We start from the raw sequence: 237,034 nt of genomic DNA, 5'->3' as shown, positions 1-237,034 counted from the left end.
AGGTTTAGTCATAACTGATTTTATTTCCTCAGTAGAGCTGGGTTAGAATTTAAATGATGTGTGGGGGAACTTCTTCTATTCACACATTCTTGAGACATTTGTTTGGGGTGAAACAAATGTGTTAATAGGATTCCTTTGTGAAGTTGTGGGTGTCAGATTGTCCGGGTACTGTGTTTACACATCAATCGGCCATCTGTCAATGTGTATTGAGTACTGTCTGTCTTGCTTGCGAGAGGGGCGGGGCTTAAGGACAGCAAAGGAGGAAGAGGAAGGGGAGGGCTTTTTCGGGGCTGGGATGCTGGAAGTATAATAGCGACTACAAATGGGAGGGGCCACACAGACACACGGGGAATTCATGGCGATTGGCTGAATCTTGTGTGTTGTCCAGAAATTTCTGTAAAATAAATCCTTCGAAGGAACTGTTCACCGATTTCCAGTCTGATTTTACGAACACGCGGAAAACTTAAGGATCGTTTTCCATCACTACCTTGTAGTAAGGTCTGTGGGGCACTGGATGGTTCAACAGCGGCTCAGCTTGTTGTTTTGGCCTGTAGGTGCGACAAAGTTTGCATGATGCTGTTGTCTGGCTAACATATTGGTTGATTCTTGGCCAGTACATCACTTTTCTCGCCCTACGTTTACACTTGACTTCTCCAAGGTGAACTTCATGTATCTTATGGAGCATTTGTTTGCGTAGTGAGGACGGAATTACAAATTTGCTTCCTTTCAGCACTAGGTCATCCACCACTGTAAGCTCCGCTCTACAATTCCAATAATCGTGCATTTTCTTGGGACAATGTTCTTCTTTGTCAACTGCTTGAGACAAGGTGTCGGTGTCATGTATTTTCCTGGTCTGTGTATCATGTGCACGTTGTACTTTGTAGCCTGATCAGCATGCACTGTGTGCGTACCGGACAGTCATTCAAAGGTTTGTTCATGATGGACACTAAGGGTTTATGATCAGTTTCCACTTCAAACCTCTGACCGCAGACATACTGATGGAAACGCTCATGTTACAGCCTGAATGAGGGAGAAATCAATGACCACTCGGACACCGATGCGTCTTTTCCAGCGGCTCAAGCGGGAATCTTTATCTTATGAATATTCACAAAAAGTACAAATATATTTGAACGGAAATTTTGCAACATTGGTACAAAAATTTTATTCTTCCAGTTACCATGGAATATAGTTGAAGCAATACAGCCTAAAATAATAAACAAAAACTTAAATCTAGTATTTTAAAGTACACTTCAAATACACATGAACAATACATAGACAGATTGTGCATCTAAAGTCTATTATTGTTTCCATAAAAAGTTCCTAAATATGTTCATACAAAGTACTAATAATTCTTAACACAAATAAACATTTTAACCGCTTGGCTATCTATTAGTAGTCGCAACGTACAACAGTACGACTATGTACACTTCACGTGACCTTCATAAACGACATGCCCAACTGTAATGGCCGCGTCTAACTGGTGTATCTAACAAGGGAATAATACACTACGATACAGCTTTCAAAACATTCAAAATCCCACAAGTAGTTCAAAACGAAGTTTCTAGTAATTCTTCTCTTACTGTTAAGGCACAAAACGTTTACTTTCATACCCGAATGAGGTAGAAATCAATGACCACTCGGACACAGATGCGTCTTCTCCAGCGGCTCAAGCGGGAATGAGCATTGCGCCGAGAGCTCCCTCTTCCGTTCTTATCAGACATCACGAGTCGATCGCAAATCACATTTTTCAAAGAGGCTATACTAACAGATCACAGATGACATGTACAGTTATATAAAATGTTCTCAAACTTTATTAATTATGTTAAACATTTTAAACCTGTTTTTAATCTCTTTTCAAATACGTTTTTAACACTCTCCATAAGTTCCTAATACATTCACATTTGAATTTTGCCTATCACTGAATTATTAATTATTGCTTATTTATGACTAGACTAGACATATAACAATAATCTACCACACTCACATGCATACAAACTCGCCAACAGTCCTTTTTCAATCTGAGCGTACCTGGACTCACTCCTTGTCAAGGCTCTAGATACATACGCGACAGGTGACCACTGCTCACCATGTTTGCTGCAGCATCACTGCTCCCAAACCGAACTATGATGTATCTGCCGAGATCCTGGAGCTCTTCTCCGGGTCATAGAACTTTAAGACGGACTCCCTTGTCAGAATCTCTTTCAGTTTTAGAAAACATTGTTCATGCTAGTGGGACCACATTAATTTGTTATTTTGTTCAAGAAGACTCCTGAGAGGTGCTGACTGGGTAGACAGTTGAGGGACAAACTTGATATGTCACCATCCCTAAAAAACGTCTCACCTCATCTTTGTTGGTTGGTCTGTCCATGTTGTTGATTGCCGAAGTTTTTCTCGGGTCTGGCTTCACCCCCTCTTCGCTCACATCATCTCCCACGAAGGTAAGTGATTTCACTGCAAACTCAATTTTTTTTTTGTGTTAAGTTTCAGGTTCACCTCTCTCGTCTTGTCTTTTATCGTGTTCTTCTCGAGTTGAGCCCCATACTATGATGTCATCCATCATGGTCTTTACTCCAGGTATGTGCTCAAAAATCATGTGAATATTCTTATGATAGACTTCTGGTGCTGACAAGATTCCATACGGTAAACGAAGAAACCTGTATCTCCCGCCTGGGATGTTGAATGTGCACAGTCTGGAACTCTTTTCATCTAGCCTCAGCTGCCAGAAGCCAGACGAGGCGTCTAATTTACTGAACCATTTAGCTCCAGCAAATTGGGCCATGATTTCTTCTCTGGTTGGTAACTTGAAATGTTCGCTCATGACTGCTTTGTTTAGGTCCCTTGGATCCAGGCATGGTCTCAGCGCACCTGTTTTCTTTTGTACAACAACCAGTGAGCTGACCCATTCAGTTGGCGCATCAATTTTCTTGATGACTCCGAGTTTTTCCATGCGCGCTAATTCATCTCTCAGCTTTTTCTGCAGCGCAAAAGGAACTTTCCTGCAAGGGTGCACAGCAGGTGTCACATTTTTATCCAGACATATTTTATGTAGTCCAGGTAGACATTCAAGTCCTTCAAAACAGTCTTTATACTCCTCTATGAGTGAGTCCTGAGCATTTGCTGCATCTGAAGATGTCACCACAAACTCTCTTTTGACCAGATTGATCTTTATATGCATGCACTGAGTCCTAGGATTGGTTGTACACTCATATCCACAATCTGTAGCTGTGCTCTAATCTGTCGATCTTTCTGTTTGGAGGTTGCAATGCATGCACCTTGAACAGGAACACGTTCTCCAGTGTGTCCACTCACTTTTGTTTTTACAGGACAAATTTTGCTCTTTGCCGTCAGTGTTTGGTAGTCTTCCAAAGATATCACGTTTACGTGTGCACCTGTATCCAACTTAAAAGGTATTATTGTCTCATTCACTGTGATTGGCACAATCCATTCCTCTTTTTCTGCTGTGCAAGCCTGTACCATATCCACAATAAACTCCTCGTTATCGTTATTTTCTTCAACTGTGTAAAACTCTGTTTTGACGTGGCTTTGCAACATTTTGCATAATGATTACTCTTTCCACAGTTGTTACAGGATTTTTCATGCTGGACAAGATTTTATAACACTTACCTTAATCAAAATGGTCAGAACACACTGTGGTAGACTTTGTCAGTTGGAAATCCTTTTGATATATCTTTGTAATTGTTGTTCCCATTCGGCATTCCATGGACCAATGTACACCGGCACACAATGTGGGGCAAATGACGGCATGTGAATACTATCTAGAAATTTCATTTCACATCTTTGTCCGCCTAATTTTCCACCCGTGAATGGCACATGTGTGCACCATTGTGGAGCGGTTTGTGAATATATGGAATGAATGAACAAAATGAATGAATCAAGGTAACTTGCAGTAAGCAACACAAGCGATACTCAGGATTTGCTTGCGTTGTCTCGCTGGCTGTTTGCCCCACCAAAGGCGTGCTGGGTCGATAGGTGGGGGTCAGTGACGTCTATGTGTGAATTCTATAGATTTTTCTTTTTGGTCTTTTTGTTTGAAAATTTTCATTTTCTTTCTATGTGCTTTATTTATCGCACACACTGTTGTTTCACCTCCCCGTAGCTCTTTTGCTTGTGCTTTAGTGGTTTCTGCTGCTCTGCACATACTGACACACTTATCCAATGTAAGTTCAGTTTCTCTAAGCAGTCTTTCTCTGAGTGCATTATCAATTGTACCACAAACAATCCTGTCCCTCACTAGCGAGTCTTTCAGAGTGTCAAATTCACATGTTTTGCTTAGCGTGTGTAGCTCTGCTAACTACTGATCAAAAAGTACTCTTTGCTGCTGGTAATGTGTGAAAAACGTGTACCTTTCAAAGGTCACATTTTGTTTAGGCACAAAGTTTTCTTCAAGCTTCGCCATCAGCTGTGCCAAAGTCAAATTAGCTTCATCCAGCTGAAAGCTGTTATATATGTCTAAAGCAATGACGTGCGGTCAGGATAGGCAAGGTAGGCACTACCCCAGGCTGAAATGAAAGTTGAAACCGTTTGGCTTTTTCTATTTATTTGAATTATTTCCTTCATTTCAGAAAGCCTACACTACCTATAGGTTTAAAAGTGACAACATTTGTTGATTTTCATACCTCAATTAAAAATGACTCATTACTTCATCTGGCCTGCAGGCAAAAATGCTGCAAAAATTATCCTCCTGAAGGCACACCGCTACTGTGCTTTTCCCAGCCTAGTCCTCGTAGTGATGTGTGTTCGCGCTTGCGTAGTCAGTTTCCCAGTAGAAAAGTCCTTTACGCAAATAGGCAGATCGCTGCGCAGCCTTTTTACGTTGCTGTATTATTCCTACGCAAACGTACGTTCGCGCAGTGCATTCGTGAATTCAAAACACACTTAGCAAAAACAAAGTGATAAGATGACGCCACTCTGGAGAATATAAAACTATTTTCACACCTTTCTTTTGAGGGAAACGCCATATTTTGAAGGATGTCTTAGCTACCGGATCTTCAGCAAAGTAAGGGACAAAGAATTATTCGTACTTTTCACAAAGAATGGTGCAAAAGGAAAGATTGGCTTTGTGGATAAGCTTCGATTAACTGGCTGTTTCACTTTACATGGTGTTTGGCATTGCTATTGCTAGCTTGATTTTGTGAGGAATTAGGCTGTTTTACAGAGAGATATTCACTTTATTACATTCTTTCCGGGCGTCCGGGCGGGTTTGAAATTGTCCGTTTTTCGTTGTGCGGCAAATGGGAGGCAGAGTGCACTGCAACGTTTACTGTGGCTGATGTTTTTTTGTTTTATTTTCTACCCATACAGAGGAGGCATATGTTAAAATATTTTGAATGTATGGCATCTTGTATCTGAGTATCAAGTATCTGGAGGTCAGGCTGAGTGTCCTCTTTTTTTGGAAATTAAAATATGGTCATCCTAGGATACGTTGTACACTCGCCTGCCGTCGGCCGACACGCAAATTTGTAATTGGTGTGTGCGTCTCAATTTGTGACTGCCTGCCTACCCAAAAACCTAGAGTTTACTGCACGTCACTGGTCTAAAGCATCTTCTTCTATGACATGCAAAATAATGTGAGCCTTCAGTTTTTCATCATCACCTCCTGCTCCACTTGCTGCTAAATATATAGTAAATCTTTGCTTAAAACGCTTCCAGTTATCAGCAAGATTACCAGTCAGTTGCATGGAACTAGGTGGACTTAACTTATCCATGACAGCACAACGGGGTAAATCTCAGCTTTTTGTTGTTGGTTGTCCTCCACGTTGGGCACAAGATAATCTTGTTTAATCTGTCCCGCATCCCTTATTTCACTTCACCGCAGTTCATAGGCAACATACGCTGTAGCAAACTCCGCTAGCATGTAGCTTCGCCAATCACGCTTCACTCACATGGCCGAGAACTCCAAATCCTCTCTTGCTCGTGCTTTTGTAGCTCCTTCTTGGCAAACCTTTTCTCTCCGAGGCTGCTCACGGCCACTTCTGACACCATGTATTGTCTCTCATATTATCCAATGAAGGAGACGAGGCGTGTTGGTTTGAACTCGTTCTCATTTATTTCCAGCTTGTATTCATCAACACTCGTTGTACAACTCGTTGAATAACCACCTCCCAGCCGCGTCACTGCGCATACTCTAAACTACTGTGGCATGCTGGGTAATGTAATTCTTATGTTATTCTACTCATAACATCGCAACTATATATATATATATATATATAAATATGAAGGGACTTCCAAAAAGCTCTGGCAAAGTTGAGATGGGCAGCTGTGATCATGAAAGCCTTGTCGATGTACTTTTCTTCTGATTGTTGAAGCATGCACATGTGTCCCAGATACAGCAAAAGAGGTCTGCAAATCCCTTGATGTGATGTTCGAGTTGGCTTTTCACCTGAATTATAATTTTTCTTGTGGTTCTTGCTGATATTTTAGAAGGTCGTCTACTTCTAGGCAGGATTGTAGTAATTTTCAGTGTTCTCTAGTTGCAGATGATCTGCTTCATTTTTTTTAATGACTTTATAGCTTTCCCCAGACAGATGTGCTGTCACTACCCAATTCCTGAGGTCCCCTGAGATTTCTCTCCTTCTCAGGATAACTGACCTGTATGGGTTCAAGTGATGTGGTTTTGTCTCTGTTTCAGTCAGTGATGCACAATTTCTTTACTAAACCTCTCTCATTTCATTGGTCCATTTCAGTGGTTAGTTTAGCTACCAATTTGTCCTACCTGATCCTACTTGACTGCTTGTTTTAAGCAATGCAGCTCAGGGTTCACTTACTTTTGCACCTACACGAATAGACCCAAAACTATTTTTTATTTAGTTTTGACTACACAATTGATTAAAAAAAAAAATGCATTGAAATGTTAAACCTACACCTGTCATTTCATATAAAATGTTGTCCCACAGAAACGAACAACCATCCACACTCCCAACCACACCTACGGACAATTTGGAGTGTTCAATTAGAATGCCATGCATGTCTTTGGAATGTGGGAGGAAACCCACGCAAGCACGGGAAGAACATGCAAACTTCACCCAGGAATGCCGAAGCCCAGACTCGATCTCAGGTCGTCTGCACTGGGAGGCGGACATGCTAACCAGTCACCCACCGTGCCACTATATATATATATATATATATATATATATATATATATATATATATATATATATTTATATATTTCGATGTGAATTGCCTAGTACCTGGCGATTCGATTCGTATCACGATTCATAGGTCACAATTCGATTCGATACCGATTAATCACGATACTAATCTATAAATTGATTATTGCGATTTTTTTAACCTCAAATTTAGAAAATACTAATCAGTAAACTTGTACATGTACACTGTAAGATTTGTATGAAAATGTATTTATTTATCTGAAAATTCAGGCTTATAACAGCCACTGCATTTACCAAACAGGTTGCAGTCTGTTTCATGTCTGACTAGCACTGAAATAAAATATTAAGGCTTAATGTTTCATTAATATAACATTCTTCCATGCTTATTGTATGAATCCTAACCCAAGTAAGACGTTTTGTTGAATATTACCATAAAAAATTGATGTTTAAAATCGATTCGGCCGCATATTGAATCGATTCGAGAATTGCGCGCTTTAATATTGCGATATATTGCCGAATCGATTTTTTCTAACACCCCTAATATATATATATATATATAAGCAGTAACAAGCAGTGAGGGCAGCCGCAGCAGGGCTTGCGCCACCGACTCAGAATCAGGAGGCGGCCGCAGCAGAGCTTGCGCCGCCAGAGCAGGAAGAGACGGCAGCAGCAGGGCTTGCGCCGCCGGATCAGGGTCGTGTGGCGGCTGCAGAACTTATGCTATCAGAGCAGAGTCGAGTGGTAGAAACAGGAACAAGAGGCGGCTGTTGGACGTGCACTGCCGGAATAGGAACAAGAGGTGGCTGCGGGGCGTGCGCTGCAGATGAAGGGCTAGAGAGCGACTGGAGAACAGCTGGTGCATGCGGGAACCTGTCCACCTTGGCAGTCAGGATGTTCATGGCTGAAGTCAAGTCCTGACGAGCGTCCTTCATTGCAGCAAGGGTCACAGTCTTTTGGGCAAGCATTTCTCCCTGAAAAAGCAAAGCCTGGTGCAATGCTTCTGTTAGGTCCATTTCTGGTTGGATCATTCTGCCAAGTGCGAGGTGTTGAGGACCCAAATGCAGGAAGCAATGAGGGGGGTCAGGTGTGCTCACAAAAATGTTTAATCAACAAAACATAAAAAGAAGACTAGTCTTACTATCAAAAAACAAAACAGATTCAAAGAAACAAACACTTAGACTAAACTTACAGACAGAATTACTAGGACGAGAAGCGAAAGCAAACGAAATTATCCAACAAGAACTGAACAGAAGCCAGGAACTAAATACAAGCAAAGCAACAGGACAATGAGAAACAGCTAGACATGACACAAGTGGCTGAGGGATCTGATTGGTAGACACAGGGGGGCTGACAAACAGGTAGACACAAAACCATAACGAGAAAGAAATGAACCATAAGAAAATACATAACAATGAAGCAAAACCAAATACGAAACCAAAGAAATACGGATCATGACACTCATTCCTCAGTTCAAACAAACGATTGAGGACCAGCCCTCTCGAGCCACCCCACCTCACTGTGATACTGTAGTTGGACATGATCTGCTTGCATGTCTTTACAAAGCTTGGCAAAACATCTGGAGTTCAAAGCATTACTTTTAATAACGTTGATGATTTTTACACTTACATCCATAACCTCGTGGTGCTCTGGCAACAGCTTTTTTTTTCCTACAAGGCTTTCACGATGGAGAAAACAGCTTCAGGTGCACAATCAAGTATCTGCCTGATGACACCGTGATGCCTGCCAGTCATTGACGCTGCACCATCGCTACACAACCCAACACAGTTTTTCCATTCCAGGCCGTGCTCAGTAAAATAATTATCCACGCAGCTGAAACATTCCTGAGCTGTAGCTCATGTTGGCAGCTCTCCACAAACCAGCAGATCTTGATGCAAAGTGGTGTCCCAACAATAATGAGCAAAAAATAAAAGCAGAGCTGCATTTATTACATCGGTGGATTCATCGAGTTGTAAAGAGAAAAATTGTCTGCTTTTTATTCTCTCCAGTAGCTGACTTTGAATGTCGGAAGCCATTTCTGTGAAGTGGTGACTCAGTGTCGTTTGACAGCGGGATGGTCAGGAGCTTTTTTTGCAGCAGTCTCGCCGATCATCTCACAGCACATTTCCACAGCGGCAGGTGGAAGCAGCTCTTCCGCAATGGTGAACGCCTTTTTACTCTGTGCTACACGTCTTTCAAAGCACTTGTAAAACTACTTGCAGTGACACGATGGACTTTTTCAGAAGCTGTAGCCCATTTCCTTTTCTCTTGAAAAATTCCACAGCTTTTCCTACAAGTGTTGGATGCTTGGTTTTAATATGGCGCTTAAGGCTTCAGTGCTTCGTTCGACAACATTGATTTTACTGGCAAACGTCCAAAAACCAACACCGACAGTGGCAGCCGATTTCGAGCATTTTCACTCATCTTTCAAGGCATACAGAATATTGTGTGCTATGTCTACATAAACATGGTGGATACCATATGAAAGATTGGATTCCATTCTTTCATTAGAAAATAAGTATGTTTCTACCTTATTCTGGTCTTTAGTAATCACCATTTGAAAATAGGTAATTGGAGTGACATTAAGCAAAAATTTATAATAATAAGGACAAAACAATACATTTTCAGCACAACAATGACTTTGACACTAATGTTTTTTGTTTAGTAAATTAGATTTAATGAGACAAATGCTTTGATCATTCACACCATCCTTGAAAATGTTCTATTTCCTAAGATCCGCCATGTTTTCATGTAATTTGACACCTGGCAGCCCATTGAAAAGAGATACAATGGTGCCATCTGCTGGCCATAGTTAGTGGGTGTTTTTGGATTTTTCCATCCCATTCACAAAGCAGCGCTGCACAAGACGTTGCACTGCCCATTTAGGAAAAAAAGACATAGTTGACGTCAATTTACGTTATTGGCTGTATACAGTGGGCGTGTCCTTAACTTCAATCAAAGTTTTTGGTGGTAAAAGGGTTCCGCCTCGTTTTCTCCATTTACAAAGCCATATTTAATGAAATCAGAATTGTACTTGCGCAAAAATGTTGTATTTTTCTGAGGTCTTGCATCACCTTTGGTTTCTATCTTTCTTTTGAAATACTTGTCCATGATGCTCTTTGTTCAGTTTCTTCTTTTACTACTCCTACTTCCACTATTTATGTACTATTTATGTACTAGTTATGTACATGGATTAATGGGCAACTCTCTCTAAATTGTTGGCCAGTCTCTTGGGGAGAAATGGCGGAAAATAATAAATAGCACCCCATCTACCCTAAAAGACTCCAGCCCACCGGGCATCTGCCCTTTATGCCTGATGGCCAGTCCAGCCCTGAGTTGCAAGATATGATGGCACTCCATGCCACTTTTATGACAAGAATGACAAAGTAATAAAGCAGTAAAAAGGCCCACACACATTGCCTCCAGTGCTACTCATATTGGTGTATGGAAGGTGCGAATGTTTGGTGGTGGTGGGAGGGGCCGTAGGCGCACACTGGCAGCCACGCTTACGTCAGCCTGCCCCAGGGCAGCTGTGGCTACTTAAGTAGCTTACTGCCACCACAGTGTGAATGTATGAGTGCATGAATAATGTATCCATTCCCTTGTAAAGCGTCTTTGAGTGTCTAGAAAAGTGCTATATAAATCCAATGCATTATTATTATTATTATTAAATAGGTTAGTGAGGGAGACAGTTTGATCTCTGTCCAATGAAATTGTGTGTGTTTGTTAATTTTTAAATTCGACCAACATGGAAGTTGCGTTCAGCTATTTTCCATGACTTTCTAGACATGTGCACCCGTGTGCAAGTTCTAAGCTCTCAGCAGGATTCCTGCATTGACTTCTCTCACTCACACACAAGAGATACACGCGTGTTTCGTGCGCACCATCTGTGCACACTTCCCCGTGGTGGCGCACTGGCGTCGGACTCTCGGAGGTGCGGAGGCTGCAGGCCTAAATGACCTTTAGGATTGGAGCGGGAGGCACCGGGCGACAAACCCTCACATTGTGCTGAGGGTCATCAATTATGCAGGGCAGCTGCTCGCTCTGAGGAGGGCCGCTACTGCTAGAGGTGGAGGTGCTGGTGTGCGTGTGGAGGTGGAGGTGGGGGGTTGGGGGGAAGACGGCAGCAGCAATATGGCGACAACCGCAGTTTCTCACAGACCATTCGCGCCTCTGCAGTCCCGCGACGGCTCCACGGATTCTTAGTGACGCTTCCGAGGTGAGCGCACTTTGCTTTGCATGTGCAACTTGTTGTGTGTGAGGGGCAAGGAGACAGATGCCTTTTTTTGGTGGGGTTGTCTTGCGTGAATGTCGCAGAGCTGCCCCGTACTCGCCACCCCCTTCATCCCCCCATTTTTTATTTATTTATTTTTTGCTGAATGTGTGTCTTCAGCATCGTCATCTCGGACTAGACGCACGTAGATAATGTCAAGTGCTCATCTTATGTGCTAAAGGAGGAAAGGGGTGCGCATACGACGGAACATAAGATGGCTCCTCTTTAAAAAATCACATTGCGGGACACTTGGCTCTACCTTAAAAATGATTTTCACATTGCGGGACACTTGCCTCAACCTTGGATGACAGGATGCGTGTGAGTAGTCGTTCAATCTCCCTACCTTCCATGCGTCATTGTATCATATTTTCTATTTTGTTTTCAAATATGTTCATGCACACACAGTGTGTATTGATTTGCTAGTCGCAGAGGCTTCACGGGTGTGGTGCACACCCTTCAAGCAGCGCGCAGGAAGAAAACGATTTGGAGTCAAGCGCGCCGCATATTTTGCACGTCTCGCCAAAATGGTTCGTGAGGCTGCTCTTTTTTTGTTTTTGTTTTTTTGTCACCACCCACTGCAGCAACAGCAACCTGCCCGCCTGCTTGCCTCGGTCAATGTGCTGCTTCTTTGCGCACTGTATCCTCCACTGTTACACAATTTATCCACCCTCCTTGTCGTCACCGCCACCATTCACTCCCCACATAGCAGAAAAAGCCCAAATGTGCCTGTCTATTTTAGTATATTGTGTGTGTGGAATCCTGTGACTGATATTTTTCCCGTCGTCGAAGGCCTGACAGTCTTATTTTCTGATGATCGTAATTTTACTCACGCACGCGCTCGCGCGCGCGTGGTGTGTGTGTCTTTGCCAGCAGAGCAGCATAGGGCTGTACCTCGCTATTCCGGGGTCCATTTTAAAAACAGACGTTTTTGCATAAGGGATGGATGTTGGATTGTTTTAGCTTGTCTGCCGGGTGTATGATCGCGAGAGAGAGAGCGAGAGAGAGAGAGAGAGAGAGAGAGAGAGAGAGAGAGAGAGAGAGAGAGAGAGAGAGAGAGAGAGAGAGAGAGAGAGAGAGACCTTACAGCGACCAACATATTCACATTGATGGTGTTGGGAAAGCGTCAAAAACGAACCAAACCCATCTCTAGCCTAGAAAATGGCACATCCCAAGTAAACTTGTGGTTGTACTCTAATAATCCACCCTATGCTGCCTAGCTCACATGAGTTGAGTTGACCCTGAAATTTCCTGTAGCTTGCTGAGCACTTGTCATGCATGTAACCATCATGCGCTGGTGAAGAGCTTTTCCTTAGTCGAGCAGCCATTAAAGAACAGCTTTAAAAAAGTATCCTAATATAGGACAGGGAGATTTTCTGATAGAATTTGAAAATGTCTTTGCCAAGATCTGTACAGAAGACATCCTTTACAAAGCTAATCTTCCTGCTCAACAACCATTCACACAAGAAACAAATGTTCTACTTTCTTTGAAATGGCAGTTGACACATTTGTCAACCGCAATCGCATCAGTATTAAAATTTGTCATATTTTAATGATACTATATAGGTCCAGTAATACAGTTTTGCAAACTTTGGGGGAGTCTAATTAATCGACACACAAGCGAGAATTAAGAAAACAATTTGGCTAGTTATTAGTCAAGTTGGCACAATGACTTTTGTGTAATCTAAAATTTCTTAATAGGTCATATAATTTTTTCTTATGATATTATTATGACAAATCCACTTGGAAGGCCATCATGATTGCTTTGGTGAGGAGCAAAAATTAAGTTATTTTGCTGTATATAAATACGTAAAACTAGACATTACATATCATGTTGGAATGAATGTATACTGTACCTTTTACACAACCTGAAGGTACCGGTAACTGTCTCTAAATGTGAAATTTTTTCATAATTTGGCATGTACTCGTATTTAATACTTCCTCTCAATTTTGACAAGTGTGTTATTGTGAAGAAGTGACACAACCAGTTGTTAATCTAGTAGATTAGTGGTGGAGTCTAACTCTAAAACTAGGAGGTTGTGGGTTAAATTCACAGCTGGGTCATACCAAAGACTTAAAAAAAAGGGCCATTTGTGGCCGATAACATCACTACTTTCGGCGAGCTCGCTATGGACAATTACGTCACATATCAAAATGGTGGTCTTACTCGGTGAAAGGACGCTCACTGAAAAACATTTGGACTTCAGACCGCTGTAATTTAATTTGTCAGGGTTATTTTGATTTGAAAATGTGATGAAATGTCATTTGACTCAGTGTTTTAAGTGGGAAAAAACAAGTGCCAATACTCCCCTTATTTGACTGTTGCATTTGGCGGTCTCTGTTTGCATCAACCATTCAGAGTATATTATCTCAGTATTGTGAATCATGACTTCCAAAAGTTTACATTTTGCAGTGAATTTTTTTTCTGGATGGGCTTTGCTTTTATTTAACTGTTGATGGTTCTGACAACATGATGCAGACAAATCTTTGAGTAGCACTCATAAAAATACATTATGATAGAAAATGTATATTCTAATTCTGCATTTAGAGTTCCTCCTACACTTATTGGTACAACCGTATGCCACACACTGTGACAATTTCACCATAGAGGCAGATAACAAAAGTGAAATTACTGTATAAACTGTAGGTGCGCTAAGCAAGTGGCAATGCAAGATGGCCGCCGGCAGCTTCGTCGAGAAGGCGGCATTAGCAGTCCAGGTTATTATTGAACGCTGACAGTATGTTCTTTGCACGTTGAGAAGTACCTGAACGTTCAAGGGATATTTTGAGAACTGCCGGAACTCCGTACCAGTGCATTCCGGTCCAGTTAAAACACTGGTTCAACTGCTATAAGTCTACCTGGTTGTATGCTAGTCACAGGCAAACGCAATACAGTACGCCGTTTGTTTTCACTGTGTAAAGAAAGTGTGTTACATTGCGGACATTTCAGAAATGTCTGGATGTTCAGAATTTCCATTGGCTAGTGTTCTGTAGGAGGAAAAATCACTTAACATACAGCATGATCATTTGATCATTTTTAAGAGACAATCATCGGTCCTTTGCTGGATTTAATCGGAAGAAAACTATACCCCAATTTGGCCTTATTGTCAAAATGTGTTTGTTGTTGACATGTGTTTCTATATTCAATATCACTTTGTATGTTTGATGCTTTGATTTATAAAAAAAAGTTTCATTCTTCAGTTACACAGCTGTTGTAACTGCTCCTAAAGCTTTTCTTCTGAGTTCAGAAAAACTCGACCAATGTTCAACAGCATTTATTCGCCACATGTCCATCACTGAAGAACACAAATTTTGGGAGAAAAACTGTGACAACTGTGTACAACAAAATGAGACGCATCTCAACAACATAAAACCCACATTAGACATACCGTTTCACCTCCTAAACTGAAATTTAGGTGTAATTAGGAAAATCAAAGATCTTGCCGTATAATCACGCTTTCATCTCTTTCTTCACAATAACTGACGTGGCCAGGGCTGGACAAGCACACAAAAAAATTCCCTGGCATTTTGACTTAGGCCCGCCGGCCCATCCCAACTCCTGGCTACCCCTGGTTACCACAGAGCTCTTCCACTGATTTTGATGTTTTCAGTTTACTGTTTGTATTGTAAATTGATTAATGGACTGCTCCCTCTAAATTGTGGGCTGGTCTTGTGGGGTAAAATGGAGGAAAAATAATAATTAAATAGCAACGGAACAGTCCCAAAAGTCGCCGACCCATCGGGCATCTGCCCTGTATGCCAGATGGCCAGTCCATCCCTGGACGTAACTCTCGATTAAAGTGAGTAAAGTAACCCCCTCCCTGCCACACAATGCAACCTTCAAATAAACACATAGATTGTCGTTTTACCATCATGTAGAAAAGTAACTCAATTTTAATATGATTGTGAACTTGGTCCACACGTTAATACATCTGCCTCACAGTTCAGAGGTTGTGGGTCCAGCATGTTTTAGTTGTTTCCCTCCTCCAACACACCTGATTCAAATGATCAGGATCATTATTATCAAGCTCCAACAGTTTGCTGATAAGCTGATCATTTGAATAAGGTGTTGTAGGAGGGGAAGACCTAAAACATGCAGGACTCCGGCCCTCGAGGACCCGGAGTAGGACACCTGTGTTCTAGGGGCGCTTTTTTTCATAGGTGGTGCATGCGGAAACACTAGCGTATCCTGATTTTCATGCAGGTGCAAGCCTCACGGCACCTTTTGGGGAAATTGGTAGACTGCTCTTGGCTGAGAGTTCTCTCATAGCAAGGGTGTGTCCTCGACGCATGTGACAAATTGGTGGTTAAAAGTTGGCCTAATCATACCCCTCTATTGGAACCAGTCAAACTGTTGCCTAACGGAATTTTGGTGGATTTGATCGAGGTAGACAAGTACAGGAGCTCCAAGCACATGTGTGGTAGATGCTATTGTATTTTATTCATACATATGACAACAGCGGGCATTAAAACAATCTGATGCATTACAGAAATCAATTAATAGATGGCATTGTTATTATCATCATATTGATATTTTAAAAATCATCCCAGGGGATGATTTATGCTTCTCTGGGAGCTGGCACAGTCCCGATCGGTGGGCAGATACAGGAGGTCACCAGCTCATTCTGTAAGGGTATACCTGCTTATGTTGTCTGTGCAGCAGCAAAGTGCTGTGGAAATGCGCCAGTCCTGCACAGATCTCTGCTTCCATTTCCACCCAAGAGATGTCTCCATGCACGACATGAGCATGGAACAGTTAAAAAGATGAGAGAAGTCGCTTTGATTGGCGGCGAATGGAGTTGGCTGTGTTCACAGCGCAACCCGTTTTATTTAAATACACCAGCTTGCTGTGTGTCAGCGAAATTACTAACACCCGGTCTAACCTACCTCCTCACAGTCACGCTGGATTTGTGCTAGTCACGAAATTGTTCGTAGCTGTGAATTTGATTGTGAACATTTATATTTGCCTGCGATTGGCTGGTATACAGTTCAGGGAGAAGCCTACGTATTGCCCAAAGTCATATGAGCACGGCCGCAAACCCTAGGGAGTGTAAACGGTCCATAGAACGAATGAACGGATGCATTTTTCTTCATTTCATGGCTCATTCATCTGACTTCCACGCAGACTGTGAATTCAATTCCCACTCAGTAACGGTATGAATGTGAGCGTGAAAGGACGTCTGTCTCTATATGTGCCTTGTGATTGACTGCCGACCAGTTCAGGGTGTTGTCTGCCTTCCGCCCCAAGTCAGCTGAGATAGGCTCCGAGCTTCTTGTCAACTTGAACAGGATAAGCGCTATGGAGAAGGATGCACGCTACCACGATCTTAATCCTGGAAGAGGAAATTTAATTCACACTCTTTATATTTGTGTTGCATACACAGGTCACACACATGCGTACATACCGGAGAGATGTCAGAGTGATAAGGAAAAGCAAACAGTGCTGCACCTCCTAAGCTAAAGGGTGGGGTTCGTCTGTGCCTTGGTCAAGGGCACCTTGACAGTAGTCAGGAAACAAACGAGCAATTCTCCAACATCTCGTTGCCATTTTACATTTTTTCTCCCCATCGAGATGTGAACGGTCACCCTCTGGTTCCAGATAAGCTACACAGTAAATTCTGTAGCGTAAGTTTGACTCGATTTAGAGTGGGACCAAATAGACTCAATTTTAGTAGTAGTAGTAGGCTAATATTTATACTATTAAGAGAGTCAAATAAAGAATTTTTTTTTTTTTTTTAAATAAAAGCCACTCAAAGGTTGAGGAACGAACTTACGATCTTCAGCTATGGAGACTGCCACACTATCTCCTGAGCTATGCCCCTTCTACTGGCTAATCTCCAAGAGACCAAATACATTGTTTTTGGTCTTGGAGTTAGGAAGATTCCAGCTGACACGAGCGACATACTAGCACAAAGCAGGAGCTGTGTGGTTTAGGGACTAGATTGGCTGTCTTCCCAAGATGAAGGTCGTGAGTTTGTTCCTCAACCCATAATTGACTTTTATAAAAAAAAAAAAAATCCCAATTCTTTATTTTTCTCTCTTCTAAGTGCAAATATTATTCTAGAACTGAGTGTATTTGGACCCCACTCTAAATAGAGTCAAATTGCCGCTACAGAATTTACTGTGTACTGTTTCTAGAATGAAACCATCTTATGCAGTAGGAACACACCATCTATTGTTGTCAAGATACCAGTTGATGGCTTTTGCTTTTGAATTCTTCACCTGATGTTTTGCTGGCTGTACCTTTTCGAGCACCTTGACTGTCATGTGTGGCACAAGCATTATAACAGGATAAGAATACAGGAGAAGCTTGGTCATACCACCTGTGTTTTCCTAAAATGTATGGTACATTTTAAGCAATCTTCATCTTTTCCTTTCGGCTTTTCCCTTCAGGGGTAGCCACAGAGAATCAGTTGCCAAATCCTCAAGCTGTTTAGTGTGTGATGTTTCATTTATTTCGTCTTTTTATTTTATTTTTTTCAATTCTAGTCCTCCATAGTAAAAAGCACCGTTCTATTTTTAGCACTGCAGATCTGACGTTAACGAGGCAATTAAGCGCACAGCAAACGTAAATGAGGCTATTAAACACTGCAAAGTTACGTGCGCTACAAACATATACAACACACATTGAACCGCAGATATAGGTGATATTACTCACAACAAGCGTACTTACTTATTCTCAGTAACGCACACTGAAATGGTGCTGCTGGAAGTAATGAAATGAACAAGTGTTACCACATAGGGAGACACACAGGAAACAAACGATATGGAACAAAACTTTCCTTCTCCCAAGTCTTTCTGACAGTTCCTGACTGAAAAATGGCCACAAGAGCGAGGGACGATACCAGTATCGATATATGTCGCGAGTACCGATAACATGAATGTGGCCTGGTATTGGCTCGATACTTGGTATCGGTACTCACCCATCCCTATAAAAAAGATTCAATACATATTTCAATACATTTGAAAGTGGAAGTATTCGATCCACTTGCATTTTTTAAATCAAAATTGATTTTCCAATTCAAATCAGTTTTGTTACACCCCACATCATCTGTCTTTGGTCATCCCCATGGGTGCATGTAGCATCATTTGGGGATCCCTGCACTGATGGTGAAGAACAAACACACTGACTTGCTTTCTACTCCATTTTCCCGCAGATCTTCTACCTTGGATGGTCACAACCTAAAGACCACGTAGTTGCAGGATGAAAACATGGCCGCACCCCTTATCGCACCGCCAGGACCTAACAGCTTCAAGAGGTTTAATGTGGAATCTTTGGCGACCCTTGAGCTGCGCATCAACGAGGAGAAGAACAAGAAGCCGCCCAAGCAGGACAGCAGTTACCGTGATGACGATGATGAGAACAAGCCCAAGCCCAACAGTGACCTGGAGGCTGGCAAGAGCGTGCCCTTCATCTATGGGGACATCCCTAAGGGAATGGTGGCGGTACCACTGGAGGATCTGGATCCGTACTACCTGAATTCTCAGAAAGTGAGTTGAATCATCATTTGCTCAGCTTTTAGAGCAGGGGAGGGGCTTTAAAGCCCCCCTTTAGTAAAATGACAGATGGGCCAGGCTATATGTCAATGAGATTAAAGCTGCGCTATGTGACAATTTGCCCAAAAATTCTCTTTACAATAGCCTTTTTATATGAGCATTTACTTTTAATTAGCAGATGAACACCTTAGAGGTTCACAATGAGTACTCCTGCAAACCTCTGGCCAATATTTTTCAGACTGAATTTGGATTTTCCGCCCACTGTCTGCGGATGTGACATAATGTGCGCATTGTGTACGTGAAGAAGGGAGTGTGCAGTTCCATTTTTTGGCCATAAGTGGCAGTAGTGATTACAAATTCAATTTTCTGCATTGGGCAGCTTAAAAAAATGCAAATGTGTATTCAACGACCTGTTATCATAATTTTTTGGGCTCAACTCCACCACACTAACACATCGACATGTATTCCTGGGCACTGGGAAACATGTAAATGAAAAAAAAAAAGAACAAACAGACCAACATACCCAAAATTGTAAACTCTGTTGAGTAGCAGTATTAATTCCCAGGTACTGAGAATCAGAACAGAACCGGTTCAAAAGTACCCATTCCTAGAAACATGGCTTGGCATTCTGTTCCTGCTACCGAAGCTGGCTGTGTGTGTTGCATTTTTCATCTGCACAGGATGCCGTGTGATGCCACTCGTCTCCGGCAGACATTTCCCCTATCTACGCAAACTGTTTTGACTTCCTAAGTAAACGTGTCGCGAAAATTGCTTGACTCAACGTTCGATATGATCGTAATTTATCAGAAGTTTAGCACATCTGTATTTCTGTGTTAGTTCAAACAATACGCCTCACTGCTAGTTGCGTCTGTGATTGGCTGACTGTGCGTACCGTAAGTTAACGTTACTTATGCTGAGTGATGAAGGCTATTTTGAATTTAAGAGATGTTAAAATTAAATAAATCACATACATACTTAGTTCTTTTATTTGATGTAAATAAAATAGTCTTCTGACTTTTTACCAGTTAAATAAAAATACAGAAAGCACAAATACTTGATTGGATGGTTGAGGGTGCTGAGGCGGAACTTCCGCCTCCCATCGGAGGCAACAAGGCTAAAAATCGATTAGCTTTCTGGTTCATTCATACACTTGGCAGCACAGAATGACTCCGGAGTGAACAAGGTTGTTTTTACTGTAATGACTTATTTGGCAGATCCAATCAGTGACGTCATTGATTGATCATCATTGATTGATCGCACAAATTGTGACATTGCAGTCGATTACTGATCTTGCATAAAATGCCAAATATCATCTGATCAGGATCCAGGTGATCAGATTGGTGTGTATCCAGATTCAAAGTAACAAAGAAATACTTGAAAATAAAACACTCACCACAACAGGAAGAATCACAGAAATAAGAACATCTAAGGTTGCCATCTGTCCCATAAAATATGGAATCATTCGTTGTTTGGACAATAAATGTTGATTAATGTCCAGTGCACCGAATTACTACACCACATCTGCAAAAGAGAACATTTTTGACTTTCATGTCATAAGAGAGGCAGCAGGCAAACACTGTTCAATTTAATAAACAATTTATTCCTCTGCTCCCTTCCAGGTTACTGCAGCTGAAGTGACACAAGTGTACTACACAATCAAATACAACGTCAGTTACAGTGACAGCGCTGTCTGTGCACATAAACTCAATCAAAAGATTCTACCAAATTCAAAAATTCTTTAAAAATGACTATAGGCAGAACAAAGGAAGAGGCAGTAGTTAAAGATGTTCTTAGTCCAAAAGCAGTGTGTGATGTTCCGAAGATCCTGAAATCAGACATAAACCTTCATTCTTCTTATTGAATGATAGATCAATACTTCAGTCCAGAACACAGGGTCACAAACAAAATGCTTGTTTTCAGTAAGAATGTGGATGAGTCCGCTGATGGGATTGTAGCTCTCATAGATCAGTGGCTGGACAAATTTGGTGTATTAGTTGAATAATTCATAGCATTTAATGCAGACAATACAAATCGGAATTATGGAATTCACAACTATTTATCTAAGAATCTAACAGGCTGCGAAAAGGAAATGCATTGATTTTTTTTATGAAGTATTTTTTGTTGCTGACACTTATCACCAAAACAATTGGTGCCGGCATAAACAGGATGTTGTGATGACTGATGACCCAAGAAAAAGTCATGGCCCACACATGCCCGGCAAGAATGGGGTTAGCCTCGCCGCTAATGGTGAGCTGATAAAACGCCAGCTTCGAACTGCCCCTCGATTTATACCAGCGGCAGCGGGACAAAGTGATTCGTCATCGCCAGAATATGACGTCCAATAATGCACACAGCATAACCCAACCTTAATGTTTGATGCGTGAATGTGTGGAATCCGGCGAGCACACAATTTGCAGCCTTCATACTCAGCACATCTGTGGTTAATATTCTCCCAGACTGTAGGAGGCAGTAAAGAGCGTCAACGGCATATGAACAAAACTTCACCACAATAGAAAATAATTTGAAATATATATATTTTTCCAATAAACTATCAACATCAACAGCTGTGGTGAATAGTCTACAAAAAAATTAACATAAATGAAAACAAAGAATCAGGAGAAAGAAAACATTGCTGTTTACAGCAGTGTTTGCTCGTACACCATGTTTTTTCCTAGTGGACCTTCCATGCAGCTTACAAATTCTCATATGTGCGTGGTATGGAAAATGCGGCCAATGCGGACGCCACATGGAGGAGCGTGGTTGGTGAAATGACATCATTTCACCGCATGGAGTTGGCGTATGGACGTGCCAAGAAACATAAACCAAGCTTAAGGCGACAAAAATTTCTAAACAAGACTATTTAACATCGGGTCAAGTTCATTGTTGATGTTTTTTGTATCTCTTTTTTTTTTAAATGAGAAAAAATGTGCTCTTATGAAAGCCCCCAATTTTAAAATGACCTAAGTGTCTGATTCATGTCTGATGTTTCTAACAAACCAATAGCAATATGTATCAAAATCATTAAGAAATTTTGACGAGTTATGATGAATTTATTGGAGGCAAACAGGTACCTCAATACAAGTGAATAGAAGAGATCGTTGGGGACTCCCAGTTCAAGATGGTGGCTAAGTCTACACAACCAACCGTGTCTTTCTCTTATGTATATCTATAGGCTTCTTTTAAGCATTACGCAACACATTCATCAAATATATTTGTCAAACTGTTGAACATCAACATGTGCAGTACATGCGTGATAGAACATGAATTTAGACAAAATAAAGACAAACAGCTATGTCTATTGTGTCAGGGCACGCGAGCCACACAGGGAGCGATGTTGCTTGCAGCCACTGCTTTCTTCTCACTCACAAATTCGCACATTCAGCTATTTTAATGTTGACATTTTGGACATTACTGGAGAAAAAAAAGAAAATGAATGTAAAGAACGGACCAGAGAACTAAAATGGAAAATAATTTGATGCAGAGTCGTATATATATATAGAGAGTTTGGCCAACTCGGTTTCATGAGGGTAACAAGACGGCGTCCATATGTCATGTGACGAGCAGTTGACCAACCAGTTTGTTGGCCAAACTCTCTATATATACGGCTCTGATTTGACGTAATCGTAGTTTTTTGGGGGGGGTCTTTTATTTTTTATTTTTTTTACTCTTCACAATGGGATAGGGTGGCACTGCCTCCCCTGCCTCCCCTGACGCTACATCACACCTCTTCTGGGCAGCATTCTGTGACACTGGAGTTCAAAACATTCAAAGACATTCTTCTATTTCAAAATGTAAATGTATTGATTAATTGATTGTTAATTCTATCAATTTGTGGCATAATAAAAAAAAGAAGGCATAATTTAGTGAACTGTTTTGCTGTAGCCAGCAGAGGCGCTCTTGATTCACTCAACACATCATCAGTTAATCTAAACTAGCAACATGTTCATCTAAAATAAGAGGCATCCACACTATAAATGGAAAGATTGAAATAACTGACCTGCCATACCACTCTTTGACACCCTTGTGATTGTTTGCACAGAAACAAAAAGCCAGAGCTTGACACATGATAGGAACTTGAAGAATACAAAATGTGCCTTTTGTCAAACAAAGCTTGTAAGAAGCAACAGAAAAACGAGCTGCATGTCCTCCATTGTTATCCCTTTTGTTATCTTCTTAGCTTCGTGAATGTTTCTGTGATGTCATGCTACTGATTGATGGATGCGATTGAATACGACTGTTGTGGTGTTTTCTGTTTTGCTTTTGTTTCAAAGAACTCCTAAATTGGGGTTCTCACAGCTTTAGTCAGTGCAAGGTCGGTGACTCAATGTTCCATATGGCGACGGACTTTGTGGAATGAAAATGACTCTTAAGCGTCCCTACAGTAAGCCAAACTTCTCCCAACGTGTCTGGCTGGTCTCGGCGAACTTGTCTACATCTCCCTTGTTGCTGCATTATGATGTTGTCTGTGGCGTTACACCTGCAGAGAGATGCCACTGCATTGTGAAAGATTGCTCTTCACATGACGATACATTTTGAAGGTCATTTATCTTCAGGTTACTCTTACAAATTCCATCAGATCCTTTTACAGCATTTTTAAAGCCAATGATGAGTAAAAATTATGAGCTACCATGTTTTGGTCAAGTGAAATTAGGTCAAACTGTTGACTATTTTTATATTACATGGGAGTCATTTTGTCAACTTGCCTAATAATCCATAATGTGCTTGCCTTACGTTGTCAGACATGGGAAGAGAGTTGAAGTGTCAATAATTCAGTGGTGGTGGGTGATGCATTTGGTTGAAAATGTCGGTATATGTACAATATGTGTCATTGGCCAGCATTTGTGGCAAGGATTACAGGCAGATTACACAATGTGAGAATTGAACTTGAGAAAATAAAGATGAAAACATATAAACTAGGGGTGTCAGGTGATATATTTTTTTAACCATAATTAATCATATGTCTTCAATAGTTAACTCACGATTAATCACAAATTTTTATATCTGTTCTAAATGTACAATAAATTGTACAATAAAACATTTTTAAGTTAACTTTTCATACTCAACGTAAAAGTGGAAAAAATGTTAAACTAATAGAAATATGGCTGCATCTTTTAGTCATTGATACAGCAATTTCATAATAATTCATAAAATTTAGTTTTGAGTCCTGTACTGTAAAAAACGAGTGATATTGATTTGTGTTTAGGTCAATTTTCTGCCACTAGATGGCATCATTGCATTTGTAAGACATTGGTGACAGCTCAGTGCATTTTTCTTTTCATATTAAGATCTATCTAATCTTTAACATGCAAGTAACTTGTGAAATTCTGCACATTTTTAAAATTATAAAATACAACTTGACCCCAGTCTCCACAAATATATGCATTATTATTAAACTCATAACTGCTAAATGTTGGCGTGGACGTGTCCGCTGCCTTGCGACTGGAATTCCCCCAATACAGGGGCGGTCGTTCAAAAAAATTTGTGGCGTTAAAAGAACTTTATATTAACTCAGAATTAACGCACTCATTTTGACACCGCCATTATGAAGCTTTTTTTTAATTTAAGCTTTTGTATTTTAAACTGACCTTAATGAGTCTAATGAGCCATCCTCAATCTATCTTCCATCATGGTCTTTTCCTATTTGTTCAACAATTGCCTCTTTTTGATAGCCGTGTTGAACAACTTGAAAGATAGCAAACAAGCAGCTTTCTCTTCATATTGAGTAGCATGGCATGTTACATAAGGCTTAAGCAGGAGGCGCACTGGCGATGATAGCAGGCAAAGCAGGCCGCTCCTTCTCTTTGTGCTTCATTATCTGTGCCTGCCTCCACCTTTCTAATCACAAACCTGGATCAGGTCTGCTGGGGTGACGTTGCTTTGACGTCAGATCAGGTCAAAGCTTTTTTTGCGATATGTCATTGCCAAAGCGAGGTCTGGCAGAGCGAGGACGCAGCAGCCCCAGCAGGTCGATTTACGGGCACATAAAATGGCCGGCATGCAACTTTAGCTCCACCGTGATGCAGCTGAGCTCAGTAAAAACATTAAACCTGGAGGACGAAAAGTCCTGATGGTTTTTCTAATAAGTAAAATCTAAGTAAATTAGCTATGTGCTGATTTGATTGACTGGATGACTTGAGTTATTGGCCATCAACCAATACTAACATCAATATGTTGTTTCGATTTTTAATGAGGGTTTTTTTTCTGTATTCCTCTTTTGGCAATACCTTAGTGTTTCCCCAAACTTCTGAACAGTAATTTAAATATGCTTACTGACAATTCTGAGCTTATGTCATAAGTCAAAATGGCGGTTTAATGCTGCATTCGAGGACAACAGGAAGTGTACACGGTGTAATGAACGGTGGCTGATCAGCCATGGACGGTGCAGCGGGACAGCAAAAACGGGAGAGCAACTGGATGTCCACAGGTTCACTTTTATTAAAAAGAAAAACAAAACAAAACAGTGGGCTAGGAGTGGGCTAGACGCCACCGCGTGTTACAATAATTGGGCCTCTCCGGCTGCAAAACATTCACAGCCCAAAAAACGAAAAAGCGCTGAACATGCCCACAGAAACAAAGAGGCGCCATCCCATGGCGCGGTGCCACACTGCAGATTATTTGAGATTGGTTGTGAATGAATTCAGAGTCGGGCCTATCATTTGTAAAGTTTGCTTGTCACCAGTTTTGTAGATTGGAATGCTTTTTGCAGTTTTCATTTTATTCAGAAAATGGCCAATTTGAAATGATGAATTGGCAATGTAAGTGGTGTGAATTCTGTTAGTAGAGAATACTACTGTTTTTTTTTTTCTTAAAGGTGTATTGTATAGTTTAAAATGTTAATATTAAAGCTTTTTCTACATCATGCATGCTCAACCAAGTAAAGTCAAGTCAAGTTAATATAGCCCTTAATCACAAACGAGTCTCAAAGGGCTTCACATGCCCACAGTTAACAAATATTAACGACATCCCCTGATGAAATCACAAGAGAGCAAGGAAAAACTTTTAAAAAACATGAGTGGAAAAATAAGAAACCTTGAGAAGGGACCGCAAATGTGGTAATCCCCCTTTGTAATAATAAACAATATTAACTATCCATCCATCCATCCATTTACTACCGCTTATCCGGGGTCGGGTCGCGGGGGTAGCAGCTTTAGCAGGGAAGCCCATACTTGACTCTCCCCAGCCACTTCAACCAGCTCCTCCGACGTGATCCCAAGGCATTCCCAGGCCAGCCGAGAGACATAGTCTGTCCAGCGTGTCAGCGATCCGCCTGTCGATCTCTCGCTCCAGTCAGCCCTCACTCCAGAACAAGACTCCAAGATACTTGAACTCCTCCACTTGGGGGCAGGATCTCATCCACGACCCGGAGAGAGCACGCCACCCTTTCCCGACTGAGGACCATGGTCTCGGATTGGAAGGTGCTGATCTTCATCCCAATTGCTTCACACTCAGCTGCGAACCGCTCCAGTGAGAGTTGGATATCAAGGCTTGATGAAGCCAACAGTACCACATCATCTGCAAAAAGCAGAGATGCAATACTGAGGCCACCAAACTAGAACCCCTCAAAGCTTCGGCTGCGCCTAGAAATTCACAAGTTAATTCATAAGTCCATAAAAGTTATGAACAAAATCGGTGACAAAGGGTGAAGAGTCCAACCCTCACTGGGAACGAATCAGACTTACTGCCGGCAATGCGGAACAAATTCTGACTTCAGTGGTGCAGGGACAGAATAGCCCGTATCAGGGTGCTCGGTACCCCTGTACTCCTGAAGCACTCCCCACAGGACTCCCTGAGGGACATGGTCAAACGTCTTCTCCAAATCCACAAAACACACAATATTAACTAGAATAGTGTGAAAGTCCATTTAAGAAGATGAAGCGCTGCAAGAAGACGTTGTCAGGGAAGTGGGTCCTCATCCAAACCCAGCCCGGAAGGTCAGGGCAGCTATCTCCATGGCAGCAACTCCAAGGTGATGGTCCACCCCAGATCTCGTCCCAGTCAACCAGCGCAGAACCGGTAAAGCAGCATCCAAATCGGTCCTTGACACCTAACTCCCTCTCCAAGCTGTGAAGAAGGGAGGGAAAGTAAGCAGCGGCAGTCACCAGGTCCACATAATTCAGCCAAATGCAAGAGTATAAAAATGAGTCTTAAGATGCGGTTTAAATGTTTCTACAGTGGTAGTGGCTCCTCCAAAGTTAGGGCATTCCAGAGCACTGGAGCCCGAATCGAAAAATGCTCTTGAACCCGCTGACTTCTTTTTGGCTCTAGGGATGACCATAAGACCAGCGTGTTGCGAATGAAGGTTCCGTGTCGGAACGTTGGTACTATTAAATTGAGGAGATAGGAAGGCGCTAAGCCATGTAATATTTCATATGTGAGTAACAAAACCTTGAAATCGTATCTCAAGTGGACCGGAAGCCAATGCAAGTTGGCTAGTATCGGGGTAATATGATCAAACTTTCTTTTCCGCGTCAAAAGTCTAGCTACAAAAAGCCCTGACTTTTAACTGTGACTGCGCCTATCAACTTGTATCTTCCCATCAGAGTGGAGTGTTTGGTTTCTTGGGGGTGGGAGGGGTGGAGTATGACGTCATGCTCGTCCCCGTGGAAATTTAGTTGTAGTGTACAACATCATTGGGTTGGAAACTGAAAAAACAACAAGAAGAGGCGACGAGCACAGCAAAATCCAGCTCAGACTCCAAAAAACAGCAAAAAACAAAATAGTTTATTTGAGCGCACATACTCGGCTGATACAGCTTCTGACATTAAGAGGTCGCAGGGCCATTTTGCAACAAGCTCTTTTTCCCAGTGTTTTCAATAGGTTTGTGAATAATGATGAAACTTATTATAATGCTAATTGCTGCAAAACGGGAACAGATACAAAATACATTTTTTTCTGATGAAAGAAGAGACTCTAATCTTTCTTTTGGTAGGTTCCATGTTTTTATAGCAATAGAACACAATATTCTGTGGACCTTGCAAAATCACTCAAAATCCAGTAAAACAGCAGGAAGCAAACGGGGTTGCTTCAGTGAAAGTGGCTGGGAGTTAACTAAATGTGTCCATGTGTGCTCTTTTCTTTGGCTTGAGCACCTGCCCCCAATAATGTCAATGCACATGCATGTGGGTTGTGGAATTTGCTTGCATGATAATTTGCTTCAGAAGGCATCGCTCTATTTATCATATTGTGAGAGCAAATGGTCATTTAGACGTGATATATTTTGATGGCGTCACTTTCCAGCTGGCAGGAATAGGGGCCCATCATCTCACTTCCGATCATGTCAGCCCAAAACTTTATTCTGCACCCCTTCTACTGATGTTGTAGCATTGTTGGGACTCGGTGACTGCACAGCAACCATCCAACACTTTGCCCATCTAGACCAAGTAGTGTTGTAATCATCAGAAAATGAAATTTTTTGAAAATTAGTTTGCATGTATTTCTGAGCTCACTGCAAACATTGTGTGTATGTGGAGCCATACAACACATCAACCAATAAGGGAGCAGGTGGCGAGGATTTATTGAATATTCACCAGGAGCCACCCGAGTGTAGCTGATGAGATGATGCAGCCACGCTTAATGGCGGCCGCTTCTTTTGGCTGCTCCCACCCCCTCCCTTGCCTCTCGTCATCTTCTGGCTGGCTGTTGCCTGCCTTTGCGGCCGTCCTCCTTCCTTGGCCTGCTGCTGCCGCCTGCTTCATTCACTCGCCATCTTAGCCGGCACCCCCTTATGAAATTTTCAGCAGCTTTGCAGCACTTAAGTCATGCGTTACAGAGTGGGGGAAAGACTTGATACATACATGGCAGCTGTGTCCATGATTATGCGTGTGTTTATGTGTGCCCGTGCTCGTGTGTGTGTGTGCGAGTGAGAGACAGTGAGGGACATGCACTCAACATGCGTGTTTATGTTAAACAACAAATGCCATCAAAACAGCAATTCAAATGTGGGGAAGATCAGGCAATTAACACATTAGATCTATGCCAGGTATAGGCAAACTACGCCCCACCACATTGGGCTTTTGTATCCGACTGCCTGTAATGAAAGCATTCACATTATTTATATATATATTTTTTAAACTGCAATGCTTAGTGATTTCACTGGATGTTGTACCCCATACCCAGTTAACATTTGCTGTTGTTTGCTCTATCCACAATATTGGGTGAATTTTCACCTCATATGAGGCAAATTCTCTCATCCACGCTTAAAGTTGTACTCAACTTCTTTTTTTCTATCTGATAATCTGTATTAACTGGTGTCTACTAATGCTGTTTACATGTCCTGGTCATTATTTTGACATTTTAGTGCATGTTTGGTGAAAGCTTGAATTTGGGGCAAAAACAGTGTGTTTGGTGCCATCTTAACACTTGGATAAACACAATTTGACTGTTTGTTCTCTCATTACACGAGAAGTGGCCGTCACATGAGGAATATGACAGTCGCTAGGGATGGGTACCTTTTACGTTTGAACCGGTACTGTTCCAATTCTTGGTACCTGTGGAATCGATACTGGTACTCAACGGTACCAATTTTTGGTACTTGTTTACTCTCTCTCTCTCTCTCTCTCTCTTTAAATTGTATTCATTTATTTGGGTGGCAATACATGTTCATCATTGTTTATTTAACAGTAAAATGTTTTTGTTTTTTTAAATCAATATAACAATTACTTTTCAAGATATAAAATTTTACAAATTTAAAATGTAAAACAAATGAGCCAGCGAGGAATAGTAAAAATACAGGTATAACATTTTACAACTACTGAAGTATAATTAATACACATAAATTAACATTACAAAAACAAAGTGTGAAGCAAAGTTCTGGAACAAGTTAAACAGTAAATATTAATAATTGATGTTATCTTCGTTTCTTGTGCAGTAAAGCCCGAGTTTGAAGTTTGAACTCCCATAGGACTCAAATATAGCAAACAAAAAACCCAAAAAAACTTCAGTGGGGGAAGACAGACCACTCAGTTTTGGTGCGGGCGACGTGGGTGCTCGCGAGGGCCGCCGCCGCCGCCACCTCCCTTGCAGCCATGCACTGATTGCGGGGAACCGAGGAGATTGCCAGCCTACGCCCGGCGCGGAGGCTGTTATACTTCATCAACTGTATTCGTTTGGCTTGGTGCTGCAAAAATCTCGATCGTTAGCAAACCCGGAAATGTATTCTTAGCGTGTGAAATCCTGGGCGAGTGGGTGACGTCAGTACGCTGGTGTACGTAAATGTTGCGTCAACTGTTTGACTCGCACAAAGTCACAACTTAGAAAGACGTGTTTTGAAAAGTGCCGACCCAAATCGGTCCATACCACAAAAAGTACCGTCTTCGGTACCCAACGCTAGTACCGCCACCCACTGGCTCATTCTCGTACACGCCTCCTTAAACACTTTCTTCGTGAGTTGCTGCTGTCAATCACACGCCCAAACCTCTTCCCATTCGCAACCCAACGGTCCTCCAGGCAACACCCCCTTTGAGCGCCGACTTCAAATCTTAGTGAGGTGAGATAGTGAGATCTTTACGGACTTTCAATGTGCGGCGAATCTCGTGTCTAGGCCCGTCTTTAAAATACATTTCACACGTCAAATGTGAAGTTGACTTTTGTATGGATCTGGAAGTTATACTGATCGCCATCAGTGATGTGCACGGCTCATCTAACAGGCTACTTTGAAGGACCATGTGTTTTATTCTCTATTTAATTTAATATTTACTATAATAAAAGTAATTCAGAGTATCTTGCTCATGACTGAATGCGTATTTGGAGCTGTTCCATTCGTTGAAATTTGAAAAACAAGCAAGCGGGCTGTTGTTTAAGCGTTGCTTTCCCCCGCACACGCGAGCGTGGCACTTCTGTGGATTTCACGACCAGCAAATGTCAAATCAAAACAAATGGTTCAAAATCGAACTCAAATTTTCCACCATTAGAATGACTGTAGTTGTTGGGAGCTGCTTTCAGACAAATTCAAGACATCAGCAGCCGCTTGTCGTGATACAGCCATCAGGCGTGGAGCACGGAATAAGTTCATTCTATCAAAACGTGCAATATAAGTTTGAAGAGGTGCTATTCCTCAGTACAGTATCCTGAGTGTGCAGGAGGAAAGATGCTTAAGTCTCTGGGAAAATACGCACACCACTAAGTTTGACAGGGGACACCCTCATTTAAATATTGTGTACAATTTATGAAGGTGCGTAATCTGCACAGCCAAAAAAGTGCACAGCCAAAAAAGTGCACAGCCAAAAAAGTGCACAGCCAAAAAAGTGCACAGCTGCGCGCCTTTTCTGAATTAAGCACATGAGAGAATATGCCCGTAATTCACCTTTCAAGATGATGTCTTGCAGCAACAGCGTTGAGGCCTTCTGTATATTAAACAAATAAAATTTACCCATACGTGCCACATGTTAATCAAATTATCCCCCCCAAGTACAATCAATATGTTTTATTTGCCAAGAAACTGTAGCGATTCCCCAAGAGTACACTTTTCCAGTAAACATGCAAACTTCTCTAATAGTGTCAATGCAAGAATGGCTAGTTATTGCTTGAGAGTTGTTTGCAGTAAAACCTCACCGACAAATTTATATTCAAGAGTTGAGGATTAAGCCACGATATTTAGCATTCAAATTGAAAATTGAAAAACGAGGCCAATTTGCCATTTTGCTGCAGATTTTAGCCAGAAACACAAAGAAGACACACAATTTGCTTTTGTTGGCCACATGAAATTATGTGACGCCTGTGCACTATAGGAAGAAAGTGAGTGAGTGAGTGAGTGAGTGAGTGAGAAATATAATAAAGAGATTGGTATTCATTTCTGTAATGTCATTTAATTATTATTATTTTATTTATTTTATTTTTTCTTAAATGTAATTTACATTTGTATATGAACATTGTATTTTATTGTGATTTGTATTGAAAATTAATTGTTGATTGTTGCCAAGTTTGCATGTCTTATTGCTTCATTCAAAAAATAAAAATAAATGAATAAATAAATAGATACATAATTGATAAAAAAAATAGATAAATGGATTGGTAAAAAGAAAAGGAAGTAATAAGTAGATTAGGTGTTGCTGTTATTGACAGCACCTGTGGAAGCATGGGCACCCGTTTCAAGGAAAAAGTGATAAAGGAACAAAAGTGATAAGGGAACAATGAATCTATAGTAGCAGTGTTGTTGCCTGCGGTACTGGAAGCAGGACCACCTGTCAGCTAATAGGGAAGTGAGGCGAAACAAATCAGAGTGTATGTGTAATAAACAGTATTGGTTGCATCACATTTGTTGGTTGCAGGCTAATACGATAAACATATGTAACACAAGAAAAACACTTAAACATGCTAGTAATGTTGGGCGGTATTCAAATTTTGACACGGTTTTACCGTCTTCTCATCACACTGTGGTGTACGGTAATACCGTCACTAATTTTAGACTTATTTTGTAGCTTGCACCGACCACTGCAAGTCTGTCTAGTTAATGGTCGCTAATCGTGTCAATGTCAGCAAACGAATTCCGGTTGGCTTCATAACTTAATATGAAGTATTTCAGCATTACAGAAGCTAGCAACAACACTTTAATGACAATTCCACTCAGGGTCAAGTTCACTTTTGCAGCAGTTAACGATGGATGAGTTCTGAGATATTTCAATCTCTAGCCATTACTGTCTTCATGAAGATTTTGCATACAGCCGCATCGGCATTTGCTGGCTTGTTTTCTGCCATCAGGCCTGAAACCAAAATGATGCCAAATTGCAGCAGTTGAATTTTTTGGGGGGACCAATGCACTTGAGTCATGAGCTGCCTGACTGTCCATCTTGCCTCATTACGTCCTATGGACAGTCATGTGACTAGTCCATCCAATTGTTTAGAATTTTTTAAGCGAATTTACTAAAAATGCGCAAAACGGACATGCAACTTACACCCGTTTCCATCTGTTCTTCTTTTGCGATTGTTGAGAAGGGACTCTGCTGCTGTAGGTGGAGGTATACACCATAGAGATGTGATCCACCAGTAATTTAAAAGAAGAAGAAGACCAGGAAGCGACTGCGCCGTGCGATGACGTCGTATGAGTTGTTTTTTTTGTAATTCTTGATAAACCGTAGCGTTTATTTGCCGTTTTCCATCTAAAATAGCATTAATATTCACTTCTTTAATTAAATCCAAAAAGATTTAAGATTTAAAAACATACCTTACTCTATCGTCCCACATTGCTTTGGGACTACAAACGTACGTGTGACGTAATATCCAGTCAAAACGTGCGACGTGTATCCGGTCTTGCCAGCGGTTATTAGCAAAACCTGTTTTCATAGCCAAAATTCGTAGTTTCCTTTTTTCGATATGCTTCAAAATCCACCCCCTCTAAGCGTAAAAACGTTTCTGTGAATTTTGGGCTTTTAAAAAAATAATAATTTCTAGCGTTTCCATGCATTCAGTTTTATTATATAACCAACTACTGTCATGTCATTCCCCATGCAGTTACAAGAAACATTATAGCCTACTATTGGTTTTAATTATTTTTTTACAATATTAAGTTGAAAACACAACTACGCATTTATATGTGCTATCAAAATATTATATTTAATATGATATTAGGTCCTTCTGTGCTGCAGTTTTTTTTTTAAATGACGGTACTGAAAGTGACACTGTTGCTATTTTTAGACACCGCAAGATACCGTAATACTGCCCAACCCTACATGCTAGGTGCATATTGCGAAATAATTCGCAACTGGCCAATGCTCAAGTGCATTTTGGGTGCTACACTGCACTTGTGGTAAGGGAGCGGAAGATCTCATTGACCTGATTGGACCGCCTCTAACTGTCAGTCAAATTTATATCAACGTGACTACAATGAAGATGCTCCAAATTCGGCCTTGAGATATTGATGTACCAGTTTGCTTTGTGTACACTTGATTTGGTTTTGGCTGTGAATGCACAGATGACTTGAATCATGTGACGCACGCACGCACATTCACACACTTTGCCCTGGGGTTAATGTAGCGAGGGAGACCTCGTTAAAGCACGCTCGGCCATATCACTTGTGCAAATGCAGTGTCTCATTAAACTTTTATGCTCTTTGCCATGTTTTATTTAAACAATTATGAAGTTATCCACAGGAAGAGGCTTGCCAGCTTCTTTTGGTTTCTCAAAAAGCAAGCAAAGAATGACAGCAGCTAAACAAAACACACAAACACATGCACACAAATATTCAGTAGGAAAGGGAGGGACAACATGTGATCAATCAGGGCTGCTGCATTCATAGGGTAACATACTAATAATAGAAACATCCTGGCAGCCATTTGTCTTTGTTCCAATGTGTTTTACTTAACAAAATGACAGAACATCCTGGCTATTTCTGCAATAGCTCATATCATTTTGTATGTAGCATATTCCAGCGGAATACATTGGTTTTATTGTCACACATGGTTTCATGCACATGTTCGCATTTCTAACTTCAGAACTTAAATGGACGAAATATGGTATTAAGAAGTGCAGCACTAATTGTGCTTTTGTGTGTATTCCAATGCATGAGACAATGGGTCAATGCATTTTAAGTTGCTCTTCAAATCAAATGTGCTGTTTACTGATACATATTTTCTCTCCCTCTGTTCTTCTCTCCACAGACATTTATAGTGCTAAATAGGGGGAAGACAATCTTCCGTTTCAGTGCCACACCTGCCTTGTACTTCATAAGTCCTTTTAATCTGGTTAGGCAAATAGCTATTAAAATTTTGATACATTCATATCCTTTTTATATGCTGCTGCCTGTGTGCATTATTTATGATGATCTGTCCTATGTGTTTCACACGAAGAATAGGCAGTGGACACTCATGGGAAGAGAAGTGAATAACAGACAGCTTTATAATCTGCCAGTAGGAACAAGCAAGTTATTTTGCTGACTTCAGTTTGAGCTGCATTTGTAGATCTTGTAGTTATGATGTGGAACATTAACATTCATTACTACCTGTATTACTTGCATCTGTTGATATATGGCCCTAAATGTTTTAATGAGTCAATTTCTCACAACGATTTTTGACAACAGATTTTTAAATTGTGACAGACCCCACACATGACAAGGAAGACATCAAAGGACTGATATTGTTTATCATTCTGATTCCTTATTGATTCTCCTTTTGAGACTTTTATACGGCTTTTATATTTTCTGATCAATGTAAAACAATATGGGGATGAAATTGTATGAGGACTCTTGTATATTGGATCATTGCAACTTGAAACAGTAACACAACTTGAAGCACGGATGTTATTGAGTCTAGCTAGTCAATATATGATTCATGCTATTTTATTTTGTGTACTGATGGGGAAATAACCTTTTGAATAACTCAATTATATGTAAATAATACCAAAATGTTAATAACAAGGTTTTAAAAAGTTTCATTATGTTTGTCATTTCCTCCTTCAATTACCGTTTTTCCCCTTAACCTACTGCTCACTCTTTTCAGCATGATCATTATGTGTACTATTTTGACCAACTGTATATTCATGACCTTTAGTGATCCTCCCGAGTGGTCAAAACAAGTAGAGTAAGTACATCTTTCAATATTATCTCTCTCAAAATGATCATGTTTAAACTTTGTGCCTCAAGTCTAGTGCTACTGTATGCTTTGCATGTGTTAACTTAGCTAGATTGTTGTTATTTGATATGTTGTGAATTGAATTGACCCTGTCGATACCATTGTCTTTCAGGTACACATTCACAGGAATTTATACATTTGAGTCTCTTGTAAAAATCACGGCACGAGGATTCTGTATAGATGGCTTTACATTCCTCCGAGACCCATGGAACTGGCTGGACTTTATGGTCATCTCCATGGCGTAAGTATTTCTCTCTTATGTTACCACTTGGAGATTTCTACTGAAAGAAGCCTACATGATGCAATTGGTGGTGTTGAGAAGTGTGGGCAGAGAAAGTATAGTGGAACTTTGAAGTTTGACCACAATCTCTTCCCAAATGACAAAAAGACTTCCATTTTGTTTATTTCAAACTACGTTTGCTTTTGAGAGCAATTATATATGTGATAATTTATTCCATAGTCAAACTGTCACAATAATAAAGCCAGTTTTTTTGTTTTTGTTTTTAACTATACAAGCAATATTTTAATGTAATTGTCATCGAAATAGAACCAGAAGAAAATGAGTTTAACATTCATATTAAAAAACAATAAAAAAACGCAATTAGAAGTGCTCATAACCATTGTCACACAAGCATCGAATGAAGCCAACCACTCGTTATGTAAATAGGGTGGCCACTTCCATAAGGCCAAGGACACATTTTTAAAAATGAATAAGTGTTCCCTCGCTATAACGCGGTTCACTTTTCACGGCCTCGCTGTTTCGCTGTTTTTTTAGTGCAATTTTGCATGCCTTTTTTTAAATATTTTTTTTACTGTAATGTACCTATTATATAAAATTTATGAAGGTTTGAACATTGAGAATGTTTAAACAAGAGAGAAATGTGAGAAAATGTAAATGCCTCGATGGCAAAGGTGTATAAACTGTGTGGTTAGGGGTTTTAGAGCCCTAAAACATTTATAATAAATGTAAAACATAAAGCTATAATTACTTTGCGGATTTCATTTATTGCGAGTATTTTTTGGTACCTAACCCCAGCGTAAAACGAGGGAACACTGTACATCAGACTCGTGGTGTATTTTCAAGTTTGCATAGATTATAGATCATGTTTGTGTAACTAAATGGTAAAAAATATCATTTGAAAGTCAAACTTCTTTTTGACAATTTATTTTCGTTTCCAGTAGCCTACCATGTTTTTAACTAATTAAGGCCGGGACCGCGCGATCGCACTTCTACAGTTGAAGCCGGGAGCGCTCCAAAACTCTTCTCCCTTTAATGGGTTAAACCACTAAGCAGTGACATGCTTCTGTAAAAGTGCAACGTGCCACAAAACACAACTTATTTTGAAAAGCAAATAAAAAGGAGAAAATGTCTTCAATGATGACGCACCTGCTTGCACCTGCTACCTCTTGCTTTAAGCTTCTCCGTCTCCGCGTGACATTCTGACTGCGTTGCCCTGACTGCTCACGTCCACATCACACCGGCAAAGCGTGCAGAAACAGTGAAATCAGTCTCGACTGCTTTTAACCAGGAAGTTGTGCTCTTTTGTCCATTCAATATTGAAAGATGTCCAGCGTTTTGACATTTTCGCTAGCGCTGCCTTTTTTTGCTTGCTAGCGAGCTACAGTCAAAGAACACGGGGATGAAATGACGTAATCAGATAGCCACACATGGAGCTTTGTTTACATTTATTGAAGCAATGATATATGAGAATTTCTCACTCTTGGCTAATTCCAGACCAGTTGACAAACATGGGCAGGAGGCGGGCCGGCGGGGCTGATGTTGGGTCACATAAGTCAACGCGGCTGAAAAGGTGGACAAACCAGCGACAGACACGTAACTGAAAATTAGGACTGTCTGCCCTAATTCCAGACGTCTGGCCACCCTAGATATAAACTAAACACTATCCGTTTCTCAATATGCCTTTTTATCCATACTTACGTGCTTGTGATCTCGTGAAACGTCATCAGTCGCGGCCCAAGTACTGTTCCAATTGAAAGTAAGCAAAAGCAAAAGCAAGAATGGACGGAATACCCAGATGTTGTTCTTACTGCAAGCTTCCTGGTTCTAAAGCATTCCCGTAACTGTGTACCACATGACTAGATGTTATATAATTATGAGTAATATATTAAAGAAGTATCATTTTAAATTATACAAAGGATTTATCCAATTTAGGATTACATAAAAAAATAAAATTCTGGAAAGACGCCGATGTGAGTTGCAGGTTTTGTTCTGATTCTCCTGAAATTGTGGTACATCTATAAAAATTACCTTTGAATGTGTGTGTATATAGTAAATCATATTTAATATATACTTATATATGATATTGTAAATTGCAGTTGTTAAACTAAGTTGTGTAAAAAAGCACTACATTTAATAAAGTTGTACTTTTACACGTTAAATTACTATTTCCACTCATAAATCGGGAGGATACAAACGTGATGCTCCCTTGACAGCTGACTAGCTAGCACTACTTTATCAGTGCTACTTCTTGTCAAATATTACAAATGGATTTACTCAAATGTGCCACACCACTCATGGAAAATCCAAATCAAATCAATTTGCTCGATATTAGCCAACAACAGAGGAACAAGTAGTAGCAAACTACCAGGATAGCAGCACTTAAATATCACCCTAATTGTTTCATGCTGGCTGAAATGTGGCCTAGTGAGGCATGCTAACAGCTGATGCCAGATGATGATGTCATGTATAATGACTGTTCGTAAAGTTTTGGGGAGTTTCAACTTCAAGGTACTGTTGTACTGTATGCTTTGACTGACAACTCATCTTCTGTGTTTCCTTCATTGTTGCTGAGAAACATCACTAGCATTTCTCTTTGGGACTTCAAGGTTTCCACTCGACTCACCGTGTCGCCTCGGACACACACATTTATTTTTTTCAACCCTTCTTGTATTATGTGAACTTTTCTTCCCTGGCCAGTATATCTACCATACATCACACTGTAGGGTGTCCCAAACAATGTTGGATATTTAACACACTGGAATGAATAATGTCAGCCAGACTTAGCTTTAAACTAAAATGGAATTCTTCGTAAAATGCTGCTTTAAAGGGGAGTTTGCAATGTTTGCAATATTTGAGCCTCACTTCGGTAATCACCATTCCCCCGAGTCTCTGAGCAAAGCCACGCCCCTCACTAACGAGCACCAGCCAAATTCGCAAACATGACCATTCATAAAGACCTGCGATTGTAAAAGTCTGGAATCTTAACGAATAGCCTCCAAAAAGGCATTCACAGCTTCAACAAAATAGCTGTACTAAGCAATACTAAATTAGCATTAGCAATATAAACATGTTCATATTGGCCACAGCTGCTATTGTGGCAAGCTTTCCCACTGCGCAGACACGCGTTTGACCGCGTGTTGGTATTTTCACAGATGCGTGCAATGCGGTGCATTTATAAAATGAGTTGTCCCCAATTGAAGTGACACTGTAAATTCCTTATAAATACAGCACACGAGACACACGGATAGTCTTTGACATGGTGGAAGAATACATTTATTTTATTTAAGTCTGGCGGGAGGTCGAATTGCACAAAGTACATTCTTTTCCCCACAGATGATTTTCATTATTTACTACTGTCAGCTCATACTGACTTTTAACAAATGTTAAATCAAGATTAGCTTTTGTTTTGTTTTTAATTGCAAACTCCCCTTTAAGTTGAAATGGAATACAAAGATAGTTTTTGTCACCTGATATGACTATAACTTACGCCGTTTTGAAAACAAGAGCTGATGAAACATTATATCATGTTGGTTGTATATATTCCATGCCATTTTTTGTGCACATAGATATTGATAAGACAGGCCAATCACAGCACAGCATAGAACCGAGGTCCAACACATGTGACTTGATAGTTTACAATGGATAATTTTTTTCTCTTCTAAAAGGAAATTATGGTTAAAAAATGTGCTTGGGGAACTTGCAGCAGCACAAATTATTGAGAGAGGTTGACAGTATTTTTTTGTTGTGTACCTAAATCTACTGTGTGGAAATTAATGGCATGCTTCTTATGTTTTTTTTTTTGTGTGGTCAAGATTAGTGACTACATGCTTAGCTACGTGTTCAGCTAAACTCAGCTTGCTAAACTAATCTAGTTTAGTGCTCCTAGTTGCAACATTTGTATAGATGTGTTGATTTTTGCATTTGAATTACCGCAATAGTAAAAGGGAATAGGTACAGTGTTGGAGGGATTAGCTTTTGTTCACTTTGGCTCAGCCATCTGTATGCGTTAGCGTCAAACCTTCAAAGGCATGCTGCTTAAATGTCCTCATCCAAGAATTAGGTAATATTTCTCTAGGGTGGAAGTGTCACACTGAAAACGACAAAGCAGCAGTTGCCAGGGGGAGGTGGATGTTAGTGAAAGGTCAACTGAAGGCATGTCTGCTGGGATACATTGTGCTCGACTGTGCATTTTGTACACTTTATATATGAGTACACAGTGGTGCCTTGACTTACGATTTTCATTTCATACACAACCGCGCTTGTAACTCAAAATGCTCCTATCTCAAATCATCTTTCTCTATTGAAATGAACAGAAATGCCTTTTATCCACTCCATCACCTTTAAAAACACCAATGCCAATTTGATGATTAAACACAGAAGACAATAGCTAATCAGCTACTAAGCTAATAAAGTAATTATGTTTGTTTCATCATAGTTTTAACGTTTTTCAAGACAAAAACTCTGCCCAGCGACTGCTCGTATCTTACAAAACTCGTAAGTGGAAGTACCACTGTATAGCTATCGATCCTTTCACCTGTACACTTTTCTTGTGCTTATGTGTGCACATAAAAATAACCAGCTGTTGTAACTGTGGTTTGATCCTGCAGGTATATAACAGAGTTTGTAAACCTAGGCAATGTCTCAGCCCTGCGCACGTTCAGGGTATTGAGGGCATTGAAAACTATTTCTGTCATTCCAGGTAAGCTAGGATTGGGCAGGGTGGTGGCTGGGGGGGCGAATGGGCGGGGTCGGTGTTCGGTGTGTGTCCTCCTTTCTTTCTTTACCTTCCACCCTTCTCCTCCGTGGACAGGCTCTGTGAGTGGCGTCGTTCTTCCTCCTGGTGCGCTGGTGTTGTGCTCTTGCCGTGTTTGGTTTTGGTCATCGTGTGTGTTCTGTGTGTGATCCTTCCCCTGTTCCAGATATGTAACAGAGTTTGTGGACCTGGGCAATGTATCTGCGCTGAGAACGTTCAGAGTTCTCCGAGCATTGAAAACTATCTCTGTCATTCCAGGTGAGACTCCGTTTAAACACTAAGGCTGATCTTCCCACCCTTTCTTTTCTACTCACTATGATTACAATTATGATTTTGAAGCAGCAGCAAAAACAATTGGAGACAGCCATTTTTTTTAAAGTTCTTTTTATCCTCCAAAATCATCAAAAATGGTACTAATACATTTTTGATAGGCTTTGCAGTCTCCTCAAGGGCCTTCAAATGTGTCTGCACTCTTCTTCTGTCCCAGTAGCACTCTCATTTTGAGGTTGGTTTCCACGGCAGCTGTGGTTTAACTCTCTGAGCCCCCGAACCGCCATAAGCAACATAAGCAAGATGCCTTAGTAGTAACATTGTTGAAGTGCACTCATCTCTTTCCCAACATTCAGTTAGTTTATCTGATTAATGTGACCGTGTCTCTCAAATTGACGAGAAAAAAAAAACAATTGCAAGTGAAATAAAACACTCAGTATGTTGTTGCACAAAACTAAACAGGATCATCGTCGCCCCTCATATACATATAAGTTATTAATGTATGAAGACTGCCAAGCCTAGTTTGTCAACATATCTCTTATGCTGCATGATGCTTCTCAGTCACTTGCTTTTCTAATATTATTCTACCAAGAGCTTGGCTGACAAATGGCATTGACAGTTTGAATTTTCCTCCTTTTTGCTTAGTTTTTAGTTTGATTATTGATTTTTCACTCCCTCTTCTTTACAACCCAGAAAGAAAAAGAATCAGTGAGTAGAGGGTAGAAGATGCAGAGTGTGAACTTGACTTGAATTGATATTCGGGAATGACACTGACCCAAATCTTACGTGTCCGTCAATGGAGGATGTTGAGCAGGTGTCATGCTTCCTCTGGACAACCTCACGGAGAAAATTTGACGCTATTTAAAGTGGGACCAAATAGACTCAGTTTTAGAGTAATATTTACACTTGGATGAGAATAAAATAAAAAACTGAAAAATAAATAAATAAAATAAAAGTCACTCAAGGGTTGAGGTACGAACTTACGACCTTCAGCTTGGGAGACAGCCAATCTACTCTCTGAGCCACACAGCTCCTGCGTTCTGCTAGTCTATCGCTCATGTCAACTGCAGCTGATTCCATGATTGCATGGAATCTTCCTCCAGACCAAAGACATAGTTTTTGGTCTCCTGGAGAAAAGCAAACAGTAGAAGGGGCATAGCTCAGTTGGTAGTGTGGCAGTCTCCCAACCTGAAGGTCCTGAGTTTGTACCTCAACCCTTGAGAAAGTTTTATTTGATTTTTTCATATTTTTTTTTACTCTCTTCCTAGTGTTCTTAGTTAACTCTAAAACTGAGTCTATTTGGTCCCTATCTAAATAGAGTGAAATTTACACTACAGACTTTACTGTGTACAAGAGTTTGTTTTCTTCTTTTCTACAATTTAAATACCAGAGGCAACAGTTGGATGACTTTTGTCTGTAAAGTACAATATTTTTTGGACTATAAAGCTGTCCTGAAGTCTAAGTCGCACCAGTCAAAAAACACATCATGAAGAGAAAAAATTTAATAGGAGGGGAGTGCATTCTGCCTCTTCAAACGCAGCCTGTGTTGACTGTAGGAGAAGAGTTCCTGTTGGAGGAAACTTACAGTTCTGACTACGGTATCGGTTTTCTTTTTAATTTAAAATGGCTTACATTAACTGGCCAAAAATTGTGGCCAAAGGTAGAAAGAATCCTGGTCAGTTGTTGAACCTTTTGCTGCAGCAAATCTTTGTTGTGGTGTAAGGAAGCTGTATGCTAAACTGGGGATACGTCACACAGTCGTTGCCGTGATTACTGTTTCTCCTGCTTCCATGTCTTCCTGACTTTTGTTTGCCGTTTGGCAAATACTTTTGGTGCATTTTCTGCCACCTTCTTTAGCATGCTATAAGGAAGGTGGCACTGGCTTCTTTCTTTCTTTCTTTCTTTCTTTCTTTCTTTCTTTCTTTCTTTCTTTCTTTCTTTCTTTCTTTCTTTCTTTCTTTCTTTCTTTCTTTCTTTCTTTCTTTCACCCATATGTGTGGACTGACCAATAGTACAGATTTTTGAAAAATTATGTAGTTTACCAAATTGTGACTTGTGCGGTTTCGGCCCGACGCCAGCGATATGCACCTAAGTATAAGTCACAGGGCCAGCTAAACTATGAAAAAAAGTGTTAATTTTAGTCTGAAAAATACTGTAAATTAATTTATCAAGGACCACTAAAATGGTTCTCAATACACCCTGCCATACAATCTTAACGTAGCCTAGCCCCGTAGGTGTCAAATCAAGGTCCAAAAGTAAAAAACAGCTCCTTAGCTAGCTAACCGGATGCTTGTTTACCTGCTAGGGTGGCACTCTGATGTCATCGTGACACCTCACACCAGGCAGTTAAGCAAAGAGGCCACACGCCATGGTGCTGGCATTGAATTGCTACCTGTTCAGCCTTGGAGTTTAAATGACCTGCATGTGGTTTACGCCCCCTCCCCTCACCCCAACCCTGCCTGTGCCTCCGTCTCATGGCCCCTTGTTGTGCTGCCGTGCTTTCCTCTCACTTTTCTGCAGCCTTCCCCCTCTCTCTCACACCATGCACAATTGGCAATCAAATGCAAACTCCACTTATCCTCTTGGACCATTTTGGAAAGAGTGGGAAGGTTCTTGGATATTTCTTGTTTGTTTTTGTTTCTACAGTTGTGTGTAAGCTGTCATTTTGGTTAAAGATGTGTAGTTACATCGATAGAGAGATACTGTATATTTTAAATGCATTTACTGCCTTTACTGCTCTCCTGCACATGATGTCTTGAAATTCAATTTATGGATTTGGCATCACTATATATTTTTCATGATAGTGTAGTGACCGTTCTTAACGCTCACGTTTAAATTCTTACACTGTAAATAAATAAATAAATAAATAAAATAAAAACAAAACAAGTATTTACTTGAAAGAACGTAGTAAAGTTTTTTCACTCAGCAATTCTAAGTAAATTTTACAAGGAGAGTTTTGAGTACATTTTACCAGTTTATTAAAAAAATAAAATAAAAATAAATTAAGCTACTCAAGGGTTGAGGAACTAACCTACAACCTTAGGTTGGGAGAAAGCCACTCTACCACGTGAGTTATGCCGCTCCTGCTGTGTGTTAGTATGTTGATGGTGTCAGGTAGATTCTTTGTACCTCCAAGAGACCAGTTTAATTTTATCTTACTATTGGACACACCAGCAATGCAGCACAGTAACAAACAGCAAGAGTGGCGGGGTTTAGGTGGTAGAGTGGCTGTCTCCCAACCCAAGCTGAAGGTCACGAGTTTGTTCCTCAATGCTCGAGTAACCTTTTTTTATTTTTTTTATAAACTGGTCAAATTTACTCAAAACGGTCCTTGTAAAATTGACTGAGAATTACTTAGAATTCTACTGAAAATATCACTAGAATATTACTATTAGTATATTACTTAGAATTTACTTAAAATTTACTTTTTTTAACAGTGTATGCAGTAGATAAATTAAGCATAATATTTTCAGAATAGAGCAGAATCTGTTTTCAATTGCCTTACCTGGATTAATACAGGTTAAATACATAAAGAAAGGGTAATTGTGCCAATTAAAAATGACTGGACCGACAGGTAATCAATGTCCAAGTACTTTACGGTAATTTTGACTCTATGATACCTCCATCTTCATCAGTTTAATTTTGTAAAAACAGTAATCGTGTTCACATATTCAATAACACATGTGCAACTTCTACATAAATTTGCCATGCAGATATGGTGATGCATTATAGATGCTTTGCTTCCTTTAAATTGTGATACTATTGATATTGTTTGCACAGTATTGCAACAATATTTTGTTGTGTATTTCCGCCCTCAGATACTCAACAAAATCTAATACTCATGACATGATTAAAAAAAAAAATCAAAAATTTTAATAATCCCGCAATCGCTGTATCGTCGGTATTGTTGTCCAATTTGCCAAAGACAAAGAGCGGCTCTAAAATTCCTACCACTTGAAGTAGAGTGTCGAAAGTTTCATACCTGCCAAATGGGTCTCTTGTTGTCATCACTCTTTGTCATCACTCGTCTCCTTCAGGCCTGAAGACCATCGTGGGTGCCCTCATCCAGTCGGTCAAGAAGCTTTCTGATGTGATGATCCTGACCGTCTTCTGCCTCAGTGTCTTTGCACTCATTGGTCTGCAGCTATTCATGGGCAACCTGCGCCACAAGTGTGTCTTCTGGCCCATCAACATAACCGAGAGTTACCTGAACAATGGCAGCGAGGGATTCGACTGGGACGAGTACATCATGAACAAAAGTAAGTGGGAGAAGAGGGCAGGGCTTAGTGAGTGAACTGGAATGGCTGGCTCAGTGTACGAGTCAGCCAATATGCTGCCACAAGTACACACAATGTAATTTTGGCAACGCTGAGAGAAAAAGTATTGAGCTGAATTGAAATTTCACCATTGGCCTCAATGAATTGACATTTTACAGAATAACATGATTATGTTACATTACAGAACAAATCTTGCCGCATAGAATGCGATTAATGCTTCACTGCAGCGCATTTTTCTGTTCTTCAGCAAATTTCTACACCCTGCCCGGCCAGATCGATGCTCTTCTCTGTGGGAACAGCTCAGACTCAGGGTGAGTATCTGTCCTTAATCCTCCTCGGTACGCCTGTAATGAGTTGACATAGTAGATATAAAATAAATAAAAACAAACTTATTATGTTGACACTAGTCAAACTTATTTTTGGTCAACTTTCAAAACAGAATTTCTTACTATGATTGATTATATTTTCAATACTTAATTCCAGGATCCAAATCATAAAACCTTTATTAATTGTACACGGAGTCTTCGGTTTAAGATTAGTTCCATTCCTACGGCACTGATATACCCCAGTTTGTGAATTCGGTAGATCGCCCTATGCCTTGATAAGTGTTCTGGCATTATCTGTTGTATACCCACGACAAATCTAGCGATTTGGTGACCAAATGTAGACCAGGTTTTAGACTAACTAAATGCACGTCTAAGTTGTGGCGCAGGTGGTGTAGCGCAATTTTGGTGAATTTTATCATGGCGCTGGCAGACAGATTCTGAGCTCTGCAGACGTGTGGAGTTTATGTCATTATATTTCGTTAAATAATATGACAACAGCGTGGGGTGATCCCTCTGAGTAAATGTAGAAATCAATTCATTAAACGAATTATGATTATCAGCTTAAAAATATTTTAAAGGAGAAGTCAGCCAAATTTTTTTGTACAATAATATGTTCTATGCAGCCCCACTGGTCTAGATATGGTATTCTGGTTAATATTGCGTTAGTAGAATATGAAATAAGCAGCAAAATCCAGCCGTTTTTATCTATCTCAGGGGGCAGACATTTTGCCACTTGCTGTCGACTGAAGATGACATCAATGTGGCTCAGAGCTCAGGCAATGACCAATCACAGCTCACCTGTTTTCTGAAGCTGAGCTGTGATTGGTTGTTAACTGAGACCTGAGAAACATTGTCAATTTCAGTCGACATCAAGTGGCAAAATGGCTGCCCCCTGAGATGGATAAAAATGGCTGGATTTTGCTTCATGATTCTTATTCTACAAATGTGATATTAATCAGAATGTCATGTATAGACTAGTGAGGTCACATATAACATATTATTGTCAAGAAATGTTTAGGGTTGACTTCCACTTTTATCATGGAAAATCAACTTTTATGAGCTTTTAGGCCATATTAAAATCCTTTTCCTTACTAAAAACATCACCAAACGTGGTTCTCCCATCTCTGAGCATTTCTACTCAAGCCCTTTGTCCACAAAAAGCTGCTTGATAACAAAATGCCGATCAAGCCCATGAGAATGGAAGAGAAACAGGAAGTACAAACCTACTAAAATAAAAGCAAAACAAACAAACAAACAAACAAAAAGTTAATCCTTTAGTTAGCCGAGATGTCTAGTGAGGTGCACTGATGCTCGCATATGATGAACTCCAAAAATTGTTTAACTCTTTGACCGCCAAAAACGTTTAATAACGTTTAGTAAAATCCAGATGAGCGCCGCCAAAGACGTTAAAAGACGTTCACTATGGTTTTTTTGTTTTTTTTGGGAAACGGGTGGAGGAAAGCCTTGGCAAGCTGTGCTGAAAGTATCAAGCAGGTCGAGTTAGTATAATGGCTATTTTTGGGCACTAGATGGCAGCGATGACTCTCTTTGGACAAGACCGGGTAGGCGTAAGTAGAAGACGTGAGGCGGAACTAGAGTGTTGAGGGGAGAATGGCTGGGGAAGCGAAAATGGCGACCGGTTGCAAGCAGCTCACGCATGAGCATTTTTTTCAAAGACGAAAAGCATCGACCAATGCTAAAGATCACATTGATGATGATGATGGTGACTCCGAGGTTGACGCCGAAGTTGGAAGCGTTGACGCGGCGGCTTCGATCGCGTCGTAAAGCCTCACCGGCTAGCGATGCTAACGCCGGAAAACGAGCACTTCTGCAGAGGCGGACGTTCAATCGGACGATGAAGAGTACCCCGAGTCCAATGCATATTCATCGGAGGAGTGGGTACAGATCACGGAGAAGACACTGGTTCTGGACTACGATGCCACCATGAATGGAGTGGATAAGATGGATCAGAACATCTCTTACCACCCGGTATAGGAACTGAAGGACATGAGGAAGCCAGACGTAACACCAGGTCACCGTATCATGATCCTGAGAGTAGACTTGATGACAACATGGCCAAACACACACTGCAGTATATACCTGCTACTCCCCGGAAAAAAAGGCCGGCAAGAAAGTGCACGCGAAGGGGCAATCGCAGTGAAACTAATCTGTGGTGCAAATCCTGCTGCGTCCCCTTGCACGCAGGGGAGTTTTACACAATATACCTCACAAAAAGAAAAACTGTGTCGTTGAAACATCCACACAATTGTAAATAGTACCACAGTTGCACACATTTGTAAATAGTTTGCCAAATTGTTTTGTCAAATTGTTACACTGTTGAATGTAAATAAACGTATTTTGCTATCAAAAAAACACTTTTTCATTGTTGGTGGTAGTGTTTTACAGAAGTAAAGCACTGTTTAGGTGTTTGTGGCATCATTCATGGAAAAAAAAAGGTGTCAAATTCACTAGAGTGCATGAAATAATATCCATCCATCCATCCATCCATTTTCTGTACCGCTTGTCCTCACAAGGGTCGCGGGGGTTGCTGGAGCCTATCCCAGCTGGCTTAGGGCAGTAGGCGGGGTACACCCTGAACTGGTTGCCAGCCAATCGCAGGGCACACAGAGACGAACAACCATACTCACAATCACACCTATGGACAATTTGGAGTGTCCAATTCACCTGCCATGCATGTTTTTGGAATGTGGGAGGAAACCGGAGTACCCGGAGAAAACCCACGCAAGCACGGGGAGAACATGCAAACTCCACCCAGGAAGGCCGAAGCCCGGACTTGATCTCACAACCTTTGCACTGGGAGGCGGTCGTGCTAACCAGTCAGCCACCGTGCCGCATGAAATAAATAATATCGTTTCACAAAAAGCTTGATTTCTCCGTATTTTGGTCCAAAACATCACATTTAGGTGAAACTAACCTATTTTCTATTGTTGATTACTGAAAAACGGAATAAGGTAGAAACAAACTTTATTTTTTGATGAAAGATGAGAGTTTCCATAGTCTAAACACAGAATTTTCTGTGGACCTTGAAAGATCAGTCAAAATGCTTAAATCAGCTGGCACCCACATATCCTTTTTTTCTGAAAATGCTTGGCAGTCAAAGGATTAAATTTGGGGCCCTATTTTTCAGCAACATATTTTGTACAACATTTGGGGTGTTCTGACTTCAAGGTACCACTGTAAAGAGACTTAGGCCCCGTCCACACGAAAGCTAGTTTCAATTTATCCTCACAAGTCTCTTACCGTTTAAGCCGTTCGTCCACATGACGGCGCAGTTTTGAAGCTTGAAACCGATCACCTTTGAAACCGGGCTCCAGAGTGGAAAGATTTCAATACGCGCCCCGCACGCGTCCATCTGGACACCTTATGCAGGATACTCCTCCAGCGATGACGTAATGGCCGCAGCTCGATGACGACACATTGTCGCAGATTGATGACATATGCGCCAATTCTTGCATGACTGCGCGAACCGTCAATCTGTCAACAACAATGGCGGATAGCCGTGTCGTAGTCATTTTGCGCAGCCTCCTTAGCTTGCTTATGCTTTTGCAGCAAAATATTTTGCTTCTTTATTCCTATGTTCAACAAGCGGCGTTGCACTTGAATCACCCGCCATTGTCACTTTTCCTGTGTTCATCTTTTTCATGTTGTTTTAATACATGCAAAGCCATGTTTGTTCTATAGATTGCAATAAAGTAAAAAAAAAAGTGTCTGTCTTCTTCGCTGATTCTTCTTTTACGCTTTCCGTTAACTCTTTGTGGCTTTGCTACAGCGCCACTCCAGACTTGGCATATACATTACAGCCTTTAAATGTCCTCAGCGTCTTCTTTTGGATACACGCAAGTCTTGAAATGCTTTTGTGTGTATGAGATTTGTTTGAGGAACGAAGCCGGCTTTGCTTCTGTGTGGACGGGGCCTAAGTCATTCTGAAACGTTCCCCCCTGCCTCCTTCAGCCGTTGCCCGGAGGGATACACGTGCATGAAAGCGGGAAGGAATCCAAACTACGGTTACACCAGCTTCGACAGCTTCGGATGGGCCTTCCTCGCTCTCTTCCGACTCATGACACAGGACTTCTGGGAAAACCTCTACATGCTGGTAAAGTTGACATGTTCACCGACTATGTTCATAAGCACGCTTCAATGCACTGATCAATTGCTCTATAGAGCATTACCATAAGCATACTTTTTTTTAATATCAAGCTCAATTGACATTGCTGCGTTCATGAAATGTTACAAACGACCCTTTTGAGGATGAGCAGTTCAGATAATGGATGGATGGATGGATGGATGGATGTTTATAAGGGTAAGAGTAAAGGCTTATAAGGGCAAAACTATAGGCTGCCCCATGAAATCTGCTGCATAAATTAATTTGCTCGATTAATGCATTTAAGAATAAAATCCTTTTGTACTTGTTTAATTTGGAATTATGGCTAAAAAGTTCAACCTGATTTAATTGGACCATAACACATTTTCCCATGTGTTGGGGAGTTTTTCTTAGGGTCCAATAAAACCAAGGTTGAACTGTATGGCCATAATTCCAAAAGGCATACTTAGCACAAACAGTACCAGACCCAAAAACATACTGTACTACAAGAAGAAAACAAGGGCCACAATACAGTAATATAAATGAGGGCCACCAGACCCAAAAACAAAGATCTGACAGCAAGCATCAATAAAGCCTGGGCTTCCAGGACCCCCAGGCAATGCCAAGGCACATCGAGACAGTGATTAAGGCAAAGGGAATCCAACCAACTATTGAAGATTGACATATCGTTTTGAAAATACCATACAGCCATCTTTTTTTCCCATGCTAAACACCGGGAAGTATGCATAGTGATTTCATCCCATTATTAAATTTTTTTGACATCCTGTTTTCATGGGTTTTTTGAGCTGGAAGCCCAAATAATGTAAAAATAAACAAATAAATACTTGAAATGACTTAAGTTGTGGCCCCTGAATCTATAAGCTATAAAAGTTTGACTTTTTGAATGGAATTACAGAAATTATTCAACTTTTTGAAGATATTAAAAAACAATTGACGAGCACCTGTATTTGTGCAGTCTTTAATGTCATGAACATATATACACAGGTATGCAGGTATACCTTGTGTGGGTGCAGTGGTTGTTGCCATCTCTACACTGTAAAAAAAAATATCGTTCAGCCTTCATGTTATTGTAACTTAAAGCTGCATTGTGGAGTTTAGAATGTTAATGTTAAAGATTTTTCTACATTATGCATCCGCCACCAATGCCCAGATGAGTACAAAGAGCCCTGACTTTTTTAACTGTAACTGCACCTACGAGCTTGTATCTTCCCTTCTGTTTTGAGTGTTTGGGACGAAAACTCCACATTTTCTTGGAGGTGGGGAGGAGTGGAGTGTTGCCTTGTGCAAGCTTGACACAGAGACTGCAGTTAGAGGGGGCAGGCGCGTGTAAAAAAAAAAGTGATAAGTTCAGAGCATTTCGGGGCGAACATTCCACAGGGGGAGGGGAGGGAAGGAGTGTTGGAGGGTGACGCCATGCTCGTCCACGCAAACATGTAGTGTTGTGTTAGCTAGCATCAGACACAATTGGGATAGAAATTGAAAAAAATTAACAAGAGGCTTTGAGCACAGCCCAAACTCCAGCTCAAACTCCCCAAAAACTGAAAAACCGAAGCATTTATTCAAGCTTGACACAGAGAGTGCAGTTACACTTTAAGCCAGAGGTGACAGTCATGAGTAAAATAGTGGCAAACTCCCCAATGCACTTTGAGCACAAATTTGTGTGTATGCACTTTTAGTGTATGATGCCCATTGAGGCTAAGCTGACCTCTACAGTGAAGCTCTTTTCACTATATGAATAATAGTAATAGGACACGATAAAAGTAGTTGACAACCAGTCATGACAAGACTTTAATATCGTAACATATTTTGAAAGTATGAGAGACCCTACACCACATTTTGTGTCTGGCAACAACGCCAGCTTCAGCGAACTTCCCGATTGGCTATTGTCCATGGAGTCTGTGACTTGGCTTAACTCTATGTGTTGGCCATCATAAAAATTGAACTCTTTAAAGGGTCTGTATCATGCAAAATCAACTTTTGGAAGCTTTTAGCCACGTTAAAAATGCTCATTCCTCACCAAAAACACCCCAAAGTGGTGTTTTCTTCCGTTCATCCTTCTCTGAGCATCGTTGGTCATTCCTGCTCTCCAAGCACCAGCCCCTCCCAACCCAAGAAAACAAGCGGGTCCTAACTTCAAGACGTGTATAAATTAAAGGGATTATATCACGATATTTTAAGCCCTTCCACAGTTAACTATAGGCATATAATTATTAAAATTTACCTTTGACACCATGGCGATGTAATTTTTCATGAAATATTAGGTGTTTTGCTGGTTCTTTTTCTAATGCGGAAGTAAAACGTCTGGTTCAGTAAAACCCAGCCTCTCCCCATGTGGTTGCCGCGCCCCCTTTGCTGCTGACGCTCTTCTCTGAATGGTGCTTGGAGAGCAAAATGACCGAGAATTTCTCAATAGAGGGGCGAATGGAGGAAACAAACACTTTGGTGATGTTTTTGGTGAGGAATTAGCATTTTAACATGGCTAAAAGCTCCAAAAAGTAGATTTTTCATGTGACTGTCCCTAATAGCGCTTAAACTAACACTAAATCTGCAGTGCCTTTCCCCCACTAACAGAGCTCATCATTTAAATGTTTTCCTCCCAACAGACATTGAGGGCGGCAGGAAAGACCTACATGATCTTCTTTGTGTTGGTGATCTTTGTTGGTTCTTTCTACTTGGTCAACCTGATCTTGGCTGTGGTGGCCATGGCCTACGAGGAGCAGAACCAAGCCACTATGGAGGAGGCCCTGCAGAAGGAGGAGGAGTTTAAGGCTATGCTGGAGCAGCTCAAGAAACAGCAGGAAGAAGCTCAAGTCAGTATTTTGGGGGAGAAGGCCATCGTGCTGTTACTGTTAGATGCTATACTTATGTTTTATCCTCAGACCGCTGCCATGGCAACTTCAGCTGGAACAGTATCGGAGGATGCGGTCGAGGATGACGGAGGAGGGCGGCTGTCATGCAGCTCTTCTGAGATGTCCAAGCTCAGCTCCAAGAGTGCCAAAGAGCGGCGCAACCGCAAGAAGAAGTGGCGACAGAAGGAACAAGAGAAGGAGAAAGGTGACAGCGAGAAGTTTGTCAAGTCCGAGTCGGACGATGGCAGCAAGAGGAGCCGTTTCCGTTTTCCCGATAACCGCCTGGGGCGAAAATCTTCTATTATGAACCAGGTGAGGTGCAAGTCTGCCTATAGCGGTACCTCCAAGTTCAATCGCAATCTGTTCTGTGACGCTAATCCGACTTTCTTTTTGGTCAACGTTTAAAATGTTGGAGGTACTGAACCCCACTAGCTTCCTATGCGCATTCACCGAACCCTTCATTATTGAAAATGAAAATATGATATATATTTTTTTCTAATTCAAGACGGATATAGATTTTACTGGTGAACAAAATAAATAGGGAGATTACCCTTTTTATCAAATCTGGTTCTCACCTTGAATTGCATTGTATTCTTGTATTCTCCATCTCCAAGCAGTTTAAGGAAGTGTTATTTTAGTTTTGCTAGATAGCTGGTTGTGCTGGATTAGAATTGCTTAACCTGGCATTGCAAATCATGCAGTTAGGAAGCTGACTCAACCCAACTCTATATTTATAGAGCACTTTAAAATAACCACCGCTGTTTTCTTAAGATGTAACACAGGGACAGCAGATATGAGGAAAACAGCAGGGTCCCCAGAATTGAACCCTGAACACCATATGTTTCGTTATACATACTTTCTTTTTTATATATACTCGACATAGTTAGTATGAAGGGACTACAATAATAAAGAAATCTCACGATGTACCATCACAACAACTACAAGTCAACTACTGAGCACACCAAATTCCCTGCAGCACAAATAGGCCAAGCAATGTAGCGTGATCATTTGCAGCCAATGATGGCCAAGAAAGATGTATCATCATGAATCATTTAAGTTGGGTGTGCGTCTTGGCCTCCGCCGAACCCCTGAGACTTACTCACTGAACCCCTGGGGTTTGAACCCAGGTTTAGAACCATTGATTTAAAATAACATTTCTTATTCTATTGCGGTCATACTATTAACACCATAAATCTTTAACTGGTAAGGTAATGTTTTAAGTTACATTTCAACATGATTTATTGTCATACAAGTTTACCCATTAGTTCGTCGTCACTTGTGATGACACTAAAAAATACAATACAATGGACAGTCTTTTCTGCTTGTAATATAACTTCACGAGAACTGCTGGATATTATTACTCTTGTACCAATATTGTTGTTTCATAGTAAGTGTTGAGAAAAGCCAAAGAGAAAGGCAAAACACACCTGCAGAGTTAATCATTTAAAGCTAGATGAAATGAGGTCCAGTGAGGTGGGCTGACACCTCATGAACTCCATTAAATGGTTATTGTATAACAAATATGATGTTAAATTATATGTGAACGCCATGAAAGGTTTTTAACATAAATGTTTGCTCTTGAGGTTTGTGTACACCGACCAGTACCCTTAGTACTTTAGGATGATTTCAAGTTGTGTTTAAGGTTGTTCACTGATTGTAAATGGCTCACAAGTGCAAAGCTAATTGAATGGTATGACTCATACTGAAAATATTTTAGTTATTTCTCACTGTCAGCTGAGTAACGAGCTTGCTGTTGAGCGGCAGCAGTGAGGAGCTGCATAAAACGGCCCATACAGTGGTGGAGATGTGCCCACGTCTAGGCTTTGAATAATTCACTGTAATGACATGAATGTTTCAGAGGGAGCAATCCTGCATCTTTGCAACGGCAGCGCTCATATTGTTGCATAGTGTGGGCTTCTGAAAACAACAAAATGGGACTTACGTAATGTGCCATGCTCTTCTGCAATTGTTGTTCACTTTACATTCGGGCAGACTGTTGTTATAACATTTCATTTGAGCTTGTTGAGGTTTTATTTAAATGTTGGCAGCAGCACACATTGAGGTAACTTCCCAATGCTATTTCAGCCTTTCTTGTCACCTTGGCAGCTAATGTGACATGAATCCTGGTCTTTCAGCTCTTACAATGGAGAACGCCCAAAATTTGTAGCCTACCTTACTGAATCAAACTTTGTGGAAACTAGGCTTTTTGGTGACAAGCGAGGTGACATATTGTCTGTCATTCCATTCACATTCACACTTACTGGGCAGTGTGAGTTGGATTTATACAGAAGGAATAAGTGCACAATGTCCAATTACAACTGCCATAGTATATTGAGAATAAACAATCTCATCTAATCTGGAAAACTAAGATGGGTCATTCCTGGTTATTTACTTGGATAGGAGCTGTAAGTAGGACTGGACAATTATGGAAAAAAATTATAATCATAATTATTTTGATTGAACTCACGATTAATGAAACGATTATTCATTGGTTTTATATACTAATTATTTTAACTGTGTTGTTATTGACAAAAAAAAGTCCTTGGATATATTTGTATCCTTGAATTTTGAGGAAAAGAAAATTCTGTGACTCCTTAAACTCAGGTTTAAAAATGACTTAAAAGGACAGTGAGAAATTAAATTAGTAAGTAAAATATGAATACTATACACTAAAATAGCAATTGAAAACAAATACTGGGTGGTTCTGCGCATTTTGGCCACTTAGGGGCAGTGTGGTGCCATGCAACCATGGTGTACACACTTACAATGAGAACAGAAGAAAGTTGCAATTGAATTCTATTAAAATTAATTGTTTTTCACAAATTGGGAAGAATTTGTGCCTTTGAATAGTGTTTTCTTACCTGTGGGTGTGTTTTTCCCACATCATTTGTGTGTGAATATTCGTTATTTGAAGGAAAAACACTCCTGAAGTGGAATATTCCATTCACTTGCATTAGCATTATCGCTAGGCTTGTGATGTGTTAAAAATGAAGCATGTCTTGTATTTAAATATACACTGTATGTAATTCTCCTTGTCGTGTGTTTAGCTTTACAGTTAACTCCAAATGGACTGTCATTAAACAGCTTAAAGGACGCTTAGGGACAGCACAATCACATTTTTCGCTCCGGTTGATTCAGAGTGCTTTCACAATGTAGGGAACTTGTAAACGCAACACGCTGTAATGCACATTAATCATTTTTCTTCCATCCTTACGTTTTAAAGATCGATAGAAGCCAAAATCTAAATCACGATAAAATTTCGATTAATCTTCCAGCCCTAGCTGTAAACTAACCTAGCCTTAGTGGGGCAAGTCAGCCAACTCAGTGCTGAACCCAAAACCAGATAAACTGGGTAAGTTTGAGTCAGGAAGTGCACCTGTCCATAAAACATAGCCATGATCATCCAAAAAGGTCAAGGTATTAAAAAATATATATATATATATATATATATTACTGACATTTACACCCCCAAATGTAGCTATAACTAGACACCGGTGTCAACGGTAGACAGCAAATATTTTATTATTATTTTTTTTTGTCCCACTCCAACCAAACCTGCTCCTTTCTAGTCTCTCCTCAGCATACCAGGCTCACCCTTCCTGTCCCGCCACAACAGCAAGAGCAGCATCTTCAGTTTCAAGGGGCGCGGCAAGGATGTGGGTTCAGAGAATGAGTTTGCGGACGACGAACACAGCACGGTGGAGGAGTGCGAGGAACGCCGGGGCTCCCTATTCAGCCCGTACCGGCGCAGCAGTTATAGCGGCTACCACGGGAAGAGGAACAGCACGGTGGATTGCAACGGCGTTGTGTCCCTCATTGGCCCCGGTGGACGCCTTCTGCCTGAGGTGAAAATAGATAAGGCAGCTACTGATGACAGTGTAAGGAAGTCAATGAGTAGACCTATCTAGGCATGGACCCCCTGCCCCTGACCCTCTCGTCCGTTCCTCTCTTTCTTCATCTTCTGATCTGTCATCTTGACAAATTCGTATGTATCTCTTAACTCAGTGCTCACCCCACCGGCCCCCTCCTCTCCCATGCCTGCAGTGTATGCTGCCCTCCATAGTAAAGCAAAGGACGGAGTCATTAATAAACATACAGGCAGCCCTAGATTTGATAGGTTAGAGAAACTGGGTGACTGACTTACCAGCAATTTTGATGTGATTCATAATTTTGAATGTCAGTGTGTGGTGCAATATGAATTCTTCCTGATTGACACCTTTCATATTTGATAATACTGTACACCAATCCCCCACTATGCAGGACCAAAACAGCAAAATAAAAAAATAATAAATGACTAAACTAAATAAATAAATAAATAAATGAATGAATACAACTGAAAATAAAAACGGATATAAAATATATAATTCAAAAATTTAATAAAAAATAAAAAACGAGATTCAAAAATACAAATAAATGTTGAAATAAATACAAAAATACATATATTAATAGACTTAAATATCAATTAATAGATAAAAACGCTCTGCTTCGGACCGCCCCGTCAATTGAATAACATTTCGACCTGACAGAGCGTCTGCAGCATGAAACAACTAAATGTGAAAGCAGAGCGTTTTTATTTATTGATTGATATTTAATTCTATTGATATATGTATTTTTGTATTTATTGAATCTCGTTTTTAAGTTTTTTATTTTTTTAAAACTTTTATTTATTTAGGGATATATAGGTTTTTTTTTATTTCCATTTATATTTATTTTTTGTATTTAATTTTTGAATTATATTTTTATATCTATTTTTATTTTCACTTTTATTTATTTATTTAGTTAGTTAGTTAGTTAGTCATTTATTTTTAATTTGTGCAGTTTTGATCCTCCATACCCCACCACCCTGATTTTAAAGAAACATGTAATGATGAGTTAACATAGTCCATCGCATTGCTGTTTTCCTCCTTCAGGCATCCAGGGCCTCTGCAAGCCTGTGTGGGTAGCGTTACAGTAGGAGGGGGAGGAGACAGCCAGCAGAGACATTTTTATCTGCTTACCTAATGCATAGATCACATCTCAAAGTAACATATTTTAAAAAGAAAAGGAGAGCTGCTGTCCTTGTATGTCTTGACCTTTCTCTGTTTTCCAAACTTCCTGATTAACATGACTGAATTTAATTATTGTAGTCGTGTGGCGATAGCTAGCATGGTAGAGCCACAGCAAAAAAACAAAACAAAAGCATGACAAATGAGTCTGTAGATTCCTCTCCTCTTTGACTTGGAGCATGCCCATGCATGACATCTGGACTGATATGAACGACTCACTTATTATTCTTGGCTTATTATTCTTTTGATCTCTTTCCAATTTATACATTTATAAAAGTAAGCAGCAGCACACAGAACCATCAGTTTGCAAGAAAAAAAATGATATTGCAATGGCATGAAAGGCCCCAATGTGCATTCTTGGAGAAGCAGTTGACAGTTAAGTTTTTTAATTTGGACAACCTCTTAAAATTTGTCATTAGGTAGATTAGTTAATTTCACCTTTGGATAAGTTTACAGCATATAAAAAGGTCTTTAACGAGCATTGAGACCACCCCGCCCCAAAAAAATCAAACATACCCTGATACCTGCCCTCCAACATTCCTGACGACTTTTTACTGCCAATGCTGTTGTCCGCTTCCCCCTGCCAGCCACCTGTGGCGATGTGGGATGGTGTTCATGTCCTCTCCATGGGTGCTTGATTCTTCCTCTCCTCCTGACAGCCCACTACTGAGGTTGAGGTGAAGAAGAAGCTGTCCGGCTCCCTGATGGTGTCTGTGGACCAGCTCAATACCTCCTTTGGGCGGAAAGAGCGGGCCAACAGTGTCATGAGCGTCATTACCAACACACTAGTGGAGGGTACTGCCTCTTTAACCCAGCTTTTTAACCTGCTTTTTCATTATTCTTTAACTAGGGCTGCTCTTATTGGTTGGTTAGTTTGACATGTATTTCCTGCTTATCCGCTTTGCATAGCCAGCAATACAGATACATACAATTGTTCTGTCACTCAAGACCTTTGCATGTGGCTTGCTCGTGCGCACGCGTATGTTTGGTTGTGACATTTGATCTGCGCTATGTCTTCAGAACTGGAGGAGTCCCAGCGCAAGTGTCCACCATGCTGGTATAAGTTTTCAAACACATTCCTGATATGGGAATGCTCCCCCAAATGGCTGAGGATTAAGGAGATTGTCAACCAGATAGTCATGGATCCCTTTGTGGACTTGGCTATCACCATCTGCATCGTCCTCAACACGCTCTTTATGGCCATGGAGCACTACCCCATGACACCTGACTTCGAGGACATGCTCTATGTGGGGAATCTGGTGAGTGAGTGGCAATGCAATTGTTTTGCTCGGAGGTGAAACCAGCCTTTCATGCATCCTGTAGCATTTTACACACAGTATACATCAACAGTCAACATCAGAACAGAGATGCTGCACCCCCTCATCCTTGCACATTAAAGTCAAAATGCATTGAAATTAAATTAATTTATTAAAGATTTTTTTGAGAGCTCAGTATTATTTTATATTTATTTATTATTTATTTATTAGAATTTTTACAATTATTTTAGATTATCAATATTATTCATTCGGCAGCCTTCCCGAGTCAACATGTCACCATCATCGCTCTTTTTGTTTTTGTTTGCATTGTGTGGAGGAAAGATGAAGCAAAATGAAATCCAACACCAACCAGGCATCACCCTCCACCCACAGAGTTACAAATCCAGAATCTTTCACCAACCCCAGATTCATCTGAATTCCAACAGGATTAGGGAGACATCAAGAGACCGGAGGAAGGAAGGATAGATGAAGCAGAGTGAAATATAGAAACGCCAATCTCCACTGAATCAGTGACCAGTGGCTTTATTAATGATTTGACTGTTTGATACTTCATTCATACCCGTCAGGGCAAAAAAGAGAAAACTTAAAGATGGTGCATGCATGGTACTCTGTATGGTGTTCCAACCTCAGCCTCCCTGGTGAGGTCTATTCAGTGGTGCTGGAGAGGAGGGTCTGTTGGAAAGTCCAATCTCTAATTCAGGAGGAGCAGTTTAGTTTTTGCCCTGGCCATGGAACAGTGGACTAGTTCTACACCCTCGGCAGGGTCCTTGAGGGTTCGAGGGAGTTTGCCCAATCAGTCTACTGTCTAATGTGCTTTGTGAACTCGGAGAAGGTGTTCGACTGTGCAGCTTCTTGTGATCCTGTGCTCCGGGATTCCAGAGTACCGGATGCCCTACGGGCTGTGTGACTGGTGTCAAAGTTGGGTCCACATTGCTGGCAGTTGAACTTCGCCTAGGAGGGGGTCTGGTTTGGTAGCCTCGGTATTGCATCTCTGCTTTTTGCACATGGTACATTGGCTTCAACAGGCCGCAATCTCCAATTGTCTCACTGGAGTGTGAAACTGTTGGGTTCTTCAAGCATTTGCCATGAAAAATTTAGTGCAAGGGCCCATTCATCATTTCTCACATCTTTAATTTTGTATTTATTTTTAATCTTTTGTTGATCTGTAAGGAAATATGTCCGAATAATAATTTTACCATTTACTGTGGGGTTCGCAAAATAGATCCTTACAGATGGAACTGCTCTCACCACATTATGCATACTATATTGTATATGCCAACCTCACTATCCCAGAAGTCATCCTTGCAGATCAATCATGTTTCTGATAATTGCCCTTCGATGTTTCCTTCTTTCCCTCCCGCCAGGTGTTCACTGGGATCTTTGCTGGGGAAATGATGTGCAAACTAGTGGCTATGGATCCCTATTACTACTTCCAAGAAGCCTGGAATTGTTTTGACGGCTTCATCGTGACGCTGAGTTTAGTAGAGCTTGCTCTAGCTGACGTCGAGGGTCTGTCAGTGCTGCGGTCATTCCGACTGGTAAATGGCCATTTTAGCAATTGCATATTGACACATGTTGGGGGGGGGGGGTATACCATGTGTAGATTTGAGTGATTTGACATTACCCGACTAATGATGTCCTTTCCTATTTGGCCCTTTTTCTAGCTGAGAGTGTTTAAACTGGCCAAATCATGGCCGACTCTCAACATGCTGATCAAGATCATTGGCAACTCTGTGGGCGCTTTAGGGAACTTGACTCTCGTATTGGCCATCATCGTCTTCATCTTTGCCGTGGTGGGCATGCAGCTGTTTGGAAAGAGTTACAAAGACTGTGTGTGCAAGATCGACGCCGACTGTGAGCTGCCACGTTGGCACATGAATGACTTCTTTCACTCCTTCCTGATTGTCTTTCGGGTGCTGTGCGGCGAGTGGATTGAGACCATGTGGGACTGCATGGAGGTGGCTGGCCAGGGAATGTGTCTAATTGTCTTCATGATGGTCATGGTCATTGGTAATTTGGTGGTGAGTAGGTGTTGGATTGTGATATATCATGAACTTTTGTTGTATGTATTTAAAGAAACAAACACATTACTTTGCCATCTATTTTTTACGGAAAAGGATTTTGACTTTAATCTCAGAATTCTTACTTTATCACTTTAATCTCAGAATTCTGACTTTAATCACAGAATTCTGACTTTAAAGTGAGAATTCTCACTTTAAAGTGAAAATTCTCACTTTAAAGTGAGAATTCTCACTATATTCTCAGAATTCTCACTTTAAAGTGAGAATTCTCATTTTGTGACGTAGCGCTATGAATTGTGGGGGAAGTCAAAAAGACCGAATTCTGAGAATGAAGTGAGATTTGTCACTTTAAAGTCAGAATTCTGATTAAAGTCAGAATTTTCACTTTTAAGTCAGAATTCTCCCTTTTAAGTCATAATTCTGAGACTCACTTTAAAGTCAGAATTCTCACTTTAAAGTCAAAATGTTGAGAATAAAGTCAGAATCCTGTCAACCCTTTTCTTTTCTCTCTCTCTTTTTTCTCTCAACTGGCCCTAATCCTCTTCCGTAATTTTTAAAAGATGAGAAAAGTACAAATAGGAGACTCATGTCTTAACTATAACATTCTATTTGTTCCTTTACAGATTTTAAAACATTACTGGGGACATATTCTTTTTGTCAAAATACCCCATGGGTCAAGAGTTATATCATACTTTACATGCCCTATTTTTTGTTGTTGTTTTGTTTAAATTTGCCTGTTAAGAAAAGAAGTTCCATGCAAGTGTGATAGGCCCTTCCTGCCTCATCTTTTGATAGGCAAACAGACTTTGTTGCCATGTAAATGAAACATGTGAGCCCCCTTAAAGACAGCATGGATTGACTCATGTGAAATTACACTACAATTTACTTTGATGCCTTCTGACAATGGCAGTACATTTGCGGACCTTTTTTCCTTCTCGTTGCAAAGGTGTTGAACCTGTTCCTTGCCTTGCTGCTGAGCTCATTCAGTGCAGACAACTTGGCTGCCACAGATGACGACGGCGAGCTTAACAACCTACAAATGTCCGTCATTCGCATCAAGAAAGGCATCGCGTGGTTCAAAATCAAGATGCGGCTGGTGGTGGCCAGCCTGCTGAGGAAACCACCCATGGAGGATGAGCAGAAGCCTTTGGATGATATGTATGACAAGAAGCTGAACTGTATTGGCAATCATACCGGGGTAGACATAAACCGAGATCTGGACTATGCAAAGAACGGCAATGGCACGACCAGCGGCATTGGCAGCAGCGTGGGCAAGTATATGATTGATGAAGATCACATGTCCTTCATCCACAACCCCAACCTAACCGTCTGCGTACCCATTGCGGTTGGGGAGTCCGACTTTGAGAACCTTAATACAGAAGACTTCAGCAGCGAGTCAGAAAATGAGAACAGCAAAGAGGTGTGTATGACTCAAGAAGCCCCAGAAAAGGACAGATATACTGTAAATCTTATGAATTGTTTATTAACTCATTCACTCTCAGCCATTTTCACTGAAGCAACCCCGTTCGCTCCCGGCTATTTTACTGGAGTTTGACTGATTTTGCAAGGCCCACAGAATATTGTGTATCGCTGTACAACTAATTCATTATTTAATGTGAAGGAATTTGCCACATAGAAGGCATAACATGACATCTTTTACCTTAAGAATTGAAATATGTTGTTGGTGTTGTTATTAACATCTGGGTCTTTGCAGCTGGATGACACCAGCTCGTCTGAGGGCAGCACCATTGACATCAAGCCAGATGTGGAGGAGGTGGTGGTGGTGGAGACGGTGGAGGAATACATGGAACCAGATGCGTGTTGGACAGATGGTGAGGCCACTGCTCCTATGGCGCCCATTACCTCTAGTCAACAGCACCGAGACTCCCTTGGGCTGAATGACAATGATAGGGCAGCTGGGTGAAGGACAGTTTCATTATAAAGACTCACTCGAGCATGCCCACTATTTATCATCACTGTCTGACTCTCTTTATCCCTGTCACTGATCCCTAAATGCCCTCAAGATATGTGTGCATATGCAGTATGTCTTTTTAAAAGACATTGTGAGACCTTAACTCAGTGGGGGATGTTTCAGTCAGGCCACTAGGAAGCCTGGTATGTTGCTTTTTTAAATGTAAATTTTTGTTTTTTTGTTTTTTTAAATAAACATCTTCATCTAAAAATAATCTAAAATGTGAGCGAGCCCACACATGTTGAAAAATGTATGTTGATATTACTGCTCTTATTGTGTGAAGTGTACTTGAGATAACCAATTCAGCACATCACACATATAACAATATATCCACTTACAACTATGATGCTCCTCCCTCAAACCAGATGTCTGTCCGAGTACCAACATTGACTTGTGAGAGACAGCGTGGTACCACATGGCAACCAGACTACCAGAAAATATGAAGAAGAAGAAAAAGCAGTAGTAGAAGAGCAAATAAAAGAAGCTAGGCTAACTGTTAGCTTGTCTGGTAACACTGTAGTCATCTCATTATGTGGAATGACTTGTGAGTGGCAATCAGGTTCAAAATCAGCCCATGTATGGTTGTGTGTGTACTGGGCTTACTTTTCAACGCTGTAAGCAAAATCTGCATTATTTCTAACAAGCTATCAAGGTTTTAATAAATTCTGTATTTTTACCTGTTCCCTGAAGCATCCAGGACTTGGGCTCTTTAATGAATCTGACCCTTTTTAATGACATATGAGGCACCTAATCAAGCAAGAAAAGGGCACAGTCGCACTGAAAGCCTGGTGTAATCTGCGATTTAGCACAAGATGACGCCTGCTTTAAAACTCATCTTGTAATGCTGACAGAAGAATCCCCCTCTCCCTCTGTGTGCACACAGCGTGCGTGGCTAAGAACAAGTGCTGCGATGTCGATATCACCATGGGCTGGGGGAAACTCTGGTGGTTCCTGAGGAAAACCTGCTACCTGATCGTGGAGCACAACTGGTTTGAGACTCTCATCATCTTTATGATCCTCCTCAGCAGTGGAGCTCTGGTGAGTTGGGCACAAATTATTGTATTAGATTATATACGAGTATTTACAGGCTAGTGTGCTGTGGGGGTAGGAGGCGTGATTTCACATTAGTACTGCTGTCTTCCTGCCTTGATTAATGGACCGCGACATTTATCAAAGTTAGGTACTTTACCAGGGGTAGATTATATGGAGGACAAAAACCGACAAAATTAAAAATAAATAAATGAATAAAAATGAAAATTTAAATGCATATAAAAAAATATAATTCAAAAATGTTATACAAAAAATACATATAAACGGCAATAAAAACAACAACAAATCTATATACATAAATAAATAAATAAATAAATTTTCCTAAGTGTGTGTCAAATGCTTCTTGAATAAATAAATGAAATGCAGCACAGCGATTTATTCTCGCTGTAAATCACTGTTGGTGCCTCACACAATTCATTAGCAGGATTGTAAATCAGCAAAGTGGAATGCTTCTCTTGCATGTGACATATTTGTGTCTTGTTTCTCCCGAAGGCCTTTGAGGATGTGTACATTGAGCAAAGGAAAACCATCCGGATCATTTTGGAGTACGCAGACAGGGTGTTCACCTACATCTTCATCCTGGAGATGCTGCTGAAATGGGTTGCCTATGGCTTCGTCAAGTACTTCACCAACGCTTGGTGTTGGCTGGATTTCTTCATTGTGGATGTAAGTACATCTCTGGTCTCTATTAGAGTGTTTAATCAATCCGTTACTACATCTCAGTCCACACATAAATTGCATTATTTAATAAGACGGTGTGTAGAAATTTTTGTTTTTCGGTATTCATTCAATAAAAATAAAAAAACACTATCAATTTCAATAATATGAAAACATATGTTCTTACAGCAGCGTACATTTTTTAAATATAATTGTAGGGCTAGTAATTGTTTATTACTCCAGCTCATTGACCTAGTCGTAGAGTGTCCACCCTGAGACAGGGAGGTCACGGGTTCAATCCCTTGCCGGGTCATACCAAAGACTATAAAAATGGGACCCATTGTCTCCCTGCTTGACATTCCGCATTAAGGGTTGGAATTGGGGGGTTAGATCAGCAATTGATTCCCGAGCGCGACCCCTGCTGCTGCTCACTGCCCCTCTAGGGGATGGGAGTGACAATTAGATGGGTGCGATAATCAAGTCATACTATAACTTTAATTATATTACATAGTAGGGAAGTAACGATATCCAAATATCACGACACAATATTATCACGTTATGAACCTCACAATACAATAATTATCACAATATTGTGGGGAGGATGGCGGTATTAAAAAAGGTCACGATATTGTGAAAAATATGAGCTCATACTAAAAAAAATAAGCACAATATTGTGCTTGTGTACATAACAGCAATGCACATTAACAACATACAATCTCTAATAACACTTAATATTGAGACACTTACTTGCTAATGCACGCACATATTGAGTTCTTCCACATATTGACTCAATTCATATAACATTCCCCTTCATCTGACGATTAGCATGGATTTCTAACATAGAAGGACTAAAATATCCCATATGGAAATTAAACTGCACTAAAAAACTAACCACCAGAGTGTGCTAGAACTGCACAATTGGAAATCAACTTGACTTTTTTTAACAAATGTGCTGCTTTTACTATCGTGACATGACGACGACAATATCGTGTCAGTTTTAATATCGCGATATCACGATATTGCCGTTATCGTTACATCCCTATTCCATAGGTCGCGTCTCACCTTACAAGTGGCTGGCATGTTTCACTGCCATTTTTCTGCTACCAATAGCCGAAGGAGAAGAACTTTGCAAACGTAGTAATTGGTGGCAATCGGTGGTCTCTTTGAGGCACTGTAGTGCACGTGCTTCAAAATGCACGTGCTTCGAACTTAAGTCATTGCATTCTATTAATTTACCACTAGATGGCAAACATTTCTACACACTGTCCCTTTAAATGGTACATTTAATACATGTAAATAATTATATTAACTAAATGTAAATACGATGCTGTTACTGCTTGTGTTGAACATATTGTGAGTGAAGCAATGTTTTGAGGATATTACAAATAAATATGAATATGCTTAGGATACTGATAACGATTTGATGTTTTTAGTGTTCTCTTGTCAATTGACAATGGTTAGGTTGCTAATGAAATGAAAACTTCCTTGGTATAAAGTCATGTGGTCTATTTAGCTTCTAATTGATGTTATTTATATATGTATATAGTTCTGTATAAGCAGGGCTCCAGACTAACTTTTTTACTAGTGGCACAGTGGCCCCTAATTTGATATGTTTGAGGCACAAGTTAGAGGCATACATGAATCAGAAATCGATTTGCAAAATAAATTCACACACAAAAATCTGCAAATTTATAGGTCACTCATGCACGACTAGATGAAAAATATAGCGGCACTGTCACAAATTTTAGGGACAAAATGCCACCATTTAGTCTGGAGCCCTGATAAATGTATTTTACAATAACATTCTGCATCTGTCCGTATGAAATGGACACATGCCTCTAACTTTGAAATCAATAAATTTTTATGCTTCGTTTTCTCCTCTGAGACACTTCTATACTGTATGTGCAACAATACTCACTGCACAACCAAATTCTCTGCCTGATGAAACATTTTGAAATTGGATTTGAGGAAATGATTGGACCAAACAATTAATAACTCACCTAGTGATTTCAGCTATTTTCAAGTGTCGCTCAGAGCTGTGGGATGTTTCAAAGAAGTGTCTTTGCTCTTGTCTCTGACTTGTAAGATGTCGTTGGTGTTAACATGAGCCTGCCAATGTCCCCTTTCTCTATTCCTTGTGTCTTGTGTCAAGTTTGAAGGACAAGAGAAGATTCATCATTCTATTCTTAAGCACTTACAGTTTTTAAGACAGAACCATTTTAGTTTACCATTTTGAGTCATTTTATGTATAGAGATGGGGGAATTTCAGAGGTGCTAGGTCCAGAAAGTAAAAACCCTGCCACCGTTTGGCTTTAGCCATTGATGCTAGCTATCTATCTAGCTAGTTCCTAGCAGGTAAACGAGCACCATGGGAGCTAGCTTCCCTTACCAAAAAGTAGTATACGTTAAGTACAAATTATAGAATATACTTAAGTATAGCTAAGTTTATTTTTCAAGTGTACTTATTCTTGTACTAAAGGTAAACTTTAAGTAAACTCATTGGGACTAAATTGGAACATTTTAGTGCACTTAAAAATTTAAATATACTTAAGTATATTCTAAAGTATATTAATAAGTATACTTAAGCATACTTGAAAGTATCCTTTGTGGTACTTTAACTTATGTCCACAGTTTAGTTTACAGCAAAAAGCCCAGTGATAAATTGGCAGGGATCCAACCAGCAAACACTGGTACTTAAGGTAACGACCTTGACCAGCCACATGATCTTTAGGGCTTTCTAAATAAATGTAACCTAAAATTTTGGTTCCTTACTTAGCTAGTGCCATAAACGTATATACTATGTAAACTTTTAGTATATGTTTTAGTATACTTATAAGTACACTTAACATTTACTTGGTGCAGTATACTTCCAATAAGTACAAGAAAAGCAAACTGGATGTATACTCTCCTACTTTTTAGTATACTTCAAGCATACTTAAATATACTTCTTTTTGGTAATGGTAGGGAGCTAGCATCCCACAGTTTGGCTACATTATAAGTATATACTAGAGTATGTAACATTTTAGTATATATTTTAGTATACTGTACTTACAAGTACACTTAACATTTACTTGGTGGAGTATGCTTCCAAAAAGTACAAGAAAAGTAAACTGGAAGTATACTCTGCTAATTTTTAGTATACTTCAAGCATACTTAAATATACTTTTTGGTAAGGGTAGGGCGCTAGCATCCCACAGTTTGGCTTAAGCCCCAGGTGCTAGCTAGTTAGATCCCTAGCAGGTAAACGAGCACCATGGGAACTAGCTAGGGAGTGTTAGAGTAGACAATATTTGTATTCTACTCTTTGCGTGTTCAATTAACTGAATGGTGAGATTCTGGTGAAGAAGTCCCTTTGCAAAGGTATCATTATAACAGAAGCTTCTGATCACACAAAATGAAGACACTCAAGCCGTGTTCTGTTCAGATTGTGTCCCTCCTTCTCCTGCACACCGTTTTTTTTATTGAAAAGTCCCTCCCCTCCCATGAGCACAAAAAGGCAGAAGTTCCCAGGCATACAAATCAGATTAGACCTAAACAATAATAAATCAGCCTGTCTCTTCGACCGACTGAGACCGGTACTAGGCTATACTCCCTTTTAGATAAAGAAAAAGAAACTTGTTGCCCTTCTCTTCTCAGGCGAAAGAGACAGATAAGAATACAATAGACAATACTATTCATTGAGCTACACAGCTATAACTAAATCCAAAACGGCTAAAATATAAATTGAAACTGAAAAACAATGTTAATAATTCAACATTCCCTCATTTGAGCTCATGAGAGCTCAACACATTAAAACATTTTTTTTCAATGGTTGTGTGGTGGAAATAATTATCATTAAAACATCCCTTTAGCAGGAGAGGAGATAGTTTAGCCCTTTAGCAGGAGAGGAGGTAGTTTAGCAATCATATGACATTAAAAAACAATTTGATACATTTAAAAGATTTTTAGTGGAATAAGCATAGCATATGTGAGGCTTAACATAAAATGTTGTTCATTAAAAAGTGTCGCAATGTATCGGCAGACGAATATGTGTTCTTTGAAGCCATCTCGTGATGAAGTTCTTTGTTGAATGAGAAGATGACGTTGTCAGCTTTTTGCAGAACCCCAGAATAGATTGCCTGCAAATGTGATTCTCGTGATGATTGCCCAGAAAAAGGCACTTGACTTGATCCGTTGAATGATGTCAAAACGATGTCCAAACGGCCGCTCCAGAACCGAACACTGGGTCAGCTGACGTGGCTCCCAGGTCGGAGGTGATAAGATTGATGATCATCAGTTGATGAGATAGCCGGCAGCCTTGTAGACCAGTTGTGGAATTTCGTCTCTCCTTTCCGTCATCAACCTGAGAGCGGAATATGTTTAGTCTTCTCATAAACCCACATAAATTTTATTTGGAGGAAAAACCCTGATAGTTTTTGTTAGTTGGGATTAGTAAATGTTATTTGGTTAAGATCCGTAGGTCCTGTGCTGTTGGAACAGGAAAAGATCTATTTTTGTGACATTGAAATAGAGCCCAGCCTTTGATTGAGTTGAATGACATTCGCTCATTCATTAATACAAGACAGAGCTTGTAAATATTTATTTTATAGGTTTTGTTCAATAATAGGTAATTTTTATTTTTTTTATTTTTTACCACGACTAAATTTGTTCTAAATTTGCATAACTGTGCCTTTCACCATCCTGAAAGGAATCATTTTACTAGCATATATTCTCTTCCAAGAATCCCACGACCGGCCTAATCGTGACATCCTGGAAAAAACTCACATATATTCATATTATATATACTCTTTTGCAAACACTGGGCTCCAAACATTACATTTTTCAAATGTGATTCTGAGATAAAAGATATAATATAATATAATTACCTTCATCCGGCGAATATGCATTATTGTCCTTGCTTGCTTCAGACTTACTTTGCTCCGCTCGATTTCCTCTGATAGATTTCAAACTGTGGATTATCACTTCAAAACCTTTTCATTTTTTAATCTACTAATTCGTCTACATTGGTTAATTTCTTAAACATAAACTCCCTCATTTTGACAAAGATCCACTGATTTTTTCAAACACGTCAAGATAAAGGGAGGATAAAATAGAGACCTCATAACTCAAAAGACGTCGTAAATAACACAACCCTCTAAATCAGGCTATGAGGTAAACGAAAGAGCTACAAAACACAACAATAAAAACGAGCACAAGCAGATACAATTTAAGACACTAATATATGATGACTTTGGGGCCATAAAAAATAGAGGTAACCATATTAATCTAATTCAGGATACGAATTACACAAAACTTACAAATATCTACCATTTCCTAGATTTAATCAAACTAAAAATTATCTTCAAACTGCTAATCAACTTCACCTCTTTTACATATTAGTGGGGCTCATAAAAAACACAGCACACAAAATATTTCTGAGATTTAAATCACAGTGCTGTGAAAAAAAAAAAAAACCTAAAATTAACCATCAAACTCGCTATTATTTATTAAATAGCATCAACTCAGTACGATAAGATGCATGGTTCAATATTATGTATATAAAACATATACTTAGATAATATATATATTAATAATATACACCACTGTGAAAACTTCTTATTTAGTCTTTTACTTATTACTACTCATTTTATTCTATTATTTTTTCTATATTGTAGCTGCAGCTGGACGAAGTCCAGGAAAAAGTTCCTCACGGGAAAAATAAAAATATTTCGTATCATATCATATTAATAAAATTCCCATTGTACCAATTCAGAAACTGATTCTCCCAAAAATATAGGCAAAAATTTAGTAGGCTATAGATTGAAATAAATTTTCTCAATCCCTCATTTCAAATTCACATATGTCGTTTTCAATTTCCTGAAATACCTTGCTATAGATCACAGTTCCCCATTCAACACATTAAAAATGCCTTGCATATACCGTGCAGCATTTCACTGATTGAAGGGTCGCATCCTAGTCAGACCACCAGCTTTCAAAAGTCAATGTTCAGGGCGGCGGCTGTGTCAGACAAAGTTCAGCAGGTATCAGCGATGAGAGGAGACATCTCTGTAATGAGGCTTGTACACAGTCACTGGGCATTGTGGAAGTTGAGCATCATGTTTTTTTTGTAGGCACAGGAGGAGAAGACTGTGCTCTGCGGCTTTTGACCTTTGATCTCTGCCACGTCCATTCAGACGCTGTCTGCAATGTGGACCCGATGACACATTTTCGGTCCTTCCAGGCGCTCACCTCGACCAACGAATGCACCCGGCTGATCCAATGCACTACAATGCCAGACTGAGAAAATGGGATCATAGCAAGACAGTTCACTTCCTGCTTTCTCAAAAATGTTTCGTAAAAAACAGCTTTTTTTTTTTTTTTAAATACCCCTTTTAAATAGCTACTAGCAATACTTGCAAATACAACGTATCAGCAGCTGGGGCGCATCCCCGTTCGCAGTTTGTAATCAGTGAAGGCCATCAAACCCTCATCTGCTTTGGAACTTAAGCATCAGTTTCTGAAATGACACACTCAGAGAAAAAACAAATATTAAAAATCATTATCATTATGTCGACTTCAAAAACATTTATAACTTCTTATTCAACTATCTTACTTCTAGCCACAGCTGTACAGATGTAGGCACAATCATGCCAACTCAATACAGCTCAAACAAAATACTATTATTTTATCATTATTCTTGATTCATTTGCCCCGAAAAGGGAAAGTTAACAAATTAACCATCTTCATCAATTATTATAGTGTAAAAGACTATCAATTCAGTCACTAAAAAAAAATAAAACACTAATTTAATATTCTTCTACAAAAACTCAACAATATCTTTCAAATACTATTACTTATTTTTTTTTATTGTTTATCATTCCTCTCTTACCTAGAAAAGAGAAAAAGTCCCATTACGAGGACACATTATGCTCTAACCCACAGCCCCCTCCTTTTCTTCTAACCTAGAAACAGGGGGGGGGGGGGATCTTAACATTATACATCGCAAAACCTATTTTACCACATTCCCATTCGAAAAACAAACGCCACTATCACAACAGTCTCATCTCACACAAAAACAACACCAAACTTAGTTAAAGATATTGAAGAAAAACAAACAAAATCACCATACGCACATTTCTCACTCACAATCACAATAATAGCCCCCACCTTTTAGAGGCTAGGTCACACACTCAAATACATACGCACACACTCTTTAGTCATTATAAAATAATAAACGGTTTTATTCTATCAATTCGTTGTCTACAAATCTTATGGCATTTAAACCGCAGTTTTGTACGGTGATTTCAGTAAACGGGTTAACTTCGAACAAATCACCCGTCAACTGCTCCACAGATGCTGGAGTCATTTTAGCATCAAATTCAGCCACTACATCATTACCAGCATTTGCTAAAGAAAATACAAAAGTCCCTCGTACCATTTTGTCCAGCGACAGCTTTTCATACAATCGATCCATAGTTTGTTTTTTCATTCTTCATCGACGTTTTTTATTTTCCGCATGGCTGCGACTCCAAGCACAAGTTCCGACTATGAACCGGAAGCACATTCAGGACAAACCATTCTGTATCCCGGTCGAAATCGCCCTCCATTTTTGTAGTTTTTTATTTTTTACTTTCGGTTTATATTCTACGCAAGTAGTATTAATATTTATCAATACAGTGACGTCTCACTTTTAGTATAATAGTTCAATAGGTTAACACAAATGGCCACACAACAGACACACATAAGAATCACGTGACCTCTCGTTTATACACAGCGGTTACCCAATCCCGCTGAGCTAAACTGTCCTCCATATATTGCAAAATTTTTGCAAGGCGCTTATTTTCAAAATAACTCGTCACGCGCTATCGAATTAAACCGTAGAACAAAAGGAATTCATACGGTAATCCTGACCTCAAAACTATAAAAATAGAAGCGCCAAAAAACAAAATAAAAAAATACGTAATCTCTCGATTGCAAATACAGCGACACAAAATCCAATTATCGCTGTAATCAACCTGGACCCCTCAATACTGTTCAATTTCAAACAGGCGCTTTTTCAAAAAACATATTACGTGTAAATGGACGTTCTCAATAAGAGTCATGAGCAAATATCGATATTAGTCCCCAATCGGCCAAACTGCTAAAAAAGCAGAGCGCTTACCATAATCTTCGCGATCCTTAGTGGAAGAAAGACTTCTCACGTCATCCGGCAACCCTTTTATTCAATATATATTATGGTCTAAGGATTCTTCGTAGCGAGACGAAAACAAAACAAAACAACAACAAAAATCAATTCACTACTTCATCCTGCATAAAAAAGCGCTAATCTTTAGGTGTGCATTTACGTCACTTTTTAAATACACCACCCCACGACGTGTGCAGTTCAATATCGTAGGAATTATCCCAACTCTCAATAGAACAACATCAAACTACAACTTGTTCACACAGATCTCATTTAAAATTTAGACAATTTGGAAGACGAAAAACCAGTTGCAGCGGTCCCAAACAGACAGAACCTCCCTACGTGGATAAAAGTCTCCACTTACCGTACTTTATTTATTTAGGCCTAGAAGTTCCGCCCGTCCGGAAACGCCGCAGCTCGCAAACCGTCAAAATAACACCATCCGTTAGAATTCAGTGTCGGAGGTCACCATTTATTAGAGTAGACAATATTTGTATTCTACTCTTTGCGTGTTCAATTAACTGAATGGTGAGATTCTGGTGAAGAAGTCCCTTTGCAAAGGTATCATTATAACAGAAGCTTCTGATCACACAAAATGAAGACACTCAAGCCGTGTTCTGTTCAGATTGTGTCCCTCCTTCTCCTGCACACCGTTTTTTATTGAAAAGTCCCTCCCCTCCCATGAGCACAAAAAGGCAGAAGTTCCCAGGCATACAAATCAGATTAGACCTAAACAATAATAAATCAGCCTGTCTCTTCGACCGACTGAGACCGGTACTAGGCTATACTCCCTTTTAGATAAAGAAAAATAAACTTGTTGCCCTTCTCTTCTCAGGCGAAAGAGACAGATAAGAATACAATAGACAATACTATTCATTGAGCTACACAGCTATAACTAAATCCAAAACGGCTAAAATATAAATTGAAACTGAAAAACAATGTTAATAATTCAACAGGAGCTAGCTAGCTAGCACCTTGGGCTAAAGCCAAAATGTGGCAGCGTTTTTTTTTACTTTCTGGACCTGGATTTGCCACCTCTGGGGTATTTTCCATAATAAGTATCCAACTTAAAAGGAGACAAAAAGGATAAAAGCTTCTTCGACTTCTGTCCTTCTTCTTGAACTAAATTCCTCTCCACAGTGTCCAACACCTCCGCCCAAACCTGTGAATGGACTCCTGTCAGTGACTACCATGCGGCACAGTGGCAAACACAAGCGTCAAAGTCCCACAGTTATCACTGACCTTTTGCTAAGACCCACCCCCTTTAGTTACTGTTACTAAATCCATTAAGCTTTCAGCCGGATGCTTCCATTCAATCCCATTTTTGTAAAAATTATGTTTTAAATTTGAAGCAGTCAGAAGGCTGTGTATGCCTTTGAAGGCTACATTACCGAATCAAAGGGACACAAGTAAATAAGGCTGGATTTAAAGTGCAGGTTCAAGTCCAATTCCAATTTAATGTCAAAATGTTTTACTCTGTATTTCCATTTACATCTCAAGTGACGGAATAGATTAAACAACCCACAGGCAGATGCACAAATTACATGAAAAAAAATCAACAACTGGCAGTCAAAATACCAATCGGTATGTCCAATCTGCATGTTAATGTTGCACTCACTATGGCAGATATCTGACATGTACTTCATTTTTTTCCATTCACATTTGTTAGTGGTCTGATTCCGTACTGAATTGAACTATGCAATTTTTTCCACTTCATACTGACATGGGATACGTCCTAAACACTTGTGACACATAGAAGCAAAAAATCTTAATTGTGTCACTTCATGCAAAACAACCTGAGATGCAAGCTAACGGATACATTTCACAAAAGAGCAAGTCTACCATGTACTTTAAAACAGCAACGAGATTAAGGAGCAGAACTTTCTGCGGAGCTTGCTATACTCTTAGTTTACTATTACTATTTATCCATCCATCTTCTATAACGTTTATCATCATCAATGTTGGGCAAGTTACTTCCAGAATGTAGATACTTTACTTCACTTAAATATCTTTTGAAAATCTTACATTATACATTGAATTCAATGGCGTGCCACCAGAGTGTGTTTGACCTCTAATTTGTACTGCACTGTCATTGGCTAGTCTGCATTTACAGGGTGTGGCTTTGCAAAAGGTCATTTGTTAATATAAATTGACAGATTATGCATTTTTCATTATACTTAATTGACCCCCACTATTTCCGCTAATTGCGGGGGTTGGAGATCGGACACCACTCCGAATAGCGAATTGGCAGCCATTATAACTACATGTATATTAGGAATGGAACGATAAATAAATCTGACTCGTCAGTCCACCATGTAGTTATAATGGCTGCCAATTCGCTATTCGGAGTGGTGTCCGATCTCCAACCCCCGCAATTAGCGGAAATAGTCGGGGGTCAATTAAGTATAACTGAAAAATGCATAATCTGTCAATTTATATTAACAAATGACCTTTTGCAAAGCCACACCCTGTAAATGCAGACTTAGCCAATGACAGCTGACAGTACAAAATTATTGTTTGTACTGACAACTGGTGCGCATTTGGTCGCTCTCGAGACACGATTTTAGCACGCTTCCTATTTCACTATTTCGTCCTTTTAAATCGAGGTACTACTATACACTGTTGTAAGAAATCTGAGAGAGCACTGTAACCCCTGCTAAGCGACATGCCAATGTATAGCCGACCCAAATAAAAAATGTAAGCGCAACGGTCCATTGTTTTATATGGAGGACCAAAACTGCCAAAATTAAAAAAAAAATAAATAAATAAATAAATGACTAAAAGCGAAAATAAAAACGGATATAAAAAATATAATAAAAAAATTAAATAAAAAATAAATAAATATAAATGGAATTAAAAACAACCATATATATATATATATATATATATATATATATATATATATATATATATATATATATATATATATATATATATAGTTTTATACAGTGACAAGACCACAACAATATCAAGGTACTTTGAATACCGCAATATCATAACCTCATACACCTAATATATGTGCATGCTACCAATTTCTTTTTTTTACAAGTAAATTAAGATTCCTCATAGACTTCTGAGGTAGCATCATTCGAAGCTGTTGCTATTGGAGTCTCCCTCTCAGTAGGTGTGTTATGAAGCACTTGGGACGGTGCAGCTTCCCAAGCCAGTGAATGTGCTGTCAAGAGTGACAACCTTTTCCCCCCACCATCCCCCTGCTCACTCCCTCTGGAAAGTGTAACCTCAGCAATGTGATGATGTTTTGCTGAGATGTAATGATGGTGGGTGACAGGCGCCCTGCGGTAAGTTTGGTCTTCACTAGCGCTCCCCCTGCAAAAAGAAAAAAGAAAAAACAGTTTGAATTGTGGTGGTTGGTGTTGTGGCCTCTGCTGTGCTGTGTTGTGGGATGCAACTGTGGCCGTGGACTTGCAAAGGGGGGGGTGGGGCACCATCATTAAACCAGCCCATCTTATTCTTTGTGTGGATGCGCATGCCTCTTTTCCTCATGACCCTTATGTTACCGCATCTTTTTCTTACACATTTGTGTATGTTTTGCTCTGTTCATGTGGACGGCAGGGAGTGTCAGATGTAGAATCCAGTGTTACATGTTAATTTAAAGTTGTACATGTTAAAGGAGACATATTTTACATTGGGGGGGGGGGGGGGATTTAAAACAATTTTCAGGTGCTCTTATAAAAGGTCTGATATTCTTCACTCAAAATAGACAAGGGGTGTGAAGAATTACAGTACACTTTACATCAGCCTGATTACAATGACTTGGTTTTGTTTGAGATATTTCTGTTTCATGTAAATGAGCCACTACTCTCCCCGTTCCCCCCGTTGCTGCATGACAAATGTCAAGTGCACTTTTTATTAACTGCCCATGCTCGAGCAAACAATGTAGGTGAGAAGAGGGTGAGCAGTTAGTATGAAAATAAATAAACAAGTGCCGATTCAAAAACTGCAAGATTGCATTTTTACACCTGGATGAGGATAGGCAGATAAAAGATTTACTTGGTTGTATATTTTCTCAATTGATTGGTGGGCAGGCACACAAGGCCCACATTTTTGTACATAAGCAACTAAATCACACCCAAAAACATAGAAATATGTTTTTTTTAAACTTTGTCCTTCACTCCCAAAAACGTATTTATATATTGTTGTTTTTTTAAATGTTTTTTTATTATTTATTATTATGCTCGAGCAGTAGTGGGCAAACTCGGTCCTTGAGGGCCGTAGTCCTGCAGATTTTGGATGTTTCCCTGCTCCAACGCAGCTGATTCCAATCAACAGGATCGTTATCAGGCTTATGCAGAGTTTGCTAATGAGCTGATCATATATCAGTTGTGTTGGAGAAGGGAAACATCCAAAACCTGCGGGGCTGCGGCCCTCGAGGACCGAGTGTGCCCACCCCTGTGCTAGAGCATAAAGAAGGCTATGCTCCAGCTTCTGACATGATGATAACAAAAAATGGCCAGCAGGTGGCAGAAGAGTATCAGCCAGGGCCATGTTGCAACAAGCTCTTTTCCCCAGTGTTTTCAACAGGTTTGTGAATAATTATTAAATTGAGCTATATTCTAATGCTAATTGCTGCAAAATGGAAACAGATACAAATATAATTTTTTTCTTTTGGTAGGTTCCAAAAACAGAATATTGTGGACCTTGAAAAATCAGTCAAAATCCAGCCGGGAGCGAAGGGGGCTGCTTCAGTGTAAATGACTGGGAGTGAATGAGTTAAATTAAATTTCCCATAATATGTCTCCTTTAATATTTGGATTAAATGTATACATTATAAACTTTCAAAATTGAAGTTCAGTATGTGAGTCGAGCAGGTGTCATTCTTCGTTCATTCCTTCTTTTTCCACATTATGTTTCATGGTTTTGTTGTGTTTTTCCCTTCTAGTTTTAGTTTGCTTTATTTCTGTTTGTTTTGCGCTTTCATCATCCTGGGATCACAGCCCCAGATGTCATTGGCCTTGACTTGCAGAAGGACGCCGAGACACTGAGGCCACACCCACCCAGCTGGCCCAGCAGGGGGCCATAGTCCGGGCACCCCGAATGGGTGCGCTCCATGGGGTCAGGCTGAAGGTGACAACTACCCCAAACACTGTAGTGTAGATGAAGGCAAACATCTTTATTTTAAAAGGCTGCATATGATATTCACAAAACTAGGTCATTGATTTAACAATTAGTAGTCTGCTTTTCTCCCTATAATTTTACGTTTAAGCACTCACGCTGAATTTCCTCTGACACCGGTTAAAATGAAGATTTTGCCTGTACAATCCTCCCTACGTGACTTTGGTAAGCTTTGATGTTCATGTACTCTATGTGGTGCGTTTGGCCACTTGGTCCTCAGTGGCTGGTTGGAAGTGCTTACACGTGTTGACAGACTATTGATATTTTCCTTGTTTGTAAGAAACGGCTACACCCCTCAGTCCCCAGTCTATATGTGCAATTCATATTAATGAACAGATATAAAGACTAGAAAAATGTGAGCTTCAGTAAATGAGTATTGATTGACTGTTAATAACAGTAGGAATGGATCAAAAACAGAAAGTAACAATTCAATCTACCAAAATAAAATGACTAATGTGCTTAACTGGGCTCAGCCTAGTACACACATACCAATTTTAATGTCTTTTTATTTAAAATTTTAACTTATTTGTAAAATGTGAGAGAGCCAATTATACATTGAGAGAAAATGGCAAGTGTGTACTTACTGCTCTGTTTGTGATGTACAGGGGATGACCAACACAGTACACCACACACATACTGTACACATAACTGCATCTCCGCCCACATTTGCAAGTAGCTCCCCAAAACCAGAAGTCAGTCATAGTACCAAGACGGAAATCTGAGAGCCAACATGGTAGGCTATGCCACAGGGCATCCAGTTCAGACTGCCAGAAATTACAAAGAAGAAAGAATAATAGTTAAAGAAGAAATCTAACAAGCAATTATTAGCTTATGTGGTAACTGCAATGGTTGCAAACTCCTATGGCCATTTTGATTCTGGTGACTGACTTGTGTCACACGTAACACACTCACATTTAAACTCACACAAACAGTCGCTGCTCTTTTTGAGTCTGCCAACAGTGCCAGCTTCCGGTTATTTCCTGATTGGCTACCGTTCATATTACAGCCATGGCGTACGCATTTACAATTGACGGTCCTAACTTTCTCAGAGCAGGTTGGGGGGGGGGGGGGGGATCAGTCTTAACACTCCCAACATCACAGGATAATTGCTCACAATAAGTGGAATAGCCAGAATAAGGCCCAATCCCAATACCGCCCCTTATCCCTCTTCTCGTCCATCCCCCTTATGAATGCACGTTCACGCGGACAAAGGAGTTTCCCAATTCTCCATAAAATGTAGGGGGAGGGTTAGAGACGAGGGCTGCAGGTCCCTTTTCACGAAGATAGATCCCGACCTCCTTACTACAGTCATGCCCCCACGGCAACCCCGTGGGAAGCAATGGCGGAAGTAATGTCGACACCAGCAAAACGCAGTAGACGCGTAAATGTAAGTATGCTAATATTTATTGAATGTCATAGTAATGATAGTGGTTTTATCGAATGTTCTATACTTTGGCAGAAATTGGCACAATTGTGTGTTTTGGTAAACACTCGCTATTGTCGCGTCTGTTACGTCACAACCAGCACGCAGCTGCGGTGTCTCGAGGTAACGACATAGCGGATTGGATAACGATAGTACGTTCTCGATTCCTAGAGGGATTTTTTTTGTCTTTGCCAACCCAAAGAAGTAGAAGGGAGAGGGAAGAGATAAACAAGACAAATGGTGCAGGTGAAGAGAAAGTAATGGGATTGGGCCTGATTAGCGGTATGTGTGTACCTGGCTTTAAAAGAAGCAAGACTTTTGCTCACTTCTGCTTTTGTGTCGCAAAAAGTCACAAAGGGTCAAAGATCAAGCAAAACACACATGCTGAAATGAGTCCATTGAGGCGCACTGGTGGTTGGTGAAATATGATGACGGTTCCAACCCTAAAATTGTTTTTGGTAATTATGGCAAAACTCTATACTTTACAACCTTTGGAGCTTCTGCTTCCTCCGTCTTCTTAATGGCCAGCGATACACTGGAGGTGATCGGTCAACTCTTTCCTGCAATTACTTACCAAGCGGCCATCAAGAAGCATTAACGCTGATTATTGATCACTCTCACTATCGTCCATTTCCTCCTCCTGTTATCAATGCAGTGTTGTCAATGTACTGGGCTTAGATTAGCTCTACAGGCCGCAGCTACAGGGGCTCCGTGGTTAATAAACACTTTGGCTCATTTCACATTGTTTGAAAGCACATTGCAGGGACGGACGGACTGGGCTCTAAATTCAGCCCGGGAATTTGAGTTGGAGAGGCCCTCGATGAGTGCGAACAAAGGCCAATTTTGCCGCGTTTAGAATGCCATGTTGATGCCTGCCTTACTAAACTTGGTATAATAATGATTATGTTAACGTTGCACTGCCACAAAAAAAAAGAAGCCTTTTGGGTGACATTCACACATAATAAACCAAGACAACTACTGAGACTGTACTAAAATGTGAATCATTTTTCAGAAATGGGTTATTTAGAAATTCAGGAAACAAAACCCAGTGCAAAAATAAGTAAAGCATACTCCATTCAGGTGAAAATGTAAAATAAATAAAATTCTTGTGCAGTTGAATGCAATAGTAAGTTTCATCAAAGGCAGTCAAATCGCATGCTGCAAATTATAATTATTTTGTAAAAATCATATATATATGTCTTCTTCTTTTCCTTTCGGTACATATATGGTATTGTAAAATACATAGGACCTAGGGCTGCAAAAAACAAAAAACAAAATAGTTATAATAATTATAAAAACGCCGGTCCATATCGGCCTAGGATGGACCGCAGCCGTTCAGAATTGTTCCTGAAATTCCCAATGGTCAGTCCGTCCCTGGCACATAGTTTGTATTTTGCACCTAAAATATTAGACACAAGAGGGGCTGCATCCGTTTCTTGTTGTGTGCTGTTAATTGTCTACAACTGGACTGTAGTCAATAACGTTTTGCTGTCCTTCAAGTGTTTATAAGTACATGGGGTGTGCCCTAAACGTTCTTCCCTGTCTCGTGTGTGTGTGGTTCATGTGACTGTGGCTCTCCTATTTAAACCCCTACCCCTTACCCCTCACACAAGTGTGTGACCATTTGAACTTACATGATGTATGAGAAATGATGGCAGCCCAGTGACACACTTGTACATGTTGACTTGTATTCTTTCTCTTAGGTACCGTTAGTTTGTCTGTCTTAAATTGTGATTGGGATTTGAGCCCAAGAGCGACACGGAGAGACAATGTTAGAGGGGCAAGGGTAAGGCTCTCCAATCTGTTGGGTGTTTAATCGACTCCTGCAGGGCGACCTCTCTTCTTCTTTATCCTGCCTTCCCCTCCCCAAGTCCACCCCCCCTCCCCCAAGCTCCTCTCGCTTGTACTAAATCGTGTCACGTTCTTCTCTGCCTAATTTGCCCTTGATTTGAGTCTTATGTCTCTCTCTCTCTCTCTCTCTCTCTCTCTCTCTCTCTCTCTCTCTCTCTCTCTCTCTCTCTCTCTCTCTCTCTCTCTCTCTGTCTTTCTGGCTCCTACCATCGCTCACTCTATTCTCTACTCTATACTCTACTCTACATTATCACTCTCGCTCAATTCCATTTCTTTACAGGTACACTGGACTTTCGCCCCAAATAACTGACATTAACAACTCCCTTGGCCTTCTGCTCCTAAAAAAAAACATTATGCAGATAAAACGTATACTAAACACTGACCTTCTGTCTCTAGTGTCTATGCATGTATAAATGCAATGTTATACATGCATATACATTCATAGATTTATGTGTGTATGTTAAGCAACTCTCCTCCCCTAGCCAGGGCCCTCTCTTCCTTAGTGAATAATCTCACATTTCTAACAGTTTGGAACCTCTTTTGCTTCTCTGTTTTTGTGTAGGTGTCTATAGTCAGCCTTGTCGCTAATGCGCTGGGCTACTCCGATCTAGGGCCCATTAAATCACTCAGGACACTAAGGGCCTTGAGACCCCTCAGAGCCTTGTCACGTTTTGAAGGGATGAGGGTAAGATCCAAAGCTAAGCAGCTGATCCTTACGCATGCCCATTCAACAGTTTCAAGCATGCTAGAACTGAAGACTATCAACAAAAGAACAACGAAAAAGAAATACACAAAATATTAGGGGGTGGGGGGGGGGTGATTTCTCTTAAAACCAGAAAGCCAAACCTTTCCAATCCTGTACCATGTCTTCGTTTTATTTTTTGTTAGCATTAATGAACAAGTCATGATGCAGCTGTAGTGACAGCAGACCAATATGCATTGCAATTGATTGTCTCAAACTATCTAAAAACATGACAGTGATTTTTTTAATAGTAAAGCTGCCTCATCACATAAGTGACAAAGGAGACATTCTGATATCTTCTTCCATTGCTGGAAGCTGGTGACTCCGAATTGTGTCCCAGTTACAGTGTCAACGCTTACACGCCATCTCTCACAGCAATGAAATCAATAATTAGCTTCTCATCTGGCCTGATTCTCAACCACTGCTTTCAATGAAGATGACAACCCGCAACTACCTTCCTACTTCCCTCACAGCCTTCCCATACACATGCCCATAACCTCCCACTCCTTCCCCAGCACACACCATCCCTCAGTGCATTGTCACAACAACCATCAGGAAGCCACAGGACGCCAAAGCCTCGAGACAACCAGTAACACCCGAAATATGTGCAACGGAAGCTTGCAAGGAGCTTGTTTTAGGTTCGCTTAATAGACAATTTTGTCGGATTTCGGAGGCGGCACAAAATATCACAACTTTTAATATAGTTTTCCTGTTATACAGTATTGAGTATTCTTTCCAACTATTTTGTTACTGCTGTGCTGAGTTTGAATGTGATGCACTGTGAATCTAAACTGCCCATGCAGTGAACAGTAAACAGTTATGTTTGAAACAAATTGGAATGATTATCAAATTTTGGTGCCATGCACCACCCACATTAGTTAATCTTAGTGTTGCCAATCAGGCAAGGATACCTGCTTCATATTTAGGCCAACACTTGTAAATTCCCTAGGGAAGGTCAAAGTCAAAGTGTTTCGACTATTTTCAACCATGATTCCTTGAGACTTTTTTGTGAGTCCTGACATCCATCCACCCATTTTGAATTGATAAAAAAAGAAAAAAGAAAAAAAAAGTCACTCAAGGGTTGATGAACGAACTCATGACTTTCAGCTTGGGAGAATGCTGATCTACCCTCTGAGCCGCAGCTCCTGCTGTGTGCTAGTATATCGCTTGTCTCAGCTGGAATCTTTGTAACTCTAGAGGGACCAAATAGTTTGAGTAAATAGACCAAAATATTGTTTTTAGTCTCTTGGAGATTAGCAAACAGTAGGAGGGGTAGATCAGGTGGTAGTGTGGCTCCCACACTGAAGGTCGTGAGTTCGTTCCTCTCAACCATTGAGTGACTTTTATTTATTTATTTTTACAAATACTTTATTTTACTCTCTTCCGTTCGACGGTGTATTATGGCCATGTATAAATATAGATCCTTTTAGAGGGCGAGGGCAATATTTAGAGAAAAAATAATAATAATAATTGCGAGAAAAAATCGTAAATTTGTGACTTTATAAAGTGCCAAATTTGCGATCTATTAAGTGGCAGATTTGTGAGAAAAAAACTATAACTCAATACACATAGTGTATTGAGTTATAGTTTTTTTGGCACAGTTTGTGCCAATACTTTTCGGTCAGGTTTTCAAACAAGGATATAGTACTGTAATGGCTTTAACCATATCATGTTAAGTATTCGCACTTTGAAGCATTGGGTACTGCCAATTTGTAAAAATAAATATTTACTTGTACATTTATGTTTCCAGAATTATTATTTACTCATTCATACATTTTGGTATTTTTTTGTACAAGTAGCTAGGCTAAATCTGCTGCTCTCTGTCATTCACTTGCATTTGCCTTAAGTATGCTATTTTCTGATTGGTTAGTGTTTAGTCAGCTGATAAGGGATCAGGAAGTGTTGTCGCTCTAGCTGCCGTGTATGACGAGTAAAGTTTAAATTAAGAATAAATCCTTTTCCATCTTGCCTTTTCATTTTATAAACAGTGTCCCATTCGCCACCAAATAATCCTCACATTAGACTATAGCTACGCTACGTGTATTTCTCGTAAGTTTGTGAGTTTTTTTCTCGCAAATTGCCACTTAATAAACCTACAAATTTGCCACTTTATAAAGTGGCAAATTTATGAGTTTTTTACTCAAAATATTGCCCCCGCCCTTCAAAAAATGTTTTTATACGTGGCCCTAATACGCCGTCATACTTCCAAGTGTAAATAATAGCCTACTCTAAAACAGAGTCTACCCACTCTAAATAGAGTCAAATTTACTCGACAGAATTTACTGTGACTGCTCATCCTCATCAGCGCCACAGATGAGCTGGAGCCTAAAGCAGCTGACTTTGGGCGAGAGGCGCAGTACGCCCTGCTTGTATTCACACCTTGTTTTGTTTTTATTTGTTTTATTCATTTTTTCCTTTCGGACACTTTATTACTGGTTACATCAATCACATAATATAATTTGCAACATTGACATCCGAAAGAATGGCTGGCGGTTAGAAGCCATGGCTTGTTAGTAACCCGTCCCCATCGATTTTTACTATACGCATCAGTCATATACATTGATTATAAAGTACCTTAGGACAATTTAGAGCCTTCATTGCACCTAACGCATGTTATCGACATGCTGCTGTTATGATAGATGTCCACCAAATTTTGTGGTGAAAGTGGGTGTGTAATTGAAGGAGTTTTTGGATATGTTGCGGTTCTCAAAAAATACCGTTCCATTCATCAGAAGAAAAATAATTGCGCCATTTAAGAGGGTCTTCATATGTCCTGCTGCTCGGGCCCTAATAATTTTTTTTAATATAACATCACAAGCGTTGTGGGGGGAAAAAAGACTTGTTTTACTTTGATATCTCTCGTTACAAGCTGATTAATAGGGAGCTTGTGCCTCACAGTTCTTATAATATATATTGATTAACACATACCGTTAGTCAAATATCACAAGTTTCCATCCACCCCCACGCCACCTCTCTTAGCTCGCCCTACTTTTGGACTGGTTGTTTTCTTTTCACATCCGCCCCCTGCAGGCCCGCACATGTAGCACAGGGCGGCGTCCACCCCAGCCAATTTCACCCCACTTAATTCCAACCCTCCCTACCCTCTCGTCCTACCGTTCCACCAATAATCCGCCTCTGCTGAAGGCTCGACACACTCTCTCCTGGGGAGTGTCAGGGATTGAGACGAGCGCCCCCTCACAGTGTTGTGGCAGTACTGTGTATTTGTTCTTCTTCTGCCAGCCAATGTACACTTCATCTAATTCCACTCATTCCATTTTGGTGCCCACCTTTTTGGGGCGCAGGCAGAAGATTGGCAAATTTGCTCGGCTGCCATTTCACACAAGCTGTCCATGTCATGGCACCATACAGAACATACAGCAGGCCCTGGCTTCCTGTTGCCTTCCATTTGCATGGGAAGTGAACGGCCCCGTTCGACTCTTCACTCTGAGTTGTGGGTTAAGAACGGCAAACAGTGTTTTGGTTCCTCCAAAAATGACAAACAAGCATTGAGAAGCTGCGTACAATCATCAAGTGCATCAAGGCTCATTCATACGAGCTGTCCATTGACTCAAATGCAAAGCGTATGAGCAAGCATTTAAGGCCCTGGATAGGCTGTATGGATGTCATACATTAGATGCTTTTCTTGTGCAATAAATAAATAGATAGGACATTTGGGGTGGGGGTGGAAAGAGAGGCAAAAGGGGAAAAAGATCCTGCTGTATCGGGTTGACCACAATGTTGATGTTCACCTATCGGTGTGTGTATATATATATATATATATATATATATATATATATTAATGTTTTGTTTGACCAATGTCTACGCTGAACAATGAATAAATAAATGAGGAAGTGGATGCATAGAGAGATGAAAGAGATTCAGGAGAGTTGCAATAATGACGATTAAAAAATGTATGTTCTTGTGTAATGTTGAATTTATTATTATTGTGGGAATGCTGAAAAGTATTCACACATATGTTATTGGGATTCTTTATTCTTACTTATTATAGCATTTTATTCTTCCGACTTTTTTGCCGTGCAAAACTCCATATAATACATCCGATTGACAACCGTTCAAATTTCAACTTGCTTCAAAAATTCACGCCAACCTGGGAATATATCGTCTGATTCCACATTACTTACAGTTTTTGCACAATTTATCATTAAATATCAACTTTCCCCCATTCATTTTCAATAAGACTGACAATGAACTTTTTCAAAGTCCCACTTTCCACGTCCACTTCCATGCATACAATTTATCATTACCAGCTGTCTGATACTGTTCGGTAGCGCAGTTGGTAAAGTGCATTGTTCAGTAACCAGGAGGTCGCAGGTTTGAATACCTCCTCCGACTGTACATTGCAAATATATCCATGGTCATTATGCTAAGTGATATACATGTATACCAACTGACTACCATATCTGGAAATAGATTATAATTTCACTGAAATGATTAAATGCATGTTATCTTTCAGCATCAGATGACACTTTTCAAAAGAAATACGCCATTGGACCACTTTTAGTACATTCAATGGTTCAATACCAACTGACTATCATATCCGGAAATGGATTATAATTTCACTAAAACGATTTAAGCACTTGCGTTCAAATCTTAGCATTCAGCTAATAGCATTCAGCTTTTCAGCATTCCCACGCAATTTCAGCAGAAATTGCACTTTGTCTAGTTGCTATTATTGTTGTTATCATTATTATCATCATCATTATTGTGTCATAAGGCACTTGTTTAGTTGAGCCTATTTCAGTTTGATGACATAATAGTCAAATTGCAACACTTCTTGAAGTGTCAGTAGAAGTGTAAATCCAAGTTTATCACTACTTCGTCACCTTGGTTCTGTTGTGAGCAATGCAACACCTGCCACCTTTTAGCCCAGTGCGTTCAGTCTTTTACTGACTAATCTGCTAGTTTAAATGTACTTCAAATGGCAACAAAGCTGTCAAACACGTTAGCTGCCATGATTTCTTGAATCGCTCTCGCTTTCTATCCACTTATTCCTCTATTGATTTATTGATTTGAGTGGTTCTTGAGAGTGCACAACGCCATGTAACACGCATGTACTAGAACTGCTGGAGCACACGTTTTGGAAAGCAATTTCCCCTCTTTTTTTTAACTCCTGCTTTTGCAAGCAGCATATTGGGAAAATAGTTTACCTGTTGTTCACATTGCAACTCGAGCCATTCTCTCAGCTGCTGCAACAAAGACTTTTTTTTAAATACTGATTTGCGCACATACTGTGGATGCCGATTTGTCCACGTGATTTTTGCACATTGGCAGCAGTGGCGGTGGCATGCTGAGAGAACTGTGCTGCACAGAGAGGGAATATGGCTTCACAAAACAATGACATGCATGCTCAGCTGTCAGCCTGCCATTTTAATAGCACTGCTATGTTAGCGTAACATTCAGTGAATTAGACTACACTGCTAAGAATATATTTGGCCTAGTTTGATTATTATTTTGACTGGTATAGAATTGTGTGAATTAATTGAGCTAGTCATGGAACAAATTCATATTGAGAATATAACAATGTACTAATTAGATGGACTATGTAAAGTTGGACACATCATATTGGTATGGCATACATCGTCAATCAGAACTAATATAAAGGCTGGCAAAACGTTATCATTATAATTAAGAATAATTGGAATTTGGAATCTTGAATTCAGAAAATCTGGAATAATCCACATGATGAATTAATATTAAAAGACTAGAGCTCAGTGTGTACTGTTTTTGTATTAAGCATATACTATCAAAACATGTATGCAAAAATAAACATAGCTATTGCAAACAAGCATTACTAGTACACCACTCAGTACTTTTTCACCGCATGATGCTAGTTATCCATATGGCACTAGTGATCTTCTACATACAGGTAATAGCTGTCCACATAGCACTTAGTCCACCTCATTTCGACACCCTGTGAGACTAGTTCAGCTCAATTATATAATTAATAGGGTTGTCAAAATTAGTGCGTTCATTTTTAGTTAATTTAAAGTTCCTTTAACGCCACGACTAATGACCACCCCTTACTTGGAAAGGGGAATTTCAGTTGCAACATCCACGTCAAAATTTAGCAGTTAACAATAATGCATATATTTGTGGAGACTGGTGTCAAGTTGTATTTTATAATTCTAAAAATGTGCAGATTTTCACAAGACTTTCAAATGCAATTATGCCATCTAGTGGCAGAAAAATGACCTTAACGCCAATCAATATCACACTCGTTTTTTATAGTACATCTTTTTAATTTTAATTAAATTTTATGAATTCTTATGAAATTACTGTATCAATGACTAAAAGATGCGGCCATATTTCTTAGAGTTTAAATTTTTTTCCACTTTTATGTTAACAAGTGTATGAAAATTTAGAGAAAAAAATATTTTATTGTACATTTTATTGTACATTTAGAACAGATATAAAATTTGCGATTAATCGTGAGTTAACTATTGAAGTCCTGCAATTAATTACAATTAAAAATTGCCAAAGACACCCCTTTTAATAACTAATAATAATTTATTAAATAAATACATAAATAAATAATAACACATTGAATGAATAATAGGCATTTTTAAGAGTGAATGTACGGCTATAACAGTATGATGCGTCCTGCCAAAAGGTTGAAATGATTGATTTGTGTTTCTTGATGCTTACAGTGTCGTATCCTGTCTTTGCAAATCTGGTTTAGGTGGTAGTCAACGCCTTGGTGGGAGCCATCCCTTCCATTATGAATGTGTTGCTGGTTTGCCTCATCTTTTGGCTGATTTTCAGTATCATGGGGGTCAATCTGTTTGCGGGCAAGTACTACTTTTGTTTCAACGAGACCTCCGAGGAGTACTTTCCTGTTGACGTGGTCAACAACAAGACCCAGTGTGAGGCCCTCATTGAACAAAACTTTACGGAGGTCAGGTGGAAGAACGTCAAAATCAATTTTGACAATGTGGGCGCCGGCTACCTGGCCTTGCTACAAGTGGTGAGAGCGTAACTCTTGTTGGACTGTTGTTTCTCTGTTTGTTGTTGTTTTTGTTGTTGTTGTTTTAACTTGCTGCCATGTCTCATTTCTTTCATTTGCATCCACAGTTCTCAGAGGCTGCTTTCCATTGTGTGTATTGAGTGTTTCTCCGCTGTTATTCTTTACTTTCTTTCCATTCACAAGCTGTTGAACTGGACTTGCAGCACTGTTGGTTTGAGTTTGGATATTCTTTGCTTTGCCTTTCATTAAAATGTTAGCTTTTCTTTGTGTTTTCTGTCACTAATGTTTACTAGCATGTCTAAACATGTTTCTCTTTTCAAAGGCCACATTCAAAGGTTGGATGGACATTATGTATGCAGCTGTGGATTCCAGAGAGGTACATTTCTAATATCTGAATTATATTTGGAATAGTTATAACGATCATAAAACTGTTATCAACTGCACAGGCAATGTTTTAAATATGCATTTTTTTCTATACAAATTAAAACAGGTCTTCCCAGGTGTTTTGTGACATGCTCTCATCAAAATACACCAAAGATGAACATTGATAGGATGCTTTGCACGCTCTGTTTCTTGTCTTGCTAAAAGTTGTATAAAACTTTTTTTTTTATCCGTCTCAATGTGCCAGCTTTCACGCATCTGTGAAAATACTAACACTCATTCAAACCTGCCTCTGTGCAGATTTAGACAATGAGTCGCGCTAGACTTGCACTGGGCACAAAAATAAAGCTCTTATTGTTATCGGTGTGGAGTTCTTATTTTTGGAATGTACTATCAATTCAAGATAAAAAAAAAGATGATAAAGGTACCTTACTAATTCCGCGTTGCTTTTAAAACCTCTCAGCTTTCTGTGATCCATTCGCTCTGCTTTTGTTATTTTCTGGAGAAGGATATTCCACCATTGGTTCAGGAAAGCCCAAAGTGACAGGTTAGCGTGAGGTAAAAGGGAGGAGTGCCCATAAAGAGTGTGCCTGCAAGTGATTGACACCTCATCAGTCATGCCTTTTATCAATTCAAATTAGATGCACAAGATGGGGCGCCAGATAGGGCTGATTTTACTCTTGTACCAGGTCATTCTGACAGTTTTGACAAAAAAAATTCTCTCTCTCTCTCTCTCTCTCTCTCTCTCTCTCTCTCTCTCTCTCTCTCTCTCTCTCTCTCTCTCTCTCTCTCTCTCTCTCTCTCTCTCTCTCTCTCTCTCTCTCTCTCTCTCTCTCTCTCTCTCTCTCTAACCCCCCCCCCCTCCTCCTAAGGTGGAAGACCAGCCCGACTATGAAGTCAACATCTATATGTATATCTACTTTGTGGTTTTCATCATCTTTGGCTCCTTCTTTACCCTCAATCTCTTCATTGGTGTGATCATTGACAACTTCAACCAGCAAAAGAAAAAGATAAGTCCAACACGTCCTTCCTCTTTTTTTGTTTTTGTTTAATCCTGGTACAAGATTATGACCTTTTTTTGTTTGTTCTTTTCCCCTTTACTTTGGAGGTCAGGATATCTTCATGACAGAGGAACAAAAGAAATACTACAATGCCATGAAGAAACTGGGCTCCAAAAAGCCTCAGAAACCCATCCCTCGACCACAGGTATAGTATGCTTTAAAAAGAAAATAATCACTCTTCAAGAAATTACTGTTTACCACACAATAATGTAAGGCAATACAAATACAATCTTAGTATTTTAGTTATTTAATTCATTCAGAAATATGATGCATTGTTCCACTTATACTGTGGCCCCCACTTTCTGTTATGTAAGTGTAACCAGATTGGCTGGCATTTCAGTGTACGTAGATGCATCATCTTCACTAATATTGCGGCTTTGAGTATTGAAAGATGCCGATTTTGACCTGATATGATATCAGTATAAATCATACTTACATATGACGTACTTGTATGGCTTATTTTGTAGTGTGGATTGTTAGAAAATGCTTCAATCAAGTGATATTACTAATAAAGAGAACAATAGTCAGCAACAGTACAAAAACTGACCCGTTTATTATTATTGATTGGGTCACATAAAGTTTAACCTTGAAGGTCCCATGCTTCATTAAAAAAAAAAAATTGTCTGTCATTTTATTGGGTAGTTTTTTAAAGTAATTTTGTTAGAAAGGCCCCAGATTTGCCTTTTTCAAAAGACTGTAGGTGGTGGAATATGCCCGGAATTTTGGACAGGCCAGTTCATCATTAATATTAAATATGGAAATAAGCTTTGATGTGATTGGATCTCTGTTCTGCTCAAAATAGATATGGAAATTATCTTTCTTCCGATAACGCTGGGCGGCCATGTCGGGTCCCACCTGCATATTGAACATTAAGCCCCAAAAGTATTTTGTGAATACACCGGTACAAGTGGCAAAGAGGACTCGTGACTTGACGTATGTTGCCGCTGATTCAACAATTTAAAAAAAATATATATATTCCTTGTTAGCTTTGCTAGCTATTTCTAAAATTAGCTCCATGTGCACTGGCATAAGGGGCTATGAGGATGAGCACCGTGTAGCGTAATCGAGTCACTATAAAGAGCGGAATTAATTAATAGCGACTGGAGTTTAATGCCTAACATCGAGCGCCTCTAAGGGGTACCGTCTCCGCTTTCCACATTAAAGATGATAACTTATCATCTACTTCCAAATACCTCAGCATCATTCCTTGCTTAGCCCCGCCGCTCGGTGACATTATGCACATAGTATCACTGTTGCAAAGTGACGGCATGCCGCACGCTGTGTGGAAAAATGAAGTCTCACTCTGTGCGATCGCGCAACTCCAGATCTAATAAAAAGTTATTTAAAAAATAACCTCATATATTTATCCGAATCCTGATCGGGAGACAACGTCCGATTCCGATCGAGTCAGCAACCACGTGATCGGGCCTGATTTCTGATAGGATCGGGACATCCCTAATGCAGACCCCCTTGGGTCATGGCAACGAATTTTAAGTCGATGATTCATCGAAGGGTTATAAAATATTTTATTAAGGTTGAAAAGTTCCTTAGTGCTACTTTAAGACTCAGGGAAGTGGGAGCTGGGAAAAATGCATGGCTTATTGTCTGATTCTTTATTGTTGTGTGCAATTCACAGGGAATAGGGACCGAACCTGACCACAATTAGCTAAAACAAAAAAAACAAAAAAGAAAGAAAAAATGGGGGAAAACAGTGAATTAAATCATGTTGGATCAGGTTCAAAGGCATCACAAATAAGCATATTGGTTTAAAACAATGTAAAAAAAATTTTTAAAACACAACTAAGCAGGGGTCTGCAAATCAGTGGATAGGTTAAAAAACAATCTACTAATATGTGAATTTACGAATGTTGAAACTGCAGGGGTCCTCTATATATTATATGTTGTGACCTCTGTTTGTCTCCACAGAACAAGATCCAAGGAATGGTCTTTGACTTTGTCCAACAGCAAGTCTTTGACATCTCCATCATGATCCTCATTTGTCTCAACATGGTCACCATGATGGTGGAAACGGACGACCAATCTGATGAGACAGAAAATGTCCTCTACTGGGTGAACTTCATCTTCATTGTGGTCTTCACCACAGAATTCCTGCTGAAGCTCTTTGCTCTTCGCCACTATTACTTCACCAATGGATGGAACATCTTTGATGTGGTGGTGGTCATCCTTTCGATTGTTGGTGAGTTGTGGGACAGAGAAACTTCAAGCTGTCCAGTTTGGTTGACCGTAGTACAGTTTGGAACACTTTTCTGTTTTCATTGACGACGGTCTGGCCAGCTCTGCTATTCCACTACATAGCATGAGCAGTAGATTCTATCTAGTTATGTAATACATTATTACTATCTCTGAATTGTAATGTGTTAGGCTGAGAAGGCCTTTGACTCTGTCCCTCAAGAAGTCCTGTGTAGAGTGCTCAGGGAGTGAGGGGTCTCTAATATGGGCCCTGTACGACTGGTGTCAGAGTTGCGTCCCCATTGCCAGCAACTAGTTAGTTTTGTTTCCAGTGAGGGTTGGACTCCGCCAAGGCTGCTTTTTGTCACGATACTCTTTATAATTTTTATTGACAGAATTTCTAGTCAAGGTGTTGAACAGGCCTATTTTGGAGATCTACCTTTTGCAGATAATGTGTTTCTTTGGCTTCATCAAGCCGCATTCTTCAACGCTCACTGGAGTAGTTCACAGCTGAATGTAGGACGACTGAGATGAGAATCAGCGCTTCTAAGTCTGAGGCCAAGGTTGGAAAAAGTGCAGACTTACTTCTCTGGGACAGAAATGAGATCCTGCCACTGTGGTGCATTTGGGCTTTTGAATTATCAATGCAAATGTCTGTGTGCTTATTGACGATTGTACCAATGCACCCGCGCAGATCATGTACCAACGTAAAAATGTAGCATGTAGCAAATGCCACAGCTGCGTGCAAAGCCGCGATCCACGTGCAGTTTGCTCTGGTCTGCGTACGCGCAATGCAGAAACTTTGGAAACTTAGAAAGGGCAACTTTCAACCACAATGTCTTATAAAGTACATATGTTGGAGGGGTCATTACCAGATGATTACTTGCAGACCGAGGGTGCAAATTGAGGACTCGCTCACAGACAGTTTTTCAGAATTGGCAGCTAGCAAAATATTGACTTGTTTTTTTAATTTGACTTGTTTTGTGGGCAGACCCAACGATCTGTCTCAGCAAGTTAGTCAACCATAAACATAGTCAAAACATGACATTCTAATTAATATTACATTTGTTGAATAAGAGTTATGAAGCAAAATCCAGCTATTTTTATTCTTCCCATTTTTATCCTTCCCGGGGCAGCCATTTTGCCACTGAAGATGACATCAATGTTGCTCAGGGCTCAGGCACTGACCATTCACAGCTCACCGGTTTTATGAAGCTGACCTGTGATTGGTTGTTACCTGAGACCTGAGCAATTGTAATGTCATCTTCAGTCGACAGCAAGTGGCAAAATGGCCGTTCCCTGAGATGGATAAACATGGCTGGATTTTGCTGCTTAACTCATATTCCACTAATGCAATATTAACCAGAATACCATATTTAGACCACTGGGGCTACATAGAACAAATTATTGTCCCCAAAATTTTTTGGGGTTGACTTCCCCTTTAAATCATTCACTCTTAGCCATTTTCACTGAAGCAACCCCCTTCGCTCCCGGCTGTTTTACTGCATTTTGACTGATTTTGTAAGGCCCACAGAATATTGTGTTCTATTGCTATAAAAACATGGAACATACCAAAGGAAAGATTAGAGTCTCTTTCATCAGGAAAAAAGTATATTTGGATCCGTTTCTGTTTTGCAGCAATTAGCATTAGAATATAGTATATGTTTTCATAATTATTCACAAATCTGTTTAAAACACTGGGAAAAAGAGCTTGTTGCAACATGGCCCTGGCTGATCTCTTATACTCTGATGCCACCTGCTGGCCGTTTTTGCTTACTACCATTGCTTTAAGCCACCTCTTCGGGTCACAAGCTGCATCAAAGCCTTCTGTATGCTCTAGCATAAAAATAAAAAAACATAATAAAACATATGAACACGTTCTTGGGACCATGGCAATATTTAAAATAGAACGTGTTTATACATTTTTGAGAGAAAATGAGTTAATTAGGAAAAAAAAGACTTACATGTGTCCTCTTCAAACTTCTTTTGACCCAGCCGTGGTACATGCTGATTTTTTTTACATGTCGTTTGTTGTTGTTTATCCTTACAGGAATGTTCCTGGCTGACATTATCGAGAAGTACTTTGTATCTCCGACGCTGTTCCGAGTGATCCGCTTGGCCCGTATTGGACGTATCCTACGTCTCATCAAAGGAGCAAAAGGCATCCGGACGTTACTCTTCGCCCTGATGATGTCACTGCCAGCCCTGTTCAACATCGGTCTCTTGCTCTTCCTGGTGATGTTCATTTTCTCCATCTTTGGCATGTCCAACTTTGGCTACGTGAAGCATGGTGCCGGCATTGACGACTTGTACAACTTTGAGACCTTTGGCAACAGCATGATCATCTTGTTCATGATTACCACTTCGGCCGGCTGGGACGGCTTGCTACTGCCTATTCTCAACTACCCGCCAGACTGCAACCCCAACCTGGAGAACCCCGGCACCGCGGTCAAGGGTGACTGCGGTAACCCTTCAGTGGGCATATTTTTCTTTGTAATGTACATCATCATTTCCTTCCTGATTGTGGTCAACATGTACATTGCCATCATTCTGGAGAACTTCAGCGTAGCCACGGAGGAGAGCGCCGATCCACTGAGTGAGGATGACTTTGAGACCTTCTATGAGATCTGGGAGAAGTTTGACCCCACCGCCTCTCAGTTCATCACCTTTGCCAAGCTGTCCGACTTTGCTGACGCACTCGAGCACCCGCTTCGCGTACCCAAGCCCAACACCATCGAGCTGATTGCCATGGATATGCCCATGGTGAGCGGCGATCGCATCCACTGCCTGGACATCCTGTTTGCCTTCACCAAGCGCGTGCTGGGCGACAGCGGTGAATTGGACATGCTGAGGCAGCAGATGGAGGAGCGCTTTGTGGCGGCCAACCCCTCCAAGGTGTCGTACGAGCCCATCACCACCACGCTGCGCCGCAAGCAGGAGGACGTCTCGGCCAGGATCATCCAGAACGCCTATCGCGCTCACCTCATCCGCCGCGGCATCATTTTCAAGCGCCATGCATTTGCCAACAACAAGCTGGAGAATGGCGGCACCAACCAGGAGAAGAAAGAGAGCACACCATCCACAACCTCGCTCCCTTCTTACGACAGCGTGACCAAACCTGACAAGGAGAAGCAGGTCGACAACAAAGAGGAGTGGGCCAGGAAAGAGAAAGACAAAAACCAAAAAGACGAGTGGGAATCTAAGTGCTAGGCACCGTGAGACTCTTGAGCCCCACCGAGGTAGAAACAGCGGTCATTTGCAAGTTATAAAACTAAAAAACACTGGGAAAAAATGTTTACAGACTACTGAGGCAACGTGGTTTCTTATGTCATCAAAGACAGCTGAACCAAACACAATCAGTTTACTGTGGAACTTTGCTGCATAATGACCAAGTTCTTAGAACGTAGTGACTCACAACATACACACATACAGATATACTGTATGTTTTGGGGACCAACTTGCCAAGGCACACAACTCTCTGCTGAGCGATTGAGAGAATAGCATCGTCCCTGCCACCGCTGAGCATGTGAAGTCTCACTGCAAAACTTCCATGCGGGAGCACCGCTAGAACTGTTACATCCAGTCTAAAGGAAGAAGAAGAAGAAGAAGAAGAAGAAGAAGAAGAAGAAGAAGAAGAAGAAGAAGAAGAAGAAGAAGAAAATCACAAATCAACCACACAAGCGAGCAAGCCAGCTAGCGTGGGATTGATGGATAGATGGGAGGCAGAATTAGAGGTGGCAAAAGGTCCAGAAAGTAAAAACCCTGCCACAGTTTGGCTTTAGCCCCAGGTGCTAGCTAACTAGTAAACGAGCATCATGGGAGCTAGCTAGGGAGCACCTGGGGCTAAAGCCTAACTGTGGCAGGGTTTTTACTTTCTGGACCTGGATTTGCCACCTCTGGGCAGAATACTGAAATGTAGACAAATGTGTTGTTGTTATTTTAGCTTGTTCACACCTCAGTACATTTTTACATGATTTGAGCAGCAAAAAAAAAGAAGATCAAGCTCATGTCACTTTCATCTCTTTACTATGCTGACATAGTAAAAAGACATTCTGGTTTTGCTCATAGTTTAGATTCAAGCCGCAGGAGATTTGCTCAGATCAATAATAATAATTATTGTGCTTATTCAATGCATAGAAGTGACTTGCATGAAGGCATGTTTTGATCAGGAATCATGCAGGAGTAACCATACTCCACATGGCACTTAATGCTCATAAGCCTGCAGTGGTTTCACAGTGTGAGCTGGGGGCGGCTGCCCACTGGGGAGAATGAGCCAGATAGAGTCTTTGTGAGCTCTTTCAATGCAAACTTCCAATGCAGCATAAACGTCAAGGTTTTTTTTTGCTGCTCTGCATGTGAATGGCGGTGGCGAAGAGGCAGAAGTGGACCCTCGGGTGTGCAAAGCTCGGGTCACTTTTGTTGTTTCGCTGTTTGTACGCCACAGAGTTTGTAGTGATTTGATCTGGGGTGCTCAAATGTTACTAGGGGATCCCCACTACTGTTGTAGACAGTGGAGGAAGATTTCCTCTTTTTGTGCTTGTGACAGATATGCATTACAGCTTCTCAGCCAATGAGTGGTTATGTAATGTCACGTGTTTCTGACCACCATTTGGGAGTTTGTCTTCTCTGCTGTCCACCCACAAGGTTGGAGAATGATGCGGAGCATCGCAAAGTGCGGGCGGGGTCAGCGCACAGCGACCCCGAGCACTTACCTTGTCGTGCCTAGCAGGAATAGAAGGAATTGGAGAATGCAACAAAAAGGGCTTGTGGTCGCTATAATTTGTCTACGGGTGGTCCTCAACAACAGAATCAACTGCCATGTTTGTCAGTGTATCATTGGCACCAACTTTTTTTCACACACTTCCAGCGAGTCGGGCAAAGGCGACAAGAGCAAGACATCAGCAGGCCTCACGTGGATGCGGCTAAGGTGTGCGAGCAATCAAAGATGTTTTGTGGATGTTTTCTCCTCCGTGAAGATGTGCAAGGCTTTGTCAATCCAGCTGCCTCTTGAGGTGTTCCTGCCATTCCTTTTGTACGTGCCAGTCGATGGTCCTATTTCTAAGCGGATGACTTGCCCAGCGTCCGCCATCGCACCACTAATGCCATTTTGGTGTGTTAAACACTGCCTGTACGAAAACACCCTTTTGTCTGTACCATGAAACCAGGTCTGTTTACATCATGAGGTCTCCCAATAGGTTTGGCTGCTGCACACTAAAACCAAATACATTCCCAATGAGAGAAACGAGCAGTGCCGTCTGGATCCGCTCCGACTGACTCATTCACCACGTCAACCACAAACAAACAAAACAAAACAAACAAAAAAAGACCCAAAAAAAAGAAAAAGAAGACGGGGATATGCAGTGCAGGTGACGATGTAAATGGCACAATCGCTGGAAAAGAACGACTTTTTTGAGAGAAACTATAAATATTGTAACATATAATTTTATTTTATCGGCATGCTATGTTGTGTTTTTGTAAATAAAGAATTTTAAAACTGTTACTACTACTAATCACACACACACAAAAAGAATCATAACAATAATATAGAATGGCTTCCAGCTATGCCCTTTGTTACCTTTTGGATTTTTTGAGACACTTTTCACTTTTGGTGACTGAAGTGAATGATCTATATATATATATAAATATATAATATAAAAAGATCTATCCATGTATACATATATGTGTGTATGTATATACATCAAACAGAAGAACACTGTCACATTTTGATTTCTGTGCAACACATTCACTGGATGTTTCAATGTTAATGGAGGGGGGTGGGGAGAAGCTTATATGTTTGAATTGTAGCCCGATCATGACGATAATGATAATATTACCAGCACGTCATTCACTCACCACACGCACACACTGTGCACACTGCCATTTTCTGCCAGTCAGCTCTTCCTCAAAGACATCAACTTGTGTTAATCATGCCACCCCCCGCCAACTACCTGCCTACCTTTTACTCCTTCTTCCACCATCAAACTCAGTGCCATGACAGCTCATCCTCACCTTTTGATTTTTATATTGTTCCACTCAATGGCATGTGCCTTTTTCTGCTTTTTGGATGTCTGCCACACCTGTAAACTATTAAAAAATAAATACTTAAATATGGAAGGTGAGGCTTTGAGTGGAGCGGGTGAGCACAACATGCATCAGGGATGTGGAGTCATAAATACTGTCATACAGACACCTCACTTCATCTCAATATTTAAGCGTGTGTGTTGTTATGAGAAAAATAAATCAGCTAAGTCAACAATGTCCTGTTCTACTAGTGCTGTGTGTGCGTGCGTGCGTGCGTGTGTGTGTCACCCACTTGGCTTGTGAAAAAGCAGCTTGCCTTTGATACTTTTCTCTTTAAGTTCCTCCACCTTTTCATTTCCCTCTGAAATTTATTTTTGTAATGATGTTTATTGATTGTAGGACTCATTACATTTCTTCTTAACGCATGGTTTATTTACGACAGCCATTTTTGTTTTTGCTGAAAAAATGTAAAAGTGTTTTCTGTTTTCATTTGTCACAATGTTTTAAAAATGTGAGGGAAAAGGATATACAATATGCTGGTGTGTTGCACAACCTCTTGGAAAGAAAATATGAAAGATTGTCTTCGTTTGAGCACGAACCTTTTTATTACCAATAAAGCAGCCTTCCAGTTCAAACTATGTGTTTACGTTATTATCTTTTCAGCATATTTGCCCTTTGCTGTGTACAAACTTGTGGTTTGACCTCTTTATGAAAAGCACCGTCAAATTGGTTGGCGCTCTCGCAATGAATCCGAATGGCAGCCACCATTTTCCTTTCGAACCGTTTGGCTTTTGCAGAGCAAGGACACAAGAGGATCACAAAACATTCGGTGAAATGCGGCTGAGTGGTATTGTGGTTGCAGTCCTCACCTTGTAACTGGGCTTATTTAGTTTGTTAAAAGGCATTAAGATCCCCACCCTACTGGCCCCACCTCCCTTGACAACCCTTTATTTTACAGTTTGTGGCCCAGCGTGCGGCTATAAAGCAATAACATTGACGAGTACATGATGACACTGAGATTGACATCTGCATGGTCTCATGGTAAGTAGGACAAAATATCGATGTAGTGATGGCAGTGCAGCCTGTGGTCAGTACGGTATTTGCCAACATCATATATTGATATTGTGTGACATTTTAAATAACGTGTATCTTAAACCTAGGGTGACCAAACGTCACGCTTTGACCACGACAGTCTCAAATTTGAGCCATGGGCCCCGTGTCCCAGCGAATTTCGCCAATCCCATTGTTTTGTCCAGATATTACGCAGGTCCCGTCCTGGCGTCTCATTTTTTGCCATAGGTGGCAAATGCAGGTCCAGAAAGTAAAAACCTTGCCACAATTTGGCTTTAGCCCCTGATGCTAACTAGCTCCCTAGCAGGTAAACAAGCACCATGGGAGCTAGCTAGGGAATTGGCTAGCTCGCACATGAAAGTAACAACCCTGCCACAGTTTGGCTTTGGCCCCTGATGCTAGCTAGATAGCTCCTTAGCAGGTAAACGACCACCATCGGAGCTAGCTAGGGAGCTAGCTCGGTGGCAAAACCAAGTCCAGAAAGTAACCCTGCCACAGTTTGGCTTTAGCCCCAGGTGCTAGCTAACTAGCTCCCTAGCTGGTAAAAGCTACATACTCATGGCTACACAAAGCTACTTACACAAAAAACAGAGGTGGCAAAACCAAGTCCAGAAAGTAAAAACCCTGCCACAGTTAGGCTTTAGCCCCAGGTGCTAGCTAGCTAGCTTCCTAGCTTTTACCAGCTAGAAAAACCAAGTCCAGAAATTAACCCTGCCACAGTTTGACTTTAGCCTCAGGTGCTAGCTAACTAGCTCCCTAGCTGGTAAAAGCTAGGGAGCTAGTTAGCTAGCAAGCCTATTTATCTGTTTTTTGCCATGTGTATATCAATCACACAGTTGTCATAGCGATTCATGCGATAAACCCTTCTTATTTACTTCCAAATTCACATTTGCGTTCTCATTCACGTCCGTATCTAATCAGTGGGCAGTGGCAGGTATGTTTTTGTCATACTGTAACTAGAACTACTTCCTGCTCCATGTCAAAGAATCATGGGAAATTTAGTCCTACTGCTGCAGTTTCTGGTCGCAAACTTTTCTGGCTGCATGTTTCCAATGCGGGGCCAATGCAAGGCTAACTCCAGAGTCAGCTTCCAATAGCTGCCAGAATAGGTTGGCCAGACGTCCGGATTTAGGGCGGCCAGTCCTAATTTTTCAGTTATGTGTCCGGCGTCATGCGCAACCCTATGCCAGACGCTGGTTTGTCCGCCTTTTCAGCCACGTTTAGTTTATGTGACCCAACATCAGCCCCGCCGGCCAGCCCCCACTAACCATGCCAGCAAGATGAATTCTGGAGGTATTTTTGAGTTTACAAACTCCGGAGAATACATCGTGTACCGCTCCCGCTGATACGTTTGCAGCAGTCTTTTTTAGGTCAGACCAATCAGGCGTTGTTTAGGCAGGATGAAACCAATAAGCCCCGATGGCGGGGGGAAACAAACCTAACAGACGAATGTATGCTGCAATTAATTATATTCTAGCAGAATTACAATTACCGTTTCCTTGTTGAATTTGAACAGCGAGATGCGTTTCGTGCATTTTTATCTGGTAAAGATGTTTGTGCATAATAATTTACGATGAGTAGAACACAGCTAATAAACATTTATTTATTTATTATTTATGTATTTGATTTATTGTGTTTTTTTCCCCCATAATATAAAATTGGAGATAGGTTGTTGCTCCTGTGAACAATAATAGGAAGGTAAATGTGAGAACATTAAAGATTGATGACTGTCGCTAAGGCTCACCGATAACTGTCCTATGACTTTTAGTATGATACTTATTACCTCATATCGTAGCGTCAACCTTGGATATTTAATATACCATTGTCGTGATAATACTGTATAACATCCCTTGTGCCAAAGAGAGGCAGGGGAGTGCAATAACGCCCCCCACCCCCGCCATACTATTTTTAATTTTCATTTAGGCTGTTTATTAGTGAACGCATTTGCATTATGATTTTGAATCTAACATCCATCTATGTCACGTTATGGAAAGGAGTAAGGACGGACACTTAAGTCCTCAGCCCACCCTCTTGCTGGCCATCCTGGCTCTGCCAGAATGCCGTTGCCGTGAGGTGAGACAAGCAGGGGGAGAAAGGGAAGGGAGGTACCGGATGGAGCACTGCAGTGCAGATAAATTAATGCAGCAGTTGTGGCGGATTCAGGAGCACACTCTCATAGTATTTAGGCCAGCGCGTCCATCACACGCATGCATTGGAAAACATCAGATCAAGCCATAGGATCTTCGAAAAAGAAACGAGATCCAAAGAGAGCGACGATAACATCGTGTGCAGGGCGGGGATATAGCTATCCCCCGACGTGATGATGTTGGTGCTGCTGGGTGGAGACACTGGGAGATTGGACATCCATAACCCATCTTTGAGGCGATTCAGGCGGGGCAGCAGCGGCAGACGCACCGCACTAATGGCTGTGGAACAAAAAAATCTGTATGGGGAAAAGAGATGCGCGAGGTAATTTGCAGCGAACCACAACTGCGCGCACACGTGCACGTGCATACACATGTCCTTTGTGTTGTCACATGCATGTGTATCCTCTTTGGACGTAAATCCCTAAAAAATCAGGTCGCATTTGAATCTTTATGTTCTGCTGCTGCTGCTGCTGCTGCTGCTGCTGCTGCTGATGATGATAATTATGATGATGATGATGTTGATGATGATGATGATGAGGAGGAGGAGGAGGAGGAAGAGGAGGAGGAGGAGGAGGAGGAGGAGGAATTGCGGGGGTGTCCAAACTTCATCCTGGAGGACAATTGTAGTCCACAGCTGAATTTTTCTCTGGCTCGCTGTAATTTAAACACATAAAAAACAATAACCACATCACATGACCAAGAAGGACGGGATGGGACTTTAATTAGATCAAATTTTCCAAAATGAATTATCCCTATAAGGACATGAAACAAGTGGTTTCATCTGTTCTGAGGTTTCAGGAAGACTCTCAATCAGATGTCTCAAAGTTAATTGAGTGGGAGCTGGAGAAAGTCTGGGTGTGTCTGGGATGCATGAAGTATTCCCCAAAAAAAGGAGTTCAAATATTGAGGGGAAAAAATGATGTTATCCAATCTTCTCACTCTTTATTGATAGCAGTTCAGAACAGTAACAATTCTTCTCAGCTCTCTGGTACTTTGCATAAAGGCCAACTTGTCCTTGAGTAATGATTTCTTGAGCAGAACTTACTCTGCGCATTCAAGACAAATTGGAGCCCGTGCTAAAAAAACACACACCAAAAAACTATTAGGCCTATCCAGCTCCTGTTTTTCTTGAAATTTCTTGACGCAGGAGGTTTTGAAATGACCGTGACAGGATATGGTTTCCTTCCTCTTGGTATCACTTCAGAATTTTGTTTCACCAAAAGCTTTCATGATCCTAAACTATAGTAGCCAATAAGTGACAAATAAAAGACAACACAAGACACTCAGAGCAAGGTCATATAAAAAAAGGTAGGGGCCACACTAACAATACATATGATTGTGATTGATATGGCAGCCGTGGCTCAGGGTGTCTAGACGGTCGTCCAGTAACCAAAAGGTTGGCTGTTCGATCCCCGCTCTCCCCGAGTCATGCGTTGTTCACACACATTGCCTCCAGTGCCACTCACACTGGTGTCTGAAAGGTGCAAATGTTTGGTGGTGGTCGGAGGGGCCGCAGGCGCACACTGGCAGCCTCGCTTCCGTCAGCCTGCCCCAGGGCAGCTATGGCTAATTAAGTAGCTTACCACCACTACAGCGTGAATGTGTGAGAACATTAATAATGCACCCACTGTGAAGTGTCTTTGAGTGTCCAAAAAAAAAGCGCTTCATAAATCTAATGCATTATTATTATTAAATTTGATGTCAAGTAAAGGCCGCAAAATCATCTTGCAAATGGCTCTCAGATCACAAGTTTGAAACCCCTGCTCTCAATGAATCTATGGATGCAAATGTAAAAGTGGAAAGTTCACTCTAAAAACAGTTGGGTCAAAAGTAACCGAATTATGGATCAAAAATCTGATCCACTTTATGGGTTGTTTTATTCATAATGACCTAATTTCTTGACCCAAGTAAAGGATCTGACCAATAATTATGAGTTGTTTTACACTAAAAGACCCATTTCTTGACTCAAAGTTGGGTCAAATTGACCCAAGTAGAAGATCGGTACATTTTTTATCCATAATTGGGTTATTTTTGTTAACTGTTTTTAGAGTGTGTGGGTGGTGCTGATTGCTGAATGATAATGTGCCATTTAAAACATCATAGCATCTACATCCCATTAGACTGCAAGGGCTACAATGGCCAGCATAGCAGTAATAAAATAAATAAATAAATAAACAAATAAATAAGTAAATAAATAAATATATACTGGAAAACCTTGCATGAGATGACAATGTTGTGTTTGGACTCAGCTGGTGTTCTCTGAATCTGCCCCCACTTATTCTTCCAAGAGGTGGGCGGTCCCCATGATACATTTCACAGTCAGTAAGTCAAGTAAGAAGTATTAGCGAACGTTATTGTTACTCTGAGTGATCAAAACTGTCCTAAATGGCTAAATGCCTTCTGTCCCTTATAGGTCACAATGTTTAAGCTAATAACCTATTAGCCTGACACAGTTTTTCCATTACAAATTCAAATCCAGACTTTGCGCAACGGATTTTTTTTCTTCATAAAATTCAGGCACATTTCAATTGTCTACATTCTGCATGCCCTTTCTACCATAATTGGCCTTGTTCTGACATTTTTAATAAAATATGCTTTTTTTTTAACTGGCAGGTAACACCCCCACTCTTTAAAGGGTATATCCTTTATAGCCCATTTCTTTCATAACCACACATTTACTGCAGCCCTGTTTTTACAAACATTTAACCCCCCCCCAAAATCATCCTCAGTAACTAAATTGCCTGATGTGGTGACTGGTGAGCAACAGCACCCCCGTGTGGTAGGACGAGAGCATCAACACTTAAGGACTTCATGTCATAAAAATAAAAAATAAAAATGTCTCTTTATTGTGTATTTTACGATGCGGTACACATTAAATATGAATTATTGCAACGAAACATACAAAAACATTGCAAACTGGCAAGGCTTTATTCTCAAATGTGAATCTGAAATGGTGTAATATAAATCATTTCACAGTTAAACACACACACACACACACACACACACACGCACGCACACACACCCCCACACAAAAGGACAGATGTATTATTAAATCCAAGTCTCACAGGTACTGCTATTACTACTAATAATGGTGGTATACAATATTCTTGTATGCTTCTTGGACAAACTCTTACACATTTGCAGTGATTTGGAGCAAGTTTCCATGACATCTGAAATTAAAATATAGTGTTACACTATATAGAGAGTTTACACAACAGTCATTCCCCTCAAAACTGTCATGTTTGCTCCATTTCTGAATTTGACAGCTTTGTGCTTACCCTTCTCGCTTGATGCTGGTCAGCCACGCCACAAAGTCTTTGGCCTTCATTTTATCCAGATGACCAGACAGGTCATTGGTGAACGTTCCCTCGGAATGTCTCTTGTAGTTCTGGATTATGTTTTGTCCCTTTTCCATCTGATACGAATGCCATCTATGGGGAAAAAGCAGAGACTCAAAATACACTTTCTCTATTTATAACAAGCTCAAGACTATTTTTTGATGTTTGCAAACATTTAAGACTTACTGTAAATACCTCGTCAGGTGACTCCGTCTATCCAGCACAACCTCCATACTGGTGGAAAAGAAGATGGGGCCGAGCATGCACCACATGAGAAGGATCATCTTCTGATCACCTGGAAAGGCATTTTTTTAAAGTTGTGGAGTCTTCACTATCTGGAGGTTTTGAAGGATACCAACTCACCTTGGGCAGTCTTTAGTGAAGTGCAACACTGTCTGTTGTACATGAAGCCAGTGAGAAGCTCTGGGAGTGGAAATCTGGTGATATGGTCACTTTATAAAGGCTGCAGGTGTCCTTCAGTGGCCTGCAGACACAGAAGATGACCCTCTTCCTCATTATGGATGGTCGGAAACAAGACGGCGTGGTGTGTTCTCACCACAGGTCAATGGTCACAACTCAGCATGACTTCTTTAGACAGCAGCAGGTGTGAGGAAACAGCACATCCTTAACTGAAGTCTACATTAAATTAGTTTTGTGTGTGTGTGTGTGTGTGTGTGTGTGTGTGTGTGTGTGTGTGTGTGTGTGTGTGTGCGTGGGTGTGTGTGTGCGTGTGTGTTTGCGTGGTCTTGTTTTTTTTTACATAGTGGGGCCAACATTTCAGGATTTCACAGAGTTGTGGGGCCCACCGTCCATGTGGGGCCATTTTGCTGGGCCCCACAAGTTTAGACCTCTTTTTAAGGGTCAAGACTTGGTTTTAGAGTTTTGGTTTGAATTGGTTATGGTTAAGGTTAGGGTAAGGAATAGGGGTAGGCAATCATTTTTAATGGTTGGGGTTAGGGGAAGGGGCTTGGTAAAGCATTGTGTCAATGAGATGGCCCAACAAAGATAGTAAAACAAACTTGTGTGAGTGTGTGTGTGTGCGTGCTGCAGTATTGAGTGCACAGTGGCCGTCACAAGGATCGCAGGCTGCAGGGCCAAGAGACCAATTATTTTTGACGATATGGTGCAATGACAACAAGTGGTATGTCAGGAATTGTCAGGGAGCAGTATGGACACGGGCAAATAATTCTTTACATCCATATCATGGAAGGAGATCCTAAAATCATTACATTTGTATTCAACATTCAAGGAATAGTATTTTCTTTTACTCATTGTGCCCAGGTAAGTGTGGCACAAGCACAACTATCTCATGTACATATTTGCTTTACTTTATTTTTAGCTGGAATCTTATATTCAGTATGTGTCCAATAAAAGCACTCCCATATCCAAAACATGTTTATTAAAATCTAGTGGGTAACAGGACATCACATTGAACCATGCTACTGGCACATTGTCAAAATGTTGCAACATTTCCATGTGTACTTGATGAACATTAGACAGACTGAATGTATTGGTGTGATGTTAGAGATACAGTGTTGATAGTGTTGAACTCATCCAGCTGAGGGTAATGTTTGCCAACACTATCACACAAACTTAGTCGATTCACTTTGAGGATTAGCTGCTATGACTCCAGATGACCACCAGATGTCACCGATGTGATCTATTTTAGAAGGCTTTGACTCTTTTTCCAAATCAATACAGCACACGCCTGAACAGTCCCACAAAGCTTCATCAGTCCATCTCTACCGCTGGATGGTCTTGGCCACTGCGCTACAGCTCAGTTTCAGGGTGTTGCCAATCTTGGGCGATCTTTATTGAGAGCAACAGTTCTTTTGTTTCTTTTCAGTTCTTCAGAGAGTTCTTTGCCATAATGTGCCCTGTTGAGCTTTTTAGTGACCAGTATGATAGTGTGAGAGCTGTAATACCAAATTGAATACACCTGCTCCCTATTAACACCTGCGAACTTGTAACACTAATGAGTCACATGACACCAGGGAGAAAAAATGGTTAATTGACTGCCCTATTGCACATAGTTACTTCGGGGTGTACTCACTTTTGTTGCTATGGGTTTAGCTATTAATGGCTGTATTTTGATGGTTTAATAAATGTACACTTTACCAACTATGGAGAGACAAGAGGTCCCAAAATCAAGATGGCAGACACCTTCAAAGGTGGTTGAGAACCAGATCCTGCCCTCCAAAATGTACACAGTTCAAGTAAATGACCCAACTCAAATGTTTTAAACTGTGCTACGTTTTGGCCACTAGGTGTCAGCCTTGATAAGAGCACCCCATCCAGGTTTCCTTTCTTGCCACTACAACCCTTACATTACAGTAATTCAAGATATACAAATGATTATGTAATGTATTATGGCAGCTGTAAATTAGGTATTATAAAATAAATAAATAAATAAATGGTGATCCGTATAAAGAGGCATAGAAGAGCAAAGAATAGACTTTTGAACTTGTCTAGAATGAATCACTAAAGGCGGAAATATTTAATCAGCTGAATGTGTTGCAGGTGGTCTGATATGCGTGGATGGTACAATAGTAGTAATGGTGTTGAAATGTATGTGTGAGTCTACATTATTTGTAGAGAAGAAAGAAATGGAGTTGAGTGTTGAACTTATCCAGCTGAGGGTCATGTTTCCAGGGGCATAATGCTATTTTCAGAGGCACTTGATTACTTGGTATTGATTGCTACATTAATACCGCATTGATCAACACTTTCCCTTGCACACAGGAGCACTGCTTTATAAATAATATAAAATCAAGTCATTATTGATTTGAGTGGAATTTTATGCTGTTTGTTGTTGTTCCTTTCTGCATTTTATATTGTCATATTTTGTTTAAAATGAATAGTTGTGCTCCACTTATATAATCAAATCAACTATAAGGGGCAATCTGCAAAAGCAAACATAAGAAGCAACATTATTTTCATGCGAAGCAGCAATAGGGCCACCGGCTACACTAAACAACTAACTCAAATAATTGAAACAGTGGTAATATTGAGACAATCACATTTTAATAATCAAATAATATTGCTAAACCAGAGTTAAAATATGAATACATTGGTAATGGCTATGTTACTAAAAACAAAAACAAAACACCCCCGCAAAAAAATAAAAAAATAAAAAGTTTCCTTTTCAAAGTATGTCAAAAGGCCAAAAATGTCAGTGCTGTTTTTGTGTTCCTTACAAGACATCAAAGTGCCTTAGGAAATTGTCCAGTTCCATTCTTATAGGTCGAGAGGAAATTAAAAAATTTAGTCTTTAAGACCAACTATAGAGCAACGTCATTCACTGAGACTGAGAACAGTCAAATGGGAGCTTGTAACGTTCATCATTCTGGCCAGAATAGCAGCTCTATTTTAATCCATTAGGTATTGATTTTTTTAACCGTATAATTTTCTCAACATGTGATACGTTTTCACAAAATCAGGCTTATTCTCCAAAAATGAAAATGAGATATTCATATATTCAAATTCTACAATTAATACCCTTTCAAATGATGTATAATACGTGGTGGTACTTAAAAGAATTGAGAGCAATTTCAATGTTGGCAGTTTGAAATCCCTCGTTTTGAGAAAAATGCATTTAAAGTTTTCTTTAAAAGGTTCATAGCAACCGGTACCTTAGGAAAAATATATTGATCCCAAACTTTGAGGAAGCGTGGGAAGTGTTGGAAAGTCAATTCCAAACCCTTTGAAATCTGACGACGTTTCACATCTCAACTGATGAAATCAGGCAAAAATTTTGATTTTGGCCTCAAGCCCCACTTCATCTTTTGGGCCATCATCTGCCAAATTTTGCTTGTTTAATTCTTGATACGTGTGTGTGTGCACGTTTGTGTGTGTGGGTGTGTGGGTGTGTGTGTGTGTGGGGGTGTGCGTGCGTCCGTGTGTTAATTTTATTGAGGTCAAATTTCACTTAAAACGTTTGTTTCAAAAGATTATTTGCTATGCTGTGACAAGAAAGTTAATTTATATTTTATCATCATGGCAATTACATCTCAAATACATTTTGACCACAAAATAAAAGTATAACATTTTGATGGTTCAAGACAGTTTATTTATTTATTTTTTTGTTCCCCTCAATGTAATACATAAGGAACACATCAGCACTGTAAAGTAATTACAAGTCATTCCAAATATGCACTGCTTTGCATTATGGGGCGGGGATGCCTTAAGGACCATCGCGATTCGCCATAACGTTTCTTCATGTTCCGTATTTCATAGCAAATATTTTCATTTCATCCCACTTAAACGAGCATAAAGTGGAAAACTGTGGTGGGAGTATGCAGACTGATTTGTCAATGACGTACGTGATGTGTTATCAGTAGTTAAAGCAACACAAAATGTATTAAAAACTAACCAGCTATTCTGTGAAATAGTTCATTTCAACTCATCCCAGAAAAAAAAAGTTGTTATTGTACTTTTTATTAATATTTTTGCATTAAGTAGAGTATTGGCCGTTTTTGGACAGTCATGTGATTATCGTGTTATATAGCATGCTTTAAACACGCAAACAATAACATGGCTACCAATGACTACAAAGAGACTCGCGAGGAATTAATGCGACATCAAAGGGGGAATTACGCCCTATTCAAAAAAGCATTTCTTCAAAAGCAGTACAGCCACGGAGGACACGCCAAAGATTTGTGCCCAGCCGAAAGTGAAGATGAAACTGTGGCCAATAAGGAGGACGCATTCAGCAGAAGTTAGTTGTTCAGAAGTTAGGGACCATCTGCAAGTTGCGTGTTACAGAGGTTCAAGTTAATAGTCAAGTCACCCTTGATATTGGTCACTCTGGAAACATAAATTGTGGACGGTCCCTAACCTGGACAGTAAACATTCGGCTGACTTTGCTAGGCCAGCTACATGTTGCTGTGCTCAGTGCGCTTACCCCACATTAGGAGAGACCATTTTCTTGCCCATTATGTCAGCAAACTCCCATTCAAATGAATGAAGGAGGCTGTCATTTACGCACCGGATATGTCGTCACGATCACGTACCCAGGATAATGACGCTGCCTAGTAAATGTTCTTATTTTGATACTTATCGGTTAAAAAAAAAATCAGGGAATAAGATGCCAGAGATATGTAACTGTGTCTTTGTTAAAGAAAGAGATGCTGGAACTGAGTGACGATCAGCCATATTTGGATTATTCGGCGATGTTCAGATCAAATGATGACCTGCTATAAGGTAAGAAAGAGCACGTACAACCGTGTTGCATACATGTGCATCTAGTTATTTAACACGGATGTACATGCGTCTGGTTTCTGTTTGATTTTGTGCTGAGGGACACATTATGGTGTTTGCGACTTTTATTGGTTATTTTGTTATGTTATGTTTTGAAACAGGTGCCCGAGACACGCGTCGCTAGTTAGCAGCTCGGCTAAAAACACGCCCTAGTTACAACACACATTGTCTACAAACTCACTGACCCAAATTTTAACTTTTCTACTGCTGGGAAATAAAAATAGAGACTTTTTTTAAAGAGAAATCTCAAAATCTTTTCTTTTGTCCAAACCATGTATTTTTGCTATTTACTCAAAACTAATCTCCATGACATACGCCTGATTCTGTGAAAACACATCACATATGTGACTCTTTAGGCCTCGATACTCTGACCGACGCCTACTGCCTGTGACGTAGAGGCACATCATGCTGGAAAAATGACAGCCATAGACACCGACACAGACTATTAACTACTTTAAGCGCATGCGTCAGATGTGATACCCCCTCATACCATCGGCAGCGGTAGTCTCACATAGTTAGAAAAAGGAAACCGGAGAGCGGGATACAAAACGTAAACAATGCATAGCTATCGCTCTTTTTTTTCACAATTCACTCACGGTATACCAGTACTCCCATTCAACACACACCCTCGGGTTCTTTACAGAGTATCGTGTAATATAAAAGTAAAATCTACCTGGTAAATCCAGCTGTGTCTCCATGTCTTGCCATAGTTTGGCTTTCATCACTCGATTGACATACGCTTTAACGGCAATGTAATACAATGCCGGTCTCTCTTGAACCATAGCGATGAATTCATCTTATCGATCTTCTGTCCAGACAGACGTTATACGTCCAAATGTGTAGGGTGATCATTTGCGAAATGAGCGAATTCGCAAAGAATTTCCATCCCATGCTGTTTATCTGTACTCGTCACTTCCTTTTCTTGCCCCGTGCGCTAATTTGCTAGCTCACCAGTGATCAAATGTCATGCCTTTCTGATGCCGATTCAATGTTGAATCCGCCAAAAACACCCCCAACTTACAAGATATCACATCCGCAGACAGAGGGAGGGAAATTCAAAACTCAATCCAGTCCAAAATCTGAGACCAATAGTACCTATTGTGAACAGCTAAGGTGTTCATCTGCTAATTGGATGTTTGTGTCATAAATTGTTCAAATAAAAAGGCTTTTGTAAAGATATTTTTGGGCAAAGTGCTACATAGGGCATTTTTCAGTCTTTCAGGGTAATGTTTGTAAAGTGGATGCTGTCCATCACAAATGCTACATGCCACATTAAATAGCTTTTCTGGTGAAGCATAGCAGGTCTTTGAAATGGCGCAGGAGCCGAAACAATAACACCACCACCTCTAACCGTCACGCCGAAGCCTCAATTTATTTAGTCTGTTAATGATAGGCTATCAGATTGCTATCTCCTGCCCGTTCCCCTCTGCTGCTCCCTGCTCTTGCCTGGAGGACTGTTGTTGGAGAGCATCTGGAGACAGACTGTTGAATGGGTTCCATTATTGCTGGGAACTGTGCTTCAGCGACTGCACTGCTACAATCTGCAGGGCTGGCTTGCTTGCTATGCAGGGGTGAAGGGAAAATGAAAAGGCATGGAGACATTTGGGTGTAGTCCAGGAAAACATCCTCTTTTAGACGGTGACATGTAAGAATTAAAAATCAGTCATTTGTACTTGCTCACAATAATAAAATTATCGTGACCTGTTAAGAACAGTCTGGTAACACAAGCAGCCTAAAATAATGTAAAATGTATTTATCATGAGGCAAGCATAGTGTATATGTTATAAAACAAATTACAATATTTAATGAACTGGTTAGACTTCAGTATTGTTTTGTGCTGAATCTTAAACTATTTGTCCCCATTCTTGTGTTTTAATTTACTGGTACTTAAAAATAAACTTTCAGCCTATAGCTACTATAAAACTTCACTAGAGAATGTAGTTAATGTGTAATTGGCAGCGTCCACCCTGGAAATCGAACCCATGTCGCGATTAAGTATCCCGTGTACGAGGGCAAATCAGTTCATCTGGGCAAAATTTCTGGGTCAGGATTATGGCTCGGGGGAGCATTTGATGGATTGTTTTCCTCGACAAGACCCGCCCTACTCTGCCTCCGATTGGTTCATCAGTCCTCATGCTAAACGTTAGCCAATCTAATCAGTGTAAGCAGGGGGTACCAGCCAATTAGAGGCAGAAGAGGGTCGGCCATGGCTAAACCGTGTGCATCAGGGGGGATTTAGAAGTGGGTATACTTAATATTGACTGAAAAAGAAGTGGGTATACTTCTTATACCTGCGTATACCCTGGACTACACCACTGGGGTACAGTGGTATATTCTAGTTGGAGCACCCCAAATGTTTGGAGTTCTACCCAAATGCTGGTAGAAAAATATGGGTTCAGTATCTTGCTCAAAATTACTTCAACATGGGCACAATAGCCAGGTATCAAATCGACAACCTCAGGATTGTGAGACGACCACTCATCCACAGTAAAAATCCCAAAAACAAAAACAAAAAACTATCCAGTATCTAGAGTGATTTTGTGATTGGTTTGATGAGAAGTGTAAACATATAGAGTACCATTTGGTTTATACTAGTGTTGTTCCGATGCAATTTTTTGGCCCCGATACTGATTCTGATACCCAGTTTTGCAGTATCGGCGGATGCTGATACCTTTCCGATATCTAGTTGCTGTTTTTTCTCAACATGAAAACGCTGCCCTGCCATTGGTTCAGAGCATTCAAGGGCCAACAGGATATCTTGACTTGGCATGCAATGAACATGTGACACGCCAGTGAATGTCGTGCACGAGCAAGACACAAGATGCTGCATCCAAAGTCATATATTAGCGTCGGAAATAATGGCATCGGCATATTACTTCCCAGTGAACACGTACAATTGGGGCCCATATAGGCACCACTTGGTCTAGTTGGGCTTTGGCTGGATATGGGCTTGGAGTGGGCTTCATTGTTGGGCCCCACTTTGGCAGTAGGCGGGCAGTAGATGAGAGAAACTAAGTAAGGGCAATAAGTGGGCTCTAGCTGGGCTTCACTCCAAAATATCAAAATTTTGCAAAATAACAGCATGCACGATAGAGCTTATAGGCGGTGGGCCAAGGCAACATATCTGCTTTAGTTTTTTAGATCAATGATCCCTGGTGAGGAAAAACCTGGATCGTCTTTGTTTTGAATTTTTTTCTGAATCAGATTTTGTTTGTTGGCACTCAAAATTATTGCACATTTTCCCCAAATCAAGTTGTAAATTTCATTAAACGTGCAGGCAACACTGCAGACTACTATGTCAGTCAAACCAATAGCATGCAACGCTACAAATCACGTGATGTTATTCAGCCAATCTCAGACGTCGATATGCAACAGCTGTTGGTCACAACAACAGCTGAGCTGTGCGTGGTCATGCTACACGAAAAAAACAATGCATAAAATATGTGCAAAAGGCGCAGCTTCTACGTTTGCAGATGAGTATGCATATTTTTGGAAAACATTCGTGATGCTATTTATAAGTTGTATAAAGTTTGTCGATGTAAATGACGAGTAAACGTGTTAATGTATGTATGCATGTATCTTAGGATATATGTTGTTTACAAGTCTTGCTCAAGCACTTGTGAAGCTTGAGACCTGAAGCTATATTTCTTTGTCTCGGGGTCGTGGGGGGAGCTGGGGCTGTGGGCCGGTGGGGTGCCTGGTGGGCCTGCCGTGCACCGTTCTGCTGCGTTGGGCTTGGGGCACGGTCAGTGTTCGGGTGGACGGCGCTCCTGGCTCCTGGGGTTGCTGTCCGGCCGGTGGCCCCTGCGGGGCCCGGGGGTTGTGCCTTGGCGTTGCCGTGGCCTGGGGGGCCCTGTCGGGTTGTGCTTACTCTGTCCTGGCCGGGGTTGACGGCTCCCTCTTTGGTGGAGGTTTTCATGCATGCCAGATCCACCACATCAGCATCTACCGAAATTCAAACATAATCTGCTTCTTCCTCTAGTCGTTGAATCGGTGGAGGCTGATGTCTGTGGATCTCACTCTGCTGCATCTATCCTTCCTTCCTTTCCTCAGTCTTTCCTTTGGTCTCCCTAATTTGTTGGAATTTAGATGTTTCTGGGGTTTGTGAAAGATTCTGGTTGGTAACCCGGTGGGTAGAAGGTGATGCCTGGTCGGTGCTGGATTTCACTTTTCTTTCTTTTCTTTGATCCTTCCTCGGGTCTCCTGACAACCTCACGACTCTAGCTGGATTCTGAAGTATTCGGTTTAGGTGAACGGTATGGGATTTTAAATAGGTTTTAGGTGAATTAATGAGTACACACTCACATGCACACACATATGCACACACACACCCGCACATGCACATACTCACTCACATACAAAGAGAAAGCAATGATGATGACATGTCGAATCGGTAAGATTACCGAATGAACAATACTGAGCTCTGGCTCAAGAACCCCCCCAAACATAGTTTGTTTTCTTACAAGAGCAATGCACCAGCTCGAGTATTGGCTTTGGAGCTGGAGGGAGTGATCGTCCAGTCCATTCATTCACCATCGCAGCAGACCTGTCCAGGATTACGAACACTGCGGCAATGGTTAAAAAAGGACAAATATTTTCACTGCATCTATGGTGATTTATAGCCTGCAGCAGCAACAGCAAGATCGACGCCTGTTGGAGACGCAAAAGTAGTGAGTAACTGTTCAGCTAGTATTACTTCAACTAATTGAACTTGGGAGGGCCCATTATCGTTGCAGCTTACCACCCGCATGACGGTTGCTATTTTTAGAACATTTAGGACATGTACGTCACTACCCTGGCTACGTCACCCCGCAAAGGAATATTCCTTCACTTTAAATCATCATTTTGGGGGTATATGGTTTTTGCTGAGCAGGAAGGTTTAATATGTAACTAGCAACATAATGTACAGTGCTCAGCGTAAAAAAAAAAGAAGAGTACACCCCCTTTGAAAAATAAATTTTTAATCTCTCAATGAATACAAAAACAAATGAGAAAGAGTTTTCTTTAAGTAACACCCATTTCTAATCACCTTTCTGCTTGATACCTGTGTAATGAATAATGAGACTCACCTGTAGACACTTGTATAGTCTAAAATTTGGGCTTTGCTCCAGAGATGTTCTGTGGGGTGTACTCATTTTTGCATCACCCTTATTTGAGTAAAACTGAAAATTGTGTTCTTTAATTCATATTATTAACCTTACTTTCAAGTTATAAGTCAAACAGATGTTATATAAATTTAGTCTTGTCATCATTTGGGAAATTGTTTTTGTGTTAATTGACATTGTTCAAAGTGTTATTTTTCAAAGGGGGTGTACTCATTTATCCTGTGCACTGTACAATAGTGGGGTAGAGAGTGCAGTATTTGCCTTAGAGATACAGCGGAGCAGACAAAATCCTCAAATTTCTATATTAGCACTTGAGTATACCACTGAATAAGAAGCCTTATACTGTGTTGTGCGTGTTTGTTTCAGAATGAAACAGGGATGCTGTGAGAGTTACAACATTATGTCATGCAATTTTAAGGAAAAGTACTATATTGGGATTTATAGGTCTGCCTTTAAAATGATCTGTCTTTTTTTGGGGAGGGAATTTTTATGTACTAGTAGTATCGTATCTGGTATCAGTATCTGTGACTATTCAGCAGTTGAGTATTGGTATTGGTCTGGAAAAAAAAAACGGAATTGAACATCCCTATTTAAAATATATGTATCAGTCTTCTCATTCGAAAGGGCCCTATGCCTACCTTTGCCTAGGGCCCCAAATGTCTTAAATCCGCCCCTGGTTAAAAGGTGATTCACAAAGAATACACTAAAATTATTACGTGATATTTAAAAAATTAAAACCAATAGAAAACTCTAGCTTGGATACACACCGGCAGCACAGACAACATCAAGCCCATATGAGAATTCCTCCCAAACCTCAGGATGTCGCGGTCCTTCGTGTTGTTGATTGCAGCTGTTATTTGATCTTTTATGTCATTGATATTTGCTGGAAGTGTTGGAACATCAACTTTGTCTTTAACATAACTCCCACCCCCAAAAACATGAAGTCACACACAGTGAGGTCCGGGTATCTAGCACCTCTTCTACCAATTCCGCGCTGATAAGCTTGAACACCCGAGATCTGCTCCAACGTATTGAAAAATGAATTATCGAATAACAGCTGCAGAATCAACATGGTGGACCATGAGTCGCTTTTAAGAAGAATTCTCATATCAGCTTGATGTTGTCCGTACTGCCAGTGGTAGCCACACTGGGCACTTGTAAAACATGAAATAAAAACTTGAAGGTGTATACAGAGATGGGAAATTCAGGTCCAGAAAGTAAAAACCCTGCCACATTTTGGCTTAAGCCACAGGTGCTTCTATTCAACTGGCAGGTAAACAAGGTCGGGTGAGTAGAAGCACCTGTGGCTACAGCAAAAATGTGGCAGGGTTTTTATTTTCTCGAACGATATTTACCATCTCTGGTATGTACAACACGTGTCCAAGGGAGAGTTTTCTATTTTATTTTTTATTTTTTAAATATTGGGTGATGATTTTGCCGTATTCTTTTTGAATCACCCTGTAGTTAAGTCAAGACAAGTCAAGTCAAGTTTATTTATATAGCCCTTAATCACACAAGAGTCTCGAAGGGCTTTACATGCCCTCAGTTGACAAATATCAACGACATCCCCTAATCGAACCACAAGAGGGCAAAAAAAACAAAAAACATCAGGGGAAAAATAAGAAACCTTGAGAAGGGACCGCAAATGTGGTAATCCCCCTTCCAGGAAGACCAGGCTGCAATGGATGCCGAATGGGCAACAATTTACATAGTTTGTAATACTAAACAATATTAAGTAGAATAGTGCGAAAGTCCATTGAAGTTGAAGCACTGCAAGAAGACATCGTCAGGTAAGTGGGTCCTCATCCAAATCCAGCCCGGTTGGTCGGGGAAGCTATCTCCATGGCAGCAACTTCAAGGTTATGGTTCGCCCCATATCTCGTCCCAATCAACCAGTGCAGAACCTGTAAAGCAGCATCCAAATCGGTCATTGACACCGAATTCCCTCTCCAAGCTGTAGTGAAGGGAAAAAAAGTCACCAGGTCCACATAATTTAGCCAAGTGCAAGAGTTAAAATTTCAGAATGAAATTTTTGGGACTAGATTTCAACTCCTGAAGTGTATTTTAATATTTTCAGAGTTATATAGCGCCCAAAACTAGGTGTTATTTTACAGAATTGTAGATTAGAGATTTAATTAAACTCCACCTTCACACCAGTGCTTTTCAGTTTTAGAGATAATTTGGTGCCATTTTTCTTTTCCTGGCTCGTCACAGGAACCACTGACATTCGATCAAAAGGAATTTGTCCACTGGAAGTCATTTTCTCTTAAATGCATTTATGACATCAATTTTGTCAAGTGGCTTTGTAGCTCAGTGCTTAGGGTGTCTGACTTTGAATCCATGGTACCCTGGTTTAAATCCCTCTCATGATAGTCAGTTTTTAGGAGTCAACTTTTAACTGGGACCCAGCTGGGAAGCCCAGATGGGGCCCATTTACCAGCTCATTCCATACCCATGTGGGTTTTAGCTAGGGCCCATATGAGGCCCACCTTGAGCCCTCTGGGCTTGCCCACATGGATCCTTGGCCCAAATTAACTGGGACCCATTCACCAGCCCATATTCAACTCACATGGGTGTGTTGGCAGGGTGGAAGAGTTTTGAACGTGTAGTTGTAAATGTGTGACTGTTGAATTGTGTGTTTGTGTCTGTGCAGGTGAGATGCGATTGACCTGGGGAAGGTAATGGGATTGTGAATGTCTGCCATGGAGGAGTGATAATTCAAATGTGTGTTTGCCACACGCTTGCATTATCGTTTGTCAACTATCTTCATCAGTCATTGATTGACATGACCATGTAAGGCATGATGACCATGTCATTTGCTGTTAATTCCTAATTGAGGATGCATAGAAATGTCACACCCATTTTACTTGATTATCAGACTTCTTCCTGACTGTTGATAGGTTTTGGATTTGATTCGGCTCAGGCCTTTTTATGTGGAGTTTAATGTGGCCTCCTCCTACACTCCAAAAACAAACACATTAGGGTAATTAAGGATGACATCTTCCATGAGTGTACATGCTTGTTTGTCTATATTGCATGTACCCTGCTGTTTGGGGACCAGTCCAGGCTGTATGCTTTCTTATGCTCAAAGTCAGCTGGGATAGGCTCTAGCTCAACCGTGACCCTAGTGTGGATAAACGCTATATAGAAAAATGGAATGAGGGATATAGGGTGGTGAACATTTTAAGTGTACGGTCTAAATAAGACTTTCAGACTTGAGGTGAACCTGATGATGCATTGTTCCCTCAAATAAAAACAGAAAGTAAAGTCCTTATCAGTGTTTGGGAGATTTATTTTTCTAGTGTACCACACTAGTTCCTGCTGCCCACCAGCACCTGACGATTGGCGGCTGAGCAAGGACACTAACTTAATTGATTCAAGACTTTCTTTTTTCTCCTGTTGTTGTCATCTCATATTTAATTTCCTAGTAAATCCTTACGAATGCTTGAGTGGGCTTTCTGTGAATCCACCTCCTTCTGTCCATGCTCAAAATCATCATATCGTTGCATAAGCCCTATATGTATCTCATTGCGCTTTGATTTGGACAGCAGAAATGCTAGATTAGTCAAGCAGATTATCCACTCATCTCTAAAGATCATGCATCCAGGGCTTCTCATAATTGCCACTTGGGTCTTTCGCTTACCCACGTTCATGGGGAGACACAAGCTTCCTCAATGCCATTCGGGTATGCTTATTAAAAATGCGAGCGACCGTGCTTTTTTCCCTTCTTTGTGCCTCTTCCCATTGTGCTCCAGCTGATTGATGCTGACTTGGGTCACCTAAGCCCATGCGAGGGATCACGGCACAGTGCTCAGGGGGCTAAATGTTTACATGCATTCATTTGATTTTACCCAAGGGTCTGCCAGCTCAATCCAGGGTCATCTTGTGGAACAGCACACTTGGCCATATGCCATGATTTTCTCCACTGGCGGCCGGGCCAACTGACTTGTGACTTGTTAGGGAGAATAAATAGTCTTTGTGGGCGGCCGGGCTCCTGTTGCTGTTATGACTTGGCTCTTAACATGAAGAGGTCACTCAAAGTGGAAACTTGAAATGTTGGCCCTCTACGGACTTGACAGAAAAATAGGTTGCTCCATTTTCTTCAGTGTTTAAGATTTGACAGCAAAGAGCAAAGATGAAGAAGTTGGAAATGGTAGCTGCATGGATAGAAGCTTTTAAACATTGCTCAGGGCAGGCAATAAGGAAACATCTCTAGTGTGTGATTTTTATATGAAAACTGACTGCTGCATGCGAGAGTTGAGCCAAAGAAAAAAACTTTTAATGTTAGATCAACTTCATGGGCTTCATGTGCACATGGCTATGGCATGATAACAGGGAGATAGAATGTAGGGTTGCAGTTATCAAATATTTCAGTATTCCAGTAGCCTATCCCACTGAAAATTATGTACTATAATCATGTAATCGGATAAAGTAGAATTTTATTTGATACATTTCACTTGATAGCAATCAGTTGGTTTCATTTTTCATGTAAACAACAGTTTATATTTCTCAAATTCACTGTATATGCGCATGTATTTATTTGAGGTGTCAGTCGATTAATTTTTTAATCGTATTTAATCGCATGACTTCAAAAATTAACTCACAATTAATCACAAATGAATTGCATATTTTACATCTCAATTTATCTCTAAATTTATAATAAAGTGTACAATTTTTATTTCTTAATTTTTCATACTCTTGTTAACATAAAAGTGGCAAGAAATGTTAACCTAACAGAAATATGGTTGCATTTTTTAGTCATTGAATCAGTAATTTCATAACAATTCATACATTAAAAAATAAAATAAAAATAGGTACTTTACTGTAAAAAAACAAAAACAAAAAAAACTAGTGTGACATTGATTTGTGTTGTCATTTTTCTGTCATTACATGGCATAATTGCGTTTGTAAGACACTGGTGACAGCTCAGTGCATTTTTCTTTTCAGATTAAGAGCTAAACTAATTTTTATTTTTTATTTTTTTTTCCTATTTTTTTTTTTTTGAAGTAACTTGTGAAATCCTGCAATTTTGAAAACTGTAAAATACAACTTGACCCCAGTCCCCACTAATATATGCAATGTTACTTAATTAATTACTGCTAAATTGTGTTACAGTGACTCCTTTGCACAACGTAGCAAATGGATTTATTTATTCGTTAAATAAATTCGTTAATTTATTTCGTTAAGTTCAATACGGATGCACATTGTAAAATGACTCAACTTTACTGGAAACGAAACATAAAAGATATTTTCATATTAAGAGCTCTCAAATTTTTTACATGAAGTAACTTGGCAACTTCTGCACATTCTTAAAATTGTAAAATACAACTTGATGCCAGTCCCCACAAATATATGCATTATTATTTAATTTATTACTGCTAAATTGTGTTATAGTGACTCCTTTGAATGACGCTGAGTGCTTTTATTTTGTTAAGTTTTCGGATGAGCTTTGATATGCGCAAAGTGTTACTACAGTGTTACAAAGTTTTACTACAAGTCAGAACCGCTGGCGCTCTGCTGCAAGCAGCCAAGAGCATGGTTTGCAAATCCCCTTTTTGTTTGATTGAAAATAAAGACACATTTCTCTCCATATGAGAGTGCCACCGACACCTCTTGCTGGTGTCCAGCAATGTTTTGAATAATTGTACATCTTAGAGTAGTTTTATGATACCTTATATGTTTTTCTTGTTCTTCAGTAACATATTGAAGTATCTGTACTCCTATTCTTCTTTTCCTTTCGGCTTTTCCCTTCAGGGGCCACCACAACGAATCAGTTGCCTCCATCTAACCCTGTCAACTGCATCCTCTGCTCTTAGACCAACTTCCTTCATGTCCTCTTTAACTACATCCATAAACCTCCTATTTGGTCTCCCTCTAGACCTTCTGTCTGGCATTTGGAAACTCAGTATCCTTCTGCCACTATACTCACTATCTCTCCTCTGGACATGTCCAAAGCATCTCAGTCTGGCCTCTCTGACTTTATCTCCAAGGCCTCTAACATGTGCTGTCCCTCTGATGTACTCAGAGGGACAGCAGATGTACTCTACCTGTGTACTCCTACCTCCACTCTTGTAAGTCACTCTATGTTTCTGGAAGAAAGTAATCATGACAGCCATTTCCATTCTTTTTGCAAAGTCAACCACCATCTGTCCTTCTGCGTTCCTCTCCTGGATACCAAACTTGCCCATCACCTCCTCATCACCCGTTTTCTGCACCAACGTGCCCATTGAAGTCTACACCAATGACAACTCTCTCACTCTCTGCATCATTTCATCAAAGTCCAACCAAAATTGTCCTTCTCCTCCAGCTCACATCCTACTTGTGGCCCATACCCACTAAGAACATTGATCATCACACCTTCGATTCCTAGCTTCAGGCTCATCACTCTATCGTTATACTCTTTTTACCTCCAGGACGTTCCTAACAAACTTCCCCTTCACTATAACTCCGACTCCATTTCTCTTCCTATCTACACCATGATAGAACAACTTGAACCCTGCACCTAAACTTCTAGCTTTGCTCCCTTTCCACCTGGTCTCCTGAACACATAGTATGTCCACCTTCCTCCTCCGCGTCATGTCAACCAGCTCTCTACCTGTCATTGTTCCAACTTTTAAAGTCCCTACTCTCAGTCCTAGACTCTTGGTGTTCCTCTTCTCTTTCTTCCTACGAACACACCTTCCTCCTCTTCTTCTTCGACCAACAGTAGTCCAGTTTCCATTGGCCCCCTGTAGGTCAACAGCACCGATGGTGGTCGTTGTTAACCCGGGCCTCAACAGATCCGGTATGGAAGTCATATATTTGATTCACATGTTTGATTTGGCCAAAGTTTTTACGTCGGATTCCCTTCCTGACACAACCCTGGCACAAGAAGACTGTACAAGTAGCTGTACTCCTATTATAAACATAAAAAAGTTTTTTACTGTGAGTAAATCTTTAAGCAGCTAGTAATTTTAACCTGAACTTTCATACTCTAGATTATTATACTTTCTTGCAAAATTTCAGGAGTTATACAATCATGTATGCTTTGCAAACAGTAAATCAGGCACCTACGCTGTTAGTTACTCATTACTCACAGTACTGACGTTTTGCAAGTACTTTTTTTTCTCTTTCTATATACACTTATCTTAATATCTAGCATAATTTTCCAATGTAACATTACTCTTATTTGAGTATATATATTGGCTACTCTGCACCTCTGCCTTTGACATGCTAGTCTGTCAGTGTCACAGAGATGTGAACAGTGTCACTGTCAGCAAGCCATTTTATTAAACACAAGTAACTAGGACAAATGTTATAACGGGTTGTTGTCATATTAAGTAAACTTAATCTCAAAAGTTTGAATATCTTGCTACTAGGTGGAAGAAATTGCCCACAAAAGGATAACCATGATGAGCATGCAGCCAAGGGACGAGGGATGAGACAGCTGATCTTCAAATCAATGTTGACACAACCACAGCAACAGATGCAGCAACAGCTCTTCTGGACCTTTCATCAAATAAAACATTTCAAATTCCTCTTTTTATTGAATGACACTTTCTTCGCTTTGAACATAGTATTTAATACTTTTTTCAATAACTCTTGATGTGGTCTAACTTGTACTCAATATTTCGAACTCAAAATTTGAAGATGTCTAGGAAGCATAATTTCTTCATATTCTGGGCAAACAGGAAACACTGCAAGGATCTTCAGTTGCTGGACTTGACCCTCGCTTTGATGTCATACCATTTGCCACCGTCTATAGATGGATCAATAGGTAGTTCTATTTCGTCCCTCATCAACCACCAGAGGCGGTGCTGAACAGCATGCAAAGTGTCTTCGCGCACGCACAGGGTTAGGGAATATAGAAAAAGAGACATGTCACTAGTGTCCTCCGGGTGAACCAAGGTGTGACTGCATGCTGGCACCTGTGCAAACAAAATGAATGCATCAGCATATTTATGCAATAAATGATAATGATTTCTAAAACGGTCTGGTAAAGGTCCAGTATATTTCCCTTTTTATATTAGCTGGGTCATTACAAGACAGTCATTATCCTCCATAAGTTAACTTTTAGGTTTGTCTTGTTAACCAAAAGAAAAATATTAGGTCACATATTTTTAACATCAAAAATACTAGTAATACTGATAGACATATATAGTACAGACATTGGATATATGTTTCAATTTGTATTTTTTTTAATATTTGGCTTCGATATTATGTTGAAGCCTATTGTGTATGTTACAATTGGTTAAAAAAACAACAACTTGAATTTCACTCCAAAATGTGTTTTAACAACATATGGATTTTAACTTGGCCTAAGTGGGATGCAAAAATAATCAAATAAAAACAGGTGTCTGATGGTGTCTATCTAGTAAGATCCAGAATGCAGTATAAGAAAAAGTGCAGGGACAAATTATTGTTCTTATTTTTACACTACCCATAAGACAATGAATGGCCCAGGTAAAAGGAAATCCCTTCTGGACAGAAACTAACAACCCAAAAGTAGGCTTCAAATGAAGATTGTTACTTCAATATGTTTAGTCTCGTGAAGATTAGCAACACGACATTAGCTCACTGGACCGCATCGTATGAAATTACAATAAATCTGACCTTTCTACTTAAACTGCTTTCTTTCCGAATGATTTGAGGCCTCTGCATGAAACCAACGTTTAGTCTGTTCCACACTGTTTGTCGATTGTACCATTTTAGAAATGTTACACTTAGGACGCCGTCCTCTTCAAAAATGACACGGCAGTTGGAACATAGACAGTAGACACGCATAGATTGGTGCATCTGCTACATCCGGGCCACTGAGCTGTCACTCAAAAACAATCAGCAAATGAAAATGCAAAAGTCTGAGCCTCAACGCAAAATGAGGAAGCGCAAATGAGGGAGCGTAAATGAAAAACGAGGAAGCGTAAACAGGAAAACAGGGAGTGTAAGTGAGAAATGATGTCATAGAGACGTTTTTCTAAGTCGTAGTTTTTGTTTGCACTTCAAAAATTTTAGCTTGAAGCAAAAAACAAATGTTTACACTTCAACAAGTTTTGCATGATTCTTTTTAGTTGTTTTTACACTTCAAGAATTTTTGCTTGATTCTTTTTAGTTTTTTTTTACGCTTGAAGAAGTGTTGCTCGAACAAATCTGATTCCAAATAAGGGGCGGTCGTTAATTGAGCATCAAAAACATTGGTTAACGCAATATTGATTCCTACACATTATAGGCCATGTTAGTGGTGGAAAATGTTTTAAAATGATTTACTTTTTCTTTTGTAGTAACAGTCAAAACCCCGGCATTTGAACAGACATGGGTGTGTGGACTTGATGAATAAATTTTTACATGGTGTGTTGACGGACACTCCAGAAACTCAACTATGATGATGACAGGGATGACAAATAATGACAGTTCCTAGGGTCAGGAAAGAGGTGGAAAGACAGCTTTCAAATATGCCGCTCCCTTTTCATAGAATACCTTACAAAAGGATTTGAACCTGCCTGAACGTATTACGCTTGGAGAGTTCAAGGCTATTGTAAAGGAACACAAAACAAATGCTATTGGGCAATGTGACTGTTTTTAACGTATGGAGTGTGTGAGGACACACACACACGCACACGCCCCCCCCCCCCCTACACCCACACCCACGCACACACCCACACACACGCACACAAATTCGTTGAATTTATTGATAGTATATTGAAGATTTTGTGTATAAATATACATTGTTGTCTGTCTTAAATTGTAATGATTGTGTGTTTTTGTTGCCCCTGTGGCTAGGTCACTCTTGGAAAAGAGATTTTTAATCTCAATGAGTTTCTTACCTGGTTAAATAAAGGAATTAAAACTCTTGATACACAAGCAATTAAAATGTTAATTTTATATCATATATATGTCACCTTTAAAAAAAAATGCTATTGGTTTTATGCAAGTTACACCATGGAAACACATCCCATCCAATCACAGTGCAGCACAGAACAGACGTCCAACACCTTACTGATCCATTGAATTCATTGGTGTTTTATGTTTATTTTTTATTTTATTTTTTGTTCTTTGCTCTTTTCTTAAAAAAAAAAAAAAAACGAAGCCAATGCATCGTTTTTTGAGTGTAATTTTACAAACATAATGGGTGAAGTTGAACAAAAAATATCAAAAATAATAATATTGGTTTTTTTTTTACTGCATTTTTCTCTTTAGTCATGGTTTAGATCTTCTGGCTTGTTGCCATCATTAAGACCAACTGACATTTTATTATTTTAAGAAAGAAGAAGGAAAAAAAAGTATTGACATTTTAAGGTAGGTGTTACACTCTTTTTATTGCACATCTGAAAGCATCACAGGATTTGCTTAGTTTTTGATAGATAGACTTCGTACTGATTCATTGTTAGTTGCAAATGATTTAACAGACTGGCATTGATCCACCTGGTAAACATTTATTGCTTTCAAAAATATTTGACACCCCTCTTTGTCACTCTCTCATACTTATGCATTGGAATGTGTGTCTGTGTGAAAACACGTGTAACATGAATGTTACTAGGCAGCTGGGGGGCTGTTGGAGTTACTTGGAGCCGGAGCAAGCGAGTGTCGCCTGTGACTGAATGGAGAATAGGCTGGCAAGCAGACAGTGTGCTAGTAAGGCATAGCAATGAATGATTGTCTACTACTCCTCTTGGCCATTAACCAGACAAGGCCATTGTTGTGCTCACTTCCCACTGGCACACTGTTGCATTGAGTGACAGGCCGATGAGCCGTCTGTGTGGGCCTGCCACATGGTGGGCTGCTGAAGGGGGGAATGCAGAACACGGCCACTTTGTCAAAACAGCTTACCTCCACTCTTTACTTCCTAAAGGGCTTTCACCTGTGCTTCACTTAACACTTTGATTAGGCTTTGCGGCCCAATGTGATGAAATGCCTGTTATTATTATAATACAGTATATATACAAAGTTTTATAGATTATAGATTTAGGGCCCACAACTCAAATGATTTAAAGTATTTGTTTGTTTATTTTTACATTATTTGGGATTCCAGCTCATAAAATCCCCTAAAACAGGATGTACATTTTATTAAATAATGTGAAGAAATCGCCATGTATACATCCCAGTGTTTTGCATGGATAGTATTTTCAAAATGATATGTCAATCTTCAATAGAGGTTGGATTCCCTTTGCCGTAATCACTGCCTCGATCCGCCGTGGCATTGCGTGGGGGTCCTGGAAGCCCAGGCTTTATTGATGCTTGCTGTCAGCTCTTTGTTTTTGGGTCTGGTGGCCCTCATTTTTCTCTTGATAGTACTGTATTGTGGCCCTTGTTTTCCTCTTGTAACACAGTACCAGACATTCACATTATTCACATTTTTTGACATCCTGTTTTCATGGGTTTTATGAGCTGGAAGCCCAAATAATGTAAAAATAAACAAATAAATACTTGAAACCACCAACCTATTTTTATTATTATTATTTGTTTTTACTATTTCAATGTTTACAAATGTAATTGACCTTGATTTTTATCAAGTTGGTAAAGGTCAGTTGCATTTATGGGTAGATGGGTGATTAGAATGACACTTTGGGACTGGTTCCATGATCAAGGAATATGATGAGTGTATGAATAAAACTAATTTGGCATTTGCTCATGTAACAAAGCACCATATGGATGAATTATTGTAATTTGGATACAAGAATAAAATGAAATTACCACTTAAGTAATGTGAAAAGTGAAAACCTTCCACGAGCTCAGGAGGCTGATGTAGCAGTCTACATCTTCATTCATGTTCTTCTTAATGATAATAATGCATCGATTTATATAGCGCTTTTCTAGACACTCAAATACGCTTTATAATAGAATGGATACATTATTCATGCACTCACATATTCACATTGTGGTGGCAGTAAGCTACTTAAGTAGCCACAGCTGCCCTGGGCCAGGCTGACGTAAGCATGGCTGCCAGTGTGCCCCTACAGCCACTCCGACCACCACCCAACATTCGCACCTTCCATATACACCAGTGTGAGTGGCACTAGAGGCAATGTGTGTGAAGTGCCTTGCCCAAGAACACAACGACACATGACTCGGGGAGAGCGGGGATCGTACGGCCACCTTCTGGTTACTGAACGACTGTCTCTACACCCTGAGTCACGGGGACTCTGATTCTCGGATGTTGTTTTATTGAATGTCACCCCCAGCTTCCTCTAACGTTACTTGTGTAAGCAAGACGTATGCGGAATATTTAGCTCAACACACCTTGCATTGGTACAAGCTGAAACGTTTATTAGTAGAATCGATTGGATTACAAACATTTACCGATACTGCCCGGACCGGACTACATGGCAACGTATGCTCTGAGGTAGGATGGATCCCAAAACATGGACATTCTTGCGTCTTCTGTACTTTTGGCTTTTATTGGTTGCTATGTGCATTTATCATCTGTGAATTCGAAGTGAAGAATCTCTGTTTTTTTCTAAACCAAGTTAGTTAGTTCCCCGACCGCGCTAGCTACTAGCACTAACATGTTACAACAAAAACAACAACACCATTGTTGATTTCATCACTTATTTTCGTCTTCGTCTTTGAGAAGTGTGTGTGCTTATTTCACAATTACTTCCACTGGAATCTAAAAGCCGTTAATGCTGGCTGAGGTTAGACCTAGTTGTTATGTGTGTTTGCATTGCTGTCAAGAATGCTAAAGTTTTCGCCCAAATGTTGGTTGAATTCTCTTTCTAGGACGTCTGGGGCTCTCAAACATTAAGATAGGACTGTCATCATTGTGAGGCTGGGTGAGACTCCTAATACGTGGTCCAGGTTCTCATTGGTTTACTTTAATGGCTTGCTGTTTTTTTGTCACATCAGGCCACTTTCTTTCATCGACTTACCGTGCGTGGTCCCGCATGGTAGTAGAGAGTGCATGGCAAGGCGTGCTGACCGACTTGACCGGACCGAGGCTGTCTCATGGAATGCTTGAAAGTGGGCGGCAAAGAGGAGGGTGCTGTGGAAACAATAGCAAGGGACATCTGTCATGCGTGGCTGCACTCCCTTCCACTACAATGGGAATGGGGGACTGGCCAGTGGTGGCTTTTTTTTCTCTCCCCTCCTTTCCGGGGACACTTCTGGCCCCTACAATAAGCCTTTTGTACCCTTCCCATTTTTTGCCAACATTTAACCCTTTCAGCCTTTTTTTCCTCCTTTTTTTGCATCCACTCAGAAACAAAACCTAGCTGAAATGGCGACTATTCATTCACCACACTCTGCTTCTGTTTTTCACTCTGACTTTTAGCTCCGTCTCTGACAGTATCCTGGGCCCTGTGGGTGCTGGTGTGGAGATGCTTTTTACGAAATGATTCCTGCCCCCCAGCACTGCTCATGCCAAATGATCTAACGCTGGGTTCCCTAATGTGCATTTGATGCATATTGCTCAACCTCAGATGGCATCAATCTTGTTTTATATACTGTATTCATTCTAGTTACAGTACATTCATATCATAACAATGTTAATTTTTCATGTACAGGATAACGCTTGGGCTTGCATTTAACGTGCCCTCAATTAAAAATCATTTATAGTCTTCCTTTTTCTGACAAGAAAATGACAATAGATTGGCAAAAGGGTAAGAAGTTGTGCGAACTCTTTATGTATGTTAAAAATCTGAATTATGTAGACATGGTCAAGACGATCTGCTGCATTTCAAACCGCGTATCAGAATGGGGAAGGAAGTTGATTGAAGTGACTTGTGGCTAGTCTGAATATTTCAGAAACTGCTAATCAACTCAGATTTTCATGCACAACCTTCTCTAGGGTTTACAGAAAATGGTCAGAAAAAGAGAAAATATCCAGTGACCGATAGTTCTGTGATGCCAGAGGTCAGAGGAGAATGGCCAGACTGGTTAGAGCTTTGAAAGGCAACAGTAACTCAATCACTCGTTACAACCGCACAACACGTGCGTTCAACCTTGAGGCAGATGTGCTTCAGCAGCAGAAGACCACACCATACTAGCATCATAATAATATACAAAAATCATCACGCGATATCTAAAAAAAAAAAAAACTATAGAAAACTCTAGCTTGGACACATCTGTTAGATGTACCTTCAAGTGTTTATTTCATGTTTTACGAGTGCTCAATGTGGCCATCACCAGCAGCACGCACAACATCAAATCGATATGAGAACTTGTCCCACGTGTGCCTCAGAATGTCCACCATGTTGATTATTGATGTTATTCCATCTTTCATGTCAACGATATTTGCTGGAAGTGGTGGATCATAAACTTTGTCTTTAACACACATCCACAAGAAAAAGTCACACACAGTGACCAATTGACCAGTGGTGGAAAGATTACAAAACCACAGCGGTGAAATTGACATCCAAATAAACTTGGATAACTCCTCTATCAAATGATCACTGATTATATCCATTACATTATCAATTAGATGAAAGATGAAAAAAAACAGCTGCAATCAACAAGGTGGACCGTGACATCCTGAGGTGCATTTGGGAGCAATTTTCAACGGCATGATATTGTCTGTGCTGCCGGTGGTGGCCACATTGAGCACTTGTAAAACATGAAATAAAAACTTGAAGGTACGTACTCTACAACACGTGTCCAAGCTCGCGTCTTCTATTGTTTTTGTTTTTGAAATATCGCTTGATGATTTTGGTGTATTCTTTTTGAATCACCCTGTATATATATATATATACAGTACAGGCCAAAAGTTTGGACACACCTTCTTGTGCAATCTATTTTCTTTATTTTCATGACTATTTACATTGTAGATTCTCACTTAAGGTGTCAAAACTAGGAATGAACACGTGGAGTTATGTACTTAAAAAAAGGTGAAGTAATTGAAAACATGTCTTATATTCTAGTTTCTTCAAAATAGTCACTCTCATGCCTTCAGTGAGAATCTGCAATGTAAATAGTCATGAGAATAAAGCAAACACATTGAATAAGATGACATTTGGGTTGTAAAATGTTACTTTTAAAATTTATTCTGATACAGTTACTAGTAGTTACCTGTTCAAAAAATATAGTTAATAACATGATCCAATTACTATAATATTAAAGTAATGAAACTGGCTTATTTTAGATTACTTTTAGATTATTCCAGTACCAAGTATGCTCATGATGACAAAATAAAAGTAAATATCACGACAATGATATATTTCTATACATTGGACCCCTGCTTTTTGGGGGGGATATGGAACCCTAACCTGCAAATAGTAAAAATCCTTGTATAATTGACGCCCATTAAAATGCATATAACGATAGGTTGGTTGGTCGATTGATTGAGTGAAGGCCATGTTTTCGAACTGACACTGCAGGCAACAACACCTCAGATAGATACGTGTGTGTGTGTGTGTGTGTGGTGAAAGGGAGCCAGGTAAAGCTGTTTCCTATGCACCGGCCCACTAAGAGGATGCCTTTGCACACTTACTGCCCACTGATGTGACACAAATCACTCACTTCCCCTGTCTGATCTGGCAGCGAGTTTACAAAGAGCCACATCTACTCAGTGCCATTGATTGCCAAAGGCATTATGATGTGTCCCATCTTGGGAGCTGTCTCTTTCTTGGTCTTTTCAACGCTCATCACCGAGATACAAATTGCAAATGGATTTTCTCCCTTAAGGGATTCAAGCAAACAAGTAGGTTGTTCACGTTGCAATTTATTATGAGAATTTTCAAGAGGAAACAGATCTCATCACTGTTACTGTGTGAATTGGACAAAGCCTCAAACAGCTATGAACAATACGCATAAATGTACTCTGGAATTTGTGTATCATGTGTGTATCTAGTAGAAATTGCACATCGCATCAGTCTCATTTAAATTTTTAACCGACATTCCAAGTCTTTGTGGCTGGCAATGCGGACTGCTGTGTCGCATCCTGCATTCCAGCTAAATGCTGGCGGTTGGCCAACAAAGGCCTGCTTGAAAAGATGATCCGTTGATTGCAGTTGTTCGTTCTCCTTTAATGTGATGTGTATCTTACTAGATGTGGCATCTGTGTGCAACATTCGTTCTTGCACACATGTTCCTAAAGAACCTTTTAAAGAGGAGCTTTCAACAAACAACTATATATATATATATATATATATATATATATATATATATATATATATATATATATATATATATATATATATATATATATATATATGTACAGTACAAAGAAGAAGCCATTTCTAAAGCAGACTAAGAAGCGCAAGCGTTTCTCTGGGCCAGGGGTTATTTAAAATTATTTAAAAGTAGAAACCTGTTTTGTGGTCAGACGAATCGCGATTCGAAGTATTTTATGGAAAACTGGGGCGCTATATCATACTGACAAGGACAACCCAAGTTGTTATCAGCACAGTTTATAAGCCTGCATCTATGATCGTATAGGGTTGCATGAGTGCGTGTGGCATGGGCAGCTTCCACATTTGGAAAGGCATCGTCAATCAAGAAAGGTATATTCAGATTCGAGAACAACATATGCTCCCATACAGACATCATCACTTTCAGAGAAAATCTTGCATTTTTCAACACGATAATGCCAGACCACATGCAGCACCAATTACAACATCATGGCTGCGTAGGAAAAGGATCCGGGTATTGAAATGGCCAGCCTGCACTCCACTTCTTTCACTTATAGAGCACATTTGGCGCATCATAAAGGGGAAGGTGCAAGAAAGAAAGCCCAAGACAGTTGAACAGTTAGAGAGACGCGTGTTAGACAAGAATGGGACAGCATTCCTATTTCTAAACTTGAGAAACTTGTCTCCTCGACCTATATCTCCCAGAGCCGTTATTTTGACGGTTCTATTCTTTTCAATATACATCTTTCACCTCGTCGGGACCTGCAGCGTTGCGTCGCTGGGCTTCCGTTGTTGCTGCCGTTGCAGCAACTGTCATTCATCACTGATCCTATAAGCTAGATCACCATGGCGGAGCGCAATGTGAAGAGATGGCACCAACATCGTTGGAAAGCTGTCGTCGAGACAAGTCCGGGGATGCCCTTATGTCCCCGGTAGGATGTACGGTTCGGGAGATACGGTCGCACAAATAACCCCCAGGAGACCGATGATTTTCAAACACCCCGCCTGCGAAGATTGCTATCCCGGGTAAAATCATGGGTTTGTCGGCCCTCTATCTCCGGAACGCAATGTCATGGAGCGATGGCACTGATATCGTTGGAAAGCTGTCCAACGAGTCCGGGGCTGCTCTTAGGTACCCGGTAGGACAGGAGATACGGCCGCCCAAAGACCTCCATGAGACCGATGAAATCAAGGTATAGTAAAGGCTTATAGGAAAAAAAAAAAAAAAGGCTTCGAGATGTGATGGAGTCATAACGTGTTTGGCAGTACAAGCCTGATAATCGAAATCAATAAAGGTCCACCACCCGTTCGCCTCAGAAAAGCAAGAGAACGATTTTATTAGCTACTTAAAACAGCGAATAACTATATTAGGCTCAAAATGACGGCTCTGGGAGATCTAGTTGTCTTAAAATTCTGATAGTGCTAGTGGTTAAATGCAAGTTTATTTATAAAAAGAACAAAGCCGGGACTATTAACAAGAACGCAGTGATTTGTACCTTTTGGAAAAAAGCAGCTCCAGCCTGACTTATTATTTAAGACTCTCATTGTAAACAAGCTTGTTTGAGCAACTGGCTCAAGGGCACATAGTGTTAGTTGTCTGTTGTCAGATCCTGTAACCTAGCTTGGGGTGGGTTTTTGATTTGAGGAGTTAATACTGTAGCCCCAGTTCCTCTTTTGGGTTTGAGTTGTTATGACCCAGATATTGTAGCTTTAGATTTTTGTTAACCTTTCCTTCTAACCTCTAACTTTTCCTGATTACCAGTTTGTTAGTTTAGCTAAAAAAAACACCACAGCTATTTATTATCAGTTAATCTCATGCCATCCATACACCAAGTTGGTTCCCAAAAAAATTTAACAAAATTGAAGTTTAGATTTTCATTTAAAATAATGTATGGCATAATTGGTTTGTTGATGTGCTTAAATGTTTTCTTTTGAATTTCCTTTATGAATCACTTATGAAGCACTCTTCTTTTCTTGGTGTATTCAATTGATTAGTCATGCACTACAATTTTGTAATGTCCTGGAATTCAAATTCTTTGTTTGGGGACCTTTATCAGATATAAGATTCAAATTTGTAATTAGATTCATTAATTACAAATCCTGTAATTAATTAGATTAACATTTTTAATCGCCTGACAGAACTAATATATATGTATTTTGAGATAACACGCTTCTCTTGTCTTTTCCCCCCTGACCATATACGTTAATATCAAATAAAGCGTGTGTTCGCTCCTTTCTTAGAAGAGAAATAATGTATTTTGAATGACAGCAGTCTCTATGCTTGTACCATTTGTGTGTGTGTGCGTGTGTGTGTGAGAACACTTCTCAGGGCTGTCTGAGGGATAGAGTGGCCCTGCAAGCATCCTGTTATGACAACTCCTTCTCTGTTCATTGCCTTGAGACACCTCATCTGGGGAAGAGCGGCCATTTGGAATTGCTCTGGTGAGAGATCGGCACACAACTTCTCTAATTCTGCTGCTCCTCCTGTCATTCTCTCCCATGAAAACAGTATGTCTGCGGGGTTTTAAAAAGTTTGAGATCATAAATGAAAATCGTAAAAAGGAAGGTAATTGAAAAAGTTTAAATATAAATGTAAAATATATAGGTATATAGGGTAGGGCTGGGTTTTAAAATCCATGAAATGAATCAAGGGCGGCACGGTGGGTGACTGGTTAGCACGGCTGCCTCCCAGTGCAGAGGACGTGAGATCGAGCCTGGGCTTCGGCCTTCCTGGGTGGAGTTTGCATGTTCTCCCCGTGCTTGCGTGGGTTTTCTCCGGGTACTCCGGTTTCCTCCCACATTTCAAAGACATGCATGTCAGGTTAATTGAATACTCCAAGTTGTCCATAGGTGTGATTGTGAGTGTGGATGGTTGTTTGTCTCTGTGTGCCCTGCGATTGGCTGGCAACCAGTTCAGGGTGTACCCCGCCTACTGCCCAAAGCCAGCTGGGATAGGCTACAGCATCTCCCGTAACCCTTGTGAGAACAAGTGGTTAAGAAAATGGATGGCTGGATGGAAATGAATAAAATCGATTTTCTTCTTCATTTCCCGATTTCGTTCATAAAACCATAAATCAATAATTTTAATGTATTTTTCCCATAGATTCTTGTGCCAGTATTTACGGAAGTAGTAACGGCGAGATAATCTCCTTCCTAAATCCACTATGGTTCATAGCACTGTACGTTTTTCTTCTCTGCCACTGGCACTGCTGTCTTTCTTTGGGCCCATGTCAAATAAATTTGTTGTGGAAAAATCAAAATGCACTCGCGAATGTAATGAGCACCTCCGGCAGTATTCACCCGCTCTGACAGGAAATGCGCAGCATTTCGTCTCCACTACCGCAACGTGAGCATTCGGCATCGCTCGGCTTCACTCGGTTACCCGATCAAGGTACGTTCGGCTTTACTTGGTATGGGTGGGTGTTCAAACTCCGAGAATTAGGTCAAACTCTGAGGCATTTTTTACACCGATTTTTTGGTCGAAGTCCGATTTGTACAAGTTCCGAGACGTTTGAACTCCGAGGTTCCACTGTAGTAGTAGTAAGAGTTAAACTTAATTAGTCCCAGAATGGGGGAACTTGCAACTGTAAAGGCAGATTTGTGTACACATCTATTACAGTATATATATATATATATATATATATATATATATATATATATATATATATATATATATATATATATATATATATATATATATATATATATATATATATCTTGTGAATCGAATCAAATTGATTTGGGAAATCTTATTCCATATATATATCAATATATATTTGGTGCCGCACGCGGAACCAGCACGCCAGTAGCCATGATAAATGCATGTATAAATGGCAGTATTATGGAAAATGTAAACACGGAGCTCGAAGGTCCCCCGTACACTGCATCCTCCTGTTGGGAACATTTTGTTTTTCCTGTTAAAATTGCAGATGGAGGTAGGTTTGTGGATAAGTCCAAAGTTGTTTGCCAATATTGCTACATGGAAATCGGCGTCTATGTTGCAGACAACACATCTAATATGCTAACACACTTAAAACGGCATCATCCAACTATGAATGTCTCATTGATGAGAAAGAAAAATAGCTTGGTACAACCAAAGATAACAACAGAATTTAAACAGCCTTTAGCAAGTAATTCAGATCGGAGCAAACCAATAACGCATAGCATTGGTGTTTTTTTTTATAGCGACAAGATTACAGCCATGCTCAGTTGTTGAATGCAGAGGCTTTAATTAACATCCCATCTCATTCGCACTTTCGTCAAAAAGTTATACCTACACTTTATGAAAAAAAACTAAAGCAGTTAAATGTCTCCGCTGTGTCACTCACCACAGATGGATGGATGTTGCGGGCTACAGAGAGCTACATAACTCTCAAAGCACATTACATTACACCAAAGTGGGAGATGGAGAGTACCTAACGTAAGAGAACTGTTATGATTGGTGTCCTGTTTGACTTGTAAGGTTTTGTTCGCACCTGTACTCGTCATCCTGTTCCCTTGTGTCATCCAATCATCTCCCCCAGCCACTTGTGTCTTGTGCAGGTGTCTCTCGTTGTCTCGTCAGTTGGCTTGTATTTAGATCCCTGGTTTTGTTCAGTCTGGGTTGGATCATTGTCGCTGTCACCACTCTTGTGTTTTGTTGTTACTTTGATTTTTGGTCTTTTCAGATCTTTGTTGGTTTTGTTTACCCAGTACCCTTGGTAGTGTTTTTGTTAAATAAATAGTTTTCAGCATTACATGCTTCCCTGCCATGGTTCTCCTGCCTCCCTGCATTTGGGTCCTCCAACTCCAACCGTGACAAAAACGTGAGCTGTGTACGAGCAACATAAGGGCACAAACATGGCGGAGCACCTAAAGGAGGCAGTGCAAGAATGGAAGTTGGAGAGACCTCGGAACCACCATACCTGCAACAACAGATAATTCCAGGAACATCATCGATAGAGATCCAGACGTTGATGTCACGCATCCCAAAATGGGCGTTAGCGAAGTCATTTTGGCAGCATAGAAAACGCGTCTGCCACTTTGAGTAAACTGCAAACGCCACACTTTGACAATGATTGACAGCTGTTGTGGACCAACTGCCACAACAAGAAGCGGCAAAAAAAGCATTGAGCATTCTCCAGGCTACCAAAAAAGGAACCAATTTGTAGCCAATGAAGCACTTTGTACATGGTGGCTGAATCAGAAGATGCTAACTGTTACCGCACACAAAATGTGGGGGACATCGTGGTTAGGGATCCAGGACCAGGGGGAAAATCCAAAACTTCATTAGTAGAATTAGATGTAGATGAACCGTCAAGCGGAACGGGACTGGCGACGGTGCTAAAAGCTGACCCAGTGGGCAGTAATGTAATGGGCTGATGATGGGTAACCTTGCGCTGACGGTTGCTTAGACATCTGGATAGTGTACCCATCGGGAAAGGTAAGTGTTCCTTTCTTTGTGTCAAATATGCAGCCCAGTGTCTTGAGGATATTGAGTCCCAGTATACAGTCATCCAGATCTGCAACCCACACTGGGCAATGAACTCTCTCTTTCAACAGGGCCAGCGTCACCACTGCCTCCCCCACCATAGGCGCCCGCTCACAAGTGACAGTCTGTAATTTCACTGTAGTGGGAGAAATAACTGTCCTTCTCCACAACACCAGGTCTCACGAGAGTCACCGACAAACCTGTGTCCACTAGTGCAAAACAGGCGGCCCCCAAGGGTGAAACACAGCATCTCCCTCTCTGATGCAAGTTCCACGGCCTCCAGAAGGGACCTGGGGTGAGCCAGCAGTGTCTGTACCTGCAGATCGCCTGGTTGCAGTGCTTGGAGGAAATGGTCCCGAGCCAGTTCACTTTGGATGGCAGGAGGCATATGACCATAGGGGCGGTGAACCAGCCCTTCAATGTCATTGGCAAGGTCTCTTATTGACTCCCTAGGACGCCTTTGCCGGCTGCACAGTTTTGAACTGAGTAGACCGGCTGTGGTGCAAAGTCCAAAACGCCTTTTTAGGGCCCCCACCAAAGCATCATAGTCACTCCTATCCTCAGGGCTCAGAAGTAGCAGACTTGATAGAGCATCACCCGTCAGGCACATTGACAGTTGGAGAGCTTTCACTTCAGTAGACCACCCGCCAGCCCGAGCCAGAAGTTCAAACTGGGCTATAAAAGCCTCTCAATTAGCCTTAGCCTTATTAGGGGTCTTCATGGGGAGCACCCCAGTCCACGAGTGCCCCCCCCCCCCCGTTATTAGTCCCAGCTGCCACAGTACTTGAGCCATACCCCTCCTCGAGGTGGCGAGCCTGGCCGAAGCCTGCCTCCGTAGCCATTTTAGAAGCCATTTCTCTCATCCGCTCTCTTTGCAACAGCGAGCCCCAGGTCGCTACAACAGCCACTGCGGCAACCTGACAGAGGTCCTCCTCACTCTTCAACTTGATTTTTGGGCGAACGGTTGGCTGCATAACTCCTCCGACGCTTTGCATAGAATGGCGGTCAGCCGACACCTTGAACGCTTGCTCCACTCGTCCCCTACTTATTTTTTCTTCTGACACCAGTGTTACATTTTGTAAGAACGCCACCAGCAAATGTTGATTGGGATATCACCCGTTTATTCCTCTCAACAGAGAACAGAGTAAAACAACTCACCAGGCTAGCCGAAAAAAACAACAACCAAAACCGCTACCAAACCGCACGTCTCGTTCCCTCCCTCCCGCGAGACCTGTGCTGCGTTCACTAACAGTCAGACATAATAGTGCTCAACATAAATGGCAACCCCAGAACACACACAACCACTTAATTCGTTACAGTATTTTAGGGATTGCAGGGAACAGGCATGAAATCTTGGATGGCCAGCTGAGATGAATGACAGCTGCAGGACGTGCGACACCACAGGAGTGTTCCATAAGTGAAGCAGGTTGTACACCACTGTAGCAGTGTCCCATGACTGCTGCAGGACCTGCACTTGCGCTTGAACAGTAAGGTTGAGTGCCGGCCACAGGATGTGCACGGCCAAAAAAGGGTCTGAAGGTGGCTGCAGGACCTGCACCACAAAAAAACACACACACATAAATATCTCTCACACACAAAAACCCCCCTTACCCCCCAAACACACACACACCCACACACGTGCTTATGTAAAAGTAATCCAGCTAATTTGTCCACATATGAAATAATATCGAAGCATTCCTTATCTGCTAACTGTGATGTAATCAAATCACAGATGTGGGTCTTCTTGATGATTTTTGATGGTGAGCATTGCAACAACAATCAATCAATGATGCTAAATTCTTTGCATTAAATGTATGGACTACTTGGTCGAATATTGAGCCATATTAAATGTGATTTCCACTGGGCCTACCTGTCGACGTGCTGCTGGAACCTGCCTCAGCATCTTTGGGCCCCCTTCTTCCACTAAAAAGCTCGGTCATTTTTGCACATTTGGTTACACTTTCATGAAGCATTTTTATTTTCTTCCATCTTATTTTTTCGGCACCACCCATTTCCTTCTCACCTGCCTTCTTTCTTTTTGCCATTTTCCTCTCTTTTCAGTAGCAAGCTCCTACAACTTAAAGGGCGGGGGGTTGGTGCGGCTCATGCGCTCCTATGGGCTGAGCGCGTTGCTACTAGTGCGCTAGTGTTTGTAGTTAATTGGTTGCTGCAGCGCTGCTTATTATTGGTCACAAAGCGACAATCCTACAATAAACGGTAAGTTGTTCGCATTTCTCTGAGTTTGTCAAGGTGACTTGGGCGAGTCACTCCGCCAGGCGCCAGCTGTGTGTACATGTCCTCCTCGCAAGTGGCGGTCGGTGAGCGGCTTGTTGTGGCTATACAGCGTCTCGGCAAGTCGGCCTGTATTTATAAAATAGTGGGCTCTGAGCTGGCTGTACATATATTTTCTTAAAAGATGGCTATGTGTATTGTAAAACACGAGGTGCGCAAAAATAAAAAATAAATAAATAAAACACCAATCCAAATCGGCCTTGGAGTACGGACCGCGGCCGTTAGGAATTTTTCCGAAATCCCCAATGGTCAGTCCGCTTCTGCTCACACCACTAGTGCCGATCTCTGCATTGTTCCTATTTTGTTTTTGTTTTTTTCCCGGTGGCCAGGCTCACCGGCCCTCCGGACCAGCAGCCCACCAGGGAAATCCCCAGTACCCCCGTGGGTCAGTCCGCCCCTGCCTATGATTCCAAATGAAATTCCATTTGGATTCAGCCTTTTCATTTCGATTGAGGTGTTTTTATGAAGCATTTTCATTCCGTTTAGCCGTTCGGATTCATTCTAATCGGAATACATGGCTCCATGTAAACCAGGCTGCTACTCTGCGCGGGCCAGAACGAAAATGCGTAGGGCGGTGCGGAGAATGCGTTTGGAGTGCAGCGAAATACATCTGCACATTCGTGATGAAAATCCGCACACTCACATGTTCGCCAAACTTTTTTTGCATTTCACCTGGTGGTAGCCAATCGGCTTTGAGCGGGCTACGTCATACACATCAGCGTCCTGTCTGTTGTTACTCAGAGCAACACGGTCAGTCGGGACCGAATGGTGAACAAGGAAGTAGCATACAAGTGCTGGTAAGTGTATTTACTTGCTTTTGAACTGTACCGAGGTAGCAGCAGTGTTTATCATCCATGCCAAAGCTATTTAGCGCAAATGCCGGCCGCCAGATTGCCACTAAAAAGCGGAAGTGCTATCACGTACCTCAAAAAATCTGTATAGTGCCAGGAAAGAAGTAGAAGTAGTCAGCGGTATTTTCTTATTTTTGACTCGCTTAAGTGCTCTACAGTTGTTGTTCACCAAGGGACACGCCTCCTCCTCTCCGGTGTGCACAGATGCACAAATGAGCGGCAATTGTTCCAAAAAACTCAATGCGGTGAAACGCTAGCAAAGGAAGCATTCCAGATTGCCTTTTCGGTTTTGGTGTGAATTAAGCACAAGACAGTTCTTCTTGAACAGTGGGGCTGGGGGATATCGGGTGGGGGCCCATGTGACCCCCTGGAACATGTTTTGTTTTTTGTGTTCTGTTTTCTGTTACATAGAATTGAGCATGGTTCTTGCTGGAGTTACTGAGTGAGAATTTTGTCAGTACATTGAGTTTTATTTGCATCCAGCCCACTCAAGGTTCTTACTAGTCAAGGTCTCGCTGTCAAGTGTTTCCTTCGAGGCCATCTGAATCTCTGTTTGAATTTTGTATATAAAGAATCTCTGTTTCTCAACTCCCTCCGTGAATATGTCTGCGTTTGAGTCCCAGTTCCACACCGCACGTGGCAAGACCACCACATAGCATCGATGTTTCAAATCTGACTTCCTTTGACTCGATCAGCCATTCATTAAATCATAATCCACGTTGTTGCGATCTCTGTATGGGTGCCAATTATAATGAGCAATACTAGCACATCTGACATTGTGTGCCTGAGATAAAGAGATGAGAGCAGTAAAAATGTCCTTGACAGCGCTGTGCCCTGGCCGTTGTTAACAGATAAGCAGCACCATCTGTGACAACCCCGCAAGCAATTATCCTCTATCAAACCCTTGCTGACCATCTCTATTAAAAGTCGCTCATAACACCTGAGATAAACCTACTGTCACACCTGTCCTATCATTCGCCAGCCCTCCTTTAGTCCGGTGTTGTGTGGTTGAGGCAATCGTGTGGGGGCTGGTTCATGGTCAGCCTGCACCTCGTCCTCATGCCTCTGGCCCGGACCACAATGATAGCTACTATGGCTGTCATAAAATGTCCTATAGCTGAAAATGGCTTTGAGCCATGCCATTATAGACTGAGAAAGAGGGGCTGTGGTGGGGTGTTGGGGGTCTTTGGCTGTAAAAGCATCATAGGTTTGTCCCTCAAACGGCACTTCAAGGTCATTGACCGACCATGATGCTCTCACTGTCTTTCAAGCATTTCTCTCAAACACCTTTCTGTCTTTTTTTCAATACTCCTGACTTTCTCTGCAAAACATTACTATGACCTCAGATTAACACAATTAACATTTTTGTAGTTTTTCTGATATTAAACATGTTGCATTTTTTTGTTTATTTCCTTGACCCTGAAGCCACTGTTATCAGGTTGTGCAGTTCTACCAAGTTTTTCCTATGTAGAAAACCCCTCTTAAAAACTAAGTAGTGATTTAATGGATTTTCTAGATGTCTACATTTCAGCCATTCTGTCCCGTCCACTTTTTGGGCATTGCATGCCTTTTCCCCCATCTCAGGCTGAGCCTGTCAACATCATCGATGGAAGGAGGCAAGCCTCGTAGTATGTCTCCTGGCTTATTTTGTTACATTCTGTTGTCACCTAGTGTCTGACAACATTGATCGATGGTCACAAAAACATGCATATGCACTTTCCAGTGACGTGCAGTGAGCTCTAGGTTTGGGTAGGCAGGTAGTCCCAAATTGAGAAGCACACACCAATTACAAATGTGTGTCAGCAGGCAAGTGTACAACGTATCCTAGGGTGACCATATTTTCATTTCCAAAACGGGGACACTCAGCCCGACCTCGAGATACTTGATACTCAGATACAAGATGCCATACATTCAAACTATTTTAACATATGCCTCCTCTGTATGGGTAGCAAATAAAACAAAACAAAAAACATTACTCTCTTTTGAAGTCTTACATGTTTTGCCCCGCAATCTTTTTTCATTTTTTTTACTTTTAGTGGGGTTCGTACCCATCGCCTCTGGTGCGGCAGCTCAACATTTGCCACTCAGCTAAAGTTCTGGGCCAAGGTCAGTTAGTGCGCAGTCTGCCAGCCACGGTTAACGTTGCAGTGCACGCAAAAGTCTCAAATTTGCGATTTTTTCTCTCTCAAATTTGCCACTTTATAAAGTGTTAAATTTTGATTTTTTTCTCTCTGAATATTGCCCCCACCCTCAAAAAAATAAAATAAAAATTATATGTGGACCTAATACACCGTCGTACATTTTTACCAAAACAATCATTACATCATATTATTTGTACTAATTGCTTTGATTTTGTCTCATATCCTTTTCACTTTAAGCAGTAGTTGAGATAGTTTTAACACTTTCATTAAAGCAACAATTTGATTAAAAAAAACTAAAACACAAATTACAAGTACTTTAAAACGAGCTCTCCTGTTGCAGACGAGCTCTTAGTAAGACACCGCCATTTTAAAGTGCATAAACAACAACGTCACTACGCATTTGCGTCAAGACAGAGCATGTGCAGACCAGATGCAGCCTTGCTATTTCAATTGAACAAGACACTTTGTTTGGCAAAAGGAATATACCACTCCTCTGAATCTGATTTAAATTCTATTCGGATTCGGCCTTTTCATTCAGATTGGTCGTTCAGATTCATTCTAATTGGAATACATGGCTCCATGTAAACCCGGCTTGTGATAATGATTAGTCTTTCACGATATTCCATACAAAAATTAAAGAGTACTGTATGGACAATATTAAAAACACAGATCCAGCCTCATCAACGTTGTAGCACAAGTGTGGCCAAGTTCGATCCTCGAGAGCCACTAACCAGTCTGTTTTCCATGTTTCTCTCCACTAAAATACCTGGATCGTTATCAGGCTTCTGCAAAGCTTGCTGATTATCTGATCATTAGATTCAGCTGCACTGAAGGAGGGAGACACGGAAAACAGGCTGGATAGTGGCTCTTGAGGACCGAACTTGGCCACCCCTGCTGTAGCATAAAGAGAATACCAATTTCAAAATGTGCATGTTTTTAGCACTTTTTTTTTTAAACAATAATATGGATTATCTCAAAAACTGGAGCCAATGCGGGGGGCAAAAAATTATGTTATTTTTTGATTCAACAACATCAAAATACCATAAAACTGTGGAAACTTTCTTGGTATCAAAATGTATGTCGACCAATATAAATTATAGTGCTCTGAATTGCAATTGAATCCAATAGTGAGGCGTGTAGTGATTCCCACTGCTAAATGACACTGTCAGTTTAATAGCATGCCTGTACCACACTTTCACACACAACCTGCTAGTCTTGTTGGTCCTGTCCAAAAATCTGTTTTTAAAACACTATTCAGCAAAGAATTTGTGTTATGGGAGTTATGTGTCTTGCCTGGTCACAGTAAATGTACACTTGGTTATCAAGCCTACTAAGCCTCACACATTCAACAACAGCTACTATTTGTATGCTGCCATTCATGGATTGAAAACGACATCCTCAGTTTTAGCAGTTACATCTTCCAGGCAGGAACTGTTCCATTAAGTACCGTAAATGAACAGTCTAAGAAGTGACCTAAACCAAATTTTTATGATAGTCATAACACGCTGTTGTGTATCACTATTATATGCCAACAAAGTAATTAAAACCCTTTTAATGCTATTATCATAGCAGTCCGCCTGTTTTTATTGTTTTTATTTGGGGGGGTTCTCTCGACGTAAAGCTCCGCTCCTCCGCTTTCAGAATACGTTGCGAGCACAAATGGTTCTGGAGTTAGCCTATGGTGATTTGAAAAACGTGCGTCATCTCCTTAAGTTAAGTCACAATTACATATAATACTGCCTTTGTATGAAATTAACAATCAGCAAGTATGGCGATGACTACCGTTTTTGTCTATTCTTTAGCCACGCTCTATTTGTAACCTTGAAATGTATCCTGGGGCCGTTGTAAACTGGGGAGACCACTATTTTTTTTAACTAGCACTTTTTCATCTGTGTTTATTGTTGAAAAACTCACAAACGCAGGAATTGTTGAAATAAAAAAATGGTGAAAACTTTCATTCAAGTCTTTGCATCTTCCTATCACTGTGAATGGCTGCTCTCTGTCTTGTACAGACCTTGATAGTAGAGGGGGCCACATTGACGGTGTACATGCGTGATTATGTCAAAGTGAAAGGTAGCAAGATGGACGATGAGACAAAGAGCAGAGCCCCGTCGCTCAGCGGCAATCACAATTCAATAGGGAGTTAGAATTGAGTGCTGGCTACATTGTATGAGACGTCTTCTTCTTTACGGGGTCTGGACAATATCCAAGGCTGCCGTCCACTTGTGTGGCGTCCTTGTGTTTGTAGCTGCAGTCCTGCCAATTGCTCATTCCGGCAAGTTGGCTGAATAGTGATGGCATGGCTACAAGTCAGGAGTCAAACTACACCTCGGACAAATAGCATGGTTTCATCGTAACATCTTCATCCCAATGGGAACGCGAGGTCTGTTTGTCTTTGCAATGCTGTAATGTTCTCCCCATTGTGCTACCATCAAGCTATTAGAGATGTGGCCTGCAAAGAAATGAAACATTGTCCAGAGCTGGGGAATTTCTCTTAGCCGGGGGAGGTGAGGGTAGAGTGCAGTGTGTGTGTGTGTGGTATTGTTTTTGTTACATAGTGGGGCCAACATTTAGGGATTTCAGTTGTGGGGCCATTTTGCTGGGCCCCACAAGTTTAGACCTCTTTTTGAGGACTTGGTTTTAGAGTTTAGGTTTGAATTGGGTTATGGTTGAGGTTAGGATAAGGAATAGGGGTAGGCAATCATTTTTGATGGTTGGGTTTAGGGGGAGGGGCTAGGAAATGCATTATGTCAATGAGATGGCCCCACAAAGATAATAAAACAAACCTGTGTGTGCGTGTGCGTGTGTGTGTGTGTATTTTGAGGTTGAGGTAGGGAAGAGAAAAAATAGTGATGATGGACAGACAGGGATCTCCCCCCTCTATTATCAAAGTAGCTGGAATGTAGAGCAGGCTGGTAGGACCTGGAACGCCCTTCGAACCCTAAAAGCTGATGACGTGTGAAGTCGAGTGGTGAGATACAGAGCAGGGCCGCAGACATACAGATATTCACCAGATTTGTAGCAGAGTTGCCATTTTCATGCAAGGCTGGCTTCCTTTTTTGTGATATTAGCATTGGATACGCTTTCATGTCTGTCCTACTTTGGAGGGGGCGGGAGAGTGCTGTAAACGCACAATACGACCCACAATGTCAATAAATCCTTTAACCTTTGTATTCCCACCACACAGTCCAAATCTCATGCCTGTTTAGCCCAGAAAAATACACACAGGTCAATATGATTTTCTGTTTAACCTGACGTTCAGATCAATGGGTGCTGGTTAATGGTTGGCTTAGGCGTGCGCGATAGAGGCGGTATATTCAATATATGGTATGAATTTGCCCAAAGGTAAAGAATTTGACCCTACTGTGCAACCATGGTAATGCATGTTGACGTTGGCATTTTCAAATCTCCTTCTGTGCGCACTGCTCAGTGTGACAGAAATGCCATAAATGTATAGACAGCGCCAAGAGAAGTTGGAAAAAGACTTACTTACTTACTTAGAAGTACACTTAAATCGTAATGCCCGCATCCGCACTCGGTTTGTTTTGGAGAATGCTTTTTACACTCTTCTGCGGCGCCTCTACTAACCAACAAGCTACGGCTGCAAAGCTTAATGGCTAACATGATAGAGAGGCCAAATTTCACAATGCATCAGGTTGTCTACATTAGTCACTAATCATCGCCTCAATGGGAGCGAAAAAGCTTCACAAAGAGAGAGGGCAAGTAGTAAAGATGGCAAAGCCCTGCTAGATGCTAAGCTATCAAAATTCAATCGCAAATACCCAAAATAAATGCTTTTATGGGAACAGTATGCTTGTCAGTGCAGCGGAGAGTAAGCAACATTGAACAGCAAAATATCAGGCAACTTAATAAGTGACTGGAGTGAAAATAAGTGCAAGGAACGAAAGACAGCCCTCCAGAAACCTGAAAAGACGTCGGAACGTCACCGCATACGTCAACTGAGATGTGGAATATTTTACAGTAATATAATATTAAAATATAAGAACCTTTATTATTAGTCACACATTGGAGAATTTTTCATTGTTTCAGCAGCAATATTGGATACAGGAAATAAAAAAATAATTAAATGCTCCCATCTCCAATGGCATATCCAATTATCATTTGAGTGTTGAGTGTTAATTTTGACATTTTTGGATCTGATTATTAATCTAATTGAATAAACTCACTTTATTCACTACTGTGGCTGAAAACAGAATACGTAAAGTTTAATTAATCCATGAACATGGATATTTGAATGAATTGTTATTATAATTATACAAAACTTAACTGAAAGCCAGTGTTTTCATTTAAAATATTACCTGTATGTTTTGCACCATTGAGTGCTGACTTTTCAATTTGACTTGAGATTTGCAAAATAAATGCTAAACTAATTAATATTTGTTTCATCATTGTTATTTATTGTATTAATTTTGCTTCTCTAATATTTTGTAAACTGAATTTTATATTGTAATATATACCGTAACCGTGAAGGGATGCAATTGATGCCGTGATATAAATTTTGGCCCATATCACCTCGCCCAAGTTTGGCTTCTAATTGACAGGAGCGCTCGTCTAATAGCGTGCACTCGTGCAGGTTCATGGGCTGGATGTTAGTCCATTGCGTCTTGTTTCCTGTTTAAGAGGCAAAGGCCTGGACTACGACACGAGCCCTCAAATGTGGTTATATACGGGTACATACAATATATGTTTACGTCCGCTTAAGTATACTGGCTTTTACCCAATTCCCACCTTTCCATGATAATTTACTCTGAATACAAATATCCCCATCAAACCCACCCCCCAACCCCTAACCCTCCTCTCTCTTTTGCTTCCCTGCTGACGGTGTAAGCTGCTTCACACAGCTCCCAAGCAGAGAACAGGTCATTAGCCTACCGGAAATTTTGGCTTTGCTTCTCTTGTCTTTTCTCTCTCTCTCCCCTTTTACCTTTGCCTGGAACAAAGGGAGAGGCATTCAATAGATATTGATTTGGAGATATGCAACTTTTACTGGAGATCCCATTTAATCACAAAAGCTGATTTATTGTAGGCCCTCTGACAATCCCATTAAATTGCTGTCTAGCTAATCAAGTCCATTCTTTTTCCTGGAGGACTAATCTTTTATAGAGGCAGCAGAACAAATCCCAGCAGTAACAGGATTGGTGGGTAATGAGAAGGTTCCGGGCTGCTTTGCTTCTCATTTCAAAGTTCATAATAATAAGAACATCAGGAAAAAAACTTTTTGGGGTTCCTGAACATGAATATGCATCTGAAGGCATGACATGGACATTTGGCATCTCATCCTCCTCCTTCTTCCTTCTGCTGCTGTGTGTGTATTTGCAAGTCAGCTGCAGTATTTTGGCATTAGTCTGACTTTAAACCAGATAAACTGTCACATGCGTAGGTGTCAATTTGTCAAGGCTGCTTTTGTCCTCTTCATGAATGCATGTCAGATCTTACACACAAGAAGTCCTAAAGCCGCTAATAATGCAATTATTCTTGTAAAATGTTTATGTTTTTCTCTCTACTTTATTTGTCACTCCCTTATTGGCCTCCAACCCATCTACTAAATGAGGTGAAAGCCCGTCAGGACAGAAGATAGAAACCTGGAGAGATGGGAAGGAGTTTTATGAGGTGCTGATAAAACTTTACTGGTTGTCACTGGACAAGCCCAGAAAAATAAGCCTGTCTACTGAGACGAGTCCATTCATTTTAGTTGTCTAGTTGTCACATAAGATACGTTTTTGTCAATTTGGAATGAAAAGTAAACGATAGTTCTTGTCAGCTCTTTGTTCACTCAATTTAATGACATGAAATCACGTCATCTGTGTAACGTTTCAATCAGAGACAGAATGATGTAATTCCAAATGGTCTGTGATGGAGAACAGTAATTGCTTGCTGTTGCACTAACTTTAGGAATTCAATACCGTCAATAGAGTGCAATTCTGTGTCATTCACGATGACTCGGCTGAGCGTTCTCCATTTGATTTGAGTGTAATGCTAAATGGGCAGCAGGGTATCCATCTGCTTTGTGACTGAAGTAACATTGCCACCGCTTTGATGTGAAGGCCATTTTTGTGAAAACGCAAAAAACGTGTAGTCTTTTTTTCTCTTACTAATCGATCCCAAGGTTAGAATGAAAATGAAGTTCTTTTATACAACTAATGACCATGTAACATAATCACTTTCTTGTTACCGTCTATATAAATGAGGTCAATAGCACATGGAGTTCTGTAATTAAAATACAGTGTTTAATTCAAGTTTTACAAATAAATAATCAAGCCAAGTTTAATTGAAAAAATGTGCATGCTCTGAAGTTCCATACTTTTTTGGACTGTGTTATTGTATCATATCATGACAAAATGTCTCCATCATGGCAGTCGTCAACATGTCCATGTCTTATTTAATTTAATCTACTAACAGGTAGGGCTGGGTTAAAAAAATCGAATAATCGATATTAAATCGATTTTCCTTTTTGAGTGTGATATCGATTCATAAAACTATGTAATCGTCATTGTAATCGATTATTTTAATATCTCTTTTTTCCCCATAATTTTTTATCAATCAATCAATCAATTTTACTTCATTCATTTTTAAAAGAAAAATATAAAGCAATATTCAAATTAAAAGCAAAGTAAAAGAAATGAAAGGGGACAGAAAGAAGTAAAACTTGTTTTGTCTGCCCCTGATCAACTAAAAAACAAAACAAAAATAAATAAAACAACACAAAATGAATGACAGCAAGAAACAACAAGAAAATTGAATTTTACAAGCTGATTTTTTGGGGGAATCCTACTGTTTTCTTGAAATTTACTGTTCATATGAATTTAAAGGCATTTTCTTACATTCATGAAAGACCTGACTTAATGCACTTAATGACAATTCTGAATCTTTGAATTTAATTAGAATTATGAAAACATTTGATCTCATCCATCCAGCTGATGTCAATGTTTGTGTAACACTTAAGTGATCATAATACATTATTTTCATTAGTAAATAAATCATTTAACCAATTACTGCCTATGCAAAAATTTTATTTGGAATTTAATGTTTGTGAAGTTTTTTTTAAATCATGTCCTTGATATTGATATTTAAGAAGAATTGATGTTTATTGTGATATTATATATATATATATATATATATATATATATATCGTAGGGGTGTGAATTGCCTAAAACCTGGCAATTTGATCCGTATCACGATTCAAAGGTCACGATTCGATTTGATAATGATTAATCCTGATACGAATCTGTAAATTGATTATTGCAATTTTTTTAACCCAAATTTAGAAAATACTAAGCAGAAAACTTGTACATGTACACTGTAAGATTTGTATGAAAATGTATTTATCTGAAACTTCAGGCTTAATAGTGTGAACTACTGTATTTTATTATTTATTATTATTATTTAATTTTATTATAACATGTTGCAATCTGTTTCATGTTTGAACAGCATTGCAATAAAATATTATGGCTTAATGTTCCATTAATATAACATTATTCCATGCTTAAAGTAGCACAAATGAGCATTTGGTTTTTGTTGATTATGGCGGCACCTTTGGGCAAAAGCGGTATTGTTTTCCCTTGACTTTCCCTTGAAAGAACCACATTTCCCATGAGGCCAAGCGCATTTCATCGTGAAATCCAGACGTCCAAGGTGTCCGCAGTTGGACTGAATTACATTGTTTCCCGTGGCTATTTTCTATGTTTTACTTTATACAGCACTGTAACGTTTCTCAAGTATGTTAACAGCAGACGGTGGTTGTGATCTTACCTTCTTTATTGTACACACAAACGGCTGCGTCCCTCCCTTCCCGCTATGACTTCACAAGCATTCGTAAACAAGAAAGAACACAACTTTTGAGTGTTGGGTGGCTGGTCGGGTCAGTGTGGAAAAGCTAATGGCTATTTATTGCTACCAAGCAATTTTCCAATAGCTAACATTAGCATAATAATTTTTTATTTGAGCATGGAAAGTTACCTTCTAAAAAGAGCCGAGTCCCCGCAAAGGCAGTGTTGTTTGGAAATCCCCTGTCGTTTTCCTTGCCAACGACTGAAATCCTGTACTGTGCTTTTAACCACATCCAGGTAGGCTTTTTATCATCATTATTATTATTATTGTTATCAGACAAAAATCGTTTCTTGGGGTGTTTTATAGATTCTGCATGATAACAGTAATCACGCATAAACGTTTGACTCAACTTCCGTCTGGAACGACTGGGAAAAGGACGATTGTAGTTTTTTTTTGTGTGGCAGAGTTCACACCATCCACCTCAAAGTAATTTAGGGCCAGTAAAAACGATACAGAGGGGGTCTGTGGCCATGACAAGGGTTTCATTAATCTAGCAGTAAGTCAATGTTTCACCAGCAGAATTATGAAAATCTGAATTGAAGGATCAAATCCGATTTAATATTACATATATATATATATATATATATATATATATATATATATATATATATATATATATATATATATATATATATATATATATATATATATATACACACACACACACAAACACAAGTTTGTTTAACTATCTTTGTGGGTCCATCTCATTGACATAATGCATTTCCTAGCCCCTTTCCCTAGCCCCAACCGTCAACAAACCGTCTACCCCTATTCCTTACCCTAACCTCAACCATAACCCATTTCAGACCTAAACTCTAAAACCAAGTCTTGACCCTCAAAAAGAGGTCTAAACTTGGACATGGACGAGTGGACCCCACAACTCTGTGAAATCCCGACACACACACGCACGCACACGCACACACGCACGCACCCACCCACACCCACACGCACGCACGCGCACACGCACGCGCACACGCACGCACACACACACACACACACACACACACACACACACACACACACACGCACGAACACAAACACACACGCTTCTCCAGGCAGAACACACGGGACAAAGTGCTGCCTCTGCAGGCCACTCCAAATGTCCAACTCAGCACCTCTGGACCTTTGTGAAGTAACCATTGATTTGATCTTTCCACTTATTTGTGCACTGATACACTGTGTCAGAGCTATTTGCTTGAATAAATCGCAATAAGCAGACTGATTGTCAGCGTACAATCTGAGGTATTTCTATTGGTGTTTACGGTGTTTTTCTACAGGGATTTTTAGCTCCATATTCAATGTCAGCATTACTTTTGAGGGCGATTGCATTCATCCCATCTTATTTGCATATTAAGAGAGGGTTCCCACTGGAAAGATGTGGGGCCGCTGCCAAGAAGACTCTGTCGATTCCATTAAAGGTGGGGCCAGATGTTTGTCATTACCTTTATTGATAAGCACAGGGTCAATACTGTGATTTATTCTACAGGGATACGACTAAGCTTTAGTCACAAGTTTCACTAGAGTCCAATCAATAGTACACTATTGACAAGTACAAGATAAACACAAGTGAATAGAAAGCCTCAGCAAAGCAATAAGGCTATTGCAAACTCTGTTCTCGGGTACACTAAGGCTGGATTCACGCCGCAGGTGTTCAATTCTGTTTTAATGTCTATATCCAATTTTTGAGACACTATTTAATTTCAAGTGACGCATATCCCATCTGGTCGTGTTTACACTGACCATGAAACAACCTGCATGCACCGATGCCTAAGAGGCACTGTAAGTGATTAACTCCACAAGCCTCAAAGCCGGTAAGTGACAATGCAGAAGTAAACTAGAATGCACAATAAATGTTGCAAAAGCATTTCATTGGCCTGGGTTGACTCTTCTCCCTGTTGATTCAAATGAGGGTACTGTTACGTGGTGGGGTTGAGGGAAGGTGGACCCAAGTGCAGGGAGCAAGGCGGCGAGGCAGGGATATAGTCCAAAGAGTTTTTGTTTTTCTTAATAATCAAAAACGAGGTACCCAAATCATAACAGGTACACATCACTCCACAAGTTGTGATCAGCAATTATTTTCCTTATTTAATCATCGAAAACACACCTCTAATGTACACTATAGAGACCATATGTGACCCACTCCAGTAAAAGATTGATTGGTTTTGCGTAATTCACAAAAATAGATCGTTTGGAGAGAAAAAATTTCGCTTTTGAGATTTCTCTAAAAATACCCCCCTTAAGGTCTCTATTTTGATTTCCCAGCAGCACAAAAGTTAAAATTGTAGTAGACGTGTATGAAAATACCAGAGCTGTCCAACAATTAAATTTTTTTATCAGATTAATCACATCTTAGAATTTTGATTCATCACGATTAATCACTTAATTAAAAAGGCTTTTTATCAAAAAATGTTGCGCAGCAAATTTGAAGAGCACCTGTTATTTGTTAATTCTTTCTACATTTAAAGTGTACCTTTGGTGTACAGAAGGAAAAATGTATGTGGTTTGTGAAGAAAAATTGGATCCAAACGTTTTGTTTTGATTACAACTGGTTGTTTTAAAACAAGCTTGTAATAGGTCGCGGGACATATCATTTCGAAACGCCATTGAAGCTCATGCATGCAGCCATATTTGCCTGTAGGGGGCAGTGGCGTGACATCAATTCGTTGATAGACAAAACCCGATCTTATTGCTACCTCTAGCTGTACCTTTAAAATGGGAAAATGACCCAAAATTTTTGCCATGAACAAATATTCTGAATGTCATACATATGGAGTAATATCACTGTCAAAAAGGCGTATCTGTTAAGAATGAAGGCGTATCCGTGATAAAAGTTTCGTATCTGTAAAAAACGAAGGCGTATCCGTGATAGTTTCGTATCCATGATAAACGATTCCTATCCGTAATAGTAATGTTTCATGTGTTCGCATGTCAAAAATGTGTGTGGATTTTTTTCTTGAGGATACGACTCCTCGGTTGTGAATACGCCTCCACTGCTGTGGATACTAATCCGGAACAGGCTAATTACGATGACGTCACAGGCAGGAAACTAGTCGAGCTGCGATTCCTCCACCTGCGCATGCGCCAAGATTTCTTTTTTTTTTTGCATAGAAGATAGATCGCAAAAATATAGGCGTCTGAAACATTTTTATAAAATAAATTGGATACTGATGACGCTTGACCTGAACTGTGAGAAGCCCAGTCTAAACCGCGCGCGTCCGCCATTTTTCTTCTTTGTTCTTGGCGCATGCAAAACAAAAAAAAACAACAACAAAAACTTCTTGGCGCAGGTGGAGGAATCGCTGCTCGACTAGTTTCGACCTGTGACCTGCCTGTGACGTCATCCTAATTTGCATGTTCTGGATTCGTATCCACAGCAGTGGAGGCGTATTCACAACAAAGGAGTCGTATCCTCAAGAAAAAAATCCACACGCACGATTTTGATTCGTACTCACCAGAAAAAAATTCACACACGCATTTTTGACACGCGAACATACGAAACATTATTACAACGGATATGAATCGTTTATTCAATTTATCCGAAACTTTATCACGGATAAGCTTTCGTTTTTTACGGAAAATAAATGTTTATCACGGATACGCATTTTTGACAGTGATCTTACTCCATACATACGCAAACATTTATTAAATGCTTTACTTAAATGCATGTAGTCCTGTTTATTGCTCAAACACAACCTGTGCTACATTTAACGTAACCATCCACTGTCAAGGTCCCCGTGCTTGCGTGGATTTTCTCCTGGTACTCTGGTTTCCTCCCACATTCCAAAAGACATGCATGGCAAGTTAATTGAACACTCCAAATTGTCCATAGGTGTGATTGTGAGTAGGGATGGTTGTTCGTCTCTGTGTTCTCTGGATTGGCAGGCAACCAGTTCAGGGTGTACCCCGCCTACTGCCCGAAGCCAGGTGGGATAGGCTCCAGCGCCCCCCACAACCCTTGTGAGGACAAGCGGTTAAGAAAATGGATGGATGGATGTTTTGTTTTACCTCTCTTTACTGCATGACAGATTTTTTTTTCGATGTACAGCACATTGTATGCAGCGATGGTTGCTTTAAAACGTTTTATAAATAAAGTTGTGAACGCTTCAAAGACCAGATGAAGCGAACGCTGTCCGACTTTGTTTGTTTTTTTTAAACCTGGAAATGCCTGACTCAAAACCGCCTGACTTGGAAAGCCTCATGCATTTCGGGAGCCAGAACAGCTGAAACTTCCAAGTGTAAACATCATCAAGGAGCACAGAAGAAAATGGAATTTTTTAGAAGCTGAAATTAACACAGGTTGCCTTTTGATAATTTTATCTAGGAAATATAGTAGAGTAAAAGTCACAGTTACCAATAATATAAAACAAGTTAAAGTACAGATATGGTTAAAAAACAAAAAACAAAAAAACATTTGTTTTCCATTCAACAACTGCATATACTGCTCTGTATCTGCTTTGGAATCTGAGCAGTTGCAAATTGTCTCTTTTGAAAGGATTGTGCTTTGTGTTTTGCAGGAACTCTGTGAATATGATCTTGTGAACCATAACAACTCAAACATGACTGTAGGTTAGTCTGGAGTTTGTCTAGAGCCGGACATTCTGTTGTTGGCGGTAGTCTATAGGAGGAGGCCATGGACTGCAACCTCTGAGTAGACGCTGAGTCGCCCGACTGGACCGAAATGTAATTACCTCTCCCTCGCAATGTCACACCACAGACCTGAGCCTGACGGCAGCCTTAAACTGGATTGAATTAACCTCCAGATGGGAACAGTGTTATTTTGTGGCATAAACCCCACCTTGCAATTTGTTATTTTCTTGTCTCAAAGCACAGAATTGCTTTTCTAAAATTGCTTGTTTGGTGACATTTTAGGGGCCGAAGCAACCAACCACAGCAATGAGCTCAGACTTCAGAATGTTGAGATACATCCTCACTGACATTAACAACACCAAACGTTCTCCTCTCACTGCACATTCATGGCTGTGCTAAAGCAGAACTATTAGAGTCTGCATGTGACATTAAAACCTTTGTCATAATCTTTGCGATCAAACAGATTACATACAGATGCTTATGGAGATTGATTAACATTTTCATGATGTGATTTATTTTCTGGGGGTTGTACAGTATTTGCCGGCTGGACGGGTAATGTGCTGCTGTAATGAGGACTTAAATGAGCCATTCATCTTGCAGAGCCAAGGGTAAAGGGACAGTGCGGCAGGGAGTTCTCCAGGAGCAAACCTGGAAGTTGAGATTTTCAAATGATGATTTGTGATTGCATCTATTAAGGCCAATAAGTTAAAGCAATATATCAATCAAATGTTTAGTGTGGTCGGTGTGATATATCTGGACAGAGATTTTCCCGGGCAGTTGGTCCATAACGAGTGAAAACAGAGATAACAGCACACGACAGGGAGGGAAGGTGTTGATCTGTGGGAGGTGTTCAGTATTGTAAATGACTCTCTGCGAGCAAGGATGGAAGGAGGAGCCGGCAGGCTGTCGGGGGGCTTCCTGGCTGTATAATTGAAAATCATTCAGACAGCTGTACAGTTTAACCTTGGAGGGCTGTGGTCTCGTCACGAAATTGATGTGTTGGCATGCACTGGCAATTGAAAAGTGAGCTGCGTGTGAGCGTCCCTATTTACATTGGCTCTTTCACAAGATCTTTACACAACAGCAATGCTTTATGAGGGCGCTTCGATAACTCGTTAATGTCTCTTGACATTTTCCTTGAAACTTTTCCATTATGTGCCTATTCACTGCTGAGAGCAGTGAATAGGCACCATTTAATTAGAGAATCACATGGTTGTCTCCAGCAAACTGCTGTATTTTATACTGCAGCTAAGATATGCCTATGTCTGCTGCTATTTGGGGCTGGCAATATTGGGTAGAAAGGTTTGTGAGCGTCAGTGTTTGGAACGTTACTTTAAAAAAGTAACTAGTTATAGTTACTCATTACTTGCTAACAAAAGTAACTGAGTTAGTAATTGAATTACTTCATAATAAAACTAACTTGTTACCAGACAAAGTAACTATTTTAGACACCTAAACAAAATGTTTTAGATAAAATAATTTTGAATTATTATTATTATTGTTATTATTATTATTAAAGGAATTCAAATTATGTCCAGGCTATACAGGGTGTTTTCATATATTTTTGTGAATATTTATGTCACACAAATGCCTCACTCCATAATGACAGATATCATATACTGTATGTTCTACCACTGTCATTTACTACAGCAATAATAAATAAATTAATAAATATATGGTGATTTGTGGCAGATATGTCATCTATATATAATTTGTCGTAGCACAGACGGTTACGAGAAATAAAATTATTGGCGCTATTAATTACACCAGGCGTGTGTCGCTATAGGACTTATCTTTATCGCTGTCATGTTGTTTCTGGAGTTGCGATGTCCTGTGATGGTTCTTGGTGGAACAGAATTGTCCACAAATCACTCCTCATGGCAGCCATTTTTCAGCAGTCTTTTCAAAATTGTCAAAATTGTTCCAGGCGAGGGATGTGGACTTGCTAAAATGCTAACATCATGTTTATTGTAAAGGAAGACACATTATGACCCGCTTCCCGCGGTACCTCCAAAATAAAAGTCACTACGCATTCCAGCTGTCAAGACACCTTTATTGTGACGAGATGCGATAACATTTGCATGAATGGGCTTACCGGAACCTACTGTAAGCTTACTTCGAGCCTTGAAACTAATAAATAAATTGTAACGCAACGCATTTCACATACAATAACGATAACAGCGTTTCAAATATGGGGAGATTAATTAGTTAGATTCGTCCGTGTATGAAAAAAGAACGGAGTTACCTAACGCCGTTATCCTAAATGCCGTTATTCCCAACACTGGTGAGCGTTTCATCTCCAATGAGGGTTCTGCTCTGTTGGAGCAGAGCCACCTTCCTTCTAGCAATGTGATTCTCAGGGCCAGATTCTCAACCAGATGCATTATTGATGGATGACTGATTGGGAACGCAATTACACAAAGATTACATGGCTGGCAGACACTTGGACACGAGTATCCTGTCAGAGAGATTGAATTACAGTACGGGAGAGGAAAGAAAGTGTCCTTCAGAGATGCCTCTCGTTTCTTTCAAGACCAGTGTCAAGAGGCTGCAGCTTAGTTTTTTTTTTTCATAGCACCTTCCCTGTGAGTGTCTGTGTAGGTGGGTGGTCAGCTGGCTGGACTTTCCTGCAGCAGAGACCTCATTACAGGGCAATGTCTACCTCACTATTTGTGTACACACAATTATTTGTAAGGCTGGCAATGGCGCAAACTAGTGGTGCGACGGAATCACAAAAGTCACGGTTTGGATCGGATCACGGATTTGAGTCACGGATCAGAGAATTTTTCGGATCAGCAAAAAAGAAAAAAAAAAGATAAATAGTACTTTTTCTTCATTTATTTTATAAAATGCTTTTTCCCATAAAAAAAAAATCAATTCAAAATGCCTAATATAGCCGTTAAGGATTTAGGAACATAACTTTAAAGGTCCATGTCGCAAGATATAGAGTATTTGCAGATTTGCGACCCTCGGTATTCTGACCGTGGTTGGGGGACGCAGGGGAGATTTTTCCCTCGGTCAGTCACCTCTGTGGACAACTCCCGTTGCATGTCGCCAAACTTTTGGCCCGATGGTCAAACAAAAGGAGCCACCGGGAGACGGAGGGTCGCACTGCAGTATTGGTTTATTATTATTTTGACAAACTTTTATATCCGCTGTCGCACACACTTGTGTCTTTCCACAGTCATGACCACACACTCCCAAACACTTCCGCCTTCCCAGCGCTTCCGCAAAGCGAGAGAGAGAGCGTGTACGCGCCTGACTTCACAAAAGCTTAAGATTCGGTCCCAAACACCCAATCATTATTTCACTCTACAGCAGGGGTCCCCAAACCTTTTCCTGTGAGGGCCACATAACATTCCCCTTCTCTAATGTGGGGCCGGGGTCAGTTTGTAACAGAAAAAAGTGCAACGATTGCAGGGGTGCCAAAACTTAAACGTTTATTGTTTTCTAAAAAGTCACATATTACCAAATATTTCCAGAATCTTGACAGAAAAAAAGTCCATGGAACATTAACTTTTTGTTGTGCCGTGCACAATCTTTAACAGGTGAAAGTTCAACTTATTTGTCAAAGCAAAACCTCTCTTACTTAAATGACGAATATGAGCAGTCTCTCAAACATTTAGGTTTCATTTGGCTTGTAGGCACCATTGTTTGCCACTCTCTCTCATCAACTTCACTGTGAAAATCACAAAGCAAGCAGGCTAAGAAACCAAACCAAAAGTGATACAGCACCTACATGTAGCACAAAATATTTAAATACCTTCACCACTATTTGCGGTGTTGGATTTTGTCACAGTAGATTTTATTATATTTATTTTCTACAACAAACATAATAAAATGTGACAAAATTTATAATCAGAATTACTCATTGAAGTTCTTTTTTTTAAGTGCACTCACTCACAAAAACACGCACACATACAAACATGCCGCCTGCATCGAAAACAAGTGACGGTACCACACAGTCCGCCACCCAAAGCCCACTCATTCAGGCCAGCGCATTCAAGTTCGAAAAGTGAGCATACCTGCATGCAGTCCCTCACGTATCTCTAAGTTTGCACTAAGTCCACGAATAAAGATGAACAGCCGCGATGTACAGTACGTGTATTTATTCGAGGCTCAATTCATTGTGTAATTGCTGAAAAGTGGGCGTTATTAAGGACGGGAAGTAAAGTAATGGCGGGGCTCATTGTCAAATGATTGCGCATGTCAAGGATTTTTTTTCTGTATTTACGGCCCGTAGTTTGGGGACCCCTGCTCTACAGGAAAATAGGGGCAATAGCCATTGTGCCACAATAGTGCCTCCTGTCCATTATACATTTCTTAAAGTATGTGTGGGATGAAAAATTTGGTTATTTTAACACTCCAATTTGCGTCAATGTTGCGACATGCACCTTTATGTGCAATATGAGGCAAAACAAATTTTATTTTATACATGTGTAAAATAACAAGGTATTAATAGCTTCTTTAAAAAAATATATAATAATAATAATAAAAAAATAATAATAATAACAACAATGAAAATACCTCACCGTGCAATTTAAGGCACATTCCCTTCCTTTAAACATGGAGAGTGAATTAGAAAAGTAGCCTTGGTCCAAAATATTGAAAAATATTATTTATTTATTTATTTTTATTTTTTTCTTGAGGAAAAAATGAAAAATAATTCTTAGTAAGCCAGGTATCAACTGGTATCAACTGGCAAACTCATTTACAGCTACCAGCCAGACACTCGTTGGTAATGCTAACAGCTAGCCGCTAGCCACTTACGTCGGAGACTTCTGCTGTATCATATAATGATGGGTTAATTAATTTGTGGTTTCTTAATGTCCTAAATTAGCGATTGAACATGAGTTCGGGATAGCGTTGTATTGATGTTTGTCGCAACTACAATGCCAATCAACTACGTTAAAGAAATCCTAAACATCTAAAAGGTAAGTCAATCTAACCATCACGATACGATGTGGTTCAACTTCAAAATAAATGTGTACTAAGGCTATTTGCATTGCCGTCAATGTATTACTGTATTTAATAAACTTCATTCTAAAGTCAGGCTTAGTGTATTACGTTGAGTATGTTTCAACTTCCTTGACATGTCAGAATGGTATCGACTGTGAATGTGCACTTTGTTCTTGTTTTTTTCCCCACCAACCAATCCGCGATCCGAACCGTGGGGCATGATCCAAACAGACTACAGATCAATGATGAGCCGTTGCACCACTAGCGCAAATTTATAAGATGTCCTGATGTTGATGGAAATAAAGAAGGAAAAATATGAAGAGACATATAAGATATACAATTATTGAATAATTGTGTTATTTCCAGGCTTGGGGAGTAACGGAATACATATACCGCCGTTACGTAATCAGATTACAATTTTTTTTAACTGTATTCCATTACAGTTACAGGAAAAAACATATAATCAGATTACAGGTACATTTAATAAAAAATGGGGATGACTTCGAGGGATTACAATTTCTATGATGAGAGAGTGCGAAAGAGGGCAAGAGAGAGAGAGACGGAAAGAGACAGAGAGAAAGAAAGAGAGAAAGAGAGAGACAGAGAGAGAGAGAGAAAGAGAGAGAGAGAGGGACAGAACGACAGAGCGAGAGAGAGCGCGTGCACGCCTGCGCGAGTGGGACCATTGCTACATGTCAGGGAGGTGGGAACGAACGAACTGACTTGTCGTGTCCTCCACTTGCGGGCAGTTTGAAAAAGCTTCACGGAGGGGAGGAGGAAATGGCGACCGGTATTCACTAGAACTTACTCGGAGCGAAAGTTTGAGCTAAGAGTCCAGCGGCATGCTACGCGCTGTAGCTTCTTGCTAGCTAGCCCGCTAGCCTACAACCATAATGTGAGTTACACCTTCCAAACATATCTTCCTCCCACCAATTCACTATTTAAACATCATGCACAACATATACACGGCTAAACGTATGACTGGGATAAGTTCATTTTGCAGTTGATGTCACGCATCATCATCTTCATTGGATCTATCTATCTATCTATCTATCTATCTATCTATCTATCTATCTATCTATCTATCTATCTATCTATCTATCTATCTATCTATCTATCTATCTATCCATCCATCCATCCATCCATCCATCCATCCATCCATCCATCCATCCATCCATCCATCCATCCATCCATCCATCCATCCATCAAACTGTGAGGTGTGGTTGCTTTCAGTGACAGTTCGAAAACAGCATATGACCTCCAATCAATCAATCAATCAATCAATAGCCTACATGCTTTTTAATTACACAAGGATTTTTGCTATTTGTAGGCTACCCGGGTCCCTATCACCCGCAAATAGCAGGGGCACATTGTATAGAATATATATTGTGGTGATATTTATTTTTAATTTGTCTTCATGAGCATACTCAATATTGGAGTAATCCAAAAGTAATCCAGTTACATTACTTTAATATTATGGTACTTGGATTACGTTACTAACTACATTTTTTAGCAGGTAACTTGTAACTGTAATGGATTACATTTTAAAAGTAACCCTCCCAACCCTGGCTATTTCCAATAATCCAAAACGTAAATCCTACTCTCCAAATGTTTGTAATCGAATAATCTGGGCAAAAAGTGATGAGTACACACCCTTGATATGCATGGAGGATAAGGACAGAGCCCTGTTGCAAATAAAAAAAAATTTACTCGAATAACTGATGCACTGCTCTCCATTTATTTATTTTATAATCATTTCCTAGTAACACGGTAGCTTAAACCTAAAGTATACAACAAACTATGACCCCGAAACACCCAAATATCAAATTAATACAACATTACTCTTAAAAATCAAAAATCTTTTTACAATTGTGAAAAGAGTCTTGAGATTAATTCTCCAAAAGGTGTTGGAGCTGTCGGTTACATTTTATAAACCAATAAGTCTGCTTCATTTGCATGTTAAACAGGTGATGTAATGAAATCTGCTTTAGTTGGTGGTTTAGTCACATTAAAAAGTAATACAATGACACAGAGTTGGTAAGAGTATCGATATGTGATCTTGGCATACACTGTACCGTATAAGTATAGGGCAATATCAATATTTTGCCACATCTCTACTTGTTTGTGTATTCCTCTGTATAATTTGATATTTTAAATGACAGCTGCTCTCTTCCCTTACATCCGAGGCATGTGCCGTGATGGGAATGAGAATGTATGTGCATAAATATTGGCATTTTACCAAATCTCATTCATATAACATGGCCCACCTGAATGAGAATGGTGCCTCGCAGGGTCGTATGCTATTACAAGTTTAATGTGAATTCAGGCTTGAGGAAGATGAGAGAAGGGGGGGTCCTCGGCATCTGAAATGGAGGCATTCATCTTCCCTTTCTGTTGGTCAGCAAATGCGCTCAAAGGGAAGGAAACAGCCCGGTGAAAAAAAATGGAGAAGAGGCTGATCTCAGAGAAACCATTTTATTGCAGATCACCCGGCGGAGCCTATTTCACCCTTCTCTCTGGTACAAGTGGATGTGCCGAGCTTGTGTTTATTGCATTCATCAGTGACGACATGGACGACTGATCTTTTGTGCTGGCGGTTCCACAGTTCTGCTTTTCTGCTCAGAGGAAAACTTGGTCTTGGGGAAATAAAGAAAATGTTGGCTCGTGAAGAAAGAGCTTGTATGATCATGGACAAAGTTTTTATTTTTTTTATTTTTGCAGGCTCCCCGAGGCCCTGATTAACTAGGATCTCAAACAGTTGACGCTAAATTGCTAAATGCTCATTTTAACAGTGCTGGCCATCTTGCATGTGATCTACAACGATTGCAGTCTTCCACTAAGATCCCAAATAGAGGGTGCTAAATTCCATGCTCACTCACTCTTACCGATTGTGTGCACTATTCACACCTTGGTGTAAAAGACCACCAAATCCAAAAAAGGGTTTGGATTTTTGGTAGCGCTGCCGCTGTGATGTTTTTCACCATGGAACATATAGGAGAAAATGAGAGGCGGCAACAGGACGTACAAACCAAATTCCATTAAAGTTGGAACGTTGTGTTTAACATAAATAAATACAGAATACAATGATTTGCAAATCATGTTCAACCCATATTTAATTGAATATACAACAAAGACAACATATTTAAAAACAATCAACTTTCTTGCTGAATTTTATGGCTGCTACATGTTCCAAACAAGCTGAGACAGGTGGCAAAAAACATTGAGAAGGTTGAGGAATGCTCATCAAACACAATTGTTTGCAATATCCCAGAGGGAAACAGGATAATTGGCAACTGGCGGGTGCCATGACTCGGTATAATAAGAGCTTTCCTGAACTGCTCAGTCATTCCCAAGATGGCGCCAGGTTCACCTCTTTGTGAACAAGTGCGTGAGAAAATAGTCAAACAGTTTAAGAACAATGTTCCTTAACGTACATTTCCAAATAATTTACAGTAGGTATTTCATAATCTACGGTCCATAATATCATCAAAAGGTTCAGAGGATTCCACATTTTAGTCCACATTTTAAATTGTTTTTGGAAATTGTGGACGAACGTGTCCTCAGGACCAAAGAGGAAAATAACTGTGAATTGGATTTAGCTGCCCATCCTGAGCAACACTCTTTAAAATTTGGAATAGAGCACCGAAAAAAACTTTTCTAGAAAAGGCCAGCACCAGTTGCCACATTGCACTAAATTCAAATGGTTAAATGGTAAATGGAGTGAACTTAAGACATGAGGAAATGCAGAGGTGAAAGAATTGCTGTCAGGCAATATGGCATGACTCCTTGTGACTGGCTCCAAGTCAGCCCTTAAAGCTGCTCCGTGTAACAATTTGCCCAAAAATATCTTTACAATAGCCATATCATAATGGGTACTCCTGCAAGCCTCTGGCCAATAGTTTTCAGACTGGCTTCGGGTTCAAATTTTCTGTCCTCTGTCTGTGGATGTGACGTCAAGTGTGTACTTAAAGATATGCAACCTGTAATCATTGCGTTACTTCGTCGCCATGTAGCTCAAACACTGTGTATCTTTGCTAGTGCATAACTGTGTGAGCAGCTGTTTGTTCTCTGTGATGAATAATGCTGGTAGGAGTTATTGCTGGGCTATTTGTTACTAGCTGTTAAGAAATATGTGTTTATCCTCAATGTGAGTTGTTGTCTTTTAAAGTGCTACAATATCCAGTTCTGACTTCTTCTTTTCCTTTCGGCTTCAGGAGTTGCCACAGTGAATCAGTTGCCTCCATCTAACCCTGTCCTCTGCTTCCTCTGCTCTCACACCAACTACCTTCATGTCCTCTTTAACTACATCCATAAACCTCTTTTTTGGTCTTCCTCTAGAACTCCTGCCTGGCATTTGGAAATTCAGCCACTATACTCACTATCTCTCCTCTGGACATGTCCAAACCATCTCAGTTTGGTCTCTCTAACTTTATCTCCAAAGCCTCTAACATGCTGTCCCTCTGATGTACTCATTCCTGATACTATCCATCCAATGAGAACCTCAGCATCTTCATCTGTGCCACCTCCAGCTCTGCCTCCTGTCTTTTCCTCAGTGGCACTGTCACCAGACCAAACAATATCGCTGGTCTCACCACAGTTTTATAAACCTTTCCTTTCATTTTAGCAGAAAATCTTCTATCACACATCCCACCTGATACTTTTCTCCACCCGTTCCAGCCTGCCAGCACACGCTTCTTCACTTCTTTTCCACACTCTCCATTGCTCTGGGCTGTTGACCCTAAATAATTAAACTCCTCCACCTTCTTGGTCTCTTCTCCCTGTAACCTCACTCTTCCACTTGGGTCCCTCCCATTCACACACAGATACTCCGTCTTGCTACGGCTTACCTTCATTCCCCTTCTTTCCAAGGCAAACCTTCACGCCTCTAGGTTCTCCTCCACCTGTTCCCTGCTCTCACTACAGATCACAATGTCATTATCAAACATCATAGTCCATGGATATTCTTGTCTAACCTCGTCTGTCATCCTGTCCGTTACCATAGCAAACAAGAAGGGGCTCAGAGCTGATCCCTGATGTAGTCCCACTTCCACTTTGAACTCCTCCGTCACACCTACATCTACAAAGACACAGCTCCTCCTCGCTGCCTCTCATTTCCGTTTGCACCTGCCTTTCAGACGCGATATTTAGCCTATACAGATGCCAAATTCGCCATCACAATTTGTCTAAGGTTTGAGAAATCACATTTTGTGTGATGAATTCCTGCGTTTGTATATACTCCTCCCAGAACACCCAAAATAAATTGTGCAGCAATAATGCCCTTTTGGCGGATGCAAACCTGGGTGCACCCAGTTTGTTTGCATGAGCAATTGCGTTTTCACCCGTTTTTGCAAACCTTCAGTTAGTAAATAGGGCCCTAAGTTTCTTCTTTCATTGTCATTCTGTAATTGTGTCAGTGAGGAAAACAGCTCCTGAAAGAGCCTCTTGTTTGCTGGCGTTGTCAATGGTGACAGGGCCACGGTGAGGATTAGCTGGACAACAGGCAGCTTTCAGCGGGCTCCTGCTTTGTCCAGGTATTCTTCAACGGGCTGGACACTTTAAAAAAAAAGACATTCCGGTGAGCCGTGTCTCGCTCTGATGCTCCTATTTGGACCCTGCAAAAAAAGTAATAATAAGGACTACTTTAATAATGAGTGGCGAATAGCCATTAGCTCTCCAACAACCTCTGTTGATGGAAGATAAAATAGACCAGCAACAACGATTACAGTCTGTGACCGTTGCACCAGGGGAAACAAAATCCTTTCATTCTGATTTAGGCATAGTGTTTCCCCAATTTCAAACCAAGGAAAAGTTGCATCAAATTTTTGGCCTCTTAACAAATAAGAAGACATTGAAGGAGACATTTTTTACATTATGTGTCTTGAATACAGCAGGCACTTCCATTACACTCCCCATCCACCACATAAAATCATAAAGCTTCCAACTACTTTTTCTCCCCATGAGTCATGCGACATAATATTTTAGCAAAAAATTTATCCATTTTGACTCAGTGGTTGGAGATGGGGAAGATTTTTGTCATTTGATTAATATCATTGCTCTTTTTAAAAAGTGTGGGAGACATTTTATTTACCTAGGGCCATCCACATAAGAGGGAAGAGGCATGCAGTTGTGCCCTCTTTTCTCCATTCAACTAGAGCAGGAGTAGGGTACCCTGGCCCTCAAGAGCCACTGTCCAGCCAGTTTTTTATGTCTCCCTCTACCATCACACCTGATTTGATGAACAGGATTGTTGTCAGTCTTCCACAGACCGTGCTGGTGAGCTGATCATCTGAATCAGCTGTGTTGGAGGAGGGAGATATCTAAAACAGGAAAGACAGTGGCTCTTGAGGACCAGGGTTCCCTACCCCTGAACTGAACTAGAGTCTGACAATTATGCCCCTCATGCCATATTCCAGCCCCATTTGTTTACTCTGATCACCGAAAGCTGTGAGGAGTGACTGCTTCAAACATATTCCCAGTTGGCATTAAAACGCAAGCATTTGGAGTTTGTTTTTAGATGGACCAACTCATTGAACACCAACATGACTCACACTTCTAATTCAATCATTGTAATGATGAGTTGTCATCTGTTTTTGTTTGTCAAAATATGTCTACATTTAAATGGTCCATAGTGCGAAGTGCTTTTTTGTGCTAAACCTCCAAATGTCATAAGCACAGGAATCTGATTAATTTACTTTCATTTTGTCATTTTGTCATTTAGAAGTTGTAAGACTCTGCTTAGATGAAAAGTGTGCAAGGCCTGGCACATAAAAGACGTAACGCACGAATGGGAGAATATGTCCCAAACTGAGTATATAAGGTAGTGTGTACAGATTAATCATCCAGTAATTTAACTGCACATATATGTTTATCTTCAGGTAATTTAGTTACGCTTCAAATTCTGAATGCATGGATGTATTCGTCGACTGAACTATTCACAGTGAATACATGCAAAGCATTTTTTAGGGAAATTGTCTTTTTCAAGTAAGCAAATTTGCAAATTACGGTGCAACAGTTTAACTATCAACCAACAACATGCCTTAGTAAGATAGGCTCTGTATTGTATTATTTATGTGTGTGGTTTTTTTTGTTTTGTTTTCTCCTTTCATCTCAGTGATATTTACTTGAAAAAGACTAGTAAAGGTTGATGCACTCAGAAATTCTAAGTACATTTTACAAGGAGTTTAACAAGAATTTCGGATGTGAAAAAACTTTACTAGGTTTTTTCAAGTAAATATCAAATGAATCCCCATTTTTTTCCCCAGTGGCACTATACATATACAGTATATACCAATGATTTCATTTTGTCGTACTTGACTGTTGTCCTTGCAGATTTGTGGCCGAAGTTGGAATATTCAATGGATTTAAATTAACTTCCTGATGGTGATAAGTGTTAAATCTTTGTTTTATATTAGGTAGTCTGCAAAGATGAACATAAAGTTGCCATGAATCCACAGTAGACTCAGGGCACACTCACACTAAGCCCATTGTACCGTGCCAAAGCATGCTTGCTGCTAAAGTCAGGTAGTGTGAGCGCAATTGAATCAAATCGAGTAGTCGCCGCGCAAAACGTAACCATGACGTCACGTACGTACGTGCGACGTGTATAGCGAGCGACCAGAACTGTTGACCATACAACAACAAGAGCGTCCCTAGCAAGGAGATGGCAGCAGCAAAGGGCTCACGTTGGTCTGATGATGAAGTGCAGTCCCCCATGATGACGTTTTCGTCTTGCGTGAATCAACGTGTTGACGTTTATTTCAGAGGCAACTGGGCCTGTGCACAGTTTTGTTAGAGTAATGTGAGTGCGGGCAGGGGGGGTGCAATAAGGTTTCAGTACGGTACGGAAGAAATGGCCCTACTGTGAGTGCACCCTTAGAAACTGGTGACAGATGTCATTTGTGCCTACACTGAAGACGATCGCTGTGACTTATTTGTAAGTAATGCATCTTGAATTTGCTGTGAATTAGGAATTGGAGTCTTACATACGTAGCCAGGAAGTGTTTTGTTTTAGATATTGTCATTCCTCAGTGCCTCACCTCAAAAAGCCAAACGCATGATGATTGTGATATAAAACAGATTTGAGTTTTGAATTCTCCTGTCAGCGCTATGACCCCCACGGAGGCAAAGTGCAGTTTTCATTCCCTCCACTCACATGCTGGCATGTCGTGAAAAGTTCATGTTCATGAGTGCTGAGTGTCACGTGTCTCTCTGCACATTAACAACATGCACGGACGTGACCGTGGAGGGCCTGACACTGACGCCCACTCACTGTAAATAAGTGTCTTTACATGCAAGTTGATCTCTGCCGAGGAGGTTTAGCTTCATTTCAAGCAAGCCATCACCCGAGTCTGACGCTATTCAGCGACCTGTGAAATGTGCAAGTGTCTTATCTCTTCAGAGCGGTAAATCTAATGTGTCTGTTAAATTCTGTGGATGACCTCTGCGCTGAGAGTATGTGCAAGCGCTGTCTGTGTGTGGAGCCATGCCACAGGGGTTTAACCCCACCACATTGATCCCCCGGACTGCTCAGGGCTGCTGCCTAATTCTCCAATTTTCAGCTGTTAGAGATAGAATTGGAATAATAAACAGCTGAACCTCCCCACCTAGTAATTCTGCAGCCCTCGCCACCCCCTTCCTCAACTGCCTCTTCAGGGCAACTGGGGCCAGGAGTAGAGTTTCTCTCTGGCCCTAATCTGGACCAAAGCTCATGCTCTCGCTCCTCAGCTCTAATGAAATTATTCTGGTCAACCTTTGTGCGCCTGGAACTGATTATCACCACCAGCAACACACACACGTCGGGTCTACATTTCTTGTGAGGACATCTCATTGACATAATGCATTTCTTAGCCCCTTACCCTAACCTTAACCATCACAACTGATTGCCTAATCCTAACCCTTACCCTAACCCCAACCAAAACCCAACTCAAACCTAAACTCTAAAACAAAGTCTTGACCCTCAAAAAGAGGTCTGGACTAATGGGGACCACCAAAATGTCCCCACAAGGACACGTGGTCCCCATAATGATAGAAAAAAACAGAGAAAATGGTCCCCACTATGTGATATAAACCCACCCACAAATGGCATAACAATCATAGGCTCACTATCTCCTTGATGCCTTTAGCACTCCAGAAACCTGGCACAAGTGTGGAGAATAATTCTTGACTTTCTTTTGAAAAAGGTCATTTGTATTTGCGATGTTTAGTTTGTTTTAATAAAACATAGTCCTGGAAACAATTAGTCCTTGGGGGGGTTAACGTCTGGTCTGGTCAATTTCCCAATAAACTTTCCTGGCACAGATGTAAACTGTGAAAACTACTCAAGAACAACAGCAACAAATGGTACATTTTAGGATTGTGATCGACTGCATTATGTTGCTTTTCAGTCATTAAAATGTGCTACCTAGTAAGAACAATGTTTACTTCAACAATTCAATGACACCCAAGATAAGAGTTGTATTTTTTCTGAAGCTAGTAATATTTACTTTTGATCGTGGCACAGAGCTGTGTTGCATCCATTGCGAGCTGTTTTGGGTTTTTTGACGTGAGGTGCTGAATTTGGATCCATAAGCAGACAACAAGATGAAAGTGGAAAAAGAGAGAGTCCTTATAGACAAAAAATACAATGTTAACAAGAGAAGAAAAAAACACTTGACGGAGAAACTTTGAGTGGGCTGGATGCAGAGAAAGCTCAACATAGTGACAAAAATCTTGTGCAGTAACTCTAGCTTAGACCATGCTCATGTCCATATGACCGAAGAAAGGCCTATATGACAAAATAAGAGTGACAAATACAGGACTGTAGCAACTCCATAGCAACTGCATATCAACTGCATAGTAACTGACTACACCATCATTACTAGAGATAATAACACAATGACCCAACCCAAAACACAGTCACAACACTGTTGCTAATATTTTGACATTGCATAATGTTAAATTGAATTTGTAATTATAGAAGTGGTCATGTTGTTGATACCATTATGGTAACAGTGTAATCTACATAAAATAGCCACCCCACACTGACTTCACAGATGATATGATCAGCTTGGCTGAACACAATTCCAAAGACACTTTCAAGTGACAACTACAGTCAAGTAGCTGCACTACAGTGTCTGAAACTCTAGTTTGTATCCATCCATCCATTTTCTTAACCGCTTATCCCTCGCAAGGGTTGCGGACTCCAGTTTTTAATTCAACACATTTTCAGCACACAAAGCAGGAAGTATTCAAACTGTGAGGCAATGGAATGCTTCATAAGACAAATTACATCATCTTTCTGTGTCTGCTGTTTTTACAGATGCTTTATATATTGAGACATCACGGTTGAGTAGCTGTTAGCACATTTGTCCCACAGTTGAGAGGACTTTATTCGAATTCACATCCCATAAAGAGTCGAATGCTTTTTCATGTGATATCACATGCAGGTGTCCTTTTCATTGTTGGGCACGTTACCCTAAAAAAAAGTAATTAGTTATAGTTACAAATTACTTGTTATAAAAAAGTAATTCAGTTAGCAACAGAATTTCTGCTTTAGTTAGTCAACAAATGAAGCATGATATTTTTCTGTTGTCTGAGCCACTAACATTTTAACCAGCGAATCACATCGTGCACGCGTATGCACGCACACTGTTGGTTCATCTGCTCTAACTAGGAAGTCATGGTTCCATAAAAGAAACATTTCAGCAAATAACAACTGATTTGCATTTCCTGGCTAACAGCCAATCAGAGCGATTGTCACCAACATCAATTTGCATAAAAAGCAAAATGACTGAAAAATCTCTCAATACTTAACCATCACTGCTTTTTACTTTGTTTATTCCCACTCACACCATGAATGTGTTGAATAAGATTGTGTACACGTGTTTCACTTCATGCATTGCCCTCAATGAAACCATGACTGTGGATCGTACAACAAACAATGACATCCCAGCCATGTTACTGACTTGTCATGATCTGAAGGTAATGATTTTGACAATCAGCTTAATTCTTTAAAGAAACATTCAGTGAGCATTAGTGCCATCTAGTGGTGAACTAATAATTTATTGATTTTCATTTAAAAAAAAGACTATTTATGTCAATATGCAAAAAATATGTTGTCTCGTATAAGCATTTTTTATATATATATTGATAGGTCACTAATTATATTTCATGGCTGTAGTCTCACTTTACTAGCTTACCTTCCACAGCTGGGGACTGCAGGTGGTCGTCACTATCTCCCGTGATTCGGGCCCGTCGCTGGTCACTTTCTGCTTTCCTCTCGCAAGCTTTTTTATTTACTAGCTCCTCCCGCTAGCCGCTCTTGTTAGCTGCTCCGGCTTTTTCGGCTCGCTCGGTCTTTCCGCATTGCTCGCCGGACTTCACAATGGCTGCCAAGTCGCCGTCGCTCACCGAGATGCTCCTTTGCTCAGGCAAAATAAGAATTGGTGGTAGGCTTGTGAAATGTGGTCCCTCTGAGCCACTGTAGTTTTCGCACTCCTGCGTAATGCTATTCTTTGACCACTAGATGGTGCTAGGGATCACTGAATGTCCCTTTAAAATAACGGTCACTCTTTTCACACTTGTTATGGTCTCACAATGTGACACAATGCAGATGGTGATGTTGTAGTGTGTTGACGCGTTACATTGACAGTGTTACTACAAAATTTACACCATTGTACTTTAACGCTGTTATTCCCAACACTGGTCCTTTTTTATTTGCCTTTCTCCAATATGCTAAGTATATGTTTATGACCTGTCCTTTTGTAATCTCAAGAAGTTAGTCTCCCTCTCTGCTGTGTGTATATAACCTTTATTTTGTGCTGAGCAAATCATGCTTTGCTACATGCATATTTCCATTCAATTGAATTAAATCCCAACCTGAATCATCAGTTTTTGTTGATGAAAGCAGCTGACCCGCTAATATAGTTCATCATCGGGTGAACAACCTTCTGAATGGAAATGTTGAGCTGACAAGGCCACGAGCATGAGGTCAAATGTGAGTGTGTTGACCTGTACCCCTTGCCTATTCACAAGTCATTTTAAGCCTGCTACCGCTCTTTTGTCTGCCTCACATATCTCTCCATTAACCTTCAGTCAAGAGACAACTAGCAAACCTCCCAGATCTTTTCTATTGCACTGTATCTACTTGGCTTTCCACAACTGTATTCTCTTCTATCTGCCTCAATTACTCAGGACTGCATAGGTAGTGGCGAGAAACTGCTTTGGCGTAGATAGGTTGACACCGCATGAAAGACACCAGTGGGAGACATACATACTGACAAGTGACAGCAATTGACGGGAATAAATGCTTCTTTATATTTTATTTCAACTGTATGTTCTTGCAGTTTACAATTTTATTTTTAGAGCATTTTAAAAAATGACAACTGCAAAAATTGCTGTACATAACATTGAACATAATAATTATCATAATAATAAGAGTGTCTACATGTTGTATGAAGGTGTAGGTAAGAGAAACATGGTTGAAGTCTCAACTGCTGAATACAAGAAAACAATCACATTACCATGTATTAGAGGTGTCACAGAACAAATACAGCGAGCAATAAGAAAACACAATATAGGTACAATAATTAAGCCACACAGAAAACCAAGGCAGAAATTAGTGCATCCAAAGGACAGTATATATCCAGACAATAAATGCAATATAATATATGAAATACCCTGCAAAACCTGCAATAAAACCTATGTTAGGTAAACAGGAAGATTTTTCAACATAAGGAAAAAAGAACACCAAAAGAAATGCAAAAAACAAGCAGCAACACATTACACCAGAACAGAAAAGGATAGGGCCACACAAGAATACCTCAAATCCGCCATATCAGATCACTGCAAATGAGAAAACCACATCATGGACTGGGACAAGGCAAGCATCATTGGAACATGTTAGAAGATCATCTTTGTCTTCCGCGTGTTCGTTTTCTTTCGGGTAGTGAGAATGTTGATTATCTGAATACAGGCTGGAGATCGGTGAACAGGTCCTTCGAAGGATTTATTTCTACAGAATATTCCGGGCACAAGCGAGGTCCCAGCAATGGTGGCAGCCTTTCGCAAGTGCGAAGTTACAGCTGACTCACAACATTTTTATACTATTTTGAAGGGGCGGTACCACAATGCCCCCTCCAAACAGCCCACCTTGGGTTCACCGGACATGAGATAAGACTTTAAACACATCATTGATTACAGACACTCTTCCAACCACAGACAATGGCCCATTGTTGTGGAAATAGATGAGGTCCCCCAGTCATGACGATAAGACTTTAAAAACATCATTGATTACAGACACTTGGCAGAAATTGCGACATCACTCACAAAGACACATCCACAGATAAAAGTTCTACTGAGGAAATAAATAAATTAAAACAGTTATGACTAGATCTGGGCAGAAGACCCTCTTCAATCCCTCTTTCGGACTCAAAAGAGTCCGACACAAGCAGATAAACATTTCAGAGAAAAATCCCAGCGGGATCTTCGTTCTCTTCGTCGGATGAGATGATGTTCTTGGGTTGCTGCTGGAGGGCGCTGTCATCTTCTTCAGGACCTTAGGGTAGACTACCTGGTCCCAGGATGAGTCACCGGGATTATTCTGCCCGTATACCGTGAACTCAACCTTTGTTGAATGATGTCCGTGGGAGCCGGCTTGCTTCTCGGTTGTTGTTGGGTGTTTGCCTGGTGCAGGGACAATGGCTCCAGCCGGTGTCCTTGCCGATCGGGTGGATGAGATGTGATACCACGTATCACCTTTTCCGTGCAGGCGAACTGCAGAAGATGTCCTCTCCATCACCTTGTGGGGTCCAGTCCACCTGGGCTCAGACCATTTTCGTTTAATCACTTTCAACCATACATATTCACAATCATTTATTTCTGAAGGAGCATCTGGTTGGTTTTTTGTCAGTAAATGTTAGTTGTTTGAGTTCTGGAGGTCCTGGAACGTGCGTCTCTTCCAATGGAGCTGTTGGAGCCAGAAAAGGTCTGTTGGTGTGACATTTAAACGGAGTCCAGCCTTTGGCTGAGTTTAGTAACATTCGCACATTCATTAACGCAACAGGAAGAGTTTGTAGCCAATTCAAATTTGATGAGGCCAGTGCTTTAGCCAATTTTTCTTTAATATTTCTATTCATTCGCTCAACCTGTCCTTGGGATTGGGGATGATACACTGAACCAAATGTGTGTTTTAGCCCCAATGCTTTTTCTACTACTTGTAGATGTTTGTTTTTGAAATGGGTTCCAATGTCTGATCAAATTTTTCTTGGAAACCCATGATTAATCAGATGTTTTACCACGATATGTGCTGTTTCAGATTTGCAGGGATATGCCTCTGGCCATCCTGAAAAGGAATCCACTATTACCAGCAAATATCTGTATACTGACACTGGTTTTATCATGTCAGTGAAATCCATCGAAACCACCTGACCAGGAGCAGTCACGTCCGGCCGGATCGTGAGTGCCCATGAGGAGGTTTAGATGTAGGCATACTGTTATACCTGCTGCGAACACTGCAGTCCTGCAGTTCGCTTTTAACAATTTTTCTCATGAAAGGATGCCATCAGTTGTGTAGTCGTCTCAGTGTTTCATCCACACCTTACATGGCATTTTTCCATGGGTTTAAAAAATTCGATTTTTCAGTTGTTTCTGAGATGGAATACATTTACCTTCTTTTCACCATATACCTGCTTCATCTTTTTGCCCCCCTTTGGACATCCACACACTCTTTTCTTCTGGACTTGCTTTTTCCTGCCACAACAGCTGTTTATGTGGTTACTTCTTGTCCTTCTCCTAATTCACTTTCGCTCACCATCAATTGTTATGTTGGGCTGTAGCCCGCCGCTTCCTTTGCCGCTTTGTCTGCCGAATCATTTCCTATCTCCCCCCCCCCCCTCTGATAAAGAACAGCAGAAACACTGGTGTTTTTTTCCAGAAACATCCAGATAGAACATGCGACTGTAATCAAGAATCGCAAGAGCTGCAGCAGTGGAAATATGCTGTTTCAAGGAGATGAAGAGCAAAGACCTGGTGGCTTCAAGACAAGAAGTTTCAGATGGAGCTGCCAGCAAGAGGTCATCCACATACTGCACCAGGAGAACAACAGGGGGCAGTTCAAGTGGAGACAGCAACTGGCGAAGACAGTCGTTAAAGAGTCCAGGTGAAAGGACAAAGCCTTGAGGCAGGCGATTGTAGGAATAGCAAACACCATTCCAAGTGAAAGCAAAAAATTGCTTAATTGAAGGGTGAAGTGGAATGTAAAAGAAAGCATTAGCCAGGTCAATGCAAGTGAAATGAGTGTGGGTTGATGCAATTTGAGACAATGCCGAGTGAGGATTCGGGACAGAAAAAGTAGGAGTTAAGACGGCCACATTAACTCTTTGACTGCCAGACGTTTTCAGAAAAGGGATGCCGTCAGTGCCAGCCGATTTAAGCATTTTGACTGATCTTTCAAGGTCCACAGAAAATGTTCTGTTTGGACTATGGAAACACACGTACTACCAAAGGAAAGATTGGACTTTCATCTTTCATCAGAAAAAAAAGTTTGTTTCTACCTTATTCCGTTCTTTAGTAATCAACAATAGAAAATGGTTAGTTTGACCCAATTTCGCCTGTTTTGGACCAAAATACGGAGAAATCAAGCTTTTAGTGAAACGATATTATTTCATGCATTCTAGTGAATTTTACACTTCTTTTTGTCCATGAATGATGCCACAAACACCTAAATAGTGCTTTACTTCTATAAAACACTACCACCAAGAATGAAAAAGTGTTTTTTGATAGCAAAATACGTTTATTTACATTCAACAGTGTAACAATTTGACAACAATTTGGCAAACTATTTACAAATGTGTGCAACTGTGGTGCTATTTACAAATATGTGGATGTTTCAACGACAGTTTTTCTTTTTGTAACACTCTCCTGCGTGCAAAGAGACGCAACAGCATTTGCACAACAGATTGCCTCTTCGCGTGCAAAAGCTCCACTTTCTTGCAGGCCGTTTTTTCCGGGGAATAGCAAGTATATGCTGCAGTGTGTGTTGCCATAAAGTCTAATATCAGGATCATGCTACGGTTACGTTACGGTGATGTTACGTTGTGGCTTCCTCATGTCCTTCGGTTGCTATACCGAGTGGTAGATGTTCTGATCCATTTTATCCACTCCATTCATGGTGGCATCGTAGTCCAGAAACAGTGTCTTCTCCGTGATCAGACTGTACCCGCTCCTCCGATGAATATGCATTGGACTCGGGGTACTCTTCATTGTCCGATCGAATGTCCGCTTGTGCAGCTCCGCGTTTTCCGGCGTTAGCAGTGCTAGCCGGTGAGGCTTTATGACGAGAGAATAACGGCCGCGTCAATGCTTCCAACTCCGGCGTCAACCTCGGGAGTGACCATCATCATCATCATCAATGTGCATTGGTCGATGCTTTTCGACTACTCTCCATCGTCCGATCGAATGTCCGCTAGTGCAGAAGTACCCGGCCGGCTATTGTGCGCGTTTTCCGGCCTTAGCAGCGCTAGCCGCGCTAGCCGCGCTTAGCCGGTGAGGCTTACTACGTGATCGTAACAGTCACGTCAAAGCTTCCAACTTTGGCGTCAAGCTCGGAGTCATCATCATCGTCGACATCAATGCGCTTTTTAGTATTGATTGATGCTTTCCGTCTTTGAAAAAAATGCTCAAGCGTGAGCTGCTTGTAACCGGTTGCTTGGTCAAGCCATTGTGGCTTGGATCAGCCATTGTCTCCTCAACACTCTAGCTCCGCCTCACGTCTTCTACTGACGCCCACGGTGGGCGGCCCATCCAACCTTGTGCAAAGAGAGTCATCGCTGCCCTCTAGGGGCCAAAACGAGTCTTTTACTATTCAGATATGCCTGATACTTTCAGCACAGCTGCCCAAGGCTTTCCTGCACCCGTTTTTGAAAAAAAAAAAAAAAAAAACATAGGGGACGTCTTTTAACGTCCTCGGCGCCCTTCCCTAGGTTTATGCTAAACGTTTTATAACGTTTATGGCAGTCAAAGAGTTAATCTCTCGCAGGTCATGGACCATGCGAAACTTTCCAGTATCTTACTTCACAACGGGTAAAATAGGCATGTTATAATCAGAGCCGGAAATTTCACACAACACTCCTGCTTTGAGCAAACCGTCAATTGTTTCCGAAATGCCAATCATCCCAGCTTCTTTTACAGAGTATTGGGGAACATATATTTGTCCTGGTTTCATCTGAAACACAACAGGTGAGACGTTACAGAGACCAACATCAGTGGGATCCATGGACCACAGCGATGTGGGAAAGAAATCAAGAAGGTAACCAGCAAAATCGCTTAAAGCAAAAACTTCCATGGTGCCTATCCAGAAGCTGGTGCTCCAAAACGGAAGTGGGTAAAAATGTATTAGACTGAATCCAATAAGCATCAAGTGACAGGAATGGAATTTAATTTTGCCAATCAGTGGCCTGTGTGCATGCCAGGACAAACAGACCGAGATCCTTCGCTGTGTGCTGAGGCGAGATCATCAAGGAGACATGTGGGAGTTGTTTAGGTACACCGAAAAGGCGACACCTGGTTTGCCTGCAAACAAATCACCCATGTTCAATTCCCATATGTTGTTTTCAATTTCCTGAAATGCCTCGCTATAGATCTCATCCCCTGATCTGCCAAAGTACAGAGTGCAATGCATACAATCAGTTACCATATCATAAGATCTGAGGTTACGAACCCAAGGTGACCAGAGAGCTCAGAAGTGCTCAGCTTCGAGCCAACAACTGGAGTCAATATCCACTCTTGCCCAGTAGATGTCGGCAGTGGCGCATGCCACGGGGCAATGTTCAACAAGCCGGAACTGGGAGGTGGCACTGGAGGCAGACAAGGTAGAGCAGCAGCAGGTGTTATCATCCGGAAATTCCAGGATAAGTCCATCAGGGCTGCATTTGATGAGAGGGCATGTGGCGATGAGAAGATCTCTGCCCAAAAGATTGACTGGACAGTTAGGTGCAAACACAAAAGAGTCTGTGAACAGTCACTGAGCATGTGGATTCAGGGAATATCCTTGTTGCTGCTGCGGTTGCTCTCTCTCCTCGATTGTAGCCACGTGCAGTTTGTTGGCCTCTGCCTCTCCACCCAGACGCTTGAGGTCGCTGTCTGCAATCGCGGGCCCAATGACCAGGCCGTCCACAATTGAAGCACATGTTAGGCCACCCAGGGGGCGCACCTTGACCCATGAATGAACCTGCTTGATACATCATGCACTCGGAATCGACAGAGCGAGATGAGATCACAGCAAGTGTTTTCTTCCTGCTTTTTCAAATTTTGCAACTGACTCTTTTTCTTTAGTATGTCTCCTTAAATGATGTTTAAGATGTGACAACCACCGGTCAACCTCAGCACCGGGAAGATCCGGATTGGCCTCCGTGGCCCGTGCCACAGACTTGGGAACGCCCTTCAAAGTGGCTACTCGGAACGGCGTGTCCTATTTTCAAAGTGTAATCAGTGAGGGCCCGATCAACAAAAGCCGCGGCCTCCTCATCTGCTTTGGGAGCGAACACCAGATCTGAAACCACACACTGCTATTAACATTTGTCCCGTAATCGCTCTCTGCACTGCTTGAAGCCAATTGGCACCACCAGATTGCATAGGCGGAAGTTTTTGCATCAACACACACTCACATCAGTGGGAGGGATAGGTTTGTAAAGCATAGCAGAGTTACCAGTGGGCGGGTCAACTTTAGCTAACATGGGTGCCTGCAAGATTTGGTAACGAGTCACAGGCCGATGAGGAGGAAAAGTTGGACCTTTGGAAGATTCCTCTGGTTCGGGTGGGCACCTGAAAGATTCTGGACATGACACTTTAATTCTGCTGCTTGATTCTGCAACTGAGCAATGTACAACCACTTTTGCACTTCCTCATTCGAAGGGCGTGTTCCGCAGCACCATTTCCACAACTTTCTTATCATTCTCTCTCACCCTCCCTTTGGAGACAACCCGCCAGTTCATCCCCCCTTCCCCCTTTTTTTTTCTTTCTTTTTTTTCCAGTCAACTCTAGAGCCGCCGCTCCTCCAACACAAGCCTCTTTTCCATTTCTCTCATAAATATCACCAAACACACAGTTGAAGACATTGTAAAAAAACATGCATTCATTCATAACAAAAAGAAGCTGTACTCACTCATTAAAAGCTCATCTTACAGGCTCCTTTTGTCCACCCGGCGAAGAGGGCCGCTGCGAGAAGTTCAGTAGGCCTATGTCGTTTCAGCGATAGAGCAGGCATGCTACAGCTCAGCTTCGATGGGAGACTAGCTCCAGAGGTGGCAAATTCAGGTCCAGAAAGTAAAAACCATGCCACAGTTTGGCTTTAGCCCTTGATGCTAGCTAGCTAGCTCCCTAGCAGGTAAACGAGCACCATGGGAGATAGCTAGGGAGATAGCTAGCTAGCACCTGGGGCTAAAGCCAAACTGTGGCAGGGTTTTTACTTTCTGGACCTGGATTTGCCATCTCTGCTTGGCTTTGAGTCAAGTCTATGTTAGACATTTTAGCCATAAACTCACCATGTTTCTTATTGTCCTTCCCTTTTTGCGCGCCACTTTTTTAAAGTTTGCACAGATCTACTACAAAAACTGACAAATGTAACTTGACGGCTTGTTGATGAAGTGCTACCTCCACCAGGGAAAATACAAATTATGCTTTTATTTCAATTTCATGAGGGTTTGCTTTTCCGTCACAGTCACTGGGCAGCTTCAGAACAAGTAGCTGCTTGCTTAGCGGATGCATGTGGATGTTCAATGTTCTGTAATTCTTTACCTTTTGTGTGCTTTCACAAAAAATAAATAAGAGAGACAGAGAGAAAGACCAGGGAGCTAAGAATGCACAATATGTCTGCTTTCCCATGACGGATAAATGGTTTGGAAAATGAATGAATGAATGTCTCCTAAGAGTATCATGATCGCATTCTTTTAAGTGTAAAGCAATCTCGCCATACTTGGATGTCCTCTGCACGTCTGATCCATCAAAAGCATGCAAAATAAAAGGCTTGGCAAGATAGGGAACAGGGTCCCTCGGAGTGACAGCTGTCATACTCACTCATGTGACAATGAGGCAAGTGTGTGCAGCCATATCTGCCTGACTGTTCATGTTGAAGCCCTTCTATGTAATTTTCCTCAATTTTGGCTGGTCGTGTGTACTGCTGCCCTGGGGGTCTGTGTACGAATGCTGGGCTCAGCATGCTGCCCGTGTCCACGCACTGCTGCCTCAGCACCAATAAGGCAATAGTGTGATAGAGTGCCGGAGTTCTCTGCTTTCAACATCCCAACTCAACCTCTACGATAGCCTTACCTAACCCTGCATGCAGACACCATTGCCAAATAGGGTGCCATCTCCATGGCTGTGTCCCAATTTAGGGCCTGCACTCTTCGGAGGCTGTATATGCAGGGTGATGATGATTTGTTCCCCATTCTCATTTGAACAATCCTGTAAGATCTGGCTCTGCACGAGAAATTGATCCCTTAAAGGCCAAAAAAGAAATAGGATAAAGTACATATTGCTGGCGTCGGGCAGAATCCTCACATCTTTAAATCTGTCACTTTTCAGGAGACTAAAAAGATGGCATGTTTGTTGAGGCATTACCATTCATCATAAAAAATAGCAAGTCACTTGCATATTATCTTATTTAAAAAAAATAAAGAAACATTATCTTATTTTGAATATATAATCATTTGTAAATATAACGGACGTATGTGGTTATTGACTAATTGTATAGATTTGGTAAAAAATTAAATAAAATTTAAACTCAACTTGGCCAAATGGACATCAGACTGTGGTGGTAGGGCTGAGCGATATGGCCTAAAATTCATATTACGGTATCAATTGACCTTTCGCAAAGCACACCCAAACCACGCCCCCAAACGGCCAAGGTCCATCAAGCTTGTATCTGCTCCCTTGAAAACCGTTGTAAAATCTTTCAATTACTGCAATATTTGGCAAATTCATCCATCTATTATCTTAACCGCTTATTCCTCAATTCCATTTGCCTCTGAGTGTGTGTGTAATACCCAATCAGTCCTTTCTGAGTCTTACAGGAGAGAGGGCCACTCAGCTGGGTCTACTGGAGGAACTGCTAATTCCTGTTGCAAACTGATCGTTGCTGAAGAAGCATGAAGAAGCATGAAGGTCCATGACCAATGCTGAAGGACCTATAGGGAAATGACATTGATTTATTTAATCAAATTATTCATCTCAGAAATTTCTGCTGCAGCACCTTTAGTTGTGAACTTACCAGTTACCGCTGAGGTTAAAGCAGGCACAGTCACAGAGGGGACAGGGGGCAAAGCGGGTTGATGCTGAAGATGAATGTGAGATGAAAAACAACAACAAAAAACTGCAATCAAGATTGGCATCAGCGTAAAGTTGAAAAGCCAACACTTTTGTTGATATGTTGTTGATTTTTTGCACATGGCTTGGGTAACTTTTGTGAAGGCACCATAATGTCTGGGCTTCACTGCTAAAGCTGCTGCCCCGACGACCTGACCGCAATTCAGCGGATGGATGGATGGAACTACCACAATTTTTGGGGTGACCAAAACAACTACACAAAACAGATGGTGCCCTGAAAAGTTGAAGAAATTGCTTCTCCCAATCGCAGTTCGCTTGGTTAACATGGTGGTTACCCATTGCCTAAATACTTCATGTAAACCAATAAGGTAGGTGAGTCAGTCCAAGACAAATTGAGGCTATAGTCTTTGTAAAACATTTTTATTATTGTTTACTGATGTTGAGGTTGTAAAAACCAGGCTGGACACTTCAACTTGTCATGTTTCAGTTCTGCGGGGGTTGGGTTTTTGATTGTTATGGTGTTGTTTTTGTCTGTGGTTGGTGTTTTTTGACATGTGTTCCTGGTTTCTTTCCTTGTCTCTTTATGTCTAACCACCTCCACCTGTGTGTGTGTCTTCACCTCCCCAGGTGTGTCTCATTAGTGTCGGTGTATTTAGTCTGTTGTGTTTGTCCAGTCGGTGTGGGTGTGTGCAAGTTCGTGTGTTAAGTCTTCGTCACAGCCAAGCCGTCTTCGTCACAGCCAAGCCATCGTCACAGCCACAGCCAAGTCATAGCCACTCCACAGCCAAGTCAAGTCAAGGTAAATCAGGTCCTGCCATGTCACGCTCGTTCCAGTTATGGGGACCAGTCTCGTCACGTCCAGTCTTGGCGACCAGGCTAGTCATGTCCTGTCCAGTCTTGGTGACACATCCTGGCCAGTCATGGCGACCAGTCTAGTCACGTTCTGCATTTGGGTCCGCCATCCCTCAATTGCTCACGTCCCACATGGCACTACTTTAATCTGGGAGAGCAATGTTGACAAATGTGCGGACCATAAAAAAAACAAAAAAAACAATATCCAATATGAACAATATGAATTGTTATTAGAGATTGTAGGAGGCTTATATGCATTTCCATTATGTACAAAAGCACAATATTGTGCTAAATTTTTTACAGTATTATGACCTTTTTTTTTATATTGTCAACCTCCCCACAATATTGTGATAGTTATCGTATCATGAACTTTGTATCGTGATAATATATCGTTATCTTTGGATATCGTTACATCCCTAGCTGTAACAAGGCACTAAATTGAAATTGGCCAATTCAACATGTAGATTTGTTTCTTGTTTTAAGTCAACACTCTTCTTTCCACTCCAGCTCATCCTGACCATTTGCCTCAAAACTAGACACTCTTCCTCTTGTCTTATTTGCTCTATCCAGAGCTAGAGCGCACCACAGAGCAGATTGACCAATCTCCCACATCAATCCATCCATTCACCCTGCCCATGTCCTTCTGTCTGTCTCTCGCTCTCTCGCTCTCTCTCCCTCTCTGCCTGTCAGAGAAATCCATGGGGGAGGGGAGTGCTTACTCTCTTGTCACTGGCCAGCACTGGAGAGAGAAAGCGAGAGCGGGAGGGAGAAAGAGAGCAAGAGAGAAAGGGGTGTGTGGAGTGAGTCTATAGAGTTCTGTCCCATATGTGGGGGGAAAAAGCAAAGCAGTGCAAACACACACACAGAACGGCCTGGTGCAGTTGCCATCGGGATTAACCAAGCGTTGCTTCCAGATGGGATGGAGGACATGCAGGCATGAAGAGGTAAAACTGCACATCTTCTTGAGCTCTCCCTCTGTGTAATAATCTGATTCCATGACTTTACAAGAAGCTGCTACTGGAAGGAAAGAAATGAGTCAAACTTCTTGTGCGCACAGGCAATGCTGTTGTGTTTGCTTTGGAGCGGAAGCTGAAGCTTGTTATTGTGAACTGACTGCTAAACATTGTGTCAATAAGCTGCGCAGGTTGTGTCATTTCACTTTCATGTTAATGACACATAATGAATGTACACGGGCAACTGTCTTGTTGCATGGCTTGTTGTGTCTATTTGTAGAGTGATCATGTGTGAATGCAACGAATGGTCAACAATGTCATGAGTTAAATATTTGATCTAGAAGAACATTATTATTATGAGAATAATTAATATGATGGAGTATAGTTTTGGAATATTTTTTAGGGTCTTCTGAATATAACAACAAAATAGGAAGGCCCTCAATAGCTCATTGTTGCAAAGTCTATTTATTTTGTAGATTTACACATAGCCGTGGTAAAACAATAGAGTTGGAGTAAAATAAATGATGCATGACTAAAATTGTGTATTTACAGAATTCAATATTTACTCATCTAAGAAACACACAAGCAATTTCTTCAGCAGAGGAATTAGTTCGCATTTAGACCTTAAAATATGAGGAGACATTTTGTGGAGCATTTTGCATCGCAGCAGAGGCCAAATTGGTGTGCAAAGAATGCAGCCTTTATTGGGCCAGTGTGCAGAGCAGCGGTATGTGCGACTCTCTTTTTGAGAAAGCCTTTTGAGGGTTCACAATCAGCTTAATGCACGACTAGAATGAGCCCCCTTGTGTGCGTCTGTTTGTGCTTTGTTTTTGCTCTACCGACAGGACTTTTGGGAACTCCGTCACAGGCAGAGCTGGACTGGCAAAAAAAAAAAAAAAAGCACTGGCATTTTGACTTAGGCCCACCGGCCCGGTTTGACCCAGCCCAACTCCTGCCTAACATGTAGTTCTGCCACTGATGTTTATTGATGATGTTTCAGTTTGCTATTTATGTTTAGACTAGATGAACAGACTGGTCCCTCTAAATCTTGGGGTAAAATGTAGGAAAATAATATTTAAAAAGCACTACATCGGCCCACAGGGCATCTGTCATGTATGCCAGATGGCTAGTCCAGCCCTGGTCACATGCAAAATTGGGTGTTGAGTTTTGGTGTTAATTGTCATGTGGATGCAAACGTTGTCAACTCTGTGTTTCCCTGGCAGGCCAGACGCGTCATCGGTGCAAGCGCATGCCAGTGATGGACTACAAGCCAACAGATGCTAACTGTGGCCGGCATTCACACAACCACATTCCTCTTCACTAAGACCAGCTCCACAGAATGCTGAGTCCCATTGTCCCCTATAGTGAGTACTTTGCACCTTTTCTTTCGCCTGTGTCACAACAACCAACCAGCCGAGTCAGGATTTAGTTGGACTTTGAGCCCAAACCCCCCTCCAACTCTACAACTCCAAAAGCAAGCTGGCGTGGACACTCTGTTATGTAGCTTGTGACCAGACGAGACCAGAAAAGACACATATTGGCATGACTTCAGTGTTTAATTACATACAAAGGAAGGCGGTTGATGCTTTTGAGCAACCAAAACACTTCAGTGTCCTTTTGCTTCTTAGGACTTTTGCTTCAAGCACACACTGCTCTCTTTTCTCTTGTCATTGCTGACCTAATAACTGACATGTCCATTTTTGGCCTCGCCCCCAACCAACCTCCTCATATCCACCCCCCAAACCACCCGCCCCCCGACTGGGCTTCATTTGAGTCGAAAACAGCATTGTTTGGCAGCCAGCATGGTGCTGCCTCAGCCTGCGCAGCTCCTCTTCTCCTTTAACTGGCCTCAAAGGAGCTTTATCAGCATGACAGCTACATGACAAGAGGCTAAAACCAAACATAAGGGTTCATTTCCAAAGTATTACCCTATTAATAAATGTTACAGATTGAGTGTTCTAGGCATCAAAAAGCAATTCATATGCGAGATTGTAGCATGTGTGTTGGTGTGCAACTTCTCCAAGAAAAACTCGTTCTTCAATATTTCTTGAGGTTAGCAAAGCTCAAAATGAGGCTAAAAACATGCCGTGGGGAAGTGGATGCGTGCTTGTGCTGCTTCCCATCAAGGCGTGTTTTACTGGTTGCTCCATTAGCTCCCTGCAGCCTTCTAGACTGTATTGACCCAACACACTCCCTCGTGCTGAAGTGGACGTCAAGTCAAAGAATGTCACAAACTGCCGGCGGAATAGCTGGCTGTGTAGGAAGAGGAAAACTTCTACTAAACTTCCCGCTAGTTCTTTGTCTTGATTCAGTGTCGTTGTTTAATTGCTCCTTGTTTTTTTAATCACCAAATTGAGCAGCTCTGTAGTGCGAAATAGCCGCCACATGTGTGTGTCGGAACGCGCACAGCGGTGTTAGATAGTCGCGCTATTTACTCACACACCAGTGACACACAAACATACCCCTGCACTCACTGGTGACACTGCAGCTCACTGTCTTGGCGCGAAAGACTGCATGTGTGATTTTGCCTACACAAATCGGATTGGGAGAGAGTTGCGAAGTCTCACCTCAACGATGGAATTCCATGTTTGGGAATATTGAACTTTCCCGTTTCTGTATACAATGAACTCATTTATATCACTAATTGCTAGTCAATCTGGTGACCGGCGGTTGTATTGTTACTAGGGGTGTCAAAATTAGTGCGTTAATTTAAAGTTTCTTTAACGCCCTTAACGCTTTTTTTTAATTTTTATTTTTTATTTTTTTAACAAGCGATTAATGACCGCCACTTACTTGGAGAGCCTGTTCCGGGGAAATTCCAGTCACAATGCAGCAGACAGAATTTAGCAGTAATAAATGTAATAATAATGCATATATTTGTGGAGACTGGGGTCAAGTTGTGTTTTACAATTTTAAAAATGTGCAGAATTTCACAAGTTACTTCATGTTAAAGATTAGATAGCTCTTAATATGAAAGGAAAAACGCATCAACGTCTTACAAATGCAGTTATGCCATCTAGTGGCAGATAATGACCTCAACACAAATCAATATCACAATCGTTTTTTACAGTACAGTGCATCTTTTTAATTTGAAAAACATGCATATTTTCGTATTTCGAGGGCTAATTGGTTTATCGTATGAATCGCTATGACAACTGTGTGATTGACATACACATGGGCAAACAATTGGCTTGCTGGCTGGACTAAAAAAAATAGAAAAATTAGACGCCAGTATGTGACCTACGTAGAAGTCGGACAAAATAAATGGTGAAATCCACCGGGACTCGTGACTCGGGACTAGATCAGATGGGATGTCTAGTCAGCCTAAAGTTTTGCTCAAGCACTGCTGGTGACTCAGTAGCTATTGTTATGTGTGATCGCAGTATTGCTGCTCTGCGGCCACAGGACTTGAAGCTGTAGAGAGCAGGCTTTGGCCAGACCTGAGAGGAAACTTGAGAGAGATTCCAGGGGCCATGGATACTCCTGGAGGGATTTGGTGCAAAGAATCTGTAATCTGTACTTCAAACAAACTTTTAAATCAGTCCCAGGCCACCAACCCGTGAGTGCCTTAACTCTTGTTGCTCGGGGCTCCTGCTGGTGTAGCGATGCCATTTTTTAAGACAAACCGAGTTTTTATACCTCTCTTCTGCCTGAGTCCTCTACCTTCTCCCTCACTCCCTTATTTTTATGTTTGCTACGTGTGTTTTTTCTGAATGAAGTGGCTTGCATTGAAGAAAGAAGCAGCAGATCTCACACAGAGGGTCGAACGCGCCGGCGCCCATCGCCATTGTGGGGCCGAGTGGCATGAGCGGTTTGGTGGCGGGGCCTGTGAGGCCCTTGAGTAAACACATTAGTGTTGGGTGTGAATGGGCTTTCATTAGTCCCTAGTCTGTGTGCGTGTGCGCCCACAGAAATAAGGTTAGGTACCCGGGACCCCGCGAGTCCAGCGGCCCTCAGCTCCTGCTCTCTAAGGGTTCATCAGCTCATTAAGGAGACCCCTGCTCCTGTTAAGGGCCCAATTAAGAAGGCTCATTTGGATGGCAACACTTCACTGAATTCCTGAGGCAGCAGTATTCTCACCACTGCAGCTAATTAGTAAATGACCACACTTGAGAAATTACGCCCTTGGATCATTGTGTGATCAGGTGTTTGTTTTGCAGCGGTTGTAATGAAGGAACATGACGAACAAGTTTGTCTGCATCACAATAAACTGCTTAGGTTATAAAGATGGAATCATGCAGGAGCCCAACGTAGAACATGTTGACTATGCAGGAGATTTGGCGAGCGGGACAGATGGAAGGAGAGATTGGTCATCACAGCTGCTCTTTGATATATTAGTGCACACAATGACCCAAAGCCTGCCTGCAGTCACACAAAATAAGGACCCTGTTTTTCTTGAAGGGGAGGGGGCAGCGGAAAGGCTCCTGCCATTTGTGGACGTGTGTTAGCAGGCGCGGGGGATGGGGGAGTTGTTTCTAAAATTACAAGCATGAAGTGACGCATCCAGCAATTATTCGGCAGGCTTTCTCGTTTTGGAGAGAGCACTAAAAGGGGCTGTAAATCGAGTACGTTGCAGATGCTTTTCTTTTCCTTTTTTTCCTTCTTTTTGCTGCACCGCCATTAGCAATTCTAAACAGGTTTGTCAATTAATCAATGTTTAGCAAATGCCATCAACCAGTTTGGATGCAGCCCCACCCCAAAGACTCTGCACAACAACAAAAACTTTTCACAAGACATACTACAATTTAACTGGAGATTATCCTTATGTTGTCGTATTGCATTTTATATTTCACTTGATGCAATGCACGTTTGGATTAGAGCCATAAGTACACCTTTTTGGGTAATCCTTTAAATACTTATTTTACATTTTTTTGCTAAATGAAGGCGTCCTTAGAAATGAACGCTTAATCTTTAAATCCACCATTCAAAGGTAGTAAAAATGCCACAGACAAAAAAACAACAAACAGCATTGATGTATTTTCTTTGGAAGAATTTGCTCGGTCATCGTTTATTGTGTCCCTTTAAATAGGGTTTGCTTTGTTAAGTGGCTAAAACAACCAAATGATACTCCAATAATTTGGGGGAATTATTTCTCTCTCTCTCTCTCTCTCTCTATATATATATATATATATATATATATATATATATATATATATATATATATATATATATATATATATATATATATATATATATGTGTATGTATATATATATATGTGTATCTGTGTATGTATATATATATATGTGTATCTGTGTATATATACATGTATATGTATATCTGTGTATATATACATGTATATGTATGTGTATATATATATATATATATATATATATATATATGTAATCGTGTGTGTGTGCACAAAATGTAAAATGAACCAATGTGACTTTTGCTGTTGCCTGATTTAGACAAGTTTTAAAATGTGTAGCTTCACATATCATATCATATGATTTTCACGCCTTTCATTTTCTCTATGTTCTTTTTTTTTTTTTTTATGTCCACCATCCTCGCTTGCAAAGATGCATTGGAACAAAGCTTTCTATGATTTGGTGAAGCCCAAAGGCTGAGGCATTGTTATTCTATAAATATGGAACGGAGCCACACAAAATGTGTGTGTATATCTTGACCTCTGCTGAACCCCTGAAACTGACTAACTGAACACATGTGGTTCGATCAAACACTTAAACGTTAAGAACCACTGTTTTAGACTGCAAGTACATACATTTGTGTACTCGATGATACTGTTTATTGATAAGGCCATTACATCCTGCAATTGTTACGTGTTTTATTTTAATGAATTTTTTTTCAGAAACACATGTTATATGTTTCACTCAAATATAAATGGGCACTGGGCTTTGTGTGTGCATGTGTGAAAACTCTTGCACTCTCATATTGTGAGAGCATCTCTTTAAGAGCATGACAGAATGACCAGATGTGCCAGTGGGAGTGGGTGGCGGAATGCGACTGTGCGCAGATGTGTTTCTTTTGATTGATGGCAACCCTGTAACCAACGTGTGGATTTATCAAAATATTCCCGCGCACTGCCCAATTATACACGGCTGGTTAGTGATTAGTGATCCCCATTGTTAGACGCCCTAGAGGACTGACCTCAAATTTCCGTGAAAATCTTTTGGGCTACAGGTCACATGATGCCACAAGTTATTGAGCACGTATGGGGCTGAAATTGTACACACAATAAATGGAAATAATTCATTATCCGTTTTTCATCTAAACAGAGCTAATAAAAAGTGTTTTTCATAGCAAAGCGAGCGAACGTCCAAAGACAATTTCCCAGCATCTCCACCTGCCACGCAGTGAAATGCAGCCAGCCTCTCAGATTGGTCTTTTTATGACAGGCCAGGTAGCGCGTGGCAGTAGGAGGGCCCCAGCCCAGTGAGAATGTCCTCCTTGATATTAGTGTCATAAATCACTGTGAACTTCTGAACAAAGGACTTGAGAGGCCTCCTGACGGGACAACAAATCAAGATAACTAACTCTGATATAGAACAGACTCTCAAGCCCGCTTGTCTCTCACTCTCCAGCCCAAACTCCAGCTTTTTATTTCATGTTGGCATGTCTTAAGGAACAGATGATTTTCTTCTATACGTTTAAGTGTTAAAACAAGTAGTCATCCATTGCCTAAATAACTGATGCCGTTCTCTTGCCTTCTTTCTCCTTGCAGCCTGTCATTCACTCTCATGACAGCTGTGTGAGAGATGTTGGGCCTCAATTCCTTCAGCAACAAATGTGTATGAAGGAACTTTTACTTTTGTCATCAAGTCAACCAACTCATGCTGAAGTGCTTTTCAAAAAAAGCTGGGTAGTTAAACCTCACATATCTACCTGCTTCCAACTGAGGCTCATTTGGATAAATTGAGAGAAAGAATTTAGAGGCTAGATTAAATTAAGACACTCTGACATAAAGTGGCAAAAATCTTTAGGCAGAAAATATCCACCATTCATATCTAGAAAATGTACGTCAATTCAAAGTGTTTGTGATGGCAAGTGATATTAAAAATGAATACATTTTAAATGGATTTCATGGTGGACGTGCTACACTTTGCACTGACAAATCAGAGTGCTGCATCATGACAGCAACAGCGAATAAGGGTGCAGCTTCTTGGCAGGAAGTAAAAGCTGCATTTCATTCCTCCTTGATTTTGATTTCCGATGTAAAATGTATCAATGCCTTTTTATTCTTCCACTGTTATGGTGCGTGCTTTATGTTATGATTAGCAAGTATCTTCCTCCAAACTCCTTTATTAATTCCTATACTCAGAATGCTACAAAAAGTCATTTGTAAAATGCGCACACAGAAGCCCATCAAGAAGGTGTAATATTGTTGTGTATTTTTCAATTATTGTAGAAGCAGTGCAGACAGTCCTTGCATACACATAAACAGCAGGTTCCCTTGCTTTTCTCCTTAAACTCAAGTAATGGTAGAACAGTACGCATATGCCTAATGCATGTTATCTGTGGCACCTCTGGCGGAGCCAGACTTTTAGAAATGGGGGAGCCTCATTAACAATGTACAAAACATTGAAAGTCTATGAAATGATTAACATCAGCGTTCAACATGAAGTTTTAATGGATACACTTTGTTTAGTTTAATTTGTTTAAGAAACAAGTCACATTTTGTCCCCTTATTTCATTTTCCACGCACCCTATAAAAAAAACCAATACATTTGTTCCTCATACTACTACTTTATTTACAGCCACATAATGTTATTATTAATGTTTATTAAATCCCTCCACTTCTAGACTAAAAACGTTAGGACATATACATACTAAGTGTTAAGTATTCTTCAAGCTGTTTTGTGTGATGTTTAAATGTCTTATTTTGAAATCTATGCTTGTAATTTGGAAGGCCGCTCCGTACTTCTTTTTCCTGTTTCACGTCTCCGTTCGTCATTCAGCTCATGCATTTTTTTTAGCTTGTGCAAAACAACGTTAACTTATTGATGGCCGTCCAAAACAATCTATCTGAACATAAAAGTTATCTTAAACAGTCACTCATATTTCACATGACATTGCCAAAAACATGTCATTTTGATTGGACTCTGGCAATTCTTATTTTCCAGACTCTTAGTGAGTGGATTACAACATTTTGTGGTGAATAGCGCCAGCTATTGTGCAGGAGGGGCATAACAATTAGTAGGCGTCTGATTGAAAAAAAATGCTGGCAAGCTGCATTGCGCCGGAACCATGATAGCCACTGTGTGGCACCTGCCTCTTATGAAAATTTGGTGCTAATTTTGTTTCACCTTAGTCACACAGTTGTCCAAGCCTGTTCCTTCTTGGCTTATGGTGTTGAAAGCTAGCTGTGTTCTATACCTCTCAGCCCCACAGACCAAAATGATATTATCCCGCATTGTTTTGGTTTCACAATGTTGTGACCGGTGTGTGTGTGTGTGACCGGTATGGTTCTGCTTTGTGTTGTGTTGTGTTTTCATTAATCAGCCAAGAGTGGCGAGTAGAAACAAAATGTACAATAAAAAGTTGACAAACATACCTGTGCACAAACAATGAATGAGCGTGGCTACAATTGTGGCGTCATCGGTGGCTCTCCTAAAAGGGTCAGAAACAATACGATGTGGCCTAGTCTGAACAGAGCTAGATGGGATTTGGACACTCAGCCCTAAAAATCGTATTTGAGGAGGATTCCGATTGGAATCAGATGTGCCTGCAGTCTGAACACAGCCTTATTCACATTCAAGTTGGTTTTAACTATTTCATGTCATTGCTAAATATTGGACAAATAATGATGAACGCCGGTGCGTTCATCATTATTGTAATAAAGACTTGGATAAGTCTTTTAAGAAACACAACCTATCTCGATCCATCAGCCTGTCCAGAGGAGCTGACGGTAATTTAGCATGCGTAGACCCGACGGTAACTTAGCATGCGCGTGTGCAGATCCATCGGTTAGTCCCGATTGACAGATTAGTATTTCGACGGTACACTGGTTAGTAGCAGCTCACTGATAATGTTTATGTGGGCAGTCTGTGCGAGCTCCGCTTGCGTTATCATGCTTTCCACTCCATCATGTGGATATGTTGTATGTGAGGTTTCCAACTAATTTGATTTCATGCACTGTACTCTATATATGTACACTCTCTATGACTGTCTTTATTTGATTTGATATTTTCCAGTATCGTTAATTTTGTTTTGCTTAACGTTATTGCTGACTTGGTTTCAACAAACTTTTTTTTTTAAATATACTGAATAGGATGAACAAATTTGGCCCCATGACTGACCCATGGAGGACTCCACATACCATGTGATTTATAAACAAACCCAGCTTCACAAACAGCTGCCTTTTTGTTAAATAACTCTTCTTCCAATCCAAGGTAACCACAATTTATCTCATAGTATTCCAATTTCCTGATCAATATATCACAATCTACAGCATCAAATGCTTGTAGAAAGTGCTGTACAAGTTCAGACCATTGACTATTTACCATTTTTGAAGGTCAATAAGCAATTTTATTGTATATGGAGTATGTAATGCTTTCGATGAGTTCTGTCAAGGCTAGAGAAGTTGAAGGGTTTGTTCAAAATCCGTACTGGCTACTGGAGAGGATTTTTTTTTCTTCTACAAATTGATCTAAACTGTTATTGAAGAGCTTTTACAAATTTGGGGAGAATTGTGGCAGCTGAGAGACAGGCCTGTAATTGATGAAGCTTTGATTTTGTGCAGTATATTGGTATGATTTTTGCGATTTTCATTTTGTGTGGAAATTGACCAGTCTGGAATAATAAAAAAGAAGAAGTGATAAAGCCACAGATTTGTTCACATTATTATTGTCATTTGACTTACTGCCTTTAACTACGCAACACTTGTTGAATTTTGTGAATGCTAAGAAGCCTGCAAGTCAAAGGGACCTATTTTTGTGCACAGCGAAACTGGAGTGCAAATCCCAGTCTAAATGTGCGCATAGGTGAAATCAGGAATGTTCTTCTTTTTTTTTCTATTTTGCTTGACTTGCTCAGATAGAAAACAGTGTTTTGCACTATTGTGGGATGAAACAGTCCGAGTCCAGCCAATTGAAGAGGCTCACCTCATTCCCCTTTAAGTCAGGCCAATCGAAACGCACACAGTCCTTGACATTAGTGAAGCTGAAATTGATTTGCCGGGAACCGAGAGATAAGATTGCCGCGTTTATTGGTGCAAAGTGCGTTTATAAAGGTAAACTGCAAGATCTCTCCTTAGGTATGACGTAATCACCCGCATGACTTGGGCAATTGGAGACCACCTTGTACCCCAGATCTCTGGTGCATCTATGTGTTACCACCATCCAGTTGTAGCACACAGTCAGGGGTGCTATTAAAATTATTTTAAGATGATAATGATAAGAATAGCGCAGGGTGTCTATGTCTTAGACATAGGGTGAGAAGCTCGGTCATCCGGGAGGGACTCCGAGTAGAGTCGCTGCTCCTCCACGTTGAGAGGAGCCAGTTGAGGTGGCTCGGGCATCTGGTTTGGATGCATCCTGGATGCCTCCCTGGAGAGGTGTTCCGGGCATGTGCTACTGGTGGGAGGCCCAAGACACGCTGGAGAGACTATGTCTCTTGGCTGGCCTAGGAACACCTTGGGATCCTGCTGGAGGAGCTGGTTGAAGTGGCTGGGGAGAGGGAAGTCTGGGCTTCCCTGCTAAAGCTGCTGCCCCTGAGATCCGATCTCGGATAAGCGGTAGAAGATGTATGGAGGTATGGATGATAATAATTTGTTCAATGAATTGTGGTGGCAGCCACATCCACTGGAGGCCCAGTGATGCCAAGCGTGTCTTCGAAAATAGGGCCCAAAGTGATTCTCTCTAGTTAAAATAGCTATTTTACCACAAGCCTAACCTAGAAGGCCCAAACTTTTTTGTATCATAAATCTGATATGGTTTATAGTGGCTGACTGGTTAGCCTCCCAGTGCTGCTTCGGCTTTCCTGGGTGGAGTTTGCATGTTCTCCCTGTGCCTGCATGGTAGGTTAATTGAACACTCCAAATTGTCCATAGGTGTGATTGAGAGTGTGGCTGGTTGTTTGTCTCTGTGTGCCCTGCGATTGGCTGGCAACCACTTCAGGGTGCACCCCGCCTACTGCCCGAAGCTGGCCGGGATAGGCTCCAGCACCCCTGCAATCTTTGTGAGGAATAAGCGGTTAAGAAAATAGCAGGACGGATGGTTTATAGTAATACAAATGTATTGCTCATGTTTGTTAAACGTTTTTTTTAAACATGCAAAGTGGACACTGAAAAAATTAACAAAATAATAATAATAATAATTATTATTAATATTATTATTAATATTATTATTTGCGATTGGCTGGCAACCAGTTCAGGGTGCCTACTGCCCGAAGCCAGCTGGGATAGGCTCCAGCGCCCCCCGCAACCCTTGTGAGGACAAGCGGTTAAGAAAATGGATGGATGGATATTATTATTATTATTATTATTATTTTGGTGATTGCTTCAAACCTTTTGTTGTTGTTTTAGAGATATTTAATCTTTTACACGTGCATTGAGAAGAGTATTATGAAAAATTTAATGTATTAGGAGCACATATTTTGTCCATATTGAAAGTGCATTTTTGCCATACATCTGGTAAAGAATTGCATGGTCCTATGTATTACCCAAGTAGCACTGATGAAATATGGTAGCCTCATTCACCATTTAAGTTGCTCATACCTTATTTATAATACAGTATGTGACCCTAAAACAAGATTTCTTCACTTTGAGCCCCTTGTGTCACTAGCAAGAATATATATGTAGTAGTTAAAAATAATAAACAAATAAATTAATCAATTAAAAAAAACATATAGGGTGTTCCAAAAATAATATTGCCATCATTTGAAATATCTGAGTAACTACTATGTTCCAGACAAACAAAATGAAAAAGGCTGCGTGTTGAAAAATAAAAGATTTATTAATCAGAATGTCAATAACATATTAACTCTTTGACCGCCAAAAACGTTTAATAGCGTTTAGTAAAATCCAAATGAGTGCCGCCAAAGACGTTCACTATGTTTTTTTGGGGTTTTTTTTGGAAACGGGTGGAGGAAAGCCTTGGCAAGCTGTGCTGAAAGTATCAAGCAGGTCGAGTTAGTATAATGACTATTTTTGGGCACTAGATGGCAGCGATGATTCTCTTTGGACGAGATCGGGTAGGAGTCAGTAGAAGACGTGAGGCGGAGCTAGAGTGTTGAGGGGAGAATGGCTGAGGAAGCGAAAATGTCGACCGGTTGCAAGCAGCTCACGCTTGAGCATTTTTTTCAAAGACGAAAAGCATCGACCAATGCTAAAGAGCACATTGATGATGATGATGGTGACTCCGAGGTTGACGCCAAAGTTGGAAGCGTTGACACGGCGGCTTCGATCGCGTCGTAAAGCCTCACCGGCTAGCGATGCTAACGCCGGAAAACGAGCACTTCTGCACAGGCGGACGTTCAATCGGACGATGAAGAGTACCCCGAGTCCAATGCATATTCATCGGAGGGGTGGGTACAGTCTGATCATGGAGAAGACACTGGTTCTGGACTACGATGCCACCATGAATGGAGTGGATAAGATGGATCAGAACATCTCTTACCACCCGGTATAGGAACTGAAGGACATGAGGAAGCCAGACGTAACACCAGGTCACCGTATCATGATCCTGACAGTAGACTTGATGACAACATGGCCAAACACACACTGCAGTATATACCTGCTACTCCCCGGAAAAAAAGGCCGGCAAGAAAGTGCACGCGAAGGGGCAATCGCAGTGAAACTAATCTGTGGTGCAAATCCTGCTGCGTCCCCTTGCACGCAGGGGAGTTTTACACAATATACCTCACAAAAAGAAAAACTGTGTTGTTGAAACATCCACACAATTGTAAATAGTACCACAGTTGCACACATTTGTAAATAGTTTGCCAAATTGTTGTGTCAAATTGTTACACTGTTGAATGTAAATAAACGTATTTTGCTATCAAAAAACACTTTTTCATTGTTGGTGGTAGTGTTTTACAGAAGTAAAGCACTGTTTAGGTGTTTGTGGCATCATTCATGGAAAAAAAGGTGTCAAATTCACTAGAGTGCATGAAATAATATCGTTTCACAAAAAGCTTGATTTCTCCGTATTTTGGTCCAAAACAGAGCATTTGGAAGAAACTAACCTATTTTCTATTGTTGATTACTGAAGAACGGAATAAGGTAGAAACAAACTTTTTTTTCTGATGAAAGATGAGAGTTCAATCTTTCATTTGGTAGTATCTGTGTTTCCATACTCCAAACACAAAACTTTCTGTGGACCTTGAAAGATCAGTCAAAATGCTTAAATCAGCTGGCATCTACATATCCTCTTTTCTGAAAATGCTTGGCAGTCAAAGAGTTAAACAGATATGTATTTCATAACCAATTTCAAATCATTATGCAACTGCTCAATATGCAAACTAAGTGTAATACGACACATATTTTCCTTTTAGCCTTAATCTGATATTTTTCGTGACATTTACAACAGTGTTGGGAAAGTTAATTTTCTACGCGAACTAGTTCAAAGCTCATCTTACAATTTTCAAAGCATCAATCCAAAAATGAAAAAAATAATACTTTCCATCCGTCCATCCATTCATCCATTTACTACCGCTTATCCGGAGTCGGGTCGCGGGGGCAGCAGCTTTAGGAGGGAAAATCCAGACTTCCCTCTCCCCAGCCACTTCAACGAGCTCCTCCAGCGGGATCAAAAAGCGTTCCAAGGCCAGCCGAGAGACATAGTCTCTCCAGTGTGTCCTGGGTCGACCCGGGGCCTCCCGCCGGTGGGACATGCCCGGAACACCTCTCCAGGGAGGCGTCGAGGAGGCATCCGAACCAGATGTCCAAGCCACCTCAACTGGCTCCTCTCAACGTGGAGGAGTAGCGGCTCAACCCTGAGTCCCTCCTGGATGACCGAGCTTCTCACCCTATCTCTAAGGCTGCGGAGGAAGCTAATTTCGGCCGTTTTGTATCCGGGATCTTTTTCTTTCGGTCATGACCGACAGCTCGTGACCATAGGTGAGGGTAGGAACGTAGATCGACCGGTAAGTCGAGGGCTTCGCCTTTTGGCTCAGCTCCTTCTTCACCACAATAGACCGATACAGAGTCCGCATCACTGCAGATGCTGCACCGATCCGCCTGTTGATCTACCGCTCCATCCTGCCCTCACTCGTGAACAAGACCCCAAGATACTTGAACTCCTCCACTTGAGACAGGATCTCATCCCCGACCCGGAGAGGGCACGCCACACTTTTCCGACTGAGGACCATAGTCTCAGATTTAGAGGTGCTGATCTTCATTCCAACCGCCTCACACTCGACTGTGAACCGCTCCAGTGAGAGTTGGAGATCACGGTTTGATGAAGCCAACAGCACCACATCATCTGCAAAAAGCAGAGATGCAATCCTGAGGCCACCAAACCGGAACCTCTCAATGCTTCGGCTGCACTTAGAAATTCTGTCCATAAAAGTTATGAACAGAATCGATGACAAAGGGCAGCCTTGGCGGAGTCCACCCTCACTGAGAACGAATCCGACTTACTGCCGGCAATGTGGACCAAACTCTGACACCGGTCGTACAGGGACCAAACAGCCCGTATCAAGGGGCTCGGTACCCCGTACTCCCAAAGCACCCCCTACAGGACTCCCCGAGGGACACAGTCGAACGCCTTCTCCAAATCCACAAAACACATAGTAGACTGGTTGGGCAAACTCCCATGCACCCTCGAGGACCTTGCCGAGGGTGTAGAGCTGGTCCACTGTTCCACGGCCGGGACGAAAACCACACTGCTCCTTCTGAATCCGAGATTCGACTTCCCAACGGATCCTCCTCTCCAGCACACCTGAATAGACCTTACCAGGGAGGCTGAGGAGAGTGATCCCTCTATAGTTGGAGCACACCCTCCGGTCCCCCTTCTTAAAAAGGGGGACCACCACCCCGGTCTGCCAATCCAGAGGCACTGTCCCTGATGTCCACGCAATGTAGAGCTTCTAGGAACTCTGTGCGGATCTCATCCACCCTTGCCACCGAGGAGCTTTCCAACCACCTCAGTGACTTCGACCCCAGAGATAGGAGAGCCCACCTCAGAATCCCAAGACTCTGCTCCCTCAAAGTAAGGCATGTCGGTGGAATTGAGGAGGACTTCGAAGTATTTTTCCCATTGATTCATAATGTCTCGAGTCAAGCTCAGCAACACCCTATCTCCATTATACACAGTGTTAATGGTGCACTGCTTTCCTCTCCTGAGACGCCAGATGGTGGACCAGAATTTCTTCGAAGCCTCCTGGAAGTTGTTTTCCATGGCCTCACCGAACTCCTCCCATGTCCGAAGTTTTGCCTCAGAAACCACCGAAGCTGCATTCCGCTTGGCCAGCCGGTACCTGTCAGCTGCCTCCGGAGTCCTACAGGCCGAAAAGGCCCAATAAGACTCCTTCTTCAACTTGATGGCAACCCTTAGCACTGGTGTGCACCAGCGGGTTCGAGGATTGCCGCCATGACAGGCACCGACCACTTTACGGCCACAGCTTCAATCGGCCGCCTCAACAATGGAGGCGCGTAACATGGTGTACTCAGACTCAATGTCCCCCACCTCCCTCGGGACAAGAGAGAAGTTCTGCCGGAGGTGGGCGTTGAAACTCTTTCTGACAGGTGGTGATTAGTTGACAGCTTCGCCCCTCTCTTCACCCGAGTATCCAAAACATGCGGCCACAAGTCCGATGACATGACTACAAAGTCGATCATCAAACTGCGTCCTAGGGTGTCCTGGTGCCAAGTGCACATATGGACCCCCCTATGTTTGAACATGGTGTTCATTATGAACAATCCGTGGCGAGCACAGAAGTCCAATGACAGAACACCACTCGGGTTCTGATCGGGGGGGGGGGGGGGGCGTTCCTCCCAATCACGCCCCTCCAGGTCTCACTGTCATTGCCCACGTGAGTGTTGTAGTCCCCCAGCAGAACGAGGGAGTCCCCAGAGGGAGCGCTCTCCAGCACACCCTCCAAGGACTCCAAAAAGGGTAGGTACTCTGAATTGCTGTTTGGTGCATAAGCACAAACAACAGTCAGGACCCGTCCCCTCACCCGGAGGCAAAGGGAGGCTACCCTCTCGTCTACCGGGGTGCACCCCAACATGCAGGCGCCAAGCCGGGGGGCAATAAGTATGCCCAAACCTGCTCTGCGCCTCTCACCGCGGGCAACTCCAGAGTGGAAGAGAGATCTGCCTCACACAGAGAGTTGACATTCCATGTCCCAAGAGCTAACTTCTGTAGCCGGGGATCGGACCGCCAAAGTTCCCGCCTTTGGCTGCCACCCAGCTCACTACGCACGCGACCCCTTTGGCCCCTCCTACAGGTGGTGACTCCATAGGAAGGGGGATCCACAGACAACAGAGCCCTAGGATCATTGGGACACGCAAACCCAGGCCCCAGACGACATAGCTCCTAGGATCTTCGGGACACGCAAACCCCTCCACCACGATAAGGTGATGGCTCACGGAGGGGAAAAGTAGTAATACTGTATTCTAAAAATAATATCAATTTTATTTATTTTATTTTATTTTTTAAATATGACTGTTCCTGCGTGTTGGCTTCTTAGGGGCAGTGTGGTGCCGTACATGCATGGAGTACAAACTTAAAAGTCAGAAATTTCATATGAGCATTTGAATATAACTCATTTTTTACATATTGGAAAAACATGTGCCTTTGAGTAGTGTTATCTTACATGTGTGTATGTGCTTCCACAGGGCTTGTGTGAATATTCGTTATTTGAAGGAAGATCACTCCCACAGTCGATGCTCATTTCACGTTTTTTTGTGTGTTCTTTTTGTAATACGTGAAGGTAGTACAGCCATGTAGACATGTCTTTTGTAGCACTGCTGCATAGCCTAAAATAGAAAGCAAAAATGGGCTGAACTTACTTTATTAAATTCTTTGCGCTATCACGTGTCAGTAATAAGCGTACAATTATGTACACAACCGCAAATACACTGAAGACAAAACGAAAAAGCTTTGCATTGGCATAACAAAAATTAAGAGGTGCCATGTGGCACGGTGCCATACTACGGATTGTTACAATTTGAATGCGATCCTCCATTGACTGTTGTGTTTGGGCTAGCGATGTTTAATCAACGAAGCATATTTGGTTTAGATCTACAATGTGTTAATTCTTCTTATCGTGCGTTTACTCCAACGGTTGTGTCATTAAACAGCTAAGGGACGGCAGAATTACATACGCTCCTTGTTTGTTACGCAATATATATACATATATATATATATATATATATATATACGTATATATATATATATATATATATATATATATATATATATATATATATATATACATATACATATACATATATATATATATATTTTTGTACGAGTTCAATTATGATGGACCAAAACTGCAAAAATTAAAAATGACTAGAAGGGAAATTAAAAACGGCTATATAAAATACAATAAAAAAATAAAATAAAAACAATATATATAAATATATATATGTATATATATATATATATATATATATATATATATATATATATGTATATATATATACATGTGTATATATATATATATATATATACATGTGTATATATATATATATATATATATATATATATATATATATATATACATGTGTATATATATATATATATATATATATATATACACATGTGTGTATATATATATATATATATATATATACATGTATGTATATATATATACATGTATATGTATATATATATATACATGTGTGTATATATATATATATATATACATGTATATATATATATACATATATGTATACATGTATATATATATATACATATATGTATACATGTATATATATACATGTATATATATATATACATACATGTATACATATTTATATATATATTTATATATATTGTTTTTATTTTATTTTTTTATTGTATTTTATATAGCCGTTTTTAATTTCCCTTCTAGTCATTTTTAATTTTTGTAGTTTTGGTCCACCATAATTGAACTCGTTCAGGTACAACACCGATATCCAAATCTGCTTTTCAGTTGGTGTATTTGAATTGGATTGAAGAAAGAAAGAAGGAAAGAAAGAAAGAAAGAAAGAAAGAAAGAAAGAAAGAAAGAAAGAAAGAAAGAAAGAAAGAAAGAAAGAAAGAAAGAAAGAAAGAACAAGGTCAGCTGAAGAGGTTTTATTAATTTTGTTTTTTGTAATTATTTGTTTTGTTTTGTCCAACACAAGAGTTAAGATCTTAGCTGAGCAACATTTGTGCATGATAAAATCGTCTGTATTTAGAAGCAGCAACAAAATATGAGACATGCATACATATGAGCGTGAACTTCCGTGGGTGATAGATAAATTGGCGATGTTGGTTGCTTGCTATTGATGATGGGTGGAGGAGTGTGGGTGGCTGAAGTGATGCTTAATCTTGAAAGGAGTCCCTGATTGGATTGATCCACAGCCCTCTTGTTTACAACAGTTTAATATCGCACTCTTCCAGAAGGTTTGCTGCCTGCGTGTCCATTTTGCTCCTTGGGGCAGGAAAAATAAAAATTCCATGAGAGGTAGAAAGAGATGACACCCTCTTGGGAGCAGTGAAACAGCACCATAGCCCTCCATCGGTCGGCTTCTTGGCAAGATAATGTTTCACCATTTCCTTGTTATAAGAAAACATGAATACTAATATAAACTTCTACTTGGGTTTCTTCCACAACAGCAAACGCTGTCAGTTGGTATGTTTACATGCACTTTAAGAAAAGAAAAAAAACATTGCAAATAAAAATTGAAACCACACTTTTAACATGCACATAAATTCTTTAATGTGAGGGTGTTTACCATTTTAGAAGTTCACGTCACACGCCCAGACTACTGGAATGACACTAAAGTCTTCTGGCATGTGTACACAACATCAATAAAACATCTGATCCGGCGTTGTGTGGATGTTTCAGCCTTCATGTTTGTGGAAACAACATTTAATTCACAAGAGAAGACGTGTGCGCACATACATGGAAACACATTTCAAACGTTTGAAAAGTAGTGGATCATATCTCTATAATACAAAAATTCAGTTTTAAAATGTGACATAAACAGCAAAACTAAACTATTTAATAAAATTAAAAACGCAGCAATAATGTCTGTATTTTGTTAGTCTAGACCAGGAGTCGCCAACTCCGGTCCTCAAGGGCACCTATCCAGCATGTTTTGGATGTTTCCCTCCTCTCACACCTGATTCAAACCTTCAGGATCATTATCAGGCTTCTGCAGAGCTTGCTGATGAGCTGATCATATGAATCAGGTGTGTTGGAGGAGGAGGGAAACATTCAAAACGTGCTAGATAGGTGTTGACTGAGGTGATATGTATATACTGCATGTATAAACTTTAAAAAAAAAAAAATAATAATAAAAAAATAAAAATAAAAAATAAAATAAAAAGGCCACACTGTAGCCATTATAGAGCTTCTTCTTTTCTAAACATTCTCTATGGGTGGTGTGCCTTGAGATTTTTTTCAATAAAAAAAAAGTGTGCCATGCCCTTATATAAAGTTGAGAAACACTGATCTAGGGGACTTCCTCTTCTTGTTGGAAAATTAACATGCTGGTGTCGTTTTGCGAGTAACACCTGTAGAGCTGTGTAGGGGAAATTGTCATCACTAATGAGGAACAGTGACTCGAGTCGACTCAAGTCCAAGTCCCGATGACTCTTTGCTATATAGAGTGCCTCGCTTCTCCTGCTATTCTTCCCAGTTGGTGGATGTAAATCGCAACCAGCAGAATCAATGTACACTCAGAACGTAGAAGGGTTGCCCCTAATGATAATAAACTGCCAGCGGAGAATAGTGCTTGTATGCAACAGCAACATTCTGGTACTAAGCGTCACTAATGTCTCCCCCACAGCGAGTCTTACCTCAGACTCAGTCAGCGTGCTAGCATATTAGCCTCGATACGGCTCAATAGCAGTGTTCGAGATGTTGTCAGTGAGCTACGATTCTGCAAAAAGTAGAACACTGAAGTCTCTCACATTACGCTGTGCAGATTTAAGGAGCTGTATGTTTTTCGTTTCATTGTGTAATGAGCCAACATTGCACTTGTGAGCTAGCAGCTAGCCTATTCTGGATGTTTGTGTGCTTACCCTGTTTTCGTGGCAACTCAGACTACTTCCAGTGCATCCACTCCTGGTTGTAATACAGCAGGCGATGGAACTGAACCCATTGCATGTAAACTAGGATTTAACAGATCAAGATCAAGCGACTGAACTTCATTTCAGTAACCCAGGTTCATTTATGCATGTAAACAGTCACTTTTTTGAGCCCACATTCAAAAATCTATAAATAGCCTAAGGTAGGGTGACCAGATTGTGGTTATCAAAAAAGAGGACCCCAAAACGGAGTGCCGTAACACATTTTAAATGCGGCTAAAAAATGGAAACATGCAAAAACAGTGCAATCAAATCACAGTATCAGCCACCAACAGTTTAACTGCCATTATTGCCAAAGTCATAAACAACAAATTAAGCTATAAAGTGCTTAAAGTCAAGTGTAAATGAAATTCTTTGCATGACATGGGCTTGAAATTGTACTAAGTAAACAGAAGTCCCTTCAGTGAATCCACAGACAACTTACCCCTATCCTTTGTCCACTGGCTTTGCATCAGTGAAAGTATTCTCTCTACATTAGCATTATGTAGAGAAATAGAAAAAAAGAACTCTGCAATCTTAAGTAGTTCAGAATGACAGTCAGTGCCTTGTTTAACAATGTGAAACGCAAAGGCTCTCCGTCCCTGCAACAATAACTTTAACATCAATTTTTGCATTAACAAAATAGTCCACTATTTTACCTGAAGAACTTTCCCCAACAGTGGCTTTTTTTTTCTTACCGGATAGTTGAACTTATATGGTGGTCCAAAACGCCGGCCCCTTTGTTGGCAACGGAGACATACGTGTCAACTTTGCACACCAAACATTCTGCCTCGAATGAATCCCGACCAGAACGGAAACGTGTATATTTCTTGTTGAGGTTGTTCGTAAACAAACAGATTTTCGTTTTGGCATTTTGTAGGTCTGGGCGCGGCGTCATACCTGCTTGACTCTCTTTCGGCCGCATTAAAGTAAATGGGAACACACGACCAGGCAAGTGGTGTGCACTCGCGATTTTTTTCAAACCATCTACCAGTATTGTTTAAATTATAAATATAGTTCAGCGTTGTTGTAAAACATTCTATTTATTGTATATACTATATTTTTATGACTTTGGCGAAGACAGGCGGGTGCCTCTTGCCTGGCTTGCGTAAAATACAGAAATGGGCGTGTGCCACGGCGGGATTTGATTGGCAAATAATTTGACAAATGGCAGCGGGTATAGAGATGCTGTTGCTCATCAGACACAAAATCCGGACATTTCACAGGGAATTTGAAAATCCGCCCGGATCATTTTCTTGCCTCCTAAAAGAGGACATGTCCGTACAAAAACGGACGTTAGGTCACCCTAACCTAAGGCCCTGGTCTAGCTTGAACTCCAGTCCCGCCACTAGGCTGATTTTGGCTGAAGTGAGCTGTGTTGCCATCACGCAGGCCGACAAAAGGATATAGCTCACACTGCTCCCTCGATAAATCCCAGGCTCGCACAAAAGCTCTCTGTGGACCGCTGCTGAATAGATTAATAAGATTTCCATAATTAGAAAGGCCTCTAACAATAGGATCCTTCATCTTTTGTCTCAGGGCCAAAGTGATTGTCCGAGCTGCGCGCGCCTGCTGGATGCTCGTCCGCCACAATGGCCGCACAGACAGTAAGGCGGTCAGCAGAGGAACATCTGTCCCCCCTGGGACCATGGAACACTCACACATGCAGTGGGAAGTTTGAATGTGCATATCCTCCAGCTTTTTATCAATCTCCTTGCAGCCGGCTGAGGTCACTGGTCAGTAGAAAAAGCCAAGGGTTTAAAGGCTTTCTTACAACCAATCACAAAAACTTCAGTAAAATTGTGCAATAATGATATTGTTTGATATTATCAAATTACGCTGTTTAATCACAATTCCTCCTCTATCCCAAAAGCACTAACAGAAGTGCAACATTAACAGGTGTTTGTAGCATCATAAAGCACATGTATGTCATCTTTACATCATATACGTACATATTAGTTGTGCAACGGATCATCATTGATCTGTGGTCAGCTCTGATTGGTTGGTGGGGGGAAAAACCCCCAACAACAACAAAGTGCACATTCACAGTGGACACCATTCAGACATGTCAAAGAAGCTGAAACATACTCAACGTAACACACCGCTTATGCTCAGGCTAACTTCAAAATAAAGTTTGCCAAATAATACGTTGACGCCAATGCAAATAGCCTTAGGCCTTGTTCAGACTGGCAGCCCAAATCAGATTTTTAGCCCATCCAGATTGAATGTGGATGGCTATTTTGTAGTCTGAACAGTCACAAAGCACATGAAATTCGATTTTTGCGGGACGGATTGGAACCACATGCGGGAGGTAGTTTCGTATCCAAATTGGATAGGATGCAAACACACTTAAAATGGATTTGACTGACCAGACGTCACTGCGCGTGCAAAACCAACGTGCTCGCGCTGTCAATATCCAATCGGTTCGCTGCCCAGCTGTTTCCTTGCATGCTCAGCAGTCATTTGTCTTGACGGCTCCACTGCCCAGTCGGCTCCTGTCATGCTCAACCGGAAATACAATGACAGTTCACGTTACTTGCGCTGAAACCGGTCTCGCTACCCCATCAGAGCTTCACAACCGGAAATAGCGAAATAGTGTCCGGTCGAAGCCATAGACATATGGTCGTTAATTTTTTTTTTTTAATTAAGAAAAAGAAAAGAAAACCGCTTAACGCGCTTGTGAGGAACGGGATGTACGGAGCGGTAAACAGCGTCACATGACGTCAAACACTACACGCGCTGGGCGCCGCCTCCATTCAACTTCGTTGCTACAGCAACCTGTCAGATGGGTCAATAATGTGGCTCAGTCTGAACATGGCACAGATCGGATTTGCACACTTGCTAAAAACAGTCTGGACAGTCAGCGCTAATAATCAGATTTGAGAAGGAATCCGATTTGTCTGCAGTCTGAACACAGCGTAAGTAGACTTTTACTTTGAAAGTGGCCCACGTCATGGCGTGATGGCTAGCTTGACTTCCCTTTTAGACGTTCGTAGTTTTGATTGACATTAAAGTTTCGACCAACATCAACACAACGCTATCCCGAACTCATATTCAATTGCTAATTTAGGACGCTAAGGAAAGGCTAATTACGCCGTCATTGTACAATATGGCAGAAGTCTCCAACGTAAGTGGCTAGCGGCTAGTTGTAAGCATTACCAACGAGTGCCTGTGGCTGGTAGCTGTAAATGATTTTGACAACTGGTACCTGGCTTACTTTAATTCTTTTTCAATATTCTGGACCAAGGCTACTTTGTAATTCACTCTCCAAGTTTAAAAGAAGGGAATGTGCCTTAGAGGTCTTTTTCATTATAAAAAAAATAATATTAATTTAACTTCATTTATTTTATAAAAACGCTTTTGCCCATTTAAAAAGAAAAACATTCAACTCAAAATGTCAAACATAACCGTTTAGATTTTAGGAACACAACTTTAAGCCCTTACTACCTATATTATGGGCCATGTATAAAATAAGAATGTTTCTGCCTCATATTGCACTTAAATTTGTGTTCTTAAGTTCTAAATGGTGGTGGGGATTTACTGTGAAAGAAGTCCATTCTGCAGCGGCAGTACGCTGATGATGGAGTGGACAGCAGTTAGCCTGCCTCAATGAGTCCTCTAATGTCCGCTCTGGCCGGCTTTGAGAGGACGTAGCGCCTGCTGTCGACTTTCCCCTCCCTTCCTTCCCTCCTTCCTTCCATGCCTCCCTCCTTGCTGCAGGTTTTATGAGCTCCCTTGGGCTCTCATCCATCTCTGTCACACACAGGCCCTATTATTGGGGCTGTACAGAAACTGGTCAGGCTGCAGATGGGAAGGGCCTGCAGGACATATATGCTTTCTGCAGCCTGGACAAAGAGCTGCGATTCAGTCCACAAACATCCACGGTCAATGGGGTGTCTCAGGCTTGATGAGTGTGAGAAGCGGTTCTGCTGTGTCTTGGCCATGGCGGGTGTCGGAACCCAAAGCTTAAGGGAAGTACTTTAACTACTTTGGCCATTGGGAATTTAAGGCAGTGGATTTGAATATGAAGGATGTGATAATCCCACAGCCATCTGGTCTCCCGGTCTCATCTGACTGAATAAATAATGTGCGTAATCTGAAAACACACACATACACACAGAGGTTTTGAAAAAGAGTAAAGGAGGCCAAAGTTTAGCAGTGAGTGGAATCTCTGGCTGCAGATATCGAGATTTGATTTAGACGGCAATAAGAAGTCTGGCTCCACACGCACAGACAGCCATGAATAATGAACCATCATGAAAAACAGTAAGGCCAGCGATGGCGGTGGCTTTTTTTTTTTATGTAGCTCTCTCTCTCCGCCTCTCGCTCTCGGACTCTTCTCCACCTCAGGCTGATTCGTGACAGTTCAATAATGCCAAGTTATGTGTGGAATGTCAAACTCGCGTCTCAGCACGAGGTAGCACAAGTTTTTATGAAGTGCTTGTTGTGATAACGCAAATCGGTGCAGTTCGATTGGTTACAAAAACATCATTTTGATAGAACCTTTTTTTTCTATGCAAGTTACGCAGGTGTACGCTCGTGCTTCCCTCTTCCGGAAAACATGCTTGCGGTGAAGTACATTGATTACACAAATACTTTCCAGTCGAGGCAATGTGATTCGGCCCCAAAAACTTTTCCAATGTTCTATGGGAGACTGTGCTGATGAATAGCACACTATGCCGAGCTCCCAACACCCCCCCCCCCCCATCTGTCCCTCTCACTCTCTCTACACCACTGTCCACCAACACACACCCTCCACCTTCCCTCCCCTCACTCTGTCCAGCCGGCCCAGGAGCCTGTGCAGCTCTGGTGTATGCTGGGTGGGTGGATGCTTGAGTGTATTGGTGGGTGGTACGGGGGGTGCAGGAGAGAGGAGGCATTCAGAGCAACATGCTCTGGAAGATAACAATAGCTCCTCTGGGAGACCTGTAGGTGCTGGCAATGCACAGGAAATAGTAGTTGGAACTCTTCTGTGTGCCAATATATGCTGGGAAAATTGCACAGCACACATGCAGCCTGCAGATCTGCTTTCATCAGCGCCCCACTAAACGGCCATTACTCTCACTGCGCGATCGTGTACTTCTCAGATAAAAGTGAGTAGAGTTAGGAAAGCGCAGGACAGCAATGCTGCTAAAGGCCAAAACAAATCATTTATGCATCCATTTTCTATAGCATTTGTCCTCATTAGGATTGCGGCTAGATCGAAGTCATTTCCAACTAATTTTGGAGGGGTACAGCCTGGACTGGTCACCAGTCTATCACAAAGTACATCTGAGAAACAGCCATTCACATTCACAGTCATTTTTGAACAATACAAAGTTTTCAAATAACCTAATAACTTACTTGCATGTTTTAGAACGTGGGACTGGGAGGAAACTGGGCTACTCAGAGAAAACCAACACAGAAATGCCAGATAGACAAATTTTTAGAGTAAAATGTACCAAATTTACTGTGTAGAAATGCAGATTCTATGTTGATTTTATACCACATAGAATATGACTAGCAAAAACTGAATTTCATTTTGTGGGCTGTTTACTGTATTTATTACTATGATTTTGGTTGGAATTTAAATTTTGATGAATAATGCTCTTATATTACCTTTAATTTAGGAATTGTCTCTATTATCATTTTCATAGAAAAGGAAAATATTGTTGAACACAATAATAACAACTACATTCTTTTATATTAGGTTTATTAAAGATGCACTGGAACCCAGAGCATGCCCAGTCCCTCAGCCAGTGGCCTGAACAACACCTGGACGTCTCCTCCACCACCTCCTCCCCGGCACACAAGTCGGAATTCTACTCTGGCCGCGGCCGCACCTCCTACAACTACTCGTGGGCCAATGACGACATATCCGCCCTTACGGCTTCCAATCTGCTGAAGCGCTACGCCGAGAAGTACTCCGGCGGACTGGACTCAGCGTATGAGCGCCCGCCTGCTGTTGGTGCCTACCCAGAGCCGAGTGCCTTTGGGGGCCTCAGTGGCCAGAAGGCTGAACTGGAGCCCTGGCCACTGACACACAGCGCCGATGGCTCCTATTCCCATGACAACCTGTCCACTTCCAAGGCTGTGGCTACGAGCGCAGGCCTTGCTGGGATTAACAGTGTGTCGGTGGTGAACAGCAACCTCTCAGACTCCGGCTACAGCGGTGGCAGCTCGTGCAGTGGCTCCAATGACTACCCCTCCAGCTACAACGGCACCTATCTCTCATCTGGATACTGCCACCAGGCCGGTGCAGCACTTCCTCCTGCCTCCCTTCATACACTTCAATCCACCACCGCTGTAGTGCCCAGTTATAGCCCTACCACACCTTTCTATAGCTACCCCCCCAGCACATACCCTCCCCAGCACAGCCTTGCCCCTAGCTATAGTCACTCTTCTGCAACATACTTGCCCTCAGGTCTGCCAGCGCCCACTCCTGTTCCCCCCAGGCCTTCGGTGGTGGGAGGAAACTACAGTTACCAGAGTACCAACATTCACAAATCGGAGTCCAGCGGACCGTTGAAAAGAAAAGCATTTGAGATGGCTGTAGAAAGGAATGAAGTTGGGGACAGCACTTGTTATAAGAAATACAACTATGACCTCCAGAAAGCCGGAGGAAACTCACCTTACAGCGTGAGTGACAAAGCAGAGTGCCGTGGGAACAGCTTCGGCAGTTCAGCAGGCAGCACAGATCCACAAAATTTTAAGCCAAGCAAGCCCTCCTCGCAGCCCCTAGTATCTCCTCAGTATGGGCCAGCCGGGGAGTACAGTCCTCCTGCTGGCATGACAGGAGATAACGCAGCGGAGGAGCAGACCTTCACCCAGCAGCAACAGCGCTCTAAGGCCCACAAGCGCTCTCCAATGAAGAGTACAGACCCCGACGTGTTGGACCTTATTGATGAGGAGATTTTGGACTGCAGCCCGGCCCTAAGATGGGGCGAGTTGGTTGGCCTCACCCATGTCAAGGCTGCCTTGGAAGAGGATCTGCTGTGGCCTGTGCTGAGACCCAGTCAAGTGAAGCAACCACCAAGAACCATTCTGCTGTTTGGCCCTCGCGGAGGGGGTAAAAACACCTTGACTCATTCTCTGGCTTCACAAATCGGAGCTTCCCTCTACCGACTGAGCGGTGCCTTGTTGGCTTTAAAAGGGAAGACCGAGGCAGAACACATTCTGAGGTCTGTGTTGCAGGTGGCGGGTGCACGACAACCATCAGTGGTGCTGCTCAACCAAGTGGAAAACATGGAGGAGGAGGGCCTGAGACACACTCTGCGTACCTTCTTGGAGAAAGCCCAGATGAGCACGGGTTTGGTGATTGTCGTGTGCACCACCGGCAGGCCGGATCTGCTGCAAGACGCACTCCATCGTAGCTTCGCCAAACGCTACCACGTCGGCCTGCCAGATCCGGGCATTCGTCGGGATGTGCTGTTGCAAGCGCTTTCGCCTCAGGGCTACAGTCTGAGCGAGCGGGAGCTGAGCGCGGTGTTGCAGCGTACTGAAGGCTACTCCGTGTGGGATCTGCTGCAGCTCAGTCAGCAGGCTCTCTCCTCAGCATCAGAAAAAATGCATGGCAAAGCCCCAGCCTTCACAGACTTTGAGAATGCCTTCTGCAAGGTGCGCCCACACAGCACCACAAAAGAGCCGGACGCTTGTAGGGAGTGGAACAAGATGTGTTGCCACTGAGGAGTCAGCCAGTCACTGTACTATGACCGGCTATTTGAATGTTTGGTTTGTTTTTCTTATTACAAGTCATGCGGCCATAACAGCCAGCCAAGCTCCCAAGTACGAGAAAGTTGAAAACACATTCACTTTATCCGGCATTGGTTGGCCTTGAAGATCAGAGGTGGCAAATCCAGGTCCAGAAAGTAAAAACCCTGCCACAGTTTGGCCTTAGCCCTTAGCTAGCGAGCTCCCTAGCAGCACCCTGGGAGCTAGTTAGGGAGCTCGCTGGCTAGCACCTGGGGCTAAAGCCAAACTGTGGCAGGGTTTTTTACTTTCTGGACCTTGATTTGCCACTTCAGTTGAAGATCTATGATATTTCCTTCACCCCCACCTCCAAAGAAAATACATGTTAATTGACCTGGATGAGTGTTGTTGTGTCTAATGGGAAAATCAGATAGCTACTTGGATGCTCTCAGAGATCCTGTTTAGCCTGGGTCCAAGACAAAAATCAAATATTTGTTGCTAGGTGATGTGGTCCAAGGTAATGGATAATCAGGGTTTGGAAAATCCCCCCATTTTCTGCTTCTCTCAGGATCCTATTTATTGCCAGTCATCTTTCATGAACACACACAAGCTTGTGTTCATATTTGCTTTGGGATCAACCACATTATTTGACCAAAAACACAACAAGCCAAATGTTCTATTGTTCTAATCAAACCGGATGGCAACAGTCCCCGTGCTAGCTAGCTACTCACCAAATACTCAACAGCTACACCATCCAGTCGAAAGTACTACACACGTGTCTTTATTAACTTCACCTACACACTCATGCTTAAATGTGATCTAATATTTGGTTTATTCCCACTGGACTGCTGTCCTTAAATTTCACACCCGCCACAATCAACGGTGAGCACATTCCTCCTTGACTCCTGTGGTCCCACCTGCACACCACGTCTGTGTCTGCTTTGTTTCGATGTCGTCTTGTTTGAAATGCTCAGGAAGAATGTCTTTACCTCAGAAATAAGAAACAAAGAATGTATGTAATCTTTGAGGTCTCAGTGGTGAGAAGCGAGGACAAAGCCTGTTAAAAGACACTGCAGCTGGGCTTTTAGCCTCGAGAGAAACTTGAATATGGTACAAGAGTCACATTGAATGTAATTCAGGTATTTCAAAGGATATTTGATGCCATAAATCCATTTATTATTATATATAAATATATTATTCTCTTTTCTTTAATGCTTCTGCCCTTTATTTTTATTGTAGTTGATGGTGGGATAATGATTGTCTTCAAGAAATACTAATGTAGGACAAAGAATTTCACTTTTGTTGCACAAACTGCTTTTTGTTCAAGTTTACCATGAAAATGACATCATGTAGCTTTCAGAAAAGTCCAAAGTCAAGTGTTTCCAGTGTGTGGATGTTTAAGGTGAATCTAACATACATAAATACATCATGCCATCACACTTCATCGCAGTTGTATCAGTTATCCATTTTCTATAACATTTGTCCTCATTAGGGTTGTGGGTGAGCCAGTTGACTGTGGCAACAGAGGCACAATCACATTCACATCTTGGGAAAATGTTGAGTCTTCTGTTAATCAAAGATGATTTTTGGCAAGAGAAGTGGGGTACACCATAGACTTTTTGCTTGTCAGTCACAGAGCACATATAGACAAAGAGCCACTCACATTCACACCTATGGTCAATTCATAAGTTTGAACCTAAGCTGACTTTTGCTAAGAGAAGAGGGGTACATACTGTAGTGGACTACTTCATACAATGGATGGACAAAAGTCTTGGGACACACTACCTAATCAATTAATGTTTTCAAGCATAATCAGCAGTCAATAATGAGCTGGACTACACACACCCCTCTATTTAAAAATGTTTTTTTATTTTGAGTGACATAAGGCATGCTTGGATGAGTTCAGTGTGGAAGAACGTAAGAGCCCTGACCTCCCTGTTTGGGATGAACTTTCCTCCGTTTTCATGTTGTCTATATATTTGTCCATAATTCACCTCCTCCTGATGAGAATGATGTAATACTCTTCGATCTCTACCCTCCCCCGTCAACATTTTTTTCTGTCCTGAGCCAATCTACTCCTCCACAATGCACAGAGGCTACGTGGTGTCATCCACATGTGGACAACATTGTTACCCCTCTGCTAAATAAAGAAAAAATAATACTAAAAAACTAAAGAATAATAAACAAATATTTAATGACAATTAACCAATGAAAATTAGATTTTGCTTTTGAATTGTGGTTCAACAGAATTATATAGGCTATTAAAAAAATAAAAAAATCATGAAACATGTCTGGATAATAATGACAATTTTCTTTCACAAACTTTTAAGGCAATTGCTGCAATCAAACAAGCTCTGTAACTGTCAATGAGACCTGTATTTTCGCCGACTCTTTATGAGCAAACTGCTCCTTTTGTGTCAGGTCTGAAGGGTGCTTTCTCTAATTTTCAGCTTCTTTCACAATTGTCCAATAGGATTCAGAATAGATCAAGGCTGATAGAAGGTTACTTCATAATGGTCCACAATTTTACACTGAGTGTTTTTAATTGTTTGGGACATTATCCTGTTGTTCAAATCTTAGCATTCAGCTATTAGCATTCAGCTTTCCCATGCAATTTCTGCAGAAATTGCACTTTGTCTAGTTATATGTGCAACTGTAGTCACTGGAACATCAATCTGCTTGAAAATGGTCTTAAACTTTTACCTTTAATGTTCTTGTCCATAATATTCTTTCTAATCTTTTGAGACAACGCTCGCCTTTGCTTCCTATGTTATATGTTTAGTGTGTTTACACACCATGTCACCAAACAGCAAAGTGACTCCTTGTCACCCTTTAAATAGGCAAAGTGACTGATTACAAGTTTGACAGCTGTGATCCTAATTAGATGACACGCCCTTGTTGAACATGTCCATCTGGTCAAAATATTTTCAGTCTTTTCTAGATCTAACAATATTTTGTTTCCCCGAGTTTATTTAAAATAATTCTGTTGAACCACAATTCAAAAGCAATGTCTAATTTTCGTTATAAATTAAAATTTATTATTACGAGTTTTTTTTGTTGCCTTTCTTTAATCTTTTTTCCGTCATTAAAAGATGAGTACCAACAATTTTGTCCATGTGCATCTTCTCTCCCAAATCGTAGCACCCATTTTCCCTTGGAAGTGTTGTGATTGATGTTTCAGTCAGGCCAAAGCGTCACATCTACCACAGTGGCGAGTGATCACTTTACAATAAAGTCAAATTTGTGATTATAAATGATTATGAAATATTCACTCCTAATAAGAGTAGTTTGTCCAACAAAAACCTGTTTTTACTTTTTACACTTTGTTCAGATCTGTAAAGTTGTTCTTGAATAATTTCTGTAACCATTTCTACCTCTTTTTTTTGCGGCATATTGTACATGAAAGTATTTATTTCATGTATTTTGTTGATGTTGCTGTTTTTTGGAATTGATAATGTTCTTGAACTGTAATGGTCTACCTCAGAAAATGACTGTATTTTAAAAAGAAGAATATCACACAAATATTAAACAGCATTTGTCAATATTGCACACCACCTAATGTTTTGCTTATTTTTGTGACACTGCAACTGCAATTGTGACATTGTGTTATGTTATCACTCATATCGATGTGCTTTTGTGTGTCATCTTTTTAAACGAACGGCCTTGGAAAATGAACACAAACGTTTTAAGCAGATCGACAGTAAAAGATTTATACTGCATGATGCATGCACACCAAAATCTAGAAGCAGTGATGAATGGGTCCTCATATACCGTTTTTCATGGCCAATCCTCCAAATGATTATCGAACTTCAATGATGTGCTCTGTCCACATTCAATTAAATTAAAGCTAATTTAGCATCACTCATCTGCCTTGGATATCTGCGTGGGACTCATTTGGGCCCATTTCCCAATGTGAGTTTGCCCAAATACCAACCCTGCCTTTCGTGCATCCTGTTCTGATAGACATTTTTATTCCATTTCATGTTGATCAGTGAAACTAGTGTTTAATTTATTTTTGTTAATTTTCTAACTTTGCAGCGGGTACTACTGAATCAGATTATTTTTGGGGGGGAGGCATGTTGTGGACCTGTAAAGTACTGGTACTACAATACCAGGATTAACCTATGTGCAAAAAACTGGAGACTGTGGATTAGCAACATTTCTGATGAACAGGTAAGTTTTAACACCTCTCCTTGGTCAATAGGCAGAGATGACACACCACTTTGAGCTGCCTATGGCAATGCAAAGATAGTGACAGCAAATTCTCGACACATAATTTTAACAGAAAGCATATAACTTGACCCATCAGACAGGCTTCAAGCTTGCATAGGGCAGGGGATTCCTTACATGCGCATACCTACGGCATACGTCACTTTCCCTTTCCCCATACGTTACAAACATGGACGTTGATTTGAACGTCTACATGCGATTAAATCCGTCATGACAGAAGATGCTAAACAACTAGAAAGTCCTGTCTGAAGAGGCCCAAAAAAAAGAAAAGGTGGAGGTTACCCGGCTAAAAGGACAGTTAAGGATCAACATTAGCCCGGCTTTCGCTTGCTGGCATGAGCTCAAAGACGCCACTATGTGTTGGTCCTTGTGGGAAATGTGGTCGTCCTACAGGCAAAACACTGCTGCTTTGGTACATATGGTGCCGCTATAATCAACCAAAACTGAAAGTTTGTTGGTGTTGCTTTAAAGACAGACTAAGTTTTAGCTTTGTATGTATTACCCCATATCTCCACACATTAAGTCAGGTATAGCAGCACTGGCGTGCACAGGTAGACACCTATTGGTACTGACACCCTTGCCTCTCTGCCCTCTCTCAAAAAAAGTAGCCTTTGGAAAGTTCTTTTTTGTTTTTGTTTTTTTAAATAAACAGTATACTGAGGACAGGTCAATGTTAACACAATCTTTTAGAAAAGCTGCACGATTAAACGTGTGGGTGGGAAAAAAAAGCCCCGATATGCGCCCCGTGCATGCACACACCCCACCTAGCTGTCTCTCTCTCTTTGTCGCGTGAACGCAGACTGTAATAAGCCACGCGGTCTCAGTCGCACATACCCTGCTGCTGTTCCACCCAGCCAGGTAACTGTTGTGGTGCCGAAGCCAAGGAGACGCAGGATGAGTGTCACAAAAAAACTTTACTGAACATCACATACTCACATCACATTACTCTATAACCAAAACAGGAAGTCTGTCACTCTAACTCCCCCCCTAGTGAATACACTCAACAAACATTAGTTCCGTGGGGGAATCCTGTCAACAAACACTACACGCCCCCCCCCCCCCACCCCACCAGAATTCACCCATAGTTAAAATCCACATACCTATGCGGAACAAACACCCGACCACGGCGGGTGCGCAACAACGGGGCTGGGGAGGAGGAGGGACCCCTGGGCCCGCCCCAGCAAGGGGTGGAAGGCGTTGAAAGGATGAAGGGCACCCCAGTAGCGGCCGGGGCAACAGATCCAGGAGGCCGACCCCGGCGTGGGGCCCGGGCCAACTCCAAAGGCCCAGAAGTGTCAAGACAGTCTCAGGCTTACTGCCAAAGTCAATGACCAGGGGCCTCATGTACTAAGACTTGCGTGGCTTTCATACTAAAACACTACGTACGTCCATTTCCAGAAAACGGCGCACGCATAAAAAAATCCAGATGTACGAATTTGTGCGTACGTACGAATCTAAGCACATTCCTTTCATACATCTCAATCAATGCGGAAATATTAGAATACCAGACTCCTCCCTCTCCACGCCCGTACATAAATGTGCAAATTAGTATAAACAGCGCTTGCAGGTGGGAATGATTACGATGCATGATAAGATACTCACATTATAAGGCATGAGGCACAAATGAAAAAAAACGATGTGAGCTGGAGGCCCGAAAAACTATGATTTTTGGCAGGCTGTCTTCGGAAGTCAATAAAAACCTCCGTGATGAAAGTGCCTTCGGAGTATCTCGGCCGTCGGCGTTAGTGGCTAAAATTGTGATCGGGGAGGCTTTAAGTTAAATTTAATACAATAATATAAGATAACCCCCTGCTGCCGCTGATACCGGATGAATGACGTGTTTAAGGAGCATTGATCTGATTGTGATCGTGGACGTTTAACGTCTAACCCTAACGCACAACCCCCCCTCCCCCACAGTGACAATATTCCGTGTCATGTCCGCCGCCGATAGATAGAGGGCATGTTGAATGCGCTTGTTTAAGGGGCATCATTTTTGTCATTGATCAATTTGTGATCGGAAAACCTAAGCACACACTACGAATTCCGCCGTGTGCAGGTTGGAGGGAATCCAGAAAACGTGGGCGCCATGCTGCGAAGTAGGGACCGGAGAGAACGCGCCGAAAGTCGCATCCAGGATGAACTCGCCTGGCACCCGAAGGACTTGGCCGTAAACAAGTTCAGCGGAAGAAGCCTGCCACCTCGGCAGATGCAGTCGAGGCAAGAGGAACGGCCTCGGCCAGCGAGTCGTCTGGTCCACCATGGTCAAAAAGTAGGAGAACCCATGAGATGGGGGAAGCAGGCTCACCAGACGTTGACGTGGTCAAACCTCCTTTCAGGAACATCGAAAGGCTCAAAAGGGGCCTTGTTGTGGCGATGCACCTTAGCCCGCTGACAGGCCACTTAAGAGTCCACCCAGGATCGCACATCCTTCTTAAGGCCTGACTACACAAACTTCTGGGAAATCAACCTCACGGACGGCTTCCTGCCGGGATGGGAGAGGTTGTGCACCGCTTCGAAAACAGCCCGACGCCATTTCGCAGGAACCAGTGGACGAGGTAGACAAGTTGAAAGATTACACAACAGCTTAACACCTGACTCCCCCACCGCCTCCTCCTCCAGTCGTAACCCAGAGTCCAAACCTTTGAGGGACTGGACCCCAAGGTCTGAGGCCTGCTCCACACTCATGTGGGCATAGTTGAGACCCAGCTGAACAGTTCCCACCACTGCCCTGGAGAGGCAATCTGCGACCACTTTGGAATTGCCTGCAACATGCCGGATGTCCGTGGACATGGAGAACGTCAGCGGTTTGTGGTCCACAAACACCTTGAAGGTGCGGCCTTCCAGCAAAAAACGGAAATGGCGGATTGCTAAGAAAAGGCAGAGGAGTTCCCTTTCAAAAGTGCTGTATTTACGTTCCCTGGGGGACAGCCGACGGCTAAAAAAAAACCCAGGGGCTGCCAGGCTCCATCCACCCATTGTTCATGCACTGCACCAAAAGCTAGATCTGAGGCATCTGTTGAAATTGCGACCGGGGCCACCGGTGAGGGGTGAGCCAAAACGGTGGCATGGCTCAAGGCAGCTTTGATATCGTTGAATGCCGCCTCTGCATCAGCCGTCCCCAAAATACGCTGGTTAGGGGATTTGCCTCTTAGAACCTCACAGAGCGGGTGCATGATGTGGTGGTAGAATGTCACCATTCCCAGAAATTCGCGGAGCGCTCGAGCAGTGGGCGGAAGGGGGAAAGCAGAGACGGCTTCTACCCTTGCCGGAAGCGGGGCGGCTCATACTTGGTGATGAGATACCCCAGGAAGTGGATGGAGGGCTGTCCGAAAAGACACTTGGCCGGGTTAGCGATCAGTCCATGCATACGAGTCTCGTAAAGAGGTCCCTAAGGTGCACGAGGTGCTCGTCCACCGAGGAGCTGGCAATGAGGATGTCATCCAAATAAACAAAAATGAAGGACATACCTCTGAGCACCGTGTTCATCAACCTCTGAAAAGTCTGGGCTGCATTTTTTAGTCCAAAAGGCATCCTTTAGGAACTCAAACAGCCCAAACGGAGTCACCACAGCATCTGAGGGATGCACCGGGATTTGATGGTATCCACAAACAAGGTCCAGTTTGGAGAACACCTGCTTGCCCGCCAGGTGCGCAGAGAAATACTGGATGTGGGGAACAGGGTAGCGGTCGGGCGTGGTAGCATCGTTAAGGCGGCAGTAGTCACCACAGGGCCGCCACCCACCATCCGGCTTAGGCACCATGTGGAGAGGAGAGGCTCACGGGCTGTCAGACGGCCGGATGATCCCCAGGTGTTCCTAGTTTGCAAACTCAGACTTGGCGACTGCCAGTTTGTCAGGGTTGAGACGCCGGGCCTTAGCATGGATGGGGGCCCCTTCAGTGACAATGTGATGCTCAACCCCATGTTTCGTTGTGGCAGCGGAGAACGTAGTCAAACTGGGGAACTCGCAGAGGAGGTGGCGAGGAAGAAACGGTCTGCCTCCTCCGCCAGAGCACGTGGCTCGGTGATTGTGGTGTTGGCGCGCAGTCTGAACATGGGGCGGCAAGTGGCGGAGAAACAGCTCCATAAAAAGAAAGTTTGGCTCCTCATCGCCCAGGAGGTTCAGCATCCTCTCCATGAGCTCAGAAGGCTTACTGTCCCCCAGCCATCTGATAGCAAAAAGCCGCCGAGCACGCTCCAACCGTGACAGCTCGAATATCTTAAGGAGATGAACATTGAACGCCGCACACTTTAACTGAGCGGGAGGTGACGTGACGAATCCCACCACTCTTGCAGCCGTAGCACTTCCTAGCGCTGAAACAACGTAGTGTCGTCATCAGTAATGCCGGACAGCGCAAACTGAGCCTCCGCCTGCGCGAACCAGGCGGCCGCGGACGTCTCCCAAAACTACGGCAGTTTGAGAACGTTATTTGTCGCCATGTTCAGTCCAGTTGCTGAGACTACAGAACTGGGTCACCAGTATGGTGCCGAAGCCAAGGAGACACAGGAGGAGTGTCACAAAAAACTTTACTGAACATCACATACTCACATCACACAGCTCTATAACCAAAACAGGAAGTCCGTCACTCTAACTCCCCCCCCCCTAGTGAACACACTCAACAAACATTAGTTCAGTGGGGGAATTCTGTCAACGAACACCACACTTTGTTATAAATCCAGGGAAATTGTATTGTTTGTTTGCCCTCTATTCCCTACCTACACTAGTTTTGTTGTGAAGTAGCACAAACAGCTGAGCATAAATTAGCCAAATGACCACCTAATTAGCTAGTTCAACGCTATACTCTAATCAATAATAGATAACGTGATGACCACCACAGGGTACAACTATATGACGGTGAAAGGAAACTCTCTGGTCCATGCTGTGAAAAGCTTTGGACTTTGGTTCATTGTAATTTGATTTGTGGGGATTATTTTGACTTCAAAACGTGTCGTTTGTGCCTGGTTTGTATTATGTTAGTCACAGGCAAAATCAATCTATATATATATATCAATATGTCGGTGGTCGAAGCATTTGCATTGAGTTGCATTGTGGAAATATCAGAAATGTCCGGATGTTTGGAATTATTAATTGCCTGTGAAAAATACCTTTTTGCCTTTTGGTAAATGACAACAGTCAAGTCTTATTCATTCTCATCATTCTCTTGGTTTGTTTGGTTACAATGGGTCTATTTATTTACTAATTGTAGCATAATGCATAGAAAGGAGACGCTGAAAAGGGAAAAAGAAAAGGAGCTATACAGCAAGCAGCCAAGGGAAGCATCTCTCTGCTCTCTTGGATGAAACCAAAGACACATGAAGATGAAAGGTCAGAGTCAAGGCCAGAGAAAGTCATGTTAATAAGTAGCACCTTTTAAAGCTCCCATTTTAAATTTGATTTGCTCCTTAAGGTTAATTTTATTGAAAAATCTTAAAAGCTGTTCACATTTTATTTTTATGTGTTGTTTTTTAAATCAACAGGCAAGAAACTATTATTAGCTAAATTATTAGCTATTATTTTGTACAAAACTTAACTGTAAGTTATTTCTATGCTAAAAGTCTTGCAATCATGTTGCCCTAATAGGCTGTTATTAAAACTATCTGAGGGGAATTATTATTATTATTATTAGTATTAATATTATTATTATTATTTGTGTGTGATGTTTTTTTTTAAACTATTAAAGTATTAACAATTCCAAACATCCGGGCATTTCTGACACTTCCCCAATGCAACGCAATGCAAATGCTTCCTTTATTAAGGTGAAAGCAAACAGTGGATTGGAATGCGTTTGCCTGTGACTATCATACAAGCATCACCATTTGTTATAGTAGTCAAACAACATCTCATCACATTTTGAAATCAAAATTCTCTTTGGTTTTATAAAGCATATAAAAAGTTTTAGATTAGATTTTCTATATGCGATTTCCAGCATAGACATTTTATTTAATTTACAATTTTAAATTCAATTAAGTCAACAGTGATTTTGACTTGGTGTTTAATTTGGCCTATTCCAAAGATAATAACCTTTGTTTTGTCAACATAATTTGCTTGTGTTAACCCAGTTTTTTTTTTTCTTAGATCTCCAGAGCAATATCAAGTTGTGTCATCAGCAGGGCCGCTGCTACCCCTTTGCGTGCTTAGATCCTTAGACTGTTTGGACATGTAATGTTGTTTTTGAGATTTCTCCACAAATTCTCCTTGGGGTCTCTAATTTCATTTTCCATCAACACAAAGGTAAAAAATGTAATAGAAGTGTATCAAAATAAGCAATTATTAGACAGTATGCATCGTAGCTAAGGAGTGTTTTTAGCCGAGCTGCTAGCGAGCCCCGCATCTTGCACCCGTTTATTAAAAGCAACCTGGATTTCCCGCCTTAACCAGCATTCACAAATGGTTTAAATAAATGTTGTGAGGATAAGCAGTTCTGATAATGGTTGGATGGATGGACATAGCAACCAAAAAAAGTCGAAGTCCACCATAATGAATGCAAGAATGAATGGCACGCACGTCATAACACGCCATCATACCTTGTCGTAGAAACGCGTCGGCGGTCCGGAATTACCGTGCTTTGTAATCCAGAGATAATTTTCAATTCCGGGATCTCTTTCTTAATGAATCAATTTCTACTTTTAATTCAAATGACTAAGGCATGTCCCCTGACTACCATGCACGCATTGACAGGTGCTGTGACTCGATCTGCTCCGCAGATCACTGACATGACTGACAGCGAGTAGGGATGTAAATACAAGTTTTTAAATGTGGCAATGCCTTGCATGTAATGTAAGCTATTCTAAATACAGTAATGTAATGTTTTGATCACTTCGATGTCAATTACATGAGACGGCATCTATGAAAGATGACACGCCACTCGTCATGTGTCAAAAATGAACCGCCAGCTTGAGTCGCAAAAATCACTACAAATTTTCACTTTATGGTCTTTAGGATGAAATTAAAATAAAATGTGAAATATGAAACTTGAATATGAAAAATCATCGCGATGGTCCCTGCGATGGCGAGTTATGCACCCTGCCTCAAAATCCATACAGGGTGAGGAGTGACTTGTAAATACAGTATTGTACATTGCGGGGCGTTGTGATGGGGTGGGGGGAGAACTAAACTCTGTTGAACCATTATAACATTTTCATTTTGTGACCAAAGGCATTTGAGAAATAAGTGCTGTCAAAGTTAAAGCATTAAATGATTAATTAATCACAAAAAAATATTGCATTAATCATAAATTTACGCAGATTAATCGCACTATTAATTTTGACCATAGATTATCCTTTAGCGTGACAGCGGATGGCTACGTTTAAGGTAGCACAGGTTGTTTGAGCAATAAACATAATTACATGCATTAAAGTATAGCATTTAATAAATGTTTGCGTATGACATTAGATATTTGTTCATGTCAAAATATTGAGGTCATTTTTTCCCCATTCAAAATTATGCAAGTAATTCATTCATTAGAAAAAGAGGATGAGCATGTGCAGTGGCGTCCTCATAACATTAAATGTCAAAAGAATGAACACATAACCGGTGCTCTTCAAATTTGGCGGGGGGAAAATATTGATAAAAAAGCCTTTTTTATTAAGTGAATAATCTGGATTAATCAAAATTCTAAAATGTAATTAATCTGATGAAATTTTTTTAGTGTTTGACAGCACTAGAAAGAACATCCATCCATGATTTTATAAATAAACTTACTTGTCACAGGCCACACCAAATTGCAAATAATCGTTTCATTCACACAAAATTATTATTATTCCCACTGTGGTAACATGACCTAAATTAAGCAAGAAAACACCACAATCAGAAACAATCAAATAACCAAACTTTGGCTGATGACTCAGAAGCTGAATTGTAATATGAATGTGATCTTCAAAGTTGAGGCTGATTTTATTTGTTGAGAGGTCAAACTTCCAAAACATTTAAAGGGTTCAAATCCTCCGACGATTGCCTTACCTGCGACTGGAATTGACTTTCCACTGATATTTTAACAGTGCCTGAAAATTTCAGGTTCATATCTTTTTCCTAAGGTACTTGTTGCTATAGACATTTGACAGATGCAACCTTCCAACATTAAAACTGCTATAACGTCAAATTTTTATGAATGTGTATATATTATATATCATTCTAAAGGGAATTACGTGACAGAATTGGAATATATCAATATCTCAATATTTTGGGCACATGAGTAGCCCTTTTGCCAGAGCTATATATATATAGTGATTTTATTAATAATCACTTTAATACTGCAAAAGTGAGCAACAGTGCAAACAACTAGGCAAATTTCACAAACAACTGCATGCCTGACAAGCATTAATTACCTTCTTGTAAATATTTAGTGTATACTGGAGAAAATAAACAGTATGCATTAATCATATGTAGGAACATAAAATAAAGGAACAAGAATATAAAATGTCAAACCAAAATAAAATAAATAACTGTTGATAAAAGTGCAAATATGGAAGGCACTTTAAATAAATGAAGAAGGTAATAAAATATATAATTGAAAACCCCATATTTCAATTAACTTATCATTTATGGGAATATTTGTGTGTGTGGGGGGGGGGGGGGCCAGTCAAACTACTTGAACAACGGTAGATTTTGTGTTTTTACTGTCACTGTCATCTTTTTTTCTTCTTTTTTTTGACTGGAGGTTTACTGTGACAATACTTGACCTGGGACAATGACACATGAGATTTTTGCTAACTACTAACAGCAAACAATCAGTTGCACCAACACTTACCTGTGAGCAGGCCCGGACTCATACGGCGGAAGCACCAGGACTTTTCCCGGTGGGCCGCCAGGAGGCGCTGTTTTTTATTTCGGGCCTCAAGTTCGTTTGAAAAATAGCTTAAAGTGCTTTTGGTAGAGACCTGGCCAGACCCAGAGTGACTAACTTGGAGTGGCCTGCATTTTCCCGCTTGGTCGGCCTGAGTTATGAACCTTTTGGTCGCTATTTTGTGCAGAATGTATCATAGGCATTTTTTAAAAGCGTCAAGCAGTCTCTCTCTCTCTCTCTCTCTCTCTCTCTCTCTCTCCCTCTCTCTCTCTCTCTCTCTCTCTCTCTCTATCTATCTATCTATCTATCTATCTATCTATCTATCTATCTATCTATCTATCTCTCTCTCTCTCTCTCTCTCTCTCTCTCTCTCTCTCTCTCTCTCTCTCTCTCTCTCTCTCGTGACGGCCGTGAGCTCTCTGCTCGCTCTATCTCCCCTCCCCCACCCTACCCAGGCTGCTGGCCGACACACAGCCAAGCAAATTAAACAATACACTCTCAAAAGTAAAGAAAGTCAGATAGCAGAAAAGAGTGGTGTAGAATAGCGTCACTTTGTCTCTCGCTCTCTCTCTGTCCCTCTCCTTATGCGCTGATGCGCTCTCCCCTCCCCCAGCCCCACCAGCGGCAGATGACACTACAACCAAACAATGAATGAAATCTGCTTTTTGGGATAAAATTTTATATATATATATATATATATATATATATATATATATATATATATATATATATATATATATATATATATAGTAATTACATTGACAACATATATAGAAATGACTCGTTTTTAAATGTGACAAAATAACTTTTGACAGACTTAACTTAATAATTTTTTTTTACTATAAGCATGTGCAGTGGCGTCCTCATAACATGATATTTGATAGGGGACAAACCCCCTCTTGTTTGTCTTAAAGTATGTCATTAAAGTAAAATTTGGATACTTTTGTAAGTGTGATAACTAAGATATTTATGAATATAAAACTTTCAACCACTCAAAAATGTCAGTGGCATCAGACCTATCCATACATATGTACTTTTTATTTATTTATTTATTTATTATTGATGCCCTCTATGGACAATAAAAGCAATATTGTGCTATGAGTAAAACTAACAATGATGTGTATATATGTATCTATATCTATCGGGGCAACTCATTGCCAAAAAATAAAAAAGGACACTGAGGGTCTTAACATTGACCAAAACTCATTGAGCTCACACCTGGCAAAAAAACAAAAAAACAATCCATATATAAATGTTTATTCAAATTAATTTGGCTTTGAATGTGCCAGTACCCCAACGTGCAAGTATCCCAAAGTGGCCCAGGCTGCAAGGGCCCTTTATAGCTCCTCTCAGCTCTAGTATTAATATTTGTTTCCCTCATTCCACTCAAAAAGAACAGTGATGTTGCATACGATTCCAAGTAAAAAAAAAAATCAGCTAACTCTACAGTCAGCATTTCCTTGGGTGTTACTTTGACAGTGGGGACTTCTGGAGCATTAGTTCCATTTTGTTAAGTTTCTGTGTTTTGAGGTATAGTGTTCTGTCGTGTTGCCCCATTCGTGTGTTGTTTCACCCCATGTCCACCAGTTTTGTTCAGTGTGCCCCCTTTTTCCACCACTTCCCTCCTCCATGTGTGCTACCCGCTCCCTAACATCACTTGCGTGCCACCCGGCACGTAACAATTGGGGGCTTGTCCGGGAGCCACGGCAGCCACGGCGGGGTTGAGATGTTTGGTTTATGTGGTCCCAGAAGTCTGTCTGTCTGTCTGTCTGTCTGTCTGTCTGTCTGTCTGTCTGTCTGTCTGTCTGTCTGTCTGTCTGTCTATCTATCTATCTATCTATCTATCTATCTATCTATCTATCTATCTATCTATCTATCTATCAATAGACCTTTAAAAAAAAAAGAATAATGGAAAACTGGAAATAAATGAACTTTTATTTCCACAATTCCATTCAAAAAGTCAAACTTTCAGAGATTTTAGATTCAGAGCCCACCATTTAAGTGATTGCAAGTATTTATTTGTTACCCCTTCTTAAAAAGGGGGAACACCACCCTGGTCTGCCAATCCAGGAGCTTTGTCCCCGATGTCCACTCAATGTTGTAGAGGCGACAGCCCCAGAACATCCACAGCCTTTAGGAACTCCGGGTGGATCTCACCCACCCCCGGGGCTTTGCCACCGAGGAGCTTTCTAACCACCTCAGTGACTTCGTCTCCAGAGATAGGAGAGCCCCCCTCGGAGACCCCCAGACTTCCTCAAAAGAAGACGTGTCCGTGGAATTGAGGTATTCGAAGTATTCTCCCGATTGATTCACAATGTCCCGAGTCGGGTCAGCTTTTGGTCGAACTGCTTTCTCTGTCCGTGCTGCTACCGAGTGCAATCTCACTCCTGTTCACATCAGAAATCTAGACACATTTAAGCTTAAACTTAAAAAAAATAGTTAATTGATAATGAGAAATGTCAACACGAATGAATCCTGTATTTGTTTATCCCTGTTTTAATGTACATTTTAGTCATTTTAACATTTTATTTATTTATTTATACATTTATGATCTCTCTCGGGACTGCAGATGAAAAATAGCTTTTTGGCTAATTCTGGCATATTTATTGTAATGTTTATTAATGTGTACTGTCCCTGATACAAATAAATCAATCAATCAATCAACATATGGACACCCTTATATTTGAACATGGTGTTTGTTATGGACAATCCGTGACGAGCACAGAAGTCCAATAACAGAACACCACTCGAGTTCTGATCGGGGGGCCCGTTCCTCCCAATCACGCCCCTCCAGGTCTCACTGTCATTGCCCACGTGAGCATGGAAGTCCCCCAGAAAAACGAGAGAGTCCCCAGGGGAGCGCTCTCCAGCACACCCTCCAAGTACTCCAAAAAAGGTGGGTACTCTGAACTGCTGTTTGGTGCATATGCATAAACAACAGTCAGGACCCGTCCCCCCACCCAAAGGTGGAGGGAGGCTACCCTCTCGTCTACCGGGGTAAACCCCAACGTACAGGTGCCAAGCTGGGGGGGCAATAAGTATGCCCACACCTGCTATGCGCCTCTCACCGTGGGCATCTCCAGAGTGGAAGAGCATCCAACCCCTCTAGAGAGGATTGGTACCAGAACCCAAGCCATGTGTGGAGGAGAGTCCGACTATATATAGTATAAAAAAATACTGCCAATAAATCATCTGTATGGTATTAAATCAAAATTGTCTAATATTACCTGGATCACTAGTGCTATCCACTGTTAATCTTGTATATAATAGGTCTTCCTCATTTCAGACTTGTTTGGCTTAAAGTATGTCATTATTTAACTGTAATTTACTAATATTTACCAATCAAAGAGTCATATGTTGCTTAATTTTTGGCTGGGCACCCATAAATCTGACATCGTAGCTTTCTGACAACCTTCTGAGTTGCGGGTGTGAGCTGCATCTATAACATCTGTGATGGCATCCCAGCAGAGCAGTGCCACTGCGGCTGTTGATGACAGACTAATTAATTATCTAATAATGATGCATAGTTGTGTTATGAGCCCGGGCTGCCCTTCATCCTCTGATGAAGGGTAATGGTTTATGCAAGCTGGTCAACATTTATTTTCTAATTTTCTATCCCTGTACCATCTCAATAGTCAGGTTTCCATCCAAATGTTTTGAAATTTTATGTGAATTTTGTGAAAATGCGTAAAACGGACATGCGACTTATGCCCGTTTCCATTCGCTCTTCTTTTGCGAATATGCGCCGCGAAACAACGTTGTAGTGACGGAACTTTGGGACAATGGGGAGTTCCAGGTGGGAATGTTGGCTTTGACGGACTGAACGGAAGTAGTTTGTCTTGTTAGCTTCCCCCCCGCATGTAAGTGAAGTTACATTGATAGCTGATGTTAATAAAGCCATCTAAAATTGCATTAATGTTTTTTTTCTTTAATTAATTATAAAAATAATTGTGTTTCTTCGTCTCCCCAAACATATCTTACTTTATCATCCGCCATTTATTGTAAATACAAACGTGCGTGTGACGTAGTATCAATCAAAACGTGTGCTGTATATCCGGTCTTGTAATTGCTTATTCGCAAAACCTGTTCCCTTCGCCAAAATGCGCATTTTCCTTTTTTTGATACGCTTCAAAAACCACCCTCTCCAAGCGTCAAAAAAGAGTGGACAGTGGACAGCTTGCCCAAGAGACTTGTGCTAAATAAGCTAGCTCATCACAGAGTCCCGTACATTAAAGTGAAAAGGACATGACAAAATAGTTGTAAAGAAAGAGTACAAGTACAAATAATAGGATTCAATGGTTGCTTTGGTTGCGATGAAATAACCTCGTAAAATGTTATATTTTCATGAATTTCACAAGCCGCAACAACTCACTGGCACGCCCCCTTTTTTTTTTTTACTATGTGCGTGCACGATGTAGTAAAAGTCGTCTTCACTCTGAAGCTGGGGATGACGAGCTATCAGTAAGTTGCTCATGCTGTTTTTATTGTTTAATTGAAGCAATCTCACAGTACACAAAAAACTATGGAATATAGTATTTTTTAATGCATAAAACTCACGCAAAACATGTCTCGTACTTTGATCAATCTTGTAGACATATTACAGTCTGATTGTATTATAGTGACAGCTTGCTTAAATGCATTTGAGAGGATTTTACTACAAATTAAGTTGTCTGATTGACTTAAAAATCGCTTTATTAACCTGTAACAGACTTGTACTTATGGTTAACAAAAATAATATGCATATTATTCATAAACTGTGGACGTGGCGGGGAATGTTAGATTCTAGCCAATCAATAATGAACCAATCAATACGAAGGTGCTTCGTTCTTGATTGGCTCCTGGCTTGTCAATCTCACTTCTTGCGTATGTGCCCTTGTTAGGGTTCGAAGGCACGGGGTCAGTGGCGTAGCAACATTCCCCAGGGGCCCCAAGCAAGAAGGGATCATGTACCCCAAGCAAGAAGGGATCATGTGCCCCAGCAGCAGTTGTATACATATTGTTTCATTTTAAAATTTTGCACATCTGCACCTTCAATAAACAATCACCATTAATTGTGCTTCATTCAAGTCACTGTTTTAGTTTGATTAACTTTAAGCAAGAAACCTAAGCGAGCCAGAAAACAGAAAATAGAATTACTAAATGTCTTACTGTACATGGTAACTTAAAAATATATATATATATTAAAGCATCGCTATACATGATTATTTATTTATTTATGTATTCATAATAAAAGCCTTGGTAAAAGGTCATGTTTAAAAAAAAAAAAGCTTTACTACAAGTGGTCATTTTATAAAAAAAAAAACGCCTCACTATACATGGTCACTTTTTTAAATAATAAAAGCCTTACTATATATATATACATTGTCTTTTTTGAGAGAGAGAGAGAGAGAGAGAGAGAGAGAGAGAGAGAGAGAGAGAGAGAGAGAGAGAGAGAGAGAGAGAGAGAGAATCCTTACTATACATAGTCATTATTTTTAAATAAATAAATAAATGCTTATAAATACATGGCCGTTTTTTTTTTTATGTCTTACTATTTATTTATTAAAGTTTTACTATTAATGGTTGGGGGGGTATGTTTGTTTTTAAACTTCTTTATACATGGTCGTTTAAAAAAAACGCTTTACTATACTTTTTTTTACACCTAACTCAGGGAATATGAGACGGTCAATTGACATTCCTGCACTGCTAATGTGAGGGATATTATATTGTGTCAAATCTGTTGGCCCTCTGGCGGCCCCAGCTGGCTAAGGGGCCCCAAGCAATTGCCTGCCTTGCCTGTTGGCAAGCTACGCCTCTGCGTGGGATGAGAACCCGAGTGCAGACACAGGAGGGAGGCAGAGTCACTTGTGAGTCTTTTAATCAGTGAACAGAGATGTGAGGAGCTCAGCAAAAGGGGGTCGAGTCCAGGCAAGGAGCAAGCAATCCACAAGCGATTTGGCTTCGGCAGGCAGGCAAGGGTACGGCCTTGGCAGATGCAGGAAATCTAGGTAGAGAATGCTGATCAGAATAGAGTTCTATTCAAAGGCAGGAAATATGCTGGATGCAACTGACTGGGTGACAGTTAGAGTTGATCTGGCACTGAAGCACTGGCGTGCACAGGTAGACCCCTAGTGGTGCTCACACTAGTGATGGGCATGACAGTTATTTTAAGTGAACTGAATCTTTAGAATCAATTCATTAAAAAAAAACTTTCAAAAGATTCGTTCATCGAACCGTTCGTGTTGCATTGTGGAAATATCAGAAATGCCCGGATGTTTGGAATTATCAATTGCCTGTGGAAAATATTTTGCCTTCTTGTAATGACAACAGTCAGTCTTATTTATTCTCATGCCATTGGTCTGTTAGGTTACAATTGGTCTATTTATTTAGTAATTGTAGCATAATGCCTAGAAAGGAGAAGCTGAAAAGGGAAAAAGAAAATGAGCTACAGCAAGCAGTCAAGGGAAGCATCTCTCTGCTCTCTTGGATGAAATCAAAGACGCATGAAGATGAAAGGTCACACTCAGAGTCAAGGCCAGAGAAAAAAAAGTAATGTTAACTAGAGCTTAGCACCTTTTAAAGATCCAATTTTAATATTGATTTGCTCCTTAAGGTTACATTCTTTACAGTAGTTTGTACCAAATCAGCAGGCATGAAGCTATTATTAACTAAATTATTAGCTATTATTTAGTACAAACCATAACTGTAAGCTACTTCTATGCTACAAGTTTTGCAGTCATGTTGCCTTAATAGGCTGTTATTAAAACTGGCTGTGGGGTATTATTAATTATTATTATGTGTGTGTAATGTTTATTTAAAAAACTTCTATTGACATTTCCGAACATCCGGCATTTCTGATATGTCTCAAATGCAACACAATGCAAATTCTTCCTTTATACGGTGAAAACAAACGGCAGATTGTAATGCTTTTTCCTGTGACTACCATACAAACGACATCTCATCACATTTTGAAATCAAAATAATCCTCACAAATCAAATTACAACAATCCAATGTCCAACAATTTTCAATGAGATTCCCTTCACCAAATTGACGGCCATCTTGACTTGTGACGTCATCTCGGAATTGTCAGTAAAGTATATTCCTTGTGCACAAAGGCTCCAGGTGGCGGAGTGGTACTGTCACTTGCCTACGATGCAGGTTGGACTATGTGTGTATGTGTGTATGTGTGTGTGTGTGTGTGTGTGGGTGTGTGTGTGCGCGTGTGTGTGGGGGTGTGTGTGTTTGTGTGAGTGAGTGCAAATCTTTGTGAAAGCCACTGCACTGAAGTGAAGTCCAGGGCTGGCTTTTGTGGACTAGTAATTGTGATTGTGTGCACCTGGCTCCTGCTCCAGCTCTGTCTCCTCCACCTCGCCACCCCACGCACGCACACACGATATTGATTATATGTATTCTGATTTTGTAAAGAATAATATTTTATTTGTAGTTTCTGTGAGGGACTCTTGGAAGATTAGTTTTCACCATTGTGAAAACTAATAGGGATCCCATTTTAAAGAATAAACAATTAACCAAAGGTAACCTAAGTGACAGACTCAATTGACTGACACTAATTTGATGATCCCAAATGCATGAGTCATTGTATTTCCTATTGTATTAATTTCTTCACTTAAATTCAAAAAATTTCAGTCAATAAATAGTGTGAACATGTGTCAATTTGAAAATTTGAAAAACATGAGGACTCATCATTCAGAATTGTCTAATACAATGCATGGAAGTTTGGTTTCAAAAATGAAAAGCCTAAAACCTAACTACAAACAATTCAGCATTAATAAGTAAGTGCATAAATGAAATACAGTACATGGAGTTAACAATATTGCAGTCGGGGCTGGAAAGTACACAAGCAACTTCATATACTTATGTTATGTCTTTAACCATTGCGCTAAACAGCCACGTAACTCACCTTGGAGAATCACTTCCTAGAAGGTATGGAAAATGAAACTGAGAATTTTGCTGATATGATATCAAAATGGTCAATCAAAAGATTCTACCATGATTTGATTCTACCATGTAGGACAATCCTTTCTCTTCTCCTTTCGGAATCCCTATCACACTGACTTCAAGGGAATTATTGAGCCTCAAAAGATGTGTGAATCATGAGAGCCGCAACCCACTGACAGACGCGCTTCGGCACTTCCTTATAAAGCTTGACACCTAGTAAAAGGTAGCGATGAGTGACACCGTGGCTGTGTCGGTCATGTTGTTTTCACAAAGCGCAACACGCATCGACACGGGAGTTCCTCTATTCTTGTTTCCTATCTGTCCTTGTCGATTCATTGTTGTTCCCGGCGTTTGCTCTCATCGTTCCCTACTTGTCTTGCCGTCTCCTGGTCACATCAGTTAGTTTATTCATCCAGTTCATGGACTTTGTTGTTTCCGTTTTGCCTTCCATCACTATGTTCACCTCCTCGTTTTGGTTTCCTTAAATCTACACTTTGGACTTTATTCCTGCCTCACTTCCCTGCAATTAGGCCCACCTTCCCTCACCACCAACCGCGCAGCACAACATTGTTGCCATTTCTGGGGGCCTTTTGTAGAGGTCATATTTTAACAAATTCCCCCCACAAAAATCGATCCGATTTTTTTCAAACGTGCCGTGTTTCATCTTACGATGTTTAAGATGAATACCCAGATAGTAAAATATGGTTGAATCAATGTTGAAACATAGTTCAGCTTAAGTATTGAATCTACGTTGAGATCTAAAATTTAAATTATACAGAAAGCGCAAGGTTGATAAAATGTTGAGTCAACGTTTGTTTTTCAACCATAAATCACACAATATCAATGTTGGTTCAACCACCATCTAAATCTGAATCTACATGCATATTTTGGTTGATTTTATATTGAATTCTTAAGTTTAAATTATATAGAAAGAACAAGGTTGATAAAATATTGAGTCAACGTTTGCTTTTTAACCAAAATTCACACAACATCAGTGTTGATTCAACCATCATCTAAATTAGAATCTACATCCATCCATTTTACCAGTGTTGGAAAACAATCCAATAGTTTTCCGCGTGTTCGTGAAATCATACTGGAGATAGGTGAACAGTTCCTTCGAAGGTTTTATTTTATTCAGAAATTTCTGGACAGAAGCACATGTTATGACCAAACGCCATTAATTCCCCATGTGTCTGTGTAGTCCCTCCCATTTGTAGTCGCTATTATAATTCCAGCCTCCCAAAAAGCCCCTCCCCTTCCTCTTCCTGCTTTGCTGCCCTTAAGCCCCCTCCCCTTGCTCTACCCTCTGAGTCTCAAAACAATAACAGATGGTCAATTGATTTGTAAACATTGACCGGCCACGATCCGGCCCCCCGCAGCTCATCAACCAGGCGGAAACACAGTTTGCCAGACATCCTGGCACTTTTGTAGGCATAATAAAACTTTACAAAGGAATTGATTATAACACATTTTCTCCCCCGAAATAGATGGCTAATTAAGTGATAAAATGTGGAAGGAAGAATCTTCAAACGTTCCGTCACATTATTTCCCTCACCAAGCTTTACTAAGGAAATTAAAACAGTTATGACTAAATCCAAACAGTTATTATTAAATTGAAACAGAAGATTCTCTTCACCAGGCACTGGAGCCTATCCCAGCTGGCTTCAGGCAGTAGGCAGGGTACACCCTGAAATGGTTGCCAGCCAATCTCAAGGCACACAGAGACAAACAACCATCCACACTCACAATCACACCTATGGACAGTTTTGGAGTGTACAATTAACCTGCCAGCGCATGTCTTTGAAATGTGTGAGGAAACCAGAGTACCCGGAGAAAACCCACGCAAGCACGGGGAGAACATGCAAACTCCACCCCGGAAGGCCGAAGCCTGGACTCGATCTCACGTCCTTTTCCCTGGGAGGCGGACGTTCTAACCAGTTATCTCGAATCTACATGCATAATAATAATATTTGTGTAATATTTCAGTCACTTCACTGAGCAAATACTTATTTGGAATAGACCAGACAAAGGCTTATTTATGCTTAACGTTGAATACGGATACAGTTATGTACCTTATATGAGCCTTTCAAATGACAATGTGAAAGTGGAGGACTTTGCCTAGGAATGTTGCATACAGATGATCCATATATTCTCGTGTTCGTCTCAGCAAGCTGTATAACATACTAAAAGACGTGTCCTTAACTCCCCACAGGTTTTGAGTTATTAAGCATTGAAGTATGAATTAGGGTTAGTCTAAAGAGTGAGTAATAATTAAGTGTCTTCTTGGTCAGCAGAAACAGCTAGCTGACGAGCTATCTTCTACTCCTGAGAGAAAACTAACATTTGTCCAGATTTGCAAAACTGTTACCTGCAACCCTGTTACTGTGATTAGAGTGACAGGGTTGTACTACATTAACAGGGTTGTGATATTGTACCATTGATCTGTAAGCTGAGCTATCAAGCCTTTGATAATTTATTACCTATTATTGATTAAAATGTAACAGAAAATAAGAAAAGTAAAAGTTTATTTTTCAAGAATTTCAAGAAAGAAACCAAAATGTCCTCCAATTCTGGGATGGCCCATAAGACACTCATTATTGAGCTCCAAATAAAATGTTTACTAAGGACCTCTATCCTACGAGATAAAAACGTCACTAAATGGAGAGGTGATGCTTTATTCATTGTTCATTTTTACATGACTTAATGAAATTAACAAATTTTTGCTGTCCAATGCATTTCAAAGGGCACCATTTGCAGGTTTTCACTATTCGCAGGCCAGGCCAGCCCAGTCCCTATCCCTGTATAGTCTTATATTTTAAAGTTACCATTCACCACTAGATGGTAGACATTTATTTATTTATTTCAGATTTGGGATGACATGCAGGACAAACAGTATTGACATAATATTCAAATATGGAGTAAGCAGATTTTTTTTTAAATGCACAAAATGAGTTCTTGCACTTAATGTTGGTTTCTTGTTCAGAAAAAGTATGTGTTTTTTTTGGTTATTCTGTGGTTTGCTTAAAGGGCTTTATTTTGGAGTTAGAATAGTGGATATTTTATACATCTAGGGAGAACAGTATTATGAAAAATGGAATATATCAAGAGGATGCATTTTGCACATATTTTGTCCATACAGTATTTAAAATGCCTTTTTTTTGTCATACATCTGATTAGGAAAGGCGTGGTCATATGTGGCCCTCTCATTAGCACTCAAGAAACACTTTGTCCCCCTCCAACATTTAAGTTGCGCATCCCTGGCATAGAAGAACAATGGCATCAACGGAAACTTGTGTGTCCCTGTGTACACCCACTTCGGTGCTGTTTCTTACCACAGTGTGTGAGGAATCTTTTCTGCCTCCGCTCACTCTTTATCTGGAATTTTATGTGATCAGTACAACTAAATGTTAAATACATTAGCACAATTATTGCAAATAATTATTATTCAAACATTATAAATAATAATTATTATAATAAAAGTTATTATAATATAAAAACATAAATATTATACATTAGCCTGAGCTTACCAAAATATAAATATAACATAAAGTGATAACTACTGGAGATCACCTCCAACGATCATGTCACTGAAACACGAGACAAAGGTACGGGGGTGAGTGACCTGAGTCCCAGGGTTTTTCCTGTGAGCAAAAGTGGCCAACTCCACTTTTGTGCACAAGGAATATACCTTACTGACAATTCCGAGATGACGTCACAAGTCAAGATGGACGTCAATTTGGTGAACGGAATCTATCTGCTCATTGAAAAGCGTTGGATTTGGGAGGATTATTTTGATTAAAAAATTTGATGAGATGTCGTTTGTATGGTAGTCACAGGAAAAAGCATTACAATCTGCTGTTTGTTTTCACCGTATAAAGAAAGCATTTGCATTGTGTTGCATTGGAGACATATCAGAAATACCCGGATGTTCGGGAATGTCAATAGAAGTTTTTAAATAAACATTACACACACATAATAATAATTAATAATACCCCACAGCTAGTTTTAATAACAGCCTATTAAGGCAACATGACTGCAAGACTTGTAGCATAGAAGTAACTTACAGTTATGGTTGGTACTAAATAAGAGCTAATAATTTAGCTAATAATAGCTTCATGCCTGCTGATTTACTACAAACTACTTAAAAAAAGATTTTTCAATACAATTAATTTTAAGGAGCAAATCAATATTAAAATGGGATCTTTAAAAGGTGCTAAACTCTAGTTAACATGACTCTCTATGGCTTTGATTCTGAGTGTGACCTTTCATCTTCATGCGTCTTTGATTTCATCCAACAGAGCAGAGAGATGCTTTCCCTGACTCCTTTTCTTTTCCCCTTTTCAGCCTCTCCTTTCTCGGCATTATGCTGCAATTACTAAATAAACAGACCAATTGTAACCAAACAGACCAATGGCATGAGAACGAATAAGACTGCCGGTTGTCATTACAAGAAGGCAAAAGGGTATTTTTCACCAGCAATTGACAATTCCAAACATCCGGGCATTTCTGATATTTCCGCAATGCAACTCAATGCAAATGCTTCGATCACCAATGACGTATTGGATTGTTTTTGCCTGTAACTACTAGCATAATAAAAACCAGACACAAACAACAGTTCATCACATTTTAAAGTCAAAATAATCCCCACAGATCAAATTACAGTGATCCAAAGTCCAATGCTTTTCAATGCACGGATAACAGAGAGCTTCCTTTCACCGTCATTAGTCTTACTATGTGGTGGTTATCACGTTATCCATTATTGAATTAGCATTTAGCATTTTAAACTAGGTGGCTAATATCGGCTAATTTATGCTCAGTTATTTGTGTTGTATGAGACATGCTACTTCACAACAAAATGATTATAAGTAGAGAATGGAGGGCAAACAAACAATATAATTTCACTGGATTCACAAGACAGTTACCTGGCTGCAGCAGGGGAATGAGATGCGTGTGTGTCTGTCCCACACCGCGACCGTGGGTAATTAATGGACTATATGCCACGGAGGATGCGGGACTTCCGAGTTTTAACCTTTAAACTTTTTTTCCCGTTTCCGGGTTGTTACGTGTGGGCCGCGTCCCAGTACTTGCGCTTCCGCCTTTGTGCGGTTGCGCGTTCCCATCGACGGGTGCGAGGCTGCGAGTGTGTAGTGTCAGTCTCAGTGTTTGAAGCATTCGCCATCGCGGTTGGGGGGCGCAGGGGTGGGGGTGCGAGGGTTGGAACGCGGCCAACGGCGCTGATGTTTTAAACCCGGAAGTCGGAAGTCCGTGGCATCTACCCCATTAGCGTTCACGTGACAAATGAAGCAAGCGAGGTAGGTCGCGCGTGACGCAGGGGACGCATATTGTTTTGTTTTTCCACACGCAATTAATCATGCAGCTTTTCTAAAATATTGTGTCAACATTGATCAGTAAAGTGTTTATTAAAAAAACAAAACAAAAAAAAACTTTCCAAAGGGGCACTTTTTTGAGAGAGGGCAGAGGGGCATGAGTGTGAGCACCTGTGCTTGCCAGTGAAGACTGGTATTGGCACTGGTATCGGTAGTCACCCATCATAGTCAGGATGATACCACCACTGCCTCATATTAAGCCAGGAAAAACCCTGAAACAAGTTTTTCGAGATATGGGGATCAAGCTGAGTTTGATTTGCAGGCAAAAAGTTGAAAGAGTAGCACTTTATGACCGACCGTAGTAAACTCCGCTCACTTCACAAGCAGCAGAACCGTTTGGCAGATCGTAAAAAAATATTTTAATAGGGGGTTTCAAGCTGTTTCTTGTCACTCCCATC

General features: G+C 40.9%; 3 protein-coding genes and 2 long non-coding RNA genes across 12 annotated transcripts; 3 read left to right on the top strand and 2 right to left on the bottom strand.

The window, feature by feature from the left end:
• The first annotated feature begins 11,030 nt into the window (after nucleotides 1–11,030).
• Nucleotides 11,031–98,894, top strand: scn8aa (sodium channel, voltage gated, type VIII, alpha subunit a). 5 transcript variants are annotated; one of them, XM_086067386.1, is made up of 27 exons: nucleotides 11,031–11,343; nucleotides 18,552–18,885; nucleotides 34,482–34,600; nucleotides 35,310–35,399; nucleotides 35,563–35,691; nucleotides 40,611–40,702; nucleotides 44,752–44,973; nucleotides 45,239–45,302; nucleotides 49,290–49,431; nucleotides 52,044–52,250; nucleotides 52,320–52,601; nucleotides 55,859–56,134; nucleotides 57,994–58,129; nucleotides 58,355–58,593; nucleotides 59,976–60,149; nucleotides 60,276–60,632; nucleotides 61,579–62,052; nucleotides 62,347–62,464; nucleotides 63,488–63,642; nucleotides 64,147–64,320; nucleotides 81,442–81,564; nucleotides 88,322–88,606; nucleotides 88,929–88,982; nucleotides 89,860–89,997; nucleotides 90,089–90,193; nucleotides 91,975–92,245; nucleotides 94,289–98,894. In XM_086067386.1, the coding sequence occupies exons 2-27, from the start codon at nucleotides 18,607–18,609 to the stop codon at nucleotides 95,446–95,448; spliced, it is 5,865 nt and encodes a 1,954-aa protein (XP_085923512.1). In that variant the 5' UTR covers nucleotides 11,031–11,343; nucleotides 18,552–18,606; the 3' UTR covers nucleotides 95,449–98,894. The 5 variants fall into 5 exon arrangements, with proteins under 5 accessions (XP_085923512.1, XP_085923509.1, XP_085923513.1 ...); XM_086067383.1 differs by having other exon boundaries at nucleotides 55,859–56,167; XM_086067387.1 differs by lacking the exon at nucleotides 40,611–40,702 and adding an exon at nucleotides 40,299–40,390.
• LOC147178205 (uncharacterized) lies at nucleotides 67,726–72,169 on the bottom strand. Its single transcript, XR_015093994.1, has 2 exons — nucleotides 71,726–72,169; nucleotides 67,726–68,653 (listed from the first exon to the last, which is right to left on the bottom strand). It is a non-coding gene; the product is annotated as an uncharacterized LOC147178205 (long non-coding RNA).
• A 5,505-nt stretch (nucleotides 98,895–104,399) lies between the features above and the next one.
• Nucleotides 104,400–105,371, bottom strand: LOC147178203 (glucagon-2-like). Its single transcript, XM_086070106.1, has 4 exons — nucleotides 105,179–105,371; nucleotides 105,011–105,110; nucleotides 104,756–104,908; nucleotides 104,400–104,647 (listed from the first exon to the last, which is right to left on the bottom strand). The coding sequence occupies exons 1-4, from the start codon at nucleotides 105,219–105,221 to the stop codon at nucleotides 104,608–104,610; spliced, it is 336 nt and encodes a 111-aa protein (XP_085926232.1). The 5' UTR covers nucleotides 105,222–105,371; the 3' UTR covers nucleotides 104,400–104,607.
• A 4,310-nt stretch (nucleotides 105,372–109,681) lies between these two features.
• On the top strand, nucleotides 109,682–122,637 carry LOC147178202 (uncharacterized). The gene is made up of 3 exons (XR_015093976.1): nucleotides 109,682–109,848; nucleotides 109,936–110,017; nucleotides 122,538–122,637. It is a non-coding gene; the product is annotated as an uncharacterized LOC147178202 (long non-coding RNA).
• A 59,639-nt stretch (nucleotides 122,638–182,276) lies between these two features.
• On the top strand, nucleotides 182,277–210,470 carry fignl2 (fidgetin like 2). Of its 4 annotated transcripts, none has more exons than XM_086066903.1 (3): nucleotides 182,277–182,457; nucleotides 183,690–183,830; nucleotides 208,325–210,470. In XM_086066903.1, exons 2-3 carry the CDS (start codon nucleotides 183,806–183,808, stop codon nucleotides 210,298–210,300), a joined length of 2,001 nt encoding a protein of 666 aa, XP_085923029.1. In that variant the 5' UTR covers nucleotides 182,277–182,457; nucleotides 183,690–183,805; the 3' UTR covers nucleotides 210,301–210,470. The 4 variants fall into 4 exon arrangements, with proteins under 4 accessions (XP_085923029.1, XP_085923027.1, XP_085923030.1 ...); XM_086066901.1 differs by lacking the exon at nucleotides 182,277–182,457 and adding an exon at nucleotides 204,175–204,371; XM_086066904.1 differs by lacking the exons at nucleotides 182,277–182,457; nucleotides 183,690–183,830 and adding an exon at nucleotides 204,448–205,553.
• The last annotated feature ends 26,564 nt before the right edge of the window (nucleotides 210,471–237,034 follow it).

The sequence above is a fragment of the Leptonotus elevatus genome, chromosome 2, assembly GCF_054856555.1.
Source record: "Leptonotus elevatus isolate MCC_2025b chromosome 2, RoL_Lele_1.0, whole genome shotgun sequence".
Lineage (NCBI taxonomy): Eukaryota > Metazoa > Chordata > Actinopteri > Syngnathiformes > Syngnathidae > Leptonotus > Leptonotus elevatus.
The sequence above is the reverse complement of the archived record's forward strand: the minus strand, read 5'-3'. Positions and strand labels throughout refer to the sequence as shown.

Excerpts from the sequence above, each read along its gene's own strand:
- scn8aa (XM_086067383.1), top strand. The coding sequence starts at position 18,607 with ATGGCCGCACCCCTTATCGCACCGCCAGGACCTAACAGCTTCAAGAGG. Across the intron at positions 34,601-35,309 it reads ATTAAAATTTTGATACATTC|TCTTTTCAGCATGATCATTA; the intron begins ATATCCTTTTTA and ends CCTACTGCTCAC. Across the intron at positions 52,602-55,858 it reads AATCTTCTATTATGAACCAG|TCTCTCCTCAGCATACCAGG; the intron begins GTGAGGTGCAAG and ends GCTCCTTTCTAG.
- LOC147178203 (XM_086070106.1), bottom strand. The coding sequence starts at position 105,221 with ATGTACAACAGACAGTGTTGCACTTCACTAAAGACTGCCCAAG. Across the intron at positions 104,909-105,010 it reads AGACGGAGTCACCTGACGAG|ATGGCATTCGTATCAGATGG; the intron begins GTATTTACAGTA and ends TTTTCCCCATAG. Across the intron at positions 104,648-104,755 it reads ACCAGCATCAAGCGAGAAGG|ATGTCATGGAAACTTGCTCC; the intron begins GTAAGCACAAAG and ends TTTTAATTTCAG.
- fignl2 (XM_086066901.1), top strand. The coding sequence starts at position 204,317 with ATGTGCATATCCTCCAGCTTTTTATCAATCTCCTTGCAGCCGGCTGAG. Across the intron at positions 204,372-208,324 it reads GCAGCCGGCTGAGGTCACTG|GTTTATTAAAGATGCACTGG; the intron begins GTCAGTAGAAAA and ends CTTTTATATTAG.